General features: G+C 40.8%; 2 protein-coding genes across 4 annotated transcripts; one reads left to right on the top strand and one right to left on the bottom strand.

Moving 5' to 3' along the window:
* Positions 1–8,545: 8,545 nt before the first annotated feature.
* MSL2 (MSL complex subunit 2) lies at positions 8,546–44,880 on the top strand. The gene is made up of 2 exons (XM_070433467.1): positions 8,546–9,694; positions 41,539–44,880. The coding sequence occupies exons 1-2, from the start codon at positions 9,553–9,555 to the stop codon at positions 43,131–43,133; spliced, it is 1,737 nt and encodes a 578-aa protein (XP_070289568.1). The 5' UTR covers positions 8,546–9,552; the 3' UTR covers positions 43,134–44,880.
* Positions 44,881–46,106: 1,226 nt separating this feature from the next.
* Positions 46,107–173,302, bottom strand: PPP2R3A (protein phosphatase 2 regulatory subunit B''alpha). 3 transcript variants are annotated; one of them, XM_070433463.1, is made up of 15 exons: positions 173,209–173,302; positions 148,372–148,558; positions 138,835–141,278; positions 125,190–125,456; positions 118,588–118,691; positions 111,596–111,698; positions 103,460–103,534; positions 93,768–93,854; positions 91,153–91,309; positions 88,759–88,807; positions 88,183–88,272; positions 76,262–76,437; positions 75,453–75,571; positions 73,371–73,477; positions 46,107–49,028 (listed from the first exon to the last, which is right to left on the bottom strand). In XM_070433463.1, exons 3-15 carry the CDS (start codon positions 140,824–140,826, stop codon positions 48,902–48,904), a joined length of 3,453 nt encoding a protein of 1,150 aa, XP_070289564.1. In that variant the 5' UTR covers positions 140,827–141,278; positions 148,372–148,558; positions 173,209–173,302; the 3' UTR covers positions 46,107–48,901. The 3 variants fall into 3 exon arrangements, with proteins under 3 accessions (XP_070289564.1, XP_070289565.1, XP_070289567.1); XM_070433464.1 differs by lacking the exon at positions 148,372–148,558; XM_070433466.1 differs by lacking the exons at positions 138,835–141,278; positions 148,372–148,558; positions 173,209–173,302 and adding an exon at positions 129,173–129,576 and having other exon boundaries at positions 46,112–49,028.
* Between the last annotated feature and the right edge of the window lie 115,056 nt (positions 173,303–288,358).

Below are 288,358 nucleotides of genomic sequence, written 5' to 3'. Positions count from 1 at the left end.
TGATTGGCTGCCTCCTGCACACTCCCTCCTGTGGAATCCAGCCGGCAACCTGGGCATGTGCTCTTGACCAGAATTGAACTCAGGACCCTTCAGTCTGCAGGCAGAAGCTCTATCCACTGAGCAAAAACAGCTAGGGCCATAGAAATAATTTAACCAAGGATGTAAAAGACTTGTACTCAGAAAATTGTAAGACACTGAAGAAAGAAATTGAAGAAGATACAAATAAGTAGAAGCATATACCATGTTCATGGATAGAAAGAATTAACATCATTAAAATGTTTATACTATCCAAAGCAATCTATAGATTCAATGCAATTCCTATCAAGATACCAATGGTATATTTCACAGAACTAGAACAAATATTCCAAAAATTTAAATGGAACCACAAAAGACCCCGAATAGCCACAGCAATCTTGAGGAAGAAGAACAAAGTTGGAGGAATCATGCTACCTGGTATTAAGCTATCCAACAAAGCCACAGTAATCAAAACAGCATGGTATGGGCATAAAAACAGACATATAGATCAATAAAACAGAAGAGAGAGCTTAGAAATAAACTCATGCTTCTATGGTCAATATTTGACAGAGGTGGTAAAAATATGCAGTGTGGTAAAGTTAGTCTATTCAATAAATGGTGTTGGGAAAACTGGACAGGTAATGCAAAAAAATTAAACTACACCACCTTCTTATACCATACATAAGAATAAACTAAAAAATGGATTAAAGACTTAAATGTTAGACTCAAAACCATAAAAATCCTAGAAGAAAACATAGGCATTAAAATCTCATACATTGCTTGTAGCAATATTTTTTCTATGTTTCTGTGGGCAAAAGAAACAAAAGAAAAATAAACAAATAGGACTACATCAAACTAAAAAGGGTTTACACAACAAAGGAAACCTTTAACAAAATGAAAAGACAACCCACTGAATGAGAGATCGTATTCAACAATGATACATCTGATAAGGGGTTAATATCCAAAATTTATAAAGAACTTATACAACTCAACACCAAAAAAAAAACAAAAACAAAACAACAAAAACAAAAACAATCCAATTAAAACATGGGCAAAGGATCTAAATAGACACTTTTCTGAAGAGTACATATACAGATGGCCAATAGCTATATGAAAAGATGCTCAATGTCAGTAATAACCAGAGAAATACAAATTAAAACTACAATGAGATATTACCTCACACCTGTCAGAATGGCTGTTACCAATTAACAAACAATAAGTGTTGGCAAGGATGTGGAGAAAAGGGAACCATTGTGCACTGTTGGTGGGAGTGCAGATTGGTGCAGCCACTGTGGAAAACAGTATGCAGTTACCTAAAGAAATAAAAAATGGGCCCTGGCCAGTGTGGCTTAGTTGGCTGGGCATCATCCCATGCACCGAAAGGTTGCAGCATTTGATTCCTGCTCAGGGCACATGCCCCAGCTATGGGCTCAATCGCGTAGGGGGCATGCAGGAGGCAGCTGATTAAGGTTTCGCTCTCACATCATTTCTCTCCCTCTGCCTTCCTCTCTAAAAGTCAATTAAAAATTTAAGCCCTAGCTGGTTTGGCTCAGTGGATAGAGTGTTGGCCTGCGGACTAAAGGGTTCCAGGTTCCATTCCAGTCAAGGGCGCATGCCCAGGTTGTGGGCTCCATCCTCAGTAGGGGGCATGCAGGAGGCAGCCAGTCAATGATTCTCATCACTGATGTTTCTCTATTTCTCTCCCTCTCCCTTCCTCTCTGAAATCAATAAAAATACATTTTAAAAAATAAATAATAAAAAAATCAATTAAAAATTTAAAAATTGAACTGCCTTATGACCCAGTGATTCTACTTTGGGGATATATCTGAAGAAACCAGAAACATTGGTGCAGTGCAGCATTATTTACAATCACCAAGATTTGGAAGCAGCCCAGGTAGTAGATGAGTGGATAAAAAAGCTGTGGTACATTTTCACAATGGAATGCTACATGATCTTAAAAAAAAAGAAATCTTACCTTTCGGGACAGCATGAATGGACTTGGAGAGTATCAAGCTAAGTGATATAAGCCAGGCAGAGAAAGACAAGTTCCATATGATTTCACTTATATGTGGAATCTAATGAACAAAATAAACTAACAAAGAAAATAGAAACAGACTCACAGATACAGAGAACAGACTGACAGCTGTTAGAAGGGAGGCATTTGAGGGACTGGGTGAAAAAGGTGAAGGGATTAAGCAAAGAAAAAAAAACCCTCATAGATGCTGACAACAAACAGTATGGTGATTTCCAGAGGGAAAGTGGGGTTGAGGGTGTAGCAGAGGATAAAGGGGAGATGAGTGGTGATGGAAGGAGACTTGACGTGGCGAACACACAATACAATATATAGATGATGTATTGTAGAATTGTACACCTGAAACCTATATAATATTAACCAATGCACCCCAATAAATTCAATAACATTTTTTAAAAAGACTGATAGGGCCCTGGCCAGTTTGGCTCAGTGGATAAAGCGTCGGCCTGCGGACTGAGGGATCCCAGATTCAATTCCAGTCAAGGGCATGTACCTTGGTTTCGGGCACATCCCCAGTAGGGGGTATGCAGGAGGCAGCTGATCAATGTTTCTCTCTCATCGATGTTTCTAACTCTCTATCCCTCTCCCTTCCTCTCTGTAAAAAATCAATAAAATATATTAAAAAAAGGGAAAAAAAAAGACGGATAGGGAGTTTAAGTAATGGAGAAATAGACAACCTCCAGGGACAAACGGGCTGTTTTCCAAAAATTAAATTTTAAATTATTTGGAATGCAGAACACATTTCCCTTAGAAACAATGCTATGAATAATTGCAGTCATTTTCTTAGCAAAGTCCACACAAGATTGTTTTACTCATAATGTAACAGAAATATCTGTTAAGAAATTTTAGGCTTGCATCAAGTGCATCCCTAAATCCTCTCCACGCTGAATTGTAAATTAGCTGTGTATATAACTGCCACCCCAACTAGACTGTGAACTCTTTGAGGGCTGGAAACTGTTGAATTATTCATTTTTTTATTCTGAATGCCTGGCATGTAACTGGAAATAAATGTTGGTTGCATAAATGAATGGACAAATTTAATAGGCATTGGAATAATGTTGAAAGTATCTTGGGGAATAAAAACACTAACATTTAATGGGTACCTTAATATGTGTCTGGCACTGTGCTGGGTGGATAATCAATAAAGCAAGATGCTTTGTTTATACTAGAGTTAGGGATGAAGAAGCTGGAGGCAATTTTAATATTTGAGATATAAAATGAATGAGTGCGCCCTAACCGGTTTGGCTCAGTGGATAGAGCGTTGGCCTGTGCACTGAAGGGTCCCAGGTTCGATTCCGGCCAAGGGCATGTACCTTGGTTGCGGGCACATCCCCAGTAGGGGGTGTGCAGGAGGCAGCTGATTGATGTTTCTCTCTCATCGATGTTTCTAACTCTCTATCTCCCTTTCTCTCTGTAAAAAATCAATAAAATCTATTTTAAAAAATAAAATAAATGAGTGCTGGAGTTTCTAACTAAATGTTTTTGGATGAAATGAATGGATGGATGTATTGATTTGAAAGAAATGTCATAGAAAAATATCAATAGGAATTGATATGCAAAGGAAAATGATTATTTTGAGGATCTCTAAGTCTGAGTGTTGGGGAGGTATAACCACAGCTAAAGAGCAGAAAATGGAAAAGGAAGTTGTTAACAGAGAGGACTGGTCAAGGAAAGAAGAGAAGGTCTGGTCTGGGTTAGGCTTTGATTTAATTTCATCTGATTTACTGCTCCCTGTAAAAATGCATTTGCTCTTGACAGTCTCCAAAGATTTGTTGCGAGTTTAGATTAAGGTTAGATTGAAGTTAGATTGATTTCTTTCCACAATGATAGTAAATTAAACACTTGTTCTGCTATAACAATGCCATCAACTGGGTGGTTTAAACAACAAACACTTATTTCTCACAGTTCTGGGAGCTGGAAATCTGAGACCAGAATGCCATCATGGTCGCCTGCTGAGGACTCTCTGCTCAGTTGAAGATGGGTGACTTTTCCTTGTACCCTCACATGGCAAAGAGAATGAGAACTCTCTGGGGTCTCTTTTATAAGAGCACTAATTCCATTTTCGAGGGCTCCACCCTGGTGATCTAGTTATCTCCCAAAGGCCCCACCCTCCTAATACCATTGAACTGGGGGGTTAGGATTACAACATCTGAATTTGGAGGGGACACAAACATTCAGTCCATATCAGATGGCTATAATGGTGAAGGCAGTAGAGTGGACATACTAGGCAGTAAGGGAGAATGCAACATAGGAAAGTGGGAGAGGGCAATTGTTATCTTTAGATAGTTTTTGGTGGAGGAAGAAAAAGATGGGGACAGAAGAAGGAAGAGGAGGGGAAAGGCAAACAACTATTTCATAATTTCATAAAGGGCCTAACCTCTCAGAAAGTCCCTCTGACTTACTGCCAGTCTGATCATTGTTCTTTGAAAGCATCACTACAACGACTTCTGCATTTACTTCATTGTCCACAAAGTGCAATCAATAAATATTTGTTGATGGATTATTCTGAGTGTTTCAAATCAATCCACACTTCTAGTTTTATTAAGGATTTTAGAATTGACATTGATCAAGCTGAAGTAAGAACTGTCTTTAAATTTGCAAGACATTTTTTGTCTCTCCCCAAGGAAAAGCAAATATGTAAACCTTTGTCCATGCCCATTATGCACCAAACACTGTTCTGGAGGTTTTCTTTACAATATTGCATTCCTAGTAACTCATTATTATTTTAAAAATCACTTAGCACCCATTATATGTCAGATTCTATGCTAGGCGATGATGATAAAAGGCAAAGAGGGAGAAATTCTGACCTTTTAGCAGTTTTAGTATAATGGGGAGAAGATAGGGCCAAATCAAGAGCTGTCAAGAACTGTAAGTACAATGAAAGAGGTAAGCACTTGGCAATACTGGAGAATAGAAATAAGTTTTAATTTAAAAAGAGTAGGTAATACAGACAGTTAGAATGGAACATCTGTTTAAATGAAAATTTTCATTTGTCTGAATTAAAAAAAATTTTTTTTGAATGACAGTTTAACAGGATGCCAAGAGGAGCCTAAGGAGACATGATTAAATGTTGTAGGCCCTGGAGGTCATCCTGGATCAGGAAAAGGATATTAGAGAAAAACTGAATAAATGTAAATAGAATATGGATTTTAGTTAATCATGTGTATTACTATTAGTTCCTCAATTGTGACAAATGTACCATACTAATGTAAGATATTAATAGGTAAAATTGGGTATAGAATATACTAGAACTATTTGAAGTATCTGTGTAGTAATTCTGTAAATTCAAAACTGTTTTAAACATTTCATTAAAATACTTAAACTGGCATCTTGTATTTTTGTTAGCTCTGGCAACACTAACACTTTTACTTCCAAATAATCATTAAGCATAAAATATAAAAAATAATCTTAAATTGATAATTAATGATTTGAGTTGTATATAATTTCTCCTAGGTATTTGATCCGAACACTTTATTTATTTTTATTTATTATTATTTTTAAAATATGTTTTATTGATTTTTTACAGAGAGGAAGGGAGAGGGATAGAGAGTTAGAAACATCAATGAGAGAGAAACATCGATCAGTTGCCTCCTGCACACCCCCTACTGGGGGTGTGCCCACAACCAAGGTACATGCCCTTGACTAGAATCGAACCTGGGACCCTTCAGTCCACAGGCCGATGCTCCATCCACTGAGCCGAACTGGTTAGGGCTTTATTTATTTTTAAATATAATATTTATTGCCCTAGCCGGTTTGGCTCACTGGATAGAGCGTCGGCCTGGGGACTTGAAGAGTCCCGGGTTCGATTCTGGGCAAGGGCATGTACCTTGGTTGCAGGCACATCCCCAGTAGGGGGTGTGCAGGAGGCAGCTGATGGATGCTTCTCTCTCATTGATGTTTCTAACTCTCTATCCCTCTCCCTTCCTCTCTGTAAAAAATCAATAAAATATATTTAAAAAAATAAATATAATATTTATTGAAGTAAAGCACACATAGAGAAAAGAGTGCACTAAACATAAGTGTGCAACTAGATGAACTTTCAAAAAGTAATCACACTAGGTGTGGGTGTAACTACAACCCAGATCAGGAAAACCATGTGACCAGCAGTCCAGAAGCAACCTCATGGTCCTTCCCTATTAAAGTTAATCATTATCATGACTTATAGCACCACAAATTAATTTGCCTGTGTACCTAACATAAATGAACTCAAACAATATGGACTGCCAAACACTTTATTTTCTATACACAGTTCATTTGTTTTCTTTCCTTTTTTTTTGGCAAGGCTCAAGCAACCAAATAATTATTAGGGATTATTCTTCAATGTAGGAAAAAAACTGGCTTAAGTCCCCCCCCCCCCCCCCCCCCCATCCAATGAACCACCAATAAAGTTAATCTTAATTTGGTTCGTGCACATCTCAAGAGATTTAAAAAATACAGTTATGAGAAAATCAGCAAGGTTAAGGCCCTGCAAGTAATCACTTTTCTGGGGTGACTGCTAATTTATGCTGCCTGAATAGAAAACGGTGCTGATTATTTTATTCTTGCTGCTCCTTTGGGAAAGAACCACCTCTGTGTTGTGGAAGAAGACCTTAGAATTTGGAATAAAAATAGAGATGTATACTATAACAGTTTTATTTGCAGAGGAGCTTAGAAAAAATCTTTTATAAAAAAAAAGATGGGGATTTTAAGAATGAGAGTGAATTTTAGAATATTTGCCGCTTTCCAGATACAAGACAACCAAATATATTTTGCTCCACTTTAATATCTGCTTTGTTGCGTAACACAACTAGGAAGTTAGTCCTTATTGCTTAATACTTAATTGTTGGTAATATGCTAGGCCTTATAAAGAAAACCTGTTTTTAATGGTAGTAGAAATGATATATCAGAGGTTTATACAGGTTCCCTCAATCTCTTAACTATTCATTTCTGCTCTAAGTGACAAGGCCCTGACACTAACATGTATGTGTGCCACAGAAGATTTCCTTACGTTATACATTCCATTTTGTAAACGTGCAGGGCGTCCACTACGTGCACAAACTTATGCTGGACAACTTTGGTATGTCCAGAGATAAGAAACGGTTCCTATGCTGTGTTTCTACTTGTGCTAGTCAAAGAAGGTTTTGTACTTTTACAGCGGAAGGGAATCAGGTTAAGCTGGATGTTTACTTAATCTGAGTTCTTAGTCTTCTGGAAAACAAAAACAAAAACAAGACCCCCCCGCCCCCCCAAAAAAACAAACAACACACAAACCCATAAGGCAAAAGCTTGTTTAAAAACAGATACTACTTTTAAGGATTTGGGTTCGTTCTAAAGCAGGACCATGGATTCTTAAGATTGATTTACACAGAAGGGCTAGGTCTGCCACCGGAGCTGAAAAAGGGGTTCGTGTTTTTCAAACTGGACTGTTCCACGGGGAGCTCCGTGCGGCCCGGGATGGCGCCTCTGCAAGGCCGGGCGGCTCCCTTTCGCCTGACTCCCCGGACCAGAGACTGCGGAAGCCCGGCTCTGGCCGGGGGAGAGGGCCTTGGGTCCGGGCCTCCGAGCCCTCAGCCCCAGCCAAGGCCGCCCAGAGCCGCGGGGCGTGCAGCCACGTTGCCTGCGGCCCGCCCTCCCGGCCGGGCGAGCACCAGCGAGCCAGCCGCGGCAGCTCCCTTTCGCGGTCCAGAAGCCCGGTTCCGGGATAAAGGCCGCGGGGGCGGGACTTGGGCTGCGCGGGGCTGCTTCCTCTTCGTGTGGTCCGTCCGGGTGATGAGAGGCCGCGCCGCAGCCAGGGCGGAGCGTCCCATGGCGCGACCTCGCCCGGCCTGAACTGGGGCGGGCACGGAGGAAGCCGTGTCGCGCGGGGAGCCGACAGCCCACACCGGGGAAAGATGGGTCAAGTGGCGGAGGTTCCACCACCGCCCACACGCCCGGGAGAGGGAATTTGAGCGCGCCTGGGGGAGGGGGGCGGGGAGGGCGGGTGGCGCTCTGAGAGCATGCTCCGTGCGGAGAGCCTGACATGCGCCGTGAGCCCTGGGTGGGTTGGCAGCGAGGGAGGGGGGGCTGGCGCGAGCGGGCTGATGTGTTTATCCGGTTTTCTGGGTGGGCGGTCAAAGCGCACGCGTTCAGGGCGAAAGGCGGTGGGGCTGGGCGGTGGAATGCGCACGCGCTGAGCGGGCCGACAGCGCTGGGAGGGCGTGGAGGGGGCTCTGGGAGAAGCAGGGGAAAAGGGAAGCCAAGGGAAAGGAAAGGGCGGGGGGGAGGGGTGAGAGTGTGCTGTGCGCATGCGTGCGAGCGCCAGCGACGACGGCGGCGGGGGAGTCTCGGGGATGACAGTGGCTTTGCCCGTTGGGGTAACGGTCGTCGTCTCCGGCCGGGCTTGGGGCACCGCACAGACCGCAGGATCCATTAAGGCCGCAGCAGCCCGGGCCCTACCGAGCTAGAGGGGCGCGTGGAGTCGGGGTGAGGGCGGCGAGGCGCGGGGGGAGGGGCCTGCGGCAGGGCCTGCTGTGTGCGCTGGGCGGCGGCGGGCCTGGCTGTGAGCGCTCGCCTCTGCCGCGGCCGGGCGGGCTCCGTGGGCGGCGGCGGCCGTCGTGCTTGGCGGAGGCGGTGTCCGTGTGTGCAGCGCGGAGAAATGGCCGGGCAGTGAGGGGCGGCGCTTGCGCCTGGTGACCTCGGAGCGAGCGACTAAGGAGCGAGGGGCGCCGCCGCGGCCCGGCTGGGCCTGCTCCCCGCCCCCTCCCGCCGCCGCTCCGCCGCCGCCGGCCCGCGAACTTCCTCCCTCCCGGCCGGCCCTCCCCTGTCGGGTGCGGGGCGGACTTTCCCGCCTCGACGCCTCCTGGAACAGCGGGGCTGTAATCGCCGGGGCGGAGAGCCGGGCGCAGGCCGGGCCCCGCGTGCGATATGGAGAGCGCGGCGGCGGCCTCGGCCAGCAGCAACAGCCGCCTTCGGAGCCGCCGCGGCTTCGGGCACTAGATCGAGGAAGCTGAGCCCGGAGCTGTCGTCCTTGCCGTCGCCGCTGCCTCCGCACCGGGCGCTGTGATGGAGTAGGGGCCCCGCAGCCGGTGAGAAGCGTGCCCGCCCCTCGGACCGGGTCGGGTCCCGCTCCCGCCCAGCTCGCCCTGAGGACATACCTCCGCGTCCGGAGATGCAGCTCGAGCGCAGGCCGCCCGCCGAGCCGCGGGGCTAGACTGAACGCCGAGTCGCGGCCCGAGCCCCGAAGCCGCCACGTTCTGCGCCCCGCGGCCGCCTGGGACAAACTCGAACGCTGGTTCCTCTACTTTTTTTTTTTTTCCTCCTTCTTCATCTGCAAGTCTCAGGGACGGAGGAGGGGCGCCGAGGCCCCATGTGTGGGAGGATTGCTTCAGCCTCGCAAACTTGCACGGATTTTGGTGACTACTTTGGCCAGTGGTTCTGCTCTGATTTCCTCCCAGTTGTTGCAAATTCGCCATTGTTCCCAGGCTGCTCACAAAGTTGGATCCGGAATTTTTTTTCAACCGGGAGCCAACGGTGTCGAAGTGTCTGCAATGAACCCCGTGAATGCTACTGCTCTCTACATTTCCGCGAGCCGCCTAGTGCTCAACTACGACCCCGGAGACCCCAAGGCGTTTACCGAGATTAACAGGCTCTTGCCTTACTTCCGACAGTCCCTCTCGTGCTGTGTTTGCGGTGAGACGCCTTTTATTGTTCCCTTTTTAGGCTTGTTTTCTTTTTTTTTTTTTTTTAATACCTTTGGGCAATGGTAACGGGAACGGTTCGAGAACATGGTAGTTTGCATTATTCAGCTTTTGTTATTTGTGCAGTGGTATACAGTCATTAGTTTTGAAACTCCAAAGGACTTTCACCCGGCATTTCAGAAAGAATCCTTCCAAACCGCTTTGTACAGCGGTCTGAACGTTTGAAACTGTTTATTTCTTCTTAGGTCAGTTCCTTAGCATTTCTGATGATGGTTTTTTAAAATGACGTGAAATATGCATGTGTCCTGCTGCCTTTTTTTTTTTTTTTTAACCTTCGGTACAAGAATTGATTTAATACCTAGCTTAGTTAAATCTGGTTAAAACATGTACATGTGGCGTGTTTGCATTTCCCCAAACTGGTGTTGTGTGTGGGTGCTGGTGTAATGTGACGCGCCCACAGCTAATGAACTCGGTGCGGAACTTTCCCCCAGGTTCTTCCACAAATGCTTTGACAGTTGGACGGTAAACAGTGCGCCAGGGAATACTTGATAGGGGACTAAATACTTTTTAGCTAGTGGGATTTTTACAGGATTACGTTTCTTACTGATTTTGTGGCTTTAATACATTGTGGCCTGGTAGAGGGTTATATTAGGTATTCTTGTTAAAAAAATGTTAGTGTGGCCCTAGCTGGTTTGGTTCAGTGGTTAGAGCGTCGGCCTGTGGACTGAGGGGTCCCGGGTTTGGTTCCAGTCAGGGGCGCATGTCCAGGTTGCGGGCTCGATTCCCAGAGCCGGGTGTGCAGGAGGCAGCCGATCAATGATTCTCATCATTGATGTTTCTCTCTCTCTCCCCCTCTCCCTTCCTCTCTGAAATCACTAAAACTATATTAAAAAAATAGTGTGGTGGGGAGGATATTTTCAAGTTATTTTTGAGAGATGGAGATGCTAAGTTGTCTCATAAATCGAAGTTTTTCAAAAGTAATAATTTGGATTACCTGCACGTATAATAACTATTACCCTCCCCCCCTCCCCAAAAAAAGACACGATGAAAACGTTAATATACAAAGGAAAGAGCAGCTGGCCAAAAAAGCAGTAATATACTCCACTTCGTATTCTTATTACGACACAAATTTTGAGGTTTTGTTGATCCACTCACTTGTTTGGTCAGTATTTCAGAAATTTAGGCATTTCAGGCTTTCACGTTGTCTTAAATTAGATAAAGTGTAATTTTGTGATTATTAATTTGAGATTCATCTAGCATTTTCTGTATAGCTCTGGGGGAAGGCACTGAAGGAGTGCAGAAGAGGTGAAGATTGTTTTTTTTTGTACACCAGGTACTTAATCTCATAAAAATTTAAGTAACTCTGTTAGAAGGTGATTAAGTTCTACTGTGACTGGTTGAATCTTAACTTTATAGAGAATCACTTGCCCTGGGCAAATCACTAAACTGCCCTGGGTCTCAATTTTTTAATATAAAAAATGAGTTTTGGGCTAGATTTCAAGTTTACTTTCAGATTAAATTTTACTAATGTAAGCGTTAGAATTTGATTGGTTTCAAGATTCCCTCTTACCCCACTGCGAATTTTTATGGAGTGTATTTATTTATTTATTTATTTGTTTATAACAGCTTTTGATAGTTTGTGGACTGAGGAAATGGAGCTGCTATATCTTTCTTATCCACAAACCGTTCTTGGAGGTTTGGGGAGTGGATTGCTGAGGTAATGATAGTAGGGATGAAGTAGGGGAAAGAGCGGACATAGGGCTGCTAGATAGAACAGCAGTAGAGAGTGATGTTATCCAGGTAACACTTGCAGATCTGATAAGTCTCCTTTTAACTAGGTAGATGGGATTTAACTCTCTAAGGGGGGAAATGGTAGTTTTGAATTGTGTAGGTACTTGGATTTGAAGTTCTTATCAGTAGCTTCAGGTTAGTTGTGGTCTAATTGAACATTTCCCCCCGATTCTAACCTGGATTTAAAAAAAAAATTGCCATTAAAGATGAAATTATATTTAAAGAGTCCCCAAGTGTCGTTTTTAAATATTTTTTAAAGCCAGTCTTGGCAACACAAGGGGAATTTTTCTGACAAGTGGAGCTTTGTAATTATTTTTTCTTGTTCACTTTCCCTCCCCCTCCATTCTATGGAAAAGATTTGTGGATTCTACTTCCTTGTAACTGAGTAGTTGGCATAAAATTTCAGCAATCTGGATGTAGCTTCAGGCCTCCCTCCTTGGTGTCCCACCCCCCCCCACCCCCCCAATGTAGTCTGTGGTTATCAATAGATAGGGGAACAAATCAGTTATTTGAATTCAGATCCAGCATTTAATAAACTTGGTATCAGGTGCTACCTTAGACTCTCTTTCTTAGTTGAAAAACATAAACTCATTCAATTCTAGGGCCTGTGCAATTTTCTTTGATGAAGATAAGTAAAAGTAAAGTGTAATTCTGTCTTGCTGCATGCTGTAAATAGGGAGTTTGTTTCAACAGGCCCTCAAACATCTGATGCAGTCCTACCTTTTCAGCCTGTATTCAACTGCTCTCTTACATAATTGCTCTGCTTCAGCCAGGTTGATATTTTTTGCCTTTTCAAACATATATACATGCCTTATGTTTTCCTCTTTTCCCACTAAAAAGTTCTCTTTGTTTTTTGAATCTCTGTAACCCTTTGTTCCAGTCACAGGCACTTAAAACTCGTTCAGTGCAGTTTTTATTTTATTTTAATTTCTTTGTCAGTGCAGTTTTTATAACTAATTCTTCTGATACATTAGGGAAAAGAACATATTTTTGTACATTTTTGTGTTCCTCTTGCCTTATCCTTTCTCTCCTAGCAGTGACTTGCGTGTAGGTGTTTATGAGACACAGGAAGAAAGTGAGAGTAGGTGAGGGAGGGAAAGTAAAAGGCTTACAAACTTTGTAGTTAGGTTCAAATCTTGATTCTTCTGCTTTTGTGTAGACAAGTTACTTTAAGTTTTTGCCTCAACTTCCTTTATCTACAAATGGAGGATGATTATACCTTCTTCAAGTTTGTTTCTCCAAATTTGTTATATATGGGCTTGCTTTTTAGTGGGGAAAAACCTTTTGACCCTATGAGAACAAGTCTATGGACTTGGTGTCTGGCACATATATGTACTTAATATCCCTTGTGCAGAAGTAGAGAGAGGGAGGAGGAGGTGAGAGAAGAGACTGAACTGTCAGGTCAATTACTGTCAAACTTACCCTATTCTCTGGAACTTCAGGTTTTGTTATTGTTTGAAATGTAAATTAGCTGATTATCACGGTTTTGGTTTTTCAGTTGCCTTGTATATTTAAACCTTCTGAAGCTTCAGGTGAATGGGATATTGCTTCATAGAATTACTGTACTTTCTAGGCCACAAAACAGAATTATAGTGAGTACTACTTTTTGTGTCAGTTTTTCCCCCTTGCTCTAAATATTGGGACATGCTTTATCATGTAGCAGGAAGTATAATTTCTTTTCTTTTTTTAATGGCATGGAACTTAATAAATTCTGTCCTAGGGATTTAAAGTTTTCCATTAAACTTGCAAGTCCTCAAGTAATAAGTTTTATATGTAGAATCAAATCCTGTTAGAGTTGGAAGGATGTGTTGAATGGAAAACTTTTACTTTCTGAGACATTTGGAGTCCTGTAAAGTAATCAGGATCAAATCTCTACTCATGAATATTTTCCTGGTGTTTTTATTTTTTTAGAGAGAAAGGGAGGGGGAGAGAGAGAGAGAAACATCAATGTGAGAGAGTTAACATGGATTGGTTGCCTCCTATACGTTCCCTGACTTGGGATGGAACTCACAACCTAGGTATGTGCCCTGACCGGGAATTGAACTTGGGACCTTCTGGTGCATGAGACAATGCTCCAACCAACTGAGCCACAGTGGGGCTCCTGGTGTTTTAATTAGAGTCTAAGAACGAAGGGGTTTTACCTTTGGATTTACTTAATATTTTTGGACCTTTTAGTCCAGTGGTTCTCAACCTTCCTAATGCCGCGACCCTTTAATACAGTTCCTCATGTTGTGGTGACCCCCAACCATAAAATTATTTTCGTTGCTACTTCATAACTGTAATTTTGCTACTGTTAGGAATCGTAATGTAAATATCTGATATGCAGGATGTATTTTCATTGTTACAAATTGAACATAATTAAAGCATAGTGATTAATCACAAAAACAATATGTAACTATATATGTGTTTTCCGATGATCTTAGGCGACCCCTGTGAAAGGGTCGTTCGACCCCCAAAGGGGTCGTGACCCACAGGTTGAGAACCGCTGTTCTAGACATTCAATTTCTCATTTACAAGATGGGGAGGGGCTGGAGATTAGTGTTTCCCATTGAAACACATAGGGTGATATAAACTAAACAAGTTTTTGTTTTGAATGTGAAAGGACTTAAAGACAAAAGCCTATCTTTTAGATAGGTAGGTAGTTGGTTCCCTAAGGGTGAAAGCCTTGCTTGTTTTGTTTACTATAGTAGCCCAGTACCTGACAGTTACTGGTTTAACTTGTTGAATGGATGAAATTATTAAAATGACAAAGTTTCAAAGTAGGAAGGATATGCTCTCAAATGAAGTATTTGCCTTAAAACCAAATAGATTTAGCTTTCTGAACAACTACCTTCACTTTACTTACTTTTCTCTTTTGCCATTGTATGTACCCCACCCCCCTGGAATTAGTGGAGTAGATGTCTTAAGAATCTCTTCCAGTGTGAAATATTGGAATTAACTTTGGTTTTGACAGAACAAATAATTTATAAATAGTAAGAATCTTCTTAACTGGAATTTGAACATATAGCTTGGAGTGTCTTATTGTAAACTACACATTTTTTATTTATTCTTAATATGTTTTTATTAATTTTTAGATAGGAAGGGAGAGAGGGAAAGATAGATACATCAACTGCCTCCTGCAACGCCCCCCACTGGGGATCCAGTCCACATTCTGGGCATGTACCCTGGACCTCATGGTTCATAGGATGATGCTCAATCCACTGAGCCGCACCATCCGGGCAAATTACACACCCAACTCTAACAGGATTTGATTCTACAGATCAAATTTTTTTTTTTTTAATATATTTTATTGATGCCAAGACCGGTTTGGCTCAGTGGATAGAGCGTCTGCCTGCGGACTCAAGGGTCCCGGGTTCGATTCCGGTCAAGGGCATGTGCCTGGGTTGCGGGCACATCCCCAGTAGGGGGTGTGCAGGAGGCAGCTGGTCGATGTTTCTCTCTCATCGATGTTTCTGGCTCTCTATCTCTCTCCCTTCCTCTCTGTAAAAAATCAATAAAATATATTAAAAAAAATATATATATTTTATTGATTTTTTACAGAGAGGAAGGGAGAGAGATAGTTAGAAACATGGATGAGAGAGAAACATTGATCAGCTGCCTCCTGCACACCTCCTACTGGGGATGTGCCCGCAACCCAGGTACATGCCCTTGACCGGAATCGAACCTGGGACCCTTCAGTCCGCAGGCCGACGCTCTATCCACTGAGCCAAACCGGTTTCGGCTACAGATCAAATTTATTATATTATTTGAGGTCTTACAAGTTTACACATTTAAATTAAAAGGCCATTTGAATAATTGTATGTGTTATATTAATATTTCATATTTTTGTCAAGCCTGGATTTATATTTTTCTAACCTGGATTTTAAAAAATTTTGTCATTAAAAGTTCATTTGATACTTAAGATTTTATTTTTCTTCTACTTAAAATCACTATAGTTAAAATTTTTTATTGTTAGTAAACATAATATAAAATTTGGTATCTTTTTTTGTTGTTGTTAATCCATTGATTTTTAGAGAGCGGAAGGGAGGGGGAGAGACTGAGAGACTTCTGTTGTCTCCCGGAGGTACCTTGAGATTGAACTTGCAACATAGGTACATGCCCTTGACCGGAATCAAGCCTGAGACCCTTCGAGACCCTTAAGTCCACAGGCTGATGCTCTATCCAGTGAGCCAAACCAGCTAGAGCTAAATTTGCCATCTTAATTTTTTTTTTTTTAAACCTAAATCTCCGATGGTTAAGTGAACACATGAAATTTTTTAAAATTTATTTTTTGTTTTTACTTATTTCTTAAAATTGATTTCAGGGACGGGATGAGAGGAGAGTCATTGAGTCATTGATCAGCTGCTTCCTACACTCGCCCTACTGGGGATTGAGCCAGCAACCCGGGCATTTGCCTTGACTGGGAATGGGTCGACCTTTAACCACTGAATCATACTGACCAGGCTGTATTTTCTATTTTAAAAAAAGTTTATTTAAAATATATTTTTATTGATTTCAGAGAGGGAGAGAGAGAGAGAAACATCAATGATGAGAGAGAATCATTGATTGACTGCCTCCTGCACACTCCACTCTGGGGATCTAGCCTGCAGCAGGACATATGCCCTGACCAGGATTTGAACTGTGACCTCCTGGTTCATAGGTTGATGCTCAACCACTGAGCCATGCTTGCCAGGCAAAATATTTTTTTTGATAGTAGCCATTCTAATGAGTGTGAGGTGATACCTCATTGTGATTTTGATTTGCATTTCTATAATGATTAGTGACATTGATCATATGCTTGTTGGTCATTTGTATATCATCTTGAAGAATCACCAACCTTTTTTTTTTTTTAATTCTCACTGGGGGATATGCTTATTGATTTTAGAGAGAGGGGGAAAAAAGAGAGAGTAAGAAGGGGGAGAGGGGGAGAGGGAGAGGGAGAGAAACAGCGATTAGTCACCTTCTGCACGTGCCCTGACTGGGGATCTAACCTCAAACCTAGGTATGCACCCTGACCTGGAATCGAACCAGCAGCCTCTTGGTAGATGAGATGACACTCCAACCAATTGAGCCACAGAGATTCACCTGGCCAGGGCGAATCACTATTATTTTTTATCTTGAAAATTTATTTCACTTACTACGTTTTTATTAATTCCGTAGAACCATTTATAAATTAACTTTATTGCATATGTAAAAATTTTAGAAATTAGCCATAAATGAATATTTCCCTTCATATAATTTGTTTTTGAATAGCTGTTCTGAACATCGTTTAAGGACATCTGATTAGTGTTAAAGCAGAGTTGGTTTACCAGTTTTTTTGGGGGGAGGGATTTAAGTTCACCTGTTCTCTCTGATATGGGAAGAATTCTTTAGGGAGCATTTATCTAGTGGGCTGGTAAAGAGGAACAGTAGTTAGTAATTTGCCTGGTAGATGCACTTCTTTTATTTCACATATTTATTTAACCATTTGTTTGGTTTCTTTTCCTAAGAAAAATCTTTTTACAGTTTCTTTTAGTACTGTAAAAATTCTGGAAAGTTAATAGTTTGAATAATGGTTCAAGGCTGGCTGTATGGGATGTAGAATTAGGCAGAAGAAATTGTTTCAGTTTAAGTGAAATCTAGGAAGTATGGGGCTTGAGTGGGACCAAGAGAAATGGTGAAGTTAGTTGCTCTTTTTCAGTAAGGCTTGATGGAGAGAACAGTTGGCTTGTTGAGGTTGCAGAAAAGTTTATTTCCATGAAGGGGAGAGACCCCTTGCAGTATAGTGGTTGTTACTCAGGGGCCTTTTGTGTGGGGACCTTTAATGCCAGGCTAAGGAATTTGACATTTATTTTGTAGATGTGTTTTTCTTTTCTTTTTTTCAAAGTGTGTTTTAGTTCTGGCTGGGTAGCTCAGTTGGTTAGAGCATTGTCCCAATTTGACAGGGTTGTGGGTTCAGTCCTGGTCAGGGCACATAGAAGAATCAACCAAGAATGCATAAATAGGTGGAACAACAAATTGATGTTTCTCAGTCCTTCTTGCTCTCTCTCTTTCTCCCCCCTTTCCCTCTTTCTCTCTCTCTCTAAAGTTGATAAAGTTTTTTAAAAACGTATCTTCTATAGGTTGCCAAAATTAAATATAATCTAAAGGGCTTGTTAAAATTCAGATTCCCAATTATCAGACTGATTGAATTGGAATTTCTGTGGGTAGTGCCTTGAGTGCCTTGTAACCTTCCCTCCGGTCTTGATATGGGACAGGGGATTTGTAAATCACTGTTGTAAGCATTTGAGAGACAACATTTTAACTAGGAGAGGGATGTACTTTAAATTCTATTTTAGAAAAGATTGATTTAGGAGTAAAATATGGAATTGATTACTGAATAGTGGTGGCAGTGGTAAGGGAACAACATAGAAAATGCTAAGGGAAATTTTTGTCTTATGGTCATCATAATACTTTAATTCTTTGATGTGTACTCTGTATATACTTTGTCATATTTCACTATGAATAGATTTAAAAAAATACGTTTGTATTGAGAGGAAGGGAGAAAGAGAGAGAAACATCAATCTGGGCTGCCTCCTGCACTTTTCCCCCACCCGCCTCCTCCACTGGGGATGGAGCCTATAACCTAGGCATGTGCCCTGACCAGGAATTGAACCAGCAACCTCTGGGTGCACGGAATGATGCTCAACCAACGAGACACACTGGCCAGGGCCTCACTATGAATAGGTTAAATGAGACATTTCCTCTTCTAAAATTTATAAACATGTCTAGCACAGTGCTTTCACATAGCATATACTTGATAAAATGTTTTGAATTATATTTAAGAACTGACAAAACCTGGCAGTTTAATACAGATGCATGGGAAAAATTGCAGGAGTCAAAGTTCATATCAGAAATGAAGTTTGGAAGGACATGAAGAATTTAGGTAGGCTAGTTTGTAATGATATAGGGACAGCCCAATTAAAATATTCTTCAAGGGTTTAGCAATTCGTTGTAGATTTTGGGAGAGGTTGCAGTTAAGATAGAATTTAGAGCAGTTCAGGTGTGGGCCTAAGGAGAATGAAGAGAAGGATGAGACAATGTCGAATAATGTGATGGTGATTGGTGTTTAGGGGTGAGGAAATATTGGAAATATAATTAGGAAAGGATAAAAAATAATATAAAAATTTTTATTTTATGCCCTTCCCTGGAAACTTTGATTTTAAAATAATTTTATATACTATTTGATATAGTATAACAACATATCTTCTGAGTCTTTGAACATCCTTTGCACATATCTTTGAACATCCAGGTCTCCTTTCTTTGCATTCCTTGTTTTCATATGAGCACTCATATCATATTGATAACATCCATAGCACGCCATCATTCGTTGGTTAATGCCTTATTGTATTGGCTTCTCTCAGTTGACATATCCCTCAGAGTCCACTTAGCTACTTTTATGTATGATTCATTTAAATTTGTTTTTTCGAGTTCTGATGTACTTTCTAAATTTTATCTCTTATTTTAAAAAGTGGTATTTCAAAGTTCTTATTCTAACTTTTCTTACATTTTTCTTTGTGTCCAGGAGTCACTTTTGTCTTCTTGTCCATTTAATTTCAAACTCTTACTCTTGTTTTTTTTCTTTTAAAGATTATTATTATTTTTGTTCCCTTGTCAGGAGTAGACTTTCTTTTTTTTTTTCTTTTTTTTAAAAAATATATTTTATTGATTTTCCACAGAGAGAAAGGGAGAGAGATAGAGAGCTAGAAACATCAATGAGAGAGAGACATCGATCAGCTGCCTCCTGCACATCTCCCACTGGAGATGTGCCCACAACCCAGGTACATGCCCTTGACCGGAATCGAACCCGGGACCTTTCAGTCCGCAGGCCGACACTCTATCCACTGAGCCAAACCGGTTTTGGCAGGAGTAGATTTTCACCTTAATTACTGTATATCTGGCTATTTTCTTGTTCCAACTCGTCCATAATAATTTAGCAGAATTTTCATTCATTACCCTTTTACTCCAGAGATCCTGAATCTTTGCAGAGTTGGAATATCTGTTTTTTTTTCCAAGTTTTAATCTAGTTTTACACCCAGTGTATTTTGTGTGTGCTGATTTTAGTTGTCTTATCAGTTAACATTTGTCTATTTTCTTTGTTATAACCTACAGAAAATGTGCACTTAAGATGTTGCCTGGTCTATACCTTGGAAATCAGTATGTTTTCTGGAAAGGTTGAATGGTTTTAAAATTCTTTATGTAATATTTATACTTAATCTTAGCCAAAAGGCTGAGAAGCGATTCTTTATATAGTATTTAAAGGCATATCTAAAGTGGGGGTGTGAGTTCAGAGTGTAACAACCTAAGGACTTTCAGCCCCCCTACCAATCCTTCTAAATGTTTTTCCCTTGACGTTCAAATCTCTGCCTAAGGTTCTGATATCTAGGACTCTGGCAATATGTAATACAGGAATCTAGGATTAGAAAGCAACATTCCAATTCAGGTATTCTTGTGATGCATTTCTGAATCCTCTCTACAGTTAATCATTTGGTTGTCCAGCCTGTGACTGAACATATTCAGGATATGACGTAGGATATAACTATGTCATATTTACCAGAAGCTGTGGGCTGACTCAGGGATCTCTATATGGTGTCACTGAGCTAACCAGCTCAATTTTTACATAGGTCTTACAAGGAAGATATTTACTGGGCTATTTTTCATGATGAGAATTTATAAAGCCTTAGGCAGAAAGGATCATATATCGTACAGCTATTTCTTCACATCAAAGAATACTTTCTATAATATTAAAAGTTCATCCAAGCCTTTTCTGAATACTTCTGGGTTAGGGAGCTAAATTCTACTCTGCAGAATAGCCACATCATTGTTTGATAACTTTCTTTTTTTCTTTAGAAAAGTTGGTTTCTTTAGAAAGTTCTTCCAATTTACCCAAGTCTCCGTCTCTATAATTGTCTCCTCCTCATTTTTTTTTTTTTTTAGTCCTCTGGAACAATTGAAAAAAGCCTTTGATAAAATTTTACCTTTTCAACTATTGGAAGACAGTTTTCATATCTTCTCTGAGAAGGTAGACATCACTAAGTATCTGTCCTGGAAGCACTCTGAATTCAATTTCTTCTAAAAGTGTGGACCTTTGTGTTCATGTCCAGAGTGTTTTAGATGTGGCCAGATGGTATTGTCTGCCTTGATAATTTGAACAAATTTATCTTAGTTTCATTTTATTGGACTAAAGCAGAGATTTGGTTGTGAATTAGCCCCCAGGCTCTTTGTTGTTGTTAATCCTTACCCGTAGATATTTTCCATTGATTTTTTAGAGAGAGTGGGATGGAGGGGGAGAGACAAAAACATTGATGTGAGGAATCGAACCCTTGACCAGAAGGAGAAATCACAAGTCTGCAGGCTGACTGACAATCTATCCACTGAGGCAAACTGGCTAGGGCCCCTAGGCATTTTTTTAGCTCGATAAAAATTTTACTAAATTTGTTGGTCATAGTTTTAAAATCTAGCCTTCATATAAAAATCCAGATTTTAGGCACCCCTAGAAAACTGTAAGGTCTGGCATCAGTGGGTGTACACTCCCTCATGACATGGCATCACTGAGGGTAGTTGAGAGGGGGTTTCTCCCTTTTGGGGGTGGAGGTAAGTAAATCCTCTGCAGTTTGCCCTTGGTTCCCTCCCAGCCTTTGTCACTTAAAAAAAAAGAAAAAAAAAGAGGAAGAAAAAGAAGAAACTTTACCTGCATGGCCCTCTAGACATTTGAATTTGTAATCCTTAGAGGTAGAGAATTTTGTAAGGTCTCTCGTACTCTCGACATTATTTTGAACCATAAAATTCTACTGTTGGGATCTTGAATTATTTTGTGAACCCTTCTTACCTGGATAAAAATCAGGATTGCTTTACTTATTTGGCGGTTGTTGGTTCACAATGTTTCTGGACAATTAAAACATTTTCACAAATTATTTGTTAGTGTTGTTCAAATCTTCTCTACCCTTACTGATTTCCTATTCATTTTGTCTTTGAGAGATGTTGAAATCTCTTAATTATAATTTTGGTTTTGTCAAATTCTCTGTGGAGTTTTAACAGTTTCTGCTTCATGTATTTTGAAGCTTTTATTAAGTGTATACAACAATTTTGAACACATGGACTATAGTTTTAAGTTTAATTTTTAATGTTCTGCCCTAATTCATCTATCATTTCTAGGTTATGTTGCTGTTTATGGGTAATAGTTTTCTATTTCTTTGTATGCCTTATTAATTTTTTGTCTTTTAAAAAATATATATTTTTATTGTATATTGATTTCAGAGAGGAAGAGAAAGGGAGAGAGAGGTAGAAACATCAGTGATGAGAGAGAATAATTTGATCAGCTGCCTGTTGCATGCCCCCTACTGGGGATGGAGCTTGCAACCCAAGCATGTGCCCTGACCAAGAATCAAACCGGTGACCTCTTGGTTCTTGGGTTGAAGCTCAGCCACTGAGCCACACCAGCCGGGCTCATTAATTTTTTATTGGATGCTGGATATTGTGACTTTTACCTTGTCCGTAAAATTTTAATTTGTTGATAGATATTTTTGTTCTTTTTTAAAAAAATATATTTTATTGATTTTTTTTTACAGAGGAAGGGAGAAGGATAGAGAGTTACAAACATCGATGAGTGAGAAACATCGATCAGCTGCCTCCTGCGCACTCCCTACTGGGTATGTGCCCGCAACCAAGGTACATGCCCTTGACCGGAATCGAACCTGGGACCCTTGAGTCCATAGGCCGATGCTCTATCCACTGAGCCAGACCCGTTAGGGCTGTTCTTTTTTTTAATATATATATATATATTTTTATTGATTTTGGAGAGGAAGGGAGAGGGTGAGACAGACAGAAACATCAATGATGAGACAGAATCATTGATTGGCTGCCTTCTGCAAGCCCCACACTGGAGATCGAGCCCACAACCCAGGCATATGCCCTGACTGGGAATTGAACCATGACCTCCTAGTTCATAGGTCAACGCTCAACCACTGAGCCACGCCAGCCAGGCGATAGATATTTTTGTACTATAAATATTGTTGAGCTTTGTTCTTGGGATGAGGTTATGTTATTTGTAGACAGTTTGATCTTTTTGAGGCTTGTTTTAGCTTTTATTAGGTAGGACCAAAGCAGCCTTTAGGAGCTAATTTTTCTGCAGTACTGAGCAAGATGATGCCTTATTCAATCTGATGCCTTATGAATTATGTTTCTCACTCTTGGTGTTGGGATTAGGAATTATTCTGTTGCCTCTGACTTACATTGGGATTTTCACTTTGTTCCTTTCTGGGTGTTCTTTCTTTAGGCTGAGGTAATTTCCTAATGTGCATATGCTAATCGGTACTCAGCTGAAGACTTGAAAGGGACCTGGTTTAAATATCTGGAGCTCTTTCTCTGTGCAGCTTTCTTATGTCTAGTACTCTGGCCTGAAAAGTCCAACTGCCTTGGCCTCCCAACTCTGTCTTCTCATTTTAGGGAGATCACTAAGGTGTGTTTGGGCTCTTTCCTTGTGCTGCAGTCTGAAAATTATCTCTAGGTATAAGCTGGGGGCAGTTGTAGGCTTACCTTGTTTGTTTCCTATCCCAGGGATCGCTGTTCTGTGCTTTCTGTTGCTCAATATCTGAAAACAATTGTTTTGTCCAGTTTTTTGGTTGTTTCAGGTGGGAGAGTAAATCTGATTATTCTCTTTTGTTTGGAAACAGAGTCAGATTATATTCTAAACCTATGCTGTCCCATACAGCAGCCGCCAGTGCTGTGACATTTTAAATTTTATTTAATCTTAATAAACATTCTTGGGCCAAATCTTCAGACATTGAGTCATTTTTGGAGTAGGCCACCTAGATGATTCTAATACTAACCCATGGATGAGAATAGTGACTGTTTAAAGGAATAGCTGTCTTGGAATATTCCGACTGTGAGGTTAATAAGTACAGTTAAAAAAAAAGTGTGCCAGTAAATTTAAGTAATGCCATATTAAGCAAGTTTCTTGACAGCTGTAGAATTCAGTTTTAAGACACTGATATTTTGAGATGACTCTCCAAGAGTGTATTAAAGCAAACCTGTAAATGCTTTCTGGTTCAGTGGAACACCAGTTTGGGAAATTTGTATCTAGATTTATTTTGATGTGATTAAATGTTTGAATGCTCAGCTATATATCAAGTTAATTGTGCCTGATTTACCAGCCTGTATTATCTTATTGCTAATATTTTAATGAGACTATCATTGCTTTGTGAAAGTATGAAAATAATAAAATATTACATAAATGCTCTGTAACCACAAAACACTCTATGAAGGGCTACCCTACATAATTATTAAGAAGAATGATGTCTGGCATTCTCTTTTAATTCTTATTAGAATATGAAATGAGGCATGATGAGTTTATGAATATGTTGTGGTCTCAGTGGTATATATAATTCATTTAATAATCTGTGGTGAGTGTTTGTTGTTTTTTAATCTTTTATTTTTTACTTTTTGGTTAATCCTTGCCCGAGGATATTTTTTTTTTTCCCTCATTGATTTTTAGTGAGAGTGGAAGGGAGAGACATTATCAATTGGTTGCTTCCCACACCCACCCTGACCAGGGCTGGGGATCAAGGCTGCAACCAAGGTACATGCTCTTGACTGGAATCAAACCCAAGACCCTCCAGTCTGAGGGCCGACACTCTAATCACTGAGAAAAACAGGTTAGGGCAAGTGTTTGGTTTTTTAGTTTATAATGGTAGTTGACTGGAGAAACTTACCTTTTATAAACAATTGTTATCACTGAGAGTATCAGGAAGTAATTTTCATAGTTTTAGGTTAACCAAAGACATAAAAGTTAAAGAAACTCTAAAGGTTAGCCATTAGGATGTTCAGTAAACAGTTTGACTTGAATAACATTCATACTTTTAAAGTTGCAGTGTTCACTGATTTTCATTTTCCAGCAAACTAGTTATATTCCTTTTCCCAACTGGAAACAGATTTTTGTCTCCCCCCCCATTCTTCACTCCCCTGGCATACATATTTAGTTAATGATTGGTCTCTAACATGGGTTGGAGAATCCCATGTTAAATGGCAGTGTAGTTAGTTAAAGTGATGTAATGAACTTAAAAAAATAATTACTTGGTTAAGTGGTCAAAATAATCTGTGTATCACTATTTTTTGTGATTAATGCAGATCTATCATATTATTCTCAGTTTTTTATTAAAATGCATATTTTTCTGTTACGATTATTTGTGCTAGATATTTTATTTTTTAAAATATATTTTATTGATTTTTTTACAGAGAGGAAGGGAGAGGGATAGAGAGCTAGAAACATCGATGGGAGAGAGAAACATTGATCAGCTGCCTCCTGCACCCCCCCCTCCACCCCCCACCCCATGTGCCCACAACCAAGGTACATGCCCTTGACTGGAATCAAACCTGGGACCTTTCAGTCCGCAGGCCAACACTCTATCCATTGAGCCAAATTGGCCAGGGCTGTGCTAGATATTTTAAAGAAAACAGTTTGTTGGTTTTGGAATCCAGGTGATTAAAGCACAATGGTGGTCTGGGATATAGCTGCTTAAATATTTAGAAAACTACTAATTTCTTTGAAACCTTAATTTGTCATTTGGATCTGTTGGATTTTTTGAGACATGTATTTGCTTTTTGGTTTACTATTAATAAACTTGTGTGGAAGTTTAAAGGAATATATTCTAAGGGCTGCTCAATCAAAAATTTAAAAAAGAAAAACAGACCAGGGTTATGAAACCCTACCAAAAGGAAAATGGTGCTGTCTTCTTAGGAGGGTTTTTTCATTTAAAATTCATTTTTCTTTGACTTGAAGTTGTTATTATAGTAGTACTCATAATAATGAATTTTGCCAAATCAAAACATTTTAAAGAGGTTTAGACTTCAACATATGCCTGCAAAAAAACTATTGGGCACAGGTTCTGCAAGACTAAAAACAAGCTTAAAAAGAAGAGTTTTAATTGTCCAAAAACTGTTATTTCATTTGTGCCCATTTGGTGACACATACGATCTTTTTGTGGTGTTGTCATTTCTTTTCTTAGCTGAACCTAGATTATTTTCATGTGTATATGTGTCTAGGAGATATCTTACTAGTTATTGTTTGAAAACTCTGGACTGTAATTTTGGTTCTGGTATTCAAGATATAAAAAAGGTTGGAGAATCCCGTGTTAAATGACAGTGGCAGTTTAGCATAGGGCTTGGCATACAGCTGAACTCCAGAAATTATTTACTTAAGTGATTGAGGAAAACTACCAGGGAGATTAAAAATGGCGGCAGAGTAGGTGGATGCTGCAGGAACAAGCTGGAATTACAACTGAAATACGAAAAGGCTTCCTGAATAATCAACGGAAAACTCACGGGAGAGAACCCTGATACCCAAGGACTGAAGGTGGAGACCACATAGAGACTGGTAGGAGGGGCGGAGGCGCAAAAGGGCTGGCCGGGTGCCCAAAGACAGCAACTGAAGTCCCAGAGAGAGATCTCAGCTGTGTGTGTGTGTCGGGGGGGTGGGGGGTGGGGGGTAGGGGGTACTGAGAACTCTGGGATCTAATCCCCAAGCTGGGCTCCCCAGCAGAGAACACCAAATCTGAGGAGGGTACCCATATAACATCTAGCTGTGAAAAGCAGTGGGGTGCTGTCTGCAAGGAGTTCGGGCACCCTCTTGAAGGGCCAGTGCACAAAAATTCCCTTAGGAGCCACCCACCTTGTGCTCTGGCAGAGGGAGGGTGAAGTGGACTGGAGCTGTGAGAGCAGAACCCAGGACTGGGGATTCAGGGGATAGAGCTCAGAAGGCAGTCACCCCAAGTTTCCTGGGCTGAGTCATTCCCTCATGCAGCAGAGGACATCTTTCCCACATAGACATTTGCCTTGCCTGGGGGGAACACAGTCCACGCACCCTATTGAAAAACACCTTGTTGTGAGGCTACTTAAGAGATTAAAAGAAACAATTAGCCTTTAGGCCAGTGCAGGGGTGGGCAAACTTTTTGACTGGAGGGCCACAATGGGTTCTTAAACTGGACCCGAGGGGCCGGAACAAAAGCATGGATGGAGTGTTTGTGTGAACTAATATAAATTCAAAGTAAATATCATTACATAAAAGGGTAAGGTCTTTTTTTTTTTTTTTTTTTTTTTTTAGTTTTATTCATTTCAAACGGCCGGATCTGGTAGTTTGCCCACGGCTGGGCCAGTGGTTCTCAACCTTGGCTGCACATTAGATCATCTGGGAATCTTTTTAAAATCCTGATTTCTGGGCCTCATCCTCTGGAAATTCTTTCTTTGTTATGGGGTGGGGCCACAACATTAGTAACAAAGAAACAAAATTTCTGGAGGATGAGGCCCAGAAATCAGGATTTTAAAAAGATTCCCAGGTGATTCTAATGTGCAGCCAAGGGTGAGAACCACTGTACTAGTCTGTAGACAGAGGTGGTCTCTGGAGGCTTTGAGTCTTTCCCTGATCCAATTTGTCAGAAACAGCCTTTAACACTGCCCTGCACTAGAGATTGAGAGGTGTAGAGGACCAACCTAATAGTACATAGTCACAAACCCAGAGAACCAAAATGAGGAGACAAAGAAACAACCCCCAAGTGAAAGAACTAGAGAATTCTCCAGAAGAAGAGATAAATGAAGCAGAGATAAGAAATTTATCTAAAACAGAGTTCAGAGTAATGATGGTAAAAGTACTCAACAGTATGAAAAAAGATATAGTAACTATGAAAAAAGAACAGTCTGAAATAAAGAATGAACACAAATAAAGAACACATTGGAAGGATTACACAGCAGATTAGGGGAAGCTGAGGATCGAATCAGTGAATTAGAAGACAGTTGAAAATATCACTCAGAGAACCAAAAAGAAAAAACAATTAAAAAACAGAAGGACAGCTTAAGGGAGCTGTGGGACAATATGAAACGTAACAATATTAGAATAGCAGGTGTGTCAGAAGAGGAGGAAAGGGACAAAGGAATAGAGAAGGTGTTTGAAGAAATAATGGCAGAAAACTTCCCTAACCTGGTAAAGAAAAAAGACACACAAGTTCAGGAGGCACAGAGAACCCCAAACAAGAAGAACCTAAAACAGATTTATTCCCAGACACATCACAATTAAAATGCCAAAAATTAAAGACAAAGTGAGAATCTTAAAGGCAGCAAGAGAAAAGAAAACTGTTAACCTACAAAGGAACTCCCGTAAGGCTGACACCTGATTTCTCATCAGAAACTACAGGCCAGAAGGGAATGGCATGAAGTATTTAAGCCAAGGTAATGGAAAGCAAGGATCTGAGACCAAGATTACTATATCCAGCAAGGCTATCATTCAAAATAGATGGTCAAATAAAGAGCTTCCCAGACAAAATAAGGCAAAGGAGTTCATCACCATCAAGCCAGCATTATAAGAAATGCTAAAGGGATTGCTGTAAGGGATTGCTGAGAAAAAGAAACAGAGAGAAACCTAGCCATACAGAATTAAAATGGCTATAAATAAATACCTCTCAATGATAACCCTAAATGTAAATGGATTCAATGCTCCAATCAAAAGGCGTAGGGGAGCTGAATGGATACAAAACATGACCCAACTATATTCTTTCTACAAGAGACCTACCTCAAAACAAAAAACACAAACAATGAAAGTGAAGGGATGGAAAAATTTTTTTCCATGCAAATGGAAAAGAAAAAAAAAGCTGGAGTAGCAATACTCATATCAGACAAAATAGACTTTAAAATGAAGGCCATCACAAGAGAGGTCACTACATAAGGTCACTATATAATACTAAAAGGATCGATCCAACAAGAGGATATAACTCTGGTAAACATATTTGCACCCAATATAGGTGCACCTAAATGTATAAGAAAACTTCTAGAGAAATGTTTTCTTAAATGAAGATAGCCTAAATAATTAACTCTTCTTTTGGAAAAAGTGGAGAATGGGAATATTTAGATCCAGTGTATTGGACTATGGAAGGATTATTATTTAGGCCCTATTTCAGGCTTTTGACATCAGTAGAAGTTTATTTTCCTATTCTCTATATGTGCCTTGATATTGCTATTAGAGACTGAATCTAGGCTGAATGGATTATGACTCAGATTCAGTATAATCACTACAGGAATAGAGTATACGTATATATTGGGGTTGATCAGCATCAGTTTATTGCTACAACTAGAAAAAAGTCATAGCAATAAGGTGAATAAGTAGCTTGGCTGGTGTGGCTCAGTGGTTGAGTGTCTACCCATGAACCAGGAGGTCAGGGCAGATGTCCTGGTTGCAGGTTCAATTCCCAGGAGGGGGCTTTCTGGAGTCAGATGATCAATGATTCTCTCTCATCATTGATGTTTCTATCTCTCACTCTCCTTTTCCCCTTTTCTCTATGAAATCAATAAAACCGTATTTTTTTAAAGATGAATAAGTAATGCTAACTAAAGTGACATCACTTTGGAAAATGAGCTCATCCTAATCATATGCGTTTAGTATGTACATAATTTATTTATTTTACACATATATTATACATATGTACACATATCTTTAAGAGTTACACAGACAGTCTTTAGTTAAGATTTCTGATGCTGTAAATTCTTAGACTGGTATATAGGCTGAGCTTTTTTTGTTGGACTTTCTTTACAAAGAAGATAGTACAATCCTATAGTATACATGCTTAATTGAAATATTTAAGATAAACTTTAAAAACTGGTGTGTAGAGAATCCAGCCAGGCCTCTTTTGCAGGTTCAGTTCCTGTGCAGTAAAGATTTCCTGACCTCACAAAACTATTGAGCATCCATCCTCCATTTCCTCTCACTCTTCCTGCCCCACTCACTATCCATTATTGCCAGTACCCATTTCTGTTTCTTCTTCCTCCCAAAAGTTTTACAAATCTTGTGGTTTATTATTGCTTCGGCTGTGGCCCAATTTCAGTAATCATTCTTTTTGATAAGTGGAAAGAAGCTAAAATTGGTGGATGCTATGGATTTAATAGCAGAGTTAGGGACAGTGTCAGATAACTAGAAAGAATACTCAGTTTCCATTTCTCAGTGCTAGTAACTAGCTATGTAATTTATGGATGTCCCTCTTGATTTAAATGATGCCGTGGAACAAGTTGTTTTCCAAGGTCACTCTCAATTCTAATGTGCTTTTTATGATTCATTCATTTACACTTGTATTAAGTGCTGGCATAAGTGCCAACACTGGTTTAAAGATACAGAGATAAATAACTTCCTGGTCTTGAGTAAGTGAATGGTGACAGTATAGAAGAATGTTCATAGTGCTCTTTGAACAAACTTAGGGGCAGGAATTAAGGAAGGCTTCCTCTGGGAGGTCATATTTGAGTTGATTCTTAAAGAATAAATAGCTGACTATGCCAGGAAGGAAGAAGAACATTTCAGGAAAAGCAAATCACAGAGGAATGAGTAAGCGTTGCATGTTTTTGGAATGGTCAGTGGCAGATGACAGTGGAAAATGGAGTTTGTGAAGAAAGTTTAATGGCACTAAATGATTGGGTGGGGAGTTTGATGGGGGCCAGATTCTGAAAGGCCTTATATGTTATCCTAAAGACTTTTGATTTTAAAGACTGAAGGTTTTTGTTTTGTCAGATTATATTTTTTATTATTTATTTTTTAATATTTCAAGAAAAACAGTCTCTATGTGGTCTCCACTTTTGGTCCTCGGGTGTCAGGGTTCTCTCCGGCGAGTTTTCCGTTGATTATTCAGGAAGTTTTTCTGTATTTTAGCTGTAATACCAGTTTGTTCCTGGGAGCATGTCCATGCAGCATCCACTTACTCTGCCATCATTTTTAATCTGAAGTTTTTGTTTTTGACAGTTTTTAGTTGTGCCTTTATAAAGGGTTTAGAAAAGAAGAAAGATACAATCAAACTTGTGTTTTAGAAAGGTCACTTGGTGGTAGTGTGGAAGATGGACTGATAGGAGCAGGTGAAGTTAAGGCAGGAAGTTAAGCTTGAAAATTCTTGCAGTATTCAGGCTAAGAAGTAAATGAGGGTTCAGTTAAGGCAGGAGTAGTCAGTCATGGGGATAAAGCCTGAAGGTGGAATAGGCAGACTTAGAGGCTGTGTGCAGTGAGACTCTGGAAACTGGATGTGGAATGTGGGTGAAGAGAAGAGTCTGGATGGTATCAAGATAATCTGGTTTGATTTCTGAGTGGATGACACTGTCAGCATCCACTGAGAATTAGGGTTGCATTAGAAAGAAGTTTTAGAGGAGATAATTCATGTTGAGCTTGAGTTGTCTGTGTTATCAAAGGAGAGATGAGATTTCTGGTAGACATATATGTGGTTCTAAACCCAGGAAAGATTTGAGCTGGAGATAAAGATTTGGAAGATACCATTTATAAGTGGCAACAAAACCAACTTTATTGGCAAATTGCTGTGGAAGGAGAATGTAGAGCAGTTTTGGGGGTATTATCATATCTCTGCTTCATAGTGGGAAAAGGTTGATGATAACTATGAGATTCTGTGTACAATTCTGTGCTTATGTGTATCAGATTCTCAAAGGGATCTGTGACCCAGTAAAGATTACTATGGAATACTGGAATGGAGTAAGAAGGATACATCTTAATACAGAAGAAACATGGGAATACTGAAATTAAGGAGAGGACAGAAGAAAAGGAGGTGGAGGAGACAGTAGTATTAGGAGAAAAGGAAAGAGAGCATTTCAAGGAAGAATGATCAACCAGAACTGTCCATTGGTCTGGGATTAGCAATTTTGCCTTCTATTATAAGACTAGAGGCCCGGTGCAAGAAATTTGTGCACGGGGCGGGGGTGTCCCTCAGCCCGGCCTGCACCCTCTCCACTCTGGGACCCCTCGGGGGATCTGGTCTAAACTGGCAATTGGACATGCCTCTCACAATCCAGGACCGCTGGCTACAAACCGCTCGCCTGCCTGACTGATTGCCCCTGACCACCTCTTCCTGCCTGATTATCCCTAACCACCTCTGCCCTGGCCCTGCACCTGGGATCCAGGATTCCCTCCTCTGGCCGGCCACAGGCACCCAGGACTGGGGCTTCCCTCCCTCTGGCTGGCTGCAGGCACCTGGGACCCGGACCAACTTTGCCCAGGCTGGCTGCAGCTGCAGGGGACCGTGGGTGGGCAACTTCTCCCTCTCCCGGGCCGTAGCCACAGGCGCTGGTGCCTGGGACCGTGAGGCGGGTGGCTTGTCCCTCTCCCGGGCCACAGCTGCAGGCGCTGGTGCCTGGGACTGCAGGGTGGGCAGCTTGTCCTTCTCCCAGGCCACTGGCGCTGGGGGCCGCAGGGCGGGCAACTTGTCCCGGGCCGGCTTTATCAGGAAGGATGTCCAGGTCATCCGGAAGACGTCTGTTCTAATTAGCATATTACCCTTTTATTAGCATAGATTGATTCTAGTCAAGTTACTTTAGCATATGAATAACTGGAGAGGAAGTTGCTATAGGAAAGGAAGTTTGAAGTAGAATTGAGAGTGAGTAAATTTAGATGGATATCTAGAGAGGGAAGATGGGAGCCAGAGCAGTGGACGGGGGAGGTTATCTTGAAGGGAAGAAGAAAAGCATGTGTGTGTGGTGGGGGAGTGGGGAGTAGGATGAGAGGTGGGGAGAGAGGGAGAATATATAAATACATACAGCTTCTGGTAAATTTGAAGGCTAAAATATGGGGTAAGTGGAAATATGCAATTGGATTTTATTTTGTAACTTATAGAAACTTTCAACATACAAAATAGAACTCTGTTATACCTATCACCTCAACAATTAATGATATCCAAGTACAAGACTTTTGATACATTATTTATAGATATTGTCATAAAATTTTACTATCATCACTTAGAGCTGGAAAGAACCTGAATATTTAGTCGCTTTATGGCTTTAAGAAATAGAGGGTCAAGTCCCTTTTAAAGGTATATCATTATTACTTTTTTTTAACTCACAATTGATCAGACTTGGACTGTTACAGAATTACTGATTATAGTGAATGCCATGTATGCACCACCCAAACCCCCATTTCAAGACTAAAGGACTTTATTTTCTTGGTTACCGGGAGAGTTGCTGGGGCTGTCAGACCTCCCTGGAAATTTGCTTTGGCTGAAGAGAGTCACTCACTCGAGCTCATATCCCCTTCCTGGGAGTAGCCTGCGTCCAAAGACTAGGCCATTGAAGTCCTGACTCACTTGCTCAACATAGGACAACCCTGTAAGAGCCATCCTAACCAAGCTTCAGAGCTCCCTATGGGGTCATCTGAAGCCTTTTTTTGTGATTATATCCCAGCCTAACTAGTTCTTCCTCTGCCCTTTCCTTACCCCCTTGATAAACTTTCAGCACACTAACCTCTCTCCTAAGAGTTTAAGTGCTAACTTTCACCACTGATGAACTTTAAATTTTCTTTTGATTTGTAACAGATTTGCTACACTTTAAAGGATTTAACATCTTCTATTTTTCATGTTTATGAGAAATGTTCAGGTAAATGTTGAAAGACTAGAGGCCTGGTGCACAAAAATTTGTGCACTGGTGGGGGAGGGGGGAAAGGGGTGGGGGGTGTCCCTCAGCCCCACTTGTGCCCTCTCACAGTCTGGGACCCCTCAGGAGATAACCACCTGCTGGCTTAGGCCTGCTCCCCAGGTGGCAGATGGCAGGCCTAATCCCTTGGTGCCTGCCCCGCCTCCCTGGGTTGAGCACACGTCAGGGCCGATCAGGGGGTTGGGGCGCTGCTCCAGGTTGGGTCGCACATGGACACCCGCTGCCCCGGGTCACAGATAGCAGGCCCGGATGGCGGCAGGGCAGGTGGGATGGTGCTGTCCCGCCCCACCGCCCTGGGTCGCAAATAGCAGGCCCAGATGGCGGCGGGGCAGGCAGGATGGCGCTGTCCCGCCCTGCCCCCAGTATGCAAATTAGCTGCCATCTTTGTTGGCAGTTAATTTGCATATTGTGCTGATTAGCCAATGGGAAGTGTATCGAAGGTATGGTAAATTACCATGTTTGTCTATTATTAGATAGGATTAGAATCATGTAATATGAAAGAAAATGATTAATTGTATAGTGCCAAAAATTCAGAAAAAAGTCATCATTAGGACATGCTTTGGGATAGAACAAAAAGAATACCTACTCAAACATGTTGAACAAAGATTTTCACATTTAATTGGCTTCTTTTTTCTCCTTATTCATTGTTAGTGTTTCTGCTGTTTCATGTTTATTATCTTTTGTAAGTTAAAGGTTATCCCCCAATCTCCAAACCCCGTTTGAGATCAGGCTCACGCTTTTATTGACTTTCTTAACTTGAGAAAATTTAAAACATTGACAAGATTTTTTTTTTGGGGTCATAATTGTAGAGAATGGAAACATCTGAAGTATATTTGAAAGAAATATGGCTAGATTGAGTTTTTATTAAAAAAAGTCTCGCCCTTACGTTGCAGAAAGTATTTGCCTAGTAGAATACAATACTATATTTCTGAAGATTTTCTGTCTGCAACATTTGAGAGTGCCTTTCCAAGATCGAGTATGCAACTTGTCATCATTCAATCAAATGTTTTGTCATTGCTTAAGCTACCATCCTGTCCTGTATCAAAGAGCTTCAGAGCAATGTGATTTGGTTAGTAACAATTCTTTTTACTATTAATAAGGGCCCTCTTTCTTTTTTTTTTTAATTTATTTTTATTTTTATTTTTTATTCTTTTTAAAAAAAATATTATAATAAGTATTACAAACGGTATTACATATGTGTCCTCCCCCCCCCCCCCCGCCCTTGACAATCCCCTGCCCTCCCTTACCCCCCAGTGTCTTATGTCCATTAGTTATGCTTATATGCATGCATACAAGTCCTTCAGTTGATCTCTTACTCCCCTCCCTTCTGCCCCCCAACCCTCTCTGGCCTTCCCACTGCAGTTTGACAATCAGTTTGAGGCAGCTCTGCCTCTGTATCTATTATTGTTCAAAAGTTTGTAATGGTCTTTATTATCCATGAATGAGTGAGATCATGTGGTATTTTTCCTTCATTGACTGGCTTATTTCACTTAGCATAATGCTCTCCAGTTCCATCCATGCTGTTGCAAATGGTAAGAGTTCCTTCTTTTTTACAGCAGCATAGTATTCCATCGTGTAGATATACCACAGTTTTCTAATCCATTCATCTACTGATGGGCACTTAGGCTGTTTCCAGATCTTAGCTATGGTGAATTGTGCTGCTATGAACATAGGGGTGCATATATCCTTTCTGATTGGTGTTTCTGGTTTCTTGGGATATATTCCTAGAAGTGGGATCACAGGGTCAAATGGGAGTTCCATTTCCAATTTTTTGAGGAAACTCCATACTGTCTTCCATAGTGGTTGCACCAGTCTGCATTCCCACCAGCAGTGCACAAGTGTTCCTTTTTCTCCACATCCTCTCCAGCACTTGTCGTTTGTTGATTTGTTGATGATGGCCATTCTGACAGGTGTGAGATGGTACCTCATTGTTGTTTTGATTTGCATCTCTTGGATGATTAGTGACTTTGAGCATGTTTTCATATGTCTCTTGGCTTTCTGGATGTAAGGCCCCTCTTTCTTATTTTAAATTTCTTTCTGTATATTTGACTATTAGATATATTTAGGTGGCCAATAAAGTTACCTGGGCCATATGGAAAGGAATAGCTGGCAAAAGTACATTATTTTAATAGCATTTGCTGAGGAAATTGGTGTTAGAATCAATAACATAAGTGAACCCAGAAAACTTCTTATTTAAGAACTCTACTTTTCCAAATATCTTATGATAACTAGTTAGTACTGCTTTTTTAAAGTCTTTTATTTAACTTTAGTAATGATTTTAAGAATATCTCATGGAATCCTATCTAATAATAGTCAAACATGGTAATTGACCGTACCTTTGCTAAGCCTCCCATTGGCTAATCAGTGCGATATGCAAATTAACCGCCAACAAAGATGGCGGCTAATTTGCATACTGCAGACAGGGCGGGACAGCGTGAGCCGCCAGCGCGAGTTCACCATCCAGGCGCCCCTGTGCGACCCCAGAAGCCTCCTGCCTGCCGTCTGTGTGTGTGGCCCAGCGGCTGGCGGGGCCTGCAGTCCGTGTGCGATCTGCCTGCCCTGCCCCCAGCCTGCCTCGCCACCCCCAGGGCCTGCTGTCCATGTGCGTTGCCCGGCGGCCCGCCCCACCCCGCCTCCCGCTGGGCCTGCAGCCTGTGTGCGATCCACCCGCCCCGCCCCACCGCCTGCCGGGCCTGCCTTGTGCGGCGGGCAGCGGTGCGGTGCGGTGCGGTGCGGCAGAGGGCCTGCCATCTGTCACCCAGCAGGGGATCCGGGCCTCCATCTGCCACCTGGGGAGCCGGCCTAAGCCAGCAGGTGGTTATCTCCCAAGGGGGTCCCAGACTGTGAGAGGGCACAGGTCCGGCTGAGGGACACCCCCACCCTCCCCACCTCCACCAGTGCACAAATTTTTGTGCACCGGGCCTCTAGTATAATTTTATTTGTGAAGCTTTGTCACTCTTTTCCTCCTTTTGCATTAGAGCTTTAATATGAGTTTCTGGCAGCTTTTTATTTTCTAATTATTTCTGATGTGAGTCCATTTGTTGGGAAGCAAATGTAGGCTGTGATCGAAAGCATATTTTACTGAGTTTAGTATGTTGAAATGTATCTTTTATGAGACCTCTTCTGTTTCATGTTGCTTGCATTATCAGCAAAAGCAGAAAACTGCTTCCTGTTTTCTATAGGACGCCACATATTTTATAGCTGTTGGGGTCTATACTGTTTTTAAAAAAACATTTTTATTGATTTCAGAGAGGAAGAGAGAGAGAAACAGAATCATTTGATCAGCTGCCTCCTGCATGCCCCCCTCCTGGGATTGAGCCTGCAACCTGGGCATGTGCCCTCACCTGGAATTGAACCATGACCTCCTGGTTCATTGGTCGATGTTCAACCCCTGAGCTACAATGGCTGTGCTGGAGTATATACTGTTTTTATTTTTCTCTTTCATTATTTTGGTAAAACTGGTTGAGGTGTTATTACAGAGATTTTTTTTTTCTTTTCCAGATGCTTTTTCATATATTCCATGTATTTAAATATCATAAGATTTGAGTCTTCTTGTGAATTTCCTAACTATTTAGCATTCTAGTTTCCAAGAATGCTTCTTGGAGAAATGTTATTATATTGCTTTTAATCATTAATGACCTGTCTGTGTGTATTTTTTCCTTTCTGAACGTGGCATTTCAGAATGATGTTCTTGTGAGTCTTGGTTAGTTTTTCCTGATCCTCAAGTGTCATTTCATTAACAACAAATAAAGTTTATATAAAATTAGTTACATGATTTGAAGTTTTTGCTGTTGTAAAAAAATTATTACTGATTTTAAAGAGAGCGAAGAAGGGAGGGAGAAGAGGGAGAGACGGAGATATTTGTTCTACTTATTTATGCATTCATTGTTTGATTCTTGTATGTGTCCTGACTGGGGATTGAACCTGAAACTTTGGTATATTGGGATGATGTTCTAACCAACTAAGTTATCTGGCCAGGGCCTGATTTGAGGTTTTTGATTAGGCAATCCTTGTTGCTGTAATAGAAGCATTACTAGAAGGAGGAATTCTGGGGGGGGGGGGGGGGGGGGGGGGTGGGGTGGTGGCAAATAAATACAGTGTTTTGTTGGCTGGTAAATATTCTTTTTGTGTATATATGCCATTTAGGTTAGAATTATATAATGCATTTTTGTCGAGTGACAAAATGAAGCCATTGCTTTTCCATATATATTTTAGAATTTTGAATTTCTTGGGGTGACATAGGTTTCAAATGTACACTTCTTTTTTTTAAAATATATTTCATTGACTTTTTACAGAGAGGAAAGGAGAGGGATAGAGAGTTAGAAACATCGATGAGAGAGAAACATCAATCAGCCGCCTTCTGCACACCCCCTACTGGGTATGTGCCCGCAACCAAGGTACATGCCCTCGACTAGAATTGAACCTGCGATCCTTGAGTCCGCAGGCCGGCGGCGCTCTATCCATTGAGCCAAACTGGTTAGGGCTCAAATGTACACTTCTATAATACATCATCTATATATTGTACTGTGTGTTCACCACCTAGTCATCTCCTTTCCTCACCATTTATTCCCCCTTTACCCTCTTCTGTATCCCCACATTCCCCTTAATATAACTATCAGCACTGCCACCAACAATGTAATTACTGAAAGCAAACAAAAAAAGAGGATAAGAGGTTTAGAGTTGCCGAAACCGGTTTGGCTCAGTGGATAGAGCGTCGGCCTGTGGACTGAGGGGTCCAGGGTTCGATTCCGGTCGAGGGCATGTACCTGGGTTGCAGGCACATCCCCAGTGGGAGATGTGCAGGAGGCAGCTGATCGATGTTTCTCTCTCATCGATGTTTCTAGCTCTCTATCTCTCTCCCTTCCTCTCTGTAAAAAATCAATAAAATATATATTTTAAAAAAAAGAGGTTTAGAGTTAATATTCTGTGTTATAAAGTTATTTAAAGAAGTTAATCTCTGACTGGTTGTATCAATTTGATGTAAAATCACAATTACTTGTTTCCTTTGGTTTTTGATTTTGAAGGATTTTCTTTAAAACACTATAGTTGAATCTTATCCCTGTTCACTTCACTTTGTTTAATTTCTCCTACCCAGTTTTAAAAAATGTTGTTACTGATTTAAAAAAACAACATTTTTATTGATTTCAGAGAGGAAGGAGAGGGAGAGAGAGACACATCAATGATGAGAGAGAAGCATTGATCAGCTGCTTCCTGCATGCCCCGTACCAGGGTTGGAGACCACAACCTGGGCATGTGCCCTGACCAGGAATCAAACTAGAGACCTCTTGGTTCATGGGTCAACGCTCAACCACAGAGCCACATTGCCTGGCTTTATTGATTTTTTAGGGAGAAAGGAAGGGAGAGGGGAGGGAGGGAGGGAGGGATAGAAAGAGAGAGAGAGAGAGAGAGAGAGAAAAAGAAACATTAATCTGAGAGAGAAACATTGATTGGCTGCCTCCCATACCCACTGGGGGACCAAACCTGCAACCTGGGCATGTGCCTGGACTGGGAATTGAACCCTGGATCCTTTTGGTACACGGGACGATGATCAATCATCTGAGCCACACCAGCTAGGGCAGATAACATTTTTTTAAGTGCATATGTACTAGTATATATCCCTATGCCCTTCCTTAGATTAAGTGAAGGATATTCTAAGAGATTCCAACTACTGGGGCCTTGTCTTACTGCATAACCAACACCATGATATGAGAATGAGAACATTTTCATCACCTCCAAAAAGTACCATTTTGCCCATTTGCAATTAATCCCTGCTCACACTGCTAGCCTTAGGCAACCACTATTTCTCCTTTTCTGTCATTTCTAGACATTTTATATAAATGGGATAATACAATGACGTATTTGGCATCGGGCTTCTTTCACTTAGCATGTTTTTGAAGTTCATCATATTTTGGGATGTACCAATAGTTTATTTTTTTTTATTGTTAAACAGTATTCTATTGTATGAATATACTACATTTTATTTATGTACTCACTAGCAGATGGACATTTGGATTATTTCCAGTTTTTGTCTATTATGAATAATGCTACTGTGCATATTCACATACATCTCTTTACATGGAAATATATTTTCATTTACCTTTGAGTAGGTTCTTAGAAGTAGAATTGCTGGTTTGTATGATAAATGTATGTTTAACTTTTAAAAAAATTACCAGTTGTTTTCCAGTATGATTTACCCTTTTACATTCACACTGATAATATAGAAAGGTTCCAGTTTGTCCACATCTTTGCTAGCTCTTGGTATTATTTGTCATTTTGAATTTATCTGTTCTAATAAGTGTATAGCAGTATGCCATTAGTTATTACTTTTTGTTGTTGTTAATCCTCACCCGAGGATATTTTTCCATTGATTTTTAGGGGGAATGGAAGAGAGAGGGAAAGACAGAGAGAAACATCGATGTGAGAGAAACACATCAATTGGTTGCCTTCTGCACTAGCTCCCACCAGGGCCTGGGCTGGGGAGGAGTCTACAACCAAGGTATGTGCCCTTGACCGGAATCAAACCCACATACCAAATTGTCCTACATATTATGTTGAAAATACTCTCTTTTCTCTATTGAGTTATCTGGGTACTCTTGTCACACAAATCAGTTGACCACAAATGTCAACTGATTTGGACTCTCTGGTCTGTTCCATTGATTTATATGCCTGTCCTTTTGCCATTACCACATTATCTTGATGTTTGTGGCTTTATGGAAATTTTGGAAATTTGATAGTTTAAGTCCTCCAACGTTTTGTTCTTTTTCAAAATTGTTTTGGCTACCATAGGTCCTCTTTGATTCTAGTTGCTTCTAAGTTAGAGGACTTGCTGATTACACTTGGCCATAGCTGGAAGTACCTTCTTTTTTATACCTGAGTCTTAAATTATGTAATGTGTATGAGAAAATACATGCTACTGTAAGTTAATTACTAACCATTTGTCCTGAATTGGGAACCAAGGAGCAGTTACTATTTTGTTTTTCCCTTCCTGGCTCATATAAAGAGGCCATTAGTAATTTGGGAGTGATAGCAAGTCTGGGTGATCACTTTTACTTTTATACTAGAAGCCCGGTGCACAAAATTCGCGTGTGTGTGGGTTCCCCTCAGCCCAGACTATACCCTCTCCAATCGGGACCCCTTGGGGGATGTCCGACTGCTGGTTTAGGCCCAATCCCTGGGATCGGGATTGAGCCTAAACCGGCAGTCGGACAGCTCTATCACAATCCTGGACCTCCGGCTCCTAATCGCTCACCTATCTGCCTGCCTGGTCGCCCCCAACTTCCCGCCTTGCTGGCCTGGTTGCCCCAACTTCCCCCTCCTGCCAACCTGGTCGTCCCTCACTAACCCCCCCTGCAGGCCTGGTCACCCCACGCAGCCTGCTTGTTCAGTCATTTGGTCGTCCCTCACTAACCCCCCTGCCGGCCTGGTCGTAGGCAGCCATCTTGTGAGGGTGTGAGGGTTAATTTGCATATTACCTCTTAGTAGTACTCCTTTTTTGCTTTTAATAAATGGACACCATTCTTTTTTATAAGTCCATTTTGATTTTCTTAATTTATGATTAGTATTTATGCATTAAAATCATTTGAAATTATATCTTTCTGTGAAGATGCCTTTTTTACTAATTGATTAGTACCGTCAAACTATGTTTAATGAGGGCGGGAGGGCGAGGGTGTGTGTTTCTTTTGCTCATATCTTTTTCTCATTGTCTAACACAGTGGTTCTCAACCTTCTGGCCCTTAAATACAGTTCCTCATGTTGTGACCCAACCATAAAATTATTTTCGTTACTACTTCATAACTGTAATGTTGCTACTGTTATGAATCGTAATGTAAGTATCTGATATGCAGGATGGTCTTAGGCGACCCCTGTGAAAGGGTCCTTCGACCGCCAAAGGGGTCACGACCCACAGGTTGAGAACCGCTGGTCTAACACAAAATAAACAATATGGGCCCTGGCTGGGTAGCTCATTTGGTTAGAGCATTGTCATGATACACCAAAGGTTGTGGGTTTGATCCCTGGTCAGGGCACATATAAGAATTAACCAATGACTCCATAAATAAGTGGGATAGTAAATCTCTCTCCCTTTTTCTCTTTAAAATCACTAAAAATATAAATAAATAACATGATTTTGCTCAATATATTGTAGTATTATGTAGCATTATTAGGTTGATGTCCTAGTTTGTGCTTTTGGTGACTGATCTTTACCTCTTTATAGCCTTAACTGAAAAGTATAAGTGGATCAGAACATACTGTTTGGGGAAGAGACACAGAATCGAGGAAAATAAAGGAATAGGGAATATGGCATGAAAGTAAAGTTAGCTACTTTTCATTTCCTATAAGGTGTACAAAGATGGGGCAAAGTATGTTTACAGTTATTTCTATGGAAAATTATACAATAATTAATAAATAATAATACAAGAATAAACATTGGCATACTCAGAACTGTAAACCTACTTTTGCCCCACCCTGTATTTTTTGTTATTTGGTCTGGTTGGTGAGTTTAACCCATCTCAATTTTAATAGCTTACTTAAAAATCTCATCTTATTCAGTATATGAAATTGTAAATTTATTTTACTAAATCTATGCTTTCCCTTTTCCCCCCCTCTTAGGACATTTGCTACAAGATCCTATTGCACCCACCAACTCCACCTGCCAACACTATGTCTGCAAAACTTGTAAAGGCAAGAAAATGATGATGAAACCTTCATGTAGTTGGTGCAAAGACTATGAGCAGTTTGAGGAAAACAAGCAGTTAAGCATCCTAGTGAACTGCTACAAAAAACTATGTGAATATATAACACAGACTACATTGGCACGCGATATAATAGAAGCAGTCGACGGTTCTTCTGATATTTTGGCTTTGCTTAATGATGGATCATTGCTTTGTGAGGAGACAGAAAAACCTTCAGATTCATCCTTTACTTTGCCTTTGACACATTCCCCTTTACCTTCGACCTCAGAACCCACAACTGATCCTCAAGCTAGTTTATCTCCAATATCTGAAAGCACCCTCAGCATTGCTATCGGCAGTTCTGTTATCAATGGTTTGCCTATTTATAATGGACTTTCAATAGATAGATTTGGTATAAATATTCCTTCCCCTGAACATTCAAATACGATTGATGTATGTAACACTGTTGACATAAAAACTGAAGATCTGTCTGACAGCTTGCCACCTGTCTGTGACACGGTAGCCACTGACTTATGCTCCACAGGCATTGATATTTGCAGTTTCAGTGAAGATATAAAACCTGGTGATTCTCTGTTACTGAGTGTTGAGGAAGTACTCCGCAGCCTAGAAACTGTTTCAAATACAGAGGTTTGTTGCCCTAATTTGCAGCCCAATTTGGAAGTATCCAATGTATCCAATGGACCTTTTCTGCAGCTTTCTTCCCAGTCTCTTAGCCATAATGTTTTTATGTCCACCAGTCCTGCACTTCATGGGTTATCATGTACAGCAGCAACTCCGAAGGTAGCAAAATTGAATAGAAAACGATCCAGATCAGAAAGCGACAGTGAGAAAGTTCAGCCACTTCCAATTTCTACCATTATCCGAGGCCCAACATTGGGGGCATCTGTTCCTGTGACAGTGAAACGGGAGAGCAAAATTTCTCTTCAGCCTATAGCAACTGTTCCCAATGGAGGCACAACACCTAAAATCAGCAAAACTGTACTTTTATCTACTAAAAGCATGAAAAAGAGTCATGACCATGGATCCAAGAAATCTCACTCTAAAACCAAGCCAGGTATTCTTAAAAAAGACAAAACAGTAAAGGAAAAGATTCCTAGTCATCATTTTATGCCAGGAAGTCCTACCAAGACTGTGTGTAAAAAAACCCAGGAAAAGAAAGGGTGTAAATGTGGGCGTGCTACTCAAAATCCAAGTGTTCTTACATGCCGCGGCCAACGCTGCCCTTGCTACTCTAACCGCAAAGCCTGCTTAGATTGTATATGTCGTGGCTGCCAAAACTCCTATATGGCCAATGGGGAGAAGAAGTTGGAGGCATTTGCTGTGCCAGAAAAGGCCTTGGAGCAGACCAGGCTCACTTTGGGCATTAATGTGACTAGCATTGCTGTGCGCAATGCTAGTACCAGCACCAGTGTAATTAATGTCACAGGGTCCCCAGTAACGACGTTTTTAGCTGCCAGTACCCATGATGATAAAAGTTTGGATGAAGCTATAGACATGAGATTCGACTGTTAAATCAGTGGGTCTTTAAACCTGCCTCTGGTAGGGAAATAGCTACAGTTTAAGGCAGCTATGGTTTTGTTGGTTTAACTTGCCGGAGCTCCTGCATATAGATCACTTGTATCAAGTGTTTTCATTGCTAAGTTATATGTGTTAGTGTCGGGGAAATAGTTTGCAGATAATGGAGGAGTAACCCTACAACTATATGTCCTTAGTTCTTACAGAACCTCATAGTTTGAGAACAAATGCTGATGCAACTGATTTATACAAAATGAACTTTGGCAAGGAAGATAACATTAACCTCATTGTTTATGGTCATGCTTTGTGCGTAATCAAAGTTTATGATTAAATGTAAGGAAGTGGTATCTAGTCAGTCCATAAAGATTGTGCTAAGTTTTTGTGAAACGTAGCCATTGTTTGTTCAGGAGACTCAGTGCTTGCTATCTTCAGATGCCATTGATGTTTCTCCTGTTGAAAAGCTGATGTGTCCAGCTCAATCTATATGCTGACAATACCATTTCTGATCATGAAAATTGGCTACTGGTGTATGTAGCAGTTCTTAAATCAGCAGTATTATGAAAGAAAATTTGCCCCTCATTAGAATGTTGAAGAAATCTGTCTTTTAAAGGTGAACAAACTGAAATTCTGTCAGACTGCCTATGTTTAGTTATTTATGCTACCGAAATTTTGTGAGTTGAGCTCCTTTTTTTAGTGAAGTCTGACTTATTTCTAGGGAAAAAATTCTTGATCCTTTCTTCACTGTGCGCAATGTTCTAATTAGATAAATGAAGTGGAGAAGAGCAGTTTTATTCTGAAGCTGATTGAGTTTAGATTATAGTATGTGACAATTAAAAATATGTAAACGTTTTATTTAGAAATTGGGATGTATTTAAAATAATTTTGGAATAATGCCCCCAAATGTATCCAGATTTTTGCATTATACTTAACTGCTATTGGCCACTTTGATTTTTTGTTTCCTCGAATAGTTTGCCACAGACTATTTTAAATACACTTTTTTTTTTTTAGGGTGCTATTTGTTATGAAGGCTTCTATATAGAGGCCTAATAAAAATGCCTTTTTTAATGAAGCCTCTGCATTTAGGTAGGTTTGAAGCTAGGATGATTTTCTTTAGAATGCTCTTTTGCATGTAAAGCACAAACTATGTTTCAGTTTAAATGCACTTCTTCCCTTTAATTTTTATGGGGAAAACAAGTGAGTCACAAACATTCTGTTGAAGGGAAGTCTGGTCAGTTGCTTGAAAGAGCACAGCCCAAATAAAACAAGGACTGACTAGGTTGTAAAGAAATGACCTTATGATTTAAAAGAAGAGTTGCTGCTTTGACAGTGCTTATTTAAAGAAAAATACTGCTGGAAAACTTCCAATTTTTACGTTCACCATCTCGTGAGATCTGACATATGCTGAAGTTACGTTTTGATTTGGCACACAGCATGTTCAATGATGGTTACTCACCTAGGACAAGACATGGAGAAGAAACCTTGGACACAGAGCAGATGACACCTCCTTCTGTTTTGTAGTGTATCCTGGTGTCATTTTCTGTGAATGTGGTCAGGTAGAGTTGTTTTTCTTGTTGAGCTTTTTTTTTTTTTTTTTTTTTTTTTTTTTGGTCTCTTGGTGGGGTGGGGGTGGGCTAAAGCCATAGGAAGAAAAATGTGATGTATGTGTCCAGTATGTACTATTTTGTTTTGTTTTGCAAGAAGAGTTGAACTATTTTTGATAACAAGAGTAAATGGTGGAAAATGCTTCTTAGTTGTCTTGTCTTTATTTGCTTTCCAAATTTTGGAATTTTATTTAATTCCTCAAGTGTTAGCAGTGTCTCATGAAACATGTATTTGCCTAAAGTTTGTAACAGTTTTGTGTTGAACCCAGATGCCCTGCTATATATATAAACTTGTAAATCTGTTCTTTATTCATTAATGATCACTGCAAAAATGACTAGAAATGAGATTGTACACATGGATGATTAGGATATATTTTGCAAATCTCCCAATCTTTCCTAATATTATGATCTTAAAAGTCATAGAGTACCTTATTGCTTCCCAAGTTTGATAATCTTAGTTTTATGTTTTTTGATGCATGGGAGGTTGGCAATATAGAAAAAGTGGAAGTCTTTAGTATGTGAGGGCCTTGATTGTTATGTAATATTGCCAATGATGAATTCAGGTTGTTTTTAGCACAAGTTTCTCTTTTTTATGCTGGTATTCACACTGCCACATTTTGGAAACCTGTATTACACTTTAAATCTATCAATAAATGTTAGTTTTCTAATTCTATGTTGTAGAATACTGAAAAGTTTGGGATAGCATGCTCTGAATGGCCTATATTATATACATTTGGGGAAGTAATACAGTGCCTTGATTTTTACATTGTTTTCCTTTATACCATGAGTTATGGCTAACTAGGGATGATTAAGAAATTATTACTGAAGTAACTGGATTTACTTCATCGGGATTTGATACTACCAAAATAATAACAGCATTTAATATGACATGTTTTCACTTGTTCTTTTTGAGTCTTTGTTATTAACATAAGTGATCAAATGATCTTTCATCTTAGGTAATAGAAATTTTAGAGCTGAGAGTTTATCCTTTTGTTAGTTTCATTAAGTGTACATTTTCATGCTGAGGTGTAAGGGTAAGAATTCCTTTTATTTTACTGTGTTCTGTCTAGTTTGCTTAAAACAACTCTGCGGTGACCTTGTGGAAGAAAAGTAAGTTTTACAACATATGAAAAGTAAAATTTCCTTCCCCATATCATAGTAACAAATATAAAATGCTTTAAAAAATACTAAATTCAAAGTATGGTATTGGAATCTAACACTTGGATGGTATTTTAACTTTTCTTCCTCCCTTTAATAATGTTTATTTATTGATTTCAGAGAGGAAAGGAGAGGGAGAGAGAAACAACCATGAGAGAGAATCATTGATCAGTTGTATTCTGCATCCCCCCTACTGGGGATCCAGCCTATAATCTTTGATGTGCCCTGACTAGGAATTGAACCAGCGACCTTTTGGTTCCTGGGTGGACACTCAGCAGCTGAGCCACACAGGCCGAGCTTTCCCTCCTTTTAAAAAGTATTTTTAGGTACCTAAATAATAAGTTACATATTCTTCTAAAAGAATGTATTATATATAAGACTAAAGTTCTCTTTGATCCCTGTGAACCTCTCATTCCCAAACCCTGTTCTTCCCATCCCCCAGAGGAAATCACTTCTCATTTTGAGGTGTTATCCTTACAGATCTTTATCGTTTTCTCAGGGAGCTCAAAGAGTTATTCTCTTTGAAACTCAAGCTTGTTTACAATGTTACTCAGACATAAAAATGAATTCAAGTGTGATTAAAAGCACAGTATGTAGTGATTATCTTAGTGGAATTCATATTTGACAACTTGTTTTTATTTAGTTTTCGTAAAAGGGAAAATAAAAACAAAAGTTAAGTCATGCAGGCTTCTCTATTCAAACATACCTTAACATTTCCAAAAGTTGAGCAAATGACTTATCTCATTTATCAGTATAGAGTTTTATAAACACTTTGAACAGTATACAATGACGTAGATAAGGTGCAGGGAAAATACATAGAATTTTATTAGTTGATTACTTTGGTAACGTTATGCTATGAAACTCACTTTTTCATTGATTAGCATTAGGATTACGATAAACTTCAATTGAAACTTTTATCATGGAGACTGGGATATTGTAACTTGAAATTTTCAGTTGGGCGGTAATGATTATATGCAGCATGATCTTTACCAGGAAGTCAAATATATACTATCTTAGTTCCTCAAATTCACATTTCTTGCGTTCAACTCTAGAAAAGGAGTAGAGTGAAACACATTCTTATGTCTGAAAATGTGATACTTTGGGGTAACCTAAATTAAAATAGTCTTATCTTAAATGGAATGATATTGGTAGCTTGCTTTTATAATAATTACAGACTTTTTGAAATCAAATACTGACCAAAGTGAAAATAAGAAGACTTTAGTAAGAAACAAGGGAAAAATGTAAAACCAAGTTAAAAAAAAATCAAATGTATATTGGAAAATTGGATTTTATTTTTACTTTTTGCTGATATCTGGCTTCTAAAAAAAAAGTAATTGCTTTCCTTTCCTGGTAAAGGTTGGATGGGATAGATGGTAAATTTTATGTACCACATAAATATTTTTAATCCTATTTATCAGTATGTTTAGGTTATTGCATGTAGTGTTTCCTCCAAATAGTCACTTTTAAGCTTTTACTTTGTGAATTATTAGATATTAAGTTTTAATAGTTACCATTTTCTTTAACAGTTAAATGGAAGATCATTTCTGATCATGGAGATAACAAGAAACAGAGTATATTGACAAGGATTGCTGTTACACCAGTTGATAGTACATTTCCTAATACTCCTTTTCTCCACTTTTTGCCTACCACAACTCAAATGTTTATTTCATCATTTGGCCTTAACCACCAGCATGGGAACCAAGTCGGGGTGAGAAGGAAAGCTATTCTGACATTCAGGACTTTTGGTTAAAACACTAATAGGGGAAAAGTTGGTGACTTTTCAGAGATGAATATTTAAAAAGTTGGGGTTTTTTTTTTGGTGTCTTTTATATTGTCAGAAATTTCCATCCTTTTTATAGTTTATTTTCAGTTTTATCTTGAAGGTTATCAGGATTTGGCTGCATCCTGACTTGCTGACAAATGTAGATATCCGTAGTGAATACATCGACCACTATAGTACATGAAATATCTTTCTTTTTTGGGTGGCATCACTGTTTTCCTCTATTTCTGTGATAAATACTGAAGTGGATGGAATATTTGGAATAGTTTCACCATTAAGTAAGGAATAATGTTTAGATTGAGGCTTTTACTATTGGATTAGTCTGATATTAAGTCATGAAAGGAATATGTCTAGTAAGAGTTTTCATATATCATTAAGTCTTCAAGAAGGCCTTCTGATAGGAAGTATAGATGGGGTATCGGCTAATTTAGAGACTAATTCAATTTTCTACAAATAGTGGACGAGTTAAGAGGAAACTTTTTTTCAAGTATGAATTAAATTCTGTACTTAATTTCATGTAAGAAATTTTTTCTTTAGATTTTAAGACCCACAGTCAAGATGGGGAAGGGATTATCCAGAGCTTGCCAGCAAAGTTGGAAGGCCCAGTGGTTACAATACCTGAGGATGTAAAGTGACTAGCAGTTTGGCAGGTCATTGTGAAATAATACATTAAACCAAGTAAGTTCACGATCTTTGAACTCCAGTACACACATAATTAAAAGAAGTCTCTGAGATGTTTCGGCAGTGCTTTTATTACCAGGGCTAATTCAGTTCTGGAGGCCCTTAATGCTTTTTCAAGTTCCAGAATTTTTTGACTCAAGTTTTCTGCAACTGAAAGTTTCTTCTGGGCTCCACAGGAACCCTGAGGGGCCTCAGGGATGCTGGACAACACAGGCAACTCCTTATTACTGTGCTTGACACTGTCCCCAAGAGATCCTTGGTACATTCAGGGTGAAGAGTGCTGGCTCACAGACTTTGGAAGGTGATGTATATCACTGTAATTGCTTCTAAGGAAATCTCTGTAAGAGGTTTGAGGCAAACTGGAGTAGTCTTGCAAATTGAGTGTGTATATCCAGACCTATTGCTTAAAAATTTAAAGTTCCCAGTGCCAATACACACTTGCAGAAATCAAAGCCTTTAAAAAGCAGCTTGCAAACTAAAGCATCTCTTCACAAGAAAAAAAGCATTTAAAATACATATCTCCTTTTCATTATAGACATTGGCAACTATTCTTCATCCACTGACTGAAGCTTTCCACATTTCTCAGAAAGGCTTGAGGTTGCTATTTTATTGCCTTTGTTTCCAATTTCAGAGGGAGAGGCAGGTTCCTCTGTTTCATAATCTTCAAAAGAACTGAAAGAAACAGCAAAAGTGATTTACTGATTTTTTAAAAGAAAGTGGGTAGAAGTCAATATTGTAAACTAGAGACTGAGCACCAGGTTGTAAAAGCTGTTAAATGGCAGCTATAAACAATTGAGTCCCCCTGGTGAAGACTGTTCTGGAAGAGAAAATATGTTCTTTAAAGCCCAAGTTCATGTTAGAATTTGTTGAAAATGTGCTGTATCAAGGTTTCCCACCCTGGTCGTGTGACTCAGTTGGAGCATCATCCCATATCTCGGTTGCAGGTTCAATTCACAAGGCACATACCTAGGCTGTGGGTTCAATCTTCAGTTGGAGATCCAACTGATATTTTTCTCCCTCTCAAAAAATCAATAACATATCCTTGTGTGAGGATTAAAGAAAAATTAAAAATAAAAAAAGGTTTCCTTAGGAGCCTGGTAGGAATGAGTGTTCTGAATGATGCCCCAGCTAGGTTAGGGAAGGTGTGAGGTCCATAAAGTCTGAGCTTTTCATGAATGCTTTCCATGCAAAGTGGGGAACTTTCTTAACTCACATTGCTTATAGCTGCATGGCTTGCAAGAAGTACATTTAGTTGTGCAAGTGTGTACATGGAATAGACTGAAGCCATTCTTTGTAGAACTCTACAACATATTCCCTCTGCTAACTCCCCTTTTACTGATACCCTCACCCCCCTGTTCCATATCCTCCAGGCTACCCCTGAGGGTGGCTTTAGGCAGGAATGACAAATATTTTATCTCTTGGGGGTGATGGCGGCTTGAAGCATTAAAATGATAAACATTCTCAGGCTACACCTGAGCCCAGAAAAATACACATGATCAATGAGCAAAGTCTCTTGTAGTACTTGACATAACTGGCTTAGTTTTGTTACTCTCTGCATGGGCTTTTTACAACATTTGTGCAGAAATTTCAGTACTTAATAGTCCTTTTACAAAAAGTACCAAGGCTGACTAGTGAGGGAAAATATGCTGAGGCAGGTATACCCCTTAGGTGGCACCTGCTCAACTTTCTAAAACATTTTTGCAGACGCTTTAAAAAAAGGAAAAAAAAAGGCTATTTGATCTTCGGAAAACTTCTCCCTGAGTATCAGTTTTTGATCCTATCAAAAGTTATTTTAAAAAATTACAACTTAGTCATTTTGCAAAAATACTCCAATACATACTTAATTTCTGTTTCCACCCCTCCTCACCTCTCACAATGCTGGATAAGGAGGACAAAAACATGGGAAGTGAAGCAGGGTTGATGGTAGAGACTCCATTTCTGGGAATGCAATTCTCAAAAGTTAATTCTAGCAATGCAGTGTTAGACACTGTGGCTGCTGCTGTCTGTGAGCTCTTAATTTCTTAAACACCTCAGTGCAGATCTGGGAGTAAGTTAGAGTTAAGTCTGACCTTAGACTCATTCAGTAAATATTTTAGCTCCTGTTGCTAAGCATGAGCCAAGTGCTAGAAATACAAATGATGAAAAGGACTGAAGCAGCGCCTTCCTTACAGTCAAATGGAGGCCATCTGGAATAGTGGCTAAGTGGTTTAGCTTTAGAGCATGGACTTTGGAGGTTCTAATTTCAGTTTGATCACTTAATGTGACTTTGGGTATGTTGCTTATTAACACCTCTGCATCAGTTGCCTCAGTTAATAACAGCAGTTCCTATCTATCATAAGGGCTGAGTGAAGATTAGGTGAGAGAGCCTATAAATTGTAAGTTCTTGGAAAATGTCAGGTATTACTCTCATGATTGAGAAGTGATAGGATGGTGGCACAATCCTATATTGGGGGCAGGGTCACATTTTTTTGTGTATGTCATTTGTGAATAAAAGTTTAATAAAAATACATACTTCTCCCCACTATAGCCTCATACCAGAAATGTGATTTCTAGCAATGGATTATTTATTTTTAAATATCTTCTATTGATTTCAGAGAGGAAGAGAGAGGGAGAGATAGAAACATCAATGATGAGAGAGAATCACTGATTGGCTGCCTCCTGCATGCCCCCTACTAGGGGTCGAGCCTGCAACCTGACTGGGAATCAAACCATGACCTCCTGGTTCATAGGTCGGCACTCAAACACTGAGCCACATGGGCTGGGCTCCAGCAATGGATCTGATACAATCTAGTACATGAAGATATTCCAATGCCCTGAAGGTTGGTTATACTGGAATGTTACCATTTCTTTTGCATTTTCAAGGCACCAAGAGCAGTACCATGCACAGAGATATGGGAGGAATCTCATGGATTGAGGGAGCTCACTCAGAACCTATTGGCAGTGTCCTTCTTAGTGTTCTGGAGACTCCTCTTACTCTAACTCAGTGGTTCTCAACTGGGAGTGGTTCCCTCCCCTCACCCCCAGGGGACATTTGGCAATGTGTGGAGATACGATTGTCACAATGGGGTGGGTCCTACTGACATCTAGTGGGTAGAGTCCAGGGATGCTGCTAAACTTCCTACAATGTGCTAGATGCCTCAGAACAGAATTATTCAGCTTAAAACATCATGCTGCTGTTGATAAATCCTGCTCTAACACTTGAGCTTTTAGTGTCAGTGCATCTCAGGGTTCTGGACTAAGCTCTTCTCCTAAGTACTTTCCCGGTAATCAGCCTTTGTCATGGCTTGTTCATCTGTGGCTTCTAAATGTGCATGTCCAGCCTCGGCCTCTTCCTAAGCTGGAAACCACCATGCATGGCTCTTCTGGTGTGAGAGCTTATACAAACCTGAACTTACCCTTCTCACACTCCTACCCACTCAAAGCCAGAAACCTAGCCATCCCAAATTCCTCTTCCCTCTTCCTGTCCCCTCCCTTCTTCAAATCCAACCAATCTCTTCTTCCACTTTCAGTATCACACGGATATAGTCCTGCCTTTTCTTCTCCATTAGCACTGATTTTTGTTTAGGGTACTATGCTTTCATGCTTGGATTACTGCAATAGTTTTCTAACAGTAGTCTTCCGGCTTTCACTCTTGTCATAAACCCTTTGCTACTGCCATACTAGGCTATTTACTGTGTCAGAATGGGTTATGGTCTGGGACCTAATGCTACCGTGCAGGTTTTTCAGTGTCCTGCAGTGCCCTCCCCCCTTTGGTTTACTTGTGCTCATTTTAAAATCTGAGCTGTCATTTAAAAGTTCCTGATTCCCAGTACCTGAGCTACCACCATTATTTAGATATCTGTAATGGCTTCCTTATTTGTCTCCTTGATTCTATTCTTGCACCTCTACCAATCTAGCAGAGCAAGCTTCAAAATATGTAAGGGGATTACATTAGTCCTTGTTAAACTCTTTCAATAGTTTCCCTAATTTTTCCAACCACATTTCCTTCTGTTGCTCACTATACCCCAGCAACACTGGCCTTTTAAAGTGTTCTTAATACACTGTTTGTGTCCTGTCTCAGAGCCACTGCACATATTTTTTCCCTCTGCCTAGGACATTTTTGCTCCCTGCTTTTTGCACAACTGTTTCTTTCTTAATGTTCTCATCACCTCCTCAGGAAATTCTTCCCTCAGCACCCTTGCAAGCCTCTCTCCATTGTTGGTTCACCCTATTTGTTTCATTCACAACTATAATCAAATAGCTGTCTTCCCCCACGGGACTATAAAGTGTCCATTTTGTAACTCATCAGTATCCTTGGGCTACACTGTAATACCTGGCACTAGCGGCTTAAAATGAATTGTTGAATGAATTGTGATGTCCTAATGCTCTTGTGAAATGATATGTCAAGTTGTTGGGGAAGCCTGGAATCATAAAATGGTGAAGGGGCAGAGGTGATCTTGAAGTCACTAAAGTCAGAACTAGAAGAGCCTTAATATTTATCCTGCTCCCTAGGAATTCTTGGGGGAGAGAGTTAGTTTCCTGCTAAATGGCCCCTTTCAGGTTTATTGGTAGGTCACTGGGATTCCTCTGAGTTCCAATGAAGGTAATTTTATGAAGTATTCTGTTAATTGAATCATTTTTAATGAGTAAAGCGTTAAAAAAAAATAAAGCAGAATTCATAGGGTTCACAAATAGTTCACTGGAAATCCGAGTTGTCATATTCAGCACAAATTCTTTTAGTATAAACATAGTATTGTTAACATAAGGGAGAACAATGGTTTACACGTGTGTTTGCTAGCAGTAAGACTGCATTTAGAAACTGTTTCTCTAAGTTTTCCCTTTCAGATGAGCAATTTTCTGGGCAAACTTAAAACAGCTGGAAAGAGCAGAAATAACGACTGGCTCTTATGTGGTCTGACAAAGGATTTGTATGCAGTTTCAGGTTATTGTCTGGGAGTTGTAGTTTGATTCCAATTTTGGGATTTGATTCTTTACAGGGGCAAAGAGATAGGATAGTTGATTTAGGGCTTGTCTGAGGAAATCTAACATGGTAGCTATAAGCATAGAATAAAATTTTAAGTAGATCTCTAATATGGAGTCTATAATGCTTTAGAGATAATAGTAGATGAATTTTACCTTTATACTTTTAAATTAAAACAGCCACTGATTTAAGGTGGAGTAGCTGAAATACTTGGCAAGTTAGATATTTGGCTAATGAATTTCCCTGCTGACCCATTCAATGACTAGGGGATTTTTTATTTTAACTGTTGTTAAAGTTTCCTAATGTGTGCCACTCATTTTCCTGCCTCAGAAAGTTGATATCACTTCGTTTTTGATGGCTGAGGATCTCTTATAGTTCCCCAGGGTCATCCTTTTTTTATTTGGGATGTAGACAGTCAAATACAAGTTTAAATATGATCTAATTATGAACTTGAAGGAAGTGATAGGGTTTCATTCATTTCTGTTATCAACCACTGCCTGGCCTAGAGTGGGTACCAGTGAATATCTATTGAAATAAATTAAAATTGGACTTTGATTTGTTGAATGCAGAAAAAATGAAAACATCGTATTAATAATTTAAGGTCCACATAAAGGCTGTTTACTGAGCATTATGAAAAAATGACTCAGAACTATTCTACTTTGGCATATTAATTTGTTATTCCTTCTTTTTCTCTTCCCAGGCCCGAATATACACATAAAATGCTGTCACCTCCCTCCTCTGCCCCCAGTATCCCTGCTCCTCTGCTGAATTCTCCCACTTCACTGAGGACAGTCAGGCTCCACACAACCCCTGCTCCAGACTTGACTTTCACTAGCTACATTCTGGAAGATTGCTCCGGTGGGTTTTTGGCTGGCCTTCTTTGCCTATAGCGCCTTATTTTCCAGTGCTAATGGAAGTAAGTGTGGAATTCTTACAAAGAGTAATTCTATATAGTCTACATTTAATATAAAGGAAAAAACCCACCATTAAAAATTAAAAAACAGTTCTAAACTATCTAAATGTCTAATAATGGAGAAATGGTGGGTGAGTTATTGCTTGAGAGTACCCTGAAGCACTGACAGTCATGTTTATGAAAACACATCTGCGAGGCTCTTCCACATCCCTAACTGTCTGCCAGGTGCTGGAATCACAAAATGAATAAAACAAAGGTTCTTTGCCCTGGAGGAGCCCATGTTCTGATGGAAAGACATGTAACATTAAATGGCAAAAAGAAGTATACCAAAGTGTAAATAATGGTTATCTCTAGATGACTGAACCAAGAATGACTTTAACTACTACATTTTCCATTTTTTTTCCAGCAGCAAACCTGTACTTCTCTACTAATCAGATGAAGACTCTCAGAATAAAAATAATTACATTAATCTAGGTTAATAAAAGGTAAAACTGTTGGTGAAATACCAGAATATCTCGTAAGAAAGTATTTTTAAGGTAATGTAAAAAACTCAACTAAATATCTGAAGTAATCAAAGCTTGTTTCTGATATTGCAGATCTCAGTTTCTTAAGATAGCAACTTGGAGGACCCTTTAGCCTGTTTTACATGATTTTTAATTACTTTTATTGTAGAAATCCTAAAAATGTTAATGATAAATTTGGTGTCATAACCTGTTGTCTTCATATAGGTGATACATCTAGTTGAAAAAATTTATGTAACTGATACCCTGTCTTTCTGGTTTCCCCTATGACCATTCATTAGCTTAGCTGAATTTATACAAATTCTGTTGTATGCTGTGATCATGTTGTGGTGCTGGATATAATGATCACAATGCCTGCATTCTCATACCTATGGAAACCTTTGGCACTCTTTCACCTCACTGAAATCTGGAGTTATTAACAGGTTAGTTATTGGAGACATGACCTAAGTACCAGCCTTGAATTAGGAAGTACAGACACTTGGCACAAGGCTACCTATGACTGTTGTTAGATGGTAAAGTAGATGGAGAATTTCAAGTTGTTTTTGGAAGGTCAAGTCATCAGAACGCCTGCAGTTTTCCTTGTAGAAGGGCAGCTGCTGGATTACTGCTGCCTCCTGGCCACTCAGTAAACATCTGCTGAGGCTCTTCTACATCCCTAACCATCTGCCAGGGGCTGGGATCACAAAATGAATAAAACAAAGGTTCTTTGCCCTGGAGGAGCCCGTGTTCTGATGGAAAGACAAATAGCTCTGTTCCCTCCTTTACCCCCCCCCCCCCCCAGCATTTGTATGCCAGACACTTATATTTTATACATTATCTCTAACTCTCAGTACAGTCCAGTTCATGCAACAGATATTTATTGTGCCAACTATGTGCCATGTTCTGTGCTCTGGGAATGAGAGGAACAAGGTAGGTAGTGGAATGCTAATGCTACAGCTGATTAAATTCTAGTTCAGCCCTGAGGTTTGGCTCAGTGGATAGAGCGTCAGCCTGCAGACTGGAAGGTCCCGGGTTCGATTCCAGTCAAGGGCATGTGCCTTGGTTGCAGGCATATCCCCAGTGGGGGGTATGCAGGAGGCAGCTGATCGATGTTCCTTTCTCATCGATGTTTCTAACTCTCTGTTCCTCTCCCTTCCTCGCTGTAAAAAATCAATAAAATAAAAAAAAATTCTAGTTCAGTGGGATTATGCAGTGTGGCCAAGATCATAGAAGTGGTAGTTGTAATTATTTGTTGGTTAAATAGGCACTATGACTAAGGGTATAATATAAAGATATTATAATTAATAGGATGGGGCACTAGCAGGTTTACAGTTGTATGTAAAACAGAAAACCTACTTTTGCCCCACCCTGTACATTGTCTTATTTAATCCTTAAAATAGTTTAGTATGGCAGGTGGTATCCTCATTGTCATACAGGGGATGTTGAGGCTTGGATGCTTGGGATCACAAAGCTAGTAAGTGATATGTCAAGGATTTGAATTTATGAGGGTGTCTACCTCTAAATTCTGTGCTCTTATCCATGATGTTATATTGCATCTCTTCCCATGCAAGGGCAGTAATAGTAGTAATAGATACTATTTATCAGGTATCTATGTGCCAGGTGTTTATGTATATTATCTTAGAGTCTCACAACCACCTAGGAAGGTAGTTGCTGGTGTCTTCTGAAACTGAGCCTCAAGAGTCAGGTAACCTGCCCAGCTGGTGAGTGGTATGTAGAACCAGATCTGTCTGGCTCCAGAGCCTCTGCTCTTTCCATGGGACTGGCATTCTTATTCCCTTTCTAAATATTTGAGTCTGGTAATTTCTTTTTGCAGACTCACTCTGATTTCCTTGTAAATTCCTTTTATGATGAAGCTCTAGGTGGTATAGCATTGGGATTCTGGTTCTGGTATTGCTTTTGAACCATGTCAGACAGCTATTAACAACTGTAAACAGTCCTTTTCCTCTGTTGCCATCCTAGAGCTCATCCTACAGGCTGTGACTATTGTAAGACTCCTCCTCTCCCCTCGGGACCTCATCACCTACATATGCGCTGTGTAAGCCTTATCTTATCTCCCACAACATGAGAAGAGGGGTGGCCAGCAGAAGCCTCTTATATATGCGGGTTGAATTTCGCTGCAGCTGGTCTCTACATTTCCTCTCGTGACCCCTCACCCGTACTTCTGTCTGCATCCCTTTGCTTTGCCTCTCCCCTCTCCACACACTGGCACTTTTTCTGAGCACTACCACAGCTCGAAAAAACTTTAGCTTGTGCCAATTATTTATTCTCTTAAACTGCCATCAGTTTCTCTTCCTTTTAGACCACTGGTTCTCAACCTGTGGGTCGCGACCTCTTTGGGCATCGAACGACCCTTTCACAGGGTCGCCTAAGACCATCAGAAAACACATATATAATTACATATTGTTTTTGTGATTAATCACTATGCTTCAATTATGTTCAATTTGTAACAATGAAAATACATCCTGCATATCAGATATTTACATTATGATTCGTAACAGTAGCAAAATTACAGTTATGAAGTAGCAACGAAAATAATTTTATGGTTGGGGGTCACCACAACATGAGGAACTATATTAAAGGGTCGTGGCATTAGGAAGGTTGAGAACCACTTTTTTAGACTAATAAACTTTTAAGTGTTTAGGCCTACTATCTCTATTTTATCCCTCCTTTATTTATTTATTTATTAAAATACATTTTATTGATTTTTTACAGAGAGGAAGGGAGAGGGATAGAGAGTTCGATGAGAGAGAAACATCGATCAGCTGCCTCCTGCACACTCCCTACTGGGTATGTGCCCGCAACCAAGGTACATGCCCTTGACTGGAATTGAACCTGGGACCTTTCAGTCCACAGGCCAACGCTCTATCCACTGAGCCAAACCGGTTAGGGCTATCCCTCCTTTAAAGCAGATTACAAAACAATATGTAGTATAAATTCCATTTCTGTAAAACAAATTACTTACTATTTGCATAGAAATGTCTAGAAAGATATACTCCTAAATGATAAGACAGGCTGTCTCTGAGTGGTAGACTAAAGGTGAAGTTTTTATCACAATTTTCTAACTCTGCTGCAGTGAATACATATTACCTATGTAAACAGATAAAGGGGAATAACTTCTTTTTCCTGTTTATTAAAGTAATACAAGTTCATTAGATCAACTTAATAAATTATAAAACAGTATAAAAAGCCAAAATACTTACAATCCACAGCTCAGAGTTAACCACTATTAATATTTTGGAACCTTTTAGCTTGCATGTACAGGTAAACACATTTTCACAAACAATTGTGCAAATGTGATTTCTCCATTTAAGTTTATGTACAAGCACAAAATTTAAATGTCTGCATAATGTGATAGTTAGATACCATGACTTACTTAACCACTCTATTATTGTATATTTGTGTTGCTTTGAATTTTTAAATTTTAATTACCTGTGACCAATGCCAATTGTTTGGATGAATAATTTCTATCCAAATTTCTAATTATTTACAACAGACACCCAGAATTAGAATTGGTAGTCAACAGATATAAATTCAGGCTATTGCTACATATCGTCAAATTACTTTCCAGGGAGCTCGGGCCAATTTGCAATGTGTGAAAGTGCTTGTCTTGCTGCACAGTGAGCCGAGAGTGAGGGTGTCTGCAGTGTGCTTCCTCTATGGGAGAATAGTTAAGACTCTTTAATTGCATCTGTCTATTTTCCCTGCTAAGGCAGGAATCCTGTCTGTGTTCATTACCCAACACTGCTTACTATACAGTATCAATGCAAATAGTTATTGAATTAATATTATCTTTTGAAAAATTGCTGCCAATTCAGTAAGCTAAACATTTTTGGCTCTTGTGTTTTTAAAATAGTTTTATTTAAGTAAAATTTATATATTATAGAATTCACCAATTTACGTATTCAAAGTGTTTTAGTAAATTTTTAAAATTGCTCAACCATTACCACAATCCAATTTTAGAACACTTTCATCCCTCCATCTGCCTGTCTTCTCCCTTGTTCCTGTCTGCATTCACTCTCCACTCTCATTCCCAGAACTAGCCAACCAGTGATCTGCTTTCTAGCTCTATAATTTTGCCTTTTCTAGAAATTTCATATAAATGGAACTGTATAATATATAATTTTTAGTGCCTGGCATCTTTCACATAGAATATTATTTTTGAGAGATTCATTCATGTTGCACGTCTTAGTAGTTCTTTTACTTATTGAGGTATAACTGACATACAAAATTGTTCATGTTTAAAGTATACAGTTAATAAAATTTGACTTTAATATATACTTTAAAAGCATCACAACTAAGATCATGAAAATATCCATTCCTGCTTACCTACGTTTCCTCATTCCCCTTTATAGTCATTGAGCACTACACCATAGGTAATCACTGATTTTTTTTTTTTGTCATTACTGTTAACCCTTGAACATGGGTTTGAATTGGGCAGGCCCACTTATACATAGATTTTTTTCAATGAATATATAGTTGCCCTCCATATACCTGGGTTTCATGTCCACGGATTCTAATAACCACAGATGTGGAGGAGGACCAACTGTACACAATATTCTATGCCATTTTTCATAAGGGACTTGAGCACCTGCAGATTGTGTGTGTGTGTATGTCCTGGAACCAATTTCCCATGAAGGATGACTGTAGTTGATTTTGGGGAGTCAAAAGTTGTATATGGATTTTCAACTGTGAGGTGGGGGTTGTGCCCCTAACCTCTGTGTTGGTCAAGGGTCAACTGTATAGATGTTTGCATTTTCTAGGATTTTATATAAATGGAATCATACAAAAATGGAATATACTCTTCTTGTCTAGCTTTTTTCACTTGGCTTAATTATTCTGAGATTCATACATGTTCTATTTATAGAGTTCATGCATTTTTCTTTCTTTTTTTTTTTTTTTTACTGCTGAGTAACTTTCCATTAGATGGATAAACTATTTTGTTTATCAGTTCACAAGTTTGGTGGATATTTGGGTTATTTCCAGTTTTTGGCTATAAGTACTACTCTAAACATATATGTCTGAGTCTTTGAGTGAACACTTCTCTTGGGTAGATTCCTAGGAGTGGAATTTCTGATTCATATAAGTGTATGTTTAATTTTTTAAGAAACTGCCAAGCTTTCCTCAAGAGGTGATAAATTTTACATCCCCATCAGTCCAATGTATGAGGGTTCCAGATTCAAATCATTGTGCCAACTAGTGATTTTTGTTATTTTAGTGGCTGTGCAGTATATGCTATTGAGGTTTTAATCTATATTTTTCATATACTTTTTTTTTTGCTGTTTGTACCTCTAATTTAGTTAACTTTTTACTCAACTCTTTGTCCATTAAAAAAATTAGGTTATTAGTCTCTTTGTTACTGAGTTGTAAAAGTTCTTTACATATTCTGGATATGAGTCCTTCATCAAGATGCTATGGAAATATTTTCTTTCAGTCTTTTCATTTTCTTAATGGTGTCTTTTGAAGAGCAATCGTTTTAAATTTTGAAGGAAGTCCAATTTTTTGATATTTTTTATCGCTCTTGCCTAATCCAAGGTCACAAAGAAACTCTGCTATGTTTTACTCGAGAAGTGTTGGAATTTTTCAGCTCTTACTACATTTAGTTCTCTTATCCATTTTGGGTTAATTATTTTTATATGTGGTGTGAGGTATGAATTGAGGTTCTTTTTTGTTTGCATATGGATATCCAACTATTTCAGTGTTGTTATTGAAAAGGCCATATATATCAGGGTCTGTTTCTAGGGTATGTCACCAATCTATGTGTATACTTAGACATGTGTATATAATGCTATAAAATTGTGATGATTGTTTGCTTTATAGTCAGTTTTAAAATCATACATCCTAAGTCCTTCAATTTTGTTCTTTTAAAAAACTGTTTGGCTCACCCTGGCCATGTGCTCACCGAAGGGTCTCGGATTCAATTCCTGGTCAAGGACATGTACTTGGGTTTCGGGTTGGGACACATGCAGGAGGCAACCAGTCCATGTCTCTCACATCCATGTCTCTTAGGCTTTCCTCCCCTCCCTCTCTCTCAAAAGCAATGGAAAAAATATCCTCAGGTGAGGATTAACAACAAAAACGTAAAAGTGTTTGGCTGTTCTAGGTAGTTTGCATTTCTTTTATTTATTTATTTATTTATTTATTTATTTATTTATTTAATTTATTTTTTTAAAATATATTTTATTGATTTTTTACAGAGAGGAAGGGAGATAGATAGTTAGAAACATCGATGGGAGAGAAACATCGACCAGCTGCCTCCTGCACATCTCCCACAGGGGATGTGCCCGCAACCCAGGTACATGCCCTTGACCGGAATCGAACCCGGGACCTTTCAGTCCGCAGGCTGACGCTCTATCCACTGAGCCAAACCGGTTTTGGCTCTTTTTTTAAAAAATATATTTTTATTGATTTCAGAGAGGAAGAGAGAGGGATAGAGAGATAGAAACATCAATGATGAGAGAGAATCATTGATTGGCTGCCTGCTGCATGCCCCCTACTAGGGATCAAGCCCGCAACCTAGGCATGTGCCCTTGGCCAGAATCGAACCTGGGACCCTTCAGTCCACAGGCCGACGCTCTATCCACTGAGCCAAACTGGCTAGGGCAAGTTTGCATTTCTATATAAATTTTAGGACCAGCCTGCCAATTTCTGCAAAAAAAGCCTGCAAGGATTTTGATAGGGAATGGATTAAATCAGTAGATCAATTTTGGGGAACTGACATTTAAACAATACTGAGCTTTCTAATCCTATTTATTTAAAGCCATCTTTAATTTCTCTTAGCACTGTTTTGCAGTTTTCAGTTCTTTTGTTATATTTGTCCCTAAGTTTGGATGCTAATATGAACAGAATTATTCTTTTTGAATTTCACTATTTGACTTTTCATTGCACTATATGGAAACACAACTGATTTTTAAAATATTAAGCCTGCATTCTGAGACCTTGCTAAACTCACTTATCAGATCCGGTAGCTTTTATGTAGATTTCTTAGTATTTTCTACTTAAAGTTTACATAATCTATGAATAGTTATACTTCTTCCTTTCCAATCTGAATACTTTTTTTTTTTTTTAATATATTTTATTGATTTTTTACAGAGAAGAAGGGAGAGGGATAGAGAGTTAGAAACACTGGTGAGAGAGATCGATCAGCTGCCTCCTGCACGCCCCCCACTGGGGATGTGCCCGCAACCAGGGTACATGCCCTTGACCGGAATCGAACCCGGGACCCTTGAGTCCGCAGGCCGACGCTCTATCCACTGAGCCAAACCGGTTCGGCCAGTCTGAATACTTTTAATGTCTTTCTTGTCTTACTTCACAAGAAAGGAACTTCATTACATTGTTGAGTAGAAATGGTGAGGAATAGAAACATCCTTGCCTTGTTCCTAATTTTAGAGGCAAAGTGTTCAGTTTTTCACCAGAAATATGATGTTAACTATATATATTCTTTTTTTCCTTGGTCTAGTTCAGTGGTTCTCAACCTTCTGGCCCTTTAAATACAGTTCCTCATGTTGTGACCCAACCATAAAATTATTTTCGTTGCTACTTCATAACTGTAATGTTGCTACTGTTATGAATCGTAATGTAAATATCTGATATGCAGGATGGTCTCAGGCGACCCCCTGGGAAAGGGTCGTTTGACCGCCAAAGGGGTCGCGACCCACATATTGAGAACCGCTGGTCTAGTTAAAGATCTTTTAAAAAAATTCTTTCCAAGGAACCAACCTTTGGTTCTATCAGTTCTTTCATACTGTTTTCCTATTTCCTATTTCATGGATTTCTACTCTGATCTTCATATTTCCTTCTTTCTACTTACTTGGAGTTTGGTTAGCTCTTTCTTTTTCCAGCTTCTTAAGTTGGAAGCTTATATTATTGATGTTAGACCTTTCAGAGCCATGAATATTCCTCTAAGCACTACTTTAACTGCACCCTCATGCATTTTTGTATTTTGTTTCAAGATAATTTTAAATTTTCCTGTGATTTCTGCTTTGACCCATGTGTCTTTAGAAGTGTTATTTTTAACTTGCAAAAATTTGGGGGTTCCCAGATTTCTTCCTGTTATTGATTTCTAATTTATTTCTACTATGGTCCAACAACATACTTTAAATACTACTATAACCCATTTCAATTTATTGAACCTTGTTTTACTCATCTAATATATGGTCTGTCTTAGAGAAGTTCCATGTGCACTTGAAGAACATGTATATTTTCCTGTTGTTTTGTTGCATATGTGATCTCCATATTGATTAGATCAAATATGTTGATTATGTTTGAGTCTTCGATTGTCTCTAATTCTATTGATTACTGAAAGAGTGTTGAAATTTCCAATTATAATTGTTGAACTGTCTGACAATTTTTGTTCCATGTGTTTTGGGCCTTTGTTGTTAGGCACATATACAGTTAAAACTGTTATATCTGACCATTATATTTTAACTGTTGATGAAGTAGGGATATTCATGTATATTTCCTGAGTGAAATTTATATCTTTTGACTGTTTTAGAATTTGTCAATATTCATGTTATTACTATTGATTTTGAAGAATAAGTGTTATATAAAAGATCACTATTGGTTATATGATCCAACCCAGTTTGTTTGCCTTTTTTTTGTGATGCAAAATTTGGCAATTTATAAATTCTAGTATACTTGAATTTATAATTTCCTTATAAATTTCTCCTATTACCTTTATGCTTTCAAAGTCTATTTATATTCTTGAAGATATTAGTTTAACATGTATATTTTTCACCTCACCACAAAGAGCCAACCTTTTATTGACTAATTGATCTTCTTTTGACACATTTAATACACCATCTTTATAGACTATATTGCTATGCATATATTTTCTGTTTATGCATGGAAATGATACTGGGTTTAATTACTATGGCTTTATAGTAATTACATGCTAACTCTCTTTCATACCCCATAATAACTTTGTTTCTTTTCAAAACTCATTGCTATTCTTATGTATTTATTGTTCCATGTGAAGTTTAGAATTAGCTTATCAAGCTCCACACATGTTTTGGGGGATTATATCAAATTGGTAAATTAATTTTAACATGGCAAACGGTCTTTATATTTTTTGATGAAATTTTATATTTTCTTCATATATAGTTTTCAAGTCACGTTTTTTCTTAATATTACAATAGGATTTTTTCCTATTATATTTTTAACTGGTTGTTTCTGGGGTATAGGATTAATACCATTTAACTGTTAAGAAGGTATACTTCTTAAGTTTGCTTAGTTTTAAGATTTTTTCCAAACTAGAAAATACATTAAATTTTGTCATATTTCCCTCCCTCTTTTAATCTATTAATGACAGATCTTTTGTAAAGCTGAACCAGTTGCAATCTTGGGCTAAAAACGACTTTTATATATTGGTAGATTTGACAAATCTGTGGTCCAGTTTTCATACCTGTAAAATGAGGACAATAGCATCTACAAAATATTTTTTTTTTTTTGTGAGCACCCAAGTGAATTAAAATATTGAGTAGTGCTTGGCACATAGTATGCTGCACGTGTGTATGAATTAATAAATTTATTTTTGTTTAAATAAAGTTTTTTTAACTTCTTCCTTCTATGTACTTTATTTGGTTCTGTTTTGTCATCCTTTTTAATGCAACTTCAGAGGATAGCCTAGTTCATTTACTTCAGTATACAGGTTATATATTTTCCCTTGTTCATATCCCAGAGATTTTACTAAATACAGGATGTGTCAAAAGTAGGTTTGTCGTCGTGCGTACGTGAAAGTTTATTCTTGTATGATTTATTAATTATTGAATTATTTTCTATATAAACTATAAATCTACTTTTCCCCCACCCTGTATAATGTTTTCATTCCTGATTTTAAAAAGATTGTAATTTGTATTTTCTTTACTCATTTCTTTACTAGTTAATAATTAACTATCTTTTTCTAAATATGATTAGGAATTTTTCTATTTTATTTTTTTTCTTTTAGTGATTGATCTTAAATTTTTAAAACATACTTTAACTCTAGCCATTCTTAGAGAAATATAATTCTATCAGCATCTATATTCTCCATTCTCATAAAGACTCATAGCATATTTCTCTGGCCTCTTTCTACTCTCTTATGTTTTCTTCATTTTTCTTTATGCAACAGACTTTTGTATATTGAGTTTGTATCCAGCAACTTGACTGTATTTACTTATTTCTCCCAATAGCTTTTTGGTGGACTCGTCAGGGTTTTCTATACCTAGAATCATGTCATCTATAAGTAGTTTCATTCCCAGTTTGGATGCCTTTTATTTCTTTTTCTTGTCTAATTGCTCTGGCTAGGACTTCCAGTACTATATTTAATAACAGTGGTAAGAATGGGCACCCTTATCTTGCTCCTGACCTTAGAGGAAAAGCTTTCCGTTTTTTTCCCAATCGAGTATGATTTTATCATAAATGGATGTTGTATCTTGTCAAATATTTTCCCTACATGCATTGATAGGATCATATGATTTTTATTTTTTTACTCTGTTAATGTGGTATATCACATTGATTGATTTGTGGATGCTGAACCATCCTTGCATCTCTGGAATGAACCCCGCTTGATTGTGATGTATGATCCTTTTAATATATTGTATTCAATTTGCTAGTATTTTGTTTAGGATTTTTACATCCATTTAAACTAGAGCTACTGGCTTGAAATTTTCTTTTTTTGGGTGAGTTATTTTTGCCTGGTTCTGGTACCAGGGTAAATGTTAGCTTTGTAATATGAGTTAGGAGTATTTCTTCTTGTCCAATTTTTTGGAAGAGGTTAATAAGGATTAGTATTAAATCTTTAAAAAAAATATGTACTCTATTAACTTCAGAGAGGAAGGGAGAGGGATAGAAACATTAATGATGAGAGAGAATCATTGATTGGCTGCCTCCTGCATGCCCCCTGGGTATCAAGCCCACAACCCTGACATGTGCCTTGACCAGGAATCCAACTGTGACTTCCTGATTCATAGGTTGATTCTCAAGCATGGAGCTACAGCAGCTGGGCAATATTAAAAATCTTTTTTTAATGTTTGGTAGACTTCACTAGTGAAACCAAATGGCTTTGAACTTTTGTTCATTGTCAATTTTTTGTTTTGTTTTTTTTTTGTAATTACTGTTTCAATTTCCTACTAGTGATGGGCCTATTTAGATTTTCCTCCTAGGAAGGTTGTATACTTCAAATAATTTGTCCATTTCTTCTAGCCTATCAAATTTCATGGCATATAGTCTTTCATAGTATTCTCATGTAATCCTTTTATCTTTGTGGTGTCCATTCTAACTTCTCTTCATTTCTGATTTGAGTCTTTTCTCATTTCTCTTAGTGAGTCTAGACAGAGGTTTGTCAGTTTTGTTGATCTTTTCAGAGAACCAATTCTTAGTTTCATTTATGTAACATCATCTTCCACCTCTTCACTTTGAGCCCATGTTTGTCTGTGAAGTTGAGAGGAGTCTCCTGCAGGCAACATATAGTTGGAGCTTGCTTTTTAATCTATTCTGCTACTTTGTGACTTTTGATTGGTGAGTTCAGTCCATTTACATTTAGGGTAACTATTGATATATGAGGACTTACTATATCCATTTTATTTTTTGTTTTCTGGTTGCTCTTATCTCCATTGTTTCTTTCTCTTGTGATTATGTCTCCTATGTCAGTTTGGTAGTTTTCTGTGATTTTTTTTCTGTTTTCTTTTTTTAAGTTTTGTGTCTCAGCTCTGACGTTTTGTGTGTGTTTACCATTAGCCTCATGTAAAGTGCCTCATACATACAGTAGACCTTTTTCTTCTGATTGCATCTTATCTTCATTCCCTTGTGAGTGGTCAGTCCTTTCCTTCTCCCCTTTCATGAATTTGTCACAAATTACCTTTTTATGTTGTACCAAATTGCAGTAGTTAGTTATTTTTTAATGACATCCCCTTCATTTAACCTTTATGTTTAAATTAAGTTTTCAAGATCTTATTCTGAAGTAGAGTTGCAATTTCCTACTTCTGTCTGATAGTCATCTTACTCAGTTTTATATACTTTGTTTTTTTGGTTTTTGGTAGAAGAGCTCCTTTAAAAATTTCTTGTAAAGTAGGTCTTGCAGTAGATTCTCTCAGCTTTTGTTTGTCTGGGAAAGCCTTTATTTTTCTTCATAGCTAAAGGACAATTTTGCTGGATATATTATCCTTGGCTGACAGTTCCTTTCAATATTTTGAATATTTCCTTCCACTTTCTCCTGGCTTATAATGTTTCCATTGAAAGATGATAATATAATAGGGTTTCCTTTGGCTGCCTTGAGAATTCTTTGTCATTAAAATTTTTTTATCCTCACCAGGAATATGTTTTTTGATTTGAGAGAGAGAGAAAGAGAGAGACATTGATTGGTTGGTTACCTCCTGAATGCACCTGACCAGGAATCAATCCACAACCTTTTGGTGTATGGGAAGATGCTCCAACCAACTGAGCCACTCAGCCAGGGTTTTGTCATTAATTTTTGATAGTTTGAATAAAATGTGTTTTGGAGAAGATATTTCTGGGTTGATCAAATTAGTTCTGTTAGCTTCCTTTATTTCAAAAGTCCAGTTCGTTCCATAGGCTTGGGAAGTTCTCATCAATTATTTCTTTGGGTAAGCTCTTTGTTCCCTTCTCCCTCTTCTCCTTCTGGTATATCTATTATCCTTATGTTCCTGTCTCTGACAGAGTCAGATAGTTCTCATAGAGTTCTTTCATTTTTAAACACTCTTCTTCCTTCTAGTTTCTGTCTTCGTGTTTGCTAATTCTCTCTTAAGCAATTAAGTTCTTCATCTCCAGATTTTGTTTGGTTCTTTTTGATAGTTTTAATCTTTTTGGTAAAGTACTCCTTATGTTCATTAATTTTTTTTTGAGGTCATTGAACTGCCTTTCTGAGTTCTCTTGTAACTCACTGAGCTTCTTCACAACTGCAGTCTTAAATTCTCTATCATTTAAGTGACAGTCTTCCATGGCTTCTGGAGGCTTTTCATTTTCTTTTAAGTGCTCCCATGTTACCTTAGTTGTTCATGGTATTTAATGGATTGTTTCTTGGACACAAATTTGAGCTATTCAGCTATTTTCTTGTTTAGATACTGTTTTGATCTCAACAATTCAGCAGGTTGACAGGCAGGGTACTTTTTCCCCCCAGTAGATGGTGTTATAGCACAAGTTTTTGTTTTCTCTTACTTGCACTATTTGTGCCTCTGGGATTACAGTGGATTGGTATTATTTCAGTTAAGGAAAATGCCATGTATGCACTGGGATAATGGGTGTCCTCTGTGACTGGCTTGCTTGGGTTATGGGGCATCACCACTGTAATGGGGGGAATAGAGAACTGGTGTGGCAGGCAATGGAGAACTGGCTTTGTGAGCTCCTAGAGCTATTTCCTTTTCACTAATGGTCACTGGCCCCACTGCTAATAGAATTGGTGGGGCAAGGGAGGCAAGTTGCAATCTTATGGCTCCACCTCTCTGCCAGTAATCACTGTAGGCACTATTGTACAGCTTTCTCTACCTGGCTGTTTGGATGGGTGGAAAGTTTGACATGTTGTGGCTCCATCCTCTGCCAGCAATGGCTGTTGGCACCACTGTACTGTCTAAGACTTCCCAGCCACCTCTACTGGGGTTTGCCATGATGGGAAGGGAGGAAGGGAGATGCCTTTTCTCTGAGGAACACTGCTTCTGAACCTCTTATACTCTAGGTCAGTGGTTCTCAACCTGTGGGTCGTGACCTCTTTGGCGGTCGAACAACCCTTTCACAGGGGTCGTCTAAGACCATCCTGCATATCAGATATTTACATTACGATTCATAACAGTAGCAACATTATAGTTATGAAGTAGCAACGAAAATAATTTTATGGTTGGGTCACAACATGAGGAACTGTATTTAAAGGGCCAGAAGGTTGAGAACCACTGCTCAAGGTGGTAGTGTGAGGGATGTAGCGCGACTTCTCCATTACTACCATTCTCTCTGGGGCTGCAGTGGGCACCCAACTGTGTCTGCAGCCATCATCTCTGTCCTTCTCCTTGTCTCACTTCCATATCTCATTCCAATAGGCCCACCTTTAGATGTACCATTGGGTGAATCATTCAGGTATATTTGTGTGTTGAACAGGGAATCCTTTGTTGAGTTATAGTTGTCTGATTTGTTGTAAATTTAAGGATAGAAACAAAGGAATCTTCTTACTCTGCCATGTGGCTGATGTCACACTATTATTTCTTTTCCACCATGGCTGCTCTATGTCTGGGCTCTTTATTGGTTGGTTTCCTGGTTTTATGATCATGTCCTTTTTAAAGAAGCTCATGGATGCTATATTCCCTCCAGTTATTACATGTTTAAAAATGTCTATTTGTGTTTTCATGCTTGAATGTCATATTGGGTTAGTGTAAAGTTTCTGGGTATAGACTTTCTATCTCTGAGAAAGTTGTAAATATTGTTTCACAGTCTTCCAGTATTTATTTTTACTGTGGAGGTATCTGAGCCAAGACTGATATCTGCCCTTGTCTGGTGACCTGCATTTTGAAAAGTGAACCCCCTCCCCAATAAGCTTTTATTTACCTTTGAATTCTGGTAAATTCACCACACATATCTGGGGTCAATAATTACAAGTATTTCCTAGATTATAAGAGAATCTTGTATAAGAGAATTTGATCTTTCAGAGTTAGGTCTTCATTTCAAAAAAGCTTTTTTATTATCTTTGAATTTTTTCCTATTCTGCTTGCCCTATCCAATATATACACTGAGTGGCCAGATTATTATGACCGGCCAGATTATTATGACCACCCCATCAGTACTTCGTTGGGCACCCTTTTGCCTTCAATACTGCGGCGATTCTTCTTGGCATTGACTCCACGAGATGTTGAAAGGTGATGCGAAGAATCTGATACCATGCCTGATGAATACCAGCTGCCTGATGGCTCTTTTAACTTCGTCCCACAAATGCTCAATTGGATTGAGACCTGGTAATTGTGGGGGCCACCTAAGCAAGGTAAAGTCTCCCTCATGTTCTTGAAACCACTCCTGCACAATACGAGCACCGTGGCATGGCGCATTGTCTTGTTGGAAGAAGCCATCTCCATTGGGATACACCATCAACATGATAGGATGAACTTGATCAGCAACGATACTGAGGTATGTTGTGCTATTCAGATGTTTACAATGGTCTGCCCCTCTAGCAACTTCAGCGCAAAATTATAGCTAATTTGCCTACAAACGTCAGGTGGTCATAATAATCTGACCACTAAGTGTGTGTGTGTGTGTGTGTGTCTGTGTGTATAAGACCGCCATCTTTGTTGGGTTAATTTGCATAGTCACTCTGATAGGCTGGTGCGCATAGCGGAGTGACACCAATTTGCATGTTTCTCTTTTATTAGTGTAGATGTCAGATCCCTTTTGTTTTTCTTACATACACTTAATTTTCTTTCTGATACTTATTTTGTTCATAGGATAATTTTATTAATCTTCCTATTAGACACTTAAATTGTCTCAGAGTTTTCACTGTTACAAGTATCCACACACGTTCTTAACAGCAGTGATGTTGCTTCATAAGATCAGTAAAATTGCCCTAATTCTTCCTAAGGATGCTCAGTGTCAAAAACCTTTAAATCAGGTTTGTGAATCCACTTGCCTGTCTTTTCTTTGTATGCAGTCTCGGGATAATCAATTAGTGATGAATGACTTCAAGGGTTTCCAGGTCATTATCATAAAAATGAGATCCTATTTTTGTGACTAAACATATTAAGGAAATCTTCAGATTAAAGAAAGTGGTTTGGTGATGGCTTCTTCATTACTCTCAAAAAAGATTTTGAAGACTTAATGGTAGGGGTGACAAATGGTATGGTCTCTATGTAGGACTAACTGATGTTATCTATTGAGCTGTATATGTTCTGTTTATTCCACTAGATCTACTCTCCCCCTAGCTCTGGGTCCGAGGAGGGTGACCCAAATGGACCACAGCAGTGGGTTCTTATCTTTTGGTTTCTTGTTGGAAGCTAATGGAAAGTGCCAGCAGTATACAGTCAGGTGACTCTCTCCATAGTTACTATCTTCAAGTTCCGATGATGGTTTCATCTCCTTGTCCTTTCAGGCGTAGCAATGGAAATGGCTCCATACTGTTGCTAGTTTGGGGTGTCTGCATCATTTCTTGTTGGTTTTTCTAAAATCCTAATGCTTTGCAAGTATGCTACGTTTGCTACATACACATCTAGTAATTTATCCTACATGAGTGTAAAGTAACAGGTATATGAAATTATTCTTTGTGGCACACTCTCTCTCTGGGAAGCATGCCCACACCATTCCCTTCCCCCTCTTCTTCGCCCACTTCTTCCTCATAGGCATGCATCTCATAAACTCTAAAGGACATCAGGAGACTTGCATTTAGGAGAGCAATAGGCAGCAGCAGCTCATCCAGGGCTAACCATATGAAACCATCTCTAAGGCCCTCTTTCCTCTGACTTCCCAGAGAACTAAGGCAGACAAGCCTAGGTCTCTATTGTTGCTTCCTCTATGCTAAGCACTTCCTTGTTTCACTGTCCCCAGCTTTTATAAATGTTCGCTCATAGTAAAAAAAAAAATTATTCATTGCCACATTGTATTTCTAAAGTGAACTATTAAAATATAATGTCCACATACAGAGGATTGTAAAATAATGGTATAACAACACAGTGGACTATTATGCAACTGTAAAAAACTTAAAACATTCATTAGATACAGCTATGGAATAGTTTCCAATTTATTGGCTTGTTTTTTCCCTCAACCTTCAGTTATTCTTTTATTTATTTTATTTTTTAAATATATTTTTATTGATTTCAGAGAGGAAGGGAGAGGAAGAGAGCGATAGAAACATAAATGATGACAGAGAATCATTGATTGGCTGCCTCCTGCACGCCTCTTACTGGGGATCGAGCCTGCAACTTGGGCATATGCCCTTGACCAGAATTGAACCTGGGACCCTTGAGTCCGCAGACTGATGCTCCATCCACTGAGCCAAACCAGCTAGGGCTTCAGTTATTCTTTTAGTAATTTATTACGCATACACTCAAGGCCCCCAAAAAATTTGTGAAGCCTCATTTATATCTCAGTGATCATAAAATACAAGTGTTTGTTTTACCATGGTGTTCTTCTAATCTTTGCTGTTATTGTTTTTAGCTTTATTGAGGTTTACATGATATTAAAAAAATTCTACATATTTAATGAATACTTCTTGATGAATTTGGACACAATTACATCTGTGATGTCATTTCTACGACCAAGGTACTAAGCATATCCATTACCTCAAAAAATTTCCCTGTATTTGTGTGTATGTGTGTTTTAATATATTTTTATTGATGTCAGAGAAAGAGGGAGAGGGAGAGAGAGAGAGAGAGACATCAATGTTGAGAGAGAATCATTGATTGGCTGCCTCCTGCATGCCCCATACTGGGTATCAAGGCCACAACCCAGGCATGTGCCCTTAACTGGAATTGAACCTGGGACCCTTCCATCCATAGGCCAATGCTCTATCCACTGATCCAGACAAGCTAGGGCTGTGTGTGTGTGTGTGTTGTAGGAACATTTAATATGAGCTCTATCCTTTTAATATATTTCATAAGTGTACAATACCATATTTTTAACTATAGGTAACTATGTTGTATACTAGCAGATCTCTAGAACTTATTCATCTTGTATAATAGAAACTTTATATTATGGAAAAGGCATGGTACCAAGCTGTCGATATAATATGCTACCATATGTGTAAGAGAAAAAATAAAAAATGTATATTTGCTTATATATATATATATATATATATATATATATATGTACACACACACACACACACACACACACACGTGTGTGTGTATCTATCTCTCCATATATGTACATATATGCAACAGAGAGTGAGAATGTGAGGAAGAGAGTATTTTTGGAAGGGTACAAAATAAATGATAACAGTGGTTGTTTTAAGGGAGGAAAACTGAATAGTAAGAAACTTTTGACTATTGTTTCTTTGAATATTAAATTATATGAATGTACTGCTTATTAAAAATGCACTATTTTAATAATAAGTATTCATTGAGAGCCTTAGAGAAACAATGACTAAAGAAGAATTAGAGGAGGAATCCCTAGGTGATGGAAAGAGCCAACAAATTATAAAGTTATGAAATGTTCTAAGCAGTGAAAGTCTCATGATTTAATTTCTTATCATGGTCCTTTTGTGGGATAATACACTATTATAAATTCCATGTAGAAGTTATTTCGTGTTCAGGGTTGAATGCAGAAGACCATATATGATAAAGATTTGTTTTAAACATGATCATCTTTTATTACTTAGAAAAGCTTTTCAGTTCTTCTGGCCTCCTTCCATATTTACAGAGTTCACTGACATCACTAACAAAGCAGTATGACTGCACAACAATCTTAGTTTCCAGTGAAAGGTACAACTTCATTAAAGGAAATAGGACATGAGGAGACTCTTCAGGAAATTAAGAAGGAAAGAGAAAGACTGCTGGGGAAAATATTCATTCAACTAAAGTTGTTTAAAATCACTCATGTTTATGATACTCAAAAATTGTAAAAATAGGAAAGGATTACTAGCTTGATTTTTTAAGGTGGTTTTAATATTTCCTGATATGGGTACCTCTCCTAAAAAGGTTCTACAAGACACAGGGAGATTCACTTACCCTTCCTGGAACTGTGCTTGGGCAGACTCCTCCGCTACAAGCGTCTCATACTCCTCAGCAGCAAACCTGTCCCAGTCAGAGGGCTCAGGCATGTCATTCTCCACATCCTGATTGGAAAGAGTACCGCACAGAAAAGAAAAAATAATTAAAGACAAAGAACTGGAGATAGGTTTATGGATCACTGAAAAAAAAAAACCTCTGAAAATGTTTCATTGTTAAAAGAAGTGCTAAAGTAATAATACTCCTAAAGTGATTTTCCACACCTGCAATCACAAAATTATAGTCTACTGTTCATCAGCTAAATTCTTTAGGTCTACATTCTTTAGCCTTGTAATCAGAGACCTTTTTCTAGACACATCCTCCCTGGCACTTTGCCCAACAGCTATCTGGAGTGACCTGTGGGTTGCATATGACACCTGCATATGCCACCCCTTACTCTGGCAAATTTTTACTGCTTCTTTAAAATCCAGGTCAGCCCTAGCTGGTTTGGCTCAGTGGACAGAGTGTTGGCCTGCAGACTGAAGGGTCCCAGGTTCAATTCCAGTCCAGGGCACATGCCCAGTGGGCTCGATCCCCAGTGTGGGGTGTGCAGGAGGCAGCCAATCAATGATTCTCATCATTGATGTTTCTATCTCTCTCCCCCTCTCTCTTCCTCTCTGAAATCAATAAAAATAAATAAATAAATAAAATAAAATCCAGGTCAGATACCATGTCATCTCTGCTGTCTTCCTGGAAACAGCCCTTCTCCCTCAAATCATTGCTTTGCTATAGTATATGCTTGGTTTCCACCTTTTACTATTCCGTCTTTTTCATCTCTATATACCTATTCTTTATATACTAAGTCTTTTTCATTTCTATATAACCAGTGTCTCTTCAACAGTGTCTGGAGTTTAACTGAGCACTTTCTGACTAATCATTTTTTTGCACATCAGAACAAATTTAATTAGCTCCTCCTATAAAGAAAAGTAAAATTTAAAGTTAAAATTTAACAGTAAAATTTATAACACAAATAAAAGAAATAAAGGGGGGAAAGGCCATTTTCTTTTCCTTCTATAATATGAACATCATGGATTATATATTCCAGGTAAAATATGTTTTTCTATAATGATAATGAATTAGCATTTTCCTAGGATGTAGGGTTAATTATACCTAGAAGAATGCAAATACCTAAAAATTGATCATACAATGTGTTAATTATTACACTTAATCCATTTTAGGGACTCCAACCCCAACCTTTTAACATTCTGAAATTTGCATGCGTTTTTAGACTTAGAATTGGCAATGAGTATTTGTATTTTAGGAGGTGATCTTTGTATTCTTACTACTATTTAGGTCAAAAGGTTATGCAACATGTAGAAGGAAAGGAAAAGATTGTAAAAGTTTCCTGTTGTACTCCTGTATGACTCAACTGAAACAGTCTTTTTGTATTAACATAATTTTTACTTTTAAAACAGGGGAATGAATGTTGAAGGGGAAGTGGTGATATTCTACTTTTTGTTTGTTTTTGGACATGGGTCGTATGTCCAGGTTTTCTGAGGGTCCATAGGTTTTTGTATAGGGAAGGGTGCTCATCTGTTTTAGGTGTAGAATGATTTCAAACTGATAGTCATGAACAGTGATCATTAACACTTGAAAAAGTGTTACATTATCTGAAGTTTGTTTATCATAGAGAGCTTCTAGTTGTCATTATGATGGGGAAAGCTATTTACCAGGTCATCCCAGAAATGCATGATACAATTAAATCAAGTCCAATATACTTTCTAATACAGATGTACCTTTTGATATATTTCAAAATTAGAAGTTTTTTCAAACACATTTTTTTGTAACTAGTTTCTAATATATATGTAAATGCACATGGGCCATACAATTCACTCAATGATAGGCAGATGTAGGTTATCTAAACTTGATTAGCTGTCTGAACAGATGTGCTCTAGGTCCTTTATGCTCTTTTCAGTATGTGATGAAATGTTTTAAATGTTACCTCTTTAAATATCAAGTTCTTGCAGACAGAAACCATTTTTATCTGTAGCACACAGCCCCTGATATTACAACCCTCAAATAGAAGTTAAAACTATACTGTACCTTCTGGACTGCAAAGGGATCTCTCTGTTCATGGTCTAAGTATTTCTCCAGATTAAAGAAAGTGTCATAAAAGATGTGAGCCATTCTGCATCTCTTCAGATCTCGTAGAGTTATTTTGCCTATGTAAAAACACAGGGCTGGTAAATTCCAAGACCTATTTTGGCAAGTGAAAAAAACTTCTACTGAAGTTTAAAAAGTATATGTAAACATTTATCTATAGTAATAAAAGCATAATATACTAATTAGACCAGATGTCCTTCCGGACGAAGCCGGGGCTGTGAGGGAAGCCCAGGTCCCCGGTGCCAGAGAGAAGCTGGTGCCAGCAGTTGGGGGAAAGAAGGCCTACTCTTGCACGAATTTCGTGTATTGGGCCTCTAGTTTTATTATAAAAGTCCCATTTCTTTCCTTTTTTGAGGTAAAATTCACATAACATAAAATTCACTATTTTAAAGTATTTTAAGTGGCTTTTAGTACACTCAGTATTGTGCAACCATCACCACTATTGATTTCCTTAAAATTTTCTTCACCTTTCAAAAGGGAACTCCATACTCATCAAGTGGTCCCTCCTCCATCTCTTTTTACCCCTGCCCTCAAGCCCCTGGCAATCACTAGTTACTTTCTGTTTCCATGGAAAAAAATCCCATTTCTTAAACAGGATTTGAATCAAGTGTTGGTTCCACACTAATAGTAAAGGAGAAACTTAAAAACTGAAAGACTCTGTAAAGTTAAATAATTTAGGACAATCAGGATTACATGCCCCACACTATTACAGAGATGACCAGTGAAAACGGCGCTTTATGCAATGTTACCATCACTGGCTGGCTTCACCAGGTCAAGCATCTGGCACAGCAAATCATGGAATGGCAAGGGCTCGATGCCCATGGCTTCCATCCGTTCACACTGCTCCTCATAGAAATACTCCAGCTCGTACATGGAGAGCACACCATCCCCATCCACATCCATGCAGCGGAACCAATACTCGATGCTAGGAGAGAGGGACACTCATTAGCAATGGCCTGTACAGGTCCTTTATTCATTCAGATTTATTATTGCCCACCTTCTTTTTAAATAAAAGTTACATATGTGTGCGACTGCCTCACACCTGTCAGAAAGGCTATCATAAAAATACCAACAAACAAGTGTTGACGAGGATGTGGAGAAAGGGAACTCTCGTGCACTGTTGATGGGAATGCAGATTGGTGCAGCCACTGTGGAAAACAGTATGGAGTTTCCTCAAAAAATTAAAAATGGAACTGCCCTTCAATTCAGCAGTTCCACTTCTGGGAATATATTAAAAAAAACCTGAAATACTAATTTGAAAGAATATATGCTCCTCTATGTTCATTACAGCAGTATTTACAACTAGAGGCCCACTGCACGAATTCGTGCATGGGTAGGGTCCCTCGACCTGGCCAGCAATCGAGGCCTATCAGGGCCAATCAGAGCCAGCTGGCCGGGGGGAGGGGCCTCGGGAGGTTGGCTGGCCATGGGAGGTTGGCTGTGGGAGCGCACTGACGAACAGGGGGCAGCTCCTGCATTGAGCGTATGCTCCCTGGTGGTCAGTGCGTATCATAGCTACCAGCTGGTCGTTCGGTCGACCAGTCGTAACAGTTGCCTAGGCTTTTATATATATAGATAGCCAAGATTTGGAAACAGTGCAAGTGCCCATCAGTTGATGAGTGGATAAAAAAGCTGTCATACATTTATACAATGGAATACTACTCGGCTATAAAAATGAAGAAAATCTTACCTTTTGCAACAGCATGGATGAACTTGGAGAGTATTATGCTAAGTGAAATAAGCCATTCAGAGAAAGACAAGTACCATATGATTTCACTTATATGTGGAATCTAATGAACAGAATAAACAAAGTGGAGGCAGACTTATGGATACAGAGAACAGACTGATAGCTGTCAGAGAGGAGAAGTGTGGGAGCCTGGGTGAGAAGGGTGGAGGGATTAAGCAAAGAAAAAAAGAAAGACTTATGGACAGATAACAATATGGCAGAGGGAGGAGATAGAAGAAGGAAAAAGCGGAATAAATAGTGACAGAACACTTGCCTTGGGGTGGTAAACTAACAATATACAGATGATAGAGTGTAGACTTGTATACCTGAAACCTGGATAATTTTACCCCAATAAATTCAATTAAAAGATAAAAGTTACATATGGGTATAAAGTTCAGACTCAGAGAAATAGTTTTATAAAATTTGTAAGGAGAGTGGAATCTAAGTAACAAAATAAACTGATGAACCGAGTGGATCCAGAGACATGGAGAGGGTGGGTGGGTGGGAGGTAATCAACCAAAGACCTTCTATGCATATGTGCGTAACCCATGGACACAGACAATAGGGTGCTGAAGGCCTGGGGCGGGGTGGGGGGAGGGCTGGAGGGGACCAATGGGGGGAAAAAGGGGACATATGTAATACTTTTAACAATAAAGATTTAAAGAGAAAAAAATTGTAAGGAGAAATGGCAGACCCATTCTTTCCTTTATTTTTCCTTCCCCAGGACCAACCACTTTCTACACCTGATTATTATGGTTTTTATCTTTATATTTTCAGATAAGAGGCTTATATTGCTCCTCTCTTACATTTCTGTTTTAAGAACTGTATATTAATTTCACACTATGAAAGACGAGGTTTCAGCTTTTTTACCACTCATCCCACTTTACCTACATGCCCTTCCCAATCTCTTATTTTAAATTACTGAACATTCAGAATGTATAACTATATTTTCTCTCTTATTTGTTTAGTTTTCTGTGTATGTATTACTAATTTAACCCCCCCAAAATCTCTGCCCGTTTTCTACATCCATAATTAGTCCCATCATGTATTCCACTAGTTGGATTTTCTTGATGAAGTATTTCTTGGTTCCTTCTGACCTACTCTAATTTGAACTAGCTGATCTCAGGGACTGGTTCACAGTTTCATTCTAGGGATTCCTTTCACCTTTTTCCTGTTTCTTGTATCTCACAATTTTCCTCATTCTTAGTTTACTTCCTTGTTTAGTGTAAACACATCCTTCAGTAGCATGGCAGGTAAATTTTTTGAGACCATGAATAGTTGTAAATACCTTTTATCTGCCCCCTAACTTGGTTGGTATTTTTGCTAGTTATAGAATTACAGCTTGGTGATGGCTTTTCCTTCAGAATTTTAAAGGCACTGATCCATTGTCCTCTATCTATCCATTATTGTTGAGAAGTCTAAAGCCATATTGATACCTGATCCTTTGTAACCTGTCTTTTTTTTTAGTTTTTATTTTCTTTGAAGCCTGTAGAGGTTTCTCTGTGTGGCTAGTATTTTGAAATATTATTAAGTGCCTTTATTTGGGTCTAACTCACCTATTTTGCTGGGCTGAGAACCTGCTCAATCTGGAAACTAGTATCCTTTAAGTTCTTAGATATTTTCTTTTTCTTTTTTTAAAATATATTTTATTGATTTTTTACAGAGAGGAAGGGAGAGGGATAGAGAGTTAGAAACATCGATGAGAGAGAAACATTGATCAGCCGCCTCCTGCACACCTCCCCAATGGGGACGTGCCCGCAACCAAGGTACATGCCCTTGACCAGAATCGAACCCGGGACCCTTGAGTCTGTAAGCTGCGATGCTCTATCCACTGAGCCAAACCGGTTAGGGCTTAGATATTTTCTTAAAGTATTTTGTTTCTTCCCTGCCTAGCATCAAAGAGAAAAATGAATGAAAAAATGAAGATAGTTTAAGGAACTATGGCACAACATTAATCAGAGAAACACTCATATTATCAGGGTTACAGAAGGAGCAGAAAGAGAGAAAGGGGCAGAAAACTTATTGAAGAAATAATGGCTAACTTCCCTAACATAGAGAAGGAAACAGACATCCAGATCCATGAAACTCAGAGAGTTCCAAATAAGAGGAATCCAAAATACCCACACCATGATACATTATAATTAAAGTGTCAAATAGTCAAGATAAGGAGATAACCTTAAAAGCAGCAAGAGGAAAAACAACTTCATATGTATAAGAGAACCCCGCCGCTCCCCCCAAATACTAGCAGCAGAATATTCAGCAGAAACTAGGTAGGCCAGAAGGTGGCACAATATATTCAAATTGCTATAAGAAAAAGTAATTCCAACAAAGAATAACTGAATTACCTATCTGGCAAATATGCCAATCAGAATTGAAGGAGAGTTTTCCAGATAAATGAAGCTAAAAGAGTTCATCACCACTAAACTGGCCTTACAAGAAATGACAAAGGGACTTTTTTTTTTTCCAAAGGGACTTTCTTTAAGCTGAAAAGAAAGGGTGCTACAGTAGGTCCTTGGGTTATGTTGGAGATCCATTCCTATAGCACGATGTAATGTGATTTTCGCCGTTAAGTCGGAACCCACCTACATAAGCACCTACGTCACTCACATGGAGCACATACACAGCAGTAATTAAGTAAAAAAAAAAATTAAAAGATAACAATTCCTGACCTTTACTTGTGGTAAATAAATAATAAAAAACATACAACGTTCAGCACATATGTACATATGTTGAAATAGCAGAACTTTTTTTTAAATAAATAAATGGGAGATGGGCGACATAACCACAAAATGACATACGTCGAGTCCTATGTAACCCGAGAACTGCCTGTAATTAGTAATAAAAGTACAAATCTCACTGGTAAAGGTAAACATATAGTAAAGGTATATTAATCACTTATAAACCTAGTATAAAGGTTAAAAGACAAAATTAGTAAAAATATAACTAAAATAATTACTTAAGGGATACAACAAAAAGATGTAAAATGTGACATCTACACTAATAAAAGACAAAGATGCTAAATGACCTTACCTTCGATATGCCCAAGCCACGCCCACCAGCCAATCAGAGCGACTATATGCAAATTAACACAACCAAGATGGCGGCTGGCAGCCACGGAGCTGGAGCAAATAGGACGCTTGGTTGCCCCGGTGATGGAGGAAGCCAAGCTTCCTGCCTGCTCTGGCTGGCTGTGGCCTCCACTCAAGGCAACAAAGTTTCAATTATAGAAGCTAAATAAATCCCAGATACCTGCTTTCAGCCAGCCTCCACTGGGAGCTTGGGTGGCTGGGGGCTGTGGCCAGCCTGCAAACAGGCATCAGCCCCTCACCCAGGATGGTCACACCCTCATGGGGTGAGGGTCCTCGCCGGGGGGCTTGGCCAGCCTGCAAACAGCCATCAGCACCTCACCCAGGCTGGCCAGGCACCCCAGTGGGGACCCCCACCCTGAAGGGGCTGTGGCCAGCCTGCAAATAGCCATCAGCCCCTCACCTAGGCTGGCCAGGCACCCAGGGGTGACACCCCCCTGAAGAGGCTGTAGCCAGCCTGCAAACAGCCATAAGCCCCACACCCAGGCTGGCCACACCCTCACGGGGTAAGGGTCCCTGCTGGGGGGCTTGGCCAGCCTGCAAACAGCCATCAGCCCCTCACCCAGGCTGGCCAGGCACCCTAGCAGGACCCCCCTCACAGAAGGGGGTGTGGCCAGCCTGAAAACGGCCCTCAGCCCCTCACCCAGGCTGGCCAGGCACCCCAGCGGGACCCCCACCCTGATCCGGGACACCCGTCAGGGCAAACCAGCTGGCCCCCACGTGTGCACCAGTCCTCTATCCTATATAATAAAAGGATAATATGCAAATTGACCCTAACAGCAGAGTGACTGGGAATCACTGGTCACTATGACATACACTGACCACCAGGGGGCAGATGCTCAATGCAGGAGCTGCCCCCTGGTGGTCAGTGTGCTCTCACAGGGAGAGCTCTGCTCAGCCACAAGCCAGGCTGACGGTTGCCAGTACAGCGGTGGTGGTGGGAGCCTCTCCCGCCTCCTTAGCACCGCTAAGGATGTCCGGCTGCAGCTAGGCGTACTCCCCGCTGGCAAGTGGGCATCCCCCGAGGGCTCCTGGGCTGCCAGAGGGATGTCTGACTGCCAGCTTAGGCCCAATCCCCTGGGGAGCGAGCCTAAGCCAGCAGGTGGTCATTCCCTGAGGGGTCCCAGACTGCGAGAGGGCACAGGCCTGGCTGAGGGATCCTCCCGAGTGCACAATTTTTTGTGCACCGGGCCTCTGGTCTCTCTATATAAAAGCCCAGTGACCATTTCAGCGGAACGACCAGAACGACCAGTTGCTATGATGTGCACTGGCCACTAGGGGGCAGACTCTCAATGCAGGAGCTGCCCTCTGATGGTCAGTGCACTCCCACAGTGGGAATGCCGCTCAGCCAGATGCCGGGCTCACAGCTGATGAGTGCAACAGCGTTGGTGGGAGCCACTCCTGCCTTCACGGCAGTGCTAAGGAGCGGCGAGCCAAGTGGTAAGAAGCCAGCAGGCGGGCAGTAAGAAGTGGAAAGCCAAGCGATAAGGATCGAGCAGGTGGGCATTTAGGAGTGAACAGGCAGGCAGTTAGGAGTGAGGGGTCCCAGATTGCACAGGGTGCAGGCTGGGCTGATGTCCCCCTACCCCCCACACACAAATTTGTGCATTGGGCCTCTAGTAAAACATAAAAAGCAGAAGGGGGAGAGTAAAAATCTAGAGCATTAGACTATGTTCAAGCTTAAGTTCTTATCAACTGAAAACTGTTTTAAATATAAGCTGTTAGAGGTAAGCCTCATGGTAACCACAAATCAATGAAAGTATGGTCATCAATAGATGCAGAAAAGGCATTTGACAAAATTCAATATCCATTTATGATAAAAAAAAAACACTCTACAACATGGGCACAGATGGAAGGCACCTCAACATAATAAAGGCCAGATATAAGAAACACAGAGCTAACATCATATTCAATGGTGAAAAGCTGAAAGCTTTCCTGTGAGATTAGGAACAAGACAAAGTATCCACTCTCACCACTTTTATTCAACACAGTACTCGAAATTCTAGCCATTATAATTAGGGAAGAAAAATAAGTAAAAGGCATCAAATTGGAAAGGAAGAAGTAAAACTGTTATTTGCAAATGAAAATCCTGAAACATAGTTAGAACTCAAAAATGAACTCAGTAAAATTGCAGTATTCAAAATCAATTACAAAAATCTATTGCATTTCTATAATTAACAACAAATTAGCAGAAAGAGAAATTAATATCACTTTATAATTTCAACAAAAAGAATAAAATACCTGGGAATAAATGTAGCCAAGGAGGTGAAAGATTTGTACACTGAAAACTATAGGGCAGTTATGAAAGAAAATAAAGAAGATACACATAGATAGAAAGATAGTCCATGCTCAAGGATTGTTGGAATATTGTTAAAATGTGCATACTACTCAAATCAATCTATAGAGTCAATGCAATCCCTATCAAAATTCCAGTTTTAAAATAAATGCAAACCATGAAAGAATGTGAATAACCAAAGCAATCTTGAGCAACAAGAACAAAGCTGGAGGCATTGAACTACCTGAATTCAAAATATACTACAAAGTTTAGTATTCAAAACAGTATGGTATTGGCAGAAAATCAGAAACATAGTTCAATAGAATAAAATAAAGAGCCCAGAAATAAACCCACACATATATGGTCAACTGATTTATGACAAAGGAGCCAAGAATACACAATGAGGAAAAGGAAAGTCTTCAATAAATGGTGTTGAGAAAAGGACAGCCACTACTATCTTACTCCATACACAAAAATTAATTCAAAATGGATTAAATATATGAACGGAAGACCTGAAACCATAAAAATCCTAGAAGAAAACAGGTGATAAGCTCCATGACGTATGTCCTGACAGTGATTTTTAAAAATTTGACACCAAAAACAAAGGCAACAAAAAGCAAACACTGTTCAGCCGGTGTGGCTCAGTGGTTGAGTGTTGACCTATGAACTAGGAGGTCATGGTTGGATTCTTGGTCAGGGCACATGCCCGGGTTTCAGGCTCGATCTCCAGTAGGGGTCGTGCAGGAGGCAGCTGATTGATGATTCTCTCTCATCACTGACGTTTCTATCTCCCTCTCCTCCCTTCTTTTCTGAAATCAATAAAAACATATTTTAAAAAATATTTACAAAAAACAAATACTGAGTTGGTCATATAATTTTTATCCATCATTTTGTTAATGGTTTATATGACATTTATTGATTTGTGTATACTGAACCATCCTTGCATCCTAGTGACCATGGTGTATGATCACTTTAATGTGCTGTTGAATTCAGTTTGCTAGCATTTTGTTGAGGATTTCTGCATGTATGTTCATCAAGAATTTTGGCCTGCAGTTCTCTTTTCTTGTAGTGTCCTTGTCTGGCTTTGGTATAAAGGTAATGCTGACTTCATAAAATGTTTGGAATAGTTTCACCTTTTAAAAATTTTTTGAAAAGTTTGAGAAGGACTGGAATTCTTTAACTGGTAGAATTCTCCTGGGAAGTCATCAGGTCTTGGGCTTTTCTTTTTTGGGATCTATTTCCTTACTCGTTACTGGTCTATTCAGATTTTCTATTTCTTCATGCTCAGTCTTGGTAGGTTGTATGTTTCTATGAATTCATTCATTCATTCTACTATGAACATATATCCAATTTGCTGACATATGTTCATAGTAATCTCTTGTGATCCTCTGCATATCTGTGGTATCCTTCCCCCAGGGGGAGAGTGTCTTTCTACATGCTGAGCAGCCTGGGCTTAGGGGATGATTTTCCTTTCTACCTTCTTCAATTCAATTTTTCTTATTTCTGTGCTCCATCTGGATGCTGCAGCCTCTCATCTGGAATCCTTATATCTTGTGAAGGTATTTTTGTGCATCGATAGTTAAAATTGATGTTTCTGGGAAGATATGAGCAATGGAAACTTGTACACTGTCTACCTTGCTGATATGCCTCTTATGGCTAAATTTTAAAATTATACATATCACATTTCAATTTCCAGTTATGTTATTTTTTGGACTGCTTCTCTAATTTTCATATCTTGCCTCTATTTTCTATTGCTTCTTTTTTTCTTTCTGAAAGGTTTTCTTAACTTCATCTTCTGAACTCCCCCCCCCGCCATTTCTGCTATCATAATTTTGATTTTCCAGAGTTCTTTTTTGGCTCCTAAATGTTCTTTTTATAAAAAGTATCATTCTGTTAATGTTCTGTGAATGTAATTTCTCTTATCTCCCTGAGGATATCAAAACAGTTGTCTTGTTGGCAGGTGTGGCTAAGCGGTTAAGCGTCGACCCAAGAACAAAGAGGGTGCCAGTTTGATTCCTGGTGGGCATATGCCCCAGCTGTGGGCTCGATCCCTAGTAGGGGATGTGCAGGGGGTAGCCTATTGATGTTTCTCTCTCATCGATGTTTCTCTCTCTATCCCTCTACCTTCCTCTCTAAAAAGCAATAAAAACATACTAAAAAACAGTAACAGTTGTCATCATTATTGTTGTTGCTGAGGATTTCTTCTCCCTGAATTCTGCTTCAGCTAAGGTACTTTCCTCACCTTCTATTAGTTTGGTTTCTATCTTTTATGTAAGAGGCTTTACTCAGGTATTTAGTGATCCTTTGTTCACTGCTAATATTTAAGAGTAAATGCTAAAAAGCTGAATGAAAGTTCTAACCTATGGGTTTGTGTACTCTGAGCTTTACTGTACAGTGATCTGGCTGGATTGTTTCCTTGGGGATGACCTGATGTCATATCCTCTGTTTTTTATTCTTGGGCTGGTCAGATGTTGCAGAAAAACATCTTTTAGTCTTCTGCCAGATTTAGGATTCTGTAAGTTGAATGAAGAATGAAGACTGGGCATCTCAGCAATCACTACGCACATATTCATCTCGTGTGTTTTCAATGTGGAACCATACCTTTAATTGTACCTAGTGCTCCCCAGTCCAGAGGCCCTCTTATTTTACACTCTCCAGGGAATAACATACACAGTCTTCTGCCTCAGTAGAGAAGATGTTCTAGAGATCAACTGTTTCTTTAAACAACTTTCTATAAACTCTCTGATTTTTGGCTCTATCTTTACCTTGCCCCCACTTCCAATGTCCTGACTGTTTGGAGGTTTTTGCTGGGTATATCTAGTTACTTCTTGGTCTTTAATTCTGGTGGCTTAGGATTCAGAGTCTGCTAAGTGTATTTACTTTCAAGTTTGCAAATCTTTTTGTTGTTGTTGTTAATCTTCACCTGAGGATACTTTTCCATTGATTTTTAAGGAGAGTGGAAGAGAGAGGGAAAGACAGAGAGAAACACATCTACTGGTTGCCTCCTGCACGCACCCTGACCAGGGCCCAGGCCAGGGACAAGCCTGCAACCAAGTTACGCACCTTGAATGGAATCGAATCCAGGACCCTTTCGTCCATACCGACACTCTAGCCATTGATCCAAACTGCCTAGGGTGCAAATGTTTATCGTTGTTATCTCTTCTCCTTTGTTATTATGGGTATATACCTTGAAGAAAATTCTCTTTACTGTCATTAAAGTGAAATTTCAAAAGAGGCCAAAAGTACTACATGTGGTTAAGTTGCTATCTGCACCAGAAGTTTATTCACACTCTATTATGGCTACGTTATCATTTAGCACTGTCACTTAGGATAGCAAGTATAGCCATGTCATCAATTAATCACAGAATATGAAGCCAATAGCATTAATTGGTAACAAGGAACAATATCCTATCTAATAATAGACAAACATGGTAATTGACCATACCTTCGCTACGCCTCCCATTGGCTAATCAGTGAGATATGCAAATTAACTGCCAACAAAGATGGTGGTTAATTTTCATACGCAGGCACGAAGTGGCAGAGCGAAGACTGAAGGCGGCTCCAGCCGGAGCGAAGGCCTGGGTCCCGGGTGCCGGAGGAAAACTGGTGCTGGCAGCCAGGGGAAGGGAAGGCCTATTGCACGAATCTTTTTGTGCAACAGGCCTCTAGTTTTTCTATAAAGAACTACTGATTATGGCAAAGTAAAACTTCCCAAGAGAAGATTCTTGAAGACCCTTGATTAAATTCCCAGTTGTAAGCCTTAAGATATATTAAAAGCCTTCATACATTTAATGGTTTTTTAAACTTGTTTGTTTTGTTAATCCTTACCAGAGGATATTTTTCCATTGATAGAGAGTGGAAGGGAGGGGGAGAGACAGAGAGAGAGAGAAACGTCAATGTGAGAAAGACACATATTATTTCTTTCATGAAACTCGTTTTTTCCACCTTGTCTTTCATAAGCCACAAACCTGATTTCTTAAAGTGTTGCCTACTACATTTTGTAAAATAAAACTTTGATTTTGTTGTAGAGCTATTTTCTTCATTATGCTACAAGTGAAGTTTAATGGTCTTCTGCTCAAATTCTGCTTTAGAAAAGCAATGTGAAGTAAAGCACTGAGAACAAATACACTGGGTGGCTCGTAAGTACCAGCAGGCACCAAGGAAACAAAGATCAACAAGTCAAAATCAAAAGTAACTTTCTTCTAGGATTGGCCACGTTTTGAGTCTCTTAAGCAATAAGGAATTTCAGAACACCAAAAGAACTCTCTTTTAGAGATTCCACAGCCTATTTGAGAAGATAGGCATGTAAACATGCTGTCTTGTATGATGCGCTATACATTATAGTGATAAAGAGCCCAGGATTTGAAGTCATACAGACCTGGATTTGAATCCAAGCTAGGTCACTTACTAGGTGTGCAATCTCTCAGAATTTTGTTTCTTCAACTATAAAATGGAACAACTGATACCTAAACTCAGTGACATGAAGATTAAATAAGCTACTGCAAATGAAATATTTGTTACCGGACAAAAAGTAAAACCTCAACAATATGTTAGCTGTTAGGCAGGAGAAAGGCAACATGAAAAGGAGAAAAGGGGCACAAAGAAAGCTTTGGTTCAAAATAACCTCTTTTGACAAAATTTTCTAAGTAGAGATCCAGTGATGGATCTCAAGGTCTGAAAAGTTAATCTGCTTTTGGTAATGACGAACTGAATATTTTACTTTAATCCTCTCTATTAAGAGAATATAGAGGAAAAATTCATTAATAGGAAAGGGAAAAATTTCAGCATCCCGATCTAGAAGGAAATTCAGAGAGAAAGAGCCTAGGATTTGAGATAATCTTTCCCTGGGGGCATCTGCTGATTCTGGAAGAGGGGTCTGAGAAGATGAGAAGTTGAACTTGGACTTGCTAGTTTTTTGGGTCTATCTTCATGAGAGATGCTGTAGTTTTATTTTATTTTATTTTTTTTAAAATATATATTTTATTGATTTTTTACAGAGAGGAAGGGAGAGAGATAGAGAGTTAGAAACATCAATGAGAGAGAAACATCGATCAGCTGCCTCCTGCACATCTCCTACTGGGGATGTGCCCACAACCCCAGGTACATGCCCTTGACCGGAATCGAACCTGGGACCTTTCAGTCCGCAGGCCAACGCTCTATCCACTGAGCCAAACCGGTTTTGGCCGTAGTTTTATTTTCTTATGTTTGTCTAGTTTTGGTATCAAGGTGATACTGGCTTTATCCACAATTTGCTCTTCTTTCCCTCTCCAATTCACTACTGAACCCATAAAGATCATAAAACAACAGAAATTCACAGTACCTATTCCCACATTCCACATAAGTGCTTGCTAGTCCTACTCATCCCTCAGGATAGCTCACATGCCACTTTACCTTTGTTTCTGGGGATAACAGCACTTTTCTTGATATGCTGTGAGACTCTGGATTCAGTCTGAGAAGAGAGACCAAGTCTAATCCAACTTGGCACCCTGAGGCTGAGTTGGCATTGACTAGGTATACATCATGACTTTTTCAAACTTTGTTCCTGTGTTTAACATCTTGACAAAGGAAACTTAGAAGTCATACCTGGTGGGGTTCCTTTTATCTTCCTCCGATATCAAGAACCAAACAAAATCTGCATAGCTCATTCTTCCCTCTTTCTGTACTGTTTTTCCCCTGGGAAAGGAAAACAAAACGTAAGGTTTTAGTTTCCTGAGTAATTAAATAAATTTAGTAGGATGATAAAGAAATAAAGTAATATCTTCCTTTGGAAATTAAGTTAAACTTAAAAAAATAATCACCAGGATCAATACTGCTACCTGCATTTAGATAAAGGCCTAATGCTCATATATTGAAAAATTAATACTGTCTTATATGAAGCCATGACTGTATATATTGCAGAAAGTCTTGTTACAGTTTTACTTGTAGTTCATTAAAAAAAAAAAAATCCTCATTGGAGGATATGTTTTTATTGATTTGAGAGAGAGAGAAGAAAGGAGAGAAACATTGATGTGGGAAAGAAACATCAATCAGTTGCCTTCCTTACAAGCCCTGACCAGGAATCGAACCCGTCACCTTCTGGTGTACGGGACAACACACTGGCCGAGCCACAGTGGCCAGGGCACTTGTAGTTCATTTTTTATTTTCAGAAAATTTTCTTACCTTGTTACTGCCCCAGAGAATATCCTTTCAATAATTCTGTTTGACGAAGCTAAATATAAAGAAGAAAGTACAAAGTTAGTTACAAACATGCTCCATAAAGGTAGTACTTTTGGGAAATTTATTTTTAGTAGTAACAAGCTAAAACATAATCATCTTCCACAACAGAATAGGAGTAGTTAAAATTTTACTTATGCATCATTTATACTTAAAAAAAAAATAAGAATATGAGGTGGCTTAATTAATCAACAAATCAATAAATCATTTAAAAAAAAGAACAAGAAAATGGATGTGCCTGACAGCTAGGATATATTTATATAGTTGAACACCAAGTTAGTTTTGGACATCCTGACAACTAAGACAAAAATGTATTGGTTGTTTTATCGAATAAGACAACTTTTCCTCTAAAACAAGACAAATCTTATCCTAGCATTCATTTCAAGGAGGAACTGATCATCGGCTCCTAATATAAGGGATGTTGAATAAAAAAAGGAGATTGTTTTTAAGTAGAATTTTACAAAATATACCAAAAGATACTATAAACATATATTTCTTAAATTCTCATTCTATAAAAGTCCAGGGTATAACATGGTTTAATGTATAATTTTTAGAAATTCCATCAGTTTTATTTAAAGAGAGAGACAAGTATATCTTGAGACAGTATGTTACTTTTGATGATAGAGCCTGGAGTCTAGAGTAGCATACCTCATTGTGGGTTCAAAAAACCCCCAAAACATTAGTTTTTAAAAAAGAAGATGACAATGGATATCAGACCTAGGGATATGGTAAGGACATATCTCTTTTTTTAACAAGTGCCCCAGACAATGGCATGCACACTAAAATTTCAGAACCAAGGATAAGGTCATTAGAGAGCTAGCAGCTAGCAGCATCTAACATAAACTTAGGTACAATCAGCATAAAGGTAAATTAGTTTGGCTAAAGAATGTTGAGACTATGGGTGTCAGCACAGTCATGTCTGGCCACGTACTGAAGCTTATATAAGGACCCTCTAGACTTGTTGAGCATTGGTTTATGGGGTTAATAATTTGAACTAGATAGAACAAAAGAGGGCTGTATAGGAAAGGCAAGAATATTTAATTCCAAAGCTAAAGTATTTTTTGAAAGTCTATTTTTTTTTTTTTAGATTTGGAAGACTTAGCCCTCTAAAACTGAAGATCAAGTTGTCCCATTAAGAACAGGTCAGTGGGTGGGCAATTATGTAGTTTCAGTGGCCCATTCATTATGCAGGTCCAGATGCCTGTTTTTCTAGACTTCATCCCTTTAACATGACTATATGAATTGCTATGTGTAGATATACAATATTTTGGGATGTAATAAGTATTATGTCAGTCAGAGAGGGTGCTTTAGAGCCCCTAGGCTTTTTCATGACCTCTAGCGGCTGGCTCATATTTTACAGATGACCTGACACTGAGAAGGTAATTAGAAGGTGCATCGCTAATAAAGCTGACCGGATGAATAGGTCCATCTTTTTGGTGACAGGAAGGCTATGAGTACTTGAAGAAGTAGTACTAAAATGCTTATCAAATAAGTACATTTGAATATTTTCCTCTTCATGCCTGATTGGCACCTGAGAATCTGTGAGGTAGAACTGTTTCTTAAATATGAAAGTTATATGAAACTTAATATCATATAGAATGAATCTTTTCTTAAGATATATACAGACATGCCAAATAACAGAAGCAAAATTCAATGCATTTATTTAAGAGTTGTACTCTGCTGCATCTAAAAGGCTTTTAAGGTTGATTTAAGAAAAATCAACAGTGCCTGAGAAGACATTTAAGAACTGAACAGGGACAATCTTATGAGAGAAGAATGAACCACTGTTTCTTGGTTAAAGATATTAAGTCACTCGGTTCTAAGTTTTCTACTGGTAAAAATGAAGCAAAAAGGAGTATGTGATATATAATTTTTTGTTTTCTGACAAAAGAAAGCACAAAAAATTCATCTGCAAAAAATATATATTTTCTGAACTAAATTCCTAAAAGTAAGCTTTTATAAGAGTCCTTCAAAACATTGGCACATTAGAAACATTATTTTCATCCATGGGTGTGTATAAATACTATAAAATGAGAAATTTATAAAGGAATATACATACTCTCTTTCAAATAAATTTCAATTCATAATCAGAAAGTAAACATCACAGGCTCTCCAATTCATCAAAACTAAGACTCTAATTGCTTACTTACCTCCAAACTCCTCCAACACCTGGCTTCTAAATAAAAAAAATTAGTATTTTCACTTATTCCCACTTAAAAATTCTTGGCCCTTTAGGTTACCGAATTTAAAAAACAGAAATTCTCCATAATGAGGGGGGACAATTTATGTAACTGTTGCCTTCTTCAAAACAGTCAAATCTCAACATCTATAGAAACTCACCCTGGTCATTGTATCGAGACAGATCGGCCTGGCTGATGTAGAGGTCATGATCACTATCTAGTTCCCAGAATTTACAATAAATAACATAAAAATGTTCATAGGAAAAGTAGTCTGTGATTTGGTTTATATCTTCCTCTTCTTCCAAAAGCGCTAGAGTCTGAAATGGTACGAATAAAGAAAATTTATTTTAAAATTATGAAAACCCAGCTTTGGGCATTATATAGAATCTAGTAAATTTTTCTTTTAAATTGAATTTAAAAACTTGGTTTTGGTATCAAATCAGGAACTTTAATAGGTAACCTCACCCTCCCTTTAATCACCTGATCAATCTATAAGCATTAATGAGCTCTGTAATATGCTCAGCAAAGCGTTAGATGCTATGGAGGATTTAAAAGCAAGGGGACTGCAGCCTATCCGAGGCCCCCACAGAACAATTAAACAACAGGTTTAGTTACATGGCCACATATTGACATGCTTTTAACTTTTCAGTTATGCAGTGACATCTATTCTATTATGAAGAGTGGGCATCCACATATAGGGTTTTTCTTTTCTTTTTTTTAATCTTCACCTGAGGATATTTTTTCCACTGATATTTAGATAGAGTGGAAGAGAGAGAGGAAGGGAGGGAGGAAAGGAGGGAGGGAGAGAGGGAAGGGGAGAGGGAGGGGGAGAGGGAAGGGAAGGGAAGGGAAGGGGAGGGAAGGGAAGAGAGACATTGATTGGTTGCCTTCTTAACTCGCCCAGACCGTGGCTGGGATTGAACCAGCAACCCAGGTATGTGCCCTAGACAGGGAATCAAACCTGGACCCTTCAGTGCTTGGGCCAATGCTCTAACCACTAAGTAATATTGGCCAGGGTGAAACCTGTATGGTTTTATTAATCAACGTCACCCTAATAAATTCAATAAAAAACGAAACACTAAAAAAATCCAAACACCCAAAAACTCCAAAAACCAGCCATACAAAACCATATAATACATATATGTATGTCTCTATATATGAATAAAACCACAGATAAATGGGTTCCCTCTAGGGAAAAGGGGGTGAAATGGCAGAGTGATGAGATAAACAGTGACTTCAGATTATTATTCTAGATATGTTCATGTTATTAGAATATTTTATGAGCATATATTCATGTATAAGAGGAAGGCTAAGGGGAGAGGTAGGGAAGAAAATAGAGGAGAATAAGTCATACTCTAGGAAGCACAACACTTGAGTTCTAGTTCTAATTCAGTCACTTACTTGCTGTTTGCTCTTATCTAAGTCATTCAATCATATTTGGGCCTCACATTTTATCACAAGTTTAAAAAAAAGGACTATAATGATTCAGAAACTACAAACTCTAATATGCTTCAGGAATGTGAGATGTAAGGCCTCTTTTAGGGAATTGCCATCTAAACCCAATCCATATTACCTACTGAGAGCCCAGGCATACACAAGGTATGCAATAGATATTAATAATACTGTGATGATTACTGTTCATTTTAGAATATAAAAAGTTTGTGTATCTATTATGGGCTTCTAATTTTGCCAAGTCTACATTACTTTGTCTCAGATAAAGACAGAAAAAAATATAGATTAAATAAAGGTGTCTTAGCCTAAACTACATTTAGTATAATTCATTTAAGATAAAATATTTCATTTATTTTCAAGTGTGAACAATTTTACCTTCTTTAGGATAACAGAGGCTTGAATAATCTGGCATGAAGATTATCTCAGTAAAAGGCTCCCACTAGTGGTCAGTACTTTCTCATAAAATAAATAAAATAATTGAATAAAATGTACTCTTTGTTAGAAGGAATTTTTAGTACTTTTCTCCAGCAGGAGCTGGATAAAGAGTCATTGTTGAAACGATTAAGTTGAAATTCTTCTATTTCTTTTGCAAGGCCCTTCCCAACCCCGCCCATCTCACCCCTCAAGCCTCATCACTGGTCACTCTCTGTGGAGCCTTTGGCCACTTAAGACTGTCCTGTAGTTCCTGAACGTGACACTTTCATGCTTCTGGGCCTTGCTTATGCTGCTTCCTTTATCTGACCTTTTCTTCTAATTTCTATCTTGGTAAACTCCTGATATCTCCAAGGTCAAGATCACATGCCAGTCCTTCTGTGGTCTTCTTTGCATATTTATTATACTTTTCTGTGGAATTTTTCAAGTTAGGTGTGGCAGTGCACTTTCTTTTTTTTTTTTTTATAATATATTTTTATTGATTCAGAGAGGAAGGGAGAGGGAGAGAGAGATAGAAACAACAATGATGATAGAGAATCACTGATTGGCTGCCTCCTGCATGCCCCCTACTGGGGATCAAGCCCACAACCAGGCATATGCCCTTGACCGGAATCGAACCCAGGACCCTTACAGTCCGCAGGTTGACGCTTACCCACTGAGCCAAACCAGCTAGGGCAGTGCACTTTTTCTCTTTTGCTCTGCAGCACATGTGTTGATGTAAAAATCCCTTGTTATTCATCTTTGTTCCTCCCAACATATCCCAGGTGTCTGATAAACGCTTAATGACTGAAAGTAGTGACAGAGCTTCACATACAATAAGCACTCAAATATTTGTTAAATGAAGTAAAATTATTAAATTGTTCCTTATATATGAATTTCAGAGAGGCATACTTGCAAAAAGTTGCTTTTTCTTATCTCTGTTGAAGTAATTTTCCCACTCCAAGATCTGTTCACTGTGTAGAATATTCTCTGAATAACCTGGTCCCAAAGGAAAACAAAACCAGATAAAAACATTAAAGATATCAATTACTTCACCAAAGGCCACTGCATCTTATCAACATACTTTAAATCTGATAAATTTTGGCTTTTTGATTATGTCAAGTATCATTTCTAGTAAAAATTAACTCTTTAAAAAATCTACAGCTATAGAGTTTGCATCTGCCCCTATCAGTCCAAGAATAAAAAAATGTCTTTCCACAAGTCTGCCTTTGCCCAGCTGCCTCCATGTCACTTTCTTAGTTTACCTTCCATCTCATACTGTGATGCCTGATTCAAGTAGTACTGGATGTTTTGGGAAGGTAAATGAGGTGGGAAATATATACTGGGTTCGCTTAATAATTAATGGGTCAGAAGAATGGCTGCCAGTATGACAGGATTTGAGAGAGCATTATTTTGGTTATTACAGCCTAATTCATTGGAGTCCTTAAGACAGTCTTGCAGGGTCTCTATAAATTCAAATACACTGTAATAATTTACATCCGAATCCTTATTTGGGCATTAACAATTTTGTTAGCTAGTGTTTTATTGAGTTGAACAGATATGAAACTATGGAGAAGATATTGGACAGGATGGGGCTGGGTAGCAAATGTGTATGAGATTGCGCTGTGTGTGCTGTGGTTTAGGGGATAGTTGGAAAAGAAAGACAAGGCTGCAGTGGAGGTAGGAGGCCACAGTGCATTCTTAACAATTTTACTTGGGGTCATTCCTACCCATTTAATTTTGATCTATTAGTTATTGTATGTTTTCCTCCAAAAGGAAGCAGAGATGAGGACAATTTAAGCAGATTTTTTTGGGGGGTACTTTGGTTTTAATTTTAATTGTCTAAATAACATAGAAATCCTGTATCCTTAGTGGTTTTATCATGAAAGAGGTTAGATCCTTTTAGTTTATTTTAATTTTAAAAAAATATTTTATTGATTTTTTACAGAGAGGAAGGGAGAAGGATAGAGAGTTAGAAACATCGATGAGAGAGAAACATTGATCAGCTGCCTCCTGCACAACCCCCCACTGGGGATATGCCCGCAACCAAGGAATATGCCCTTGACTGGAATCGAACCCAGGACCCTTCAGTTCGCAGGTTGACGCTCTATCCACTGAGCCAAACCGGCTAGGGCTTATTTTATTTTAATTTTTGTTAATCCTCACTTGAGGATATTTTTCCATTCATTTTTAGAGAGAGAGGAAGGGAGGGAGAGAGACAGAGACAGAGAGAGAGAGAGAGAGACATTGATGCAAGAGACACATCGATTGGTTGCCTCCTACATGCGCCCCAACCAGGGCCAGGAATTGAGCCTGCAACTGAGGTATGTGCCTTTGACCGAAATCAAACCCAGGACCCTTCAGTCCGAGGGCCAACGCTCTATCCATTGAGCCAAACTGGCTAGGGCAAGGTTAGATTCTTTTAAAATGCTATTCTAGTATAAGAACACAAAAGGAAAGACATTTGAACACCTATCCAAAAAGATCTACTGAGGGACTAAACTATACCATTCTGCTTCTGGATTCTTTAGCAGAGTAATTCTCAAACAGAACAGGAAGCAACTAGCCTCAGGATGAAGGTCCAGACTTCTGCTACCCAGCATTCCTCACCCCACCCCTGCTATCAGTGCCAACTCCTTCTGACCCTTCAGAATCTAGCTCAATTGCCAACTCCACAGGAAGCCTCAGAACAGGGGCTGGGGTAGAGCTCCATCTTCTGTGCTCCTACTGTCACCTGTCTCCTTCAGTCACCCTGTGCTTATATTCTAAACACTGGTGAACCTGACCATCATCACCTCTACACTCTATTGCATGCAAGTGCCTGACATGGTGCTCTGTTATGTCAGATGGTAAATTGTTTGATAATTTTTTTAAAATTGAGGTTAACTAATATACATTAGTCAGGTGTACAACATAATGATTCAACATTTCTATATATTGTGAAGTGATCACCACAATAAATCTCCTTAACACTCCGGTGTAGGGTGAATTTCCCGCCAAAATATAAGATGGCGCGGGCAATTATTTAGGTTTCCCGCGCAAAATCAGGGATTTTTATGATACCTATTACCCCAATGGGTATGAAACGGTTCGCATACGCAGGTAGGTATCTTTGTGAACGGCAAACAAACAAATATTTGGTAATACGCAGTTACAATCGGCCCGAGTTTACACGTTTCCTGCACTCCACCGCAAATCTATATGAACCGAGTTAAGACGGCTCCCGCGGAGTACGCGCAATTCACGCGAGCCGACTTAACTCGTTTCCCCCACTCCAAGTGTTAACATCTGCCGCCATACATGGTCACAGAATTTTCCCCTACTTTGTGATGAGAACTTTTAAGATTCACTCTCTTAGCAACTTTCAAATCTGCAATATGGTATCACTGACTGTAGTCACTATGCTGTACATCATATCCCCAGATCTTATTTTATAACTGGAAGTTTATACTTTTTGACTCCCTTCACCCATTTCTCTCTGCTTCTGGCAATCACCAATCTGTTCTCTCTATCTATGAGATTGGTGTTTTTTTTTTGTTGTTTGTTTGTTTTTTAAGATTCCACATATAAGTGAGATCATACAGTATTTTCCTTTCTTAGTCTGACTTATTTCACCAACCCTAATGCCCTCCAGGTTCATCAATGTTATCACAAATGGCAAGACTTCATTCTTTTTGTATGGCTGAATAATATTCCATTGTGTGGAATTTTCTTTATCTATTCATCCATTGATGGATGTTTATATATCTTGGCTACTGTAAATAATGCTGCAATTAACATGGGGTACATATATCTTTTTGAATTAGTGTTTTCATTTTCTTTGAGTCATATGGAAATTCTATTTTTGATGTTTTATTTAAATTTTTAAAACTGATTAAAGGAGAGAGAGAGAGAGAGAGAGAGAGAAAGAGAAACACGGAGAGAGAAACATTGATGTGCCAGAGAAACATCATTTGGTTGCCTCTCGCATGCGGCCCAACCAGGGATCAAACCCACAACCTGTGCATTGTGTATGTACCCTGACTGGGAATTGAACCCGCCACCTTTTGGTGCACGGTATGATGCTCCAACCGAGCCACACAGGCCAGGGCTATTTTTAATGTTTTGAGGGACCTCCATACTGTGTTCATAGTGGCTAGACCAATTTACATTCCAACCAACAGTCCACAAGGTTTCCCTTTTCTTCACTGATACTTATTATTTCTTGTCTTTTTGATAATAGCCAGGTATGAGGTGATACCTCATTTTGGTTTTGATTTGCATTTCCCTGATGATTAGTGATGTTGAGCATCTGTTTTTTTCATGTACTTATTGGCCATCTGTATGTCTTCTTTAGAAAATTGCTTGCTAAATTAATGAGGTATCATCTCATAAAGTTTCAATGATTTCATACCATTCTTTGACCAACTTTCAGTGGCACACAGTGTAGACTTTTGTGTTACATTTGTGATAGAAATATATGGGTTGGATTCATAGCTAGTTGAATAACTCTGTTTAGAGTTTCGAATAGAATGTATGCCAACCCAAGAAAAGTCTCTAATTAGTATTTTATATAAAGCAGTATTGTTGTCTATGATTTATAGATTGAATATAAAAAGTGTCTGATTTATAGACTGAATATAAAATGTGCAGAAAGGGTTAATATAGTCTAAATTATTGTGAAAGATATTACTAATGTAGTAATGCTTACTCTTGAGGAAAAATTACAGTGTAGATGTATCCATGATCTGAATGGCTGATTATCAGGTGGAAGAAGCTGACTCTTTTTGTTATCTCAGAGGGCAGAACTAGAACTACTGGATAGAAATGCCTTTACACTGAAATGTTTCAATATAAGGGGGAGTTTCCTAAAATTAACTCTCTGAAGCAATGGGATGTATGAAGAAGTGAAGTTTCTTCTCACCACTATTATTTAGGCAGAAGTTGTCAGGATTCCTGCATTAAGTGGGAGATGGAACTGCCTGGCGTTTAATTTCCCACCTGGCCCCAATCACTCCAACTCTGACTGAGGTGTTTCAGGGCAGAGAATGTGTCTTACTTAACACTATATTCTTAGCACTAGCTTGGCTGAAGTTCATATAAAAAAGCTGGAGGACTTTTAGCATAGGAAATATATATATATATTGATATATTTTCCTTTGTTGACATTATATTTTTGTGCTTATTTCTCAATTTTGAATATAAATTTATCTTAAAGTCTAAGTTTCCTATCTCTATAAATTTTGTACTTATATACTCCTCAGATATATTTTTTGTTTTTATTCTTTTTTTTTATTTCGCCTCATATATATTACTTATGGAATACTATTACACTTAAAATTATAAATCTTTAATGTGCATTTTTGCTTCTTATTTTACTCCTTTCTTGTTCTATTTTTTGTTTTTTTTGACAGAATTTTAAAAATTTGCATTTATACGGTTAAACATTTCCTATTTTAGCCTCTTCTAACCTACATATATAGTGCCATAAAAATGTACCTGGAAAAAAAATGTGTTCTATTTTCCATTGCCTAAATCTCCTTATTGAATGGCCCCACTTCATCAGCACATTTACGTTTCCACATTACTGATTCAGCATTTTAGCTTACCGAGGTAGGGGCACCATCTAGTGGTGAGAACATGTAGCTGCTGGTTCTACATACATTTTTCCTTCTAACTTTGGTCTACCGCTTTTAAGGGAAGTAAAAAAGAAATTACTTATTAAAAAAGATAGAATAAAATTTTAAAGTTAATAATAATTATTATTTACTGCCAGTGAGAGGAATGAAACTTGACAATTTTTCACTAAGAGATCTCTAGTCAACTTGATAGATAATTTGAATTGCAAGTCAGTTTCCTTTCTTTTTCTTTATCTCTGCTGAGTTGGAGACCTCTAATTCATAATTGTAGATCACCAGAAATGGGAGTACATGTTTGGTGGGTCTGTCAGATAGTTTTTGAGAAGTAGGTAGAATGCAGACACAAGTTACTGAGAGACTGTTCACTTGAAAGCAGATAAACATACTCATATGTTGGAAGTCTGGCTCTTCTACTTGGCAGGATGTGATGAATGGATTCCTGATCCACTCTGGTCAATATGGCTCTGAAAAGTACTTCTCCATGGTATGCTGCAGAATTTTTGGACTTAAAAAAAATCTATCGAATAACTATCAGTTCTTTCTTTGTCAAGAGGAAAAATTCTCAAGGGGAAAGAGTTAAACTGTTAGTGATGAGCAGTCTCCAGCACAGTTTAGTCATCTCAGGAAATACCAGTACCTTGTCCTCAACAATTAAAATCCTGGCATTTCAGTCAGAAATAATGGGTTCGGGTCAATCAAGACACTGAATACATCATTAAAACACCATCTGGATGAGCCACAGAAATATCTTTTTATTGTTAGCACCAATGTCATAAAGAAGTATTTTCAATCTCATCACTTATTTTTAAAAAGCTCATGTGAGCACCTCTTTCCTCAAAAGTCAGCATATGCCAGTTGGGATAAGCGGTCTCTTATTTACTGGCAATTTCTCTGCACAGCATGCAAACTCAAGGGCTACAATTTGCTAGTATTTCCAATTTTCATTTTCATTTGCTATCAAGTGGCTTACTTCTCCATTGCCAACTCTTCTCTGGAAATAAAGGAGAATAATGGAGTGACACAGGTGCAATCTCTTATTTGGGTTAGTGACGTCCATATTTACTGTGTGCACAGTTGGTGCTGTCTTTCTAGCCTAAAAATAGCTACAAATAAACAAACAAAAAAACTTTTTTTCTATAGCATAGGTTTCCAGTGATAAATAGAAAATAAAAGTTGCCCAACTATTCTTCATTGTATATGTGTCACATATAAGCTAATACTGAGTCATACTCTTGTCATCAGTTTCTTCCAACCATAAAGTGAAATAACTGAATAACTCTATTATGCAAACAAAATATACAGGGTGGGACAAAAGTATGGTTTACAGTTGTGAGAACATGAAACACAGTTTATTCTTGTATTATTATTTATTAATTACTGTATTATTTTTCATACCAACAACTGTAAACCTACTTTTGCCCCACTCTGTATTAACTGTTCTACACTATGTGTCACTGAGATTACATAACATTCAGTAAGGTCATATGATAAATTAATTTTGCTTTTTCTGAGATATTTATCATTAATTCTGAGGCTGATCTTTGTAAATACATTGGGAGTAGAGTGATCTCATCTGTTTTTGCCATGAGAAGGGTAGAGAATTATGCCTCACTAATTTGGCCACTTTTATGCCTTTAATGATAAAATAAATTAATTTTACACTAGAAAGCTTATTTTATATTTTTCTAGAAAAACTCAATGTACTCTGAAATAATGTAAAAGTTTCAATGACTGCATGCCATTATCTGACCAACTTTCATAACAGAAAAGGAACTGGAGAGAAATGATAACCAGTCCAATAACATTTTGTTTTCAGATATTCACTGTGATACTTTTTATTTGTACTTTTCTTTTAATGGATGGTAGTATGAGATTATCACAACAGCAGATATACTTATCTCAGTACACACAGATTCACATTCTACCTTCTCAACTGGATCTTGTTTACTGTTTATGTTATAAGTAGAGGCCTGGTACACGGATTCGTGCAGAGGTGGGGTCCCTTGGCTGGCCTGTGGGGATCGGGCTGAAGCTGGCTATCTGCCATCCCCAGAGGGGTCCTGGATTGCGAGAGGGCAGTTCTCGGGTGATGCACCCCGGAATCAGGCTCCCTCCTCTCTGGTTCTAGGTGCATCACCTGAGAACCACAGCTGCCAAGTCACCACAGCTCTGTAGCTCCTGCATTGAGTGTCTGCCCCTTGGTGGTCAGTGAACATCATAGCTACCGGTCAGACAGTTGAACGATTGGCCGGTCGCTTAGGCTTTTATATATATATGCTGTTTTGAAATAATTGTCATTATTTCATCATAAGTACTTTATACTTTAATACTACATCTAAATAATGGATTCATTTCTGTGAATCTGGGATAAAGCAGAATACAAATAATAAAGTATAAATTTTAAAGATGTAAATAATAATATACAAATGCGATTGACCAATGTAGTTCTTTTTGATTAACAATCAACACAATAGAATTTCTCAGAAAATGTGAATTCTATGTGAATAAAGTTGTTTCATGGCTTTTCACTCTGAAATTATAAAACTTCCTTGGGGCCACTGCTAGATGACCATCAGACTTAAATACCAAACTAAAAAGTGTAGAGAAATAAAAATGATCTCTACTTTGTGATTCTGTTCTTTACATCTTTTCAAAGAACAAATTTCAATAAAAGGTCCTCTATAGAGAACATTTTCTGTATTGGTAGAAGGTTGTACTAGATTATCTCAAATTCTTATCTAATTCTTAAGATCTTAGATTATGCTACTAATATACCCGAGTTTATGGAACTGTCAACAATTAGGACCCAATAATTCCTTTTGGGATTGTAGCCAGAATTAATGTGTAGAATGCTTAAGCATGAATAATTTCACTATTCACTCAATAAATATTTACTGTGCATCTATGATGTGCCAGGCACTATTCTAGCTATTGGAGATACAGCAGTGAAAATATAAAGAAGTCCCTGTTCTCATGAAGTTTACATTATAGAGAAGGAGATGGACAACAAACAAATAAAAAATTTAAATATCAGACATGAATTCTATGTGAACAAAAAAGAGCTAAGAAGGAAATAAAGTAGAGCAAAGGAACAGGGCGTATAGGGGAAGGGAGCAGAGGAAGAAGAAGGGCAAAGAATGTAGAGGGTGACCAGGAAAGGCCTCACTAATAAAGAAATATCTGAGCACACATCTGGATGAAGTAAGGGAGCCAGTCATGTGGAAATCTGTAGGAAGAGCATTCCAGGCAGAGGAAAGAATAAGAACAAAGCATCTGAGGCAGAAGTCAGTATTTTCCAGACACTGAGGAGGCCATTGTGGCTGAAGGTAGGGTGGTAGGAGATACGATCAGAGGGCAGGGCATGTGTGGGTGGATTATGGAGAGTCTTGGCAAGGACTTTAGTTTTTACTCAGAGTGAGATGGCAAACCAGTGGAGGGTTTGAGCAGAGGAGTGAAATGATCTAATTTACATTTTCAAAGGATAATTCTGCTTTGTGAAGACTAGACTGTAGGGCAGGGGTCCTCAAACTACGGCCCACGGGCCACATGCAAATACAAATATTGTATTTGTTCCCGTTTTGTTTTTTTACTTCAAAATAAGATATGTGCAGTGTGCATAGGAATTTGTTCATAGTTTTTTTTTTTTAAACTATAGTCCGGCCCTCCAACGGTCTGAGGGACAGTGAACTGGCCCACTGTTTGAAAAGTTTGAGGACCCCTGCTGAAGGGCAATGAGGGTGTAAGCAGAGAGACCAATTAGAAGTAATGCAAGTGAGAAAGAAGGGTGACTTGGCCCAGGTGATTGTGGTGGAGGTAATTTAGTATAGTGTGGTTAACAGGAAAAAATAACTTCTGAAACAGTCTTACATGACAGTGACACCTTCTGGCTTAAAGTCTCGCAAAGTTTTATTACAGATGAAAACAAATTGTGAAAGTCAAGAATGAAGTTCCTACAAGGATGGAAAAAACCCAGCAGTTTTCTATAACTCAACAGAATGCAACAAATCCATGGCAAACAAAAAGTACCTTAAGAATGAGAGGGTTTTCCTCAAAGGAGACTGGCATATACTGGGGAATCTGAGCCAGAGACAAGGGCCATCTCACTTGAGTGTGGCCATGAATGTGAAGTGTGAGTGGGGCTCATCTTTGGAATTCCTTTGAAGATAACCTGGGAACTAGGACAGAGAATGCCTGACGTGGCTGCTATATGCACGGCAGGCCTGTGTGCTCTCATTCATAATTCATGGCCTGCCTGTGACTTATCAAATGAGCACACATCTGGATGAAGTAAGGGAGTGTGTCATGTGGAAACAGAATGAGGGAGCACCTCACAAAGAAGGAGATTGTAATTATGTTATTGTAATTCTTACATGATTTGTTTTCTAATTACACACAAGCTATTTTTTAAAAATATATTTTTATTGATTTCACAGAGGAAGAGAGGGAGAGAGAGATAGGAATATCAATAATGAGAATCACTGATTGGCTGCCTTCTGCATGCCCCACACTGGGGATCGAGCCCACAACCCTAAATGTGCCCTGACCGGTAATCGAATCATGACCTCCTGGTTCATAGGTCGATGCTCAACCACTGGGCCAAACTGGCCAGGCCACACAGGCTATTTCTTAATACCAAGTCCACTTCTAACTCTGAGGGACTACAGATACATCTTTTTCTTGAAAGACTTGAAAATTCTTTTCAGTATTATATGCAACTGGGTATCAATATTTATGACACAGCAAAAGGTATACTTCATAAGACCAGACAGAATGAAAATATTACTTTAATTTTGTATACAAAAGATCCCTTAAAGCACTGGATACATATAAGAAGGAAAAAGATCACCTTCCTTCCTTAAGGTGATCTTAAAATAATCATTATAGCCCATGTTACCTTTTGCATAAAAACCTGAAAGCTTGGATAATAGGTAGTGATAAAAAGGAGACTCATAGAGTTATATTAAGACAAAAGAGGACTCAGCTTACCGTGGTGATGTAGCGTGAGTGGAATTCTGGAGCATCTTTCAGGAACGTGAGGCCAGGGTGTGTATCCACCACATCCTGAAAAAGAACAAAACCAAAACTAAATTAAACATATGAAACTCCACTAATATGCTTCTTCTTCCTTTCTGTAGAAATATGCTTCCTTTCTGTAAAAACAGTGAGCAAACTCACTATTTTAGAATATTGAACAATGCGCTTAAAATTGAATTAATACTTTATTAAATTCAAATTTTATCACAAGTATACTTATGTGTGTTTTCAATATGCATAGTACATTTCAATAAAAAGTTAAAATTTTAATTTAGCTACATTTGGTGATTTATGAATCAAATATTTTAGAGGTCAGTATATACCAGTGATGGCGAACCTTTTGAGCTCGGCTTGTCAGCATTTTGAAAAACCCTCAGTTAACTCTGGTGCCGTGTCACATATAGAAGTTTTTTGATATTTGCAACCATAGTAAAACAAAGATTTATATTTTTGATATTTATTTTATATATTTAAATGCCATTTAACAAAGAAAAATCAACCAAAAAAATGAGTTCGAGTGTCACCTCTGACACGTGTGTCATAGGTTTGCCATCACTGGATATAGTAGTTCTAACATCAAGAATGTCAGGGAAATTCATCCCACAGATCTTGGTAGAGATTGCTAAATGAAATTTACACAGAAAGGATGACAGACACAAGCCAACTGGACTGATTCTTTCTTAACCTATAGACAGAAATTTTTTTGGGTAAAAAAAAAGCCACGTAACCAAGTAGCTTGAAATCTATGTTAAGTTGTGTGAGCCAGCTAGCTAATGTCCATCAAAATAACTGTGTGGAAAAACCTGTTTTCAATTTCGAACTTTATTTATTTTAAAATCTGATAATCACCCTGGTGAGCACTGGCCCGCTACCGAAGGGTTGCAGGTTCCATCCCTGGCCTCAGTTGGGGCACATACAGGGGGTGACCAATTGGTGTGTCTCATATCAATGTCTCTCTCTCTCCCTCTCCTCCTTCCCTTCCACTCTCTCTTAAAAAAAAATCAAAAAAAGAATCTATGAACATGAACATAAGCACTGCAATACCACAACAGTCAATCTGATAACCGAGATGGGCGGGTAACATATGCAATGTGGATATGCTGGACAAAGGGATGATTCATGTCCAGGACAGGCTGGCACAAGATTTCATTATGATACTCAGAATGGCCTGCTATTTAAAACTTATAAATTATTTATTTTTAGAATTTTCCATTTAGTATTTTCAGACTGTGGTTGAGCATGGCTAACTGAAACTTTGGAATCCACAAATAAAGATGGGGGACTACTGTAACTCTCTAAGAAAATAGAAGATAAACTTCCTGAATTAAAAAAATATATATACACACATATATATTTTTTATTTCAGAGAAAAAGGGAGAGGGAGATAGGGATAGAAACATCAATGATGAGAGAGAATCGTTGATTGGCTGCCTCCTGTACGCCCCACACTGGGGATCGAGCCCACAACCCACACCTGTGCTCTGACAGGAATGGAACCGTGACCTCCTGGTTCATATGGCAATGCTCAACCACTGACCTACGCCGGCTGGGCAACTTCCAGAGTTTTTAAATGTCTTTATTCTAACCTTTTATTTGACAGATAGCTTGGCAGGACATAGAATCCATTTCCCCAGGTTTGCCAATGAGTATCTAATATCACACTAATTCTTGTTCCTTTCTTAAGGTAATTTTTTTTTCAATCTCTGGGAACTCTTAGTATTTTCTCTTCATAAGTGTTTTTCTAAAATTTCAAGAGGACATATTTATGTATGCCTTTTCTTATTCATTGTGCTTGGCACTCAGTGGCTCCTTTCAACCAAAAGACTTGTGTACTGTATTTGATTCTGTAGGCAGTGACTAGAGAGAGCATGAGAGGCTGGTGTGAGAGGGTCATATTCTATTTTTAATCAGCCACTTGTTACACAGCATGCTGTGTTTTCCCCAAGGAGGAAAACAGGAATTCCAAGAATTCGCACTGGGTACCTGCTCTGTGGACCTACCCTATCACCCCAATCTCTCCATCCTGTATTGATGATTCTGTATTATAATTTGATAAGTTCCTCCTCTCTATTTTTCTCCTTCTTTCTTCACAGACTCCAGTAAGTTAGATGTTGAAACTCTTAAATTGGTCCTCTATGTCTGTCTCTCTCTTTGCTTCTCTCCCTGTGTGTGTATGTGCATGCATGCATGTGCATGCCAGAGATATCCTTAACTTCAGTTCCCAGGCCTTATGTTGAAATTTTAAATTTTGATATTTATATTTTAAAGTTCTAACAGCTTTTGTGTGTGTGTGTGTGGTAGCATTCTGTTTTCATAACATTCTATTCTTATTTTATATAATATCTCAAAATATAGAAATTATTTTTTAAAAGACTTTAATTTTTAGAACAGTTTTAGATTTACACAGATAATTGAGCAGATAGTACAGAGTTCCCATATACTCTGTACTCAGTTTCCTCTAGTACTAACATCTTATATTAGCATTAGTTATAATTAATAAAAGTCTTGATACATTATTATTACTATTATTAAAGGCTACATTTTATTCACATTTCCTTAGTGTTTACCTAATGTCTTTTTTCTGTGCCAGGATCCCATCCAGGATCCCATATTACATTTAGTTATGCCTCCTGAGACCCTTAAGGCTGTGACAATTTCTCAGACTTTCCTTGTTTTGATGACCTTGACAGTTTTGAGGAGTACTGGTCAGATACTGTCTAGCGGTCGCCAAACGGTGGTCTGAAAGGTTGGCGGCCGCTGGACTACGAGGTTCCTCTATTGAAATTTGTCTTAACATGCTTTATTGTTTGTTTTGTCGGTTTGTTTATGTTTGTAAGTACATACCAGGCTATCCTTTATATTTGGGAACCAGGTAAGGAGTCAACTGTCAATTATTTTGTACACCAACCTTCAACGAATCCCCATGTCTAATACCTCTTAGATCTACTAACCCTGCATTTATCGCCTCTCTGGGATCCTAACAAGCAGTGTAAAGCAGAGTAGCTCACTTCTCCACTGCAGCCCATGCACAGTACCCCATTTTGGGCTGTGGTTTTCTTAACCTGCATCTTCTTTCTAAGATATACTGAAATCTCTTGTACATTGATATTTTTCTCTCCTCTGTTCTTCTCTACCATCCCATTCACTTTCATAGGTTTATTCCTTTTAAGTTTCTATATTTTAACTACAGATTAGTTTAGGGAAAAAATGGAAGGAGAATGTATTTATTCATTCTGTCACCTTTCACCAGAAGACTCCACAATTCCACTTCTTAAATAATAATAAAAATTCTCCTTCCTAGATGGTGTTGCTTAATTGTTAAAGCATTGGCCCGTCCATTGAAGGGCTGTGGATTCACCAAAGGGCACATCCTGGGTTGCAGGTTTGATCCCTGGCCCCTGTGGGAGGCAGCTGATTCATGTGTCTCTCCCACATCGATGTTTCTCTCTCTCTCTCTCTCTCTCTCCCTCTTCCTCTCTCTCCCTCCCCCCCTCTTCTTCTCTCTCTTTCCTCCCCTCCCTCCTTTCCACTCTCTCTAAAAATCAATGGAAAAAATATCCCCGGGTGAGGATTAACAACAGCAAAAAAATTTTCCGTAAACTTAAGGAAATACAAATGTCCACTAACTCATAGTTTTGTTGTTTGTTTGTAATTCTCTTGGTATAGGTTTAATTTATATTCCTGTCAAAGCTTCTGATAAAACTCAGTCAAGCAGAGAAAAGAATTCACCAAAATGAACCTTTCATGAAGGGACTATATGCAGAGTCATGGGCAGGTTAAAGGAGCAAACAAGGGTATAGTGAGGAACTGAGAATGAGCAACAGAATAATACTGTTACCATTCTAAGACCAAAGGGACAAGGGGAGGAATAGAGTTACGGGAGCCGATACTCTAATACTATGGAGAAGGGGCTATATAGAGAGAGATATAGTTACTGTGCTGAAACAGAAAGTGGGGGAAATGCCAACTTATCTCTCCTCTCCCCTCTCATCTCTTGGCAGGCTATACTTTGGCCAGACCAACTCAGAAGCTAGTCAGGAAAGGGGACCCAAAAGATGGAGTTTGTAGGAGTCAGAGCAGGGCCAAGAATGAATCAAGGGGTAAGAGCAGGGGTCCTCAAACTACGGCCCGTGGGCCACATGCAAATACAAATATTGTATTTGTTCCCGTTTTGTTTTTTTACTTCAAAATAAGATATGTGCAGTGTGCATAGGAATTTGTTCATAGTTTTTTTTTAAACTATAGTCTGGCCCTCCAATGGTCTGAGGGACAGTGAACTGGACAACTGTTTAAAAAGTTTGAGGACCCCTGGGTAAGAGTAAGAAGTGGATTGAAAACTGGTATTAAAACAGAACATTTTAGCCCAGCCGGCGTGGCTCAGTGGTTAGCATTGACCTGTGAACCAGGAGGTCATGGTTCGATTCCCGGTTAGGGCACATGCCTGGGTTTCAGGCTTGATCCCAATGTGGGGCGGGCAGGAAGCAGCTAATCAATGATTCTCTCTCATAATTGATGTTTTTATCTCTCTCCCTTCTTCTCTGAAATCAATAAAAATATATTAAAAAATAAACCAGAACATTTTATTAGAAATATAGTTTTAAAATTGAATATTTGAATTTTACAAACTATAAATAGGAATATACAATGTTGGATATCTATATAATAAAAGCATAAGAGACTGTTACGATGGAACGACCAGAACGACTGGTTGCTATGATGCGCACTGACCACCAGGGGGCAGATGCTCATCACAGGAGCTGCACCCTGGTGGTCAGTGCGTTCCCACAGGGGAAGCGCTGCTCAGCCAGAAGACGGGCTCACGGCTGGTGAGTGTAGCGGGGGTGGCGGGAGCCTCTCACACCTCCGTAGCAGTGAGCTGAGCAGTAAGGAGCAGCGAGCAGGTGGGCGGTAAGGAGTGAGGGGTCCCAGACTGCGATAGGGCTGTCCAACTGCCGGCTTAGGCCCGATCCCCACGGGGAACAGGTCTAAGCCAGCAGGCGGACATCCCCCGAGGAGGTCTGAGACTTCAAGAAGGTGCAGGCCAGGCTGAGGGACCCTCCCTCCCCCGCAAGTGCACGAATTTTGTGCACTGGGCCACTAGTTATGTATAATGGTCTTGGTTAAATATAAAAAACAATTAAGAATCCTCCTTCTCATGAGCACTTTTTCAAAGGAACAAAAACATGTAGTAGATGAGTTTAAGGATAACCAGACCCTCATGAAAATTAAAGCAAGCTCAAAGACCCTGAATATAAATCATAACCAAACTTCATATTCTGAACATGGGAAATCTACACTAATAAAAGAGAAATATGGTAATTGGCGTACGACCACTACCCTTCCCATTGGCTAATCAGTGAGTATATGCAAATTAACTGTCAGCCAAGATGGCGGCCGGCAGCCAGGCAGCTGGAAGCTAACAGGAGGCTTGCTTGCTGTGGACTCCAACGTTCCCCGGCCTCTGAGCTTCAGTTGGAAACATAGTAACATTTATAGAAGATAAACAAAAGCCCAGAAAGCTCCTGTCAGTCAGCCAGGATCTCAGAGCTGGAGTCGCAACATTGTTTCGAATACAGAAAACAAAGGCCAGAAACCTGCTTTCAGCCGAGCCTCAGAGAGAAAGCCGGCTCTCAGCTCCAGAGACAGCCATAGAAGGTAAATAAATGCCAGAATAAAAAAAAAAGAAAAAAAGGAGAGGTTTGGAGCTTCAGTCGCCCGCCAGCCTGAAAACGGCCCTCAGCCCCTCACACAGACTGGCCAGGCACCCCAGTGGGGACCCCGACCCTGAAGCAACAAGATGGCGGCTAATTTGCATACTGAAGGCAGGCGGCAGCAGGCAAGGCTGTCTGCGGTCTGGGGCCCGGATCTGTGACCCTGCCGGGCGGGATCAGTGGAGCCACGAGGCCTCCCGGCACCGGGATCAGCGTGACAAGGGGCAACGCCCAAACCCCCTGATTGCCCTGCGGCTCTGTGAGTGACAGGGGGCAGCGCCCAAACCCCCTGATTGCCCTGCGGCTCTGTGTGTGACAGGGGGCAGCGCCCAAACCCCCTGATTGCCCTGCGGCTCTGTGTATGACAGGGGGCGGGGCCACAACCTCCCTATCCGCCCTGCTCTGTTCGTGACAGGGGAAGGCGCCCCAACCCCCTGATCAGCCCTGCTCTGTGCCTGATAGGGGGGAGCTCCCCAATCCCCTGATCGCCCTGCGGCTCTGTGTGTGACAGGGGAAGGCGCCCCAACTCCCTGATCGGCCCTGCTCTGTGTGTGACAGGGGAAGGCGCCCCAACTCCCCCCCCCCCCCCCCGGCCCTGCTCTGTGTGTGACGGGGTAGAACCATAACCTCCCCATCGGCCTTGCACTAAGTGTGACAGTGGCTACGCCCCAACCCCCTGATCGGCCCTGCTCTGTGCGTGACGGGGGAGCTCCTCAACCCCCCCCACCCCCACGGGCCCTGCTCTGTGTGTGACAGGGTAGAGCCATAGCCTCCCCATCGGCCCTGCCCTGAGTGTGACAGTGGCGGCGCCCCAACCCCCTGATCGGCCCTGCTCTGTGGGTGATAGAGGGTGGCGCCCCAACCCCCTGATCCGCCCTGCTCTGTGTGTGACAGGGGGCGGTGCCCTAACTCCCCTATTGGTCCTACTCTGTGCATGACAGGGGGGAGCTCCCCAACCCCCTGATGGCCCTGCTCTGTGTGTGACAGGGGGCAGCGCCCAACCCCCTGATTGGCCCTGCTCTGTGTGTGACAGGGTACGGAGCCCCAACCCCCCTGATGGTCCCTGCTCTGTGCGTGACAGGGGGCAGCGCCCCAACCCCCTGATTGGCCCTGCTTTGTGCGTGACAGGGGGTGGCGCCACAACCTCCCCATCGACCCTGCCTTGAGTGTGACAGGGGGCGGTGCCCGACCAGGGGCTGCACCTAGGGATTGGGCCTGCCCTCTGCCACCCAGGAGCAGGCCTAAGCCAATAGGTTGTTATCTCCCGAGGGGTCCCAGACTGCGAGAGGGCACAGGCGGGGCTGGGGGACCTCCCTCCCCCCCCCCTGCACAAATTTTTGTGCACCGGGCCTCTAGTTGTTATTATAATTAAAAATCTATTTCATATGGTGTTAGAAGTCAGGATAGTGGTTACCTTAGGGTGGCAGTGAGGGCACTGGTTTTGTTTCTTGATAATGGGTGCTAGCTATACAGATGTGCTCATGTTATGAAAACTCATTGATCGGTGCATTTGTGATCTTTGTGTACATGTTTTTGTGTGTAAATACTACGTTAATATATTTTTCTGTCCTTCTTTAAGGTATCCCCTCTAATAGTCAACAGGATTTATTGGCACCAAAAAAAAAACCCAGAAATGAAAGGCAGACCTAGCTTCAAGGAATTTATAGTGAGAAACTAAGAATGAGCAACAGAATAATACTGTTCCTATAGATACAGTAACTATATCTCTCTTTCAGAAAAAGACTAGTGCAGTAGGTGTTGATAGGAACCACCTCTTATTAAACCAAATATTTAGACATAAAATTAAGAATATTAACAAGCAATATATCAGGTTATGAAGAATGCTATAGTAAAAACAGATCCTGGTTATAGAAGGTGCTTCAGTGACTGTGGGTGGGCAAAGGAAAGTTGAGTGGCTCCTCCCTTCTGCTTCAGTGGGAATAGCTCTGTTTTATCTGTTTTATACTATGAGTTCTGTGTTAATTTTCATTTAACAAAAGGATTTTGCTACTAAAACAATTCTCCTAGAAATAAGACCTCTAGATTTGTATACCGCAATTGACATATATTACAGTTGGAAATTTTTTTTTTAAATATATTTTATTGATTTTTTACAGAGAGGAAGGGAGAGGGTTAGAGAGCTAGAAACATCGATGAGAGAGAAACATCGACCAGCTGCCTCCTGCACACCCCCTACTGGGGATGTGCACGCAACCTAGGTACATGCCCTTGACCGGAATCAAACCTGGGACCTTTCAGTCCGCAGGCCGACGCTCTATCCACTGAGCCAAACCGGTTAGGGCTACAGTTGGAAAATTTTAAAAAACCTCTGAAACTCTAAGAATAAAACACATTTAAAAAAGGAAATGAAAATTACCTGAAGTAAAGGGATAAAATCCTCCTGTTCTAGAGAGCTGCAGCTGGGCTTTGCGAGAAGACAGATAAACTTAGAGGCATCATCATGATGATTATTCAGCAACCTATAAAAGAAACAACTGCTTACGAAGGTCGGCTATGATGAACAATGACTGCAACAACAGCTGGTAATTTCAGTCTGATCTGGAAGCCATTTAGATCAAGAATCAAGTGCTTTCCTTTCAATGATTAAATAAAGGGAAAATTCCATGCTTTTGATTTTGTCAAAGGAACATCTAAATAAAAGCTCAACAAGATGGTATATTATTTTTGTAGAATGCTTCTGGGCTGAGACCACAGAGTCAACTGCACTAATGCAGATAACAATATACTGCAGGAGAATATTCATTCAGGTTTAGCACAGAACACCTGGGACCAGAACTCCAGCGCTACCCATCAGTCAGGAAGGGCCATTGTGAACCACATGAGACAGAAACCTCTGTTTGCCCAGATTAGCAGACATATTCAGGGCCAACCTGATAGGCGGCTTTTGAAATTACACTTTGAAGGATCAGGCTTAAGACAGAGAGAGACGGGGGGGGGGGGCGGGGGGGGGGGAGGGAGAGTGAGAGAGACAGACAGACAGACAGACAGACACTATTATTAAGGCTTTGAGGTCCAAGAATGCCTCACATCCAACTAATTGCTGGACATTTCCATTTGGATTCTATGCTCTGACAGCAAAGTCAAAATATCAAAAACAAAATTTAAAACCTTCCTCCTAAAGCAAGTCCTTTTCATGGATGTTTATTTTTGTTAACAGTGGTACCATCCTGAGTCATTTGGGCTTGAAATTATTTCAGACTTATTTCTCATCCTTATTCTCTATAACCAATTAGTTACCAAATTTTCTTGTTTTCTTAATTATTTATTGAATGCTAATTGTGTGTCAGGCACTTGTCTGGCCTTGAGGATACTTGGGATACTAAGAAAATAAGATGCTGTTTTGTACCCTGTGAAAAAAGCTTATAATGTAGGGAGAGAGCTACACAAATAAGGTTACACTCCCGTGTGACAGCCATGACAGAAGTAATAAGCACAGGGTGTCATAGAAGGACGCAGAGGGCCAGTGAGATTCCCTAAAAAGGGGAAATAGGAAAGGTTGCTGTGGGTCACGAGGGTCACATGTAGATGCCTGGTGTGAGAGTGCACGGAATATGTGGGCAACTACAAGTGCTGGAGTGGTAAGAGATGGACACAAGCATGTAGGATCGGATGTTGGAGGCCCGTTTTATGTTAGATCAAGATGCCTGCACTTTAGCCAATTTCACAGAAGAATTTTAACTTGGACAGTGACATGACCAGATATATTTTTTAGAAATATCAAGCAAATATTTAACCAAGGGTCTGAGCACGGATACTGGGGTGGGAGATGGAAAGGGGGCAAATGTGGTTGAAATGAAAGAATGTAGTAATTGTTAGGGGTGTGTGCGGAGCATGGGGGAGGGAGTAAAAGGGAGAAATCCATGACGACTCCCAGGTTTCTAGCTTGGACCACGAGGTGCTTGGAATACAGGATGGGAATACTGGAGACCTGAGGAATATTTCCTCAAAATGTTTTAGGCCAGTGGTCGGCAAACTCATTAGTCAACAGAGCCAAATATCAACAGTACGAGTGAAATTTCTTTTGAGAGCCAAATTTTTTAAACTTAAAGTATATAGGTAGGTACACTGTTATTAATTAGGGTACTCCTAAGGCTTAGGAAGAGCCACACTCAAGGGGCCAAAGAGCCGCATGTGGCTCTCGAGCCGCAGTTTGCCGACCACGGTTTTAGGCAACTATTCCTTCCTTTCTATTTCCATTGCCCCCTCAAGTACAATTTTCATTATTTCATGCTGAGACTGCTAGAAAGTACGAGGGTCATAAAAGGCTTCACTGTTCACCCAATCTTATATAGACAATTCTTCATTCTAAAGCATCCTTTGATTATATAATTCCCCTTTTCAAAAATGTTCAGTAGCTATCTACCACTTAGAAGAGTAAGTCTAAATGCCTAAGTTGGATATTTAAGGCCCTTTGTAATTAGGCTGCAGCCTGCCTATCTACCTATCTTACTACTTTGCTAAATGAAACTTAAGACTCCAGGCTGCGGGCCTGACCCACTATTCTCTGAGTGCTTCATGGGCATTCTTGCCTCTGTGCCATTTCTCATCCTGTTCCCCTCTCCTAGAATACCACCCCTTCCAACTCTGTTATCTGAATGCTGGACATTCTTTAAGGTCCAGCTAATAACCCACCTCCCTCTTCCAAAAAGCGTTCTCTGACAACTAAATTCCTTAGTGATCTTTGTACTATTTAATTTACAGGTATTATCTATACCACGGTACTGTTAGCTTTCTTTTATCTCTCTGGCACCTAAAGGGCAGGCAAATTTATAGCTCTTTTTTCCTTTAGCACCTAGCACAGCAATGTCCACACAGAAGACTCTCAAAAATGTTTGTGATCTGACTAGCAGATGTATACATAACTAACTTCATTTGTTATTATTAAAGCTATAGTATGATATTTATATTTATCCTCCTTATCATTCTTCAGCATGTTCAAAGCCCCCAAAGTTAATAAATATACTTTCAGAAAAAGACTAGCGCAATAGGTGGTGATCGGAACCACCTCTTAGCATTAAAAAATGGGTGGGATGATCACAGCAAAAAAGCAGTGAGGTCTTTGGAAAGGAGTACGTTTTAAAGAAAGAACAGCACTACTAAAAAAAACCCGTACAGACATGACACATGAGAGATACTCTGAAAGGGAAAAGCCAAGTCAAGTATGGTCTTTTGCTATTAGAAACAAAGATAAAAAACAAAGAAAAGGTGAATTACAGCCAATGCTAGTGGCTGGTGAACTCTATATGGCAGGAGAAAAGAGATGATAAAAGTTGTGAAAGCATGTAGTGAAGGCCTGGGGCGGGGGGAGGGAGGGTTGGGGAGAACGGGTGTGGTTTGGAGGGGGTCAATGGGGAAGAGAAGCAGACATCTGTAATAGTTTCAACAATAAAGATAAGTTTTTTAAAAAGTCGTGAAAGCTGGAGAAAGAAGGTAAACACAGCGATTCTAAACTGGTATTTTCTAGAACTCTTAAGATAAAATATTGCCCTAACTGGTTTGGCTCAGTGGATAGCGCGTCTGCCTGTGGACTCAAGGGTCCCAGGTTCGATTCTGGTCAAGGGCATGTACCTTGGTTGTGGGCACATCCCCAGTGGGGTGTGTGCAGGAGGCAGCTGGTCGATGTTTCTCTCTCATCAATGTTTCTAACTCTCTATCCCTCTCCCTTCCTCTCTGTAAAAAAATCAATAAAATTTATTAAAAAAAGATAAAATATTGTTTTATTAATGGACAAATGACATGTTGTCATAAAAAGGAGAGAAGTAAAGTATAAAAATATGAACAATATTGCTAACTCCATTTGAGAGGATCTATACCACAAAGCTGGTAAATCTAGGAACTCAAACAACAAAATTGTAGAGCAATGTCTTCCCCCTAAAAATGTCCTTATTATAAGAAAAACATGTCAGAGGAGAAAACTGAAATGGGCCGTAGAGCAGAGAAAGAAAGGAGGGCAAAGGCATGGGAACAAGAGCCCATTAGATGTCTACCCACAAACCACCTAGAAGAGGCTACTAACCGTCCACCCAGAAGCATTGGGACAAGAGGGAAATTATTTCCTGTTATGCTGTGACTTTTGTATTTGACTTTTATTGGAAGTCAGCACACATATGTGTATGTCACTATGCTTTGATTCTGTATCATTATTTGCCAGTTATTTTTTGTACTTGAAAGTTTAAAATACTACAGTTTGGTCCAAGATACTTTGTGGAAAGGGTACAATTTGCAAAAAATTACAAAAATAAACACGTCTTTTTCAAGGTCAGTGTGGTAACTCAAACTATCACGCTAAATTGCTTAATCTCCCAAAATAACATACTTAAAAGGCTTTAAGAGCTCAGAGAGGAGTTCCCACTAGAGGGCACTCTAACTATTTTCTATCTGGCCAGGAGATAAAGCTTTACTACAGTCGTTCCGCGGGTTTGGTTGATTTGCATATTAGGCTTTTATTATATAGGATAAATAGTTTCTTCCAGTTCCTAAAATAAAGATTTGTGCTTCATGTCTTCCCCCCCTTTTGCCGTCTCTTTTCCCTAGAGATACAATTAAAATGATTCATCTCAATAAAGGAATACATCGGTTGTGGCCGCTGCTGCTCTATCTACCAACATAAATATCCATCCTATCTCAGTGACATAGTCTTAAGACAAAAACACTGGCCATTACTTTCCTCAATATTGTGCAGCTAACTGTAGGCAAATCAAGCTGGATACTAGTTTTCCTTTGCTACAGTCAGCCTCAGGCTCACAAACATAGGGTCTGAGAATATTCAAAATAACAGAATATAAGTAGTTATAGTTCTCTCTGGCTCTAATCTTTTACAGAATAGACTATTTCTTTTTTTAAATTTCCCAGCTTTCTCAAAATTTTCTCTTAAACAATCATAATTCACTTCTTGTTGCTTTCCCAGATTGCTAGATGGTTTTTGTCAACAATGCTGAACTCATTGGCTGAAGATACTTCTGACAAATTATCTCTATGCAATATCCCTATTTCTTCTACCCTTGAGTAACACTCCAGCTGAGGTCTTTTCAGGCCTGGTACCTACCAGGATGAAAGTATTTAGCTGAATGAAAGCTAGAACACCTACACATTTCAAGTTCCTGAATTCTCCTGTTATACTGTATGCTGATTTAAAATAACAGTAATAGTGATTAATAGACAATCAGAGCAACCAGCTGAAGTCCTGGCCTTTTTGTGTGTGTGTATTTTTCCCACTGATTTTGTTAGAGAGTGGGAGGAGAGAAGGGGGGGGGGGGGGGGGAGAGAAACAGTGATGTGAGAGAGACACATCGATGGGTTGCTTCCCACATGCACCGCGACAGGGGTGGGGAAACTGTAACCCAGGTACATGCCTTTGACTGGGAATTGAACCTGTGACCCCTTGATTCTCGGGCCAACACTCTAATTGCTGAGTGAAACTGGTCAGGGCTGAAGTCCTAGTTTTAATGGTGGGGAAGAGGGAGGGAATCCAAGCCAACCTCCCTACTGTTCAGACCCTAGGCTCTATTTTCTTTCCCCAAGTTCTGCTGGAAATACTCTAAGGGCAAAGAATAATTCCTTTGCTGATTTACTCCTGGCTAATTAGTATTTTGTTTTTGGTATTTCTAGCCTCAAAGTAATTCCCTTTTAGGAAAGTTGTAGATTTACCCAGCAGTTTTCGGTTTGCTATAGGAGAGGTGAAATGGTGATAATGACTCTGACTTTGGAGTGTCATCCTGATGGTGCATGAGGAATGATTCTCCTAGGGCCCTTTCAGTCCTTGGTATCTGAACAATTTAGAACTACTCCCTGTAATAAGATGACTAAAATCCACCTGGAAAACATGAATCATTTGTAACTTTTAGCTTTGGTGTGGTCCTTCAAAAGTTCATGAACCAGTAGTCTTATACCCCCTGATTACTTCAGCAATGCACAAAGAATTTGGTCAACTCAACTTGCTGCTAGATTTTAAAAAATAAGAATACATTTATTCATCACCTAATATGTTCTTAAACATTATACTACTAAGGGCTTTTAGGTGTCATGAAGGGATTAGAAAGTATCTGTAAGCTGAATTATGCTGCTATTACTGTATATGTGAATTTTATTTTTTACTTTTTAAATTCAGCTGTCAGTTCCTTCCATGACCTTGAGTTTGGGGCTTTTTTTTTAATCCTCACCCAAGGATATAGTTTCCATTGACTTTAAAAATATATATATTCTTATTGATTTCAGAGAGGAAGGGAGAGGGAGAGAGAGAATCATTGATTGGCTGCCTCCTGCATGCCCCCCGCTGGGTTTTGAGCCTGCAACCTGGGCATGTGCCCCTGACCAGAATCGAACCTGGGACTCTTCAATACGCAGGCTGATGCTATAGCCAAACCAGCTCTATTGACTCTTTTAGAGAGAGTGGAAAGGAGGGAGGAGAGGGAGAGGGAGAGAGAGAGGGAGAGAGAGAAAGAGAGAAACATTGATGTGAGAGAAACACATCGATTGCTTGCCTCCTGCATGTGCCCTGATCAGGGACAGGGATCAAGCCTGCAACTGAGGTAGGTGCCCTTGACTGGGAATTGAACCCGCGACCCTTCAGTCCACATGCTGATGCTCCAACCCATGAGTCAAACCAGCCAGGGCTATATGTGAATTATTAAATGATGATGATGATAATAGGTGAATAGCATTTCCCAACAGTTTACCAGGAAGGGTATCTAGACCAGAAAAGGTGAAAAGAACATAAAGAAAGCTGATCAGTTAAAAGAGGCAGAAGGAGCCAGCTGTGACATGCTCTTATATAAAATATATCAAGAAATAACTTCTAAAGAAGAAAGCAGGGAGGGAAAAAAAAGAAGAAAGTTGGGTTTGAATTCAAGAAAATTTGTCAAGATGTTAAAATCTAGGAGAGTCTTGATATATATACTATTTGTTCCTTAACTGGAGCTTTCAAAAAGTAACAATAAACATTTTTTACAATTCAGTTATTTTTAATGAATCAACTGGACACAATTCTAAATTGGATCATATGAGAATGGAAGCTGTATTTGCTTGTGATACAAGTGGTTTGCTCTTACATTACTATGACAAGAGTCAAATCCTAAGACTCAAATTTAACAAGTAAAACTGAAACTATCAAATGGTTATTTTAGAGGTATTTCTGAAGATCTAATTTACTGCTTAGAGACATATAAGATAAAGGCTTATGAAAAGGATTTGTGTGTGGGTATAAATGGCTGTGAATCATTGAATTTTACTTGTGGAAATAAAGGGTAAAGGAAGATTAATAAATGAATAAAATAAGTGTGCTTTATAAAGCATGTCATGAGGACCAGACAATTCTTAGCCTAGCCTCAGAGAAACTGCTCACATACTTACTTTCTCCACAAGGCAATAAATGACTGTGCTGACACAAATCCTGTCTTCTCTCCCCCTGCAGCCCTGAACATGGGAGCTTTCCAATAGAGAGGACAGCCACAGACCTGCAAATAAAACATAAATACAGTGTTAGCCAAGGGGCAGGGAAGAGATAACATGGCCAAAGAAAGGGCTTTTGGCTTTTGTGGCTTTTACTCTTCAGGCCATAGTGGACAAAAGGGCCCTTGGGGGAGCAAAACTGAGACAAAGGCACATTTCTCAGGTAGAGACAGGCGAAACAAAATAGAGGGATGTTTAATGAAGAAAATGGAAATTCATTGACACCTTTTCTCTAAGTTCATTTATAGTGATGCTTCTTTCTCCTATCCTGACATTAAAGTAATCAGTCTTTCCCCTTCCTACCACTCTTACATCATATATTTTCTACCTTCTAGAAAGAAAAAGAAACGATGAAATGTCATGGCTGTGCATGCCCTTCCTTCCTCTGGCAGAAAACTACAATCACCTTTATTACTTGGTCATTTGGTGTTAATACACTCCACTTCTGTCTTCCGCTCTCTCCTTTGCATATGTTAGGCCCCAGGTTCAAGAACAACCAGAAAAGCCTTGACTGCTCAAGAAAGTAGCTATAAATCTATTTGAATGGTTACAATTCAGGTAAAAGATAAAAGTTAAAAATCAAAATGCTACAGTTTATTTATGTATTAGAAGCTACCACAAATTATAAAAGCTACCACATATCATAAAAGCCTTAAGAACTGGGAATGAATACAAAGCAATTACAATACCCTAAAAAGATAATATTTTCTTCCTCCATAAAAAGCTCTTTCTTTCAGTTAAATCTCTAAATGTTACCAATTTTGTATACACATGTAAAACATATTCCCAAACCTGGAACTCTTCAAAGAGACACATCTTGCTATTAAAGAAATTCTTATTATTCATATTAGATGTAGGATCTGTTGAGTCTTCATCATTGAGTTTCTCCATTGGAGGTTGACAAGATGTGAATCCACATTAGGTGAAGTTGTGCCTATTGTGAGGCCTTAGCACAAGGGGGAGCTCTACAGAAGACTGAAGACTAGTCCCAGCCTGCAATTAGTTATGCTGAGAAAGCCCACGCCTGCTGGGTTCATGTCAGAGAGGAGGATATGGAAGGTGAGATGCAAACAAGGGAGGTAAGTACAGAAATAAGATGCTGCTCCTGCCAAGGCCACTAAAGCATGTTCTGCAAGCAGGAGGCAATTTAAGATTTCATAAGTCCAGAGTTCAAATACCTCCACTGAGGTCAAAAATGAGGGAAAAGTGTTGCTTAGCAACCAAACAGATTGTTTATTGTATAAGTTATGATTGCCAAGGTCCAAAGCTCACAATTAATATATTTTGGGTTGTAAACTGTCAAATCCACTTTCCCCAATCCGAATCCTTTCATGCAAAATGGTGGTTTGCCAAGAAAATGCTCTCAGATGTGACAGGCAATTGGCAACTGCTGGGGAAGCTGAAAGAATAGCCTGTATTAAGAAGGTGGAGCTGCAGAGCCACAAACAGCAAGTACACAGAGAGATTGGAACTGACTTGCCAAAGTTCTTGAAAACTCCCACCATTAGTCATTCATGGATTTTTCAGAATTGGAAGGGACTAGGCATCTTTTAGCTCAGCCTTGAGAAGTGGTCACCAGCCCAAGCTGAACACTTTCAAAGGCTGTGTGCTTATCAGCTCCCATGTGGCTATTTACAACATTTATTCCCTTGGACTCCCATTAAAATACATATATGTCAGCTTGTAAGGAGTAATAAGCCACCGAGATTAACAAACATTTATTATGACCCAAAGGCAAAATCCTAAGAGAGAAGGTAGAGAATGGATGTTTTAAAGTAGATTGAAAAGGGTTGACCTATTTTTCTCATAGTGGGGTACCCTGAGCAAACAAGTGTTAGGGTATCAGACCCCTGAAGAAAATGCCAAAGGAAAAAAATGGGAAGGGGCAGTGAATGGCAAGGACTATAGACATTGTACCTTGGCTATTAAAAAAAGAAGTATGGTTGGCCTGTGTCTGCTTAAAAACAAAGAATTAAGATAAAGGTAATGAGGAGATTAATAAGAATCTAAAAAAGTAAATGATATTCATATGAGGGCAACAGAATACAGCCTTTTATAACAGAGGAGAGAACAAGCCAGGGTCAAGACTTTTTACAAAGGAAGAGGATGGATGACAAGTGGGGGTGTACAGGGAGATACAGAAAATGGGTTTAGGAAACTTAGGTTTATAGGAGCAGGCAAGAGTCAACGTGGCAATCAAAGTCATTAGAACAAAGGAAACGTAACACCTATAATTTGATCTAAGAATGGCCTAACAACATAAAGAGCTGAAAGCAAGGTTGTCTAAATACACACAGGAAAATACAATAACCAGTATTTGCTATGTTCTTTAACATTTTAAAATGTCTCCTCTTGTTACTTCGTTTGGTCCCCATGTTGAAGAGGGCAGTGTTTTGTTTGTTTGTTTGTTTTTTAATCACCTGAGGATATTTTCCATTAATTTTTAGAGAGAGTGGAAGTGAGGGGTAAAGACAGAATAACATTGATGTAAGAGAGACACATCAATTGGTTGCCTCCCACACGCGCCTGATCAGGGCCAGGGATTGAGCCTGCAACCCAGGTATGTGCCCTTGACTGGAATCGAACTCCATCAATTGAGCCAAACCGGCTAGGGTGAGGGCAGGTATTTTTATCCCATTCTTCAGATGAAGAACTAAAGGTACAGAGGGTACTTTACAGGCCAGAGGTATGATGAGTCAAGATGATGCTACATCAGCCCAGCTGGTGTGGCTCAGTAGTTGAGTGTTGACCCATGAACCAGGAGGTTGAGGTTTGATTTCCGGTCAGGGCACATGCCTGGGTTATGGGCTCAATTCCCAGTAGGGGGCAGTCAGGAGGCAGCACATTCACTGCCCCTTTCTTGTCATTGATGTTTCTCTCTCTCTTTCTCTCCCTATCCTTTCCTCTCTGAAATCTATAAAAACATATTTAAAGAGAAAAAAAAAAAGATGATGTTACAACAGCCAGAAGAGGAGCTGGAGGGCTTTGTATGGTTCAGAAAACGGTTTCATTCTTTTCCCCCAACTTCCTGCTAGAGGCTCAGTCTCTGACAAATGCTTTTCCTACTGGTCCTCAGTTTCTGTTCCCGCACTGCCTTTGCCCCTCTTAGATTCATTCTCTCATTACTTCTCCATCATCACTTAAAGCTGTGGAAAAAAGTATACACTACACACTGAGCACTTAATCAGAATGGGCATTAATCTCTCCAGCACTATTTGAGGTTCAAGGTGAATAAGCTCAACTTCACCAACAGATGCAGACTTTATGAACACAGAGATTTCTTTGCACTTAAAAAAACAGACCACAGCCTCTAAAGCTATACTTAAATGTCACTAAAAGTATATTGCAATTCAAGCTGGCCTTCCAAATAACTTTATAAACTACAAGAATCCATAAAAATGTTCATTTATTGCTCCAACCACCTCTCCCCTCAATCTCCCTTAAAGGTTATCTTTCTTCTCCTTTTCACATGACCACATCTTGTGAGAACACAAGCATAAAGAGTGCAAGGTATGCAGGTGCATAGTTCCTTCCTAGTGGCAGAGAAGAGCAGTCAGCACAGTCAAGAATGGCTGAAAATAAGAATGGCTTAGTGAGTGCTAAGAGGACAGCCACAGCCAAGTAAAAGCTGGTTTTATGGGGATTAGCTAACTGGAAGACACGATTAAGTGAATTTTTAAAATAGACAAAATCTAATAACATGAGCTGATACAATAATCCAAAACAAAATAATGTAAACCAATGCACTTTTGAAATTTCCTGAGGTCATTATATACACACACTCTCACTTTTATGTGCAATATTATTTTTAACTTTTTAAAGGTATGAGCAATTTACCTTGCTACCTCAACCGACAATTAAGGTCTAAGAGCAATGAACACCAATGCTTGGCACCCATATGTGGAATTTAGGGCTACAATCAAGTACAATTCAGACAAGTTAATCAGCCATGTATGTATACTGGCTACTGTGCCACATGATAATTATGTATAAAGAGCAAATTGTTATGTAAATGACTGTTTACTAAACAAAATAGTTTTCTAGCTTTTTAAACTTTCCTATGCTGTCAGCTTTAACACTGGCAGTTTTCCTGACATACAGATTGATCCTCACTGCCTATAAATAGCAAAGTCCTTCTTCTGACTCCCCAGCATGCACAGACCTATCCTTGACTTGATTATACTCTTTCCTATACCTCCCTTGACCAACTTAGGCTTTCTGCTCTCTCCTCTGAATCTGTTGAGTGCTAGAGGGCCACTGAACCGTTGAGTAGGGGCAGAAAGGCCAAAACAGGCTCCTCAGTTAGGGGTTGGGAATATTCAGAGGAGGAAGGTCAACCCAGAAGACCTGAATTCAAGACAGAGTAGGGAACAGGTCTCTGACAGTGAGGCGCTAATCACCTGGACTGGCTCTCTCTCCAGGTGTGGTAAGCCCAGCACAGCACCAGGGAACAACTATGTCCCTTAATCTACACAGTCTCTTCTGGTTTGCCTGTCTGAAGCAGTCTGGGAAAAACTCCTGTCTCTCTCACACACTGTTGCCATGTTAGAAATACCGTTTGGCATTTATTTGGTTAACATGTTACCTCCAGATGCAGCCTTCATTCATCCTTGCCAAATTCTACCTTTTGGGTTTAGATTCATATTTCTAGCCTATTTAGATAATTCACCATTTTGGTTCCTACAACAGCTATTTCTCAAAGTTTCAGGTAAGAAAATGCCAATGCCCTGAAAGAAGTTATAATTTATTAGGGTGGCTATAACTGGAAGTTAGCTAATGGTATGTTAGCCTATGTTCAGGTCAGATAACATATGGCAGAAATAGCACAGTGCTAGGAGTTAGAGGACTTGTCTCCTGACATGCACCAATTAATTCTGTGACTTTAGGTAAGTACTGTGGGACTTCAGCTTCCTCATATGTAAAAGAGAGTGAAAACAGGTGAGCTCTTATTTCTGGAATAAGTCTGTTTTTCATTAGAAACAGCTAAGGGATCAACAAATAACTTCTAAGATTAGGAGTGAAGAAAGGGGGAATGAAAGAATTCCTTTTCATTTATCTTAAAATCACTCTATTTGCAAAGTATTTAACAGCAGTAACAAATGTTCTAAAGTTAGAGGTAGGCGAGAAAACAGGGCACGACAGGAGTGGAGATTTAGGGACTTCTCCAAAGACATACTGGAAACTAGGTCTTACAGGATAGGTGACATGGGGGTTGGCAGGAGTGGAAACCCATTTTGGAGGGGAGAACTGAGAGCCCAAATGCAGAGATGTGCCTTGGGAGGGCAAGTGGGTAAGACTCACACACACAACAGTAGTTTGGGTTTTATCCTCAATATCAGTTTTCAAACTTTTAAATATTATTCCTAAAAGCAGGGGAAATCATTCCCAGTGTAAGTGTGCATGGGGTCTTGGGAGCTCCCACTTGGTCTCCTACTTGTCCACATGCAGCTCTTAGCCTACCAAACCCCTCTGTCTCTTGAAGCACAGCCTGAAATCACTGCTAAATTCCCAGGCATGATCTGACTCTCCAACATATGTGAGTAATAAAAATAAAACCCAACCAAAAGAAAGCACTGCTATGAGTGGTAGGAATTCCTGAATATTGCTGAGCTGGGAAATGGCATGATCAAATATAATGTGATGGTCATGCTCAGTAGTAACTGTTCTAGGAGAAGGATAGAGGTATAGAATCCAGTTACTAAAGATTTTATAGTAGTCCTGGCATTAGGAGCTAAGACAGGGGTGGGCAAACTTTTTGACTTGAGGGCCACAATGGGTTCTTAAACTGGACCGGAGGGCAGGAACAAAAGCATGGATGGAGTGTTTGTGTGAACTAATATAAATTCAAAGTAAACATCATTACATAAAAGGGTACGGTCTTTTTTTTTTTTTTTAGTTTTATTCATTTCAAACGGGCCGGATCCCGCCTGCGGGCCGTAGTTTGCTCACGGCTGAGCTAAGATCTTAAAAGCAGTTGGATATACTGGAAAGTATCAAAGACTTGCTTCTTAGGAAAAATCCATTTATTTCTGAGTAGAATTACAATGTTGAGCTGGCCTAGTTGTTCCTGGTCTGGCTTTAGGACAAAGAGTTATGATTATTGGGTGAGAACAAAAAATAAGATTTGTATTCAACACAAGAGACATAGGTCTAACAAGTAAGGCTATATTTAATGATGAAATAGGTTGCTTGGTAAAATAGTGAGTTTCCTGTCACTGAAAGCATTCAAACAGAGAATGAATTTGTATGTCAGTGATATCATGGATGCAATTCCTATATTAAATGAGAAGCTAGACTAGAAGTCCACTAAGGTTTTCTTCAAACTTAACAGTTCCATGTAATAGGACCATAGCTAAAGATATATCAGGATCAAACACATTTTTTCAACATGGGAAGAAAAGTCCTATGCATGCTTAAAAGCAGAGAGCAAAGAGGCAGTGAAGAGAGGGAGATTGGGACTGCTAGGGAAAGGGCAAATATACATCATTTAGTAGTTGTATTACCTTGGCAATTTTTCCCATTTCATAAATATCTGCTTTCTGATCTTCAATATCCATGAAAGCAGCTTCAATCCTGCTTAGAATCTGTTCATGGTTACTGCAGGCATCTGGGAGTCCTTCAGGAAAATAGAACTGTGGAATGTTTATGGACAATGGTGCGTTCACAACCTTGTTCACATGAGGAACAGGAGAGAGAGGCTGGGGAGTACTTGGAAAGGTGGCTGGAGGTGGCAATGGGGTTCCAGGCTTCTTTTCTGGTTTATTTTGAATCTGGAAGGAAAATCTGAGTATGAGACACATAAATTATAAACAGCATATATTTCTCGAAAGTTCTCACCAGTAATAAGAGGTTAGGTATACATAAACCACAATTAGAGACGGCAGAGATTAAGAGCTCACTCTACTCTAGAGGGTGGCAAGCATGTTTCTAGGGAATGCTTATCCATACTAAATATATTAATACATCAACCATATGTCAATACCTGAGTTTATATAAATTAATGCTTAAAAATCCTACATTTCCCATAAATTATATGGCAGGCATCTTTTTAAAATATTTTTTTATTGATTTCAGAGAGGAAGGGAGAAGGCTAGAGAGATAGACACGTCAATGATGAGAGAGAATCATTGATTGGCTACCTCCTACATACCCCACACTGGGGATAGAGCCCACAACCTGGGCATATGCCCTGACCGGGAATCGAACTGTGACTTCCTGATTCATAGGTCGATACTCAAACACTGAGCCATGCCAGCCAGGCTATGGCAGACATTTAAGAGCAATGCCAGCTGACATATTAAGAATCTCAAGGTGTATTCTCAGTCTTTAGAATTGGATTAGTAAATTCTTTTTGAAAACTGTTCTTGGTCTTTTTGTGCATTTCTCTCTTCTTTAATAGGCAGAATAAGTTTTTAATTATGTAGATCTAAAATCTATTGGAGGGAGTGTCCTTTCACTTTCTTCTCTAGTTTAAATTTGTCTAGGTAGAATCACTGCCAGCCCTGATGCAGAGAAAGTCTTTGTTAAGAAAATTAAAGCATTTTTGTTTTGGAATGTCTTCCACCAGGCCAATTTACTTGCCACTAGAGGTATACCATTTTTTTTCCAAGATATATATTGCTCTCATTTTTGGTACATTCTAATAGGCAAGGATCATGGTCATTAATTTCATCACAGCCAAACTTCCTTTACTGTTTATTAACTCAATTATACTTTATATACTTTACAGCAAGGACAGTATAAAAAGGGGGTGGAGAGTAATAGGGAAATGAAGATTATCCATTTAGTTAGAGAAGTTTATTTTATCAATGAAGACTAAATTTAGTTCAGAGAGTCCTAGAAGAGAAAGCAAAAAGATTCCATGAAGATTTTCAGAGTTTAAGTTTCTACTCTTAATTTTGACTAACTGACACTGTATTAGATGCCATATAAAGTATAAAAGATGGCATGATTGTTGACCAACTAGATTTTAAATTCACTGTGAACACAAAGTATTGCTTGAGTGTTTTTCCTTAAATTATCTTAATGCCATTCCTAAAGTTTGAATAATAATTTATCTGTAAGTAGATCTGACTATCATATTTCCTTTTGACATAAGGGCTTATAACATGATATTTAGATTCAGGACAAAAATCTTTATTACAAACATGAGTATTATAGGAAGATTCATTCACATAAATACATGATGAATAAAACTGAATCTCCTTTTTTGTTATACCTGATCCATTTCTCATGTTAATACCTGATATTAATACAAAGAGTGGAGTCTACTCATATATTATAATACTACTGGGGCTATGAAGGCCAGTTGGTCACACCAAGCCGCTGCTGCACTATCAGGATGTCAGCCATGTAAAGTAGAAGTCTAGGAAGAAATTGCATAGAGGGAAGTGGTACCAATGAAAGATGAAAAACTTAACAGAAAACAATGATGGCTTACTAGTCCTATGACCTCAGGAAAGTTACATAATCTTTCAGAATTTCAGTAATAAAACAAATTAAAATCCTTACTTCTTAGGATATTGTGAGGATTAAAGGAAATTACAGGAGTAAAAAGCAAGGACATTACACAGGTAAAAGGTTCAAAACAGTGCTGGGTACGATATGTCCTTATTTAAGCTAAAGGGTGGGGAATCTTAAAACATTAAACATAACCTGGCATGGTTCTGCAGATTCAATAATAAATAAAATAATCACATTTATAAAGAATTTAAAGTTTACAAACTACTTTTGATTTAAGAAACTGATAATCTATTCTAAGTAAACATTTCTCTCTGCCTTAGTGCTAAATCTGCAAATATTACATACTCTTGAGTCAATGACAATAGAAATTGTTCTTAAACTTCTAAAATAAGGCATGTAATTCTTCAGGTCTTTACCTAGGTTATTTATATTAGTGTTATTTCCTTTCTATTATTCTATGCTAAAAAAGATTTGTGAGACAAGTATACAATCATCAAAATTATTTTTTGGTTTCCCCAAAATGTTTCCCATGTGTGACATCCAGAGCAGTTTTAACTGTAGGATTAAGACCACTGGTGCCAGTGAGGATGAAACCCAATAGTCTAATGAACACATGCTAGTGGGGAAGGTTTAAAGGAAAGCCTTCAGTGTTGACTCTACACTTTTGCTCTGATAGAAATAAGTGACATTCAGAACAAACCCTGGCTATCTGTCAAAGTTTTTATTTGAATGAGAAAATATTTGATTATGTAATAGTCTATTTTACTTTCCTTAAGTGTACCTCTTAACACAGAGCAATTTATGGATAGGCAACTATTTATTAATTCATTGGTTGATACACATTTAATAAGAGTGATGTTAATATTTAAAAGGGAAAATATAAAGAATGCATATTGTGAACTTTTGGTTGTATCAATTTACTTTCCATTGAATTTAAACTTTAATGTAGTTTAATAAAACTGACTTTTTACTAACATTATAAAACAAAACACAGTAATATAAATTTTGCCAGATTTACCAGCAAGTTTAGCATCTGCTCACTTTGAATAAAATTGTTTCACTCAGATCTAGGAACAGCACTAAAACAGAATTAGCTGGGTAAAAGTATCTCAATTCTCCATTTCAGTTTTTCCCTTTATAAACACAGTATCATTTAGAGATTTCTTCTGAATAGTATCCTTATACCATTATACCACTGTAGCATTTCCAATATTTGATCATTTTTGAGCTATTAAAAAACACCTTCCAATCAAATAATATGGTCCAATCAAATAATTTGAAATTACTCTGGGTCAGAATAACTATGAAACTATGGTTCGTTGCTGGGTTCTGGATGGCCATCATTTGTATGGCCCTTGATTTGTACTGTAGTCAGTGTTAGGTACTTGTTTGGTGAGGCACTGGCCATAACAGTGTAAGCAAGTTAGCAAGGGCTCTGCAAAGTAGTCATTGCGGGCAGAAATGATTCAATCTCACAGCTTGCTGAGGGGGACATTCTTTCACCACCCAGAAGTTAATTGCCACCCTTTATTACTCTTTAATAAAAGTGATGTTAACATTTAAAAGGGAAAATATCATACACACAATTGTCTAAATATAAACAAAACTAGTTCTTCCTTCAAAGAAAAAAAGGATTAACAGTATTTATACTTAAAAAAATATTCATTACAGATGTATGCTAATTCAAACATAGCCTATTGATTCAAAGTATATACAGGACTTTTAACACCGAAATTCTACCCCCCACCCCCAAATTGTAAAATATGTGTTAAGTTGTATTTATTCTAAAACCGATTCCCTCTCTACAGAGAAAAATGTGAGTACTGTACTCAGGTCCAGAAGGTCTATTTTTAAACCTGTTGGAATCTCTCTACAAATAGCTTTCTGTAAATAGCTGAATAGAGCACACAGATTAATTCCTTGATCTAATATCAAGTGAGCTGTAAAATTACTTGTAAGTTAGTTCATTGGGTGGTTTTATTAGTAATGAAAATATTTTAAAAGAAACACCCAAGTTTCAAACCTGTGTCTGCTGAAATGACTTTAGCCGCTTCTTAAAACGTGACGGGAGAACAAAATCACAGCCCCTTGCCAGAAAAGCTAACTCTCCCCTTAAATCCGGGTCCCTTCGTAGAGATGTTTCCTTGATCATCATCTTTGAAAAGTGGATGTTTACTTTGCAACTGTCCAGCACACTTCTGAAGATAGTCAGATTTAATACGCTGTCAATCTTGTCAGATAGAAAGGTATTTTTTTCTTCTTATCTTCCAAAGAAATTAAGCTCAAGCATTGTGCTCTCCCAGCCTCCAGAGACCACAATCCATGCTTGTACTGACATGCAGCTGGTTCCCAAATACAGCCTGTGGCTCCCAATACCTGCTCATAATTTTCAAGTTAGAAATATGGCCTGTAATGGGCCTGTTGCTCCTCGTAGGTAGCTTTATGTCAAATTGACCTGCACATGGTGAGAATACAGAGCCTTATGGGAAAGGAAGCACCCACTACTCTGAGCGCCAAAGTTAGAAACATTACAGTAGACCTAAAAATAGCGACTTCTCAGATAATGCTAACTTCTTAAACCCAGAGTATGTGAGGTGTCAATTCAGATAGTTTCTCCTCAAACTAGAAGAGAAAGAACATTTTTGATTTTGCTATTTAATATTTTATGAAAGAAGAATAAGCTGCACTTCAAACTTGAAACTATTATTTTAAGAATAGTTTATTTCTTATTTAAAGGGAAGCAAATATCCAAAACTCTCCAGTTATATCCAGTCAAAATATGGAGAAAAACAAAATTTCATCCTCAAATGGTAACATACAAAGATATTTCTTGGTGTCGGATCTAAAAATAAAATCCTTTTTGTTTGTTTACAGAAGACTATGTTAATCATCAAAAATACTTTTTGGAAGTAATTCTAGATCAGGACACATTTGAAAATATATTGTCAAAGTGTTAGTTAGGAAAGTGGAACAATTGATGCCATAAGAAAGCAGCTTTCGATACATATAAATGAGTGCAATTTGGCTACCATTAAGGTACAAAAGCTGATCAAACAGCAATGACATATTACATTTTTTTAACCTTTTTTGTTCCTTTTAAACTGAGCAACTCACTTGGTTGCTTTTTCGACATATTACATTTTTAATTTGTGGCTGTTTTCCCCTTCAATGGGCTTTAAACAAATCATCTCAGATTTTTAAAATATTCTATTATTTTATCATATATTAAAGTTCTGCCTCGTAGAGTTATTTATAAGAGACTTTTCAAGTACTCTCTCATGTTTAACATTTAAACTTCAATATTTATTTTTGATCAACCACATTATTCAGTCAATATTTATTTTCTACTTCTAGAAAATATAAACCAAATAGCATTACCAAGTAAACCCCCAAACCCAAAACATTTCACAACTCCATTCTATTGAACCTTTGTCTAATTTAGAAGGAATTAAATTCAATTGTTTCCCACAACTTGTTAGCTTTTTTTCTTGATTTCCTTTCAAGACATTCTGACAACACTTTATAATGTGCACATTTGGCTTATATATTTAAACCTGAGGTTTACAAATTTCTTTTTCCTTTTTAATGTATGTAATTCTCCACTCAAACAAAATCTTACCTGAAAGCTTCCAATATATACTATGGTTGAAAAGGATTACAATGGGAACCACTGGCTAATGCTTCAATGCCCCCTTCCCCCAATTTTCTCTCACTGGGTTTAAATGTTCACTTTGAGCTAGGTATCTTTCCTGTTTTTTTCCTTACAGTTTTGCCTAGAAATCTATTTTCCTCCTTCATTATTTACTTCCAAATTAAAACACCAAAACAAATTTGTTATGAATGCCACTAGGACTTTTGGCTTATGACGTAATTAATGCTTTTTCAATTAAAGCACACCCGCTTCTTCCCAACACCAACCTGTGGCTTCAGGGGGTGACTTTTCATCCCCTTCCTGAGAAAGCAGATTAGTGATTGCCAGGGGCTAAGGGGTTTATAAACTGCTAATAAATACAGGTTTGAAGGTAGAGGTGGTGAAAATGTTTTGGAATTACATAGTGCTGATGGTTGCATAATCTTGTTGAAAATACTAGAAACCAAAAAATTGTGTACTTTAAAAGGGTGAATTGTATACTATGTGAATTATATCTCAATTTTAAAAAGCCTTTCTCACCTTGGCTCTAACTGTTAGAGTAGATTAAAAAGGTAATTACATGGAATTATAGACTTTGTTTAAAATATCACTGTAAATAAGCTTTGAGAAGAAAATGATTACAAGCTAATTAATCTTAATCCTAAACTTTACCATCCTTCTCTTTTATGCTCTAACCTGGTGTTTTTTTAAAAAAAATGTTTAATTAATAGCTTGTTTTGTGTTATTAATGTTATTTTACTCTTACAATGATACACTGGAGTAGGGGGAGAAGGCCATGTGGTGGTGTTTATCTATAGTTTCTTTGCTCCTGGCCTAATCCTTGAGGCTTACTGGTAACTTCACTGGTTGCAGCAAAACAGATCTAATAAGCACTTCTGTGTCTTGCTTCAATTACCTCCAAATGATAGGAACACATTCCATGACTAATAACAGAAAGAATCCATAAATCTAGTATTTTTATTTTTGCCTCTCAGTGTTCCTAAAACTTGCAGATAGATGTTCTAGGAGCAGGTATGATGATTTGTGCATTGATAATGAAGCAGCAGCAATATGATTGCTTTATGGTAGCCTATTGTAATCAATACAACTGTTTCACAATAGCATAGACCATACACTAATGAATGGTTATAAAATTTTTATGGCAAACAGTATTATAGTCATATTCATAATACAGCATTGGAAACACTGTTTATTTCTAGAAAAACCACTTACTTGTAATGATAGGCTGATACCCAACTTCTCCAATTATTAGAGAGAGGTATACTGTATGGTAATGTAATTTTTTTGAAAGCAAAGTTACAAAACAGTTAGAAAGTGAACACATTATTTTATATTAAATATTACTCACTTTATACCTATGTAAGGTAGACTATCCACTGCCATACAAATCTTGCACATGATGTTCTACATGATGAATACTTAAGCAATGATGATGATGACACAAAAATGTCTCATACAGTTGTTGCCGTAGTTATTAGATTTTCAACGAAGACACATTATACACAACAAAACATTTAATAACTCTATGATGAGCGAATATTTAGTGTTCATTTAGTGGACTTGGATCATCATAAAGATCTTCATCTTTGCCAGGCCAGTGTTGCTCAGTGGTTGAGCATCGACCTATGAATCAGGTCACGATTCAATTCCCAGCCAGGGCACATGCCTGGGTTGCAGGCTTAATCGCCAGTAGGGTGTGTGCAGCCGATCAGTGATTCTCTCTCATCATTTCTCTCTCTCTCTCCCCCTCTCCCTTCCTCTCTGAAATCAATAAAAATATATTAAAAATTAAAAACTTCATCCTTGTCTTTTTCATGTTGAACAGGTTAAGGAGGAGGAGGAAGAGGAGGGGTTGGTCTTGCTATCTCAGGGGTGGTAGAGGTGGAAGGGGAGGCAGGAGAGGGGCATAACTTTACAGAAGTATATTGTAGTTTTGTCTATTTTGCTTTGTCATTTCTCTAAAAATGTTTCTATATGGTACCAATCCTCCTTCCACCATATGCTTTAGTTTCAGTGCCTGTATAATAGAAGGATCCCTATAGTAAAGGCCAAAAGCAGTCTTGAATAATCAGAAATCTTCTGCCTGACTGTCTGATATCAACTGTTTTCTGGCTGCTTCTTCTGTCTTCTTCCTCATCGTCTGGCACTGGTTCAGAAATACTCAACTCCACCAAGTTGTCTTCTGTAAATTCTTCTGGTGTACAGTCTATGAGCTCTTGAATTTCTCCAAGATCCACATCCTGAAACCCTTCACCACCCACCTTTGCCACATCCACAATCTGTCATGATTTCCTTGATTTGGCTTTGTCATAAATCCTGTGAAGTCATGCACAGCATCAGGGCAGTTTCTCCAGCAGGAATTTATTGTTTTGGGCTTGATGGCTTTTACTTTTTGTATAACAAAGGTGGCATCTTCAATGGTGTAATTCTTCCAGACTTTCATGATGTTCTCTCTAATGGGGTTCTCTTCTGTAACACTGACAATCCTTAACATAGAGTACCATGTGGTAATGAGGCTTAAGGGTCCTTATGACCCCCAAATGTAGAGGATGAATCAGAATTCGTTGGTTTGGGGCAAGCAGACCACTTCAGTATCTTTGGTGTTGAACTCACGGGGTTTTGGGTAGCCAGGGGCAATGTCCAATAGCAAAAGAACTTTAAAAGGCAGTCTATTAGCAAGGTACTTCCTGACTTTAGGGATAAAGCATTGATGGAACCAATCCAGCAAAAGGATTCTGGTTGTCCAACCCTTCCTGTTGTATAACCAAAAAGCTAGCTGCTGGTGTTTGTCTTTTCCTTTTAAGGCTCGGGGGGTAAGCAGCTTTATAGATAAGGACAGTTAATCAGAAACCCCACTGCATTTGCACAAAACAATAGAGTTAACCTATGCATTCCTGCCTTAAATCTTGGTGCTCCCTGCTCTTCCTTACTGATATATATCCTTTGTGGCATTTCCCTCCCAGCAGAATAGAGCACTTTTGTCTGCATTAAAACCTGTTCAGGCAGATATCTTTTCTCTTCAATGATTTTCTTAATGGCACCTGGAAACTTGTCTGCTGTCTTTTGGTTGGCAGAGGCTGCTTCTCCTGTTATCTTGACATTTTTTTAAAGCCAAACCGCTTTATAAAAGTATCAAACCATCCTTTGCTAGCATTAAATTCTCCAGCTTTAGGTCTTTTACCTTCCTTCTGCTTTGTCATATAATGACTTTGCTTTTTCTCTAATCATATTAGAGTATATAGGTATGCCTTTCTTATAGAAACCCTGCACACACATAAAAGCTGCATTTTCAATATGAGATAAAAGGTATTTCACAAAAAGTGCAGGATTTTTGTGCTTGCTGGTATAACTGCAGCAACAGCTTCATCAATTTCCTTTTCTTCTACAATGGTCCTTAGACTAGATTCATTTATCTTGAAATGGCAGGTAACAATAGCTTGCAGACCTCAATCTCCAGTACATATCAAGCAATTCAACTTTTCTTGCAATGTCATGACTTTTCTTTGCTTCTTGGGTGCACTTCCAGCATCACTAGTGGCATTTCTTTTGGGTCCCGTGGTGCTATTCAAGGTTTACGGTATTGCATTAACACGAACACCAGGTGAGAACTGTGAAAGGTCAATTTTTACTGTGATATGCAATATACTGGAGAAACAAACTGCTCACGTGGAGATGATTAACATCATAGGCATTTTAAACGGATACTCGCAACACTTGGGCTCACCGCAAGAACAACAGGAGGTGTTTACAAAATTATTACAGTATTACAGCATGTACTACAATTAATTTTATGCAGTAACGATTTAATAGATTATTGTTTACCAGAAGCCTCACCAATAACATGTAATGTTTGTTTACATGTCTCTTGAATGCTAATGGCACCGTGTACATTCTGTAAGTGTGTGCGGAAGTTTTGATAAATTTTAACTTTTTATAATTCAGTTGTGTATATTTTATGGTAGTAAATGATAAAGTAGACTAGTATCTACATATACTTTATGCATTTATGAACTATGTAAGTTTTTCTTAATTTTTCAATATTTCTAAGCTTTGTAGTTCATCTGTGAATTTTTTTCAAATTGTCACAAATCTCCAAAAATTTTTCCAATATGTTTATTGAAAGAAATCTGTTTATATGTGGGTCCACACAGTTAAAACTAAAGGATTATTAAAAGGGTAACTACAATATTTACAAACACAGGCACAGGAGGTCAGATATGGCCTATGGGCCACAGGTTGCTAACTTCTGATCTAGACCAATATCCTCTTTATCACTCTTTCAATATCCTCCTAGTATCTTCTAATTGGCTCCCTCTCCCAATACAGGTTTGCATTGTGGATAACAAATACTGATCACACTTGTGAAACTATTTTGAAACATATGTCAAACCTATCCCACTGTCTGCCTTTGTCAGGCTTGGAGCTAAGAATAGTTTTATATTATTCAAGGATTGTTTTTTAAAGGCCTGGGGTGGGGTGGGGTAGGGGCCAGGTGGAGGTCAAAGAGGGAAAGGGGGGACCTCCGTAATGCTGTCAACAATAAAAATAAATTAAAAACAAAAAAGAAAAAAGATTTTTTTATTTTTAAGTAGGGAGAACTGAGTCAAAGAATGGTTTGTTTTCTTGTATTAAATATTATTTGTCTCCTTAAATTAGCTTTTTACTTTTTCCACTTTTATCAAGAAGAAATCTCATCAAATTTTATGCTATTCTATGATATGGGAACTTATTTAAAAGACTGATGGGAGAGTCTTTTAATAAGATTTTGATTTCAGTCCATACTTGTTAAAAAAATGGGAAGCTCATTTAGAGCCCTCTGTGACATTTTTAAGTAGCTGTATTTATTTAATTTTAAATAATTCTTTGTTGTTGGAAGTATTACATATGCCCCCTTTTTCCCCACATTGACCACCTCTAGTCCACCCCAGCCCCCTGGACCCCCACCCTCACCACCCATTATCTGCATCCATGGGCCATGCATATATGCATACAAGGTCCTTGGTTGATTACCTCCCACCCATACACCCTCCCCCACCTTCCCTGAGATTCCATACTCTGTGTTCCATGCTTCCATGTCTCTGGATCCACTCCGTTCATCAGATTATTTTGTTACTTAGAGTCCACATATGAGTGAGATCATGTGATACTTGTTTTTCTCTGACTGACTTATTTTACTTAGCATGATACTCCCCAGGTCCCTCCATGCTGTCTCAAAGGGTAAGACATTCTTCTTTTTTACTGCTGCATAACATTTCATGGTATAAATGTACCACAGCCTTTTTATCCACTCATCTGCTAATGGACACTTGGGCTGTTTCCAGATCTTAGGATTGCAAATTGTGTAGGTAGCTGTATTTAGATTGGGGTGTTACAGGGGACCTGTTCATGAGCCAGGGTCAAAGGAAAGGTGCCACATGAGACTTTTTCTTGGCTTCAGGTTCACATCTTCTGCTTTCTATAGCCCATCTCTTTTAGAAGAATTTTGTCATTTTTTTCCACAAAAGATGAAAGCAGAGGGTGAAATAAAAGTAAAAACTATATATTTACAGTAAGAGTTTCTGTTAAAATGGTTGTGAGACATTGAAATAAGTCATCAGAGAAGGTGGACATTTTTTAAAAAATGGGCAAATAGGATATTGTGGGGAAAAATAGTGAGATAATAGATCTAAATGCCTTAGCCTGCCTTAGCTCACAAGAACTCTTAGCTCTTATATTATGATCATTCTGAGGTTGCTATATAGGTTTTTCATAAAATATTAAGAATATCAGTATTACCTGTGCACATGAAAAGACTTTTTTCCTTATTTTTGTAATTAATTTCCACAGTTTCACCCCTCTGCATTAACTCAAGTTAAAAGATATTACCATTTGTGAATCAACAATTGAGACTCACACATAGATTTCACAGAAATGTTCAGAGAATGTTTGAGGATATTTAGACCCAAATCATCATCTAGTAACCTTAAGTATGTATTGTTTTAAACTTTAGTGTCACTGGTAATTAAAAATGTTCATGGAACAACAGCTATAAAACAAATATGAGGCAAAAATTATTCATCTGATCACAATATATATTTTTTCCTTCTTTAATAAATATTATAATGAAAATGGTAAAATATGTAATTGGTTTTTCTTAAAATATATTTTTATTGATTTCAGAGAGGGAGAGAAGATAAAACATCAATGATGAGAAAGAATCATTGATCAGCTGCCTCCTGCACACCCACTACTGGGGAGCAAGCCCACAACCTTGGCATGTGCCCTGACCAGGAATCAAACCATGATCTCCTGGTTCATAGGTTCAACCACTGAGCTACACCAGCCAGGCTGTAATTGTTTTTTAATGTGGCCACATATATACCATCTCTAATATCCGACTGTTTCTTAAAAACTTAATATGTTTAAGATATACAAAAAGTCATAAAAATAGGAGAAAATACTTATAATCTACCAGATATAGTAGATGATGATAGAGAACCATTGATCATTGTTATTTTATTAGTAATAAAATAGCATTACTAATACTACTGAGACCGCCTGTGTACCCTCAGTTCAATCTCTCTTCTTTCCCTCAGGGATTCATCACTATTCTGAATATTGGTTAATCGGTGTATCGATGCATTTTTTCCTAAGTTTTGTACGAATGGACATATCACCACATAATTCAAATCATTATTTCACAATTTGCTTTGTTGATTTTCCTTTGTCTGAGTTCACACACACTGACATATATGGTTTATTCATGTGATAGAGATATTGCTCACTGAATATTCTATGTGCTTCCCTGTTTCTTAGCTTTTAAATCGAAATCACTGGAATGTGAGCAGAAGGGAAGTGTGTCATGTGTAGAACAAGATGGTTAAAAGCACTCTCTCTTTCTTCCTCTTCCTCAGTGAACTCATAAGCCACATATTCCAGATGGGGCCATAGGGCAGCTGAAGGAACATGAAGCATCCATCAGCCTGGGTCCTTGAGTGAGGGGGAGCAGAGTTTCTAGTTAACCCATGTTGGACATACAAAATGAATAAGAAGTAATCCTGTTATGCTAAAACAAACACAAATGAGATATTTTCTAGGAATATTCAAAAGCAGTGCTGTCAGTAGCGAGGTAGATTCAAAGCCTTTTGAAAATACTTCTATCCTATGACTCTAGAGTGATATTTATTCCCACTTGCATAAAAAAGCGAATCTCACCCAGCTGGTGTGGCTAAGTGGTTGAACTTAGACCTATGAACCAGGAGGTCATGGTTCGATTCCTGGTCAGGGAACATACTAGGGTTGTAGGCTTGATTCCCAGTAGGGGGTGTGCAGGAGGCAGCTGATCAATGGTTCTCTATCATCATTGACGTTTCTATCTCTCTTTCCCTCTCCCTTCCTTTCTGAAATCAATACAAATATATTGGGGGGGAAAAAGAAGCAAATTTCATATACTCTAGTCTTTACCTTCTTTGAAGATCGATAGAACTAACAATACTTTCAGAGTAGTGCCCTACATGTTCACGTACTGTTAAATTTTGTTTTCGCAACCTAAGTATGTGCCCTGACTCGGAATCAAACCCACAACCTTTTAGTACATAGGATGACGCTCTAACTAACTTCTTTTCTTTTGTATCCCAAACTGCACCTAATAGTCTACACAGGCATGTAGTAATGAATGGTCTACTGCTTGACTGGGGAGGATGAGAACTAATATTAAATGCCCACTTTGTTTAAGGCACCTTGGCTGTGCTTCACACGTTATTGTGATCCTTACTATTTCCATTATGTAAATGAGGATATTAAGGCTAAGTAACTTTCCTTTGGTCACAGAGAGGAAGATGAAGGGGGTGGGAAGGGCAGCTGAAACCAGTTTGCTTGACTTTATAGCCTTTGCTTTTTAGATTTTCCCACTGAACTAAGTGAGAGCATGCCTAGAGTAGGGTAGGAAATTTAGAACAGAGAATGGGTAACAAAAATAGTTTTTGTTTATAAATTTTACAAACATTAAAACAGTTCTTTGGAGACTTTCAGGACTCAAAATTGTTGGGTCTTACCTTGATCACCTCTGGAGTCTGCTGTATCAAAACCACTGAAGTAGTATCTTTCATTTTATCACCAACAGGATTTCTACAGACTGATAAATTGGCCTGGGAAGAAGTTGTCAAGGTTTCCTGTAGAATTTGCATCATTTCCTTTTCTTGTGATAAGCTCCCTCTGCCTGATTTGCATTCAACTAGTTCTTGAGCAAAGTCTTCAATGCTTTCTAGGATTCGTAGCAAGAGGGCTCGATCCTCTTCCTCTATTTTGTGTCCATTGGTTTCAATGATCCTTGTTAGACAGGAAGGTGATACTTTTTCCATGGGTGAAGAGAGTTTAGATTTAGGCTCAAGGTTCACAGGGAGCTGATCAGTCAACTGACCATGATTATTTAGAGAGTTAGAGTTTTTACCTTTGGCAAGTGGCTCTCTAAGAGAGGTCTCCATTCTCTGTGAAAAAGATTCCAAATCCATTAACAACTTATCTATCTCTTCCTTACTGTTAGAATTCATAAAATCTCTGTGGTCTTCCTCTTCACCTTTAGGAACTTTTGACTTAAGATCTTCCTTAGGTAGATTAACTACTGGTTTCTCAAATATCTTACCAATTTCATTTTGTCCTGAGGCAGGACATTTTTTAAGATGACTACCATGGTCTGAAAATTCTGCTCTATCTTCATTTACCTTCAACAATTCCTGATTGAGTCCATTCTCTGTCCTTTGTCCTTTACCTACTGCTTTCTTTCCATCTGACTCTTCTTCAATATAAAGGGTTTCCATTAGGTCACCAGAAGAAACATTTCCTAAAGCATTCACAGTTAATGACCGTGACTGAAGCTGGACATCTTTTAGACTTCTGGGATCATTTATCTCTAAGTTATATAAGGAATTTGTAGAGTTGTTTGGAATGGATTTTACAGTGTCTGTTTTCTTAGAACTATGCTTGTCATCTTGTAATTCTATAGTTTGAAACTGTCCAGGGTCAGGGGCTGAGAGCTGGACAACATCTTCATATTTAGGGGGCTGCTCAGTGCCAAATATTGGGGAGAAGGGAGTCAGTTGTAAACTAGGCATATTACTGATCAGTTCTGTTAGATCTATAGCCTCATTATTCCCAGATTGCATGAATTCAAATGGTAGCTTTTTCAGATAGGATGCTAACCTGGTCATTACATTCATATAGACAATTTCAGAGCTAGAAACTGCATCATTACCATTTCCTTCATTGATGCTACTCCCTGACTTTTTCTTTATGCATTGTTTTATAATGTCTGTGCATTTTTTCAAATCCTCAGAGCATTTCAGCAAGATGTCCAAGCACACCTTTATATCTGTTCCAGAAGAAAAATTTTCTATTTTATGTTTTTCCAAAATCTGAGTAACCAGGTCTTCTTCAGAGAAGTTGTGAAGAAACATCGAAGTCAGGTTCATATCAAGTGAGTTTCTATGGGACAAAGATTTTTCCTCAACTGAGGAACTCCGGAGTAAACCAAAGGATGATGAGTTCCCATCATTGTTATAATGGCCACAGAGCAAGTCAAAATCAACTGACCTCCTATTAAATGAGTCAGACTTAACTTTCCTTCCCTTTTTGTAAGCTGCATGGTTAGAGTTTTTGAGTTTTTCAAGGGAAAATTCTTTTATTTTCCCACTGGCAAAACTGATTGCTTCTCCTGCAATGTCCTTTAAGTTACAGGTATTCTGAAATGTAGTTCCTTTCTTGACCCTGGGTATGCCTGCGAGGGCCTGATGGGGATAGTCACTTTCAGTTGAGGAAAACCCATTCTCGTGGGGTAGAAACATGGAGTTCAGATCCACATCTTTGAACTGAGACACAGGGATGTGTAAGTCTGCACAGACACTACGATGTACCACAATGCAGTCAACTCCATGTGCGAAGGTGTGACAGGTTCCAGTGCAATAATGTATAGCTTGCTCAAAACGCCGGTCTATCACCACACTGCTGTAGTGGTTCACAGTACTAACCACAAGTCTGTAAGTTGCTGCCATAATATTAAATCCACTTAGTGGTGGGACTTGGAATTTTCTAGAACTTGTTTCAAGTAAATTCTCCTAAATGACACTCAGCTGAAAATATATTTGACAATGTTCAGTGGTTTCTTGCAATTATAAAAACCTTTCCCACAAAGGGAAACCATCCAAATTTGAGGTTTGGTAACTGTAAGGATACAGTAGCTATTGCACATATGTGCTTGTAGTAGCAAGTCTAATAATTTAATAATTGTGCTTTTTTGTTTTATTTAGTAATATCATGATACTATAGGAGTATTTTTATAAAAAATATCCTTTTTTATATTAACTGTTCTTCAGCAATTCTATGATGCAGAAATTTACTGTCATAAATTTATTGTCGTAAATCTTAGTTGGTAGTATAAAAGTGTTGTGATAACTGAGTCCTCCAAAGGTTTAAATGATCCATTTTTCTGTGAATGAGAAAAAACCTGTAAAGAAAAAAGAAAATAATTAAAAGGAAATATATTTTAATACCGAGAGAACCTTTTATTTCCTCTTCTTTGCATCCTTATGTAGTTAATTATCAAGCCATATCACTGACTGCTGATCTTTGATTCATGCCTTTATTTCATCAAACCCTACACTCGTTACTACCTAGAGAAGTATTACCTCAACTCTGCCTTGTTACAACTGCCTCCCAGTTGGTATTTCTTATCCCACACTCCTTACCACTTTACATGAAACTAACAAGTACTTCCATCAAAGTACTTGTTTGGCAACACAAATACTTGTTCTTGATCTACAACTTCCTCTATACTTGGAAATTATTCTCCCATCATCCTCTCTTCTCTTATTAGGAAAGAAAAACAAACAAATCTTCATTACTGTTCTTGATCCCAGACTCTCAAATCCCGCCATATGCAGCTCTCGCTCTCTCTCGCTCTCTCTCTCTCTCTCCATCAAGAGGATAAAATTTACTTAATTGTTCTCTTAAAAAAAAAAAGGCTTCTAAATCATGTTGTAGTCGCTTTCCAAAAAGGTTCAATCAATGTATCAATGTATTCACTCAGTAAATATTGAGTGCCAGGCACTTGCTAAATGCTATGAATATGGAGCTTAAACATATAACTTAGATGGTAATATGTGCTATGGAGAAAAAGAAAGTGGGGCAAAGTGTTTAGAAAGGAAGGGAGGATGCTGTGTTATAAAGGGCAGTCAGGGAAAACCTCACTGACTCATTAACAGAGACCTGAAAAAAGAGAGGAGGTATTTTGGGTTAAATCATACTAGGCAGGTTAACCATTAAGTGCAGAGGCCCTGAGGTGGGATTTACTAAAATGACAAGGAGGCTAAAGTGACTGGAGCAGAGAAAGCAAGGGGGGCAGTGTGGGCGATGAGGTCAGAAAGGAAAGGTGGGAATCTAAAAAATGCAGGGTCTGTAGTCTACTGTGCGGAATTTGGCTTTGCTCTGAGCAAGCTTGGTAACAACTGATGACTAGTGAGCAGAGGAATGACATGAACAGACTTACATTTTAAATTAGTAATTTTGACTATCGTGTTTAGAGGAGATTGTAGAGGAGCAAGATAAGCAGGGGGGAAAGTTAGGGGCTATTACAATAAATTAGGCAAGAAGACGAGGGGACTTGGACCAGGAGAATAACAATGGAGATGTTTAGATGTAGTATATATTTCAAATGGTTTGCTGAGGGACAGAATGTGTGATACTACTGTATCAAGAATGATGCAGTTAAGCAATGAAAGCAAGGAGATGATGACAGTAAAGAAGATCAACAGCACCAATGCACCATCAATAGTATTGATGTTTCAACAATAAAGCTTTTACCCATTTAATAATGAAACAGAACTTCACTGCTTTCATTTTTATTTCTTTAACCCTAGAAAACTGTTTTTGCTTATTTTCTTTCTTCTTTGGTAAATTATTTATTGATCATTTAGGCATTAGAGACTTAGTAAATGTAGATTCAATTGCATTAATGCAATTAATTCATGAAGAACCCTTTCTTTTGTTGAATTTTTATACTGGTTAATTTCCTGGCTTTTTGGATCCAATGATTACTCTGTTTTTGTGCCAGTCTTACAGTATTGTAATTACTGTTGTCTTATGTAGTTTTATTCCAACAATATTCCCTTATTTCTCTCCTTGTGGTTTTCTTCAGGTAGGTTACCATCATTCTTCTTGTCCTTTAGTGTCTTAACTTTGTTGCTATGTCTCATCCTCCACTTCCTTTATGGCTCATTAAACTAGACAGCATGCAGGATGGGTGAAGCTGAAGCAGAAAGAAGTTCCAGAGTAAAGGAAGTGCCCAGTAATTCTTAAGTAAAAATGCAAAGAAGCCAAAGAAGAACAGTGTTATGGGACAAAAGACTAGAACATGGCAATTAAAGGAATTACCTTCTTAAAAGATGCACATCCAGAAGACAGGGAAGAAATTGCACCAAACATAAAAAACTATAAACCTTTTCAGAAATCCAAGATTTTGAAAGCGCTTTGGGTAAGGATAAAAAGGCAAAGAAAACAAAAATGATACTGTCAAGAAAGTATATTAGGATAAGTCAGTAGTCGGCAAACTGCGGCTCGCGAGCCACATGCAGCTCTTTGGCCCTTTGAGTGTGGCTCTTCCACAAAATACCACGTGCAGGCGCGCACGTACAGTGCGATTGAAACTTCGTGGCCCATGCGCAGAAGTCGGTATTTTGTGGAAGAGCCACACTCAAGGGGCCAAAGAGCCGCATGTGGCTCGCGAGCCGCCGTTTGCTGACCACTGGATAAGTGAATGAAAAATATTAGGACTATATCCTAATACAGGTGATACAGGTGATAGACAATACAGGTGATAAAACTGATCCAGGGAAAATTTAAATATCCAGATACCTATTAAAAGGCAACAGATAAATTCCTAAATTGGCATAAACCTATTTTATTTCTATAAAATTTGAGAAATTAAAGGGAAGTATTTATCTAGGTTTGAATATAAATAAAACAACTGGTTGATAACATGACAGAAAATATAAGAAAGTAATCGTGTAATATTAGAATTTGAAATAGTCCAGGAAGAGAGAACACTGGCTAAAGTCAGACATGTGCTTTTTGACCAGTACTGCCCAATAAAACTTTTCTGGGTTGGAAATATTCTATGTCTGTGCTGTCTGATAGACATGGGACTATTGAGCACTTTAAAAGTGAATAGTGTAACTGAAGAACTGAATTTTAATTTTATTTAATTAAAAAATTAATTTTGAAATTATTTTAGAATCAGAAAAAAGTTGCAAAAATAGTATAGAAAGAGTTCTGGTGTACCCTTGCCCCAGTTTCCCCTACATTACCATAATACAATGATCAAAATCAGGATATTGACGTTGGTAATATAATCTGAGCACCAGCTTTACATGCACTCACTCTTTCCTTTTTCATCCTTCGTCCCTTCCTCTTATAGTAACTGCTAACACAAACAGGATATAAACTGTCCTACTGCCTCTGAAAAACCCCTCATGCTACCCTTTTATAGTCACACGGTTATCACAATCCTAATTCTTGGTGACTGCTGATCTGTTCTCCACCATTATAATCTTGACATTTCAAGAATGTTTTATGTATGGAATTACACAGATGTAAGCTTCTAAGATTGGCTTCTCTCACTTAACACAATGATTTTGACAGTCATTCACTTTACTGTATGTATCAATACTTCATTCCTTTTAATTGCTGAGTATTCTATTGTGTGGATATATCTCAGTTTGTTTAGTCATTCATCCATTAAAGGATATTTATGTTGTTTCCAGTTTTTGAATATTAGTGCACAGCTTTTTGTGTGTACATAATTTTCATTTCTCGAGGTAAATACACAGGATTGTGACTGCTGGATTGTAGGGTAAACATATCTTTTAAGAAACTGCCAAACTTTACCAGATTGGCTATACCATTTCACATTCCCACTAGCAACTGTATGAGAGAGACAGTTGATTCCACATCCTCTTCAGCATTTGGAGCTGTCAGTATTTTCTATTTTAGCCATTCTAATCGTGTGTAGTGTTAGTGCATTGTGACTTTAATGTACATTTCCTCAATGGCTAATGATGTTGAACATCTTTTTCTGTGCTTATCAACCAGCCCCATACCTTCTTTGGAGAAGCATTGTTTAAGTCTTTTGCCCATTCTAGTTAATTTTAACTTAAAAAGCCACATGTGGCTAGTGGCTACCATACTAAATAGTGTAGTTGCAGATAACAGAAATGTAGCTTTCAGAAACTCTGACTTAAAAAACAACAACATAGGAAGGAAAAAGAAGATAAGGCAAAAATTAAGACTGATAAGTTTTAAAAATGAAATCTGATGAACTTGTCCTAAGATATCTTACCAAGAAAGAAAAGTACTGGGAAGAAGAGTTAAAGAACTTATTACAAACTTTAGTCTTTGAGTTTAAGTTTTGAAGGGATAGGAATAGCAGAGTGAGGGAGCACTAACAAAGCCAAACCCCAAGGGGTGGCACCAATTTCAATGAGAAGTTTACAGTGGAAAATGATTTAAGATGTGTGTGTGTGTGTGTGTGTGTGTGTGTGTGTGTGTGTGTGTGTTTTAATGGCAGAGAAACAAAGATTACTTGCCTGGCATTTGGTTCAGATGACTAATGACGTTGAGCACTTATTCATAGGCTTATTAGCAATTCATCTGTATCTTTTGTGAAGTATCTTCAAATCTTCTGAATTGTCTTTGATTACCCAGTTCTAAGAATTCATTTATATATTTTAGATACAGATATTTTCTCTGGTCTGTGGCTTCACTTTCCATTTCCTTAGCAGTAGAGGTTTTAATTTTACTAATTTTTATTAATCCAAATAATCAATTTTTCTTTTATAGTTAATACATTTGTATCCTGTCTTAAAAATCTTTGCTTATGCCAAGGTTATGAAGTTTTTCTCTTAAAGTTTTTTTTTGTAGTTCTATATTTCCAACTCTTATGTTTAGCTCTATGATCTACTTTAAATTAATTTTTATGAATGGTATAAGGCTGAGTTTGAAGATCACCCAGCACTATTTATTTATTCAAAAGACTGCTCACTGAATTACATTGGAATCTTTGTTGAAAAAACAAATGGCCACATATATAAGTTTATTTCTAGATTCTCTACGATCCTGGGATTTTTTATTGGAATTTCAATGAAGTTACATCTCCATTTGGTGATAATGGAGATCTTAATAATATTAAGTCTCTAATCCATGCAGTCTCCATTTATTCAGATGCTCTTTAATTTTTCTCAGCAATGTTTTTGTAGGCCTTTCATTAAATTTATTCCCAAGTATTTCATGTTTTCTGATGCTAATGCAAACGGCATTGCTATTTTATTTGCATTTTCCCTCATGTTTATTGCTGGTGTAAAGAAACACAGTTAATTTATATACACTGTTCTTGTTATTTGGCATTTTGCTAGATTCACTTATTAAGAGTAGTATTTTTTCTTCTTTTGGTAAATACCTTGGGATTTTTTTTTTAAAAGACAATCATGTTGTCTGAGAAGAGATAGTTTTACTTTTTTCCTTTCTAATATTTACTGCCTTACTTCTTATTAATTTTTATTAACACACTGGCTAGAATCTCCATAACAATAGTGACTAGAAGAGGTGAGCCATAAAGTATAATGACAGTTGTAGGTTTTGATATCCTTTATAAAGTTAAGAAAGCTCTCTTCTAGTTCTTGTTTGTTGAGAGTTTTTAAAAAATCTCATACTGTTGTTTAATTTTGTCAAATACCTATTCTGCACCGGTTGAGATGATCACATATTTTTTACCCTTTACTCTGTTAATGTGGTAGAACAGGGGTGAGAGAACTGAAATTCATATCAGGAAGGCAAGACTTAGTGTTTAAAATTTACGAATGAAAAAAATAAAATTTATGAATAAATTTACAATATGTATGCATTTATAAATATGGAGGTAAAAATGGAAAAGATAGCTAAAAAAATGGACAGTGGTTGTCTCTGAGGAGCAGCCTACTTGGAAACTGATATATTTTAAAAGCCTTTTAAGCCTTGACACTTTAAATATGAGAATTAATATATAATATTAATAACAAATTTAAAAAATTAAAAATGGTTTCTGTGAAGGTGTAAAGATAAGACTGGGGGCAAAGGTGTAGGGGAGATGAATTCAGCGTTAGGAATGGGTTATTTTGGTGGGACATCCAGGAGAAGGTATTCCTCATGCAGATGGATATATGTGGCAGGGAAGCAATAGCAGTTGAAAATAAAGGTTTGGAATAAGCATCAGATAAAAGTTTTAAAGCCACAAGAGTAGACAACACAGAACATATATAGCATGAGAAAAGGATCAAGGACAGAATTCTGAGAAAGGCTGGCATATACGAGGTGAGAAGGATTCCAGGAAAGACACAGAGAATTAATTTTCAAGTGGCAGGAAGAGATCCAGCAAAATATTACACAGAAGTCAAGGGATGAAAGTGTTTCATTCCTCCAACATGCTGAATTCCAAAGATTTTGTTTGCCAATTAACATTAGAGCTATAGTTTTCTTTTACAAGTATTTCTCCCTAATTTCACGGAAAATTTTGTTAAGTTAATAAAACCTTAAACAACATAAGTATAATGATGGAAAATAGAGAATGGTGTTACACGTATTTTTTATGTTGCTATTGTGTTCTATTTCAGGAAACATCTGGAACAGAAAGTATGAGGTAAAGAACTTCCATCGCTTATTTCAACTGATGAAAGGGTTCAAGAAGAAAATGATCAACATAAATCTTGTAGACACAAGAGAAAAGTGGTTAAATATCCATGTCACTTAGATGGGACATTTGAAGACAAGAGAGAGGAGAAACTGTAGAAAAATTACTAAAAGCTTTTATTTAACAGAGTACACAAGGTGTGATGATTCAGAAGTAATGAGTCATTTAGAAATAATAAAACTATTAGTTTGCCTGGAAAACACAGGCACTCTCTGGTGGATGACTCAGTATGAAAACTGGTCCCAAGAGAAAAATTTAGAGGATCCATAAAACTACTTGTAGGGAAAAAAGGAGACCTGGAATATTTTATTTGTTGCGTTCACTACAAAAATAGTTGAGAAAATAAATTAAGAAATTTCTTAGGCCCTAGCTGGTTTGGCTTAGTGGATAGAGCGTCAGCCTGCGAACCAAAGGGTCCTGGGTTTGATTCCAGTCAAGGGCATGTACCTTGGTTGCAGGCTCCTCCCTGGCCTGGGCCTTGGTCAGGGCTCATGCAGGCGGCAACCAATCAATGTTTCTCTCACATCGATGTTTCTCTGTCTTTCCCTCTCTCTTCCACTCTCCCTAAAAATCAATGGAAAAATATCCTCGGGTGAGGAGAAGGAGGAGGAGGAGGAGAGAGAGAGAAAGAGAGAGAGAGAGAAGAAATTTCTTAGAAGGGAAGATTTTTCTAATCCTCAAAGAAATTATATACATGAATATTGAAAGAATGATTAATGTTTTAGGTTTAGGGCTGTCTTAATGAGACTAAATGTAAAATAAGGACATTTCAGTAGCAGGCTTGATTTGAGCTTATGGAAATTAGAAAGTACTTAAAACTTACTTTTATTTTTACTCCAGTGGAGAAACAGAAAATGTGCCTGAGGGGTAAAGCACCAGGTGGCAGTCGGGAGCTCCTGTCCCAGCTTCAGCTTCTACACTGACCAACTGAGTAAGTTGGTCAGGTCACTTCCCTCACTGGGATTTCACCTTCTCTTCTGGAAAAACAGAATGAAAGATGGTTCTGGGATCTAGGGAACATGAGAAAAGCAAAAATTTTTTTCTTGGTTAGAATTTTTTTAAAAAGCTATATTTTACCAGAGAACTATTTTGTATTACTTGATGTGGGAAGCACAATGAACTGGCTATTAATTTTCAATGCATGTAATTTGCAAAGCTACTGGTTGCTCGGAGTATTGGCCCTGAAAGGAACCTTTGGGGGTTAAAATTTTACTATTTTAAACAATTATTAGATACCAAAACATCAACACTAGTTGTCTGTCTGCTGGTAGTATTTTAAGTTAATTTAATTCACATATTTTCCTTTTCTAAATCTTTTTCTTATTTTGGAGATACATAAAAATCAAAATACATTCTATATTTAAAAATCATTTGGACAAATCCTGTCCAAATGATTTTTAAATATAGAATGTATTTTGATTTTTATGTATCTCCAAAATAAGAATATATATATATATATATATATATATATATATATATATATATATATATAATGCAGCTTAATAAACTTTTGAGTGCCACTATAAGCCAGGCACTCTTCAAGATGAGCAAACTATAATCAATGACTTTGCCTTAAAGCAGCTGACAACATGAGTGGGCAGAGAAAAAGAATACCTAACTTCTACATCAAAGAAAACATTCCAGAGAAGAAGACTGCTGAGCCCAGTTCTGGAGTAGAGCAGAAGTAGCTGGCCACAAGAAGAAAGGGAAAATGGTTTGTGGACAAAGGGAGCAAAGCAGGAGGTGGCTGGGATGTTCGAGGAGCTGCCAGGAGTTTGGTATTATTCCAGTGTCAAGTGTGAAGAGAGGCTTCTAGGAGCTACAGTTGAAGGAATAGGACAGAGGCAACTTAGCATCAGAGCCCTGAGAAGTTTCAGTGGAGGAAGGAGGGGACAAGGTCAGAATTACTCTGTAGGTGGAGGACAGACATAGACTTGAGGAAGCAAGATCAAAACGAGGTAGGTCAGATAGAAGGCCTCTGTAGAATCCAGAAAAGAATCAATGAGGCTACAGATGAAGGCAGCTCAGGGACTTAAGTGACTAATCCGTGATCACAAATCTATGAGCAAGATCTGAATGTTTTCTATCTTTAAATCCTGTGCTTTTCTACATCCCTGTAAGAACAAATTCTGACTGAAGCTAAAAGATCTTAAATTTATTTTTATTAAGTTATGCATTTAAAAAATAGACTTTATTTGCCTGGCCAGTGTGGCTCAGAGGTTGAGCATCAACCTATGAACCAGGAGGTCATGGTTAGATTCCAGGTCAGGCACATGCCCAGGTTGTCAGCTCATGCCCAGTAGAGGGCGTGCAGGAGGCAGCCGACAGATGATTCTCATCACTGATGTTTCTCTCTCCCTCTCCCTCTCACTTCCTCTCTCTGAAATCAATAACATTAAAAAAATACTTTATCCATTTATTTATATTAATTACCTATGTTAAGGGCATTACAAAAAACAAGCAAAGCTTGTCTTGTAAGGAACTTATGGATAAAAGAAATGAGACAAAAAAGAATAGATCAATTAATTCAAGAGATATTTATCCTCCTCCTGGGCCAGTGGAGATTACATTTTAGTGACAGTTACTTTTAGAACATAATTTTTACATCTTTTCAGGGAATGAGGCTCTTCAGAGCCAACTGGACAATTCTAGAAAATGACCAGGAACCTGGTATAAAATCAATAGAGCACGGTCAAGGGAAAACTTGCTTGAATGGGATGATAAGAGAACAGGAAAAAAAATCCCAAAGGATGGTATGAATGCCAGAAAGCTGCGGAGGGACCTGGAATTGCCTTCAATGCAGCTTAGATTTGACAGCTCAAAGTTGTTTATTTTTTAATCTTAATATAAAAGTAATGATTGCATAAATAAGACATGCCTGGAGAGAGAGAGAGAGAGAGAGAGAGATGCAAAGATCACACCTAGAGATAGTATCAATGTGAACATTTTTGTAAATGTCCTTTCTGGCTTTAAAAACACATAACACAGAGCTGGGGATTTTTGTGAATATCATATGTATATGTGTGTGTGTGTGTGTGTGTGTGTGTATTAACAAAGTGAGATTTAATTATAACTTATTACTTTCTTTTTCTACTTTCCATGAAAATAAAAATCTACATATCTTGTATACATTGTGTGGATATACAAATTTACTTATTAAAAAAATTTACTTATTCAGTCCTCTACAAAGGCACATTAGAGTGTGTAAGTAAGGTGCAGAAAGGAAGCAAGCAGCAAGCAAATGATAAAACTGACTTTAGCTGTGGCAGCATTTTCAATATTCTAAAGGTGGAAAGAGGTAAGACATGTGGAAGCTCTTGAGATTTTAGTGTTCCAGACATAAGATGAATAATGTCTGAATCTGGAATTCTTTGTGGATGAAGAGGAATTTCCAAAAGGGAAACAAAAAAGCTTGCAACCCAACACACACTAAAAATGAAGTAATTTCAAATCTTCACATCTGCAGAACAGATAGAATGTCAAAGAAAGCACTCAGACAACTAAAAACAGTGAGTGGACTGCCAGGGAAAAACCAAGTGTCATTCTAGTGATAATCCACAACCACAGCTTTCCAAGGAAGTGACAGAGATCCCCAAACTGTGTTCTAACAGAAAGTGCACTGAGCCTTTCTTGTGAGATGCTAGGTGGCCTTGAAGACTTCATGTGTCCTCTCTGGGCCTCTGTCCTTTGGCCTGGCTCTGTGAGTTACAAACTGTGCTTGTCAGAGTTCTCTTGGAAGCTGCCAATACTAGGCATTTCCCACTGCACCCAAAATAGCTCTGCTTTTATCTGTTTTATATATTAGATCTCCAAAACATCTTTTATTTGAAAAAAAAAAAAAAAGACAGAGTTTAACAGCTAAAAATATCCTTAAAATCACAGGATTTAAAAAATTATCATTCACCCTTTGGATTATTTGATAACTACAAAGGTAAAAATGTAAATTTATAATGGAGGAATCTGAAAGTCACCACCTTAACACCTTAACAATCAGATTATATGTACCTCTTGATATGATGCAATGTATAGAAGTATCATTTATGGAGTGTTCTTGCCAAAAATATTTAGCTTTAATCAATCTTTTAGTGCTGATGTCCAATTACAGGAAAAACAGGCAGTAGAGAAATAAGTTAATCAATACCATGAGGAAACAGAAATTCATGGTATGGGTCGTTCTATACGACAATTAGCCTGGTCTCTTCAATAAGACAGTATCATCAGGGAAAATGTGTGTGGCTACACTGGGAGGAAGAGATGGGAGGAACACCAACTACAAAGGCTCTGAGGTGGAAGCATCTTGAATGTTTTAGCAAGAGTGAGACTAGATTTTGACTTTGAGATGGGAAGCTACTGAAGAATTGTGAACAGAGAAATGTAATGATCTGAATTAATTTTTAATAAGATAATTCTGATTACTGTGATGAGAATAGACTACAGGGAACAAAAGTAGAGAGACCAAATTTACCTGAAATAATCCAGGCAAAAAATGATGCTGGTTTGGAATAAGTGGTAGCAGGGGAAGGATGAGAAGTAGTTAGATACTGGATATGTTTTGAAACAAGAGCCAATGGGACAAACGAGCAGGTTTTGTGGAAAAGAGGGAGGTCAAGGATGAATCTAAGGGTTAGTTTTTAAAAAAATTATTGTTCTGTTTGGGTTTTTGCTTAAACAACTGACTGGAAGAAGAGAATTGATATGAATTGAGACTGGGAAGACAAAAGGAAGAACAGATTTGTTGGTGGCTGAGTAAGTAGTGACAGCAAGAAAGGTCAGTAGTTGTTTTGAATGTTACTTGTGACATGCGTATTAGACATTCAGGTAAAGATGTACAGAAGGATGTTGGAGAATTGAATATTGACTTTAGGGGAGATAATTGGGCTGACACAATTTTGAGTTATTTTTATAGTCTTGATAGTAGCTGAGATCACCAAGGGAGGGAAAACAGAAAGAAATATTTATTTTATAATAAATCTTGTTCTATAAGATTCCATATTTCTATAAAGGAATACAAAAAGAAACATGCAAAGGCTGAGCGGGGTTATGTACACATGCAGAGTAGCCCTAATGGAAATTCCTGTGATGATGAAATATTTATGTATCTGTGACATTCAATAGGTAGCCTCTACCCACATATGGCTATTGAGTACTTGAAATATGGCAGTTGCAACTGAATACTGAAAATTTAATCAAATAGCTACATGTTGCTAGTGACTACAGTACTGCCCAGTACAGATTTAGAGTTTGGGGAAGAATCGGCAGAGATAGAAAAGAAGTGGCCAGAGAGGGAGGAACTGTGAGACAATTCTCCATGGGTCTCTCATGTTTCTGCACACATTGCAAGTGAGGCACTGACTCACTTGATAGTCATGATATATGATATAATAGTTTTACACTATCTTTTCAAGAAAGTTTGTAAAGCGTCTGGCCTGAGTGGCTCAGTTGGTTCAATGTACCGTGTACCAAAAGGTTGCTGGTTCAATTCCCAGTCAGGGCAGACACCTAAGTTGCAAGTTTGATCCCCTGTAAGGGAGTGTACGAAAGGCAACAGATCGATGTTTCTCTCTTTCTCTCTCTCTCCTCCCTTCCTCTCTCTAAATATGTCTTTGGGTGAAGATTAAAAAAAGAAGAATGTTGTATAGCAACAACCTTGAAAGACTTGGTAGTATCTCCCTCTGGAGCACAAGATCACTGTCTAGTATGATAATGTTCCCCTCTGGAACAAAGAGAAGGCATGCCCATTGTAAAAGGTTTTGGTTCTCTCAGACAGGCTTCCTTTCTAATAATATAACCCATCATGTGTGCAAGTGCAAACTGGCTCCCTTCACATTGCCTTGAAGGTAACTGGACTCAGAGAACCAGTACAAAACACTGTTGCTATGGCTACTGCTACTGCTGTTAAGTAATAAACTATCTTTTGTCCCTGATCCAGAAGTCTTGTGTCTTCCACCAACATACATGAACTGTGGCAGGCTAACTTGTTAGCTTACAAAAGCAACATTACGAGTCTGCTTGAGGTTACATCATTAAATTAAGGCAAGCTCAGCAGCATGATTTTACAGGCATGGAACAGGCAAAGAGTTGGATTTAATCAGTACTGTGGTTTAGCCAGGCATGGATGCTGAAGTGAGAGAGGGGAAAAGGAATTAATGATGTATGCATGGGAGAGATGATAATGACTGCTGACGGTATGTATCTAAGCCTCTATCCCATCTCTTGAAATCCAAACCCTTCCACTGAGCTCTGTGGGACTCATGGGTAGATATCAGCAAAATCCACATATCCTGGACCTCATTTCTGAAGCTTTCTTCAACTTCCTTTAAGCTTAAATGGAAACTGGGCTCTCCCCTGAGGATGATGCTTTCTCTGTAGCCCTCTTAGATGATGACTCTCTTCCATACCCTTCAACATGAGACCTGGTAGGTGCCTTCTTGTTCCTCATTGCTACTTCCAGTCCATTCTCCCTCTGCCCTCTCCAAAAATTCCCTGCTTTGAGTCACACATCATTAGACTCTATCACCCACAACCCTTCCTTAGTGCAGTATTTAAGTCTCCCCAAGGTCAGTCTCTTTCATTCCTTGATTATTGTAGGTTTTGGCTCACTGTCACTTCAACACTATTTCTGTTACAATTGTTATTCATTTCAACATCCAAATAGATAACCCATCTGATATCCTGGCCTCTTAGTTTCTTGACTTTTTCTCCACAATGATAATTATGTTGATCTTGTTTTCTACCCCATCTTAGCCACTTTCTCCCATGACATACCCTAACCCTTTAGAACATCTAAAAGTATATTTTAATAACCATACATCTGAAGGAGTATTATTTACCAAAAATGTACTGGTAAGTTCAATGTAAGACCACCCCTCTGTAGGCCTCTACTGGCAGTTAAGGAAATGGTCATACATCAGGCATGAGACCACCTGCTACAGAAATTCATGCTACCTACCATCATCAACAGATAACGAAAGAGAACAAGAAGGGGAGAACTAAGCATGTTTTCTCTTTGAGGCCTCTTAGCTTGGGCTTACATTCTTTATATGGGGAGGTGTATGGGTGAAGGACTGGGATCCCTCTTGGGCTCTCAAAAGGAAAATTAATATTATTACATTAACATTTTAAAAATGCTTTGATGCTGGTTATTGTGCTGACCACTTAAATTTATTATTTAATTTAATTCTTATGCAACACTGAGATTAGCATCTCCATTTCACAGATGAAGAAACTGGGGTTAAGTAAAAAACAAAACAAAAAACTTGATCTTATTACACACATAGAAAGTGGAATAACTGATTTGAGCCCAGGTACCATCAAAGCCCCACTGTCCTATACCATGTCTGTATTAAGGCTAAAGGAGATGGGCTAAGTCAGTACCTGAGTCCCTGCCATAATCTCAGAAGTCTCAACTTCTAGGGAAGGAACTGTCTCAAAGTATTGGTAGGCTCTTGTAAGAAAAAGGAAGGAAGGACAGAAGGAAGAATGGAAGGAAGGAAGGAAGGAAGGAAGGAAAGAAGGAAGGGAGGGAGGGACGGAGGGAGGGAAGGAGGAAAAAAGGAGGTAAGAAATCTATAGAACACTGAAGTCATTGTAGTGACCTGGGTAGAAAGAGTTTTTTAACCTCAATTTTGTTTTTCAGAAAGCTTATAAATCTAACACATTTATTAGTGAATAATGAAATATGACACAAAAATAGCCATGTAAAAGAAAGTCATAACTGATAAAAGTTAAAGTAACTTAAAGGTATACTCTTAAAAACCAATAAGTAATGTTAATGCTACCTCTGAACTTCAGACTATAAGAATATTATCAAACTTTATAAGCATAATTAAGACAATGAGCTTGTCAACAATAAAAATGACTAGGACACAATTAAAAGCATATTCATAAATGGCACCATATCTAGTAATAGGATTTTATACAAGATATGACAAAAGACCAAGCATAAAGCTTAATTATTTTTAGAACAAGTGACCTATGAGATTAAATCAACAAGAGGAAAATGAAAAATGTATAGGATTCTTAATGTGGAAGAACTGCAAATATTAGGGCAAGAAAAAAAATTAACAGAAGAGTGAACATGAGATTTGATTTGGAGAAAACATCAATACCAAGATTATGTGCAAAGATTCTCTGAACAGAAGAAAGAAATAATTTCCATTTATTCACAAAGTATTTATGAAGCATTTACAGCACTGCTATCGTTTCTCAGGAAGAGGGGTGGTGGGATTCGGGTGACAGTGTGATGGATCGGGGATGCAGAAGCAGAGATGAATCAGAAAGCCACTGTTACTCATCCTCATATACACATGTAGCCAGTGCACAGCATAAAATATGAATTAAACAGTATTTTCTAAATGTGGGAACTCAGATGCTGGGGTAGGGGACCAGGGCAAGAGCCCAATGGAAATATCTCCAGGAAAGGAAACAAATTATTTTGAGCTGACAACCTTCAGTTTTCATGTGTTCCTCTAGGTATCATATGTGTCCCTCAACAGAATCCACTGCTACCCCATTTCTTAGTTTCCATCCTGGGTGCAGTTTTGGTATCTTATTTCTTGACCCCACTGATCCCCTCTATTTAATCAACCTTGACATATCTTAGGTGAGGTCTTATCACAATTAAGGTTATTAGTTCATTTTTGCACTGACCCAGAGAATCTCTGAGCTTGCCCACTGGAAGAGCATATGAAGCATTTGTCTGTCTAAAAAACAATTGTAGGCAAAAGGTTCTGATGCTTCTGGTTCAAGAGCAGAACCTAACTAAATAAACAACCCTTGGGGCACAAGTCTGAATTACCACCTCTAGTGGGGCTTTGTTGCCACAATTTTGATGAAAATTTTTTATTCATTACTAAGACAGAAGTGTTGGGGAGGAAGAGGAAGCTGGAGAAGAAAAGGGTGTTGGGAAAAAGAATTCTGACATCAGACATGAAAGCAGAGTTGAGAGCAAGGTTCAACTGCAAGAAGCTAAACAGGGAGACATGATGAAGGTCCAAACCAAAAAGCCAGAAGCTGGTATGGAGATTGAGCACAGTAAGCCTACCTCACCAACCTACGACTGTCATTCAGCCTCAAGGATCCTGAGGGGTAAGAGGAAAACCCTGGGACACTGTTTCCTGAGGGGTATGAGGAGAATCCTGAGAACCCTGAAGACCTGAGACAAAGTTCTTCATTCAGCTGACATGTACACGTGTGACTGAAGAGTCCCTATAATCTGCAGGTGATGCCTAGCAAGGGTTTATTTGTAATTTATTTGTTAATACTTACTGTATAGACCAGTGATGGCGAACCTATGACACGCATGTCAGAGGTGACACGCGAACTCATTTTTTTGGTTGATTTTTCTTTGGCATTTAAATATCCTATATAATAAAAGGGTAATATGCAAATTGACCCTAACAGCAAAACGACTGGGAATGACTGGTCACTATGACAGACACTGACCACCAGGGGGCAGATGCTCAATGCAGGAGCTGCCCCCTGGTGGTCAGTGCGCTCCCAGGGGGAGCTCTGCTCAGCCACAAGCCAGGCTGATGGCTGCCAGCACAGCAGTGGTGGCGGGAGCCTCTCCCACCTCCTCCAGCACTAAGGATGTCGGACTGTAGCTTAGGCCTGCTCCCTGCTGGCAAGTGGACATCCCCCGAGGGCTCCCAGGCTGCCAGAGGGATGTCTGACTGCCAGCTTAGGCCCGATACCCCGGGGAGCGGGCCTAAGCCAGCAGGTGGACACCCTCTGAGGGGTCCCAGACTGTGAGAGGGCACAGGCCAGGCTGAGGGACCACCCCGAGTGCACAAATTTTTGTGCACCGGGCCTCTAGTATAAAATAAGTATCAAAAATGTAAGTCTTTGTTTTACTATGGTTGCAAATATCAAAAAATTTCTATATGTGACACGGCACCAGAGTTAAGTTAGGGTTTTTCAAAATGCTGACACGCCGAGCTCGAAAGGTTCGCCATCACTGGTATAGACAGACAACCAGATAGCTTGGTTATATACAACCAGAGTACCTTATTGAGGCAAAAAGACTTTTTACAAGGTAATTGTTAGGTGTTTGGAAGTACATAAAAATGAAATGACCATCGGCCATATTTGTAGGCCACACCCAGAATAAACTCAGAAGACCTGCAATCCTATCTCTGAAATCTTTCTCAATTTTCACCACTTCTCATTATCTCCACTGCTAATATCCTGGCCCAAATTATCATCCACTACCACCTGCACTACTGTCACAGCCTTCTAAACTGGTTTCTCTGCTTCTACTCTTGCCTCTACATATTCCAGTCATTCTCTAAACAGCATAACCAGAGTAATACATAAATTGGGGCAAAATAGGTTTATAATTGTTTGTACAGAAAATAACACAATAATGAATAAATAATATAAGAATAAACTCCGTGTTTTGTGTATTCACAACTGTAAACCTACTTTTTATCCCACCCTGTACATTATAGCAAATTGCTCTCCTGTTTCAGATCTTCTAATAATTACCCACCCCATTTGGACAAAATCTAAACTCCTTACTTAATATAGCTCCAGAAATTTGCCTACACATCCCTTACTTCATCTTGCACTGCTCTCCCGCTAGCCTTTTTTTATTTCCTACAACAGCCTCTTCTTCTCCCTTGACCAAGGTACCAGCTCATTGTTCTCTAACCCATTATTCAGTTTAATGTCAGTATAGCACTTATCCGTACCTGAAATTATTTTGATAGTTTACACAGTTACTGTATTTATCCCTACAATGTACACTCCTTGAAGGCTATTAACCATTTGTATGCCATAAGCGTCTATAGATGCAAGCGGTGGATCTTTTTTAATTACATTCAAAATATCATGGCAGTTAACTGGTTAAAGTAGTGGTTCCCAAACTTATTTGGCCTACCGCCCCCTTTCCAGAAAAAATATTACTCAGCCCCTGGAAATTAATTTTTTTAAAACTTTAATAGCAGTTACTCATCGTCCCCAAATGCACCTGTGGCCATCACCGCCCCCTGGATCGCTGCAGCGCCCACCGGGGGCAGTAGCGCCCACTTTGGGAATCACTGGGTTAAAGGGAAACGGACTTTGGCCCAAGGTATCTATCTATACCAGACAGATATTATAGTAGAGATCTTATGAAAATTTTTGGTTATATTCCTAAAGTTAGTATTTTCTTCATTTCACCTCCTAAGACCTGCAACTTCTGTTGGGTGGGAATCATCTGTAAAGATTACTAGGGCAACAAAGCTGCCTAGAGCTACAGAATGGACAGTGGTTCATGTAAACTAACCCAATCTTCCTTTCCTACTATACTCTTAGCATCTTTATTTTTTGTGTATGTGTGTGTGTGTGTGTGTGTGTGTGTGTGGAAGGGCTGTACATATTTTATACTACCCTCCTCCCCCAGAGCTCAGGGCACCAATTATTTCCTTTTAAAACAAACCTTTCTAAACAAGTAATGCCACTACTTCTTACAGACCAGCTTTGTCCACAGGCTAGATGGGACAACTCCATGTGTCACATGCTTTCTAATCCCTCATCAAATTTGGTTGGGACAGTAACTTAAGCAGGATAGGCTAATCATATCTCTCCTGGAAATTTGCAATTGAAGTGCTAAGACACTGTCAATTAGCTGAAAACTCCGGGTTTTAAAGGTCCTACAGATTTGATGGCTGAAACCACTGTTTTGGGGTACCCATGCTAAGCAACATGACAGGAGAAAATGGGGTTAAGAAAACAGAGGAGGGAGGGAGGGAGGGACGGAGGGGGGGGGAGGGGGAGAAAGAGAGAGAGAGAGAGAGAGAGAGAGAGAGAGAATGTTTAGTTTCCATGATGGCTGACTGCACTAATAAAACTGGAGTGAACTGATGTGTTCTTTGTTTATTTTTACTATAAATAACCTTTTTACTTGTATACTTTAAGTGGATATTTATTCCTTAAAACCAATAAACTTCTATGACATGCAAAAATATACATCTTCAATGATAGTCTGTCTCCTTCCGTTTTTCTTTAAGCTCTTGCTTTCATAATACTATACCTCCTTCCATCTTTTGGTCTCTCCTTTCATTTCATCTATAGCCAAAACAACTTCATCATATGTAATGGATACTTAACATAATTTTTTTAGCTGTCCAGATCGTATAATAAAGAATGGGTATCTACAACATAAAAACTATAAATAAATGAGACAAGTATTTTTATGCTGCATATAACACAAAGCCAAAAACAAGAGTGCTCAAACAAGATAAAAGTTAAATTTCTCTCTTATGCAAAAGAAGTTGAGGGCTGGTGCTGGGGTTCCACAAAATGCTCAGACACCCAGGTGTTCTGGCTTACTGAACTACCCTGATGGTCCTCATAGCAGTTCAGTGAGCCAGATGGTCCAGGATGGTTCAGTCTGGGGAGTGGGGGAGGGAACACCCAGCGTCCTAAGAGGTCTTGGAAGCAGAATTTGAAACAGAAGGGGCACAGGGAGTGCTGAGAAAAGTGAACTTAGCAAAGATCTGAAGAAGGTAAGGAGGGTGCTTTGTAGATACTTTATTAGGGGAAAGCAAAGGTCCTGAAGCAGGAGCACAGCTGGTTTGTTGGAGGAAAAACAAGGATACCATTTGTGACTGAGACAAAGTAAGCACAGAGGAGAGTAGTAGTAGATGAGGTCAGACGGGTAAAGAGGGGGAGGTTTGATTATGGGGCACCTTGTAAGTAAGTATAAAGCCTCTGAGCTGAGAACTTAATTTAACAGGTCCCTCTAGGGCAGTGGTTCTCAATCTTCCTAATGCCGCGACCCTTTAATACAGTTCCTCATGTTGTGGTGACCCCCCAACCATAAAATTATTTTCGTTGCTACTTCATAACTGTAATTTTGCTAATGTTATGAATCGTAATGTAAATATCTGATATGCAGGATGTATTTTCATTGTTACAAATTGAACATAATTAAAGCATAGTGATTAATCACAAAAACAATATGTAATTATATATGTGTTTTCCGATGGTCTTAGGTGACCCCTGTGAAAGGGTTGTTCGACCCCCAAAGGGGTCGCGACCCACAGGTTGAGAACCGCTGCTCTAGGGCCTGTGTTGAGAACAGGCTCTAGGAGAGCAAGGACAGAAGCAGGGAAAGAGGCTACAGAAATAATCTAGGTGAGATATAATGGTTGTTTGCACACCATTTATAATTGGGAATTTGTACCTTTTGACCATCTCCATCCATTTGGCACAGTTCCACTCCCACTCCCACCCACCCCCGCCTCTGGAAACCACCAGTCTGTTCTCTGTATCTATGAGTTTCTTTGTTTTTCTTAGATTCCACACATAAGTGAGTAGATATGGTGGAATGTGACCAATTCTAGATACATTCTGAAGGTAGAACCAACAGGGTTTGTGGATAGACTGATCGTAGGGTGAAAGAGAAAGAAGAGAGTCAGGGATAATGCCAAGGTTTTTGGCCTGGACTACTGGAAGAATGGAGCTGCTATTTACTGAGATGGGACAGGCAGTGGGAAGAGCAGGTTTTGGATAGGAAAATCAGGAGTTCAGATTAGAGATGTCTATTAGTTTTCCAAATGGAGATGTCAAGTAGACATTTTGATATCAGAGTATGAGATTGAGAGGCGAGGTCTAACTTGGAGATAAAATTAGAAGTCACTGGTGTGAAATTGTTGCTGTATAGATGGTATTTAAAGTCATGTGACTAAGTAAAATGCCAAGGAAACAGGATTAATAAGGAAAAATAGAGATTTGAGGAGTAAGCAGCACTCTAACTTTGGAGGTCAGGAAGGTGATGAGGACGTAGCAAAAACACTATATAACAGCGGTTCTCAACCTATGGGTCCCGATCCCTTTGGGGGTCGAACGACCCTTTCACAGGGTCACCTAAGACCATTGGAAAACACATATATAATTACATATTGTTTTTGTGATTAATCACTATGCTTTAATTATGTTCAATTTGTAACAATGAAATTGGGGGTCACCACAACATGAGGAACTGTATTAAAGGGTCGTGGCATTAGGAAGGTTGAGAACCACTGCTATATAAGAACCTCCATAAGGTAGGAGGAAACCCAGAGAATGCAGTGTTCTGGAAGCTAAGTGAAGAAAGCTTTAAGAATAATCAACTGTGCAAATGCTGCTGAAAGATCAAATAAAAGAAAGACTGAGAACTGACTGAATGGATTTAGGAATGTGGAGGTCTTCAGTGGGGGCCTCAAGAGAGAGTTTGGTCCTGTATTATTGTATCTCTAATATCTAGTACTGTGCCTGTCACATAGTGATAACTCAATAAATATTTGCTGATTGAACTGGGGTCACTAGTCACTGAACGAGGAAATAGTCTTATTTCTAGAGGCTTACCAGCTGATAAAGTGCAATGTGAGGATTCTTTCTTTCTTTTATTGTTGACAGTATTACAGATGTCTCCCATTTTCTCCCTTTTTGCCCTCTTCCACCCAACCTCCACCCCATCCCAGGTCTTCCCCATGCTATTGTCTGTGCCTATGGGTTATGCATATATGTTCTTTGGTTAACCTCTTCCTAATCAAACTTCCCTCTCCCCTCCCTCCCCCAGGTCTGTTATTCTGTTGCCTGTTTCCAAACTGCTGGCCCTACTTTGTTTGTAAGTTTATTTTGTTCTTTAGATTCCAGTTATAAGTGAGATCATGTGATATTTGTCTTTCTCTAACTGGCTTAGTTTGCTTAGTATAATAAATATAAAGAATCGCCTTTACTCTCCTACTACGCCTGAAAACACATTAGTTTTGAAAACCATGTCTTATACACCTTGAACAGATATTCCCAAATTTGAGAGGAATAGCAATAGAATTTGACAAACACATGCCCTACAAGAAAATACACTTTTAATTCTGGATGGATACAATCTCTACAATTTCCTCTTGCATCTGGGGCCCTGTGACTTTGTACCCAGAGGTACAATAGGGATCCCAGTCCTCTAGTCTAATCTAATAAAAGAGAAACATGCAAATTGACCGCATCTCCGCTACGCCCAACCCACACCCACCAGCCAATCAGAGCGACTATATGCAAAGATGGTGGCCGGCAGCCACGGAGCTGGAGCAAGCAGGAGGCTTGGTTGCCCCGGCGATGGAGGATGCCCAGCTTCCCGCCTGCCCTGGCTGGCTGTGGCCTCCGCTCAAGGCAACAAAGTTTCAATTATGGAAGATAAATAAATCCCAGATACCTGCTTCCAGCCAGCCTCCACTGGGAGCTTGGGTGGCTGGGGGCTGTAGCCAGCCTGCAAACAGCCATCAGCCCCTCACCCAGGATGGCCACACCCTCATGGGGTGAGGGTCGCCACTGGGGGGTTTGGCCAGCCTGCAAACAGCCATCAGCCCCTCACCCAGGCTGGCCAGGCACCCCAGCAGGACCCCCTCCCTGAAGGGGGTGTGGCCAGCCTGAAAACGGCCCTCAGCCCCTCACCCAGGCTGGCCAGGCACCCCAGCGGGACCCCCACCCTGATCCGGGCAAACCAGCTGGCCCCCACCCATGCACCAAGCCTCTATCCTATATAATAAAAGGGTGATATGCAAATTGACCCTAACAGCAGAACGACTGGGAATGACTGGTCACTATGACACACACTGACCACCAAGGGGCATACACTCAATGCAGGAGCTTCCCCCTGGTGGTCAGTGTGCTCCCATAGGGGGAGCTCTGCTCAGCCACAAGCCAGGCTGACAGCTGTCAGTACAGCAGAGGTGGAGGCCTCTCCCACCTCCTCAGCAGTGCTAAGGATGTCCAACTGCAGCTTAGGCCTGCTCCCCGCTGGCAAGTGGGCATCCCCCAAGGGCTCCTGGGCTGCCAGAGGGATGTCTGACTGCCAGCTTAGGCCCAATCCCCCGGGGAGCGGGCCTAAGCCAGCAGGTGGACATCCCCCGAGGGGTCCCAAACTGCAAGACAGCACAGGCCGGGCTGAGGGACCCCCCCCCCCGCGAGTGCACAAATTTTTGTGCACCGGGCCTCTAGTTATGTCATAAGTCACTATGCACTAAAATGGAAGACTTTTGGTGGTTGCTGAAGAACACTAACTTATAAGTGCTTTGTACAAATAAGAGCTATCTGTGGCAAGCCAATAATTATCACAAATATTTGCTTAGTGATTTATACCTTTCAAAGTGATTACACATATACCCTCTCTAATCTCACAACTTTGTGAGGCAAGTATTTTTATCACTTTCACGTAATAAAAGAGAACACTCAGAGTCTGAAACATGCATAAAAACACACATTTCTTTCAACAAATGGTACTGAGAAAACTGAATAGCCACATGCAAAAGAATGGAGTTAGACCCTTACCTAACATACCAAAATTAACTAAAGACGGATCAAAGAGCTAAATGTAAGAATTAAAAGTGTTAACTCTTACAAGAACAAAACATAGTGGTAAACTGACTTGACCTTGGATTTGGCAATGATTCTTAGATATGCACTAAAAATATAACAACAACAACAAAACCATAAATTAGACTATCAGAATTAAAAGCTTTGTGCTAAGGATACTATCAAGAAAGTGAAAAAGCAGCTTACAGTATGGGAGACAATATTTCCAAATCATATATCTGATAATGAGGGCCTAGTATTTAGAATACACTAGTATTAAGAACTCTTACAACTACTCAACAACCAAAAGACAAGCAGACCAAATGGGCAAAAGACCTGAGTAGACATTTCTCCAAAGATATACAAATGGCCAACAAGCACATGAAAAGATGCTCAACATCATCAGTCATTAGCAAAATGCAAATCAAATTCACAATGGGATATTACTTCATACTCACTAGGATGGCTATAACCCAAAACAAACAAACAAACAAAAAGAACCAGAAAATGGCAAGTGTTGATGAGGACTTGGGAAACTGGAACTTTTCAATATTTCTAGTGGAAATGTAAAATGGTGCAGCTGCTGTGGAAAAGTTTGGTGGTTCCTCAAAAAGTTAAACATAGAATTACTATTATGACCCAGCAATTTCCACTCCTAGGTATATACACAAAATAAATGAAGCAGGTATTTGAGAAAAAACTTGTACACATATGCTTGTAGAAGCACTATTTACAATTGCCAAAAGGTGTAAACATCCCCAACTGATTAGTGGATAAAACATATGTGGTCTATCCATACAGTGGAATTATTATTCAAAGAAAGGAACACATGCTACAACATGAATGAACCTTGCAAATATTATGTTAAATGAAAGAAGCCAGACACAAAAAGTCACATATTGTGTGATTCCGTTTATATGAAATGTCCAGAATAGGCAAATCATTAGAGACAGAAAGTAGATTATTGTTTTCCAGTGAATGGGAGAGAGAAATGGGGAGTGACTGTTTATGGATACAGGGCTTCCTTGTGGGGTGATAAAAATGTTCTGGATTTAGATAGTGGTGATGGTTGCACAACACTGTGAATGTACTGAGAGTCACTGAATTATACACTTCGTAATGATTAATTTATGCTATATGAATTTTTAAAAAATATATTTTTATTGATTTCAGAGAGGAAGGGAGAGAGATAGAAACTTCAATGATGAGAGAGAAGCCTTGATTGGCTGCCTCTTGCATGCCCCCTACTGGGGATTGAGCCCGCAACCCTGGTATGTGCCCTTAACCAGAATCAAACCCGCGACCCTTCAGTCCGCAGGTCGATGTTCTATCCACTGAGCCAAACCAACTAGGGCTATGTTATGTGAATTTTAACTCAATAAAAGTAAATAACTCACACAGCTCACACTTGACAGATCCAAGGCCTTGCATCCAAGAACTGACTGCAAGAACACCCCACTCAATTATCACGTCTCCTCTACAAATTTAAGAAGCTCTGGACCACTTTTCCCTCCATCTACCACCATCCAGACAAAGTACCTAAGTATTTTGTGGTGGTGGTATTCCTATGATTGTCTAAGCACAAGGGTTTCTAAACAAAATATTTTCTTTCTTATCTTAGACTCTCAGCACAAACCTTTATAAACCAAGGTTTGCTATTCATGTCACAAAGTCATCTGTCATACAGAAACTAACCACCAACCACCTAACTGAAGAGCCAAAGGCAGCTATGAAGGCTAATCCCTCACAAGATGATACTCCTATTTGCAAAAAGAGTATAACAGTGGGACTTATGCCTTCAACTAGTAAACACCATTCTTCACTAATAATCATTGGCATTGTGCAACCCCATGGTTTTTTGTTCTGCTGGTAGATCACAGCTCTTAGAAACATGAAGTGCAGCCCAGCCAGCGTGGCTCAGTGGTTGAGCGTCTACCTATGAACCAGGAGGTCACGGTTCAATTCCTGGTCAGGGTGCATGCCAAGTTGTGGGCTAGATCCCCAGTGTGGGGTGTACGGGAGGCAGCAGATCAATGATCCTCTATCATCACTATCATCATTGATTTTTCTCTCTCTTTCTGCCTCTCCCTTCCTCTCTGAAAGAATATGTGTGTGTGTGTGTGTGTGTGTGTGTGTGTATATATATATATAATAAAAAGTGCAAAACTGACCTTTAAGTCCTTCTTTGCCAGGTTAAGGTTGCCAAGGGGGCAGAAATGCATAAGAGACAGATAGGTAGTGGCCATCTGCATGACAACCCACTCTAGACAAGGTTTTCAAGGTAACTGCATTCACACAACCTTTTGAAAACCAGTTTGTTCACTGCTCTCTTCACCTTCTCTCTGAGCCCAACGAGGTCCTATTCCTCCAACTTCTATCTATACCTTTTAATCACCGTCAATGAAAACGTTTCAAAGTATGAGAAATTTTGCATGCAACTGGAAAACCAAGTTACAATATCATTATTTGGGAAAAATACAGCTGCAAAAAACACTCCTGGAAATATGACAGCTAGATACATATTCTCCGACATAGCCAAGTATTCCATTTTCAATATGCCAACAATCTGGTCTTTGTTCATCAGTTCAATGAGAGGATGATGTCAGGGTCACTGGAGCCCAGATCACTGCTGGCCTTTAGGAGCATTATGGCTTTCCAGATAAGAAAGAGACTAAGGGCCTAATTTCTAACATCTGAGTCTCAAGAGTTCTGGCAAAATATCTCCTTAGTGAAAAAACACAAAATCTCCAAAACAAATACAAGCAAGACCCCTCTGAAATGAGGGGGAGAGGTAATCACGCACCATTGAGTTACCTTCCTAAAAAGCTAGAAGTGTTTGGGTAACCAACACACTCTGAGCACCTATCACAGAGACAATATAAGACACCCGTCCTCTCACTACTCCTTTTTTCAGATAAACTTCTCAAAAGATTTTCCCAACATTTTCCATTTCCATTTCCTTACTTCTTACCCATCTCAATTTGTTTTCTGCCTCTTCCCATCTAAAATGGTTCCGCTGAGGTCAAAGACTTCATCTTGCTAAATCCAACAGATCATTTTCAGTCTTCAAGCATGTCACGAGCGGACCACGGGTTTGACATGCTTGGTCTACATCTTTACTTAACTCCTATCTTTTTTGAAATATTCTTTTCTTGCCTTTTATGACACATCTTTAAATGTGTTTTTTTAAAAAAAATTGATTTCAGAGGAAGGGAGAGGGAGAGAGAGATAGAAACATCAATGATGAGGAAGAATCATCGATGGGCCATCTCCTGCACACCTCCCTGCCAGGGATCAAGCCCAAAACCCAGACATATGCCTTGACTGGGAATCAACCTGTGACCTTCTGGTTCATGGGTCAACGCTCAACCTTTGAGCAACACTGGCCAGGTTTATGACACATCTTAAACTGGAATTAGATCCTAAACTTTAGATCTAAAGTAAACACCTAAGAAAAAAATGAAGTATAGCTTACTCTTGAAAATCCTTTAAATGGCTCATGAAGTAAAGCATGCCTGTTTTTGTGTGTGCATAACATCACATAGTAAATGAACAGCATATCCTATCTAATAAAGAGGTAATATGCAAATTGACCATCACTCCAACACACAAGATGGCTGCCCCCATGTGGACACAAGATAGCTGGCAGGGGAGGGCAGTTGGGAGAGACCAGGCCTGCAGGGGAGGGCAATTGGGAGAGACCAGGCTTGCAATGGAAAGCAGTTGGGGAGAACCAGGCCTGCAGGGGGGTCAATTAGGAGTACCACTATCTTTGTTAATCTGGCAGGGGAGCTGTTAGGCGTTGATCAAGCTGGCAGGGGAGTGGTTAGGGGGTGATCAGGCAGGCAGGCAAGCAAGTGGTTGGGAGCCAGCAATCCTGGATTGTGAGAGGGATGTCTGACTGCCCATTTAGGCCCAATCCTAAATGGGCAGTCAGACATCCCTTGAGGGGTCCCAGATTGGAGAGTGTGCAGGCTGGGTTGAAGGACACACCGCCACCGCCCCTCCATGCACGAATTTCGTGCACCGGGACTCTAGTGTGTATATATATATATATATATACACACAAAACAAATAGTAATTATAGATGCAAATGGAAACTTCACCCTTTCTCATCTAATTAAAAATACCTTTAAGTGTAGTGGGTTAAGTTTGCATTTCTTAACTGCAAGCAAGGGACTGTTCCATTCCATTGTACCTCTCTGGCCACTTATCCCTTTCCTGGGTCTGCTACACTCCTTTGAAATCCTGAGCCCTCTTCTCTTCTTAATCTCTATCAATGGTTCTCAATTTCCAGTGCTCGGTGGAATTGCCTGACGAGCCTTAAAAAATCCAAGGCTATAATTTGGACCAAGTAAACAGAAATACTATTTTTTAATCATTCAGTGTTTCCAATGTGCAGCCAAGATGAGAATCACTGTTCTACACTCTTTTCCTAGAGCAGGGACCACACACTTAAATGCCTTCAGGGTCTGAGAATTAAATGAGCAAAGCAGGCCAAGCATAAGTTTTAGGAGTGGTGGGCTCTTTGCTGAACTAGAAAGCAACTGGAATCAGCTGTGACTTAGCTCCAATCAATTGTTGCCAGATGGGAAAGCTGGCTCAGTAGAGCCACATCTTCTCATTTATAAAGAAAAATCCCAAATCTGGATTTTCATGGGAAATCTTCAGATTTTAAATTACTGGCAAAGAGTGTCGGCCCATGCATCAAAGGATCTCAGGTTCCTAGTCAAGGGCATGTGCCTGGTTTGCTAGTTTGATTCCTGGCCCCAGTCGGGATGCATTGGGGAGCCAATCAATTGATGTCTGTCAGTCTCTCTCTCCTTCCCTCCCTCCCTTCCATTCTCCCTAAAAAAAAACACCACAAAAACCCAAACACAAAAAAACCACAAAACAAACAAAAATATGGAAAATAATATCCTCCGGTGAGTATTAACAAAAAACCAACAAAATATTGGCAACTAACTCAAAATTAAACAACAAAAACCATTGTATTGGAAAAACAAAACACATCTGTAAGCCTGATTTAGCTGTGGGCTACAGGTTTGCAACCCATTGCCCTTGGTAATTCCATCCACACCTTTCAATTTACACCTAAAAAACTTGTGTCCCAGTTCAGTCCATTCCTCTGGGCTATCGATCTGAATTATCAAATGCTTATATGACATTTCCACTTGAGGGGCTCACCAGTCCCAAAGTGAAATCTGATTTAAACCCGCCTTAACACTACTTATCCTTCCAGTGTTCTTTGTCTCAGGCAACAACTCCTCCACCATTCTCCTGGTTGGGCAAGCCTGACTCAGGGAGTCATCCTCACACTTTATTTCTCCCTCCCATGGCTTGTGCCATATCAGTAATCAAATCCTATCAATTATGCCAAATATATCTCCTGTATTCATCTACTTCTCTCCATCTCCTCTGCTATCATCATAATCCCAGCTACCATCTTTTCTCTCCTACTTTTCCACAGTGTATTTGTTGGCTCAGGCTGCTATAACAAAATACCATAGATTGGGTGGTTTATACAACATAAATTTATAGAATTTCGAGATCAACATCCAGCAGGGTCAGTTTCTAGTGAGGAGTCTCTTCTTGGCCTCTCACTGTACTCACACGGCCTTTTCTCCTTACTCTTCTTATAAAGCCACCAATTTTATCAGGTTAGGGTCTCGTTCTGATGACCTCATTTAATCTTAATTACCTCTTAAAGACTATCTTCAAATATAGTCCATTGGGGATTAGGGCTTCAAAATATTAATTTTGGGGGGACACAATTTATTCTATAGCACACAATTTAATCAGGGTCAGTTGTCTCCCACATTCACTCATTTCCTTCTAAACCCTTTTTTCCAATTTGACCAGAGTGATCTTTTACAAACACAAATATTTACAACTGTGTGTGTGTGTGTATACATTTGACTCAACAATTCCACTTCTAGGAATCTATCTTACAAATATATTCACACACAGAAACTGGTATAAGCATAGTACTGTTTGTTATGGTAAATTATTGGAAACAATTTAAATGTCCATCAAAGAGTGGTTAAATAACCTGTGGTATATCCATGCAATAGAATATTACAGTCATTCAAAAGAATAAGGAAACTATATATTGAAATGGAAAGATTTCTAAGACATTGTTCAGAGAACAGAATAATGTTAGTATGCTACCATTCTGGTAAACAACAGGAGGAAAGAAGAATATGCATTTGCTTGAATGCCATTTGTTTAGATATATGCCTCCTAAATATATATCCTATGTCCATCTTCTTACCCTTTCCTCTGCTACCACCTGAGTCCCAGCTGTTTGTTACAGTAAGTTATTGGAAACTAGTAGCAGTGGTTACCGCTTTGGAAGGTGTGGGGGAAAATGGCAATTAGGGAAGGAGTAGTCCCACGGCAGACATTCTGATTGGAGAATGGCCCAGCGCTAGTTTAAGTTCTTCTTGTGGTTCTAATGAGCAGACTGAACTGAGAACTGTGCCTGAGGTAGCCTTCACTTACTTTCCCCAGCTTCATTTTATATCATCCTGCTCCTATGACTCTCTATGCTCCAGCCACACTGGCCTCGGAATTCCCAGAAAGGTCCCGTTGATTCTGTAGGAATGTGGTCTCTCTAAGCTTCACCTTATAACTTCTATTTATCCTTCAGAGTACAACTCATCTTAAAGTTCGTTTCCAAAGAAAAATTTCCTAGTTTCCAAACTAGGTCAGGACCCCTGTTTTATGTACTCAACGCACCCTGTACTTCTCCCAGAATTTATCACAATTGTAATGAGGTAACTATCATTAGACATTCATGCATCTGTCACTCTTTAGCTTGCAATGTCCAGGAGAGCAAAGACCACATCAGGTTTTTTTTTGGTTTGTTTTTGTTTTTTACCTAAATAGTGTCTGGCTGGCAAAAAAGGCCCTTCCTCAGGCATTTGTTAAATACATGAGTAAGACTGCTCCTGCCCTCAAGCTTAGCATAGTAGATAAAATCAACACATAAGCAAATGAGGACAATGTAGGGTCACTGGTGTTAAGGTTGCAGTCTGTTTAGAACAGTGGTTCTCTGGTGGACATAACATGGGCTTTCCCAGGGGACTGCTGGCAATGTTTGGAGGCATTTTTAACTGTCACAACTAGGGGGGTGAGAGGCAATACTGGTTTCCATTAAGTAGAGGTCAGGAATGCTTCTAAGCATCCTATAATGCACAGGATAACCCCCCACAACAAAGAACTATCTGGTCCAAATGAGAGGCAATACTGGTTTCCATTAAGTAGAGGTCAGGAATGCTTCTAAACATCCTATAATGCACAGCATAACCCCCCACAACAAAGAACTATCTGGTCCAAATGTCAATAGTCCCAGGGAAAAAAACCCCTTTCATTCAGAAAGAGAATGATAATGCCCCAAAGGGCTATCAATTCTACTCTAGGTGGTGGAGTTTATTTTTAGGAGGGAGGGGGGAGGAGGACATATGTCAAGAAATTTCAGAGGGAAAATATACATAATATTATCTGCATATTGAAAGGTGGTGGGGGCCATGTCCCTGGAGATTGTTTGCCAGAGAAAATGAGGAGCCTCTGAAGAGCTCAAAAGCAGCGTATAGCTTGAACAGGTGCCTCTGTAGTACCCCACACTCCCAAATTACTCATCAACTTTATTCCCTTGTTGAAACAAAAGTTTCATTCTCTTAGGGCAGCTGGTTTCAGCTAAACATTAAGCCCATATTAATTCATCCCAGGATAAAAGTCTGATAGCCCCTGCACACTCCAGAATGTCAAGCTGCATTTAAAAAATATGCAAATACTTATGAATACTCAGGTTGTTAATGGATAAAGCTATTTTTGAACCCAAAAACCAGGTTAGTCCTGGTAAAATTTTCTGTTTTTAAAAGACGGAACTTTTGTTTCCCCTGCCCTCACTTTCTGAGCTCTCAGATTTATTAAAAAGATCCAAGTTTCCCCCCCACAAGTATCTCATGTTGTAAGTTAATTCTCTGCCAGAGAGGATAGGAGAGCCATTTGGATACAATAAATGTGAATGAACTGTATGTATAAATTAGGAAGGGTCTACAGGTTTTTAAAAGGCTTTCACTGACAGTCATGGATACTACCGAAAGGAAAGAAAAAGAGAGTCTTTTAATGGCATCATCAAGGAAGAAAAGAGTTTCACCACAACACAAGCCTGCTGCCTACTGTGCTGGATGCACATGCTTCTGACCTAGTATGGCAATTCTCAGGGTCTCAGCACTGGGTGCTCTGTTTACAAGAAACTGAGGACTGAAACTAATGAAGAACAAAGGAAAAAATGCCTGGCACCAAAGGTTTGCGGGGGGGGGGGGGCGGGGGGGGCTGGTTTGTACACGAATGATTGGGGGAGGAACACTTCCTCGGTTTCGGACGGCACCACAAATCACGTTTTTGCTTACGTGTTAAGAATTTTTATTTCGTGCTTGTCAGGCCGTTTCCTAATAAGAAAATACCTTATAATTTACAAACAGCCATTTAGCCTCCCTTACATTGGCTGACCACGAAAGCGGGATAACGTTTCCTTAAAGCTCTTCCAGAGTCGGAGGCTGGGGAACAGTAATGTGAGCATAACCGAGTTCAGATGCAACATCAACCGCGAGCGCGGCCAGCTGGTTTCCATCGAGCGGTCCCCCCGGAGCAAGCCCCTCGGAGGCGGCGGCCGGGACGGCGAGGGAAGCGGGGAGACCCACCGGCGCGGCCCGCGGGCGGCGGCAGGGCTGGGCCGGGGTCCGGCCGGCCGGCCGGCCTCCGGTCACCTTTGTCTCAGGTGCTCCCGCTCCCAGCCGGGCCGGGGCTCCCGCCCGAGGCCCCGAGCTGGTGACACATCCTTCTTTGGCCAAGTCGGGCCGAGGTTGGGCAGGGGGCGGGGAAGGAAAATACAGCCTCGGCGCCGAACGACGTGACTCTCAGTTCTTCCGAAACGTTGGCCCGGGTTTCTCTGCCAAGCTTTCCGGTGAACGAGGTCCCGAGGGCTGCGCGGGCGGACTGGCCTAGGAGCCCGGCAAGTGGGAGGGAACAGGCCGCCCGCCGCCTTCCCTCCTCGGTGGGCGCCCCCCGGGGTCGGCGGGTTCCACGCCTCCCGGGACCGAGCTGGGCGTGCAGAGGCGCCCGCCCCGCCTCGAACCCCGACCTCCACAGCTCCGCCCGCCGAGCCAGGGCAGCGCGACCGCACCGACCCCTCCGGCCAGGCCGGTCCCCGCCCCTCGGCTCCGGCCCCGCCCGCCCGGGCCTCCGCGGACCGCCCCCCCGGCCTCGCCACTACCCTCCGGCAGGGCCGGGGCGCTAGGGCTGCAGGCCGCGCGGCGGGCGTCCCCGCGCCTACCTCAGTGCCCGCGGCTCCTCCGGAGGCTGCTGGCCGCCAAGGCTCCCGGCGGCGCGGGAGGTGAAGCTGCGAGCGCGGCGGCGCGTGAGGAGCTGAGGCCCGAGCGCGCCCCGCCCAGCCGCCCGCCGGCCCCTCCGTCCCCCTCGTCCCACCCTCGGCCGCGGGCTCCGCGCCGCGCCCCGCCCCGCCCCGCCCGGCGGACCCCAGCCAGGAAGGGGGCCGCCAGGGGCGCTGCGAGGGCCGCCGCCGCCGCCGCTGCGGGTGCAGTCCCCTGTTGCGCGGCTCCGCGGGGACGGCTATTAGGAGTATTTGCTATTATTTGGAGGTGCGAGTCTCACGCATTTGCTGTTATTCTGATTGTTATTATCATTATTGTTATCGTCATTGGTTGTTTGGCCCTCCTCCAGCAGACTAGATGGTTCCTTGGAGGCCGGAGGCAACGGGAAGGGTAGCCCTGCCTCTGACTGACTGGGTATTCGGGGGTCACTCCGACCCTCACAGTGGCCCGCACTTGCGCCAGTTTTCTTTGTGAAGTAGGGAACCAGTTGGAAGAGATACTTATTTTTAACTGTTATATTGTTCGATATAACACAAATACAGAAAGCCATATAAAACCAATGCACAACTTAATCAATTATTGAGACACTAGAGGCCCGGTGCACAAAAATTTGTGCACTGGGGGGGGGGGGAGGGGGGGTCCCTCAGCCTGGCCTGTGCCCTCTTGCAGTCTGGGACCCCTCAGGAGATAATGACCTGCTGGCTTAGGCCTGCTCCTGGGTGGCAGAGGGCAGGCCCAATCCCTAGGTGCAGCGCCTGGTCAGGCTCAGAGCAGGGCCGATTGGGGAGTTGGGGCGCCGCCCCGTCATGCACAGAGCAGGGCGGATGGGGAGGTTGCGATGCCACCCCTAGTCACGTTCAGGGTAGGGCCGATTGGGGGGTTGGGGCACTGCCCCGTCACACTCAAGGCAGGGTCGATGGGGAGGTTGTGGCGCCACACCCTGCCACGCAAAGAGCAGGGCCGATCAGGGGGTTGGGGCGCTGCCCCCTGTCACACACAGAGCAGGGCCGATCAGGGGGTTGAGGAGCTCCCCCCTGTTACGCACAGAGCAGGGCCAATAGGGGAGTTGGGGCACCACCCCCTGTCACACACAGAGCAGGGTCCGTGGGGGGGGGGGGCAGTTGGGGCGCCACACCCTGTCACACACAGAGCAGGGCCGATCAGGAGGTTGGGGCGCCGCCACTGTCACACTCAGGGCAGGGCCGATGGGGAGGTATGGCTCTACCCCGTCTCACATAGAGCAGGGCCCGTGGGGGGCGGGTTGGGGCGCTGCCCCCTGTCACACACAGAGCTGCAGGGCAATCAGGGGGTTGGGGCGCCGCCCTCTATCACCCACAGAGCAGGGCTGATCAGGGTTGGGGCGCTGCCCCCTGTCACACACAGAGCTGCAGGGCAATCAGGGGGTTGGGGCGCTGCCCCCTGTCACACACAGAGCTGCAGAGTGATCAGGGGGTTTGGGCGCTGCCCCCTGTCACACACAGAGCTGCAGAGCGATCAGGGGGTTTGGGCGCTGCCCCCTGTCACGCTGATCCCGGTGCCGGGAGGCCTCACGGCTCTGCTGATCCCGCCCGGCAGGGTCACAGATCCAGGTCCCAGACCGCAGACAGCCTTGCCTGCTGCCCCCCCGCCTTCAGTATGCAAATTAGCCGCCATCTTGTTGCTTCAGGGTGGGGGTCCCCACTGGGGTGCCTGGCCAGTCTGGGTGAGGGGCTGAGGGCCGTTTTCAGGCTGGCGGACGACTAAAGCTCCAAACCTCTCCTTTTTTTCTTTTTTTTTTTTATTCTGACATTTATTTACCTTCTATGCCTGTCACTGGAGCTGAGAGCCGGCTTTCTCTCTGAGGCTCGGCTGAAAGCAGGTTTCTGGCCTTTGTTTTCTGTATTCGAAACAATGTTGCGACTCCAGCTCTGAGATCCCGGCTGACTGACAGGAGGTTTCTGGGCTTTTGTTTATCTTCTATAAATGTTACTATGTTTCCAACTGAAGCTCAGAGGCCGGCGGGGAACGTTGGAGTCCTCTGTCACTGAAGGAAGCAAGCCTCCCTGTTCGCATCAGCTGCCTGGCTGCCGGCCGCCATCTTGGCTGACAGTTACTTTGTATATATTCACTGATTAGCCAATGGGAAGGGTAGCGGTCGTATGCTAATTACCATGTTTCTCTTTTATTAGTGTAGATACCCCTTTCCCAATTAACACCGAGTAAAATGGTCTGATTGAAAAAACAAAACAAACAAACAAAAAACCCTCCTCAAAAGCCAGGAAGACACAGCCTGGGAAGGGCCTCCTAAAATTGTCCTCCTGCCTAACCGGTTTGGCTCAGTGGATAGAGCTTCGCCTTGCGGACTGAAAGGTCCCTGGTTCAATTCCGGTCAAGGGCATGTACTTTGGTTGCGGGCACAACCCCAGTAGGGGGTGTGCAGGAGGCAGCTGATCAATGTTTCTAACTCTCTATCCCTCTCACTTCCTCTCTGTAAAGAAAAATCAATAAAACATATTAAAAAAAATAAAATTGTCCTCCTCCTAATGGTCACAGGAACGCAAAGACCACCTGTCCACAATTATGTGCTCTTCAGGAACACATTGGTAAAATGGAAATTTTCCCAGAATTAGGAACCTCCAATTAATTCTCAATTAAAAAGATAAATAATCTATATAATCCTATATAATAAAAGGATAATATGCAAATCCACCGAATGGCTGAATGACCTGTAGGCCCGGGTTGGGGCCCACAAGCAAGCAGAGCCAGGCCAGCCAAGGCACATGCCAGCAGGCAGAGGGAGGGGACTGATGATGGGGGCAGTGGAGGGGCGATGGAGGTGGCAGGGCAGGGCCAGCCAGTCAGACTACGGCTGCCGGACATCCCCCAGGGGCTCCCCAGACTGCCAGACATTGCAGGCGGGGCTGATGCGCCCCCCCCCAGTGCATGAATTTCATGTACCCGGCCTCTAGTAAATATATATATATATATATATATATATATATATATATATATGCATGTAAATAACTTAATAAATTAATCAATCATGAGACTGAACAGCATGAGTAAGGAGCACCTAGAGGTGGGGGATGGGAGAAGAGCCAAGGAGTAGATGGCCTGTGAAGACTGGTTCTGGGCACCTGGACTATCCTCACTGTGTCACTAGCACCTAGCACAAAGTAGGTGCTGTGTGTGTATTTATAGTGAAAGGGAAGAAGATTTTATATATATATATATATATATATCTACAAAACAGGTTTTGCCTGCTGAACAATTTCATCCAAGGTCAATTCTTCTAATAGCTAAAATGATGAGTTCTGTGAGATGACTTGATGCTTTGGAAAGAGGCCATTGTACCTTAAACTTTATACTGCTTTCCAGTTTTAAAAAAGCCCTTTCAAATGCATTATGGTATCTTCTTTGAGACTGCCAACAAAAGTTTGTTGCCACCAATCTAATGCCAACAAGAGTCCCCCAATCTAGGATGCAGTAAAAGAAGAACCTTTATTCAAGTAAAATGCCTGCAAATGGGACAGAGCAGCCTCTGGTGGAAACCCTGAGACAAAGGGGAGGCTGACTTTTATAGACAAAGCACCCGCCCTGGTCCCTGATTGGTCTATTTTTATGCAAATGAAGAATCCACATTTTTGCAGTTTGATTGGTCCAAATAGCATTATCCTGATTGGTAGCTATGGAGCTGCTGGGATTAGTCAGTAAAGATGCAAATGAGAATATAGTTTCCAAGCTCTGATTGATTGGGGCAGGTCTCAGCCCATTGATTGAGAGACGATTTTAGGAACTCTTTTACAGAGATTTGCTCAGCAGCAACTCAATGCAGGAGGCTTGGCAGCTCAGTCTGTGACTTTTCCCTGATATACAGTGTACATGAGAGGCCTCCGTCAGCAATGGCTGCCAGACTCTGGTTATGATTTGAGGCTCAATTAACCAGGAAGAATCCTCTTTGGCAGATATATTCCTTCTCGGGGTTCACAAGATTTCGAGCCATCTCATGAGAAAGGCGGGGCAGGACAGAAGAACTTTCCAAAGGTCACAGGGCAATGCTTACTTGAGAAATACACAGTTAACTATAAAGCAATTCAGTACTGCTGACCCGGCCAATCCCTGCTGGATTCCTGGTTTGTCTTGACAGTTTTACTGCCTGAGTTTTTACATTAGGACTTCTTAGGCTCCTTTGGAATACATTTCTATAAAGGACACAAGACCTAACTGGAAATTTGATTTTATGCGATGGGGTCAGCCTCTTTATCAGGAGCACATTGGTGAATTGTAGCTAGAGAGCTATCAGTTTGCCATCATGTAGTGAGCACTTTGGCTCTCTGGTTGGTGGTGGAAATACAAAGAGCAGAAAATGAGTGAGACACAATCTTTGCTCTCAAGAGTCTAAGCCAAATTAGGGAGAAAAATTGTCAATAAATGAAATTTTAATTTGTTTGAACGGTAGGAGAACGAGCACGATTAGGTGTAGGGAGAAAGTAGGGTAATTCTTCTCAGAAAAGAAAAAAGGATTTTTTTTAAATTATGGAAAAATGTCAAGTATTGCAAAAGTAGAGAGAATAATATAATAAATTACTATGTGCTCATTATTCAATTTCAACAATTATCACCTTATGGCAAATTTGTTCCATCTGTACCTCACCTTCTGGATTATTTTGAAGCAAACTACAAGCAGCATATTATTTCACCCAAACAATATGGTCTACTTTTTAAAACACCCACAAAATCACTAAAATGGCTTTAAAAATTAACAATTTTAAAATATCTAGTTAGTGTTCAAATTTTCCCAATTTTTTCATAAATGTTTTATATAGTTTATTTTCATATCAGGACCCAAACAAGGTCCTCACATTGCATTTGGTTAAAATCTGTAAAACCTCTTTCTTTCCTTGTACTTTATAAGTTGAAGAAATTGATTGCTTATCCTGTAAAGCTTCTCACATTCTGCATTTTGCTGATTGCATCCCTGAGATGTTGTTTAGCATATTCTTCTACCTTTATATCCCTTATAAAGTGACATTAGAACTAGAAACTATCAGATTTGGGACAATGCAATCCATAGTAAAAAGAAAAGTCAATCAATCTAAAACAAAACTGTCACATAAGTTAGAATTAGCAGACAGGGACATTAAAACAGTTACTATAACTCTATCCTAACCATTCACAAAGTTAAGCAGAGACATGGGTGATATAAAAAAAGACCCAAATTGTATTTCTAGAGTGGTAGATTACAATGTTCAAATATAGTGTTGGTAGTATTAATGGCAAATTTGACATTGCCAAAGAAAAGATTAGTAAAGTTAAACTCATACCAATAGAAAGTAACCGAAATAAAGAATACACAGGAAAAAAAGGTTTAAAAAATAAGAAGAGCATGAATGACCTGTGGGACAATTGTCCCCCAAAAATGTATACACACTTTAACAGCTGATAGCACAGTTTTGAAAATGAAATGTATTTTAATAATCACTGCCTTTGTAGTCATTTAAAGTGTGTACATACATTTTTTTTTTTTGGAACACCCTATATCTGTGTAAATGAACTCTCCAAAGGAAAGAGATGGGGACAAAAAACATTTTGATAAATAATGTGACCTTCCTTTCTTCCATCCTTCTGAAACAGCTTAATTAAGACATAATTCACATACTATATAATTCTCCTATTTAAAATGCAAAATTCAATGGTTTTTATATATTCACAGAGCTGTGCAATCATAATAAAAATTCCCTTGAGGAGAAACCAAGATGGTGGCATAGGTTAACGTGGGAGTTTGCTGCCTCGAACAACCACTTCAAAAATACAACTAAAAGACTGAACAGACATCATCCAGAACCACAGGAAGGCTGGCTGAGTGGAAGTTCTACAACTAGGAGGAACCGAGAATCAGAGGAGGCGCAGTGCTGAAGTAAAATACTAAGGTGCGGAGTGCACGCAGTGCGGGCTGGTGGCTGAGGGCACGGTTGACTGTTTCAATCCGGAGGGAGCCTCAGACTCTGAGCTCCAGATCCGGGCGAGTCTCTAGGGACCCAGACTCAAACGGGAGAAGCGGGACTGTCTGGCTTCGGTCCCTCCGAGGGTTGCAGCGGTTGCTGGGACAGAGAGGCAGAGCCCCTGGGGACGGACTGAGAGCAGCCATAACTGCTCCCTCCTCCGCCCTGTTGATCCTGTGGGACCCGCCCTACCCAAGCCCTGCACAGAGCCATTTGCTGGATAGCCTCAGGCAAAGGCTAGATTAGCACCTCCCTAGAGGACAGAAGTTCTCCCACTGCAAGCACAGCTGATTCTCACAGCCAGCTGGCCTGAAGGTCAAGTAGTAATTATCTACAACAATCAAGGCTTGACTACAAGACTGCTCACAGAGACCACAAGGGGGTGCACCAAGAGTGTCAGGTAATTGGTACACTTAACACGGAAAGCCACTCTATCGACACAGCGAAGCATAAAAAAATGCCAAGACAAAGAAACAGGCTACTGGATATTGAATTCAAAACCACACTTTTGAGGTCTCTCAAGAGGCTTCTAAAGGTTGTCGATAAACTTGATGAGTTGTACAGGAAATCTAATGAGACCCTCGATGGTATGATAAAGGACCAACTAGAAAGTAAGCATACACTGACTGAAATAAAGAATATTATACAGACTCCCAACAGCAGACCAGAGGAGCGCAAGAATCAAATCAAAGATTTGAAATGCGAGGAAGCAAAAAACACCCAACTGGAAAAGCAAAATGAAAAAAGAATCCAAAAGTATGAAGATAGTGTAAGGAGCCTCTGGGACAGCTACAAGCGTACCAGCATCAGAATAATAGGGGTGCCAGAAAATGAGAGAGAGCAAGATATTGAAAACCTATTTGAAGAAATAATGGCAGAAAACTTCCCCCACCTGGTGAAAGAAATAGATTTACAAGTCCAGGAAGCGCAGAGAACCCCAAACAAAAGGAATCCAAAGAGGACCACATCAAGACACATCATAATTAAAATGCCAAGAGCAAAAGACAAAGAGAGAATCTTAAAAGCAGCAAGAGAAAGAAAATCAGTTACCTACAAGGGAATACCCATACGACTGTCAGCTGATTTCTCAACAGAAACTTTGCAGGCCAGAAGGGAGTGGCAAGAAATATTCAAAATGATGAATACCAAGAACCTACAACCAAGACTACTTTATCCAGCAAAGCTATCATTCAGAATTGAAGGTCAGATAAAGAGCTTCACAGATAAGGAAAAGCTAAAGGAGTTCATCACCACCAAACCAGTATTATATGAAATGCTGAAAGGTATCCTTTAAGAAGAGGAAGAAGAAGAAAAAGGTAAAGATACAAATTATGAACAACAAATACGCATCTATCAACAAGTGAATCTAAGAATCAAGTGAATAAATAATCTGATGAACAGAATGAACTGGTGATTATAATAGAATCAGGGACATAGAAAGGGAATGGACTGACTATGCTTGGGGGTGGGGAAGGGGTGTGGGAAATGCGGGAAGAGACTGGACAAAAATCATGCACCTATGGATGAGGACAGTGGGTGGGGAGTGAGGGCGGAGGGTGGGGTAGGAACTGGGAGGAGGGGAGTTATGGGGGGAAAAAAAGGAACAAATGTAATAATCTGAACAATAAAGATCTAATTATTAAAAAAAAAAATTCCCTTGAGTTTCTCCTTTGTAGACAATCCCTTCTCCTTCTTTCCCAGTCCCAGCTCCTGGGAACCTATGATCTCTGTATAATTCTCTGGAGATTCATCCAAGTTGTTGCATGTATCTTTAGTTTGTTCCTTTTTAATTGCTGAATAATATCCCATGGTATGAATGTACCACAATTTATTTGACTATTTATCTGTTGAAGAACACTGGGTTGTTTACAGTTTGGAGCTATTATGAAAAAAAACTATTAGGAACTTCATGTACAGGTTTTTGAGTGAACATGTTTTCATTTTTTTGTGTGTAGTGATAGGTCACTGTGCTTAAAATTTTATTTCCCTAATGGATAATGACATTGAACATCTTTTCATGTGCTTATTTGCCATCTGTTTATCCTTTTTGGTGAAATGTCGGTTCATGTCTTTAGCCCATTTTTAATTAGATTATTTTTCACTGTTGAGTTTTCGATTTCTTTATACATTCTAGATACTAGTCCTTTGTTGGTTATGTGGTTTGAAAATATTTTCTCCCAGTCTGTAGTAGCTTGTCTTTTTTTCTCTTAATAGAGGGTTTTGTTTTTTGTTTATTTTCAGAGTAAAATTTTCTAAATTTGATGAGGTCCAATTTATAAATTTTTCCTTTCATGAATTATGCTTTTGGTGTTAAATCTAAGAATTATTTGCCTAGTCCTAGATCTTGAAGATTTTCTACTATGTTGTTTTTCCTAAGTTTTATAGCTTTATATTTTATATCACATCCATGATTCATTTTTGAGTTATTTTTTTAAAACAGGTTATGAGTTTTGAGTTGAGGTTCATTTATGTTTTTATTGTTGCTATTTTATTTTTTGCTTATGGATGTCCCATTGTTATAGCACCATTTATTGAAATATATTTAAATAAATGTTATTCAAGATGTTAATAATGAAGGAAACTTGGTGCAGGGTATATGAGAATTCTTTGTACTATTTGCTTAATTTTTCTGTAAATCAAAAACTGTTCTAAAAAATGAAGTCTGCTTAAAAATATCAGTTGGATATATTTGTATGGCTCTATTTCTAGGTTCTCCTTCTGTTCCATTGATCTATTTGGCTGTCCCTCTGTCAATAACACAGTTTTGATTACTGTTTGGTATTGTCATAGGGACAGCTTTCTAGTAGGCCTTAATAATTGGGTGGGGTTTTTTTTTGACCATTTTTAATTGTTTCCTTATTATTGAATTTTGAGAAAGTGCCAGTACACTAGAGAGAAATCCACTGGCTGCAAGTACTCAGTGTGTCTTGGAACCAGTTGGTAGGTTTTACAGAAAGAATGGAGAAAGTTGGTCTAATGGAGCGGTTCTCAACCTGTGGGTCGCGACCCCTTTGGCGGTCAAACGACCCTTTCACAGGGGTCGCCTAAGACCATCCTGCATATCAGATATTTGCATTACGATTCATAACAGTAGCAAAATTACAGTTATGAAGTAGCAACGAAAATAATTTTATGGTTGGGGGCTACAACATGAGGAACTGTTTTAAAGGCCTAGAAGGTTGAGAACCACTGGAATGATTTGGTTAAGTGAAAGTTGCCTATAAAAGCTTCTATTATTATATCCCAAGAAACCAGAAACACCAATCAGAAAGTATATATGCACCCCTATGTTCATAGCAGCACAATTTACCATAGCTAAGATTTGGAAACAGCTTAAGTACCCATCAGCAGATGAGTGGATTAGAAAACTGTGGTACATCTACACAATGGGATACTATGCCGCTGTGAAAAAAGAAGGAACTCTTACCATTTGCAACAGCATGGATGGAACTGGAGAGCATTATGCTAAGCAAAATAAACCAGTCGGAGAAAGATAAATATCACATGATCTCACTCATATGTGGGATATAATGATCAACATAATTTGATGAACAAGAATAGATCCAGAGACAAATGGTAGGGGAGTGGGGGTTAGAGGGCGACCAAAGGACTTGTATGCATGCATATTAGCATAACCAATGGACACAGACACTGGGGCAGTGGGGGCTTGCCCAGGGTGGGAATGGCTGGGCGGTGGGGAGGTCAATTGGGGTAAAAGAAGACATATGTAAAACTTTAGACAATAAAAGAAAAAAAAAACTTCTACTATTTTTGTTTCTAGTTTCCTTCCCAGGGTTGAAAGGACACTTATCCAACTGAATTAACATGAGTTATTTGGTCAAGTTGTGGGACTGCAATATATTTACAGATTTGGGTTACCTGTTGGAGGTTAGGGTAACCCAGATCCACTGGACACTGAATCTAGGTTAACCTTCTAGATATATTCCTCCTGACAAACTAGATCCCTACTTATATAGTTTGGCTTTTAAAAATGAGAATTCCTAAGGCCGTGCCTTTCAGCTAGAAATTAACATGTTCATAATCTAGTGAATTGCATAATCCATAGACATACCTGAAATTATATCTTTACCCTCTCTGCCTTTATCCCCCCCCAAAACCTTTTTAAAATGCTTTTTGATTTGCGTTGATGGGATTCTGTACTTCCCCAACTTGTCTCCAGTTGACTAATTAAAAGGTTTTAACCCTTCCTCCAACCCAGACCCCTTTGGCAGTCTGATGAAGCCTATAGATCTCTTCTTGGAATAATGTTCTAAAGTCTATTTCATAAAATACATAACATCACAAAGGAAGCCAATTATTGAAATACAGTTAACAAAATATTAAAACAACTTGTAGTATATTTATATACACTTCTTTATAAACAGATTAAGCATCAAGATCTAGTGACAAATTTAACTGCTATCATAATTTAAAAGTAAAGATGAGCAAAAACGATACTTCAAGGTATTTGCAACAACCATAAAGTTAATTGAAAACATCTGTGAATTCTATCGATGACAAAGTCCTTGGTACTAGTATTGCTGTGGTATATTGCCTCCACTTATAATAGAAGGAAGTGCTAGATTTTCAGTTATAGGTTAGTGAAAATAAGGATGTGATTTTTTTTTTTTCCGTCTGAGTTCATGGCTTAATGGAATCCCATATCTGTTCTGTGAGATTTTCACCCTTTTTACATTTTACCTTTTTTTAAAAAAAAAAATCCTCACCCGAGGATATGTTTTTATTGATGAGAGAGAGAGAGAGGAAGGGAAAGAGAAAGAAATATCTATCCTCATGTACACATCCCAGGGATCGAACCCACAATGTAGGTAGGTATGTGCACTTACCAGAAATCGAACCCACAACCTTTTGGTGTACAGGACAACACTCCAATGAACTGAGCCACCCAATGAGGGCCCACATTTTACTTTTTTTTTTTTTTTAATCCTCACCTGAGGATATTTTTCCATTGATTTTTTTAGAGATAGTGGAAGAGAGGGAAAAACAGAGAGAAATATTGATGTGAGACAGACACATTGATTGGTTGCCTTCTGCACGCACCAGACCAGGGCCTGGGCTGGGAAGGAGCCTGCAACCAAGGTACTTGGTCTTGACCAGAATCAAACTGAACTCGGGACACTGAGGTCCGCAGGCCAACCCTCTATCCACGGAGCCAAACCGGTTAGGGCCACATTTTACATTTTTTAATTGTCTCATCTATTACCATGTTCTGTTCATTTTTATTAACCCCTCTGAGGCAAGTTTTAAAAGGAGACTAAAGGGTGTGAGGGATATCCACAAATGCAGACTTGACTCCTGAAAACTGCTGCCTGTCACTGCCTCCCACCCTTCTCTTACTCCTACACTCAAATTTCTGCCTCCCTGGCCCAGCCAGCTGTTGCAGGCAACTCCCCAACCATGAAAACCAGCCCTAGTCACAGGGCTTGGACTCTGTGTTGGTTTCTCTTTGTTTTGTTTATTTATTTGCAAGACCTATCCTCAGCTAGTTGTTTTCTCCTTATGATCCTGAAGCTTGTTGTGTTGGCAAAGTGTTTTGCTTTAGACATCCTGAATCTGGGCAGGCCCTTTGGAATGTGTGAGAATTCAAATGGTTTTCCAGTTCCAACCTCTATAGATCCGAGAATGCAAACTAGAACCACACATTTAAATCTTACCAATAAAGCAGAATATTGACTTTGCTATGGGAAATGAGTACTCAAGGAAATAAGCAACATATTGCCAGCATGGTGAAACTAAACAATGAAGTCAATCATTTTATTAAAGTGGGGACATTTATTTAGCCTCTCCAACATTTTTGTCTCTTCAGTTTCAATGCCTGGAGACAGGCCATACAGTGGGACTCTCAGTGGTGAGAACAAGATGTGTTTTCTGCCTTTGGTGACACTGCTGTTTCTAAAGTGCTTTTCCTGCTGTGGGACTCTTGTTGATTTCTGCCCTAGAGGTCAAGGGCAGAGATGTTCCAGTTCTCTTGAGGAGTTCCCAGGGGACTGGGAGTGGACTGGATTCTGGCCAGGGTCATTTATTCTTGAAGAAATTAGAAACCAGTGCAATATTGCTCTGCTTATGCAGAAGGAGTAAGAAACAAACCAGTATGTGACAGGGCAAGGAGGTTTATCTCCATATAGATAAACTTTTATTTTTATGGGACTGTAGAGGTGATAAAGATGAAGGCCAGCAGAGCAGAAATGGCTGGTATATAAAATGAAAGAGAGAGAGGGGGAGAGACTGATAAAGCAAGTGTCTAAGCAGCAGAAGTTATTTTCCTGTAGAGTAAGGATTCTTTCTCTTATTCTCTCTCACAGTTCTCTTTTTTTAATTAAGAAATTTTAGAATATATACAGATACAGAAAATAGAGTTAATTATAGAATAAACATCCATGTAAAGACCACCCAGATGAGACAAACATTACAGACAAACATTACAGAGGGAGAGGGAAGCTCTGATGAGTCAATGAAGGTGCCCAAAACGGGAAAGGTCCGTTAATCATCTTCCTGGCTCAGAGAATGTGAAGCCACCAGCCTGGTAAGAACTGGTGTATCTTCTTCTCTCCTTGCCGCCAATCCCCTACCATTTTGGGGGGAGAAAACCCAGCAGGTATTAAGTGGGCTAGGGAGACAGGCAGGGATAGCAGAGAGCAGAAGGCCCTCTTTCCCGTTTCTATTGCAAACAGCCAGGCCTTGGCTGATGAAGGAGGAAAGTTTTATCACTAAGTGAGCTTGTGAATTTTCATTATTGCAGGGGATTCTGCATTCTAATGGCTAAACTGAGACTGTGTTTGTGACTTAAAATGCCTGTGGGATTTGTCCATTATTTAAGAGAGAACAGAGAAACCATGGGACTCACAGAGTTTTTTTTTGTTGTTGTTCAGGAGCAGGGAAGGTGTCTTCCACTGAATAAATATGTTTAAAGGAAACAGTGGGAGACAAAGCCAAGTTGAGTTTGATTGCCAGGAGTCATGCTTATTCCACATACCACATGGAAAACATTTAGCTGAATCTAAGATGTCATCGAGCTAAGGCAAATTATAATTTTAGATGCTGCCAAGAAAGAAAAAAAATTACTACCTATGACACATCAAAATTAAGGCAAAAATTTGTGATGAACAAACCACTAAATTTTAAATAAAGACAAGGTCAGTATTGCTGATTTTTCCTTTTGCCCCTGGATTTAGCATGTCTCACTAGGGCATTGTCATTAATATTTATTTACACTTTCGATATTTTGTTCATCATGGCTTTTTTGGGCATCAATTTTGGTTTTGAAAAATATTCATTAAATACATTTATCTTGATTTTCGAGGTTTTTCTGATAAAGCAAAATTTTTCATCTAAGGCAAATTCCTCACTCATCTCACCTGCCTCACCCAATTCCTCTGGGAGATAGTGATAGAAAAAAAAAAAAGGAAGAAAGAAACAAAGAAACAAAAAAACCCCAATTAGATCCTTTTGTTTATTTTCTTGCCCATGTAATTGCAATGGGAGAAATAGTTTCATAAATTTCCCAAGCAGGGATCTCTTTAAAGTTCTTTTTATAAACATTTTTAAATTTAATTTATTGGGGTGACATTGGTTAATATTATTATATAGGTTTCAGGTGTAAAATTCTATGATATATCATCTGTATATTGTTTTGTGTGCTTACCACTCCAAGTCAAGTCTTCTTCCATTGGCTCTTATCCCCCATTTACCCTCTTCTGTCTCCCCCACACCCCTTTCTTTCTGGTAATCACCATACTATTATCTGTATCTATGAGTGTTTTATTTTTCTTTGCTTAATCCCTTCACTTTTTTCACCCAGCCCCCCAAACCCTCTCCCCTCTGTCAGCTGTCAGTCAGTTCTCTGTATCTATGAGTCTGTTTCTATATAGTTGGTTTATTTTGTTCATTAGATTCTTCATATAAGTATTTGCCTTTCTCTGACTGGCTTATTTCACTTAGTGGAATAGTCTTCAGGTCCATCCATGCTGTCACAAAAGGTAAGATTTCCTTCTTTTATACAGTTGAGTAGTATTCCATTGTGTAAATGGAATACTCATTATTTATCCACTCATCTACTGATGGCCATTTGGGCTGTTTCCAAATCTTGGCTGTTGTAAATAACACAGCAATGAACATAAAAGAGCACTTATTCTTTTGACTCAGTGTTTTGGGTGTTTTCTGCTACCTTGTCTTCCCAATCACTGATTCTATCGTCTGTTTCATCCAATTTAGTGTTTATTTCTTCTAGTGTATTCTTCATTTCAGGTATTGTATTTTTCATTTCTGAATGGTTCTCTTTTGTGGTTTCTACGTCCTTTTTTATGCTTGCTATCTCTTTGTTGAAGTTCTCACTAAGTTACTTGGGCATTCTTTTAACCATCTTTTTGACTTCTATATCTGGTAAATTGCTTGCCTCCGTTTCATTTAGCTCTTTTTCTGGAGATTTCTACTGTTCTTGCACTTGGAGCATGTTTCCTTGTCTCCCCATTTTGGTTCTCTCTTTGTGTTTGTGTCGATGTAGAGGTAGATCTGCTATGACTCCCAGTCTTGGTAGGGTGGCCTTATGTAATAAGTATCCTTTGGGAACCAGTGGGACAGTCTCCTTGATCACCTGCTCCAGGAAGTTCCCTTATGTGGGTTATGAGGGCCTTCCTGTTGTAATTGAGTCTTGATTGCCATTGGTCTGTTTGTGTGTGGGGTCAATCCTCAGGCTGGCTGACTGTGACTTTTGACCTGTACCTTAGTGTATGAGCTGCTGAGCAGGTGCTGAGCACACAAAGCAGAATTTGCCTCAGCAGGGTCTGGCGCCTGCCAAGATCTCCCTTTGGGTATGCCACTGTGAAGCTAAATCTTGCTCTGATGTTGTCTGAAGCTGACCACTGGGTGTGTTTGTTCTGGGACCTCTTGGGAGGGACTCTGGTGCAGGCCAATGCCAGGTGCTGCCTCTGGTGCAGGCCAATGCCTGGCCCTGGCAACCTTTTGGAGCTACAAAGCAATCCAGTTTGTGGCTGTCTCTGCTCCTGCATGGAGAGGACCAAGCTGTGCACCAAGGCCAGCCTTTACCAATACTGAGCCCAGGAGTGGGTCAGTAAGAGTCCCGAGGCACCCTGAGATGTGCCTTCACCTGCCTTCACCTGCCGGCTACCTGTTAGGCTCAGTCACTGAAAGAACCTCTGGCAGGACTTGAGTTGCATGATGTAGATTTCAGTGAGTCACTAGGGAGGGGTGAGTGGTGTTCACCAGATTGATACAAGTTCAAATTCTGTGCCAGTGCTGGGTCTGAGGCTACTCAGCAAATGTCAGGGGCATACCAACTATAGCTACTACCCACTGGGTGTTCACACAGCTTTGTGGTGGGGCAGGGTCTCAGGGAGGCATCAGGGTGAGGCCAGCAGGATTTATCAAGCCAAGATTTTGTTGTGTAAAGGGACAGCTCTGCACTGCTCAGGCATGTGTGGGAAAAATGGCTCCTGTCCTAGAGCCACACAACTCAGACTCTCCCAGATTCTGCCAAAAGCCCGATCTCAGCAGAGTGGGTCCACCAGGAGTTGGGAGGATGGGACTAGTAGCTCTCCTGTGAGGGGGAGGTGCTGGTCAGGCTGGGGGAAAGGTGGGAGGAGTTGCCCCCATCCCAGAGCCACACAACTGAGTCTGTCCCAGATTCTGCCCAGACCTTTACAGGGCGGAGCCACCATTAGTCAGGAGGGTGGAGCCACTGAGAACTCAGAGAGTGGGACTATCAGATCTCCTCTGAAGAAAAGGCGCCAGTCAGGTTCACGGGAAAGTGGGGGAATGGCCCCCACCACAAAGCCACACAACTCAGTCACTGACACCCTCTGAGTCTGCCCAGACCTCTACACCTTGGTCCCGGGCAGCTGACTCCTCAACAGGGTGCAAGCTCTACAGGGAGTGCAGAGGGTGGAGCTATGCATACCGCCCCCCCCCCCCCCCCCAATGTCCTATGGAGGGGAATGTTCCACCACCAGAGAAAATGGTGTGGGAGAGGGACTCAGCACAGGTATCCTGGCAACTGTCCTCTTAGTTCTCTCCCCAAGCCACAAACTCCAGTCTCCCCATGTGAGTCTAGTCCTCACTAGTCTCCCTATACCAGAGCCTAGGGTGAGTGGCTCCAGACAAGATTTTGTGTTGGCATTTGAAGAGGGCACTTGCATCTCTAGCAGACTCCTGTCTCTCTGAGGCAGACAGAATCCCTGCTGATTTTCACAGCCAGATATTATGTGGGCCCCTCTTCCTGGCTCTGGTGCTCTGCACTTGGGATCCTAGCTTGGGGCTGAGACCTCACAATTCTCAGGAGGAACCTTTGCAGCTGAGATAGCCCTCCAGAATCTCAGCTGCCGGCCGTGGGAGTGGGACCAGCTCTTTTCCTGTTTCCACCTTTCCTGCTTGTCTCCATGTGGCTTCTTCTGTAAATCCTTGGTTATAAGGCTTCTCTTTAGCTAATCTTTAATTGGTTATTCAGGTTGTTTGCTGTGTATTTTAGTTGTAATCCCAGTTTGGTCCTGGGATGAGGTGAGTGTAACATCTACCTACTCTACCGCTATCTTGAATCTCTGATTTTAAAGTTCTTATTATAAAATATGAGATGATCTAATGGACACCCCCATATAACACTGAAGAGGGGGAGCTCTGATGTTTTTGAGAAGACTCCAATTTACTGTCTGGATGACAAAAGTCCACAATAACCAGCTAAATTAGTGTCTCAGTGCTGTTGATATTAAAGTTTGAAGCAAAATTTTTGTATTTCCTCATTCCTGCCATTTAAAGAAATTCCCTCTTGTACCAAATGAAAGTGTAAAAGGAGACTTATGATACCTGTGTATAATTACAGGACCCGGTATACTGCTCTCTACCATTTTCATCATCTCACTTAATTCTCATAAGTATTCCTCATTCGATTCCCAAAACTACCACAGGTGGTAGGCAGAGAAGTTATTGCCCCATTTTATGCACAAGGCATCAGTGTCATTTCTCAGACAAGGCTGACCCAACTGAATGGGAAACAGAACCCTGATATCTCTACTTCAAGGACAGTCCCCTTCCTGTGCAGTGCTGTGTGCCACTGAAGACATGTGGAGAGACACTTTTTAAGTGCCACGTTTTGAGGGATTGTAGCTATAATCAGAGCTGGTTAGCAGCTGATCTCCCTGAGGCTATCTCCAGTCTCCTAATGCTGTTTCATATTAAACAGGTTTGAGAGTGAGTCACTTTGGTTGGCACGAACCAGCAAGTGATGGCTTCAGCCCTGCTTTGAAACTTGAAGTCCTCCCTTTGCCTGAAGGTAGCAAACTCAATGCAAACCTCAGCTATTAAATTGCAGCCGCTCTTGGGCTGACTTTGTGTTTCACTTATATAATTTCAGGCTTCATTTAGCATTCATCCGTTTTCCCTTTCCAAGCTTACATGGTTTGGTACAGAGCGCTCTTATGCTAACATCTTTGTTTAGGTGATATTTGACTAGAAAAAAGACACACCCTGCCCAGGGAGTTCTTAGTAAAAAAAATAAAGGAAGTCCTCCATTAGCCCAAGTGGACTGCTGTCTGACACACAGGTGAGCCTTAGTGGCGATAGCATTTTGATCAGTTTGAGGAAGGAATTTGGATTTTCTGCTGCTTCTTGTCCAGGACTAAGGAGATGGCTCTTGGTAATTGATTTGGGAGCTAAAGAAAAGAAAGAAAGGAAGAAAGGAAGAGAGAGAGAGAGAGAGAGAGAGAGAGAGAGAGAGAGAGAGAGAAAGAAAGAAGGAAAGAAAGTAAGAAAGGAAGAAAGAAAGAAAGAAAAAATCCTCTTCAAAGCTCCATTGGCCTTATTGCTGAGAGAGCAGCTGTTTGTCCTGGATAGTACATAGGGCCTAAGTAGGTGAGACAGTGAAAGCGGATAGGAGATAGATTAGGATAAAATAGAAGGACCCATCGTCTAGCAGTCTAAATGAAGTCAAAGAGTAGTTGCTTTTGTTTATTTTCCCTAAAAGAGAAAATGGGAAATGGACTGGTGATGGTTTTTGGTGGGATATTAGAATCTACGTAGTCAGAGTTGAAACAGTTCTGGGTAATGATCACGTTCAGGATGTAGTCGCAGGAGTGGCTAGTGAAGTGGAGAGGAGGTGGAGGTCCCCTGTAACCCTGGCAAGACTTGGAGAAGAGAGTTAGATTGAGGTCCAGTGAATGTGGAGTGAGTGACCAAGAGAAAGATAGGTAGCAACAATGACCACAACGAAGGGTAGAGCATTTTATAACTGAAGAAAGAGTGTTTGGATATAGTGATATGGAGCCGGAAGAATAAGTATGTCCCTTTTCCCAAATAGCCCTGGGATGTGTGAAGAATGGAAGAATAAACATCCTCCTTCCCAGGAGGGAGCAGGAAAGGCAGAGTCCTTCAACATAGGTCCTGCTTCAGTTAAGGCGAGAGGAGAAAGAAGCCCAGTGGGACAGACTTACATTGTAGAGAAGGGAGTTTACCGATGGATGAAGAGGGCTCCAAAGGGCCAGCAGGAAGGGTTGGGCTGTGGAGCCAGGAAAACTAAAAGGATGAGCAAAGGGGAGGATGGATGTGATGGTAACAGCAAAAGACAGCCATGAGAGAGGCTGACATTCAGGGTGGAGGCAAGGCATGCCAGTAGTGGAGAGGTAGGTAAAACAAAATTAACTAGGGTAGAGAGTCTGTTTGGGACTCTGGCATAAGGGGTTTCTAAGCCCTGGTGGAGAGGGTGGCAGGTGGTGTCTGAGTCTAGGTCAGTGGTTCTCAACCTGTGGGTCGCCTAAGACCATAGGAAAACACATATATAATTACATATTGTTTTTGTGATTAATCACTATGCTTTAATTATGTTCAATTTGTAACAATGAAATTGGGGGTCACCACAACATGAGGAACTGTATTAAAGGGTCGCGGCATTAGGAAGGTTGAGAACCACTGGTCTAGGTGCTGCCCACCCTTATGGTCTATTCCACAATGAGAGGTTTCTTCCCAGGGCTCCAAAAGGATGCACCATGGCTCTAAGGTTGTTCTGTGCCTCGGCATGAGCCAGCCTCAGGTAAGGAGGATAGAGTTGTTAGACCTGAATCAAAAGGAAGTGAGTTATACATGATCCCAGGCTTTCTAGGCAAGTGCCTCTGGGCATGGGTCCCGATAAATTAGCCAAACCTCTCTTCATGTTGGTGACATGCCTTTCTCTCTGGTGTCTCCTCAGAGGCCTTGGGTCTCAGCCATAGAGTCCTCAGGTTTAGGAGAGAGAAGGATTCGGCACCTAAACTCCTTGGCCAACCCAACTTGACCTGGTGACCATAAGATAAAGTTGCTCCCAAGAGTCTTAATCATGATTGACAGTGAGTTTTCCCAACACTGCTTCCCATTGCTAGGGTGGGCAGGAGGCCAGTTGCTGGAAATTTACATATGAAGCTGGGAACTTGGTCAAAGAGAGAAAAATTGTAAACTCAGGTTTTGGGAAAACTGTGATATTAAATCAAGACAGGAAAAGCAGCAAGATAAATGCACTGCTGAATCAGTTGAGTGGCTGATCTAATCTTTATGTAACTCAGATGTCAGTTGGAGTTACCCTGTCCCTTAATATCTATTAGGATTAAATCAAATCCCATGGCGGGGGTGGAGGTTGGGGGGTAGTACATGCCTTCCTTAGGTTCCTGCACAGTGCCATGGACTAACAATATTCTTAGTTCCTCCTCCTCTGATTTCCAACTTTGGCTGAGTTCTTCTCCGTCCCAAAGTGGATCTAATCATAGGCTCTATCTCTTGCTCTTTGGTCTCCTCCAAAAGCAGTACACACAGCAGGTAGAAGCATGTTTTAACTTCTCCTACTGATGGGAGCTACAGATCAGCACTAGGCAGCGGATGACATAGAGTTAATATCAAATAGCTCTGTTAAAAAATACCCTTTGCGCCCTAACCAGTTTGGCTCAGTGGATAGATCATCAGCCCATGGACTGAAATGTCCCAAGTTCAATTCCGGTCAAGGGCATGTACCTTGGTTGTGGGCACATCCCCAGGAGGGGGTATGCGGGAGGCAGCTGATCGATGTTTCTCTCTCATCGATGTTTCAAATTCTCTATCCCTCTCCCTTCCTCTCTGTAAAAAATCAATAAAACATATATTTTTTAAAAATACCCTTTGCCATTTCTGCCATCTTTCAACTCTAGACTCCACCGCATTGCCTCTCTTTCTCCTCTTCTCTATCCCCATCTCCTTTTTCTCTTCTTCATTCTTTCCCCACTCCAAGTCCTTTTTCATTTTTTAAGGAGAGATGTTTATGGGTTTCTTTGTTAATCCCTGCCCACCCGTCCCAGGGCTCATCCTCTACCCCCACCTAGCTTTTAAATATATTTCCTAAACAAGAAGAGTTCATTTTCTAAGACAAATTTTGGAGCAAGGTGGATACAAGTCTTTACTTACCTATTTTTATTGCTCCTGTCTCCTAGAGTCTGTAATGGGGCTTAACCTTCAGATTCACTTTCAGTGGTTTCTGATACATGGGCAGAGGAGGTGAGGAGTAACACTAGCAGACAGCTCTGGGCTTTCCCGGTGTCCTTCCCACCCAGTGCATGTTTCTTACACGTTCTCAACATTGTGGCGCCCTGAGCAACTTCTCTCATGGAAACTCTCATGCTTCCTCTTGGAAAATGCATCCGCGTGTTCACTCTCTTTCAGGTAACAGGCTGGCCCTCCCTCAGCTCTCTCTCTCTCAATGACTAGCAAAGATACCTGCCTCCCTTGCCTCCAGGAGGACAGACACAAAGCAGTTCATTGTTTAGGACTTGACTACTCAGTGTCTCTTTTCACCTAATTAGAAGGAAGTATTTTTCCATTCACTTCATTTTCTTACTGGAATTTGCTAACTGGAGTTGAGTGGCTTTGTTTGCATGTAACAAACATTTGTTCATTAATTAACAGCCTCCAGGCCACCGTGTCCTTATCAAAACTTAATATTTAACTCAGCACTGGCTAAACCTGAAAGAGTGCTCGGAATTGCTGGTCGGTTCTGCTATGATGGGAAAGGACCTCCAAGGTGGGGTAGCAGCTCTTTTTTTTCTCTGCTGGAAGCTATTTTGAAGACTAAGACCCTCCAAGTGGTGTAACCTGAAATGCATGGGGGTCCTTGACAGAGATCACAGAGATCAGGGATGGCCACCACTTCGCCAGTGTCTTGTGAAGATGAACTGAGACAATTGACCCAGGATGCTAAGAGACAGAAAGTTGTCAAAAGAGCTTTAAAAATTACTTTTTTCCCCACGAGCCCTTTTTATTTTCTCTCAAGAAAGCAGAGTAATTGCCAGCTATTGCCTCACTGGTTTCTCCATCCTCTGGTATCTGGTTGTAGTAGGCAGGATAGTGGCTCAAAGGTTTTTGCTCCCTCTAATTACGCCTGTGCTTATGCTATATTAATTGGCAAAAGAGATTTTGCCGATGTAATTAAGGTTACTAATTAATTGACCTTAAAATAGGGAAATTATCTGAGTGAGTCCAATGTAATTATGTGAGCTATTAAAAGCTGAGGGCAGAAGAGGAAAGCAGAAAGGTTCCAAGCAGAAGGATTCGATAGGCTGTTGCTGGATCTGAGGTAGAGGGGTTGTGTGCAAGGACCAGAGAGAGGCCATTTGGAGCTAAGGGCAGCCCTCAGTCCTACAACAGCAAGGAACTGCATTCTTCCACAGAGCCTCCAGAAAGGAATTCAGCCCTGTCACCTTGACTTGGGCCTTGTGAGACCCTAAGTAGAGAACCCAGTTGACCTGCAGAAACTGTGAGGCAATAAATATGTGGTGATAACTCATTGCAGTAACAGAATATGATTACATGGGGTCTCTGTCTTTTGTCCAAAAGGTGAGATTCTCTTTTCTTAAGAGGAGTTGACTAAGCAAGGGTCTTTTCGGCCAGGTAATGTGGACAAACTTGGTTGCAAGTTTGCACTTGAACATAAACTGTGTTCAAAGGTGGCCTGGCCTCTAGATCTGCATAGTCTACTATGGTAGTCACTGGCTACAGATGGCTTATATTGAAATTTAAATGAATCAAAATTAAATAAAATTTAAAATTCAGTTCCTCGGTTATATTAGCTACATTTTAAGTGTTGATATCCATATGTGGCTAAATGGCTACAGAATTGGAAGGCACAGATATAGAACATTTCCTTTATTGCAGAAACTTCTATTGGATGGTCTGGTCTAGATGGTTAACAGTGATGACATTCAATTACAACTGTTCTTTTTCTCCTTTGGGGCACTGAGAGGTAGGATTCCTCAACTCTGTAATAGAATTATTTCAAAACAAAATGCATCTAAATTTCCCCCAACTGAAGCAAGAAATGTATGAATTTTGTAGAGACTCGTGTCCCTCGTTTATTCCCTTATCACTTGCATAAATTACCGCCTGAGGATAGAAAGCCCTGGACTTGCAGTAGAACATTCTAGAAATACCAGAGACAGTGTATCAGGCCCCACTTTTTTCCCCCCAGTGGAAAGGGTTTACCATATAGTAAATGGCCAACAAGCCCCAGCATTTTTCAAGGTCTCCTCTTACTGTAAGACAAATGTAGCTGCTGAGGCAGAGCATTAAGTTAACTCTCTGAAGCAAACAAACCCAAACAGGCCATAGCTGTTGGACTTGCCTCCCTGTGTTGGTTTCTGATGCCAAAGGTGACACTAACCAGTGTGGGGCGCGGTTACGGTATTTTGGCCCGGTTCAAGCCTCGGACTAATGAAAGGACAGGGTCCTCTCATTGCCACGTGCAAGTCCCAGCTGGAGGGCAGGGCTCTCCCAGCACAATTATAGCCAACCCAACGGCTGTGGTTGTAAGCTTGAATCTATGGTCCAAACACGTAGCCCCACGTGCCTTGTGATAGAGTTCGGGTGCATGTAGTTGAATGAGGTTGAAACTCACGAGAATGCGGTAAACAATGTGATCAGGCCCCTACTTTGCCTCGTGGCATCTGCTATAAAATAAAGACACGGCTTGTGGGTGCTGTCGTTGTCTCCTCATCAGGGAGGCAGCGTCCCCCGAGACCCAGCTGTTATTCTCTTGTCTGTCTTTCCTTAATCCTTTCATCCCCCCACTGGGGATCACCGTTGGTCGTGCTGGCGAGGCACAAACCAGTAGAGGAAAAAGAGGCCTGTTCTCTCAGGAGACAAGCGTCTAGCCCAGCCGTGGGCAAACTACGGCCCACGGGCCCGGATCCGGCCCGTTTGAAATGAATGAAACTAAAAAAAAAAAAAAAAAAAAGACCGTACCCTTTTATGTAATGATGTTTACTTTGAATTTATATTAGTTCACACAAACACTCCATCCATGCTTTTGTTCCGGCCCTCCGGTCCAGTTTAAGAACCCATTTGTGGCCCTCGAGTCAAAAAGTTTGCCCACCCCTGACATAGACTCTGACTTGCCTCCTGTTATTATAGGTGAACTGTCTGTGCTTCTATCTAATGGCAGTCTCACCATCTCCGCACTGGATCCAGCCACTTTTCCCTACACTGAACTTCACCTCACTGTCCATCATCCTGTGTCATTAAATGTTCCCTTTTCACTGGATCATTTCCATTGCATCAAATATACAATAATATGCCCTGGCCGGTCGGTTGCTCAGTGGTTAGAGCGTCGGCTCATGACCTAAGGGTCGGTATTTGATTCTCTGTCAATAGCACATACCTTGGTTGCAGGCTGATCCCCGGCCTGGGTCGGGGCGGGGGGGAGAGGGGGGCATGAGGGAGGCAACCAGTCAATGTGTCTCTTTCACATTGATATTTCTCTCTCTCTCTCTCTCCTTCCTCTCTTCCACTCTCTCTCTAAAGATCAATGGAAAAAATATCCTTGAGTGAGGATTAAATAAATAAATAAATAAATATATATATATATATATATATAATATTTCTCATATAAAAAAATTCTTTCTAGGCCCCTATTCTTCTTCAACTGTTACCTTTTTTTTTTTCTCTGCTACACTTTACAGTGACTTTCACTGGTGTTTTCTCATCTTCCTAAATTCTAAATGCTGGAATGTCCCACCATTTAGTCCTCAGAACTCTACTCTTCTGTCTATACTGTATGGGGGGGGGGGGGGGGTCCATACAGTTCCATGACTTAAAATAGCTTCCATATGCTGCCAAATACCCTGCCTGGACCTCTCCCCTGAAGTACAGACTCTTATATAACTAGAAGTCCGGTGCAGAAATTCATGCACAGGTGCCGTCCCTAGGCCTGGCCGGGGATCGAAGCATGAGTGTCTGGTGTGAAAGGGCAGGTCCCAGTTGACCTCTGGGCCCTGGGCAGCACCTGGACTTCTGGTCCCCTGCGTGTCCCCCTCCTCCTGAGTCATTGGGCCCTGCCCGGCTCCCTCAGCACCTGGGAGCCGGGCGGCAGCCCCACCCCTGCCACCGCTGTCTGCAGGGTGATTGGCAGGGCAATCAGGCCCCACTCGCACCACCTTGACCTGGCGCTGCCTGCTCACCTGCTCCACCATCCCGTGGTCCTACACTTGTCGGGGCCCATTGGGGCCGGCAGCACTTCCACTGCCACCCGTTACCAGTGCTGCGTCGCCGACACCCGCCATGTTCCATGCCACCCCCTGGTGATCAGTGCATGTAGCGAGCATTCAAACTCCCTGTCAAAGGGACAATTTGCATATTAGGCTTTTATTATATAGGATTGCCTACTTGATATCTCCACTGGATATCCAATAATGGGCATCTTAAAAATGATATGTTTAAAAATAAACTGTTGATTTTCAGACCCAAACCTTCCAAACTGCTCCCTCCCATAGTTGTCCATGACTCAATAAATGGGACTCCATTCTTCCATTTGCTCATGCTAAGAATACTGGTTTTAGCTTAATCTCTCTTTCTCTTTTACAAACCTCATCTGCTCTATCAGAAAGCAAAGGGAGATCAAGAATCTGAAAAGGCCATTTCATCCAGGCCAGAGAAAAGTCCTGCATCATCCAAGAATACTCCCCTCTAGTGACCAGAATAATTATGTAACCTTGGTGTATCCACCCTCCAGCAAATTTATTTGTAGCATTTACCATGTTCCCGGCAATGTTCTAGGTGCGAAGGAGATAGCAATGAGCAAAAACAGGCAAAATGTCATGGAGATTACTTTCTGCTGGAAGGAGACAGAAAACTTGTCAGATGATTGAAGACAAATACTTTCGGGGAAGGGGACAGAAAGTGATGGGAGGAGGCTGTTTTAGATCGGGTGGTCATAAAAGCTTCTGCGAGAGGTGACATTTAAGTGTAGACATTTAAGCATGAAGCAGACTCAACCATGCAGATATCTGGGAATAAATCATTCCAGCAGGAGGGGGGGGGGTGCAGAGGTCCTGAGGCAAAAAGCATTCTTGGGGTGTCCCAGGAGCAGGATGAAAGAGCCTGTGGCGAGCGTGGAATGAGTGAGGTGGACAGTGGCATGAAATGAGATCATTGAGAGAGCTGGGGTGAGATCATGTAGGCTTTGTAGCCCAAGAAAGGGATTTTGGATTTTATTCTAACAGGCAGGAAGCCAACGGAGGGTTTTGAGCAGAGGTCCATCATGATCTGACTTACATTTTAATAGGATCAGCCTGAAATCTTGGTGAAGGATGGACTGTAGTGGGGAGAGAGTGGAAATGGGAAGACCAGTTAGGGGGCCTATGCCATCAGTTCAGGTTCGGAAAGATGGTGCTTGAATTCAATGGTGACTGTAGAGGTGGCAGAAAGTGCAGGATTTAGAATTCATTTTGAAGAAGAGCTGACAGGTTTGCTGAGCACATTGGGTGCACAATTTATATTTGTTGAGTCAATGGATACACAGAGTATTCTGGGGTGAGACAGGACCTTTCCGTGGTCTGGATGAAACATCCCTGTCATTGATCAACACCACCCCCGCCCCCTTCTCTTTCCTTGCTCATTTGCAGCCGTCTGATGACTAATACTTTGTTCCACATCCCCTCACTAAAGGGAGGAGTGTTCCTGAACATTGAACACTAGGACATCGTCACTGGAAAATATCCACAACTCCAGTAAATTTGGTTTCTGGGTTATTTGTAATTCTCTTGCCAATTTTCCTTAATCTGACCATCTCTCTTTGTGCTGATAAAGTTGAGCTCCAAATCTGAAAACTTGAGGCACAAACTCTGGGACATGGTGGTCCCACATTGTCCTTTCACACTGTCGAGCCCATTCTAGGCCATTAAGTAGACGCTTCTTAGCAGTACATGCATCTTATTACTCTTCAAACTCATATTGTGAAATTTCTAATATGGAGAATGAATATCCTGGGATAGAAACCCAGTTCTCACTGTCAGAAGATTTATAGAGTTCTTTACTTTGAAGTTCTTTTCTTCAATTCCAAGGGCAGCAACAATGCCTACCAGGGCCGGGACAGGGATGAGGCAAGCGAGGTGCCTAGGGTATAATATTTAAGAAAGCACTCACATTCAGGGCCTTGTAAGTACAGGGTGAGAACCTGAGAACAAGGGCCTCCTCATATGTTGTGCTCTGGGCACCAGGATTGCCTCACCCTAGTCCTGGCCTTGCTGCCTAGAGAGAAGTGTTTTGGTTTATTAACCAGGCAGCTGGAGCATTAAGAGTAGGACCAGTTCCCCACTGTCTGGCCATGACTGTGCAACAGAAAGCTGATTTCAGAGAAAGGAAATGGCATGGAGAGGAGCCATGTTTGGGAAGCTCTGCCAATCTAGAAATTAAAACCAGTGGGAAAATGTAGACGAACATTATGGAGTTTTGCTTCATAATCAACTCAACAAGCCACTGGCATCCCATTTGTTGAGGGCTAATTGGATCTATTGATCACATCTCTAGCATTTCTATCTTGTTTGCAACTCCTCAGATACTGCATTTAGAGAATGTATATTCTCTATGATGTGTCCTTTTTTTTTTTTTTTTTTACATATTACAAACATTAAGAGAACAAATAATGGCTGCAATGTAAATGGTTTGGACAATCAGTTAAGGGCTTATTTTTAAGGTTGGGTTTACAAATCCCATTTTCAAAATGAGTCCAAATTGACTGAGTGATTCTTAATTAGGTCTTTAGTTTTTACCCTTAACTGCTGATAATGCCACTATTAATTTTAATTATTTAGAGGCAACATTAATTCGTGTGAAACACGAACGGCACGCAAGTCAGAAAGGAATAAATTACTTGCTGCAGAACGGAATGACATTTTGACTGGCACAGAGATTTTTTTCTTTCACACACTTTGTGCTTTGACATTTCACTTGGCACAAACATTTCACAAATTCTTGACCTAATCTGACATACTGTTGTTTAGCAATTGCTGACATGACATGTTTTAACCTCAAGCTCTCTGGATTCCAAATGTTACCTTTAACTGTCAATCAGGGATGGATGACCTCCAAAACACGGTTGAGGTAAGGGTCTATGTACCTGGGAAGTTAAGTGTATTTCCCTAAAATGAAAAAAAAGAACAGCTTGGAGTAGGAGTTGGGGGAGGGGTGGGAGAGGAGTATCATTCAGGGCAATTCAAGAGATAGCAGCCCCAAACGTAAAATACCTAGGACTAACCCTAACAAGAAATAGGTGGGACACATAGGACAGGATGTATAAAACTTAGGGATAGCAGAGCTGTAAATAATTTACATCTTTCTAAAGAAATACATTATCTTTCTAAAAGGGAAGACTGTATTGTATAAAAATGTTACTTCTCTAATTGTTTTTTACTTACAACCTGACTGTGTCTAGGCCTCATTGCCTGTGGGTATTAAGAAGAGGTCACATTCACATGAATACCCAGATTTCGCCAGCTCATTAGCTTGTATTGACATCTGCCTCTTCACTCAAGATTAAGCCAGCTCACAATGTTCTGCTCTGATCTTTTTTTAAGGGCTATATCAGTTAGAAATGCTTTCAGCTGCAAGAAATAAAACCCCTCCATCAACAGTGGTTTAAACAATAAAGACATTTAATTGTCTCCATCATTAGCCATGAGGCGGGCAGGTCCAGGTGTGATGCATTGGCTTATTCACAGAATCAAGGACCCAGGCTCTTTCTATGTTTCCACTCCTGCAAACCTGGGAAACCTGCTTTTGTCCTCAGCCTGTTTCCTTGTGGATGCAAGTCAGAAAAAAGACAGCTCCAATCGTAAAATTTATACATAACTATGTTCAAAGTAGGAAGAAGGGGCAGAACCATCTGCAGCCTACTCCCTCTTATATCTCATTGGCCAAAGCTGGGTCACATTGCCCACCTCCAGGCCAATCATTGGCCCAGCGGGACTGCAACTGCCAGAACGGACTTTGGTGAGATTTGATTCATCCAGTTGCTGGAACCATGGCTGCCAGAACAAAACTGCACTTCTGTTAGCTATGAAGAAGGCGACAGAGCTGTTGGACAGGCAACCAACAGCGTTTGCCCAAAGATGCAATACCCACAGGCATTTGAGAGAGGCCTCTCACAAGACCACTACTCTGCTGGCTGCTCCAGACTCTTCTTTGATCTGCAAGGCCCCTAGACCCTTTTCCTGGCGGTTGCTCCTCAAAGTGTCAAACCTGCTTGGCTGTCTGCAGCAAAGAGGGACAGAGTGTCCTCCTATGCACTGTGCACTGTGTTGCCTGGACCCCATAGCAACACTCCTTGTGACCAGCTGCTACAGGTGCTCACAGAAACAGCTTCTGCAGCTCCTTCCCTGATCCCTCTTCCACGGTGACTTTGTAGCAGACCCTACAGGTGGGTTCACTCAACGTTCATTCTCTTTTCCCTTCTCCCACCTCCGTTCTAGAGGATGGAAGCTAAATACCATTTCATAGCCTCCTTTGTAGGGGCGGGTAGTCATGTATTTGACAGTTTTGGGTAACGTTATTTAGGTAGAAGTTTGCTAGGGGTTTCTGGTAAAACTTTTGCTTTCCTGGGAAAGGCCTTGGCTTCAGCTTGGATCATTGTGCTACTTAAGTTTACCATGATCTAGTCAAAGTATTAATACGATTTTTAAGGGGAACGACAGCAAAATTATTCTAAAATTTATCTGGAAGAGTACACAGGTGAGAATAGCTAGAATATTAGCTTTATTTGGGCAGGGATTATATATATAAGCAATTTCCTTTTTGTTTCTTCCAATGCTATTATGCTCTGAAAAGACTTCCTAATTTTGAAATCCATTAAATATTTATCTTATTTTTTTCTGGTTTTCTTTTTTTTAAATTAAATCTTTATTGTTCAGATTACATTTGTTTCTCTTCCCCCCCGCCCATAACTCCCCTCCTTCCAGTTCCTGCCCCACCCTCCGCCCTCACTCCCCACGCACTGTCCTCATCCATAGGTGCACGATTTTTGTCCAGTCTCTTCCTGCATCTCCCATTCCCCTTTCCCCCCCAAGAATAGTCTGTCCATTCCCTTTCTATGTTCCTGATTCATTATAATCACCAGTTCATTCTGTACATCAGATTATTTATTCACTTGATTTTTAGATTCACTTGTTGATAGATGCATGTTTGTTGTTCACAATTTGTATCTTTACCTTTTTCTTCTTCCTCTTCTTAAAGGATACCGTTCAGCATTTCGTATAATACTGGTTTAGTGGTGATGAACTCCTTTAGCTTTTCCTTATCTGTGAAGCTCTTTATCTGACCTTCAATTCTGAATGATAGCTTTGCTGGATAAAGTAATCTTGGTTGTAGGTTCTTGGTATTCATCACTTTGAATATTTCTTGCCATTCCCTTCTGGCCTGCAAAGTTTCTGTTGAGAAATCAGCTGACAGTCGTATGGGTATTCCCTTGTAGGTAATTGAGTCTCTTTCTCTTGCTGCTTTTAAGATTCTCTCTTTGTCTTTTGCTCTTGGCATTTTAATTATGATGTGTCTTGGTGTGGTCCTCTTTGGATTCCTTTTGTTTGGGGTTCTCTGTGCTTCTTGGACCTGTAAGTCCATTTCTTTCACCAGGTGGGGGAAGTTTTCTGCCATTATTTCTTCAAATAGGTTTTCAATATCTTGCTCTCTCTCATCTTCTGGCACTCCTATTATTCTGATATTAGTCCGCTTGAAGCTGTCCCAGAGGCTCCTTACACTATCTTCACACTTTCGGATTCTTTTTTCATTTTGCTTTTCCAGTTGGGTGTTTTTTGCTTTCAAATCTTTGGTTTGATTCTTGTGCTCCTCGGGTCTGCTATTGGGTATAATATTCTTTATTTCAGTCCATGTATGCTTACTTTCTAACTTCTTTATCATAGCATCGAGGGTCTCATTAGTTTTCGTGAGGCTCTGCTCAAGTTTATTGCAAGCCCTCAAAATTGCGATTTTTAGCTCCATATCCTCCATTTCTGTCATGTTTTTTTGTCTCCACATCTTTTATGCTTTCTTGGTGCACCCCCTTGTGGTCTTTGTGCACAGTCTTGTTCTAGTTAAGCCTTAATTGTTGTAGTTAATACTAGAGGGATTTGACCACCAGGCCGACTGGCTGTGAGAATCCGCTGTGGGAAAACTTCAGTCCTCTGGGGAGGTGCTAATCTGGCCTTTGCCTGAGGCGATCCAGCAAATGGCTCTGCGCAGGGCTTGGGCGGGGCGGGCTCAACAGGGCGGGTGGAGGGAGCAGCTATGGCTGCTCTCAGTCTGTCCCCAGGGGCTCCGCCTCTCTGTCCCAGCAACCGCTGCAAACCTCGGAGGGACCGTAGCCAAACAGTCCCGCTTCTCCCGTTTGAGTCTGGGTCCCTAGAGACTCGCCCAGATCTGTAGCCCAGAGTCTGAGACTCCCTCCTGATTGAAAACGACAACCGCGCCCTCAGCCACCAGCCCGCTTTGCGTACCTTTAAATTTTCCACACTGCGCCTCTTCTGAGCCTTGTAATGCTGTTGTTTTTCCTTCTAGTTGAAGAGTCTCTCCTCAGCCAGCCTTCCTGTGGTTCTGGTTGATGTCCATTCCGTCTTTTAGTTGTATTTTTGAAGTGGTTGTTTGTGGCAGCAGTCTCCGGTGTTTACCTATGCCGCCATCTTCGATTCTCTTCTGGTTTTATTTTTTCTATTACAAAAACCATGTATCAAAAATCACCATAAGTGTCAGATGGGTACCACTTCATCTACACTAATAAAAGAGAAACATGGTAATTAGCGTACGACTGCTACCCTTCCCATTGGCTAATCAGCATATCCTTATGCAAATTAACTGTCAGCCAAGATGGCGGCCGGCAGCCATGCACTGAAGCGAACAGGGAGGTTTGCTTGCTCCAGTGACTTCGGACTCCAACGTTCCCCGCCGCCAAGCTTCAGCCAGCCGGACTGCAACATTGTATCAAATACAGAAGGTAAAGGCCAGAAACCTGCTTTCAGCAGCGAGGCCTCAGAGCTAAAGCTGGCCCAAAATAGAAAAAAAAAAAAAAAGAAAAAAAGGAGCGGTTGGGAGCTTCAGTCACCTGCCAACCTGAAAACGGCCCTCAGCCCCTCAGCCAGGCTGGCCAGGCACCCCAGTGGGGACCCCCACCCTGATCCAGGACACCCTTCAGGGCAAACCAGCCGGCCCCCACCCATGCACCAGGCCTCTATTCTATATAGTAAAAGGGTAATATGCCTCCCAGCACCAGGATCAGCGTGACAGGGGGCAGCGCCCAAACCCCCTGATCAGCCCTGCTCTGTGTGTGACAGGGGGGAGCTCCCCAATCCCCTGATCACCCTGTGGCTCTGTGTGTGACTGGGTGCACCACCCCAACCCCCTGATCGGCCCTGCTGTGAGTGACAGGGGGCGGTGCCCCAAACCCCTGATTGGCCCTGCTCTGTGTGTGACAGGGGAAGGTGCCCCAACCCCCTGATCAGCCCTGCTCTGTGTGTGACGGGGGGAGCTCCCCAACCCCCTGATCGGCCCTGCCCTGAGTGTGACAGTGGTGGCTCACCAACCCCCTGATCGGCCCTGCTCTGTGAGTGACAGCGGGCGGTGCCCCAACCCCCGAATCGGCCCTACCCTGAGCGTGACTGAGGGTGGCATCACAACCTCCCGATCCGCCCTGCTCTGTGCATGACAGGGGGCGGCACCCCAACTCCCCAATCGGCCCTGCTCTGAGCCTGACCAGGGGCTGCACCTAGGGATTGGGCGTGGCCTCTGCCACCCGGGATCAGGCCTAAGCCAGCAGGTCGTTATCTCCTGAGGGGTCCCAGACTTCGAGAGGGCATAGGCTGGGCTGGGGGACCCCCCCCCCCCCCCAGTGCACAAATTTTTGTGCACTGGGCCTCTAGTAAGTTATATAAATGTCTAATCGCCTGAAACTAATGTAATATTGTATGTCAAGTGTAATTGAAAAAATTCTAAAAATCACCATAAGCAAACTTATGAGGCAAGCAACAAATTGGGAAAAATATTGCAGTTTCAGTATAGTGACACTAGAGGCCTGGTGCACAGATTTGTGCATGGGTGGGGTCCCTCAGCCTAGCCTGCACCCTCTCGCAATCTGGGACCCCTTGGGGGATGTTGGACTGCCGGGTTTCAGGGTTTGGGCCAAAACCCAGCAGTCCGACATCCCCCTGAGGGATGTAGCAGTGCCAAAGAGGCCAGGGCTGGGTGCAGCTCTACTGCCGCTCATGCCAGGCCTGCTGCCGCAGAGGTTGGAGAGGCTCCTACTGCTGCAGCTGTGCTCACCAGCCGTAAACCTGGCTTCTGGCTGAGTGGCACTTCCGCTGTGTGAGTGCACTGACCACCAGCCCCCTGGTGGTCAGTGTGCGTCATAGTGACTGGTCAACTGGTTGTTCCGGTTGTTCAGTTGTAACGGTAACTTAGGCTTTTATATATATAGATAGGAACATGCTATTGGAGGTAGAGGTGAGAGCCATGTTACTGGAGTATGGGTTCTCCTTTATACCAACAGGCTGGTGATATTATTATCTCTGTATACTGTTATTGTTATTTATCTCCATTTTATCAATGAAGAAATTAAGAAGTTAGTTAATGCCCAAATAGGATGGACTGAAATTCAAATCAAGGTATTTCTGAGGATAAATAGCCAAAGTCTATGCTCTTTCTACTATGTCCCATTGCTGATGAAATCTTAACAGAGAAAGGTTGGCCTTCCAAGTGAATTAGAACTAATCCAAGGAATGGGGCACAGGAGGACGGTTTGAAAGATATGCAGAGCAGGAGGCATATGTTAAAGGGGAAAGATGAAAATGAAAGTTTTCTATATGCATTGTCCAAATTGGGTCTAGGATCCTTGGGAATGGGCACCTAGGATGAATGGACCCCAAATCCGTGTTGCCTGTTAACTGGACTGAATTCTTGATCACACAGTGAAGGCACTGTATCGTGGAACGTGCACAGACCTTTTATATCCAATAGATCTTTGTTGATCCCCTTTCATCACTTACTAACCACATGTCAAAATGAGGATAAAACTGAATCCTTAAGTAATCCAACCAAAGCCTCCATCACATTGCAATTTTCTCTCCTCCAAGATACTGAGGTGGAACTCTTGCTCCCTTTGTTCTGATTCCTGCCAGATTGCACTCCCAGACGCCAGTGGGACAGTTCCAGAACTACATTTAAAGCTGTAGGTGTAGCAGTGAAACTATTTGGCAACAGGAACCCAATAAGCACAGTTTTATTTTGATTGCAAGTATCCACCCATATTTCATGCATCAAATATTCCACGCTGTTTTCCTTGGCTTGACATTGCATTAAGATTCTCTCATCCAGAGAATAGTATTTTTTAATAGGTGTATTATATTTAAACAGGAGTGGCCATTGTGTATTGACAAAGGTCGTATTGTCCGTGTCCATGAGTTTTTTTAAAATTTTTTGCTCAATGCCCCCCTCCCAGCCCCATTCCCCCACAGTTGTCAGCCAAAAGTTAAATCTAATTAAATGAAAATGATTATGCTCACCATGGATAATTTCTATCTGTACTATTCAAATGGCTGAATAATAAAATCCATGATGGAATAGTTCCATTTAAAACTAATGTTGCTCATTTTATGTTTATGGCCAGCTTTTCAAAATCTTAACTTCAACCACTTTCTTACTCAACACAATTATAGCCATAAATAGTTTGAGTTGATTAAATTTGAAAATAAAAAATTCAATTTATGAAAGGTTACAAAGCACAATAAAATGTAGCAAATTTTTATTTATACGTACAGATCAGATAGTACACGGAAATTGGTTTACATTGTTTGTCAAGAAATTCTTAATGCAAGTAATATGATAAAACAGCAGCTTATCAAATTGATCAATACGTAGAACTGAAGATTATCAGAATATTTTTTTCATACTTTTGATATGAGAATTAATATTATTTATTCTCTGATATTTAATAATGAGCAAGAACACTCAATTAAAAATTGTCACATGCTTTTCTTCAGTTAATGTATTTAATTTTTATTTTACAATTGCTCTGAGCTGTTGCTTTGATGTCTGTAAAAGCTGGAATTTTGCCACAAACCTTGAAATTAATTTAGAAACAATGCGATGTCCAATTTTTCAGTAAATAATTAGAAAACAAGCAGGTAAAACTAATCACAGTGAGCATATTTAAAAAGCGTGGGTGGAAAAAAACATTCTTGCTTTTGTGAAAGACATTTTTCACAAATGGTTCTTAAATATTTGAAATACCGTATTTATATAAGACAATTTCTGGTACATGTAGATGCTTAGAAATGTTTATTGAATAAGTAATTAACATACTTTGTCAAACAAATAAGTGTACATCACTGTCATAGACCCATTCTTCAAAAATTATGAAATCTTTAAACATTAAAAAAATTATTCTAATGATGTGTGGTATATTTACTGGAGAGGTTAAGGAACACATTTTTCAGACAAATGTTACCTCACATCTGTTTTGTATGTTGCACAGCATGTATGTTGCACAGTATTAACTACCTTATCCAGACCTCCTTCCATTTCTGCACCTGTGAACTTAAACTCAAATATTATTAGAAAGGTTCCATCCTCCCCCCAGGGAAGCCACAGTTCCCACTTCTTATTTTAGAAAGAATCTCTGTTGGATTAGATGCACTTGTACAATTTTCTCTGACTTTTCAAAACGTCTTATAAAACTTCTTTCATTGTGGGCTCACAGACCTGAAGGAACTCTCTATACTAAATCCTACTTTCATTTTCTAGTTTATTCTACTGCTTCTTAGGAGGTCATAACATTTTGGTTTCCTACATTCATTTTAAGTTTCTCCCAAATCCATATAATTTTGTCTCATGCCTCATTCTAATTATTTAGTAAATATCCAGTCAATCCAACTGCAAGTTTAAATTACTAGAGTTAAAAAGGACTTACTTTTTACTATAGGTGTCCTTGTTTGAGGATACGGAAGATACCACTCCTGCAGGGAGTGTCATCGGGGACCACCAGGGATCCTTGAGCAAAACAGGCTGGGCTAGGGATAGGTACAATGAGCAGGGCCTAGAGCACCCAGGGATTCAGCTACGAAGAGCTTACCTCTATTGCTTGAATAGAATTTACCCAAGACTTTTATTTTTGCAGGCAGTTGGGGAATTGAGGAAGTATAATGAGAAGTGTCGCATTATGGACTACGTGGTTTCTGCCTCTCACCTTCTCTTCTCCTGAGGGCCTTGAGAACACCCAGGTAAGCCCAGACAGTGCAGTCTGCTCTACCCAGCCCCCACTGACTGGATGCTGGGTTGTTCATCCATTTCCCCATTCACCCTTCCCAACAGGCCCACTTGGATTTAGGTACCCAACTCTTCTTTACCACTCACTCCCCCGTAGCCTATTGCTCAAGGGAAGCTGACCCTCCCTCAGTTCCAGGTCTGGGCCTAGGGCAGAGGGGGTGAATGCATCCCTACTTTTTAAGCTATAATTTAGGAAGATGGTCTTTGTCTTTTTCCTATATCCCATCCTTCCATGAAGAATGGGACTTAAAAAAAAAAAAGTTGTGATAAAATATACATAACATAAAATATTGCTACTTAAACTATTTTAAGTGTGTAATTCAGTGGCATTAAGTAGGTTTTCACTGTTGGACAGCCATCACCACTACTCATCTCTAGAACTTTTTCATCATCCCAAATTGAAACTCTGAACCTATGAAACATGAAAGAGACTTAATCAGGCTGGAATCCAGGGTGTAGACGGGACCTTTCTTCCCAGGGAGGAGGAAGTCACACTGGGTTTAAATGTCATAAACATAGGAGTGGCTTCCTCTCTGGTTTTTCCCTTCCATCCACATAGCAGGAGGGACGAGCTGTGTCAGGGCCTGCCTCCAGGGGGAGGTCTGGACATCTTGATCCTCCACTTCCACTTTCATGAGAAAGTACTGAGATAGGGCAGGGGATTGGTTAGATTAAAACAAAAATAACCTGTTGTCTATCTGAAATTCACATTAACTGGTAATCCTATGGTCTTGTTTGCTAAACCTGGCATCCCTAGGTAAGGAGAATGCAGCCATCTGACTCCAGGCCTTGCAGGACCCTTGGTAACAGTAGTGGACACCAGTGTTTGGCAATAAGGATCTAGCAAGAAGCTGGGTGTCTGGGCAGAAAATAGCATGGAGAGAGGATTGTGGGCCCAACGGACATTCCATTTCCTCATTCCTGTTGCCAGAATGGGGTATACTCTGCACCTCACATCCCACCTGAACTGTCATTATGGTTGGGGGGCGGGAGAACAGAGAGTGATTCCTAAACGGGTTGACTATTAACCCAAAAGGACCTGAGAGAAAAAAACCCTGAAAGTGGCTGAGTTGGCAAGATTAAGCAGAAATGAAAACTTAAGAACTAAGGTTAGTTACATGTACGAAAGTCCCACTTTTCACATTGGAGTCTGTGAGTGAAAATTTGTACCTGCTACAGATAGAAAAATGGGACTGATGAGATTGTCTTCAAGGTTCCTTCTGTATCGACAATTCTGTAGCTGTAGAGATGAAGCTTGAAGGAAAAGGAAGACATGGGTTAGGCAAGGGTGGGAGCATTTCAAAACCCCCTGTTGAGTGCTTGGTTACAGGAGACCCAGCGAATGGGCAGGGGTGGGAAGAAATTCGAGGAAAATAATGACCTGTGTGTATGCTGTCCCTGTGTGATTTGATTTTGCTGCTTCTTAAACATTTAAAATTGAGAACTTGCTCGAGTTAATTATTATTAACAGTGAGAGGCGGCTGATTTGCACTGATTAAGCTAATCCAAGAGCTGTTTTCTTAAGGGAACTATAAATGGGCTGTCTTGGGAACTAACTGGTGAACAAGCATGTTTTTTCAGGGAGCGCCCTAAAGAACTCTCCACCCAGGGAGTCTGAAAGCTGAGAGAGAATTGTTGCAGAATGAACCATCTTTAGCTTCCCTGCTAAGCAAGCAGTGCATGTAGCAAGCACAGTGGGTGCTCCCTGCTCACAGAGCAGGTGAAAGGCTTGAAGGGGGAACTCCCTCAACCCTGCAGAAAAGAAAGGGGGCCTAGGCAGTGGGGAGACACACGCCAGGCAGGAACAGAAAGAAAGCCTTTCTAAGAGTGGAGTGGGGTTAAGCCAATATCAAGAAGCTTGAGAGGAAAGCGGTATCCAGTGGAGGGCCTGGTGGAAAAGAAACATCTCTACCTGGGGCCAAGGAGGCAGCCTTGTGCTCCTCCCCAGCAGCGCCCTACACTCACCAACAGTCAGAAAGCATTGCCTTGAAGGGCACTGGTTGGAGCAGGAGCAGGAGCCAGCAAGGCTGTTCCCACCCAGTGAGGAAGAGGTGAGTCACAAGTGTTTTTTAATCAACTCCCTGACTGAGGGAGATGGGTAGTGGTGATGGCTGTCCAACAGTGAAAACCTACTTAATGCCACTGAATTACACACTTAAAATAGTTTAAGTGGCAATATTTTATGTTATGTATATTTTATCACAACTTTTTTTTTACAAGTCCTTCTTCATGGAAGGATGGGACATAGGGAAAAGACACAGGGAGTAAGGGCAGGCAAGCAGGAAGTGGCTGACACCTACCAGTATGTACAGATGCCACTGATTAATATTCCCAGCTATAGATTTACATAGGAAGGAGTGAACATTGGAAGTAGAAGCACCTGCCATAGGTATCTTTATGGGCTTTGAGAGTCCTTATAAAAAACAAAGAAGGCTAGAGTAGAGGTGGTCAGAGGCCACTGACAGTTCAAAGGTTGCCGCTTGTGAAGAATAATGAGAAATGAAAATGGAAGTATTGGCCGCTCCTGCTGTTAGCTAGCAGCTTCGGTTTTCTAGATTGTGGCTATTGATACCAGTACTCTGGCAGAGATTGCCAAGTGCTTTGCACTAAATCTGGGAAGACCTGTTTGACAGGAAACACCTACGCAATTGAAAGATTCCACCCCAAATCAGAAAGAATGAGGAAAAATTGGTCTGAAGATAAAACAAAAACAAAAAACAACCACCCCACAAAACCAGGAATCATGAAGGATAACCACATAACAAAAGGAATATGAAACCAGAGAAATTTTCAGGTAGAAGTATCCAGGAAATGGGTTAAGAAATGTCCAGAGGCTTTGAGATCTGTTCAGTATGGTGCAGAATTCTGGAAACCACCGAATTGTATTTAACCTTTTCACACAGTGAGGTAAACATAATCCCATAGAGATGGCATGCAATAGGAACCAATGGCTGGCCCAGGCCTGTCATACCCGCCAGAACAGTGTCAAAGGCTCAGAACAAGCCAAAGCTTGTGGGAAAGAAAAGAAAAATGCTAAAGATGAGCAAAAGGGTTTTTTAAAAAGCTGTGTTTGGAGCAAGAACAACACGGAAGGTGTAGGCCTGCTGTTTGGAAATTTAGTGCAGTGTTTGCAGATGATAAAGACCAAGGGATGATGACTCTGAGTGTTGCTTCTGCCTCCTCCAACAAGAGGATGCTTTTCAAGCTCCGTGGAGCCCCACAATATACAGAAGGAAAGGGAAGATAAGGGAAGTGACCCAGGCTTCAAATACCTGTCAGCAATGTGTTTGCTGGAAAATTGTTAATTAACTTGGTGCAAAAAATGAAGAATGGTGAGGAGATAAAAAAGACCTCTACACAAAGGGATTTGAGTACTTATTTTAGACAACCCCCTTTATTATGTAGACTACCCTCTCCCAGCACTCCGGGGAGTTATCTGCTAAGCTTAATGGGCTGGCCTGCCTTCCCACCTGCAAACCTTCTTAATGCCAGGTTCCAGAGAAAGGCCCTGAGTTAAAGCTGCAGATTACAGATCAAGGTCAAAAGCCCTGCTAACTTCCCATTCTCAAAGGTAGGTACATGGAGCAGAAAAGGTGGGAGAGCAATAGGAGGTCCTCAGGTCCTGGGGGGAGGGGAGGAAGCCACCTTGTCATTCTCTGCTAAGCTGACACCTGTTCCCAGCAGGTGACTTAATCACCAATCCCTTAAAATAGCAGCCTGTTCCCTAAGCATTCTGGGTTCCTAGTAAAAAAAAGCTCTCCAATAGTTTCTTTTAAAGAGCCATACACAGCCACAGTATGAAATTTGGAAAAATATTTTGAAAAGCACAGAAGAATATTTAAAAAATCAACTTTGACCTTATTTTCTAGAGATAGCTTCTGTTAACATTTTCTTTCATAATGTTTACTATTTTTTCTCTGATAAGGGCATACATAGTATTAAAATTTGTAATATAGAAAAAAGCTTCAAGAATAAAACAAAAACCTCCTGTAATTCAACCACTACTGATATTTCAATGTTCCCCTTCCAGTCTTTTTTCTTTGCACACACACATACATACATTTTTAATAAAATATGAATTATCCTATATATGTAATTTTGTATCCCTTTTTTTGCACTCAAAATTATATTCTGAGCCTTTTAAAAAAATCATTAAATGCTGTTCAAGAGCATGATTGTAATGGGCCATCTGCTATTTTACTGTGCCACAGTTCATCTAACCATTACTTGGCTTGTTTCCAGTTCTTCACCATTTGAAAATAATGTCATTATAAACATCCACGTATGCAAATCTTCCCTTAGGATCCACTTCTAAAGGTTGAATTAGGTTAAAGACCGTGGGCATTGTTGAGGGTTTCAATGTGTAATGCTGCCTTGTTCTCCCCACCCCCATCTCCAATGCACAACCACGGACCTATTTGTTGTCAAATTTTATGAGATTTGCAGTGTCTGTCAGGACCCCTCAAGGCCTCCCTGCTTTGTGCAATCCCATCGCACCACTGCCCTCTTGTGTTCTTCCTCTCTGGCTTTTCCAGGGAGAGAGGATGTCCTGATCCTTGGAATATTTGAAATGCTCTTTCTACATTCCTCTTGAGACATTTATTACTGCATGGCTACGTTTATGTTTGCTTTGAGGTGATAACTCCTAGCTGTCCTTCTGCACTCAGCTCAGACCTTGTCTCCTCTGCAAGGCTTCTTCTGACTCTCCAGGCTGATTTAGGAGCCTCTCCTCTGTATTCTTCTCAGTCCTGCCCCCTTCAAAGCACTTGTCACATTGTACTGTGTGCTCAGCTTTCTGCTCTCCCGATGTGAGCTCCCTGAGGGTAAGGACCTGTCTTTTTTCTACTGTATTTTCAGTGCCTGACACTGCATGAAACAGACATACATATTCAATAGGTGCCGAGTAATACTTTATTTAAAATTTTTTGAAAGTTCACCTCCATTTCCACACTTAGTAGTCTATCCCATTCTCCCTAAATATTTACTGAGATTTTTTTTATTACATAAACATCTAGTAGTTCTGTTTATTTATTTATTTTATTTAAGTTTTCAGTTATTGAGATGTAATTGACATATAACATTGTATAAGATTAAGGTGTACAACATGATGATTTGATAGACACATATATTGCAAAACACAATAAGGTTAGTTAACATATCCACCACTTCATATAATTAGCATTTTTTGGTGTGTTGTGAGATCTTTTAAGATCTACTTTCTTAGCAACTTTCAAGTATAAATACAGTATTATTAACTATCGTCATCAGGCTGTATATCAGATCCCCAGAATTAATTTATCTTATAACTGGATGTTTGTAGCCTTTGGCTAACGTTTTCCCATTTCCCTCACCCCTTAGTGCTGGCAACCACCATTCTACTCTCTATTTTTAAAGGTTTGACTTTTAGATTCCATAGATAAGTGAGATCATACAGTATTTGTCTTTCTATGTGTGACATTTCATTTAGTGTAATGCCCTTAAGGTTCATGCATGTTGTTGCAAATGTCAGGATTTCCTTTTTTTGTCATGCTAAGTAATATTTCATTGTGTATGTACACCACATTTTCTTTATCCACTCATCTGTCAATGAACCCGTAGGTCGTTTCCATGTCTTGGCTATTGTGAGTAATATTGCAATGAACATGTGAGTGCAGATATGTCTTTGAGGCAATGATATCACCGGAAGAACCAAGCTGCGCACTAAGGCTTGCTTTTTCCAGTACAGGCCCAGGGGGAGGTCTGCAAAAGTCCCAAGGCACACTGAGACCTGCCTCTGCCTGCCTCCACCTATGGCTGCCTGTTAGGTTCAGTCACTGAAAGAGCCTATAGCAATATTTGAGTTGCATGAGGTCTGTAGTCAGTGAATCACCAGGTAGAGGTGAGAGGTGTTCACAAGATTGATACAGGTTCAAACTCATTGCCGTTGCTGGGTATACCAAGTCCCAGGGTATACCAAGTCTAGCTGTCTCTCATCAGGTGTCCATAGATCTTTGTGGTGGGGCAAGGTCTCAGGGAGTCACCAGGATGAGGCCAGCAGACCAAGATTGGGCCATGTGAAGGGAGGGTTCTGCACCAGACTGATGTATGAGGGACAAATGGCGACCATTCTGGAGCCACACAACTCAGTCTATCCAAGATTCTGTCAGAAGCCTAAGCGCAACAGGGTGGGGCCACTGGGAGTTGGGAGGATTGGGCTAGTGGATCTCTTGTGAGGAGGAGGTGCTGGTCAGGCTTGGGGGAAGGTGGAGGAGTGGCCCCCCAGACTGTCACAGATTCTACCCAGATCTCCATACAGAGAGGGGCCACCAGGAGTGGAGAGGGTGGGGCTACCTGAAGCCTGGATGGTGGGGTTAGCAGATCTCTTGTGAGGGGGAGGCACCAGTTAGGTTCATGAGAAAGTGGGAGAATGGCCCCCACCCCAGAGCAATAGCACTCAGTCACTGGCACACCCTGAGTCTGCCTAGTCCTCTACACCCCTGACTCAGGCAGCTGACTCCTTATCAGGGTGTGAGCTCTGCAGGATGGTGGGGAGTCTAGACAGTGGGGCTATTGCATTCCCCCAGGCTGATGGCTATGGAAGGGAGTGCCCCATTCAAGAAAGATGGCTCCTATGGTGCCGGAGAGGGACTTAGCACAGCGGGTCTGGAAGCTGTTCCCTCAGCTCTCTCCCCATAGCCGCTAACCCCAGTCTTTCCTCACACTACTTCAATCTGCATTGCCCTCCCTCCGCTGGGTGAGTGGCTGCAAAGGAAATTTGTGTGTTGGCCCTTTAGGAGGGCGCCTATTTCTTTAGTAGACTCCTTTTCTTCCTGGTAGACAGTCCCCACTGATTTTCACAGCCAGATGTTATGTGGATGCCTCTTCCTGGCTCTGGATTTGGAAGCCTAGTGTGGGGTTGAGATGCTATGCTCTTCAGGTTGAATCTCAGCCGCTGCCTGTGGGAGAAGCTCTTCTTATCAGTCTCCATGTTGCTTCTGCTGTCAATCCTTGGTTATAAGACTTTTATGCAGCTAGTCTTCAGTTGGTTATTCAAGTTAGTTGTTCTATATTTTAGTTGTCATTGCAGTTTGGTCCTGGGAGGAGGTGAGTATAACATCTACCTAGTCCTCCACCATCTTGGATCTCCAAATGCCTCCCAGAAGTTTTTAGAAAACTTCTCCAATCATCTCTTCTTACCCCTCCCACCATGGACCTTAATTTGTACTTTTCTATACTATAAACTCTGCTTATACTAGTATTGTAGTTGCCTGTGCTCTAGTCTTATCTGTTCCCCTAGACCTGTGCTCGCCAATATAGCAGCCATTCATTACATGTGACTATTTAAATTAATTAATATTAAATTAAATTTAAAATTCAGTTTTTCAGTTTCACTAGCCCTATTTCAAGAGCTCATTAGCCCATGTGGCTAGTGGTACCTGTATTGGACAGCAGAGATAGAGAACATTTCCATTATCACAGAAAGTTCTATTGGACAATGCTGGGACCAGATGTCATTTACTCCTTCTTATGTTTATTGAATAAAATTTGTCATATTGAATCAATTAGAATTTTATTGGTAGCTTTTTCTTGATTTTTCACTCAGCACTGGAGCTATATGTTTTTAGCTTTTTTTTTAATTAAAAAAATTGTATTTTTAGCTTTTAGGAAGGTATTCAGTATTACTTGTTCCTGCTCTCTTTTTTGAGGATGCACTATGTTCTTCTGAGGTGAAGCTCCATCTCTTTCTGTGAGTTGCCTTCATTACAGGGCCTTTCTGAGAGTTGGTTAGTGTACCATCTTTCTCCAAGGTGTGTCCCAGGTCACTCTCCATGGCCTAACCCTGGAAGAGCATCCCTTAATAAGGAGGTCTCTGCCTTGGGAGAAAGAGCAGGGGCTTCCGGGCCATCCAGGAGCGGCTGTTTGTCCCTCTACACAGACCCGCATGCCTGCAGGAAGCAAAAGACATGGACACAAGGACGTGCATGACAATTAGCAACGGCATTTTGAGGGATCCTTTCTCATTAAGTTCTTGCAAAAAATCAATTGCATAGAAGAGGCTTCTGGGAAGAAACCATAAGGCCAGAATGACCACAAGAGGGCACCAGCGCACCTTAAACAGCCTTTACTTCCAAAAACCTCAGGAAGGTTTCCCTGTGTTGCAAGGGGAGATCAGAATGAATACATATTAGATCAGAAAGGAATAGAAAAAAAGGAAAAAAATCATTATATTGTTATGTCTAACTGGAAGGTCTTCTTACCATATATTTATGCATCCAGGGTCTCCTTAAATACAGGAATCACAAGAACATTAGACAATAATAGGCAGAAAAGGGATTAGATTGAAAATACTTCAAATGAAGATGTGAATAGGTCAGTAGACTTTAAAACAGAATAAACCCCACTTCGAAGCAAGGTAGCTATGGAAACATTACCAAAATCATTCTGTTACTTCATGGCTACAGTGGTTTCTGCAGCCAGGAAATGCTATCAAGGGAGTGCAGAATATTATTTTCTTATAAATAATACAACACAGGATCCTATATGGAAAGTTGCAAGAAATTAGATTTCAGAGGTAGAGATGTTTCAACAGAAATACCGAACCACTTTAATTTGGTTTCTGATAACTTAGCTCTGGGTTTGCAGTTGTTAAGTTTTTCTCCATTTCTGTTTTCTGTTGCAGAAAGGGAGCCTGTGAGAGATTTTTTCCATGTATCTGGAAATATTATATATACACATATGAATGCAAATTTAGCATGGCAGATAAAAGTTATCTGTTCATCCCCGGTATTCCCCAGATGAGGGCAGGTGACCTATATTTACACTTAGACAAGAATTTTGCTTTCTTGTAGGGGAAACGGCTGGAACTATGTTGCTTAAAGCCACAGGGCTCTGCCACTGATTCTTGGACTAACCACCCATGCCCTTGAGCTTCCTGGCAAACCCCCACGAGCACATACTTGGCTGTTCCCTGAACATGCTGATCATGTAGATGGAGTTGTTGGTAAACAAAGTAGGTTGATGTTAGATGGATAAGTTTTTGGTAAGCAGGGTAAATGTGGTACCTGCCCTGGAGATATGGCAAATGTCATGCTGGTAGACAAAGAGTGAAAATTTGATATTATTATGAGGCCATTCAACCAGGGGCCCACATGCCCCCGTCCTGGCCTTACACAGACCCTTTCTCCCCGCAGAGTTTCAAGGGAGCTGTATATGCAAAGAATAATAACAAAGTGGGAACCAAATACCCAATATGACAATGAAGCATGATCTAGCTAGAGATGAGTTGTCCATGTGCCTGAGGTCTCAAAATGAAGTAAGATCTCCTAACTCCCCCTGAATCTAAATATTGGAATGTTACCTATACCAAGCTGGCCACATAGAGAAAGGAAGTCAGAGAGGTGGGGTAGGTAGCAATATACAGAGCTGGCCATGGCTTACCTACATGTGTGGAGAAAGAAGAAAGAAAAAGACCAGAGTAGATCTGTGTATTGTTTAAAAAGATGTGGTACATATAAGCTATGGAATACTACTCAGCCATAAGAAAAGATGAAATATTGCCATTTGAAACAACATGGAAGAATCTTGAGAATAGTATGCTAAGTGAAATGTCAGTCAGAAAAGCTAAGAACCATATGATGCCACCCTTACGTCGGGTATAAAACTGAAACTCATAGACACAGACAACAGTATGGTGGTTACTAGAGGGAAAGGGGTGGGGGGGTAGCAAAGGGTAAAGGGGGCCAAATACATGGAGATGAAAGATTATTTGACTTTGGGTGGTGGGCACACAATGCAATATAGACATTATGTAGCATAGAAAGGTTTACTTGAAACCTATATGAGCTTATTAACCAATGTCACCTCAATAAATTTAATTTAAAAAAGTCCCATTCAATATCCTGGTGGGGGTAGGGTAGGAATTTTTCACAGTCAAACTTGTCGTAGGGAAAGAGATCTTAGGTTCCTCTTTGTGCAGAGAAGTGGATCTAACACTTCAGTGTGTATCAGAATCACCTATGGGGCTTATTGAAACATATGTTGCTGGGCTCCACACTAGAGTTTCTGATTCAGTGGGTCTGGAGTGGGGGCAAAGAATTTGCTAAAAAAATTCCTGGGGGGGCTGATACCTCTGGTTCAGGGACCATGCTTTGAGAACCACAGCTCTAGAACATTGTAAGTGGTCTAGGTAAAAATATCAACAATGTAGGTATGATATAGATTTAATTCTGTTCCTGAAACAGAAACCTAACAAAGAGCTCATTTCTTTAAAACATTTATAGTTCTTATATCATACAATTCATCATTTTAAGTGCATAATTCAATGTTTTTAGTATGTTCACAGAGTTGTGCAACTCTGTTGGATAACTTTCATCGCCTTCAAAGAACTCCATTCCTCCCAACTCCCTAGGCAACCATTAGTCACTTTCTGTCTCTGTAGATTTGCCTCTTGTGGACAGCTCATGTAAATGGAATCATGCAATGTGTGTGTGTGTGTGTGTGTTTTCTTTTTTGTGCGACTGGCTTTTTTTTTTACTTGGTATAATGTTTTTAAAGTTGATCCATGTTGTAGCATGTACCAGTAAGTACTTCATTCCTTTATGTTGCCTAATATTTCGTTGTATGTGAATATAGCACATTTTATTTATCAGTTCAGTCGTTGATGAACTTTTGGGTTGTTCCCACTGTTTGTGTATTACGAATAACACTGCTATGAACATTCATGTGCAAAGTTTTGTGTGCATACATGATTTCATCTTTTTGGGTATATACCTAAGAATGGAATTCTCTAGGTTATATGATAACTCTGTATTTAGCATTTTGAGGAATTGCCAACTTGTTTTTCAAAGTGGCTGAGATTTTACATTTTATATTCCCATCAGCAGTGAGAGAGCAATTTCTCCACATCCTCACCAATTCTTGTCCTTTAAAAGTTACTTTATATTTTACTTTCATCACCATTTATCCCCCATATACCCTCTTTTACCCCCACAATCACCACCCTGTTGTCCTCAGTGATGAGTTCTTTCTCTTTTTTGCTCATTCCCTCTACCCCCTAATACCTCCTCCTATTCTAATGGCCTTAAGTAGTATCTCATGTTGTTTAGATTTTTATTTCTCTGATGGCTAGTGATATTGAACATCTTTTCATTTGCGTAGTGGCCATTTGTGTATCTTTTCTGGAGAAATGTCTCTTCTGATCCTTTGACCATTTTTAAATTGGGTTATTAGTCTTTTCATTGTTGAGTTGTAGTACAGTCATGCACCACTCGACGGGGATATATTCTGAGAATAGTATCCTACTAAGGGATTAGTTGCAATAGTGCTCTCTTGTGAACTAAACCTTCCCCTTTGTTTAAGGTCTCTGTCCAGATCTGCTGGCTGACCACCAAAATCTTGTCTTCCCTTCAACTTAGTAATAAGAAGCAGTTGCCCAGACAGAGACTATATTTCCCATAATCTCATGCAGTAGTTGGGGCCATGTGACCAGTTTTCACCAATGGGATGTGAGTGGAAGTGATGTGTACCACTTCTACATCGTGGCCTTTAATAGGCAGGCGGACCATCTCTGTAAACCTTTTTCACTAACTAGATGCAGAAGTTGCAGAGGATGATGTGGCTCTGGGGATGGTGTAGCCAAAAATTGGAAGGAGCCTAGATCTCTGAATCAGTGGGCAGAGATGGCACCTGATCCAGGGAGGGTCAATGGGGCCTGAGTTTGTCTATCAACTGTCTGCCCATGAGCTGAGGACTGTAGGCCCCTCCATAGACCACAAACAGAAACTTCCTGGTTCAACAGCATGCTTTGTTTTTAAACTAAAAGAATAAAGATTTAAATTAAGCACTATAAATAGTATTCAATAATCTTTAGATTTACCTCATCAGAATCTAGCTACAGTCCATCAAACTTGGCAGTAGTTTATTCTTACACAATTCATGAGTTAGGGCAAAACTCTCACCAACTTACAGTAAGACATTAAGATACCTACTTAACTCTTAAGGGCAGGGAATGAGGAGCTACACCTTATTTCTGATCAATAGCAAGCACACCAACTGTTAATGGAAAGAGACATTGAATGAGGCAGAGAGAATTCTGGGATGATGGCATTGGCCATAATGGTCACATGGTCATTAGTGAATTTGGGCTCAAACTTTATTGAGAAACATAAATAAAGGCATATTAACTTCAAACAAGTCAAAATAAGTAAGAGGTGAGGTGAATTTTGGTAAGTGCAGGAAATGGTGTTAGTCAACTAATTTTTTAAAGAGTTTGGTAATTTCAAAATGAGAAATCTGCCTGTGACCTCACCTGTGTTTGTGTTTTTCTTACTATTTTTTCCCCTATAATTTTTTTGAAAAAATTTAAATTTTTTTTCACTTTTTTCAGCAGGACTGAAAAAAAAAAGATGCTTATTAAAATTTAATCCAAGATGGGTAGGAAGAGCAAACTGCAAACTGCCACCAGAATAGATATGATGCTGGCAGTCCCTTAGAGAAGTACAGGGGCTGGAATAAATGAACATAGGGGTCAAAACTGGGGGAGGGTTCTCATACCCTACTGGAATAGTCCTCACAAGCTTTTGTGTGTGCACGTTAAGTGTGTGTGTGTGTGTGTGTGTGTGTGCGCGCGCGTGCGCGCGCGCATGTGAGCACGCTGCTGATGTAAACTTTTTATTTGGAAATAATTTTAAACTTCTAGTAAAGTTGCAAGAATAAAAATATAATATACTATACCCATATACTCTTCCCACGTGTTCACCTATTGTTAACATTTTGCTGAATTGCTTTATCATTTCCCATACTTGTGTACTCTCTATAATACATACATGCTCACATGTAAGGTTTTCATGAACAATTTGAATGAAGCTTGTATATATCATGGCCTTTTACCTCTCAAGGCCTCAGCATGTATTTCCTAAAAATAAGGATAGCCTCTTAACCACAGTTATCAATTTCATTAAATTTAACATTGATACAATACTGTGATTTAATCTACTTCTGTATTTCAGTTTTTTCTGTTGACCCAATGATGTCCTTCATAGCATTTCCCCTCCTTTTCCAGTAATGGATCCAGTCTAGGTTCAGGCATTGCATTTACTCATTATGTCTTTTTAGTCTCCTTTAATCTGGGACATTTCTGTAGCTTTTCTTTGTTTTTTGAGAACATTGGCATTTTTTTTTTGAAGAATTCAGTCCTTTTTTAAAAAAAATAGAATGCTCTTAATTTTGGGTTTCTCTGATGTTTCCTGATGGTTAGATTCAGGTTATGCATTCCAGGCCTAACCTTCAGGTAGCACCAAATCTGGAGGCATGCAAAGTCCATCTGCCTTTCATTGGTGATGCTAATTTTGTTCACCCACCTTTAAGGAGACCCTTTAAGACCATGCAGATATTCTGTTCCTCACCAATATTCTCCTCTATGTTTAGCAACCATGGATGATTCTTGCTTGAGCCAATCTTTGCCCTGATGGTTGCAAAATGATGATTTTCCAACTCTAGCACTCCCCACATTTACCAGTCAGCATTTGGCATTCCCTGCAATTTTGATTCTGTTATAAGACTAACTTTTCCTCACAGAACTCAGAAAGAACTAATTCCCATGATGCACAAATTTGAATTCTGCTTCTGTACCTCAAAATAGGATGTTTACCCTTATAGCTGACAACCTACTAAAATAAGATATCATAGAAAAACTTCTCTTAATCTTGGTTTAAAAATATTATGTTCTGTTGAAATATTGTGTAGGTAGAAGGAGGAATGTGAGTTGAGTTGGAGGTATTTAGCTCTTATTAAGCAAACAAACAAGTAAGAAAGCAAACAGTTGACTCTCATGGACAGAGGGGCTGGTTGAAGAAGGCCTCCCCCTTTGTGTCAAATCACCCATTTTCACTAGTAAAGGAGAAAAGCTACAGTGTGTGTGTGTGTTCCACACCACATACAGTCTGTGGCCCGAGTCTAATCGCTTTTTCTTCTTGTCTGTTGGCAAATGCTGTGGAGTAGAAGGTCAATCTCTCATGCAGAAGATCAGACTGTTAATTAGAATGCTAAGACTGCAGAGGGCACCTTCTCACTGATAAGCTGTGTGACGGCAGCTAAAATTGTGAAAAGCTGGAGAAAAACCGTATGGAATATTTGTTGGTACCTAAATCTCTAATGCCCTGAAGGAAAAAAAGAAGCCAAGTATCAACTCCAAATAGGATTTAAACTCTAAGGAAAAACACAGGGTAAATTCTAGTTTAAATTTGAGAAAGTGCCAAGATTATATTAAGCACTGAATGATTACTGTTAAAGGTAGTAACAATGGTATATGTATTTCTTTAAACCTTGCCCTAAATGCTGTAATCAACTTTATCTATAATAATAAAAGTGTAATATGCTAATTAGACCAGACATCCTTCCTTCCACACAAAACTGTGGTGGGCAGGGGCCGAGACAGAGGTGGCCGCCGTGGCAGTGGGGACCAAGACCCTTGCACGAATTTCAGGCATCAAGCCTCCAGTCTATAATAATTTGAGATAAACTTTTAAGCTTTGTTAACTTAATAAAGTATTCTATTTCTATAGAAAAACAGAGGTGTGGAAAAGCATGTTAACTTCTTTTTCTGGTGGGAAGCCTTTTGTTCCAATTGAACAGTCCAAGGCCAGGTCTGCTCTAGGAGTAACCTGCTCAAATTATAGTCATGGCTAGAAGAGGGAATAGTCTATATGTGTGAACTCCAAAACCCAAACCTACAGAAGAAAGTAGCAAGCAAGTTCCTTGGAGGAACGAGAGAAAATGAAAGGGGCCATGAAGGTCCTGGGAGCCCATGGAACCAGGATCCTGCCCTGCACACCTAATAGGCTGATAGGGCTCTGAAGTCAGGGAGATAAACATCAGTTGAAAGGTTGGTAAGGCCTTGAACACACCATCTTTTTCTTGATGCCTCCTATTCACATTGCAGGGCCAATTTCTTGCCATTTTCCAAATCCCTTCTGCTATGCTCTTGTTGATGTCACACATTCTAAACTGCTAAGGACTGGGGCCCTGTTAAGAGGATATTTTCCCCAAAGTGTTAGTGAAAGGTAAAGAGATTTCCAGAGGAGATGCCTTGGAAATGGTTGTTATACTCTGCAAAGTATGGAGGATGAGCATGTAAGGTGAAAGCATTGGCAAGGAAAGTGTTGGGTTTAAATCACAGCCCACCATTTCCAAACTGGATGATATCAGGTATTAGTTACTGAAACTCTCCAAATGTCAGTTTTGCCATTCTCATCACAGAGTTAAAACTATTTACCTCTTGAGGTTGTGAGGAGTAAATTTAATCCTATCTAATAATCCTATCAAATAAAGACGGAATATGCAAACTGACCATCACTTTGAGACAAAGATGGCAGCTCCCACAGCCAATAAGGAGGAAATATGCAAATTGATGTGACAAAGATGGTAGCGGCCAGGATGCCTGCGTCGTCACCATGTGTTCAGCCTCTCCGGGCCTATGGGCAGCTCTCGAAGGCAGAAAGGCAGCTCCGGGCCAGAGCGAAGGCAGTGCTGGCAGCCAGGGGAAGGAAGACCTATTCTTGCACGAATATTCATGCATTGGGCCTCTAGTAATTTATATAAATGTGTTGGTCCAAAGCTTGAAACATGGTCAGCATTAAATAAGTGTTAGTAGCTATTATTGTCATGCCTATATTACTGTGCCTGATATTGAAGTTCCTGTGCAATCTGCCTCCAGCCTGCCTACTTATCTTGATCCTGACCATACATTCGGTCGTGATTCCTGCAGTAATGTTTGTCATGGGCATGCACCAAGCTCTAGTCAGGCCTGTGCCAATTTCTTGTCCTTATTCTCACCTTTGTCCTTACTGTGGCTTCTGAATAAAGTGCCTGTTCCCATTGATTTCATCCCATTCCCTGAGGCTCAACTAAAGTCCCATTTCCTCTCTAAAGCCCCTTATAGCTATTTCTGCTCTCTTTGGGCTCTACCTTTTTTAGAATCACTGTTGTAATTACTGTTTGTGTCACCAAGTTTTGTGCTGAATTATATAGAGAAGAACTTTCTGTGATGATGAAAAGTTTCTATTGCTGTGTTGTTCAATACAGTAGCCACTAGCCATATATGACTATTGAGCCTTTTAATGTGGTTAGTGTGATTGAAGAAGTTAATTTTTAATTTTATTTAATTAACTAATTAAACTTTAAACTTGAATGGCCATCTTGGTTTAAAGTGTTAACCATTTACTCTGACAAAAGCTCTTGTGAGAAGTAATATACCTGTGTTCCCACTTGCCTCCTGGGGTCAAACCTATCTTCCCATGGGGTTCCCTTTGCCCATAGAAAAATGAAGGGATGGACTTAGGGGATGAGGAAAGACTTGGAGTAGAGGGGCAGTGCTCAATAAGAGGGGCTTGGTGTGAGTTAGACTAAAGTTAGTGAAGGGGACCCAGTCAGATGCTTCCCATCTGTTTATGAGTAATCCACTAGAACTGGCTGCACTCTTCAGCAGGATTTACAGGAGCCCTGTTCTGATGACCTGGCAGTCTTTGCAGCTTCACATATGAATGAAATCTCTACTGGGGGCCCTCGAGTCATTGTAGCTGACCTGTGGACCTGACCTGGAGTCCTGCTGTGTCATCCCATCAGGCCTCCACTAGGCCTCTGCTTGACCCTTTCTTGGAGAATCCTTTTACCTTGTCATTCAGCGTGGGCTCCTGATTTCAGACTCGTCAGAACTGCCTCCGACTCCTCCCTGTCTATCTTGAGTTTATTCTGTGTTTCCTAATGGTTCATAAACTATTAGAAATCACAGATCCCTTTGAGAAGCTGATGAGTGTAATGGACACTTAGAAAAATGCACATGGCCACATTCTTATGCAGTTTTGCATGCTAATTCAGCAGTGGCACAGAGCCCTTGAGGCCCAGGCCTCGGTCTGAGACCCTTGGTTAAGAATGCTTTCTTTAATCTGATCGTAGGAGCTTTATATGCTATTCCCTTTTCTCTTACTAGCACCAGCTCCACTCTAACTAATTTTGTACTCACTGGGTAATCTTTTGATGATTGGTTCAGGGCTCTAGTTACCTTAATAACAGAAACAGTCACTCTAAATAGCCATGGGGAGTATTTCAGTCACTATAAATATCTCTCCCCCTTGGTAGGTAAATATATTGACATTATGGCTTATAAATCCTCCCAACCCAGTCCCTTGCAAAATAGATTTTAGAGCCTGGCTATATCTAGGTGAAATAATAAAATTCATAAAACAGCAGTAGTGAGCTCCAGACTCTGGATTAGAGTGCCCTCCCCATTCCTACCCTCATCATCTCCAGTTAATTAGAAGTTTGCAGTTCCGGATCTGTCATGAACTATCATTTATATCCTCAACTGAACTTTGAATTTGCTTCTCTCACTCCCCTGGGCTTTCATCTGATCTGGCCTGATCTCTTGGCTCACAAAAGTTTAGAGTTAGAGGATACACTGAGACCATTTCTTGCAGAGGCCTGGGGCGGGAAGTGGCTGGTCCAAGGTCCCACAGCTGGTGGGTGGTAAGGCAGGGCTGGAACCCAGCTGCCTTCTATTCCAGTTCAGTCTCTCCTTTTCTCTATGCTCTATGGCTGAGTAGTTTTTGAGTTTTGGATAAATGACTTAGGAAGAAGAGCTTCTATCATATGTGTAGGGAGACCTTATTGCATGCCCTAGATATATTCTTGTGAACTTGATAATAAAGAGAATTTCAGTAAATTATATATTTTGTCATGTCTTTCAAAGATTAGAGCTGTAATCCTTCTGTAAAAGCTTTCAGTCTTATACACTTGGATATAATAGGAAAAATTATGTGCTTAGAGGGAAAATAATTTTCTTATGAAGTAGTAAAATAATGTTCAGAATAAATCAACAAATATTAAAGTGTGATGCAGCAATCTTTTTATCTGGAGGAAGATATAGTCTGTCTGTTTCTTTCAATTTCATATGCATTTTTCTCTATCCACAGGTAAATAATTTCCTTGGAAAAGCTCGAACTTTTATTTTTTCTCTCTAAAGGGTTTATCTTCGTGATCACTATTAGCTGTTTATTTAACAGCTTAGATTAGTTTGCTGCAATGTTTGCTTAGTGTCTTGTGTAAATTCTTTACCATTAAAAGTCAGTTTCCCTCCTGGTATTATTAAGATTTATTATTTCTGTGAGTACGACTTTCTTGGAAGTGGAGTGTCTATAAGCAAAATAGATAAAAAAGAAGCAGTAATTTTGTTTTTTACTAACCATAAGATAGTCTATTTTATAATTTAATAAAAATAACTCTACAAGGGTGTATGAGGTAACATAAAGATTCTTTAAGGAGGAAGTCTGATATCAATTTTCTTTCCTTAGTTACTTGCCATGATCATCTTTCCTCTGGCCGGTACCATCCTACTAGCCCCCTTAGCCTAGTCCTCGGTCAGTACATTTTGTGCTAAAGATCATTTCAGGGGGAAGTGCTTAAACAAATATGCTGCAGAGACAGTCCTCACACTTTATATTATTTAATCGTTTTAGCTTGCTCCCCCACTGAACTTTTATGTAGAGCAGCTACTAGGGAGCAAATAAATGGGTTTAAATGTCACCTCTTTTGGTTTTCTCTATTCACTCTCTGGGAAAAGGAGCTAATGAGCAGTGAAATGGCCAGGCATGACATGCCAGAGAGGAAGGCCTGCCTGTGGAGCCCGCTTGCTGTGTAATCGGCTCCTGAATTATCACCAGGTACCCCACGGTTTTATGACAATGTCTAAAACATCCAGGATCCAATGTTGAGGGGAGTGAGGAGAAGAAAGTGGTATTCCAGTTGGCCTGATATCCACTTTGTCCATTGGACTGGACTGGAGCTGCATCCCCAAAGAAAGCTCTTTAGAGAAAGAATAATAACAGAAGGCAAATGGTATGCAAAGTACAACAAACCTGTTAGTGTTTACAGTACAGATGCTGACACTGCTTAACCTAATAGCAAGCTGTTGCCTAAGCATCTTCCAGAGGAAAATTAAAAGGTTCCTAGACGGACTGAAACCAAGTATATTACACTTTTATTTGTAGGGTGTGCTCAAGACTTCAGGTAAACACATCATAATACATAATTCCACTGAAGATGTCTTCCTGTCACAGGCACCAGGGATGCTGCCGAGGAGATTCAGATTAAAGACCAGGACTTGGTTACTAAGGCTTGGTCACATGACTTCAATGAGGGAAGGAAAAAGTTCACTATCACAACATTAAGTAGAAATTAGAAGGAAGAACCAGTTATTCCTTTGGGGGAAAAAGAAGCCCAAAGAAACAGTGTGGGCCTGCCTGAAAAAGTTCTAGTATCAGCGGCCTAGGAAAATCAAGGTTGAGAAGGCTCTGAGAAGAGGCTTTTTTTCTGGACAGATGTATTCTTCAGGCATAACGAATGGGTGATGTTGGCTGTTATGTTTATACTTTGTGGAAAAAAATCGACCAGATCAATCTGGGTGCCCCTGCTGAATTCCATAAGAGATGCTTCAGAAGAGCCAGCTGTTCATTCTGAGACGGCCACTGACTGGCTCCGTGGCCTCTGAGAACCCACTTTCTTACTATGAGTATCAGTTTCCTAGGACCTGTAAAGAGAAAGGACCATGTTAGCTCTAAAAAGAGTTGATCCTAAGGTAATAATATTTTGGATTCAGAAAATGCCTCCTCCCCTCCCCTCCACATTTAGAAAATGCTGTCAATACTTAAAACCCCTCTGTCATTCACAGGAATTAATTTACTCTTATTGCAGTTGGAGTCAGGGGGAGTCATGAAGGCAAGTGGCAGGCACAAGGTGACCTTGTCACCTTTCAGAGGAGAATGGAGAACTGTATTCCTGACTTGTAGGGAACATGAAAAGGAGTCTGATGAAATGGATGTTTGGTGTTTTCCTTAGTTAACTACATCAAATCAAGTCAGTCATATGGGTCTTTTCTTTTTCTTAACTAGGCCTCTCTGTCTTTTTGTACTTTGACCAGAATTTATCAACCGTAGCTAAAGATACCAAGATGGAAATGATGTCATTTTTTGGGTGTATTTTTGTGTGTGTGCTACATCTGTGGGGTGGAGGATGTGACATGAGAGCCTGTATATGAGAATTCACGTGTCATAAACTTTCTTCCCAGGAGGATCTATTAACACCCATTTTTGTATAGTTCCCAACCAGGGCTGTATCTAACATCTGTATGAAGAGATGCCCTGGGCTGAAAATTGGGGCCCTTTGGAAGAATGTATCATCGGCAGCTCTCACTCGTGTTTCTTGGCCCCACTAGTGAGAAAAAGCCACAAGTCAACATTCTCTGTTCTAATTCTCTGCCACTGTCCTTACAAGTGGCTCTGGGAGATCCTGGGAGCATCTCAGGAATGGTTGGCATCTGGGCATTTGGTACTTTCACCACCTTCTCTGTCCAGCTCTGACTTATAGGATGCTGACTCTTGTCACTGCTGTTCTAGGTCTTGATATAAGTCCCTGGGCCTAGAAATTAGGATTATTGAATGTATCACTTCTACTTGGGCCTATTACTCTTGAAGCAAACCTATGTACCTCCTTTCTCTCTTTTCTCAGGATAGGACTTACTCTAGAAGGTCTTTAGTTCTTCACATGAACAGACCCCTCATGATTGAGTCTTTAGGCTTAAGCTAAAGTTCTCACCCCCGTAGATTCTGGATATGGAGTCAAAGGTGACCTACTGGCTCCTGATATGAGGGTCCATGATGCCTAAAGACAAAAGAGAAAACCCTCAGCTCACTACTCCCCTTATGAGATCTCCCATTATGGGACAGTAGGGGTGGAGCGTATTTGTGATTCTGTGGCCTTGCTACCCTTCCATAATATATACAAGGTGAAAAGTGGAGAACTCGCCTTTGTTACAGGGCTCTCTTCATTCCCTGCTTCTGCATCTTCAATGCCTGTTACTAGAAGTGTGATGCTCTAAGCTCCACCTGCCTGCTGGGCCTCTGCATGGTGTTGCATGACCTTACTTGACTGCCATAGACAGGACCCTGTGCTGTGAGCCTCTCTTCTTTCTTTCTTCCCTATCAAAGCTTACTTGTCCAGGGTGCCATTCCATCAAGAGCTTATCTTTTCTGGGAAATAATAAACCACTTTAAGCTGAGATGTTGGATAATGATAATGACTTTGCAATACCTCTTCAGCAGCTGTTCCTGATGGAATGTCATAGAGCTGAGAGGTCATACCCATCTTTTGGATTTTGGGACTAAAGACCAAGGCCTTGCCACGAACATGAAAATGACACGGAATGGGTGGGGCACCTGCCTGTGGAGACAATTCACACAGGTGGCCCTTCACTTAACTCCTCTTCATCCTCCAGGGATCCTGATAACCAAAAGTTATAGTTGGATGACTGTTTAGATCCAGAACATGCTATCTATTTGAACATGCTATCTTTGCCTGATGATATTTAAGAAAATACACTATTGTCTGTCTGCAAGAGTAAGAATGGCTGACTGAGGAGATTAAGTCTGGGGCTTCATTCAGTTGAAGGTGGAATAATGGAGTTAATATGGTGACCTATGGAAACCGTGGAAGAAAGAGTATTGGTTGAAGATAGAAGCAGACAGAAGAGAGTATTGGAAAATTTGACCACAGTTATCTTAGGGAGATCTGGGTTATGAGCATGTAGACATTTAAAGAGAAGTAAGGCAAGTAGGTTGGAATAGACATTTTTTTCCCCCTTGGAGAAGCCAAGGTTAAGGTCATTGTTAGATAAGAACAAGGGCAGTGGTACTCCTCTGGAAGTTCTGGATGCTCACACCCACAGCAATCCTTGTTGAGCAGATGGAAGAAAGGATGCCTGAAAGAATGAATGAATACTGCCAATATATTCTCTGTGCTTACAAAGACTTATTGGGTGAATCAGAGTTAGTAATATAAATAGTTACAGTGGCAGTGACAGTCTTATTTTAAAAATCAACTTTAAAATCTATTCTAAAATGTTCTAAATCCTATGCACATTCTCTTTTGCATTCCTTTGAGGCCTCAAGTCTGTTATTTGCAGTGTTTATTACTTTTAAGCATATGGGAGTACATATGACGTCTGTCCACTTTTTCTAGAGCTAGTAAATGGACTGGGAACAGGACCAATATGATCATATTCACTTTGCCGTTGACCTTGTGCAGGATCCTCAAGGTCAGTAATGGTGGTTGGATTTTTGGTCAGAATTGACTTGTATTCAGCAGGAGCTGGGTCTCCCGCCTACTAACATTTGTAATCTTTCCTTACTATCTAGCCTGCTGTAAAATTACTAGTACAGTTTCCCCAGGCAATGACTTTGTGATTTTCTACTTTTTTATTGATCAATAAACAGTTTTAAACCAAAAAACCCCACAGTGAGAATAGCAACTTATTTGGTGCTTGTAACTACCTGCCTTGGAGAAGAAAGAGGGATTGCAAAGATAAGAGCCTCAGGCTCCTGCTGCCTTCTTGGGCCAACAGCACTAGAGGAAAACAGAAAAATGCAACCATAGGTTAACAAAACAACATCTGATTACACTATGCTAAAGAACGGATTGTTTCCTGTGAAATTAACCCATCGTTTCTTTGACCCCTGCACATATGCATCACCCTCTGTAAACTTTAAGAAAGCAGGTGTGGCTATTGTGTTCTCTGCTGTTTTTCTAGTGCCAAGCACAGAGCCTGGCATAGATTAAATGTCCAGGAAACATTTGTAGAATAAAAAATTGAAATTAAATAATATAGTTATACAGGCTTGAGAATAAGAGGGTGAATTTATTTCTTTGTTATATTGAGATGGGTTTCTACTAGTAGTAATTTCTATGCGTAAGTCCGACCTCTCTAGCTAGACATAAGGACTGACCCTAGGCCATATGTGTTTTATGTTTCCTGTGGCAGTAATTTTAGTTTATGACCATGGAAATAGCTCTAGGTGGCAATGACTAGGTCTCCAATGGCTATGGCTTCCCATCATCATATTTGTTTTCGTTCGGTTTTGTTTTTGGGTAAATAGAATTTTGAAAATAAATTTAGAAAATAAAGCAATATTTTTAGTACAACCAAATCAATAGGCAGCTAAGGATAACAGAAAATTTGTGATCTAAATTGAAAACTGTCCACATGGGCACATTTTGAAGCCTGGGAGAGGTTTCTTCTCATATTTGTTGATATCATTTGTTTTATCCAAGGAGTGTTTGGAGAATGGATGCAGTTAAAGTGTGCTCTTTTTTATATATTTTTTAGTAACGTTGTCTTTTCTGATGAAAATGTTGAGAAACAGTCGACTTTTGCTTTTCTTGTTTTCCATGGTGACAGCAACTGACCAACACTTGTTGTCTGTGTAGTGATCATGACCCAGGGATGGCAAATTCACTGATGATACAGGAAGGGTATCAAAGAAAAAGGGAAGGATAGGAGAGCTAGTTTGTAGTTCACAAAAACAAGTACATTCTTTTCACAAATCCCCCTTAAATAAAAAAGGTACTTTAATTCATCAAACATAGCATCACAGACATTGGACCTGGAAGGGCTTTGGGAACCACTTTGGACCCCAGCCATGGGTTGTGATTAGGGATCGCAACCCTTGGTTGTCCTCCGCAGTGACACCCATAGGAAACGAATATGTGTTCCAACTACAGATGGAAGCTCAGGTAGCCACTTCCCCCTGCTTTGCTGGTCTGTTCTCTCTCAGGTGGCATCCTCTGATTTCTGGGTATCTTGGGCTCCAGGGAGGCTCTTTCCAGGGCATCCACAGAAAGTCTGAGGGTGCAGCTGGGAGTGAGGTTCACTGCCATTAAGCGCTCGACCCACTCTCCACACAGGGAAAGTGTTTTAGTGCCTGTGGGCTCTGGGTGTCACGGCTCCAGCCCAGTATACCCAGTAGCATAAGGCTTTTCATTCAGTCAACTGATAAAGACTCTGTCCTTTTCTAAATGTCCCAGAAAGCCAAAATAACTCCTATTTCCCACGCAACGTTAGAGCAGATTTATGCCCCTTTAAGAACACATGTGGTGTAAAAAGATGAAGGAGAGAGTGCCTAAAATTTTACATATGGCACCAAGGTAATCCTAGCTGAGTTGGCTTCTCTCTGGAGAGCGCCTGCAGGGTATAATTAGAACAGAGATAGCCATCCCAACAGATCTATACTTGAGCAAATCGTGGCTTAGACAAAATTGGAACCAAGGCTAAATTTATCAATAACAGGGTTTTAAAAAACGGAAAAAAGACAAATGAAGTTGAAATTTCTCCTTGTTTATTTTAATGTGCAAAACACTTTCTAGCTGATTGATGCCACGGCTTCAGTGTATTTTTCATTTTTTATTTATTTTGCAGTTAATTGGATTTCCAGGCTTTGCGGCCAGTCACTGCAATTGATCCCTGAAAAGATGGATTTATTGCTTAGACAGGCAGAATTCTGACAATCTTCAGAGGATGGAAAATAAAAGAAAGCAGCCCATACACAGAGCACTGTGGGTCACCATTGGGTCAGACCTGCGAGATATGTTACAGCTGGCAGGTTTATGCCAGAACTTCAGCACAAGTAATCTTGTTAAGTGGGCAGCACCAGGACCCAGCAGAATATTTTGTAGGATATTGTCAGTGATCCATGCTTAGGAGGAAATGTAGCCTTGGTTGGAGGACCCAATGTCAGATTGGACCCAGACAGATTGGACCCATGGAAAATGAACATGTGTGGGCCAGACAGTGTGGGGAAAAGAGTATTTCAGGAGATGGACCAGCACATGCAAAGACTAAAGTACACTCTTCAAAAAAAGAGAGTTGAACATGACTGAAGTGTGGAGGGTGAAGGAGAGACTGGCATGATATGCAGCTGGGGATAGAGTGGAGGGGGTGGTGTTGGGATCATGCAGGGCCTTGCGAGTTGTGTTCATATTAACCTTTAGCCTCACCAGAGCCACATTTGTGGCCGATGCCTGTAGTTTTCCGTTTAATTAGTATGTTTCCATTGTGACTTATCTCCAGCTCCTGTCTGTCTATCTGAGGGCCTAACTTCTCTGAGACCTCCTTGTGTTCTGTTGGCATTATTTTGGTGAGGCAGATGCACAGGCATAGACATCTTGCTGTATGAGTCATGTGGTTTGCCCGGACCAGCTCCAGTTCCTCTGCCCTTCTGGTGGTGAAGTAAGTCCTGGCTTGTCCAAGCTCCTCTCTGGGATCGCACCCAGCAGAACCTAGGGGGAAAGGTCAATGTGGCAGAGACTGGGAATTATCCCCTCATCTGTCTTCAACCTTCTTCTACTTCTAGGTTGGAGATATTTCCCAGTCTCCTTTGCAGCTCAGAAACAGGCTTTTGTCCAAGGTGAGGCCAATGGGATGTGAGAGGAAGATATATATACAATTTCTGGGACGTGCACTTAAAGAAACAGCGCCCCCCCCCCCCCCCCCTTTTCTGTGGGCTGGAATGTAGAGGCGGTACTAGGGGAGCCATTTTGGACCAGGTGAACTAGGGACCGCAGAAAGAGTGACTGGTGGGGACTGCTTCCATCTGGAAAGTTAGGTGAGAGAGAAATACATTTTTATCTTACTCAAGTCACTATTATTTCAGTCTCTGTAACCACCAATAACCTAAAGCTTCATTCAGCAGTTCTCCAAGTGTGGTCTCAGAACCCCTGGGGGAGGTGGTCTCTGAGACTCTTTCAAAAGGTTCACAAGTTCAAAACTATTTCGTAACAGCACTGAAACTTTGTTTGCCCTTTTCACTCTGATTCTCTCATGAGTGCATAGGTGAGTTTTCCAGAGGCTATTTGATGACTGATATCACAACAGATTGAACGCAGAAGCTAACATTCAAATATGGCTATCTTCTATTAAGCCAGATATTATTAATAGGTTTGCAAAAGTGAAAATAAATGCCAGTCTTTTCAATAAAAGTTCTTTTGAAAATGTAGTTTTTTAAAAAATAAAATATTTATGTTAACATGTTTACTACTGTTATTTTTAAACAAATTAAAGAAGAAACACATTTTTATTTCTAATGGTGAATATGGAAAGATGTAACCCACATATATAAAAGGACTTTGGGGTTGTCAATAAGTTTTTAGAGTATAATGAAGCCCAAAATGTTTGGGAACCACTGTCCTAATCCAGGAACCTGGACAGTCCCTGCTCTAGGTCCCATGTACCTGTTATTTTGGAGATCTGCTGGGGTGGCCACCACATCTTCCTCTTCTGCACCCTGCTTTTGATTTCTTCTCTCCTGGTTTCCTCTGATTCTCTAGGATTTGACTTTAATTGACATAGAATCCACTGGCTACTTCCTCCATTCTTCATCAATTCATCCATTCATTCAACAATGAAGCTGTTAATATGGGCTAGGTAGGGATTGTGCTTGGTGGGGGGGGTCAAGGATGACCAGCATGGTTCCTACCTTGGTTTGCCTCACCATCTAGTGGTGGAGAGAGGCTGTGAATAAATAGTGGCAGCCCAGGGCTCATCAGCACAGCAGCGGGCTGTACAGGATGTGAAAGTGAGGCAGAGAAGAGGATGATCAGCTCCTCCAGAGGGAGTGGGGGTGGTGGGTCAGGAAGGTTTTAAGGCAGAGGTGGCTTTGAGGGAACCTGACAAATAAATATAAATTAGCAAACTTATATGCAAGGAGGAGGAAGGGCACCCAAGCAGAGGAAGCAGCAGGGGCAAAGGTGCTGTGACTTCCTAGGACAGGTTGTTTTTGGAAAACTCTAAATGGTTTATTATGGGATGAGAAGCTGGAAAGGGGCCAACACCCATTAAATAATGATAAACAATTTGGCTTTTAGCCTTAAGGTGGCAGGGAATCATGGAATAATTTTAAGCAGAGTGGTGTGATTGTATTAGGTTTTAGAAGTGTAGCAAAGGTTCTTCAGCTTGGGTAGGGGTTGTATTCATTTGCTTCCAAGAGATGTTGCTATGCTGGGGCATGACTAGGGGGTGGGTCCAGACTAAAAAAACAGCCCCTTCATTTTTGAGGGGAAGTAGGGGACAAATAATTCTGAATATGAATGGTAAAGTATACGTTCTTTTGATTCATCTGTCTGCATGGACCCCGCCCCCCCCCCCCCCCAAGGCATTAGTGTCTAAACTTTAAAGAAGGATGGGCTATACAATACTTAGAAAGTGCTGTTTGTATCTGTAATTGTGACTACCCACGAGTTTTAATTAATTATAACTCTATAAGTTTGAAACTAATTATAAATACTTGTGAGCACTTAATATGTGCTAGGCACTTTTTATGCATGCTATCTGTATTAATCCATGTAATCCTCACAGCAGCCCCTTCAGGTAGGTCCTGTGCGTATTGAAGCACAGAGCGTTTATGGGATTAGACACTGCAGCCTGGGCCCCGGAGGCTGCACTCTTGACTGTGACCTAGCACCGCCTTCTGGGCAGGAGCAGGGCCCTCCCTGCAACAAGCTGGGGATGTGCAGGAGGCCGGAGGGCCTGCAACATGCGTTCATTACTGTAATAACTTTTCCCTTCTCACCAAGGCCAGAGCGACTGGAGAATGCATGAGTGAGGAGTCCAACCAGCAGTTTCAGCATTGCGTAAGAACTTATTAGAAAGGCAAATTCTTTTTTTTTTTTTTTTTTTTTCTCTTCTAAGAGCAAAATTTTTTTTTTTTTTATTTATTTTTCGCTAAAAGTATTACAAAGTGTATTACATAAGTGTCCTTTTTTCCCCCCCGCCCTTGACAGACCCCTGCCCTCCCTTACCCCCCAGTGTCTTATGTCCATTAGTTATGGTTATATGGATGCATACCAGTCCTTCGGTTGATCTCTTAATCCCCTCCCTCCTCCCCCCCAACCCTCCCTGGCCTTCCCACTGCAGTTTGACAATCAGTTTGAGGCAGCTCTGCCTCTGTATCTATTATTGTTCAAAAGTTTGTAATGGTCTTTATTATCCATGAATGAGTGAGATCATGTGGTATTTTTCCTTCATTGACTGGCTTATTTCACTTAGCATAATGCTCTCCAGTTCCATCCATGCTGTTGCAAATGGTAGGAGTTCCTTCTTTTTTACAGCAGCACAGTATTCCATCGTGTAGATGTACCACAGCTTTCTAATCCATTCATCTACTGATGGGCACTTAGGCTGTTTCCAGATCTTAGCGATGGTGAATTGTGCTGCTATGAACATCGGGGTGCATATATCCAGAAAGGCAAATTCTTGGGCCCTGCCCTAGACCTAGTGAATCAGAAACTCTGGAGTTGGGGCCCGGCAAAGTGTTTTTAAACAATCCTTTCGGGTGGTTCTAATGTATAGTACAGTTTGAGAACTACGGGATTAGAGATAAACCCCTGGGGGTGGGGTGGGGTGGTGATGGATGTAAAGGGAGGGGGTGGAGGATAGATTGAAGGGAGGGACCGGAAGCCAGCAAACCATTTCTGAGATTGTTGCCATCACCACAGTGAAGAAATCAGAGCCTGAGATCAGATTCTCCAACAGGACAGCACTTTAGAGTCACTGGGGAGCTTTTAAAACATACCAGTGCACTGGCTTTGCCCCAAACCTATCAGATCAGTATCTCTGGAGAACAGGACCCTGGCATCAGATTTTTAAAGAACGCTTCTTCTCCAGGTGATACTAATGTGCAGCCAGAGTTCAGAATCAGCGAAGATACATCAAAGTCTCCTGGAGGGCTTGTTAAACAGAGGCTATTGAGCCCCACTCCCAGAGTTTTTGATTCAGCAGGTCTGTGCTGGAGCCTGAAAATCTGCATCTCTAACAAGTTCCCAGATGATGCTGACGTTGCTAGTCCAGGGACCACACTTTGGGAATCCTAGCCTTATATTTCACCAATAGCCCTAGCAGGCTAAGCTGGGGCCAGGGAGTGGGCCAGAAGCTGGAGGGGCCCTTCCGTGTGTCAATGTGTCTATGATGTGATTTATCTCAGTGAACAAGGGAAAAATTCTAGTTAATTATCTAGATATTTTTACCTGCAAGACATGTTTATTACTTAAATTTGTAGACTTAAAATTTGTCTTTCCCCAGGACAATAGTGGCTTGAGATTTGATTTAAAAAAGAAGCCTCATTTTCGGACATTTCTGAGTTTTCCTCTCAAAGGATCTCTCCTATGTATGAACTTGCAGAATGCAAGTGCTCTGAGGGGAATGCTGAGGTTTGAGTCATCATTTGAGATCTGTAGTCCCGAATCAGGCTTTTAGAACGATCACAGTTATAGGGCACTCAATATAATCCTCATTGCTCAAACAACTTCTGAAAATAGTCCAAGGCAATTTAACTTTTATTTCCTCTATAGAGCTTGTCACCATTTATTAATCTTAATTTCCCTCAATGTCGCATATCAGACGAGAGACCAATTTTTCTCCTCTGTTTCCATAACATTAATATTTAAATGGCAGAGTGTGACACTCACAAACAGCTTCAGAGGAGAGGGATGATATTTCTAGGAAGGAAAACTGTGAGTAAATGCCACATCAAGGCTTCTTCCTTAAAAAAATGCTCTAAACAAAGCCAAGACGCCACGCAGGTGCACCTTGCAGCACAGAACAGAAAGATAAAAAGGCATTGCCTGTGAAATGAATAACATTACATGAAATGAATAACATGACGTAAAATGCATAACATTGTTTCCGAGACTTCTGTTCTAAAACTGAAGAAGCATTTGGGGAGGTGGAGGCGGAAGGCTGTGCAGGTGGAGATGCTGGCAGAAGTCTTTCTACTTTGAATGCTAATGCGGCCCACAGAAGAATCCAAAACACGTTCTCTGCTTGGTTTGTGGCTCCAGGAGGGAATTCAGTCTCATTACTTTAGATATCTATTTGGCATCAGACGTGTGTTAGGCCCCGGGCTACAGGTGGCAGGACACCAAGATGAATGAGGCACAACCTCTGCCTTCAAGCAGCTGGTGAAGAGGATCAGACAAAGACCCAAGTCCTGTGAGACACGTGCCAAAGAAAGAAATAAACAAAGTGGCCAGGACATCATGGAGGAGGTAGAGGTTAGGAAAGCGTTGAAAGGACTTTTGAAAGATAGGATTTTTAACAAATGGAGATCAGAGATTCGGGTGGTGGGAGCAGTACTGACTCACTATACATTTCCAAAGCATTCATTGAGTCCTTACCTTATGTCAGGCACTATAATGGGCCCTGGGAATAGAAACATAAATAAAACTTTTCCCTTTTCTCAACAGGCAGGTCAATTACAGCACAGCAAAGACTTCCTGGAGGAAGTGTGGTCTAAGCTAAATCCAAAAGGATGAGTGGGGGCTACCCAGATAAAGATGGGAAAACGTGGGGACAGGAAAGTACGGTACTGACAGAGGAAACATTACAAAAACCTGAAGAGAAGGAGAACCAGGAGTCTGTGGAACTGCAAGGACCCGGGATGGCCAGAGAGTAGTGTGTTAGAACAGGGAGAACAGGAGATGAGGCTGAGCTGTCATGGAGGCCAGATAAAAAAGGGCTAACTTTTAGGCACTTGCCCATGTAAAGGGTCTAGGCTTTTTTCTATAAATCATGGGGAACCCCTAAGGGATTTTAACATGTGTGAGAAGATTTAAGTTTAGAGAGATTTTCCTGGCCATGGCATGGAGGTAATGATTTGGGAACTTATGGCAGGAAAACAGGTGAGAGATGATGGAGTTTTGTAGAGTGGGTAGAAAAAAGGGTTGGGTTAAAGTGTTAACAAAAACGAATCAATAGGACTTGATGGCTGAGAAAGTGTGTGGTAGGAGAGACAGAGTCAGAAATGACTTCACATTTTTATTTTATTTTATTTGGGCCACATAAAGATGGTGGTGTCATTGATAAAGTTAAAAAATGAGGGAGGATTAGGCATCAGTTGAGAGATGAGAGTTGATGATGAGTTTGGGACAAATTGAGGTTGAGGTGCTTGTGGAACATTAAGATCAAGAGGTACAGAATTCATAGTTGGATACATGAGCCAGGATGGAGATCTAGATAGTGATTAAAGCCACCTAACTAGAGGAGCTCACCCAGGATGAGTGTGTAGAATGAAAAGAAATAAGAAAAGAATGCTCTCTGTTACTGCTTCTTTTTACCACTATGTTGACGGTTGTAGACAGTTCAATAGGGTAATGTTAGAAGTACAGGGATTGAAAAAGAGGAAATAAAACAGTCTTATTTGCAGATCATATGATAATTTACCTAAATTATTCTACAGACAGTTTAATAGAAATAATAGAGTTTAGTAAGGTGGCTGAGTAAGATTAATATAAAATCAGTTGCATTTCTCTATACCAGTAAAAATATAAAACAAAATTAAAGAGAAAACAATATCTACAAAATTATCATAGAATATAAGATAAGCTGTAAAAGACCTCTACAGGGAAAATCAAAACCTTATTAAGATATATTAAAGAAGACCTGAATAAGAGAGGAAGATATTGTGTTATGGATAAGACTTAATATCATAACATTTTAATTATCTGCACATTCAATATATTTCTTATCAAAATTCCATAGTTTTTCACAGTACTTGATAAAATGATTCCAAAATTCACATGAAGGGGTAGAGGGCCAAGAGTAGTCAGGATATTTCTGAAAAGGAGGGGCAGGGATGAAGGACAATGTGGATTGGTTCAGGGACAGACAAATAGACCAGAGGAACAGGTTAGAGAACTACAGATGAAACTTTTATATGTGACAGAGGTGACAATAAATAGGGTTGGGCTGGAAAAAAAAGTTATCCATTATCCATATGGAAAAAGATAAAATTAGATTCTTGCCTTACACTATATCAACTCCAAATGGATTAAGCTTTGAAGAAATGTTAAAGTGGAAAGACAAGTTATACACTTCAGAAAAATATTCATAATATATAGAACAAAGGATTAACATGAGAATATGTAAAGAGCTATAAATCAATAAGTAAACACACATACACACACTCCAATAGAAAAATGGGGAGCCCGGTCAGCGTGGCTCAGTGATTGATCAACCAGGAGATCATGGTTCAGGTCCCTGTCAGGGCACATACCCGGTTTGTGGGCTCAGTCCCCAGTGTGGGGTGTGCAGGAGGCAGCCAATCAATGATTCGCTCTCATCATTGATATTTCTCTCTCTCTCCCTCTCCCTTCCTCTCTGAAAACAATAAAAATATATTAAAAGAAAATGGGGAAAAACATATAAACAGAAAAATTATCATATGACCAATAAACTTGTAAAATAATGTCAACATTATTAGTGATCAGAAAAACGCAAATCAGAGCCATGATGAGATATCATTTTACATCTACTTAATTGGTTAAAATTAAAATGTCTGACAATGCCAAGTAAGAGCATAAATAATTTTCAAAAAGAGTTGACATCATCTCCTAAAGTTAAACATGCAATCAGTTTAGAGTTTAGCCTTGTCTTCTAAAGTTGAATATTCACATTTCTCATGGCCAGCAATTTAATTCCTAGGTATGTATATATCCAAGAGAAACTCATATACATGTACAACAGGATGCATATACAAGAATAATCACAATAGCAAAAACCTGGAAACAATGTGAATGCCCAACATTATGAGAGTGGGAGAATAAATGGTAGCATGTTCACACAACAGATTATTTATTACCTGCTATTATCCAAAAATAAATGAATCACAGTAACTTGCAACAATATGGATGAATCTAAATAACATCATGTTAAAAAGTAGTTTTCCAAATATTAGTTACAGTATGACACTCCCTTAAAAAGTAAAGTTAAAAACAGTAATATGGATGTACATATATGTATATATAATATGTGTGTATGTATATATAATAACATTAATTGCAATAAAATTGTATACAAAGAAAAGGAAGGGAATGAACCTGGGCGAGAAAAGGAAGCAGGAGGATAGAATGAGGGTAAAGGGAAGCATATAGTTAGATGTAGATCTAGTTTTATTTTTTATCAAGGTTCTAGTTTTATTTTTTGGATGATGCATTTGGGAATGCTTAATATATTATTAAAAATAACTAAGTAACAGTAGCTCAGACATGGGCCAATGATGAGAGGATCATCAATCAAGGGTTATGATGATCCAATTCTGTGCATCTGAGGTTCAATTAGAGACAAATATTTTCTTGAATGAATAAATTGATGAATGAATGAATAGAAAATCATCAGTGACAGTGATCAGAGGGAAACCTGATACAAGCAGGCCTTCATCACATTACTGAATTTTATAAGAGAATGGACTTGCTGGGGCATTTCTTTAGGGGATTATAAGTGAACTCAAGGAGATTTTGGAAAAAGAAGTTATTAGGTTAGCTTATGCCTTGTCTAAAAATGTTCCTGGGTCATTCCTAAAATTTATACCATTTGCCATTCTTATAGCTTTGGGCATGCAGTCCTTTTATGCTTTCCTCTTGTGTTTTTCCCTGCAATTAAAGTGAGCTGCTATTGGACAATTTGCAGTTGAGCTGTTTGATCTAAGTCACGTGATCCAAAGGAGACATATTTAAAATGCAATCTTTCTTTTTTAAGTGGTTTGAAATGGCTAAAGCATGATTAAGAGAATGAACAGAAGCCCAAATTTCTAATATGAATTAGAATTTTCAAAGAATTTTAAATTTTATACAAATTATTTTCCTCCTCACCATTAATATCAACCAAAATTTAATCCAACTTAGATTCTATTCCCAGGGTTTTATTGGACTCTTTTTCACCCTGCATCTTGTAATGTTGCAGTTGGACCGCTTAGTTTTAACCACTCACTATGTCCTGCCCACTTCATGTGACCAGCAGAGACCTTAATAATGGGATTTTTCTCAGCTCATGGAGGTGCAGGCTAACTGTGGTTGACTGTTGAACTTTATGAGAACAATTCAGAAATAGTTTTCTTGTTATGCAGTAACACTTGCCCTTTACTTGCCCTAAAGACTTGTTCAAAAGAATGAGAGACTAGGAATGAAAACACTTCTTAAGGAAACAGACTTAACCATTCATCATGTCATTTATCCCCACAGGTTCCTTTCCGTAGGAACTTTTCTCCTTAGGCCATAATAAACTAAAATAAGCTCATTCACACACTTTTGCCTCTACCTCTCTCATTTGGAGGCTAAAGTGTGTTGGGAGGTGGGAACCAGGCTTTGTGTGTGGTGGGTGTCCGACACCCTCCTGGGTCTGGATGTTATCATAGTTACATACGTCTTGGTTCTGAGCTTTTTTCTTCCATTAAAAACAGCCAGTCAATCACCGGCTGGTAGTTCCCATTTCTCCAAAACTATGCCTGGACATTTTGTCCTTGTCATAGAATTATATCCTTTAGTTGCCCATTAATTTTTTTCCCCCTTTTACTAGTTAGTTACTGAGGCAGAGCTAAAAAAAAAGAGTCCTAAGTTCATAACGCAGGTGCTCTGCCCTCACTGTGCAAATTCCCAAATTTCCACAACCAGATCCCTTTTAAACCTTACTTAGATTTCATATCAAATATTCTCTTATAAAGGATAAAACTTCTTTCAGCTAACAACAATGGAAACCCACTTCCAAGGTAGAAACTGCTCCATTAGATTGGAAGCTTGTGGAGGAGAGGGTTGTACTGCACACATCTGCCTCCTTGGTGCCCAGCACCAGGTAAATTTCAGAGACTAGAGGTGAGATTTTGGCTAATGTGATGATTGCATAGCGTGGATACTCAAGTCACACTCTGCCAATCTTCCCTATTTTCCAAGGTGTTCCTGGGGAAAGTGATGAAAAGTACTACTCGGGCAAACACCAGTAACTCTCAGGTTAGGACTCTGATAAAACTGGGGAGACATGGCTTAAGTCTGAGGAAAAAGTGGGGCCTCTCACCTACCCAGCACCCCTTAACTTGAATCTTAGGATTATAATGCTCAGGCATGCCAAGGACAAAGAGTGGCTTGTCCCAAAAGGGAACATTCCCAAATCAGCCCTGGGGGTAAAAGAGGAAGACTGAGAAGGGTGGCTGACCCACCTCAAGCACCATGACCTACCTGGTCTGAGGCAGAAAGGTAAACACTACACCCAAGTGCTGACTTCTGGAGCAAAGTAACCCTGCCCACTAGTAAAAAGTGGCCCTTGAAAGTCTTGATCAATCAAGCTTAGTAATTCCTCCTCTTTAAAGGGGAGAGCTAATGAGAGGAGCAGTGGAACAGGAACAAAGATGGTGGAGTCCCCTCCCCCGTGATGAGTACTCAATAGGATTTGTTAAAAGGATGAATAAAATCAGGAAGTGTTGCTAGGGAGTTGTTACTATGAGAAATGCCATTTGCATGCACATTTTACATTAATAGTCACTATGAGCCTCTAGCAAGGATGCTGATAAAAAGGGCCAATATGCTCCTGCTTTTCTGAATAAGATGTGGATGGAGAGGAACATCACTGGTATTCTGCAGAAGCCTGAAAGAGAAGTTATGCTCAAGACTATGATGTCTGGTAGGTAAGTTCTGGAGGGACTACAGAACCGGGAATGAATTTCATGTGGAAATTCAGAATATTGGATTTTCTCTTTCCTTCTCCAAACCAGTCTCCTTTTTCCCACAAATGGAGAAAAGAAAATCTAGGCCATAGCTTTGATGAGATGCCAAACTGAGCCAGAGCTATTTGTGGTGTTTGGCTTCCACATTTTATAAGCTATTAGAAGCTGGAGACAAACCAGGAAATAATATGCAAATGATTAAAAAGTTGGGAAGTACTTGGAGTGGAAGCTATATCACGCAAGGGGGAAGGTAGGAGCAGCTCGATCTATTTGGGAGAGTCTTTATCTCAGCTAAAAACACAGTAGAAGAAAAAGTCTGAAGTTGCATCAAGATAAGTTTAGGATTGGGAGAACTTCCTGATGTAAGGATTATAGAACAGGAAATCCCCTTGCATTTCCACTCTAGTGCATGGTGTTTTGAGAGGATTAAAAATGGTTTCTGAGTGAATGACCAGGTCAGAGAATCATCATCCTTGAAGACTTTAATGACCAGTACACATTGCTTTGCATTTTTTAATGTTTAGAAAGAATGAAAATTGTCTAGATGATTCTCACATCCTTCCAGTTCCTTAATTCTACAAATGCTTATTCACTCCAAAAGACCCTAAGGAGTATCTAGAGGCCACAGGTAATCTCATTTTTGCAGCACGGATCCACATTCAGACCTTGGTTTTCCACCAGAAGCAGTTAGACTTTATTCTCTATTGGGAAATTGCTGTCATTGTTTCCTTTCTATAGTGCCATTATTTATTCTAATCACCGAGGCTGTTACTCAGGTACCTGTGACACACATCAGTGAAAGTTATACATGTTCTGCAAGGAAGGGAGAATGAATCTCTAAGCTGTAGCCAAATTGGTTTCCTAAACGATGCTGCACGCCTTAACTGGATTTTGTGTGGTATTCTAGTGGAAAAGAAAGGTGGGGGCGGGGGAGGGGTAGAGGGAAGGGTTCCTTCGGTTTTCAGGCTGTTAACTGTAATTAGCCTGATTTCTGAGATGTAATTATCTTGCAATCTCAAAGCAAACACCCTGGAGGAAATTGCACTGTTAAAGACAGCATGGCATTAAAAATAAATTATTACCCTGGTGCCTGCTATTGCTGCCTGTGCCTTGTGATTTGTCAGGGTTTCCGTTAGCAAGTGCTTGTTTAGGGCTGGAGCTGTGCAGCCATGTTGCCAATGTTTGTACTAGAGAGGCAGGAGGCGTGGTTTGCTTAGTTGTAATAAGGGTGTGAAAACTTACCATTATGGTGGTGAAGGCTGGTGTCATACCATCCATAGTTTTCTCACCCATTCTCAATCACCAGGAAAATGGTCAAGGAAAGAGAGCACTGAGTCTTTAGTGGTGAACATTGATGGATGAGTGGAATGGAGCATCATAATCCAAACCTCAGGCAATTCACACTATTCACAAAGAAAAATTCAGATTGTTTAGAAATGACTGATAGGAAACAAGCAAAATTCTAACCATTGTGGGGACAAACACTGAATCATGAATGAGCATCACTGACAAATCACAGTGGTTGGAAAGACCATACCATGGGCCTTGGAATCAGAGACTTGTGGGCGTGAACATATTCTTGCATAGGTTGTATACTGCACAAAGGCTCCCCGCTGAGGGGAGAAGTGGAGGCTGAAATCCTGCCAGTCCCCCTGACCAAGCTGAGTGTCTATGGGTCTGTGCCCACCCAAGGGGAAGGGCACATTTTTCCAATTTGTCTACCTCATGGAAATGCTTTATAATATTTTTCTGTCCAGAATATTTTACAAAGATGTTATGTAGACAATTATTTATACTCTGAGTGACCTTGATCAAATTACTTATTCTCTCTGAAACTCTGCTTTCTCTTGTATAAAAAGGATAATAATGATAATGATAATACTACTACTACTAATAATAATTCTCAGGATTATTTTGTGGACTCAAAACTGAATCTGAAAAGCATGTGTTCAATAGATGTCAGGAGTTTGATAATAATGATGGTTATAACCAAGACAATCATTATCATCAAAGATAATGATTTAAAGATTGGAGCCAGCTCTGAGCCAGTCATGGGAACCTGCAAGAGTCATAAGAACTTGGCTCCCTCTCTGACAGAACTGAGGGTTTGGTTGGAGGATGGAGGCAGCAATCGGTAATTAACTGTGCCATACTTCTGTGTGGGTTCTGTAGGGTAAAAATTCTGCAGCCTCTGTACCAATTTATCTTTGCTGTTAGTTCACCTCTTGGGCTGGCTTTTCTTACATATCAGAAGGAAGAAAGGGAGGAAACCCTATAGAATTTGGAGTTGAGGATATGATAGTACAGAAAGGGGGGATATGGCCATAGCAAAATATAGGAGGATGAAAGGGGAATGTGGGCACTATCAATAATTAAAAAAAAACACACACAAAAAGCAAACCAAACCAAACCAACCAACCAAACAAAAAAACCACTGACTAACTAGAAACATTTTTTTTCTTCCAATGAGCCAAGCTGATTTGTATTAGAAATAATTTGAATAACTGAAATCCTCAGATTTTTATTGTAAAAACGTCTTTTTTTTTTTTACCAACATCGCTATTTTCCCCTTGTTAAATTTCATCCACACCTCTGATGTTTCACTAAATAAATTATGAAATGGAAGGCAAATTAAGTCTACCCAGGTTTATATCTCACCATCAGGAATATAAAGTTAAATTTGCTCAGAGCTATTAATCGTGAGTTATTAACAAAATAGACAAAATACCCACTCTGGTTTTATGAGCTTTATTACTAGAATAGAATAGTGTCCGAAGACCATTTTCTAGGTTGCTTTAACTCTGAGAGTGACCATATTGACCCATTAGATGCCTTATATGATTCTTTAAGAGTGAGGGGCAGGAGGAAACCTCACAATTTCCCCTTCAAACAAACCCATGGCAGTATTTAATATAGTTTGAAAAGAATTTTTTAGTGTCCAGCCAAAATAAATTTTTTTTTCTTTTTTGGTAGGTTCTTTGAAAAAGAAAATTCTTTGTAAATTAAAAAAAAAAGTCCCTGCTCATTTGTTTGACTCATATAAATTAATAAATAATGTTGCTTGTCCAATGATATGAGCAACAGTGCAAATTACAATCCATTCTTCCATTTATGGCCACTCGGTGAACTTTATTAACAACCTGAATTACCCTAAAAGTCTTTTCTGACAACAAAAAAATTAAAATATTTAATAAAATAGAATGAACATTCTTTTAAGTGGATAGCAGAATTTTCAGGAGGTTAGGAAAAGAAAGACTCAGAGACCATAACATGAAAAGGAAGGTGAAAATTAGAGTAGCAAGTATGTACTCACTTCAGTTGTCCTAGGATGTGTTGCCAGTCTTAGTAAGCAGGTAGCTTCAATTTAAAGACTGCAAAGAATTAAGGTCTTGAGTATTCCTGCAGCAGGTGTTTGACTTGAGACCCTGGCCCCCCATCTTCCCCATTTAAATCCCTGAAAGGTCTGCACTTTCAGTGAAATGGTGGCTGAAAATATTTGCCTACGGATGAAAAACAAACCCTATAAACCGTATAAAGACACTTGGCTGGTTTTGCCTAGGGGGGAAAATGTGTCTCATGAGAACTCACAAGACCATCTTATTATCCTTACTTGCATGATCCAGCAAAGAAATCCAAGAAAAGAAGTTAATAGGAAATTAGTAACAGACTAATTAAACCTCTGGGATACCACTAAGGAAAGGACATTCCTTAAATTCAGATTGCACAAAATTCCTGCAGCTAAAATCCTGATAAACTCAAGATCATAATTCAAAATTACAACATTCACAAAGAACCAATCCACCACACGTGGACAGCTCACCACAAGGGAAAAAAGAAGTCCCTAAAGCTACAGAATTATTGGATATGTCCTCTAAATAAAGTTGTTAAATTGATTAAAAACACAAAAGAAGGAATAAAAAATATGATAAAGAAATAGAGTCTATTTAATTATCAGCCAGTTTTGTAAAGAATAGAATAGAACTTCCGGAGGTTAGAACAAAATAATAAAAACTAAAAAAACAGGATAAGTAGGCAGGAGTGAAATAAATAAGAAAATTGGAAGATTTTTGAAGAGAGATAAAAAGAAGGAGAATATGAAGGTAAGATTAAGAGACATGAAGAATAGAATAAGAAATACATAAAATTGGATTTTTGAAGACATAATAGAAAAAAAGCACGGAAAGGTAATATTGGAAGCAATAATGCCTTGTGAATTTTCCAAAATGTTTTAAGATATAAATGTTCAGAGTCAGGAAATAAAGTAAATTCTAAACACTTTTATTTTTTAGTAAAATTAATTTCCTATTCAGATACATATTAATGAAACTTGGAAATCTCAATGACAAAGAGAACATAACCACTATAAAGAAAACGAAGATTATATACTTAGGAACAAAATTAGAGTGACATCAGACTTCACTACAGGGACTACAGAAACCAGAAGACACTGGAATGACATCTCCTACTTGCTAAAAGAAAACAGTCAATATAGAATTTTATATTTAGCTTCATCATACTTCTGGCATGCAGTATAAGGATTCAATAAGGCAGGGCAGTGAAAAGAGAAGTGGGTGAGACAGATGCTACAAATTAAGAACGGATGTGACCTGGTGACTAATTTGCTAAGGGTATATAGTTGGAGAGGGTAGAGGGAGGACAACTCCACCTTCAGCACAACATGCCAAGGTTTTAGTCAGGGTGACAAGGAAAATGAGGGCAAGAAGATTGGAAGTCAAACGGTTGATCAGAATTTGTGATAAACTGGCTTCACACATTGGGAGATAGCATTTAGGTGGTAATGTTTGGCAGCTGAATTGGATCCCAGGAAAGCAATGACTGATCTAAGTGGAAAAGAATTAGACCATCTATCTAAGAAGAGGATAGAGAGACCAGAAGAAAGAGCAGAGGACTGAATGTGGGTATCTACATTTAGGGAGCATGGGGAGGAAGTTACACCAGAGAAGGACATAGAGATTAACTTTGGTTCACATAAAAGGGGATTGTGTGCCTTGAGGTCATATTCAAAGCAAACCTATAACATGGAGAAAACATAGAACTTCCTTCGAAAGATTTAGTTTACATCACTGACTGTAAGTACTTAGAATGTCACCACTTATACTACTCTAACCTTACTTTTAAAAATTTTATTTATTTTAAATAATTTTTAAAATCCTCATCCGAGGATATGTTTTTTATTGATTTTAGAGACAAAGGAAGGGAGAGGGGGAGAGAGACATAGATGTGAGAGAGAAACATGGATTGGTTGTCTCCTGTATGTGCCCTGATGGGGATCCATCCCACAACCTGGGCATGTGCCCTGACTGGGAATTGAACTTCGACCCTTTGGCGCATGGGATGATGCTCCAACCAACTGAGCCATACTGGCCAGGGCTCTAACTTTATTTTTTTTAAGTCAAAAAGTAGTTTTGAATTGTTATTTTAAAGAAAATAAAAAGGCTACCAGGTGAGAACTCTTTTATTGTTTTCCTTCTCTACTTTACATATCATATCACTTCATCCAGTCTCATGGTGGATTTGTGGTGGATTAAACATGGCTGCAAATCCTTTGATACTTTTCTCATCAGGGGATAAGGTTCATTTTCTTCCCCTTGAACCTGGCCTGGTTTGTGTCAGCCTTGCCCAATAGAGACATCATGCCAATTCTTGGTATAGAGTTTAAGAAGTCTGGCAGCTTCTGCCTTGGTCCCTTGGAGCCCTGAGCCTCCGCACAAGAAGTCCACCTATCCTGAAGTCACTATGCTTTGAGAAGTTCAATCCATATGGAGAGAACCTCTATGCTATGGAGAGAGAAAGAGAGGCCAGGAGCATAGAGGTGCTACACATGTGAGTGAAGAAACTATCTTATAAGTGGATCATTCTGTCCCAGTTGCCTCAGCTGAAAATCTGTGGATCAAAGGGAAACAGCCCAGTTGAGCTCTTCCTCTATTCCTCCTCTATAATATTAAATGAGAGCAGTACAAGAAGGTTGTATTATGCCACTCAATTCTGGGGTACTTGTTATATAGCGATACAGAATCAGAACAAAGCTGCTCCTTTCAAAGGCTAATCACTACAGGGACCTCAGAGCCCACTGCTAGGTCCATCACTACTTGGCTTCTTTAGTCTTCTCTAGTGTTTTTTTATTCTCTCTCTCTCTTCATTCTTCAAACTTTTACCCTCAGATTACACGCACAGCTCAAAACATCTCCCCCATGGTTTTGCTTTTGTCTTCACCTACTGAAATGTCTCTAACTCTTCTCATCGGAAGAGTTGCCATTCTTACCACTTGTAGTTCAAGTTTCATTGACTAAAATCTTGTTACATCAGCCTACCTGCTAGATCATTCATTCTGGAATGAATCCGAATTTGTGAAAAAAGAAATTGTAAATAAATGTTGTGCTTGTAATATAGACATTTTTGAAGGAATGCAGTTTTTATTTGCAAATAACACCGCAGTCCACGTTAACTGCTAAGTGCTTTTAAGTTGACATTTGTCTAAGCTTGCTGTAATGAACAGATAACTCATTTATAATTAGCAGTACCAATTAATTGTCATGCAAACAATTAAAGTGATTAAAGTACTAAAGTTCTTCAGAACAGTTTTTCCTAAGTAGGTTATAGACAAACCCTCCCTGACCCTGCATCTTGTTTTCATGATTAAATTGCTGAGGAAGCCTCTCTTTCTAGATAGCACTTGAGGGAATTTTAACTCGGCCGTGATCAGATAGCTCTGATTTGGAATAAGTGAGCCCCACTTATGCAGAATTTATTGTATTCAGATGTTTCAAATGAACACTTTTTAAAAGAAGTTTAAATTATGCAGTTTTTCAGCCTCCTGCTATATATTCCTCCCCCCACCTTTCCCTACTACCCCACTTTAGCCACCACATAGGGCCTCAGGAAACTTGAAGCAGTCAAAATCCCATCCAGATCACTTTTCTTTTCTAGTTCTTAAATCTATCTTACACCCTAGAAAATAGACAAAAAGATGGGGTTTTATTTTAAATGGCTGTGCCTTGCACTTCTGTGGGTCAGGTTTTGTCCTACGGGCTTTACATATCTCAACTTGTCGAATTCTCAGGAGAGCCCTGTAGGTAAGTGTTTTATTTCTACTTTATTATGAGGCTGAGAGAAGTTTATTGAATTTTCCAAGGTTTCACAGCTAATAGGTAATGGGGACCCAGGTTTGAGAGATGGCAATATTGAATGGTTTTCTATTACTTTCTGTTTGTGTCTTGGGGTGCTGGCTGAGACCCACTTCTCCAAACAGATCACTACTGAAGAACTTGCTAGTCCTAGGCTTGCTACTCTCATTTGTAGGTTCCCATCTCCTTCCCCTATCCTTACTTATCTCTGGCTCCTTTGGTTGCCAGAGTGGAGTGTGGGGTGTGGGTGGAGGGCATGCGTTGCTGCTGGCTAAGAGAAGCAGCAAAAGATAGAGGTGCAGGCAAGGGTCCCAGAGTCTGTGTGCTTGAGTTGGAATCCATTGAGCCTCCCCAGACAAATCATAATCCCAACACTTAATTAGCACCTTTGTTTTACAAAGAGCTTTTTCATTTGATAATAAGATAAGCATACAAGACATTTCTATCTCCATTTTATAACTGTGAATACAGAACCTTTTCCAAGGAGACTATCTTATCAGGTCTTCCAATTCTGGTTCCCGATCTCTTTCAATTACCTTCTAGCCGTCTCCTCTGGAGAATAAGCTAAGAAATGCCATCCTGGGATATTGAAGCTACAACAGTGAAAACACGATGGCTTGGAGCAGTGAGTCATAAGTCATTGTGACCGGGAGATGGCTTTCCTTGCTCATGTTCTGGGAAGCAGCCGTCACAAATGTAGCTAATGTAGAACAAGTGGTAATCTAGGAAATTGTAACATGAGATCACATAATGTCAGTGGCCTTTGAAAGATAAGGTAACTGATAAGGAATATTGAGAAAGGAACACAGGAGACTAAGAATTTGAAAGATGAAAGACTTCCTCTAATGCTGCCCGAAGAGAGCGTGATCTGACTTCAGATGACCTGCACCGGTTCTTCAGACTAAAATTCCTTTCAGTGGAGAAAGGCAATTCATCAAGCAACCAGAGCCGAAAAGTAATTCTCTGAAAGAACATCAGCTGCCCTGGCTCATGTTCTTTGTTCACCTAGCAGAGAACTTGCCATTGGCCTCCTGAGTGCTGATGACCAGCATGGGTTCTCTCAGGGAGGACCCTCCTGCTGGGAGGTAACATGGACTATTGCTCTATCAATCACTCTGGTGAGTTCAGCTCTCACAGTGCAGTTTCTTGTCTGATCACCTCTGCTGGAACTGATAAAGACCCTGAGCCTGCTCAGATGTTGAGCAGATTTTGGGCTTTGCATTCCCACTTTTGGTGCAGCCACACTTGGGAGGCCCTCACCTGAAGAAGACAGAGTCTTTCCATTATGTGGCCTTGGTAGCTTATGGGCACCATAATCTTGTTTTGTCCAGGAACCCAGCATGTTCATCTAGTCCTAAAATTTCAAAGAACAGATGCTTCAAAGAGCATGGGCATGTATTTGAGCAATAATCTTGCAGAAACATTTCTAAACACAGGCTCAGTGTGAGGATCTGAAACTTACTCAGGTTTGTACCCCCAAATAGACATGGAATAAAATTTCCTACTATCAGATTAGGTGCCTACGAGGCCCCTTGGGCCTAGGGTGTCCTGAGGCTTTGAAGGAAGGACCTCACATGGGTAGCCTGAAGAGGAAGAGCAGTATTGCAGGGGGCAAACTGTAAGTATTTCTTTTGGGCATCAACTAGTCAGGACCTGGGGGAGATGGGAAGGAGAACAGCATAGGGGCAGGAGAAGAAAACATTCTCCTTGGTCTGGAGTCTGGAAAGTTGGTTGGTGAGAATACCAGTCAGATTTGTCTCCTGTGTTTTCTTTTCAGAGATCCTTCCCATGGTCCACTCACTTAGGCTTTGCCCATTCCCCATTGTGGGCGATTCCCTGAGAGAGGTTGGATTGGGGGAACAGACCCCTAATCAGTGGATATAGCCCTCAGAGATTCCGTCATGAAAAGGTCACAAAGTGAGCGGACCCAGAACTCTGGCTGGATGTTACTTGACAACCCAGATAGGTGGGGAAGGGAAAGACACTAGATGACCTAGTTGCTAAGGTGGTATATTACACAGTATCCTGTTGGCTTAGTAGGGTTTGGTGAGCCCCAATATAGTGACAGGAAGGAGTGTCTCACCTGTTGGCTGAAGTTGGGTGAAAAGTAGGTGACACCTAAATCAGATGGTATCTGTATCAGGGCTCCACGCATTCATCAGGATTAAATGAGATAATATACAGTACAGCCTTACCGGTATACTATGCCTGGTAAGTGCTTGCAGTGGCAACCACTATCATCATCATCATCATCATCATCATCATCTTACATAGTACTTTATATTCATGTTCATGTTGCATTCAGAAAATATGGTAGTTGACTGTAGAAATTAGTGTAAATTATATTATAGTTGTACTCAATTCAGTGTTGGTCCATGATAGAGACTGGACCGTCAGTGGCTTCGCAGAGTTAGAAGGATCCATGAAGAACCAAGGGTCAGATAGTCAAGATCAGGGTCAAGCAGGTAGAATGCATAAGTTATTCAGGATGGTGTAGCATAATAGGGAAGGCTGAGGACTGCGGGGACCTGGGGAGTATATGCCAAGCCTAAGGGCAGTGGCTCCTCAGTTCTAGCAGGTTGGTGCCATGCAGCGACCAACTAGAATTGAACACAGGGATTCTAGCTCTTCTGATTATTTATTAAAGGGAGATCCAGATTTTAAGGTGAAATTTTGCAGTTTAAAAATATTGTAAGCCAATAAATGTTTTTGTAGGCTGTGTGGGATCTGTTAGCTGTCTGTCTGGGGCATTCATCACTAAAGCTGGAATCCCCTCTATAGCCCTCCTGCCCCATGGTCATCCAGTGAAGCCCCTGTGGGATGGTCTGATTGTTCTTTTTAAGTCCTACTCCTCTGGCAGTGCGACAAGTTCCTGAAGTCACACATCTGGAACAGGGTCAACAGGGCTGTAACTGCAAGCACTCGCTACTGCTTACCTGCTGCCTCAACAATAATTGGATTGGACACAGATTCTTGCCCTCCACCCAGCATCACCCACCCCAGATCTGAACTCACATTATAGCAATTGAGGGAGTTAGTCTTCCTCTTTTTTTTTTTTTTTTTTACAACCTTGTTGCTGACACAAGCTGGGGCTTAACCTTATAAAACCTGCAGAAAACAGGAGTCAACTTGAATCCGCAAACGCTGGGCAATGCTAAAATGTAAATGCAGGACCGGCCCCATGGATATGCAACTTGTGTGGCTGCACAGGGCCCTGCACTCGGAAGGGCTTCACACTTGGTTGAATGTTCTGCTCTTGCTGTCTTGAGGACCTATGTTTTCATTTTGCACGGGACCCCATAAATTATGTAGCTGCCCTGCATAAATGTGATCAGAGTTGGAAGCAGATCACGTGGAATTCTTTTTGTTGTTTGAAGCTTCCTACAACGTGATGAGTTTGCACTTTTATGTGATTTGAGGTAATGTCGTGGAAACCAGGGAGCAGAAACATGCTTTCCTGACCATTATAATAGACGCGGATGTTCTCTCCTGCTTTATGGTGAGTGCAGAGGGTGGGGAAAGATTTAATTTCCTGTGATGTGACCCCCTCTCCCACGGCTTTTCTTCCTTGTCTCAGGCATTAGGCAAAGGAGATGCAGGTGGGTATGGAATTCATTGTGGGGATAGCTGTTGTGTTAGCATTAGAGGAATCTGGAGAATAGACAACATCCCATGGGTAGGAGAGCAGGAGACTCAAACTTTTTCCCGATCATTTTCAGGTCAGCAGAACTCTGGAATTGCGAAGGAATGGGCATGCGCTGGGCATGAGAACAGTTTCACTGATGCATTTTAGTTGGTGCTACAAGATAAAAATACAGGGCACGAAAAGTTCTCATTGAACTTCTACCAGAGATTCGTTGGTGCTGGAACCATAATTAATTCCATTTCTATTGCTCCCTTATTCATTATACATATGGTCTGTTCCGGAGATTCAATTGCGGGACTTTCGGTACAGTGGGAGAGTCCAATAGAGCAAACCTGAAAAACGAGGGCTTTGCGCTTTGGCGTTGGCCTTTTAGCTAAGGATTCAGGGACTGCAGCTATAGAGCCTGTTCTTAGTGAGAGAGGAAGCAGAACTCGAGGGAATCTATTGTACTAATCCCCTCCCCAAGTCACAGAGAGTTGCAGATCAAGAAATTGCTTTGCTGTCCTAACCGGTTTGGCTCAGTGGATAGAGTGTCGGCCTGCGGACTCAAGGGTCCCAGGTTCAATTCTGGTCAAGGGCATGTACCTTGGCTGCAGGCACATCCCCAGTAAGGGGCGTGCAGGAGGCAGCTGACTGATGTTTCTCGCTCGTTGATGTTTCTAACTCTCTATCCCTCTCTCTTCCTCTCTGTAAAAAATCAATAAAATAGTTTAAAAAAAAGAAAAAAGAAATTGCTTTGCAAATTTGGCAAACCAGATAGGATGGCCAACTAATGATGACCAGAACAACCCATCAATCTAGGGCTCAGTCAGTACAAGCAAGTGTCACCCTGGATAATCACCCCTCCCCTCTGCAAACATGAACACCCAAATCATTGGGACTAGAATGACATTAATTGTATAAATGATTTTGGTGAGAATTGATATCTTTACTGTAGTGAATTCTCCTACCCAGGAACATAGGATATTTCTCAGCTGATTCAATTCTAATTTTTATGTCATTTCATGAAAATTTATGATCCTTTTTATTTAGTCCTGCATATTTGTTGTTAACCTTGCCTCTGGATATTTTATATTTTTCAATGCTATTTTGAATGTCATCTTTTTTCATTACAGCATTTACAAACTAGTTAACTATCTCTTACTGATATATTGGAAATCTATTTTTATATCTATTTTTTATGTTTGCCAATCAACTCTGATGTTTTAGATCTTTTTTTGGTAACTAATCATGTGATATAAAATCTGTGGCATAAATTCTGTAAATGTTAGTGGCAGAAATCACTAATTGATCATCTCATTGAGCCTGGGCGCAGTAAATCCTTCTCAGTCTGTACACTGTTGGGAGACAACTCTCTATGGGTTTGTCATGTTTCTGCACATCTTCTGAGCCTATTGCTCTGAACCATCTTTTCAAGGTTGTTTGTATCGCAAACAGCGTGGGAAGATATAGCGTCTCATTCCAAGCAAAGGACAAGTTTGCTTATAACCTTGGAAGATAGAGATAGTGTCTTCCTCCTGAGCAAAGGGAAAGTAAGTTAGTAAGGATGAAAGACGCAGATTCGTTAAGCTGTAATTGCATGTGCTGGTGTCCTCTGGCTCTCTTCACACCACCTGGTGGGAATTGGGGTTCAGGGAACTGGTGCAAAATGCTGTTATTCTGGCTTGCTATTGATGTGAGGAATAAATGATCTTTCATCTCTGATCCAGGAGTCTTGGGTCTCCTTCCAGCCTCTATGAATCGGTGTCAGGCTAGCTTGTTAGCTGATAAGTAGGGTAAAATATCAGACCCTCTCATTTCTTAGCAGTTTTGTTGATGAGGATGGGATGCTGAGACCCCCCCCCCCCCCCCCCACATGACTTTCTGGAAGAGGCCATATGAGAGCCTTATGGGTTTAAGAATGGCTTTGAGGAAAGTCCATAAAATTGGTAGCAAACATATTTACTAAATTGTGTGGTCACTGGGACAATAAATAGTCCTCATTGTTGAGGAGAAATTGGGGAAGTGGTTATAGACTAAGTACCAGGAAATAAGTTAAAAGATAGCAGCCTGAATGGTGCCTGATTATTGCTTATTCTTGCCCAGAACTTTGTCACCAATCCAGTGGTCAATCCCAAGACCACCGATTGTAACAGCCAGTATCAAGATTCGTTCCGAGTGGGAAGGAGATTCCATTCCTTTCAGACAACAGTTACAGAGATGCACACCAACACTGAGCAAGAAAGGAGGGAACTGTGTGATTGCTATGGGCAGAAATCATTAAAACTTTGGCTGGCCACTTGGGAGATAAGGGGTGGTATGTATTAGAGAGAATGGCAATAGCTGAGCTATATGGCTTAACCTCTCCTGCAGTTTATTATGTCCAACTTAGATCTACTGGAGATAAGAGGGAAAGGTCTCCGATTTAAAAAAAATTTTTTTTACAGTGGGTTCTGGCTGCTCTAGGGGAGCTTTGGCTTTCTTAGGGAGATGACATTTTCCTGAGAAAGACAATCTGCTGTGGGAAAGCACAGTTGAGACATTGACTAGTATTTGGGCTCTTACTGCCCTGAATTGGGTTTACAATGCTAATGAAGATGACCTACTTGCGAATGAGAAACTGAACCAGAGAAATCAAAATTTTCCCAGCCCCAGAACCCTGGAACAATCTTCCTAGCCCTTTTGTTAAAACTGGGAAAGGTCTTAAGGGATGTTATCTTGGTAATGGTGTAGCACAGAGATCAAAAAACCTTTTCTGTAAAGGGCCAAGAAGTACATTTTTAGACTTTGTGGGCTGTACTGTTTCTGCTGCAACTACTCACCTTGGCCACTGTAGCACAAAACAACCACAGGCAGTATGTAAATGAATGACATGACTTTGTTCCAATAAAAACTTTTTTTTTGGTAATCCTCACCTGAGGATATTTTTCCATTGATTTTTAGGGAAAGTGGAAGAGAGAGGGAAAGATAGAGAGAAACATCAGTGTGAGGGAAACACATCAATTGGTTGCCTTCTGCACGAGCCCCAACTAAGGCCCAGGCCAGGGAGGAGTCTGCAACTAAGATATGTGCCCTTGACCAGAATCGAACCTGGGACCCTTTGGTCCGCAGGCTGATGCTCTATCCACTGAGCCAAACTGGCTAGGGCCCAATAAAAACTTATTTGCAAAAGGAGGCAGCAGGCTGGATTTGATCCACAGCAATTTGCTGACCCCTAGTATAGCACATGCTCAGATGAAGGTGGCATCCTCAAAGAAGGTTGATATTGTGCAAGCCAAGCCCGAGTCTGCAAGAGGGGGCAAGCCTTGTAGCTCTGGCTAAAAGGCAATGTGGAAAAGAAGCTGCTGAATGAAGGGGTTCCTAATACTGAGATAAATGGCATCAACCATGAGGACCTTGCTCCCCTGACACAAAGTGTTAGGTGAGCAAAAAACACTGAAAGTTCATTGAGCCATGAGCTGCTGCTATGATGCTCAAAATCAAAAGTAAATGAGAAATCTTGTTAATGACATGAGATAATTTCATTCCACCATAGTCCCTAATCCCCTCTCACTGTATACCCTGACCTCAGCTACTTGAAGGAGAAAGATGATTAAAGGTGAGGCCAAGATCTGTCTATCTTGAAGAGAGATCAAAAGTCATACACACACCCTCTGAGCATGCTGGAAAATTTTAGGAAGGGGAAGGACTCAAATTTTTATGACTCTGCTGAATAAGAGTGCTTGTGGGAGGAAAAGGCACCCAGATTCAGCTACAGTATCTATTACACAGACTGATGACACTTGGTATATTGTCTTAGACATTGTCAACATTTTCTTTTTCATACCATTGATATCTGAGCTTTAAGTTCAACTCATATTAACATGGCAAAGTCTCCATCATATGTTAGTAGTATTCCCCCAGGTATACCCAAACTGCTGTGCCCTTTGCTACCAGAATTTAGTGAATATAGGTTTACTCTTTCACATCCACAGCTTTCACTATGTGAATGATGTCCCATTGGTTGGTGTTATGGATTGAATTGTGTTCACTCAAAATTCATATGTTGAAGCTCTAACTCTCAATGTGATTGTATTTGGATATTGTATTTAAGAGGTAATTACAGTTAAATGAGGCATAAGGGTGGGGCCCTAATCCCACAGGACTGCTGCTATCAGGGTGTCCTCATACAAAGAGGAAGAGACACCAGTAGTCAGAGTGCACAGAAAAAGGCCACAAGAGGACACAGTAAAAAAGGCAACTATCTAAAAGTCAAGAAGAAAGGCCTCAGGAGAAACCTGCTAACACCTTGTTCTTCTAACCTCTAGAACTGTGAGAAACAAAATTCTGTTGTTTAAGCCACCCAGTCGGGGGTGTTTTGTTATAACAGCCCTAGTAGGCTAATACATTTGGCAAATTAGAAGTCTCAGACTCAAAGGCCCTGACTGCAATGTTATCACATCTCTGCCACCAGGAGTGGTTGATGAACCTCGAAAAATTCAGGGATCCTCTCACAAAATAAAGATTCTTGGGACTATGTTGGCAGATTCACAATGTTGAACTTCTCTGTCAAAGAGAACAATCAAGGAAAAACTGCTGTCTCTTCTGCCCCATTATAAAAAAGAAGGCCCTTATTGGACCCAGACTTTCACCTTAAGAGTGGCCATAGACACTTCCAAATGTTTAAGGAAATATCACCAGTAAATAATGTAGTCGTCAGACAACTATGGTGATTTCTTCACAGTAGAGCAGGGGAGCTTTCTAGAAGACAACTGAGTGGTTACTTAATAGACATCTTGCAGTTATCCCTATGATGGGAGTCATCCAATAGAAAAGGTGGTATAAAACCTACCTCTGATGTTAGCTAACGTGATTAGTGACACTACCTTCGCCCTGAGTGGCATTCAGATTAGCTTCAACTTATTGGCCAGGGTTGTTATAGTCAGTAGAATTGCCTTAGTCTTCCTCCTTGTGGGCCAAGGTGAAGTCTGTGCAATCACCACCCTGCTATGCCTGAATCAATATCTTGGGCTGAATTGAAAGGTTGACCCAAAAACTTAAGGAGAATATCACCTAGTTCTCTAAGGTGGGCCCTGGCTTACGGGAATTATTTAGCTGTCTGGGTCTGTTACTTGGAGTCCTGTGATACTGGCCCTAATTAGGTGCTGTTGGAGACAAGTGGAATGAACTCGGTCTCACCTTTATTATGTCTGACTAATTGAAGTGGCCAAAAGAGTGGTGAAGATTTTCCAGAGGAGACGACAAGATGTTGTGTAAATGGCGGATGGATATTGTTCTGAGACAATCCTCCCTCTTGCAGTTGTACATGTCTCATGAGTGATAAGCGCTCACTGCACTTCGTTTTTAAGAATTCTTGTACAGTGACCAGCCTTGGTAGATAAAGTGTCTCCTTCCAAGCACAGGAAAAGTTTGCCTACATCTTGGAAGATAGAGAAGATAGTGTCTCTCTCTCTCTAGAGCCAAGAGCAGGCATGCATAAATCCATTAAAAAAGGTTTGGGTTCCCTAAGCTCAGGGCTCCTCTTCTGTAATGCAACTTATTGTATCTGCAGTGATCACCTGGCTCTCTTCAAGACACCCTGTGGAAATTGAGGCTTGGGGAACTGGTGCAAAAATGCTGATATTTTGGCTCTACTATTGCTGTAACAAATGGTCCTTCATCTCTGACCCAGGGCTCTCATGTTTTCTATTATCTTTCATAAAACAATGGCAGCTTAACTTATTAACTTGCAAGACAGATAAAAATCTCAGACACTGTTCAGTTCTTGCCACATTCCAAGGATCCACTAACAAGCAGAGTTGGCATCTGGTATGAAACCAATTTTCTATCCACAGCCTAGAGAGCGTGAAGAGGGCAAAGGGCATGCGATAGCTCAGAAAAGGCCTGGACTAACAGGTCAACAGCAGTGGAGGAGGACAGAAGAGCATAGGGGCATGGCCATGACAGTAGGTGCTATGATAGATGATGCTGTCCCTAGGTATGTTACAGAAAGATTTTCACATAATATGAAACAGGATTCAGCCCTGACTTCTTCCAGTTTTACTTAATAGAGTAGTTTTGTTGGACCTATCTTCAGTCTTGTTAGGGACAGGCGGGTTTCCAGGAGGGGATTTAGGAAAACTTGTCATCTCCCTCCAACTCCTGCTTTTGTCTCCTTTCCTCCTTTGCGCCCCTTTCCATAATGAAAACCAGTTTGCATGGAAGAACCCATTAACAGTCAATTACAACCTCGTGTTGATTTCCATTGTTGAAGTGTTATATATCTTAGAAAACATCTTTTGAACACTAGATGCATTCTCAGAAGAAATGACTCTTCCACATGGAGGACATGTACAGAGCTATTAGGATGGATTTTCTGGTGCCCTTGGCATTGTACCACATCAGCAGCAACTCTACTCCATCTATTAGACAGATAGCAGTGCTGATGGCTGGCTCCTTGGTGCACTTCCCTGCTATACACAATCCTTAGTCTCCTACAATAAAGTTACATTAACTGAAAACTGTAAAGAAAATAAATCTAGGTTTATTTTAGTTCTTTGCAAATCTCTATCAGCTGGAAAACCTCAGATCTTAATTTTCTTATGAAGGTGTTTTTTTCCCCAGAAACTTGTAGAACATCTGAAGGAAGATAGATTTTTTTAAAAGAGATCTTCATGCCAATTAACTCGGCTCATTTTTAAGAAATGGGAATGATTATCTCAGAGATGAATTAAGATTGCTAAAGGTGATGGTGGACTAGAACCCAAATGTCCCCGTAAATGATTCTCCCTTGGTTTAGAATGGGCAAAAGGGCAGAGGTTATTAAAGTGAATGAAGTCGTTGCCTTTTACAGGTCGATGGCACCCTTTCATTCGGCAACAGCAGGTAAGAGAGAGGAGGAGAAATCTTTATTGCCTTCGCATTTGGATGATACCGTACATTCCCTAATGCAATATGAAATATCATCCTAATGAATTTAGTCTTAAACACGATGCTCATCAGAGTAATAAACAGAGTGCCTGGAAGTCCAGGGCTGCTCCTACCAGTGACATCAGAAACCATCCAGGGAAAGAAGTCATCATGCAGTGCCTCATCTCAAAGGCATGGGGAAGAATGAGTTCATACCTGAGTAAGAAATACCTCTGAAAGGACTGAGTTTTTATTTTTGATTAGGGAGAAAAAATATTGCCCATTGGTCCCCATACTCTGGGATCGTTTGGTTTAAAGTGGTGGATCCTGAAACAACCCAGAGATTGGCTCTTTCTAGCTCAGTGAGATCTTGTTGAATGAGGACACGATGCTTGGAGCTGCTGCAGCCACCTTGCCACCATGAGAGTTCAAGCCTGAAGACAAACAGCAACATGTTGAGGATGGATCCCAATGATATAATTGAGCCAATGAATTACGCTAAATATGCCCCAGCTCCAAACTTTATTTGGTCCTGGAGTTGGTTTGATATTATATATTTAAAAGCTTTTAAAAAAATATCCTCACCTGAGGATATATTTTTATTGATTTTGAAGAGAGAGGGAAAGAGAGAGAGAGAGAAAGAGAGAGAGAAACATATATAAATTGCTTCCACACATGCCCAGCCAGGGATCGAACCCATAACCCGAGCATGTGCCCCAACTGGGAATCAGACGTGCAACCCCTCAGTGCATGGAATGACACTCCAACCAACTGAGCCACACTAGCCAGGGGTCAAAATCCTTTTTGAGTTGTGTTCTCTTGCATTCAACGGAAAGGATTCCAAACTGGCGTACAGTCACCATCTTTGCCTGCCTTTTCATTTCCTCACTTTACCCTCTTTTTTTTTTCTTTTCTTTTCTTTTTTTTTTTTTTTTTTTTTTTTTTGTGGTAGCCTGGATGAGGGGTAGAAGAGGGGATGGAGAACCAGGACAGGTTTGGAAGATATTTAAGAGCTGAGATCAGAAAAACTCCATGATAGCTTGGATGGGGAAAGGGCAGGTAGAGGGCTGAAGACAATGCCCAGATTTCTGGCTTGGGCACCTAGGTGATTGGTGGTGTTCATCGCTGAATAAGGAATGTGGGAGAGAGGAGCAGGTTTGGAAGAAACATGTATTGAGTTTCTTTGTTGGATGCCCAAGATGAAATATCCAGTAGACAGATATTTAGGTAAGAGACTTAGGAAGAGAGACTGAGCTAGAGATAAGCAATCTGGGACTTTTAAGGTGATGATTGGATCCAGGAGAGTGGATAGGATCACCAAGAGAGGGTGTGTAGGAAGAGAAGCTGGTTTGGTCACACATCTGAGGAACAGCAGCATTTTGGAAGGAGAGGACAGAGGAGCTCATAAAGAAAACTGACAAGGAGTGGCTAGAGAGGCAGGTGGAAAATTGGAAGGGTCAACTTTCTGGATATCTGTGGGAAAAGAGGTTACAAAGGATAGAAGACATAGTGCTAAATATAGAGGTGTCAAGTAAGATGAGGACTGACTAGTAACCATTGGATTTTGCTACAAGACGGTCACTGGGGGCCATTGGAAGGCAGTTTCAGGACAATTAGGGGAGGGTCAGTAGCAAGAGTGAGAGTAGATGGTTCTGGGACTTAGACTGGAAAGGAATCAAATGGTTGATGGTGGGTGGAATGCAAAGACAGGTCCATAGGATCATTGTCGGTCATTACAACAGACTGGATACTTACGCCCCCCTCTGAATTCATGTGTTATATCCGAATCCCCAAGTGATGGTATTAGACTTTACCCTCTTTTATTAAGTTTTATTTCTTAACACATAGGTGACACTTGCAAGCTCAGGCATCCACATAGAGCCCACAGCACCTAACCCCCGACCCTCCCACAGCCCCCAGGACATATATGGGATAGGGGTTCTCCAAACCTTCTTTGAAACCTCCTTGATGGCTCAGAAAGGCATCTTTAACATAGAACCTGAGCCCGGCTGGTGTGGCTCAGTGGTTGAATGTTCACCTATGAACCAGGAGGTCACAGTTTGATTCCCAGTCAGGGCACATGCCCGGATTTGGGGCTCAATCTCCACTAGGGGGTGTGAAGGAGGCAGCCAATCAATGATTCTCTCTCATCATTGATGTTTCTATTTCTCCCTCTCACTTCCTCTCTGAAATCAATAAAAATATATAAAATGGCAAGCTGATAAGTGTCAGGTTCATTCTTCCTTTAGAGTAGAGCAAGACATTCATGAAACTTCAGAAGAATGGCTAGGAGCAGAGCACCACACGGTGGCCTATCCTCTGACTGGGGGCCCAGTGTCTCATGCTGCAGGACTCTGCTGGCCTGGGAGAGGGGAGTGTTTACTGTAAGGATGGGAAGACATCAAGAATTTTCATTTCCTAGAGTTTTTTGCTTTTTCTTCCCCAAACTGAAAAAAAAAAAGCTGAAAAATACCACCCCCCCCACATATTTCTAAAATTCTTTTCTTCTCTAGTCCTCACATCTCTAAATATATCCAACATGATAATTTTATGAGCAACCAAGTTATACATAATACATTTTATGTTCTTAAATGTATCAAGTGATTTTAGATCTGCACAGGATGCTAAAAAACAAGAACAGACAGTGCCCAATTTGTAAATTAATTTGGGAGTATAACTCTTTTTTAAAGTGAGTTGCTTGAACTCAGCCTTGTCATTTACTAACCATACTAATGCAGTTAATTTAACGCTTGCCGAGCCTCTTATGTGCTTGACTCTTTACTCCACCTTTATACATATTATCTCGAGGATTTGAGGATTTGAGTCTCACAACTCCAAGTCAAAGGGAGCTAAAGCTCAGATAGCTTAAGTAACTCGCCCAGGGACACACAGCATGCACATGGTAAAACCAGGACCCTGTGATCTCTCTGGCCCTGGAGTTGGTTGTTTTCACACTCATCCCTGCTCTCCTGATGGATCTTAATCACCATCTGCATCAACATTTCTATGGGAAAATGCATTCCAAATTCTAATTGCAATGCCAAGAGCACATCTCAGCTCTGGCAGCTAAAGCTCCATTTACCCTTCCAATTTTCCTGTTTTTCTCTGAGAGAGAGAGAGAGAGAGAGAGAGAGAGAGAGAGAATCAGAATTAGTGTGATAGGTTGGCCTGCATGAAGGCCTCACACTGTCATCTGCCCGATAGCCTGTCTCACCTCTGGCCTTGCCCATCCTCCACTGGCTCCCCCACCCTCATCAGGTAGCTGAGCTGGAAATCATGCACACACTCTTCAAGTTGTTCTGCTTCTTTTTTTCTTAATCCTCACCAGAGCATATTTTCCCACTGCTTTTAGATCAAGTGGAAGGGAGGGAGGAAGGAAGGGAGAGACATTGATGTGAGAGAGACACATTGATTGGTTGCCTGTCTCCCACATGCACCCCAACCAGGGCTGTGGATCAAACCTGCAACCCAGGTACGTCCCGTTGACTCAGAATTGAACCCTCGACCATTTGGTGCATGGGCTGATGCTCTAACCACTGAGAACACTGGCCAGGGCGTTTCTGCTTCTTTTAGCACCTGTATACAGCCCAACCATTGACACAGGTTTGATAAAAGGGTTTGGTGATTATCCAAATCCCAGGTTGGGCCAGAACTTCCTGTGCAAGCATTCAATAAAGTGTGAGATTTCACCTGCCTCTCAATACTCTACCCCACAATTGGTACCTCACCTGGGGAGGACCACCATAACCATCTTTATGCCTCATCTCTTGTTTCTAGACCTGCCATCCCTCCTCCCACCAGGTTAATCTCTTCTTTCTCTAGTATTTCTGAAACTGTTGGGGATTTTTAAAAATCAGCCAAGCTGACTCTATGCATCTGTACTCTAACCTTATTTATTTCATATTTTTTAAAAAATCTTTCAATCAAGTTCTGTAGTTTCTCTTGATAACAAGTTCCACTGCACCCCTTTTCCTTAAAAGCAAATCCTAATTTCTCCTGCTACTTTGTAACTATCTCCTCATTATCCTTTCCTATCAGGAAGACCTTACCCTTCTTGCCTGTGGTTATTATTAATATTGTGCTGAGGATTCATAATTTAGATTGTGGAATATTTTGGACCTGGCTCTCTGCTCCTTTTCCTTTCGTTTCCTGAATTCTTCCCTATAATTTCACTGCGTTTCTGTACTCCTACTCAGGGGAGAGACACAGCACAATGCTGGACCAAGGGGAAGCTGTGGCTGCTGATTGGCTGAGAGGAGGTGTTTCCATTCTCCTTGGACTCTCATTCTCCTGTTTTCACAGATAATTGGGAATTGGCTTTATAAAGTGGAAATGACACGAGAAACAAAATTGAAAGACATTATCAACATAACTGACATTGGAGATATGCACCATCTAATGAGTTCTTGGGTAAGAAATTATCCAGGATTTTTAGGAAATAAAGAATGATCTAAAATTATCACCAGTATGAATGAAAAGTGTTTCCTTTGGGAGCTGAGCATCCACGGTCTCCAAAGACCTTCGCTGCCATTAGTTGATTAATTCATTAACACCTCGTGGAGCACAGGATATCGACTGTATATGGCTCTGAGCAGGCAGTCTGATTTCTTTAGAAAATTTCTTTTATAGGAAAGCACAGAAATAGTAAATAATTAAGCTCTAAGCTGCCTCATTGTGATCTTTTATTGATCAAGGCAGAGATTGGAGAGGAGGAGGGCTTCAGGCAGTCACCCTAAACAGACTTTATTTGCCCCAGGACGACACGTTACTGTGAGATGCCTGGTCCTATTATAAAGCCTTTAGGAAGGAAACAAGCTCACAGCGTGTTTATGGCTCGAGTTACTTCTGTCAGAGGTTAATCGCCCCCATCTTGAAGACTGAAGCATTTCCTGGTGGACTCCCAAGAGGCCAGAGGAAGTGAGATGACGAGTGTGCTGCCTGCTGCTTTCTGAGTCCTGGCTTCATTGAGCTGGGTTTTAATGCCTTTTCTTTTCTTTTAATAAAGCTATTAGGACAATGACTTATGATGGTGCTGCTCAGTGAGACCTCCAGGGAGTGAAGGTGGGGGCATGAGCAGAAGGGCTGAGTTTGGATCAATGGCAGAGAAAGTGGTCTGAGCCACGCTGCTGGGTGGGATTTTTGCTGCTTCTCTCCCAGGGTACTGTGTCGTCCCTGGCTTCTGTCCCCCATTCACCAGCCAACGGCCCTTCTCCCCCAAGGTCTCCAGGTGGATCCAGGTGGGAGGGAGGGATCAGCAGCCGTTTCAGTGTCCCACATTTCCCCCCTCTCTTGTCCTGACCAGGTTCCCCTCACTCCCATGTGTTCCTTCAGGTACTACCATCTTCCTCTCCTCTTGTCAGCAGAGCTCCTTGAAGGAATTATCTGCACCCACTATCTCTACCCCTGCCTATCTCTACCTCCCCTCTCATTTCCTGGGCACCTCCAATCTAGGCTTTCTTGCCTCCCTGTAGCTTCTCCTTGGTGACACAGCTCATCTCACTCCTGTGGGGGTTAATTTAATCAGCAATTATGTGCCATATCTTCCTGCCGGGCCTTGAAAATTGTCCACAACTCCCTCCTTAGTATCTCTTCTTTTGGCTCTTGTGACAACCTTAACAGTGTTTTTCTGCATAGTCCGTGTGGCAGTCATGAAGACACAATGATCAGATCCTCTCTGGGCAAGCCTTGCTGCCTAACTGAGCCTCCCTCAGGATTCCCCACATCTTTGGGCCAAGGCCTCACTCCTCTTGGGTGGCCCTGGCCAATGACTGAGAAAAGGGTGTTAGAAGGGCCTAGCCATTTCCCTCCAATGTGGGACTGTCTAGCACAGTGATGGCGAACCTATGACATGCGTGTCAGAGGTGACACGCGAACTCATTTTTTTTAATTTTTCTTTGTTAAATGGCATTTAAATATATAAAATAAACATCAAAAATATACATCTTTGTTTTACTATGGTTGCAAATATCAAAAAATTTCTATATGTGACACGGCACCAGAGTTAAGTTAGGGTTTTTCAAAATGCTGACACGCCGAGCTCAAAAGGTTCGCCATCACTGGTCTAGCAGGAATCTTTGCTCTGGAGCTCCCTGCTGGTGGCACTTAGGTCTGCCTCAGTTTGACCAATCCTGCCTCTTTCCTCTTCCTTTCACAATTGTTGCTCCCAAGAACCTTCTGCTCTCCCAACTCTCTCTTGGTGTTTGTTTCCTGGAGGAACCAAATGGCACCTTCCTGTGCTCCTTTGTTGCCGTTATTTTCTGCCTCTTTAATGACAGTGTTTCAAAAGCACTGATCTTAGGCTCTTCTCTTCTCTTCTCTTCTCTTCTCTTCTCTTCTCTTCTCTTCTCTTCTCTTCTCTTCTCTTCTCTTCTCTTCTCTCCTCTCCTCTCCTCTCCTCTCCTCTCCTCTCCTCTCCTCTCCTCTCCTCCCCTCCCCTCTCCTCTCCTCTCCTGTCTTCTCTTCTCAGTTTACCCCTTGTTCGGTCATTGTTTTATTCTCCTTCATGTCTTTCTTTCACTCTCCCCTCAGCTAGAAAATACCCTAAATCTCTCTCTCAGATCACCTCTCTCCCCAGCCTTCAAGTCTGTGTATCTCAGCTTTGCAGATATGTCCATTTGGATCTCTTGCAGGCACCTCAAACTTAACACGGGCAAAAAAGAACTCATCAAGCCCAAACCCTTATCCCTAGGCCCCCAAGATGGTCCTCTCATATTTTCTGTCTAGGGAGTGGTTCCTTACTGCGGATTAAATCTCTGTGCCAGAAACCTTAGTTCTGTTCTTGATTCCTCGGTTGCCATGTAGAGCAAACCTCCAGACCCCCAAGACCACTTCTGTGACCACTGACTGTTCCTGCTGGAGCTGCCTTTGTCCTGACCTGAATCACTGCAATCGCCTCCTGACTAGTCTTTCTGTCCCTGACCCCATCACATTAAATTCATCCTTGGACCTGTTGTCACAGTAATCGTAAAGTACACATCTGGTATCCTCCTCCTAATCACCCCTTTTAATAGCTTTCCCTTCACCCCTCCAGATAAATCTAAACATCTCAAAATGGCTTGGGGAAGAGTGCCTCAAAGAGCAGTCCCTGGAACACCAGCATCAGCACCACCTGGGAACTTAATAGAAATGCAACTTCTCAGACCCCAGCCCAGATCCACTGGCTCAAAAGCTCTGAGGATGGGACCTCGTGGTCTGTTTAACAAGCTCTCCAGGCGATGCATGCTAAACGATACAGTGTGAGTATCACTGGTTTAGGAAGTCACTTGCACTTCTAGTTCCCTCATTTGTCTGCTCAATAAGGACTCCCTCTAACTCCTATTTCCTCTTCAAGAACCAGTGCATTTAACAATAAAGAATTATTTAAACAACAACCAGTGCATGCATCATCTCCTTCAGGAAGCCTTCCCTGACCAGTCTCTGGCTGAGTTAGGCGCCCCTCCTGTGTGTTCTCACAGTCCCCCATGCTTCACTCTATCACTGCCCTTATCTCGTTGTGCTATAATTGCCTTTTTACCAGGCTGCAACTCCCACTAGACTGTGAGCTTGTTCAGAAGAGAGATTGTCTTTCATCTCTGACTCCCTGGGGCCTGGCTCTCTGCCATGCTGAGCCCAGAGAAGGGGTGCAGTAATAGACGTCCTGATGGGGGAGTATCAGGCTCTGCCTTTGCTGGGGTTCTGGCCTACAGTGACATTGTCAGCTGCCTGCAGCAGGTGATTCTGCCTCCTCAACTGCCTCTGGACATCTACCCTGAAAGTAGTGAGACTAGAGTTTGATCTTCTCCTGCTTGCTTCAGTTTAGCCCTCGGGAGCTGGATATGGGCATGTGCTAATTGGATGACGGCATCGGGTCTGACTGGTCTTGTTAATGTGTGCACAGCCAGTGAGCAGAGCACAGTTCAAGCAGAATCATCCTGAAAATGCTTTGATTCTCCCGGCAAGCAGTCTGACCCTGCATTCCTGGGAACTTGGCATAACTTGGCCAGACCATTATTAGTGAGAGGGATTCGAAATCAGCTCTGCAAGTGGGGGTTGTTGCTGCTGCCTTGCCTTCCCAGAATGCTCAATCCTGCAAGGCCTTAATTTGTCCATCTTTGCAGTGGGCATCATCCCGATTAGTCATGCATTGTGCCAAGTGCTTCAGGTGCAAGCCTTTCTGAATGAGTCACTCCCTCAGTGGTTCCGATTGGAAAGCAAGGAAGGTTAGGCATTTTTCTTGAAATGCATCACAACACAGGGGGAGGGGGAGGGCAACACTGGTCTCCTTGGGCAACCTAGGAGCCCAAAGAAAGAACTTCCTAGGGTGCAGATGCTGATAAAAACAGAGCAAAGAATGGTTACTTCCTGGTCTGAAAAGAGAGATGCTTCTCCCCTCCTATCTTGGCAGCTCCCACCACTTCCAGTCTCAGATGCGTTAGGACAGTGGTTCTCAACCTTCCTAATGCCGCGACCCTTTATTTTTTTATTTTTTAAAATATATTTTATTGATTTTTTACAGAGAGGAAGGGAGAGGGATAGAGAGTTAGAAACATCGATGAGAGAGAAACATCAATCTGCTGCCTCCTGCACACTCCCCAGTGGGGATGTGCCCGCAACCAAGGCACATGCCCGTGACTGGAATTGAACCTGGGACCCTTGAGTCCGCAGGCCGACGCTCTATCCACTGAGCCAAACCGGTTAGGGCATGCTGCGACCCTTTAATACAGTTCCTCATGTTGTGGTGACCCCCAACCATAAAATTATTTTTGTTGCTACTTCATAACTGTAATTTTGCTACTGTTATGAATCGTCATGTAAATATCTGATATGCAGGAATTTTCATTGTTACAGATTGAACATAATTAAAGCATCGTGATTCATCACAAAAACAATATGTAATTATATATGTGTTTTCCGATGGTCTTAGGCGACCCCTGTGAAAGGGTCGTTCGGCCCCCAAAGGGGTCGCGACCCAAGGGTTGAGAACTGCTGTGTTAGGAAGAGGAGGTCCAGGAGACAGACTGGGGAAGTTTGAGCTGGATGGAGCAGCTTTGTGAATATTGATCCCTTGTGAGACCAGAGAGATTACACCTACACTTGTCAAAGGGACAGTTTTTTTCTCATCGGTCACCCCTTGACCAAATGCATCACTTTAAGGCACTGGTCCTTTATCTATTCTGGGGGAATCAGAAACCCTTTGGAGAATCCAAGAAAATGATGGTTATTCTCCCCTGAAAAAGGAATAGCTCCCCATAGGTGCGTATCTTTTGGTCTCTTTTCGGGTGGTTTGTGGGATCTGAGAGGTTTATCCATTAATTGTAAGAGCCTATGGATGGCTGCTAAGGAATCTCTGCTATGAGTTTCTCCCGATGTTTTGTGCACCAAAGTGAGCTCTTCCATGGGCCTTGCTCCCGAAGCGCCGGACAGAATTGCTCCCTTCTCAGTGCTCACATGGCACATAGCCCTTGCTCTCTGGAGCCAGGCTGGCCCTGGTTGCTTCCCTGGTTCCTGTCCTGGCTTCCCCCTTGACTGGACTAATTGATGAGCCATACCAAGCCTCAGTTTCCTTTCTGATGAAATGAGCATGATTACGGGGTCTGCCCCTCAGGGTTGTTGTGAGAATTCAATGAGAGCCTTCATGTCAGAGCCGTACATAGGGACTGGCACTGAGAGGGAATTCGGGGCAGGGCCTTTTGTTCTCTGTGTCCCTGGTGCCTGACACAGAGCCTGCACACAGTAGGCATTCAATTATCATTGGTTAGAGAGGAGAAGGAATGATGAGGCTAAGCTGGAGATGTATTATACCAAAGGGAGTTGGCTAAATGTGACCTGGCCTTGCCGTTAGCCTCCCCATCCTGCTTAGTCTCCTGGATTTCCCCCGAAATTGGAGAGCCCAACCTAAAACCTGGCAGGTATGGGTTAAATGAAATAATGTGAAAAGTGTAGCATAATGCAGAAGCCCTGGCTTTAGAGTCAGAACTGGATTCAAATCCAGACTCTGACACTCATCTAACTTTGGGCAAACTTAATCTCCCAGGGCCTCAGCTTCCTCAAATGAAATGTGGGACTACTGGTGCCTATCTTGTAAGATTCTGTGCAGGTCAGATTAAGCCAAGTTTATAAACTGTTTAGCACACAGAAGGTGCTGAAGGAGGGAAGCTGTAGTTGTTATTGTAAACAGTGGAAGGGTGAACAAATGTGAGGTCTGAAAATTAGTGTGTTATTGTTTATTTTGGGGTTGGGGTCAGCTTAGTCCCATACCCAGAGGCCTGGGGACATGCCTGATATTGGACTCCAAGTTGAGACTGCTGGAGTTCCACCCCTGGCTCTATCATTTGGGCCAGAAGTGACCAGTTACCTAGTGACCTTGGAAGAGTCAATTAACCTCTCTGAGCTCCAGTGTCTTCTGTGGAATGGAGATAATAATACTGCCTATCCCACATTGTTGTTTTTATTGTGAAGATCAAGTGAGAGAATGTATAAATCACATCTAGTACAGTGCCTAACACATAGCAAGTACTTTGCAAATGGTATCTTTGTTACTGTTATTGTCTGAGGAAGGGCAAGTGGGGGTCCACACCCCAACACTTCCTTAGGCCTGCAGAGCTCACCAGGTAGCAGAGGTCATTGTTAGCTTCTGGAGGAATTATTATGTTCTAATTTTATTTCCTAGCTGAGCTTGGACAAGGTAATGGCAGCCTGTAGGTGGCCTGGGCTCAGCTGGGCCAGGAGCTAGACGGAGGCCCCATAGACTCCAGGGGCCATATAGACCCTGTACGGTCCTAGTCAGCATGCTGCTTAGAGCTTGCAACTCTGTTGCAGATGCTATGTGTATGTTTCCTGGACAATAGGCTTCTCCCTTCCCCAGTCTCTGGAGCCCCTGCCAGCTGAGGTTTCCAGGAGTAAACCTACATGCTCCTAGGTAGGAGAAGTCCATCTCCAGCTGAGGCAGAGACGGTGTGGACCCAATGCTCTATGCAGCCAGCCCATCCAGGAGAGCCCCACAGGCCCAGGGAGGCTGCCGAGCTTCGTTCATACTTATCATCACTTGGAGCTGCACCTTTTCTCCAGGCTGTGCAGGGATGTGCATCACCATGGAAACGCTAGAGGTGAAATCACTCAAGTGTTGGCAAGCAGAGTTTCTCTCTGGAGCTTGGAAAAATGGAGAGCAGGCTCACCGTGTCACAGAAAGGAAAGATGCCCTTAAAACAACCTGAGCACTCTCAATTCCATTTGGGGACTTTCCCTTTAAATAAAAGTTGAGCAATAAATGAAAGAAAAATGTTTTCAGTCTGTAGATTGGCTACCCCAGAGAGTCCATTTGGAATGGACATGCCCATCCTTTCTGGCTTTCCTAATCTACTACATCTTGTAGAGTGGATAACACATTCCGTCTGGAAAGAAATGGGGTGACATCGCGAAGTTGATATTTTAAATTGATGAAGCTGGAGAACAGAAGTGTGGACCCTTGTGCCCATTGACCATTTCTGGCTCTTTGCCTGCTTTTTGGGCTCAGGACTTTTTTTCTAAATGAGAATCTGACAGATTCCTGGTGGCTAAGGCCATTGAGGGTATGTTTGCCAATTGGAGGTCGGGGGAAGATCTAAAATAACTGTACCCATCCCTGCTCACAGGCTGCCCTGCCCTCAGACTTTTGAGGGTTCTGTGCCAGCTCCTGGGAGCTAATTTGGGCAGTAAGGAGCCATATAACTCTAGTTACCCAGGCTGCACAGGGGAGGAGAAGCAGGGTATGGGAGAGTGCAGGTAGTTCTGGGAGGTGTTGGGGCACTAGGGTAACTCAGGGGAGACTGAGCATGCCCATGGCTTAGAGTAGGCCATTGGTGGGGTCTGCTTGAATTCTAGCTTGCCTCAGGGTTGCATGGTTCTTTCTGGTCTTGTTTTCCTCCATTGGGTAAAAAGAGCACTGATAATACTTCCTCTTCCTACGTCAAGGGCAGTTTTGAGCATACAGTGTAAAAGCTTGACTTCATTCATTCCTTCATTCATTCATTCAATAGGTATTCATTGAGTGCCTGTCATGTGTCAGGCACTATGCTAGAGCATGATAATATAGCTTTCTTGGAAATAGTATGGACCAGGATGACAGAATGAATATAAGGTCACAAACACTTTTTTAAAGCTACAGACTAGTGCTTTCAGCAAATGACTATATTATAACAGTTATAACTTTTCTGTTTTTATCAGATACTTTGATTACTATGTCAAAGGAAATTAAGACAGACAGACAGAGGACAGACACACACACACACACACACACACACTCACCAATTGGGTTGATACAGAAAGTAAGGTCAGTGTTTCACTTTGCCAGGTGAGAACAGACAGGTCGATTGAAATGCAATCTAATCTATTCCATTCTGTGCTGTTAAGGTTGCCCTTTAACTTCTGAGTGCCTTAGTTACTCCATATTAAACTTCAGTCAGGAAAAATAGATTATTCTATGTGTCAGAGGTCCTACCATAGGAAGAGCTAAGGTTTGGAGCTGTTGGCCTGTGGGGTCAGAGAGACACCTCTCCTGGTATCCGACTCGGGGCTGCCTGTGGCACAACTCCGGGGGGGCATCGCCTACATAGATTACATTGTGGATGGTGCTTCTGGAGCTGTGCAACCAGAGAGCCCAGGTGCAGGCGTCTTTGAAGGGTGGTATGTGGAGCCAAGTAGGCACTAAACTCTACGAGGCAGGTGGGAGGAGAAGAGGTGCTCCAATGGGTATGGAAGGTGCTGAGTGAGTTGGTGCAGGTGGGATGAGTGGTGTGCTGTTGAGATGGAAGAATGACATTGCAGATGTTCAAGTGGCAAGCAGAGTCAGGGTGAACAGGAGCCAACAGGGAGAATGAGCAAGAACTCATGGAGATAAGACCAATCCTTTGAGAGGCTTTTAGAAAAGCATCAAAATAGAGGTTTGAGGTGCTACCATTTTGTTGGTGGGGCTATTGGTCTACAGCCTTGGAGACAAACTTATAAAATGACCATATTTATGATTCACTATTTAGTGAGGCCCTGGGTCATATAGACTTTCTGTTTGATATGTAGAATTGTTTTAGAAAAGCAATGCTTGTTTCTTTATTGAGGGCCTGAGGGAGAGAATTACAAAAATGTAAGAGTACCAGAAATAATGTTGCAGCCTATACCTCTGCTTATAGCAGAGGCTGACAAAAGTCTGGCCAAACCATTTCCTCTTCTTCCTGGTCATACACCTGGTCTACACTTCCCAGCCTCCCTTGCAGCTAGGTATAACCATGTGATGACTGAGTTCCTGCAAATGAACTGTGAGCTGATCTGATGTGTACCATTTCCAGGCCTGGATAAGCATCCTAAGTACAGTCTGCATGCTCTTTCCCTTTCTGCTGGCTTGATATAAATAAGCATGGTGACCTTAGAACCCATGTGTTGAAGGTAGAGGAAGCACAGATGGAAACAGCCTGGGTCCCTAAATCACCCCTCAAAGGAGACCTGCTTGCCAATTAGGAACATCCATTTAGAACTTTATAGAAGTAAGAAATAAGTCTATATCAGGTCTGAACCATCATACATGTTTGGATTTGTTTGTTACAGCAGCATGAAGTACCTTAACTAAAACTTCGTTAGCACTCATTTTTTCCCAGTCAGGTCTGCTGGTTCTGAATCAGGAGTCTGCTTCTGATTTAAGCAGTTGTGGTAAAAAGGGTCACACAGAGCAAACCATGGTTATCTCTGTGAAGAAATGGCCTGAGGCTTCCCTCAGCAGGGGCTTTAGTGGACATTTTTTCTTGCAAGAGGACTATGAGCATGGCAGTTACCTTGACTTACTGTCTAATGCTGCTAAAGGAAAAAAACAAATGACAACAGAACTTGGCTCTTCTGTTATAACCAAAATATACCTTCTAGTAATGTCCCTCTTATTCCCAACTGGAATTCCCAATCTTCTCTTAGCAGTGATATTTTACTCCATCCTCTGTTGTCATGTTTCCAGCAGTTCTCTTTTCCAATCTACTCTCCTGTTTTGATGTTGTTCCTTTTACGACACGGCTCCTAAAACATGGGCATTAGAGTTACACAGACATCAGCTCTAATCCAACCACCTTTACATGCTGTCTGTGATGGTGAACACATTCTATCTCTGAATTCCAACCTCCCCCTCGGTAGAATGGCAAGGTAAGCACCTCATAGTATTGTTGTCAGTGTTGAATGACATCTTGTGCCTGAAGCACCCAACAGTCGACTCTGCCAAGCAACATGGTGCCTGGCAGAGTCGACTCCCTCTCAGTAGAAGCTGTGATTTCTGTTGTGTTTGATGTTGTGATTTCAGACCTTTCTCCATCCTGATTAGTAGCTCTGAATGTATTTGAGTTCGGTTCAAATCCTATGGCACCTGGGTCTGAACATAGTTCAGCATCTGGTATCCAACTGACATCAGGGCAGGGGGCCATTGCTTCTTATGATGTGGGCACCATATTCATGCTCCTTTCCATGGATTTATCAGGCCTATCAGGTCACTGGTCATGGAACTTGTTCTCAGCTAGACCCTCAGACCATCATGGTGGTAGCATTGTAATAACTCACCCAACTCCACTTAAGGTATTGCTCTTTGTCATAGGCCTTGATATCTCAGGGCACCTCCCATGGCACTGCCAGCTGGGAGATGGTTTTAGGAGCCTGGTACATTCTAAAGGATCATTAATGCTATAGAATAACTAGAGGCCCGATGCACGAAATTCATGCAAGAGTAGGCTTTCGTAGCTGCAGCAGCTGCCTGGATTCCTCCCTCACAGCTGCAGAGGCTTCCTCAATCCCATGGCTGCAGCCCCAGCTTCATTCGGAAGGGGCTTCATCCGGAAGGACATCCTGTCTAATTAGCATATTATGCTTTTATTATTATAGATAATGTTTAACCTTTCTCAGACCATGGGTCTTTTGGAGAATTTGATGAAAGTTCTGGATCTTCTCTCTTAAAAAAATATCCAGACACCCCTAGACACAGTGTTTTGTGTACTATTTGGGAGGCCTCCAAGGGAAGTCAGCCCTTGCCTGGCAGGGTAGAATTGGGAGCTGTGGACTCTTCCTGGAGAGGGAGCTCCAGACAGCCTTTCCCTCCCGTGGCCTCAGCAAAGTGAGACCGATCCAAGCACTTTTCTCATCAAGCTCAAATCAACTCGGTGAAACCTCAGAGGGGCCCTCTCTATGCCCTCAGTCATCTCGGTCTGAACAATCCTACAGGTTCTTAACATTAATCAGGGTCATTGGGTGTCTGCCGATGTTACTCGAAACTTAATTGGTTCTTTGGAGGAAAGTGAGTCACCATCTAGGAGAGAAGGCTGCGGGGCAGGAAGGCACAGAGGGACAGGAAAATGACTGCACGCAGAAAAGATCAAGTGTGCCCTCGCCGCCTCTCCCAGTCTGCAACCCCAGAGGAGGCTGCTTCCCCTGATGGGGCTTAAAGAGGTTTTCAGAAGCACTGAGACAAAGGATGCCTCCTCCTCCACCCGTCTTTGTTTCTCTCCATCCTTTTCTGTATGTGGAACCACATCCAGTGGAGGGGGAAGGGGGCAGGCCATCCGCTTGACTGTCAGAGCTGATCACTGCTGACCTTATCAAAACACAGAATCAATATACTCTCCTCCCAGCAGCCCAGAAAAATCACAAGGAGTTTGAACCAAAGCAATTTGAAGAGCAGAACTGTCAGAAGCAGAAGACGAGCCAGTAAACTGTTGGGTCTCTGAGTCCTCCCATGCCCTTCCTCAGAGTCAGGCGAGACCAAGAACCTCACTAGCACAGGATGGGCACCTGATGAAGGGAGAAATGCAAAGCAGCCTCTGTTAGTCAAGTCCCCCTCCTAGCTGGATGGCACTCTGGGCGCAGAGTTCCACTTGCATTGAGAGGGAGGCCTGTGGGGCTGGAGACCATAGCTCTCCCCACGTTGCAGTAGGCTCTTGGGAAGGCCCTCTCCCAGCCTGGCCCTGGAGCAGAGGTCTTTAGACTCAAACTGTCCCCTTGGGAAAGCCAAGTTGTGTCACTGACTTAGTGCCAAGGGGCCTTTACCATGTTACCACCGCTCCTTCCTCTCATTTCTTTGCTCTTCTTTATCTTTTTTCCAGACTTGCTTTCTATTCGTTTTTGCATTTTTTTTTTCAAGAGGGAGAAGATTGGGAAGACGGAATAGATAACTATTGTGGGTGGAAGGGAAGGGGAGTTAATGATGTCACCTGCTGCCTGGCAGAAGTGCCTGCTAAAGATGAGGTCAGCCCTTGTGGCAGATTTTGCCCGACCCCCCAGAACATCAGAAGCCATTCCCTGGTGGCAGTAGGACCAGGGCTCCTCTTTGCCGTGTCCTCCATTTCTTCTCTGGCCTTCTTGACCTTTCTAACAACAAACTAGTATCTTGAGTGTATTCCCTCAAGACATCAACTCCTTAAACTTGTCTTATCTCCTATTTCTGGTCATTTCCACCATCTCAGAGCTCATAGCAGTTGGAGCCAGTGTGGTTTCGGTGCCCAGAGTTGGCAGAACCATCAGGCTTTACTATACTATATACACTATCCTATAATTGCCCATTTAGTCTTTCTCCATTACTTGGCACTGAGTTTCTTGAGGGCTACTTCATCCTTGTGTCCCCAGAGCCTATCCCAGGAGACTGCACAGAAGAGCTCAGGGACTGGCATCTGTACTCATCAGGAAAGGTCCTCACTGACACCACATAGAGACACTTGGCAGCCCTTCTGTAGCCTCAGAGCTTTGCTGTTGAGCAAAAACACAGGCAGCAGAGCTGGCCACTTAACCAGCATCCCTGCACTTATGCACCGTCATGCCTTTGCATGCTTGGTGCCCTCTGCCTCGAATGCATCCTATCCAGGCAGAATTAATTGCTCTCCTTTCTGAGTTCCCAAAGGACTTTGTACTCAAGTTTTTTATCGCACTGATCACATTGTGTTTTATTGGTTGTTTGCATGGCTGTCTCCTCCTATATAGGCATTCATCTGTCCCACAGACACTTGTCAGGCATCTTTGCCAGGTATAGGGATACATGAGCCCAGCACAGGCAGGACTCCGGTCCTCATGGAGCCAAGTGGGAGGATGAATGGCCTAGAGGATGCCAGGCACAGAGTAGGCTCATGGGTAATGTTCATTGAATGGAATTGAGGGTGTGGTATTCAGAAAGGCTGGGGCAGGGAAGGGGACCAAAAACAGGACATGGAGGCATGTTTAGAGAGTTGATGTTTATTGTCCTCATTCATAGAGTCTGGAACTGGGAAGGGAGAAAAGTGAGCAGAAATAAGAAAATCTTGTGGGCTAAGGCGGGCTGAGGTGGGCTGAGGCAGCGGGTCCCGTGGGTTAGACTGTCACAAGGACAGCGTTAATGAGGAGCCTGCCATCCTCGGGGCTCATCCAAGGGTGTAGCTACACCGTGTCCTGCCAGTTGTTTATTCCTGCCATCGCTGTGGACAGGCACAGGTCTTGGGATGCTGGGGGCGGGGGATAATTATCAGGGAAGTGTGCAAGGAGCAGCAGTGCCTGGTGGGTCCTGGTGCCAACTTTATTAATTGAGGGAAATGTAATGTATCTGATTTTTAAAAAATCACATGGGTAAATGGAGGGAGACCATCCTTGAGCAAACAAGAAAGCAGCAAGGATGGAGCATCACAGGTCTGCACTCTCTCCTACAGGGAAGAAAAAGCAAGGTGGGGAGGGAGGCAGCTGGGAGTAGTACCTCTTGGGTCACCAGCATGGAGTCCATGCCTGTGGCTGGGCAGAGGGAGCAGGGCCCGAGCGAGGCTTCCAGTTTCCTGTGTAGTTTAACATGCCACAGTGGCAGGCGAGGCCGCCAGCGCGCCAGCTGTCAGGATTTCCTGCCAGAGTAGCCAGGAGCCAGCCCCTTTGGAGCAAAAGAGCCCTGGCGCCTGCCCTTTCTTGCCAGTGAATCCCTTCCCACACAACTGGGCTTCCCACGCCGGGGCATCCTGGGAAATTCCCTGTGCCCCAGAACCTCATCAACCCGCGGGCTGGGAGCAGAAACGAACACAGCAGCACCAGCCACAGATGGCCACAGCTTCTAAATAAGCATTTCATTAGTTTGGAACCCGGGGAAAACACGGTTCAAGTTATAGAGAAAAATAAATGAGTGAGGAGAGCCTGGTTTTAAATCCTGCTAGTTATGTTCAGCGTGTCTGTAAAAATAAGCAGAACTCTCTTTTTAAAGGGGGCCACTGTTAATTAGCCAGGGCGCCCATTTGAGCACGTTGTCTAGTTACAACGCGGCTGTGCCGTGCTGGGGAAGAGGCATACGGTTCCACATATCCTTTTTATGCCTACTCCTGTCATGCTGAAATTGGCTCTCTTACTCTGTAACTGTGTTTTATGTAGGAGCTGAATGGCAAGGGTGTTACTTGTGTTTATACTCGCGGCCTGCCCCGGGAAGGCCAATTCTTCCTCCGTCCTCCTTCCGGAGGTTGGTACTCAATCCCCATTGGAGTGGACACCTGACTCCATTTCCATTTCCACAAGCTGTGTGTTCTGTTTTGCTTTTCTTTTCCCGCCAAGCAATGTCTAGGAGTGCTTTTAGTGTCCTCTGCCTAACCCCTGACAGCTTGCAGGGAGTTCTTCATCCTTCCATGGGAAGAGCAGGTGTCCTGCTACCCACTCCCCAGAGTCTAGTCTCCTCTCGTCTTCCCTGACAGGCTTGTCCTGCCCAAGGAGGGGCTTATACTGTGATTCAGAAAGCCTCCTGAATGTCACTGTCACTGTAAGACATGTTAGCAGGTGACAGGCATGTGTGGGGCACCTGAGACCTGAGTTTGAGTCCCAGATGCACAAGTGACACCTTTACTGAACCCCAGTCTCCCCAGCTGCAGAATGGGGAAAAGAGGTTCTGCCATGGGGAGGAATGACAGTTCACAGAGCTCCTGGCCATCTTCTGACCTGCTGATCATCAGCCTGGGCTTACATTAGTGTGAGAGCAAGTGACCTTAACTAAACCTTGGAAAAAGTCAGAGCCTCTTATTTTTAAACTGATTCTGGGTGCGAAGGTTCCTGGTTTCTGACTAGGTCTGGTTGGTTTGGATAATCCGAGATGCTGGTGGAGGCACCCCACAGATCTGCATTAGTATAATAGCTGCTGCTTTTTGAGCACTTACTGAGTGCAAGCTCTGATCTCGCGGTTTGAGCTCTTCACATCATTTAATCTTTATTGTGACTCTTTGAGGTAGATATTATGATTTCCACTTGATGGATAAAGAAACTGAGACTCAGGGAGGTTAATAATGATCCAAGGTTTCCCATTTGGTAAGTGTGAGAGTTAGGTTCCAACTGGTCTGTTGACTTCCAATTCTGTCTTTCCATCATGCATCACTGTCCCTGTGGAAATCTAACAATCCAAGTTGCGCAATTCCCAAGAGCAGTGCTGCTCATGAGAAAGTTTTCCACGATGATGGAACAGTCCTACTCTGCTCTGTCCAAGACGATCATCATTAGCCACTTGAAATATGGCCAGTGTGACAAAACTGAGTTCTAAATTTTATTTACATTTAATTTACCCAAACCTAAATTGCCCATGTGGGTAGTAGTTACCATACTGGACAGTGCAGTGCTAGAGCCTGCATTTTGCTGATGCAAGTCCTCAAGGAGACCCCAGGAGCTGGTAACCAATGGCCCTCCCTCAAGCTCTTTTCCCCCCACTCCACACATGGACCCACACTTAATGATTAGCTTTCATAGTTCTATAGCAAACTGTATGTAGATGCTACCTTCTGCTCATAGTGATAGGGCCTGGGCGCTTTAGTTGGACAAAAGATTGGGTGGCTCTTCCTTCTATAGTTCCTTTTTCCAGCTCCCCTTTAACTTTTGGTTTCTGATATTGAATCTAAGCTGTCTAGTTCCCAGTCTATCTGCTCTCTTCCCTCTTCCACAGACCTCACTTTCTCATCCACCAGGATGTTTAGACACTCGCTGCCCTGAACAGTGAGGCACTGGGCCTTAGTCCTGTAGTTGTGATCCAGTAGCCATCTGGAGTAGCTGGTGCTTGGGTACACAGGCACTTCTCCATTCTTGGCCGTTTGGGCATCCAATTTTTTTTCCTTTAAAGTATCTTTTCCCCTCTTCTGATTATAAAACTGCATGTTGATTACAGAAACTGTAAAAAATATAGAAAAAATTGCCGTAGCTGGTTTGGCTCAGTGAATAGAGTGCTGGCCCATAGACCAAAGGGTCGTGAGTTTGATTCTGTTTAGGGGCACCTAACTCAGTTGCAGGCTCAATCCTTGGTGGGAGGCAATCAATCAATGTGTCTCTCTCACTTCCATGTTTCTCTCTCTCTCTGTCTCTCCCCCTCCCATCCATTCTCTCTAAAAATCAATGTCAAAAATACCTTTAGGTGAGGATTAACAAATTTTTTAAAAAAAATATAGAAAAAATTCATAAAAACTGAGAGCCATACTAGTATTTAGACATTATCACTTATAATTTGAGATTTTCCCTTCCAGATACATATATTTTTTTGTAAGTTTATTTATTTATTTTTTGAAAATTTATCTTTATTGTTGAAAATATTACAGATGTCCCTTTTTACCCCCATTGACCCCTCCACTTCAGTCCTGCTCTGTCAGGCCTTCATACACTACAGTCTGTGTCCATGGCTTATGCATATATGCATATAAGTTCTTTCATTAATCTCTTCAGATACATGAGTTTTTAATACAAGGAGAATACCATTTGTAATCTCAATTTTTTATTTACCAATACATCATAAATATTTTGTCATCACATATACTTCTGAAACATGGTTTTAAACAGGTGTAAAGTATTTCTTGTGTGAATATATTACAGCTTATTTAACCAATCTCTCAGTGGGACAGGTTATTCCCAATGTTTTGCTATTATAGATAACACTAATGAGCATCCTGACAGCTGATTCAGATAATTCTTTGTACATTTCTGCAATCAGTTGACTAGAGCAGACTTCTAGCATGCATTTGAGAGGTCAAAGGACATAGTGTTTAAAAGATCTAGCTGGGTGTTTCCAAAATTGCTTCCAGGAAGGTTTACTTTTATTCCCATCCTGAGTTTGAGAGAGGCTGGCTGTGGTAAGAACAAATGATCTGAGCACATGTCCAACCCTCATATTCACCATTGTATTTAAATTGCCATGTGACAACTTACCCGAAGAATTTGTAACTTAAACACTTAGTTTCGTTCGCAATTTTATGGGAGAGGAATTCAGGAAGGGTTTGGCTGGGCAGTCCTTTTATAGGGTCTAGATGTGGTTACTTCAGAAGTGGCTGAGGATGGAATCATCTGAGGCTTAATAAGGCTGGATGTCCAAGATGGCTCAGGCACATGGTTGCATTTGGTGCTCACTGTTGCCTAGGAGCTCAGTGGGGCTGTCAGCGGGAGTGCCCACATGGGATCTCTCCTGGTGACCTCAGGTTAGTTTGACTCCTTACATCAGTGGTTCGCAACCTTCTGGCCCTTTAAATACAGTTTCTCATGTTGTGACCCAACCATAAAATTATTTTCGTTGCTACTTCATAACTGTACTGTTGCTACTGTTATGAATTGTAATGTAAATATCTGATATGCAGGATGGTCTTAGGCGACCCCTGTGAAAGGGTCATTCGACCGCCAAAGGGGTCGCGACCCACAGGTTGAGAACCGCTGCCTTACATGAAAGCTGGCTTCCCCTAGATCAGTGGTCGGCAAACTGCAGCTCACGAGCCACATGCGGCTCTGTGGTCCCTTGAGTGTGGCTCTTCCACAAAATACCACGTGTGGGTGCGCATGTACAGTGCGATTGAAACTTCGTGGCCCATGTGCAGAAGTCGGTATTTTGTGGAAGAGCCACACTCAAGGGGCCACAGAGCCGCATGTGGCTCGCGAGCCGCAGTTTGCCGACCACTGCCCTAGACTGAGTCTTCCAGGAGATCCCAGTGGAAGCAGCATGGCCTTTTCTTACCTAGCTTGGAAGTCATACCGCATCATGTCTACCATACTCACTGGTTGAAGCAGTCATATATTTGTGCAGATTCAAGTGGAGGGGATATAGACTCAACCTCTTAGTGGGAGAAATGTACAAGATTTGAGGCCATTCTTGAAAACTGCCATAAAAGATATATTACAGGTAAGCATGACCTGTGTGGTATTAGTGACATGTTCACCATCAAGTTTCAAGGGACCTGTGTCTGAGAAGTTTTCTAAAGACCAGGCTATATATCATGAATACACCCGGTGGGTTAGTGTATATGTATATATGGGCAAACATGAGTAGGTTGGGGATTTATTAGTTAATGTGAACCATAGTCAAGAGTCCAGTGTCTGAGATTGAACTCCATTATTGAGCTGTGATTGGCGGTGGCTGACTCCCACTAATCTCTGACATCAGGAAAGGGGTTTGGAGGGCCCAGTGAGGTAGGAAGATTCCATTTTTGATGCCTCCCCTGGGGAGTATCTGGGGGGAGCCCAGCAGTAAGCCTGACATCTGTGAAGTGCTTAATCCATTGCAACCAAAGGTCTGCATGGTGGAGTCCCATCCTGAGGACTAAAAATGGGAAGGACCAGAAGAATGAAAGGTGATGTATTTGACTTCCTGTTCTGACCACTGCATTTTAGAGGAAAGATTTATTTTAGGAGCCTGAATGTCAAGGCATGATTTGACCAACCTTGGGCAAGGTAGTAAGAAAAGGAGAAATCTCAGAGGTCCCTGGTAGTTACATGTTATCATTGGTAACAGTCTAGCTTGGGCATCCATGCTCTCATGTCACAGTAAGCATCACCCTGGACTCTGTTATTTTAATGTGTCCTGATCTAGCTTTGTTCCCAACTGGACAGGTGGCTCAGTTTCCTCTCAGGGATCATGGAGCTAGGACCTTTCCCCAAGATGGATGACTTTTTGTGATTCTTTGAGTCTAAGTTCAGACTTTCCTGAATATTTTCCTTAGAGATTAGGAATGGAGCTTCCACCCTATCAATCACCTCTCATATCTGCATAGCACACGATAAGGCAGTGTGGATCAGAATCTTCTGGGAACCTTTTCAGAATACACATGGCCAGGCGCTACCCTGGACCTGGGATATTAGATTTCTAGAGGGTAGAGAATGAAGTTTGGAATGTCTATTTTCAAATAGTTCTCTGAAAAATACAATGTCACCTTCATAAGGAGCCCTGGTTAAGGAGATGCTGTATTTTGTATCTGTTACCTAAGTGGATTCTTACTAAAGGCAAGTTAGGTTTTAGTGCCCCTGCTTCACAGAAAAGAAATCTGAAGCACAGAGAGGTTAAGTGACTAGCTTGTAAATCTCAGAGCTACATTCAAACCAGAAATTTCTGACTCCTCTAGAAATCGTTCAGCAAGTTATTTTCTGTGAAGACCTCACGTTCACTCCCTTTGCTGTGGCATGCCCGGGGCTATTGGTGGGGTGACTGGCAGATGTTTGGTTTATGGGTCATAGGGTCTGGGACTGGAACTGACAGATGTTGGTTTATGGGTCATAGGGTCTGGGACAGGGAAGCTCTGAAGATTGGACTGAGCCACCTGCTCTGTACACAGGGACGTTATCCTATCTGATTAGCTTGCAAGTTTCGGCTGAATTTGGGTTGTGAAGGTGACACCTCCTCTGGTGGGAATGCTGAGGCCATTAAGGATGCACAGCACATATCCATAAGCAACAGCTAGGCTCAGCTCCTCCAAATGTACATTGGTTATAAAAAAAAACCCACACCAGCAACACAACAAAAAACCCCTTTATTTTACATTTCAAAGTGCTGCTAGGGGAGAGAGGCTGGCTTGCTGCTTGGAAGTGAATCTGGGCAGTGGCCAACTCTTAGACCAGGATGCATCCTTTTGATAGAAAGTACAAGAGGCTATCTTGGGTAAAAGACTTCATCCTTAGCCGGCAGGAATAGTGGATGCTAAATAAGTATCCCCCAATCCTGCAACCCTTTGATTATAGCAACACTGTAATCTCTTCACCTGGGAGGAGACAAGCGAAGGTGAGAACTATATCATGTAAGAGTTAAGAGACCTCAGAGGCATGCTGGTCAGCTCCCATGATTTACACCATAAAAGCCCGGCTCTGAGAGAAAAGCCTCGTCTAGTCACCCAGAGCATAGGCAGCAACAACAGAATGAGACCCAGGGCTCCTCCTGCCCTGTTGGGCTTGTGCCTCATGCCACCTGCAGTTCCCTGGAGCTCCAAATGCCTGAATCTGCAGGAGATGGTTATTCTGAACCCAATCATGTCATCTCCAGTACATGGGACCCAGAACCTAAAGCAGAGTCAGGTATTTTCTCACTACTAATGTGGCAAGTTTTCAATTTGGACATCTTTTTAATGCCACCCCATCCCTTTTCCATTGGTGGAAGGATGAGCTGTAAATTAAAATAAGATATCTTCTAAGCTATGTTGGCCTAGTGAGCTTTGAGTGCTTGCAGGGGCACCTGAACCACTTTTCCTGCCACATTGCTAAAATGACGTCTGTCTGTTTGCAAGGTCCTGATGTTCTCAGTTAGAATATAAAGCAATAAGCTATTAGTGGCGATACATATTTGCAATTTTGTTTTTTGATGAGTTTGAAGGACCAAGCAGATCTTCTGATAAAATACAGGACAGGTAAGTTTGATGGCTGGAGGGGGATTGTGAAAGATGTGAGCAGTGAACATTGCCAGGAGAAGACATACTTATCTGGGAGTTTCATGGGTCATCAGGGATAATATAAAGGCGCTAAAAGCTTAAAGTGAGGCAAAGGAGGGAGAGAGAACCGCCAAAGAATGGGATGGCAGTGTGTAGCAGCACCAAAGACCTCCACTGCCTAGTTCAAAATTTCACTGGGATTTATCCCTGCTGCCATTCTTGGCTAAATCCACAGGGCTTCCCACCAGGCATTATAGCCACCCATAAAGGCGTTCAGGACAGTGGCCAGAGAATCTGTTTCTCCTTTGGTCTGATTGCATCTGCCATGTCTGTGTCCTAAGAACCTGATATTAAGCTGAGCTACTCTCTGGAAGCACCCTCTGAGGACATCTAGTCAAGTCCTTTCACTGGACAGGTGAGATCCTGAGAGACTTTGCGACTTGTCCCAGCCAGCCAAGGAGGCACTGAGACCTCATTGCCTTGACTTTCATCTCTTTTTTTCAAAACAGACTCCAAAAAGTTGCCATAAACTGCTATCTGTAGTTAGCGATTGGGCCCTGGGGCCCTGGCTGTGGCTTCTAGCTTCCCTGAAATGAGAGATTTTGGGACAAGATAGTGACTCCTCATACTCTGCTTGGGTCAAATGGTCAGGTGTGCTCAAAGGTGTCTTCACGCTGAATGACTATTTCCTGGACATGCGCATTACCTGGTGAACCAAAGGAGCGAGCAAGAAAAAGGAAGAAGGAAAAGGTGGCTATATTTTACAAATTAGATGAGAATAAGAATTATTTTTATAGCTCTCTTTCTCAGAGAGAGTTCTCAATGAGTGGGACATCCAGCTCAGAGAGAAAGAACCCAACCTGTCCACTCATCCTCATGCCTAATCATCTGACAGTTTTAAAAGAAGCCAATAATGATCATTTACATTTCCTGAGCACACATTGCGAACCAACTAAAAAACATATTATACATGTCGTGTGCTGTGACAGGCATTATTATCTGGCGAGAGATATTGCAACAACTCATTCAATAATTAATTTACAAATACCGGAAAACCAGAGGGTACTGGAAAACCCACGTGACTGTGCAGGGAACCAATCACATCAGACCAATTTAATTTCCTCCAATGTCAGAATGACAGGTTTGGAAGACAAGGCAAAAGCAATAGATGTAAAATATACTGACTTCGGCAAGCCCTTTAGCTCTGTTCCATATGATGTCCTCATAAACATGCTATGAAAATACGGTGTAGCCTCTGCTATTGTTATTTAGTCTTTGATTTATCATGTTCCCTTTCCCTAAAGAGCTTGAGTGCAGTGTTTTGTGGAAAAATATCTGCTGCCCGGGAGAGCACTTGGAGGGCCTTGCTCAGGACCCAGGCCTGGAATCAGTCTTGTTTAGTAATATGATTACAGAGATAACTCATGGTGACATATGCACTTTAACATTTACAAAATGCTTAGAGCTGGATCTCAAACCCAGGTCTTCTGATTCCAAACTCAAATCATTTCCTGTTCTCCCACACTACCTCAAAATAAACCATTAACTCAACTGTCCCAGAGGAATTATGCTTTGTGTTTTTTTTTTTTCCAGGACAGTAATGAGGAAGTCTTAGAACAGTAGTATTTACAGTGGGTATTGGAGAAAGCTGGTTTCCTAAGGACAGCCTCTAGCCCTGTGCCTCCAGGCCCTTTCCATAAGAGATTCCCTCCTTGGACTAAAGGAATGGTGGGTGGGCCTGCTGGTGAGCCCAAAGCAGGGGTGATGCTGGGAGTTTGGTTCAGGTGAGAGCAGAGTGACTGGGGTGAAGCCAGGGGATTCCATAACCTCCTGAGAGGCCCAGCTGCTAAGAGGGCCAGATGGACACTCAGAGAGCTGCCGCACTGGTTGCCAGATACACGTGATCTCTGGAACCACTGCCTGAGCTTCAGGGTAGGA

The sequence above is a fragment of the Myotis yumanensis genome, unplaced genomic scaffold (assembly GCF_028538775.1).
Source record: "Myotis yumanensis isolate MYYU_CA2020_CCGP unplaced genomic scaffold, mMyoYum1.0.hap1 SCAF_14, whole genome shotgun sequence".
NCBI lineage: Eukaryota > Metazoa > Chordata > Mammalia > Chiroptera > Vespertilionidae > Myotis > Myotis yumanensis.
The sequence above is the reverse complement of the archived record's forward strand: the minus strand, read 5'-3'. Positions and strand labels throughout refer to the sequence as shown.

Coding starts and splice junctions, on each gene's coding strand:
- MSL2 (XM_070433467.1), top strand. CDS start 9,553: ATGAACCCCGTGAATGCTACTGCTCTCTACATTTCCGCGAGCCGCCTA. Junction 9,695..41,538: donor CCTCTCGTGCTGTGTTTGCG/GTGAGACGCCTT, acceptor CCCCCCTCTTAG/GACATTTGCTACAAGATCCT.
- PPP2R3A (XM_070433463.1), bottom strand. CDS start 140,826: ATGGCAGCAACTTACAGACTTGTGGTTAGTACTGTGAACCACTACAGC. Junction 125,457..138,834: donor AGACTCCAGAGGTGATCAAG/GTAAGACCCAAC, acceptor TTTTCCTTCCAG/ATTCAAAATAAACCAGAAAA. Junction 118,692..125,189: donor AAATGGGAAAAATTGCCAAG/GTAATACAACTA, acceptor TTTTATTTGCAG/GTCTGTGGCTGTCCTCTCTA.